General features: G+C 41.5%; 5 protein-coding genes across 12 annotated transcripts; 1 reads left to right on the top strand and 4 right to left on the bottom strand.

Annotated features, from left to right (window-relative positions):
* Positions 1–35832: 35832 nt before the first annotated feature.
* Positions 35833–82939, bottom strand: acss2 (acyl-CoA synthetase short chain family member 2). 3 transcript variants are annotated; one of them, XM_060937925.1, is made up of 19 exons: positions 82105–82939; positions 76948–77143; positions 68698–68789; positions 68515–68618; positions 66919–66991; positions 65486–65561; positions 65268–65382; positions 63081–63128; positions 61093–61230; positions 59134–59304; positions 56300–56433; positions 51282–51414; positions 45829–45885; positions 43402–43482; positions 41031–41139; positions 40569–40637; positions 40294–40470; positions 37352–37426; positions 35833–37233 (listed from the first exon to the last, which is right to left on the bottom strand). In XM_060937925.1, exons 1-19 carry the CDS (start codon positions 82229–82231, stop codon positions 37106–37108), a joined length of 2103 nt encoding a protein of 700 aa, XP_060793908.1. In that variant the 5' UTR covers positions 82232–82939; the 3' UTR covers positions 35833–37105. The 3 variants fall into 3 exon arrangements, with proteins under 3 accessions (XP_060793908.1, XP_060793909.1, XP_060793910.1); XM_060937926.1 differs by having other exon boundaries at positions 63081–63125; XM_060937927.1 differs by lacking the exon at positions 63081–63128.
* Positions 82940–95522: 12583 nt separating this feature from the next.
* rps21 (ribosomal protein S21) lies at positions 95523–184189 on the top strand. Of its 2 annotated transcripts, none has more exons than XM_060937923.1 (6): positions 95523–95585; positions 96526–96612; positions 96753–96816; positions 179313–179384; positions 181998–182053; positions 184128–184189. In XM_060937923.1, exons 2-6 carry the CDS (start codon positions 96563–96565, stop codon positions 184141–184143), a joined length of 258 nt encoding a protein of 85 aa, XP_060793906.1. In that variant the 5' UTR covers positions 95523–95585; positions 96526–96562; the 3' UTR covers positions 184144–184189. The 2 variants fall into 2 exon arrangements, with proteins under 2 accessions (XP_060793906.1, XP_060793907.1); XM_060937924.1 differs by lacking the exons at positions 179313–179384; positions 181998–182053; positions 184128–184189 and adding exons at positions 99894–99965; positions 100957–101012; positions 101417–101478.
* LOC132896821 (glutathione synthetase-like) lies at positions 104632–157069 on the bottom strand. The gene is made up of 13 exons (XM_060937913.1): positions 156981–157069; positions 136382–136527; positions 134611–134756; positions 134325–134400; positions 129844–129980; positions 129597–129713; positions 129332–129412; positions 110346–110423; positions 110183–110252; positions 108523–108717; positions 108356–108437; positions 105177–105366; positions 104632–104884 (listed from the first exon to the last, which is right to left on the bottom strand). Exons 2-13 carry the CDS (start codon positions 136514–136516, stop codon positions 104761–104763), a joined length of 1431 nt encoding a protein of 476 aa, XP_060793896.1. The 5' UTR covers positions 136517–136527; positions 156981–157069; the 3' UTR covers positions 104632–104760.
* A 1004-nt stretch (positions 184190–185193) lies between the features above and the next one.
* LOC132895927 (E3 SUMO-protein ligase ZBED1-like) lies at positions 185194–192147 on the bottom strand. Its single transcript, XM_060936668.1, has 4 exons — positions 188935–192147; positions 188101–188720; positions 187863–187917; positions 185194–185228 (listed from the first exon to the last, which is right to left on the bottom strand). The coding sequence occupies exons 1-4, from the start codon at positions 189362–189364 to the stop codon at positions 185194–185196; spliced, it is 1140 nt and encodes a 379-aa protein (XP_060792651.1). The 5' UTR covers positions 189365–192147.
* Positions 192148–192668: 521 nt separating this feature from the next.
* Positions 192669–245337, bottom strand: LOC132896820 (glutathione synthetase-like). Of its 5 annotated transcripts, none has more exons than XM_060937910.1 (13): positions 245262–245337; positions 217499–217644; positions 212155–212300; positions 211865–211940; positions 208595–208731; positions 208348–208464; positions 208083–208163; positions 197001–197078; positions 196838–196907; positions 196479–196673; positions 196312–196393; positions 193215–193404; positions 192669–192921 (listed from the first exon to the last, which is right to left on the bottom strand). In XM_060937910.1, exons 2-13 carry the CDS (start codon positions 217631–217633, stop codon positions 192798–192800), a joined length of 1431 nt encoding a protein of 476 aa, XP_060793893.1. In that variant the 5' UTR covers positions 217634–217644; positions 245262–245337; the 3' UTR covers positions 192669–192797. The 5 variants fall into 5 exon arrangements, with proteins under 5 accessions (XP_060793893.1, XP_060793891.1, XP_060793892.1 ...); XM_060937908.1 differs by lacking the exon at positions 245262–245337 and adding an exon at positions 244931–245037; XM_060937909.1 differs by lacking the exon at positions 245262–245337 and adding an exon at positions 244336–244439.
* Between the last annotated feature and the right edge of the window lie 43021 nt (positions 245338–288358).

Here is a 288358-nt window from a genome sequence, read left to right as displayed (position 1 = left end):
CAGATGTCCTGAGAATTCACTGGTATAATTCAGAATTCATTGTTCCATCAATGATGACAAGCCGTGCTGGCCCAGATGCAGCAAAACAGGCCCAAACCATGATACTACCACCACCATGTTTCACAGATGGGATAAGGTTCTTTTGCTGGAATGCAGTGTTTTCCTTTCTCCAAACATAACGCTTCTCATTTAAACTGAAAAGTTCTATTTTGGTCTCATCCATCCACAAAACATTTTTCCAATAGCCTTCTGGCTTGTCCACATGATCTTTAGCAAACTGCAGATGAGCAGCAATGTTCTTTTTGGACATCAGTGGCTTTCTCCTTCTAACCCTGCCATGCACACCATTGTTGTTCAGTGTTCTCCTGATGGTGGACTCATGAACATTAACATTAGCCAATGTGAAAAATGCCTTCAGTTGCTTAGAAGTTACCCTGGGGTCCTTTGTGACCTCACCAATTATTACACGCCTTGCTCTTGGAGTGATCTTTGTTGGTCGACCACTCCTGGGGAGGGTAACAATGGTCTTGAATTTCCTCCATTTGTACACAATCTGTCTGACTGTGGATTGGTGGAGTCCAAACTCTTTAGAGATGGTTTTGTAACCTTTTCCAGCCTGATGAGCATCAACAACGCTTTTTCTGAGGTCCTCAGAAATCTCCTCCTTTGTTTGTGCCATGATACACTTCCACAAACATGTGTTGTGAAGATCAGACTTTGATAGATCCCTGTTCTTTAAATAAAACAGGGTGCCCACTCACACCTGATTGTCATCCCATTGACTGAAAACACCTGACTCTAATTTCACCTTCAAATTAACTGCTAATCCTAGAGGTTCACATACTTTTGCCACTCACAGATATGTAATATTGGATCATTTTCCTCAATAAATAAATGACCAAGTATAATATTTTTGCCTCATTTGTTTAACTGGGTTCTCTTTATCTACTTTTAGGACTTGTGTGAAAATCTGATGATGTTTTAGGTCATATTTATGCAGAAATATATAAAATTCTAAAGGGTTCACAAACTTTCAAGCACCACTGTGTGTGTGTGTGTGTATATATATATATATATATATATATATATATATATATATATATATATATATATATATATATACACACACACACACACACACACACACACAGTGGTAAGAGTACAGACTGGAAATAAGAGGAGTTACATTTAGAAGCTTGTAGTCATTTCTCAAATCTATTTTAAAAATCATTTTGACACTAATTAAAGTACACTAATTAAAGTCTAGCCAAGAGATAAGTGCAGAATGAGAACAATCTTTTTGTAAGCTCAGTGATTGTCTCCCTCTCACAAACTTCTGTAATATTTCCTTCAACCAAGGTTCTACTGACTGTTTTTTAATTACTTACTTATTTACACACACAATTGGGTCTTTCCCAGTGTGAAGTGAAAAGCTTACTGGCCATGATTGTGGCTCTGATATTCAGGATAGGAGAATGCAGTACAGAAGAAAGTTGAACATACTTTTTATAAGAAGTAAAGTCAAACTCCTTGTCTGCACTTTTAGGTCACGAGCTTCACACATTTAGCAGGAGCTCGTCAGTGAGTGGTGTTGTTTTTACACACTGGATTCACATCAACTCATTTTATACACTCAAGCTTAATTACTAGGCGTGAAAATCCTGAGCTGATGTGCAAATAAAGAAGCTAGATATAGCAGAAGGAAAAGGAAATGCATGCATTTACTTGTAATTACATGTATTGGTGTTTTCCACAGCACAACATTTTAATCTTATGGCTAAACCTTACAGTGGCACGGTGGTGTAGTGGTTAGCACTGTCGCCTCACAGCAAGAAGGTCCTGGGTTCGAGCCCAGCAGCCAGCGAGGGCCTTTCTGTGCGGAGTTTGCATGTTCTCCCCATGTCTGCGTGGGTTTCCTCCGGGTGCTCTGGTTTCCCCCACAGTCCAAAGACATGCAGGTTAGGTTAACTGGTGACTCTAAATTGACCATTGGTGTGAATGGTTGTTTGTCTGTGTGTCAGCCCTGTGATAACCTGGCGACTTGCCCAGGGTGTACCCCGCTTCTTGCCCATAGTCAGCTGGGATAGGCTCCAGCTTGTCTGTGACCCTGTAGAACAGGATAAGGTGGCTACAGATAATGGATGGATGGGCTAAACCTTACACTAAATTAAAAAAAAAATTGAGATAATAAATTTGGGATCATACAGAACATAAACCATCTCCATAAAGGATTAAAGAAATTAAAGTCACACTTCTGATGATAAGCATATAGATTTAGCATCATATCGCTGGGAAAATAAGCAAACATTTACCCAATCATGAGTAAGCTAAAACCTTATTTTGTCATCCTCAAATATATTGTTTTCCCTCCATAATATTCAAATCAGTTCTTTTGAAAAGGCTATAGTTCACTTATTTCATAATTCAGTACTGGAGCCCATGGATGGCCCTCTCAAATAATTGAATGAAAGCACAATCCCTCTAGACAGTCTCTCTTTCTCTCTCTCTCTCTGTTTCCATGGAAACTGTTTTCAACATGGAGAGAGCAAGGTGGAAGGATATACAAACTGATATTTCCCAGCATGCATTGTTACTGATGGAGAAAGCTCCCATTGGGTGGTCCAGCATAACAATGAGTTCAGTGAGTTGAGACTCTTGGTAATTGTCATTGGTTACCCTCTGTGAAACCCCTACACATGACTTTTAAAACATTGAGATCATACATCATTCCCTGTTTTCAACAGTACATTAGTGTATGCTTGACTCTGGATCTACATGGCAACACTATGTAAATATATTATTAATTTTACATATCATTATTCAATTTTATATGAACATTATGGCTAATCTGCTATTAAACCAGTCAAATCTAGTATATGATTTTATATATGTGAAACATAGGTATTGTGTATTCAATCTACATATTCAACTCATGAAAAAATTGTACACTAAACACTCAGTGCGTTTACATGCACATAGAGAAAATCGAATTTCTGCCGTAGCCCAACTGAAATCGAAGTTCTAAATGCCATGGAAACACCTTAGCTTGGCTGAAATCGAACCGAACTGGATTTCTCGTAATCGAGCTACGTGACCTAGATTATGTGATTGTAGCCGAGCTACTTAGTGCATGTAAACCCTATCGAGCTACGTAGTCGAGCTACTTACTTCAGCACTGCCCCTTCCGGAAGTGACGAGTGACGAGACCACAAGCGGGAAACACAACAGCCTCGGTCGGCATGACAACAGTAGTAGAAACATGCACTTCTGGAGCAATGAGGAGATAGAGTTCATGCTCATTCAGCTTAAGGAGTTGAATATATATATATATATATATATATATATATATATATATATATATATACACACTGGGTGCGATTTGCTGGGGGGATCATCTCCCCCTCTGGTTTTTATCTCTGCTAAAAAAAAAATCCTCGGGGACAACCCTGTCAATAAAACAAACAAACCAAAAAAAAAAGTTGACATGACAGGCATGTTTTCTATGGTCTACATTGCACTCACTTTCAAAATGACCCGAAGTGGCAGCTTTGATGTTCACGAACGTCCCCAGCAAATAGATACATTGTAGATAATAACAATATCCAGAGTGTGAACGTGGATTTAGCGCCATGAATCACATCCTTATTGATGAGCGCAACAGAATGAATGTATCCACACTGACAGCCTTCTTTTCCTCGCTGTCAATGGGCCAGACGTGCGTTCCTTCCCTGCTGAGAAATTCGCAGAAATGTGGATTAAAGAAGGGCGAAACGCGGCGGATAACGCATCGACGGGAAAGCAGAAAAGGCCACATGAACTGCGCCATCAGAGCAAACTGTTCATTTAGTATTCATGTATTTTAGTGATTTTTGAGTCACTGTCCATTTAATCCGGGGGGAGAGAAACATCAGAGCAATGCGACAAGCAATGCGAACTTTGTTGTGTGTTAGTGTTCGTGTATTTAGTCAGAGAGATAGGAAGATGAATTTACTATCTCTGGTTTAGTGTTCGTTTTCATTTAGTGTTATTCATTTGATATCATCGGATGTTATTGAGCTGTTAGCCTATTGTTACCTTAATTTTGTGACGTTTCATGATTAAAAAAAAAAAATCCCCCCTTCTGTTTTTTTGACAAATCGCACCCTGTATATATATATATATATATATATATATATATATATATATATATATATATATCGATGTTGCTGTCCTCGTCGTCGTTCTTCTTGTGAACATGTAACTGATAACTTTGTTTATACTCTTGAAAAGCTCTTCTTCATGACGACAACCGGAAGTGTACCAACACGATGGGGCGTGTAGCGCCACCTGTGGCTCGGGTGCACAATGTACCTCACACAATAGCTCGATTTCCTTGTGTGCATGTAGGATTGGATTTCTCTGGCACCCCTGCTGGGACCCTTAGCTCGATTACCGACAGTAGCTCGATTTGGATGTGCATGTAAACGCACTGACTGATACTTTTCAAATGCAGTTTCACTGGTTGTTGCATGTTTGCATATTTTTTGCATTTTTTTGTAAGGGAAAACAATGATCTCAGGTCAACTCAACCCCCCCCCCCCCGCCGCTGAAAGATTTAGATGGAAAAAAATGTTGAACTGAAGAGGATCAAGCTTAGATTACTGTTATTATATTGACATTTTTAAAAACCGTAAGGCATTCTGTATGTGGGACAGGGGTGTGACATCTTGCCTTCACTGAAGAGGCTTGTTTGTCATTAAATATAATGTATTAAAATGATTAGTCCTTGTTTTTGCTAACTGTAAGACAGAACCTCTTCAGAGCTAAAGCCTCACTCACAACCCGCCGTAAGTGTTTTGGACACGCATGGGTCGCAGGGTTTGGTAGCTCACAGTCGTGCCGCAGGGTCACGGTGAACCCGGGGGAAAGTTTGGGGGAGGATTACGGGCAAAGTACTTGTCAAGTACAGGTTGCACACCTGACTGCCTTGAGGTGTGGGAAAAATTGCGCTGTTAGCCCGTGGAAAGCATATGTCTGATGCACGTGATCAGTGTGTGTTCAGTGAGTGTGGAGTGTGTGAGACTTGCATTTTACCAGTTTCCTGCGCTACGAGTTCGGGCCGCACTTGTGAAGCATGTGTGACGCATGTGATTAGCATGTTACAATCACTCATAACTTGTGTGTGATGCAAGCCAGGAGTGGGTATAAAACCAGCATGTCTGCAGCATTCTGCATCTGTCTTTCGGCTGAAGAACACTGGATATTTTGTGGGAAATATTTTTAAAATGTCAGTTTAAAGTTTAGAAAATGGGACCCAAGAAGAAGCGAGCAAAAGTGAAATAACCCAGGCTGAAACAGCAGAGGGGGAGGAGGAGGAAGAATTTGATGTTAGCAGCACCGGCGAGCCCTGCACGGACAGGGAGAAGTATGCCTTCAAGCTGGCAGAAGGCACAGCACCCCACCAGAGGGATTTTCACAGGTAAATACACATGCTTTAAACATTCATTTCAGTATCTATATGCTTATGCAATTAATATTATATATGCTGATTTTCATGTACGTTTCAGCTAACGACGCCCAGAAGTGAAGACATTGCAATCCCATCATCGCTGTCAGGCCATTGTGCCATGCTCAGTGATAAGGGCAAGGACATCCCGACACCCTGTCCCACCACTCAGCAGGAGTAGGAGCAGGACAGCAGCTCAGAGTCAGAGTGAGTTTCAGTGCTCAAACTATTGGGCTATTTAGTTGGGATTTTTTACAATGTAATAAAATGCGTTATTCCCTTATACTCATGTTTTATTATTTGACATTTGCATGGTAAATTAAACATATACTCAAATAAAAACAGCAAATGAGGTGGTCTTCTTCCTTTCTACAATGCTACATGATTGGTTCTTTGGTTCCTCTCCAATATATAGGGATGGACTTTCCCCCCAAATAGGCCCACTATACTATAGTATACTATACTATAGTGCTATAGTAAAGTGCTATAGTGGTATATTGTCTGCCATAACAAAACCCACACAGATGAACTATTTATGATTGTTTATTCAAGGACTCAAGAACACCTATTATTCAAGAACGACTAAACATCACTTGCATCTCTTAAACAAAAATGAACATAGACATTGTCTTTTATACTGCTATTTTACAGTCACTTCTATGCTTGCATTTTAAAGAGAGAAAAAAAATCTGTATCACTGATATTTGTAACTGACTTTGCCAACAATAATTACACTGAGCAGTCATTCTGAATGTTGGCTATTAAAGGTTGGTACAATTAGTGCTGAGGGAGAAGAAGTTTCCTCAGAAGGTCACTGTTTTCTGCCACTCTGTCAATGATACAGTCACTATCCATGGACATGAGGATGTCTTTTTCAGTAGCCATTAACATGAAGGCCTCAAGGTGTTCCTGAGAACTGCTGCTCCTTAAGTGGTTCTTGATGTATTTTAGGATAGACCCTACCCTGTGCGTGTTGCTCCTTTCATGCTCCTGTACTCTTTGACTGATGTGCTTCCAGTTCTTCATTCCACTTATGAATGGACTGGTTTCATCTGGCCTAGCAAATGCTACCATCTCTACAGCTGAACAATCTTTGTAGAGACAGGTTTTTGGGCTTTTGCTGGGGGCGGTAACTGAAAAACTGCTCCAGGCTGTAACTGTCTGAACTGGGGCGGCTGAAATATTGGGGCACTGATCCCTCATTCTGGCACTTTCCTGGACTCTCCCTGTCATCTTTTGAGCTGCCACTATCTTCAACCTGAATAAACAAACAATTGAAAAGATGAAGTTGGATGCTAATGCTATTGTTGATTATATCTAAACTATGCAATGGCATCTAGGAAAACCCTTCACACTGTGCACTGACATATGCTTGATTAACATTTGTTTAATAGTATTATTTGGAATGACAGCCTTTAAACCTGTACTTATACCTCAAAATTCTATTTTTAAAAACCAGCCAAAACTCTGGATAAACGTAGCATTTGATACCTAGGCTATAGACAGGAAGAATAAAATAGATTTGGAGGTTTTTCCTAAATCCCAATTACATTTTTAGCCTTTTAGGTCTATTCTGTGTAGGAATTAGTCTGCTTGACACATTTTATAGTTTCAATATTATGCTGATTTTTTGGTAGGTAAGCCTGACAAACAGATCTAAAATTAGGCTATTAACAAATTGCACAATGCAATGCTGCTGTGATTAGTTATGATACCATTCAACCAATCATCCTTCAAACAACATTTGTAGCCTATTCCACAGACATTCCACCACGCAACACGAAAGAGGAGACAAAGATAAATAGTGCCAAAATGGAAAACACTTCTCCCCCTCAAACTTTTGGTTAATGATAGGCTAGAGTAGGGTGCATCAGTTGCCCTCACTTTCATAAAATCTGATGCATTTTTGTTTGGGTGTTCCTTTTCACCAATAAAGACATCCTGTAAAATTTTTTGACCATATTCAAAAGTCTAATGGTGGCACCATGAGGTTCATTTTTTGCCAAAAAACGCTTATTTTATGTTTTTGCGTAAGGTTTGAATCACAATGTTGGACTCCATTTATTGATTCCTTGTGACCCAGAGATCATGTTAAGAACCTTTGCAAGGGATTGAGAAGCATTAATGTGATTCATAATACATTTGTATTGTTTAAAAGTAGTTGAACAATGATCAAGTTCAAATCAAGTTTATTTGTATCGCGCTTTTAACAATAAACACTGTCGCAAAGCAGCTTTACAGAATTTGAACGACTTAAAACATGAGCTAATTTTATCCCTAATCTATCCCCAATGAGCAAGCCTGTGGCGACGGTGGCAAGGAAAAACTCCCTCAGACGACATGAGGAAGAAACCTCGAGAGGAACCAGACTCAAAAGGGAACCCATCCTCATTTGGGCAACAACAGACAGCCTGACTATAATATTAACAGTTTTAACAGGTATAACCCTCAACTGTCCTCATGGGGCCGTCCTTCACAGGAGTGGTGCGATAAAACTCCGACCAGACACAGGGCACCAGGATGGATCAAGCAGGTCCGAGGGGCAGAAGAGGCCAGCATCTCAATCCCAGGATCAACATGTAACTCAGAGGGACAGATGGGGGGGGGGAAGAGAGAGAGAGAGAGAAAGAAAACACAATTCAATGAACAGCTAAAACTCAAACTGTGCTTGATAATATATTTAGAGTATGTACTAAAAATGTGTATCTAAGATATTTGGTATACTCTATAAGGTGCCATGATGTTTCATGAAAAGTGATCGAAATTTTGTCATAAAAGTCATAAAATAGCAGCTTTTTCCATAACTTTGAGCTCCTGGTGCCACCATTAAACTTTTGAATTTTGTCAAAATATTTCACCCAGTGTGTTTTCTTACCAAAAGGAACATAAAAACAAAAATGCATCATGATTAGAGGAACTTTTCATTTTTAGGGGCAACTGATACACCCTAGGCTAGAGCTTTGGTTCTCTTGAACATAAAAAGCCTAATCTGCATGAATTATGCAGAGGTGAACATATGAAATCGCGGCCATTTGTGCTTGCCTATCTATTTATAATTGGCTTGCTTGGTAGTTACGTGTTTGTTTTGACAGCAATAAACCACATATTTCTCATCACACCGCAAATCCAGTCAATAGAAGATTGGCCTACTATGAGAGGGGTCTATGAGTGGCCTTTAGGTAACCTGTTTTATGCTATGGTTTTATGTCATTGTCACTTACCGGTACCTCCTCCTCTGGTGAAATTCCCTCAGCTGCCTGCCCCTCATCATGACTATCATCATCAGCATGTGGTTGGTCAGGTTGGATGTCCACCTGGTTCTCAGTCTCGCTCGGTGATAACGTGACATGAACGTTACTGCTGCTGCTTGCAGTTGCACTGCTGCCAAAAAGCTCTGTGAGCTTTCTACATTTTGAAGCATCTTCTTCAAGTGACGTCACATTCTTTTGTTTTAACTTTTCCCATCCACCTTTCTCCTTACGTTTTCTGCTTGCCATCTTTCTGTTGACAGACACTAATGTTACTCTTCTTTGTTGGCTTTTAGGCCTATGGAATAATGATTGACGGATAAATTATCATCTTAGCGCCACCTGTTGTTAGTTGATAGACTGAAAATTTTGGTTATTGAACAGGGCCGACGGCCGTAGACCGGACAGCCGTTCTGGACTTTTCCAGAATGCACAGATTGCCAGTCTGCCCCTGCCAATATATATACCCAGAGTCTTGCCCCTCGTGTCATGTGCACTGCGTCCACACCACACATAGGGGTAGAAAGTGAGATGTACTTCTGTCTTGTGGGCCGCACAAATAGCAAGTGTGAAATACTTGTGTAGTACTTCTGAGGCACGTTACTCGTGCAATGACCGGGCATCACTCGTGTCTTATTGTTATCGCAAAAAGCCCCTACTAGCCGCGCTGCTGACTTGGTTCAGGCGTACAAAAGGAGTACAGGTCCCATACGTAGTGTATGCGTTCTTGATTTGTCGCAAGACCCGTAGGATTTGCAGGTGCAGGACCAAAAGTCTCCATGGGCAGTCTGCGATCTTCTACGGTGCTGAACACACGCAAGTGTCGGGCAAGTCTCAAGCACGGTTTTGCCAAATTTTTTACCGTAGACCGCCCATAGCAGCACATACGGCTGGTTGTGAGTGAGGCTTTATGCTATGCAATGCTTGTTTTATGCATGTTTACACTATTACATGTTTTATACTATGTGAAATAAATCAAAATGGAGTGCTGTTTAAGCAGAATTGATAGGAACAAGTGATTGGCTGAACCATGTGGGGGTAGGTAATGTGGGCGGAACTCTTCATTTCCCTCTTTAAAAGCAGAAGAACAGAAATCTGAGCTTGGGTTATTGTCTGTATGGAGTTTCATATGGAGTTATGTTCTCTCTGAGTTTGTATGGGTTTTCTCCAGGTTCTCTGGTTTCTTCCAATCTCACAAAAACTAGGTATGTAAAAATCAGGTCATCCAATCACTGATCACCCTGTTCACTGCTGCTGATTGGGCTTGGATCACACGCATTACCATGACTTAAATTAAGTCTAGTTTTGAAGCTGTATTTTAGGACTACCCAGAATACGTCTGTACTGAATACATAGTCCACAAAATCCTCCATCACTTCATCTTTCATTTTTTTGTAAACGGATGTAGAAGTGTGTGAACGAAGTCGCTGAAACTTTGGTTCATCAAAGTCACTGATGCATTATATGAAGATAAGTTTTAATAGTCAAATCTCATTTTCTCATCTCATTATCTCTAGCCACTTTATCCTGTTCTACAGGGTCGCAGGCAAGCTGGAGCCTATCCCAGCTGACTACGGGCGAAAGGCGGGGTACACCCTGGACAAGTCGCCAGGTCATCACAGGGCTGACACATAGACACAGACAACCATTCACACTCACATTCACACCTACGCTCAATTTAGAGTCACCAGTTAACCTAACCTGCATGTCTTTGGACTGTGGGGGAAACCGGAGCACCCGGAGGAAACCCACGCGGACACGGGGAGAACATGCAAACTCCGCACAGAAAGGCCCTCGCCGGCCATGGGGCTCGAACCCGGACCTTCTTGCTGTGAGGCAACAGCGCTAACCACTACACCACCGTGCCGCCCCCAAATCTCATTTTATTTGTTAGTTAATACAATTGTCTGTATCACTTGTTAATTTCAAGGAATCTGGAGCATCATATATTTCTGAGGTTCGTACAAGTTAGGTGGGGCGGGGTGTTAAACATGGAGGGTACTACAGTATATGTGATTGCAAACCAACTACTGTGTCACACTTAAATTCCTCTCCAGAAATGTGATTGTGAGTACAATAGCTGATCTATTCTAAATGAGTAATTAAAGAGTTCATGGTGGGTAGCACAGTGGTGTAGTGGTTAGCACTATCGCCTCACAGCAAGAAGGTTCTGGGTTTGAGCCCAGGGGCCGATGGGGGCCTTTCTGTGTGGAGTTTGCATGTTCTCCCCGTGTCTGCGTGGGTTTCCTGCGGGTGCTCCGGTTTCCCCCACAGTCCAAAGACATGCAGGTTAGGCTAATTGGTGGCTCTAAATTGACCGTAGGTGTGAATATGAGTGTGAATGGTTGTGTCTACGTGTCAGCCCTGCGATGACCTGGCGATTTGTCCAGGGTGTACCCCGCCTCTCGCCCATAGTCAGCTGGGATAGGCTCCAGCTTGCCTGTGATCCTGCACAGGATAAGTGGTTACGGATAATGGATGGATAGAAGGAAGAGTTCATGGCTGAGATTTGACAGTTTTAAGAAAATCACCATGCAGGTTTGGAGAGAAGTTCAGAAGAGTATAAGCGTGCTTGCAAAAGAGGTGAGCTAGAATGGAACGATTCGCCAAGACTTTGAGAACCCACTTCCTGTACAATGCATGAGTGGTGTGTAGGCTGTGCTGCAATTATCTGTAGTTCAAGAGTCTTGGCAATTTGAGCATCCCACACAGGTGCATTAGCAAAGGGACTGAAGTAGGTTTTAATAAATTGTAGCATGCATATACTGCTTCTGATGTTAAAATAAATGAAGATTCAGGACAGCAGAAAGAGAATATCACTTAATTCCATAAATGTTCAGACAGTAGTACAACTTGGCTTTGCAGTATTCTTAACATTCTTTGTTGTTTTGTTTATCCATCCATATAATTACATAAACACACTACTAAAGGAAGGCTGTCTATCTGTCTCTCTGTCTGTTCACCGATGCAAATCAACATGGCTGGATGCACATACTCCATACTTTGCACATGGATTGGTGACACCCCAGAGGGGCCCACGACAACATTTTCCATTTTCCAAAATATAGGATTAGTGCTAATCCAACACACTAATTTTCCATAGGCTACATGCTTGCGCTAACACACTGCGCGCAGCCTCAGCAAGGAATTCCCTCCCCCACTCGCCTGGGAGTTTTGATTGTACGGGACCTCGAAGAGCACCATTCAGAGGATATCAGGTTCATGGGCAATAACTGCTAGTATATAAATGACAAACATCCCAGTGATTATCTCCAGAGAATTTGTTAAGAACTCCAGTGTTTAACCCCAGATGTAGTTGTTGTACTTCACAGATGGCGAATGGACGCAAATATGCTTCCATCCATTCATTATCTATACATGGTCGCAGGGGAAGCTGGAGCCAATCCCAGCCAACTTCAGATGAGAGGAGGGATACACCCTGGGTGGGTTGTGAATCTATCGCAGGGCTAACACGGAGACAAGCAACCATGCAACCATTCACACTCACACCTATGGGCAATTTAGGGTAGCCAGCTGACCTAATCCACATGTCTTTGGACTGTTGGAGGAAACCAGAGCACCCAGAGGAAAACCAATGCAGGTATGAGAAGAACATGCAAACTCCACACATAAAAGCCCCAGTTGGCCACACAGTTCGAACCCAGAATATTCTGAATGTAAAAAATGTCAGAAGGAATTATTATCCACAGTTTTAGATCCTTCATCCCCAGCTTTTATATACTGTTTAAACACACACATCCCATTTTCTTTGCACACCAGCTAGAAGCTAAAAGCATGCAAATAAATGTGGGGTGTGTGTGTGTGTGTGTGTGTGTGTGTGTGTGTGTGTGTGTGTGTGTGTGTGTGTGTGTTTGTTTGAGAGAGAGAGAGAGAAAGAGAGAGAGAGAGAGAGAGCGAGAGAGAGAGATTGGAGAAAGAGATTCAGTGGTTGCAGAGGCCTGAAATATTTCATAGATGGCATTAGCATTATTCTTCTGCCAGACAGTAGATAAATGTGTTTTGCCTATTTTTGACTAAAATGATCTGTGGTTTTTGGGAGGGGATGAGGGAGAAACAAAGGCTGAGGTTCTTAGTACAACTACAAAATTAATATTTCATAGTTTCTGCAAATCATATTTACAGTGGTGCTTGAAAGTTTGTGAACCCTTGACCTAAAACAACATCAGATTTTCACACAAGTCCTAAAAGTAGATCAAGAGAACCCAGTTAAACAAATGAGACAAAAATATTATACTTGGCCATTTATTTATTGAGGAAAATGATCCAATATTACATATCTGTGAATGGCAAAAGTATGTGAACCTTTGCTTTCAGTATCTGGTGTGACCCCCTTGTGCAGCAATAACTGCAACTAAATGTTTCCAGTAACTGTTGATCAGTCCTGCACAACGGCTTGGAGGAATTTTAGCCCATTCCTCCGTACAGAACAGCTTCAACTCTGGGATGTTGGTGGGTTTCCTCACATGAACTGCTCGCTTCAGGTCCTTCCACAACATTTCGATTGGATTAAGGTCAGGACTTTGACTTGGCCATTCCAAAACATTCACTTTATTCTTCTTTAACCATTCTTTGGTAGAACGACTTGTGTGCTTAGGGTCGTTGTCTTGCTGCATGACCCACCTTCTCTTGAGATTCAGTTCATGGACAGATGTCCTGACATTTTCCTTTAGAATTCACTGGTATTATTCAGAATTCATTGTTCCATCAATGATGGCAAGCCGTCCTGGCCCAGATGCATCAAAACAGGCCCAAACCATGATACTACCACCACCATGTTTCACAGATGGGATAAGGTTCTTATGCTGGAATGCAGTGTTTTCCTTTCTCCAAACATAATGCTTCTCATTTAAACCAAAAAGTTCTATTTTGGTCTCATCCATCCACAAAACATTTTTCCAATAGCCTTCTGGCTTGTCCACATGATCTTTAGCAAACTGCAGATGAGCAGCAGTGTTCTTTTTGGAGAGCAATGGCTTTCTCCTTGCAACCCTACCATGCACACCATTGTTGTTCAGTGTTCTCCTGATGGTGGACTCATGAACATTAACATTAGCCAATATGAGAGAGGCCTTCAGTTGCTTAGAAGTTACCCTGGGGTCCTTTGTGACCTCGCCGACTATTACACGCCTTGCTCTTGGAGTGATCTTTATTGGTTGACCACTCCTGGGAAGGGTAACAATGGTCTTGAATTTCCTCCATTTGTACACAATCTGTCTGACTGTGGATTGGTGGAGTCCAAACTCTTAAGACATGGTTTTGTAACCTTTTCCAGCCTGATGAGCATCAACAACGCTTTTTCTGAGGTCCTCAGAAATCTCCTTTGTTCGTTCCATGATACACTTCCACAAACAAGTGTTGTGAAGATCAGACTTTGATAAATCCCTGTTCTTTCAATCAAACAGGGTGCCCACTCACACCTGATTGTCATCCCATTGATTTGAAAATACCTGACTCTAATTTCACCTTCAAATTTACTGCTAATCCTAGAGGCTCACATACTTTTTCCACTCACAGATATGTAATATTGGATAATTTTCCTCAATAAATAAATGACCAAGTATAATATTTTTGTCTCATTTGTTTAACTGGGTTCTTTTGATCTACTTTTAGGACTTGTGTGAAAACCTGATGATGTTTTAGGTCATATTTATGCAGAAATATAGAAAATTCTAAAGGGTTCACAAACTTTCAAGCACCACTGTATGAAATCAAAATCAGTGTTGCATCATATCATTATAATATAGATATTTAGGCAGTGCCTAAAGGCAGAACTCCTGATGAGTGTGTGAGCAAAATATTTACAAGGGCACAAAATGAACCTGAATAGAATAATAATATTCTCGCATATGAACCATTGATTTGTGTAATGTAGTGTATTTCGTGTCAATACATTGCTGCATTGTCTTGTGACCGTGATGCCAATAATGTGACACGCATCACAGTTACGAATACATGTTTATTCCTTTCTTTGACACTGCATGCCATGCACCAGAAACACCACCACGACATTTATTATGGTGTGACTCTGCTGGGTGCCTGGTGGACAGCAGTGAACCAGCACTTTCACTTTACGTTTACATCATTACTATATAGTTATGATCGAATATTCTCTCATCTCATCTCATTATCTCTAGCCGCTTTATCCTGTCCTACAGGGTCGCAGGCAAGCTGGAGCCTATCCCAGCTGACGACAGGCGAAAGGCGGGGTACACCCTGGACAAGTCACCAGGTCATCACAGGGCTGACACATAGACACAGACAACCATTCACACTCACATTCACACCTACGGTCAATTTAGAGTCACCAGTTAACCTAACCTGCATGTCTTTGGACTGTGGGGGAAACCGGAGCACCCGGAGGAAACCCACGCGGACACGGGGAGAACATGCAAACTCCGCAGAGAAAGGCCCTCGCCGGCCACGGGGCTCGAACCCAGGACCTTCTTGCTGTGAGGCGACAGCGCTAACCACTACACCACCGTGCCGCCCTGATCGAATATTAAACTCGCTATTTCAAACAATTGTCTAGTTACATCTCTCACATCGACGTGCTTTGTGTACATCTGCAAACTGCAAAGTGCACACACACCATTAGGATGAATTAGCATGCACCTGTTCCTGATTAGAGCACAATGACAGCAAAACTATCAACTGTCCAACAAGCTGCTGGACTAATGGAACTGTTTTAACCAGTTTAATATGAAACTGTCGTGTATATTTTCTGTAAAATGTGTTAGTAAATAATCCCACTTTATTTCTTCAAAAGCAAATAAAAAAATAAGTGTTGGATTAAAACCCATCTATTTTATGTAAATAAAGATACAAATTTTGTTGTCTGGTGGTCAAGTGTTTGAGATACATTGCCTTGCACTTACAGTCAGGTTCCCTGTGGTGGGACACATTCGTCGTACAGACCTCGTACAGTCAAGCCTTCAAATATCAGGTTACCATATAACATTACCATATTCTGTTAAGTATGGGTCTCTGCTCTGTGTGTGCAAAGCACTCGCGAGGAGCTCTGCTATTAATAATAAATAACTATCAAATCAATGTACAGCATAAGAGCAATTAGTAACTTAAGAAGAGACAATGTTATATGGTCCATCACTATAAAAACCTGACAAGTGTGTTTGTTTTAGGCTTTTAAATCTTGTGCAGGCAGTGTCTAGGGGAGATCCTAGAAGAGAAAGGGAGATGAAAACTTCAAATTAAAATCTCATCTCATTATCTCTAGCCGCTTTATCCTTCTACAGGGTCGCAGGCAAGCTGGAGCCTATCCCAGCTGACTACGGGCGAAAGGCGGGGTACACCCTGGACAAGTCGCCAGGTCATCACAGGGCTGACACATAGACACAGACAACCATTCACACTCACATTCACACCTACGGTCAATTTAGAGTCACCAGTTAACCTAACCTGCATGTCTTTGGACTGTGGGGGAAACCGGAGCACCCGGAGGAAACCCACGCGGACACGGGGAGAACATGCAAACTCCACACAGAAAGGCCCTCGCCGGCCCCGGGGCTCGAACCCAGGACCTTCTTGCTGTGAGGCGACAGCGCTAACCACTACACCACCGTGCCGCCTCAAATTAAAATAAACAGAAAATTTCATTTTCAGTCCTTTGCTGTGTCTTTAAATCAAAGTTCAAAATCAAAAGTACACTTTTATTCCTTTGTGGCACCTGGTGGAGCTTGAACTTGATCCTTGAACGGAGTGAAAAGTGCGAGTTAGTGACGGCCCCTGTTCAGTTTGTTTGTCCTTTCTGCTTGAGTTTTTGAAAGTGCACTGAAAAGCGTAGTGGAAAAAATGTGAGCAAAGAGCTCTTTGTGTAGTGCTGGCATTTTTTTTTTAAATAACCATGGAGCACAAAGAAAGAACTAGTTCTGTGTCATTTTCTTTCTTCTCTTCTTTTGATATATTATACTCTGGAAATAAAGGTAGTGCTATTATGAGCTTTAGTGTCGCAAATTAGCTTGATAGAAGCCCATAATAGAACATTTGATATTGTGTGAAGGATCCTTTGATAGATATTTTCCTGAGTGTGCAATAAAGACCTCCATACAAAGCTGTAGAGTGCTCCCAATATAGTGTGTTTAAGGCCCTGTCCACACGGCAACGGATTCAGGTGAATCTGATAAAATTGTTTATTGTTTCGGCCTGGCGTCCACACGGCACCGGCGTTTTGGGTGCCCCAAAACGAAATCTTTTGAGAACGGGTTCCAGAGTGGAAAAATCTGGCAACGGCCCCGTTGCGAAGTCGTCTGGATGAGTAGAACGGATTTGTTTACGATGACGTCACAACCACATGACTGTCAGTGCTTCACGCTGGGTAGAAGTGTAACGAACTCGATGCGAGTTGTCAACAAATCCTATAACTTGGTTCATGAAACGCGCTTACAAAATATTTTCACTGTGAATATTTATTGTGTAATGGTGCAAAGTGAGAGAGAGAGAGAGAGAGAGAGAGAGAGAGAATAGCCGTTAGGGCAGAGTCTTTAGTCCAAACACTGCGGAAGCAGTACCAAACCGCGCACCGCCCGTGCGCTTTCCAAAAACAAAAACAATCCCGCCAGCAAAAATAGAATAAAAAAAGGAGCGATCTCACCTCTTCAGATGTTGGTTTAAGTCCGACAATACATTCCTCAAAAAGGGCGTAGAAGAACAAAGTAATCCATCAACGTGTAGCATTCAATTTATTCCGGACCATTAAAGAATTCTGGAGGATATCAGAATGTTGGCGTACCGGCTTCCATCTACCCCCATTCATTCCTCTTTCCACATCTTTCGTTTTACGCTACTGATTAATAATCAAAACTTTATGTGGCTGATGCTACAGAAGAAGGGGTTTATGCACATGCATCTACTTCTTCTATTGTTCTGGTGTCTCTGATGGGACCGTCTTACAGCGCACCTAGAGGTGTGGCATGTGTATTGCATCATTTTCAGCAAGCGCTGCGTTGCCATATGTACCTGAAATTTTACTGATCCTTTGCCCATGTGGACGCGAAATTAAAAAAAAAAAAATCTCGTTGCCGTTGTCGTGTAGATGTAGCCTAAGTTTAGGCACTGCAAGAGAAGTGGTGGCTCCTGGCCAGAAGGTTTGAGCTGACATTGTTCCATCACCAAGCTGACACTCTTGGGTTTTTGAAGCAAGACCCTTAATGCTCAGTTGTATCACGTCTCAATTATAAGTTGCTTTGGATTAAACTAAAACTAAATGTAACTAAACTAAATGTAAAAAGTAGCTCATCAGGTTTGAATCTGTCATATTAACTTTAGCTAGCAAAATAGATGCTGGTTTGCTGTGTTTATCATAATGTAACTAAGCTAGCATCTGTTATAATAAATGTAGCTAACTTTTTGTTACTTGATCAATTTATGATGAATATTTTGCTGTAAAGGCATTTAATTTGATAAATTCTCCAGTAATGCATTTATTTTGTCTGAATTGATTTAACTTATGGATTTGTCCAACTGAAATTCTTTTTTTTTTGCATGAAATAAATAAGCTATTGTCATAAAATGCAGCCAGTAGGATGTAAAGGGAAGGTCTTTTATTGATAAACCGAATCAATCAAAAATCAGAACAAATGGTAGGAGCAGGGATCAAATCAAATCAAATTTCTCAGAGACGTATACAGGAAATGGCAAAACCTTGCCAGGAGTATTGGTAAGTGGCTGGGGTATATTCAGTGAACTGAAAGTTTTACAGGAAAACAGTGTAATTGATAATTGAATGAATTGGAGCATGATTTGTGTAAATGATAATTCCTGCATATTTACCATTAAATTGATAAATAAAGCATATGTTCAGCTTTCTGGTCACTTGGACTTTTAAACACAGATTTATGGAAGTGACTAGACCACACGATATGTCTTCTTGTGTTCACTAGCCTGTAAATTCTGACAGAATGGCAGAAAGGTTCAGAAAAATCAATTCTGACCTGTAATTCAAAACATAAACCTCTCTGTCCTTTGCAATGAAAAGCGGCTTTTTATACATCCCAGAAACATAGGGTTAGTCAAAATTATGTTAACACTTAAATGGTAGAACTCAACCGGATCTGTAGTGGAAGTTCATCAATGGCGTACTGCTGTACCATCTGTAAGTAGGCGTCTGACGTCACTGTTGGGGTGTCAAAAAAAGTAGGGCCCAATTACGCCAGCAGCGGTCACGGCGCACCACACATTCAGGAGAAGAATAATCTATTAGTGTTAATATAATTTTGACTAACCCTGTATAGGCCAGTGACACTAATTTGTAGCCAGTTATAGAGTATAACTATATGCTGTCTTATCTGTATATTCATGTATTCTTCACTGACTGACTGTCTGACTTTTTCAAAATTATCCATGAAAATCATGGCTTCTCCAAGTTATTTCATGAGCAGGACGATTAATCATTTGGTACATTGTGTCCAGAGAGAGCAGGAAAATCATCTCAGCTGTGCCTCTTATAAATAATAGCATGCATATTAATGAGCACATGAAATTGAGTTATGAAAAAAAACCTCTCGGCTTAACTTTAGGCTTCACTGTATTTTCAGTTTGGCTTTCCAACACACAGGTGCATTCAGCTAAATGAGCTGCTTATTGACTGGAAGGCTCACAAGACTGTATTTAGAGGAGTACGAGTGAAACTGAATGATGATAGTGTCAAGCAGGGACAGTGGAGTTTATATAAACAGGACAAACAGTGGAATGAAAGAAGACCTTAAAAGGCAACAAAAGGTGAAACATCTGCCTTCTATGACTGGGGAGATAGAGACGAGCATAGTGACTGTGGTAGAGTACTGACCGTCAGTATGTGCAACAGATTATATGTCTATAATGTTAACTATACGAATTCCTGTTTTGAGAAATACAGTGTCTTGCAAAAGTATTCATCCCCCTTGGTGTTTGTCCTGTTTTCACCTTAGTGGTGTGCAGACTGGTTTTATATTCTTCCCAATGATTTCGCACAAACCAGAAAATAATGCAACAATATGTACGTGAAATTATACAATACCAGTCAAAAGTTTGGACACATCTAAGTCAATAGTATTTCTTTACCTTTATTAATTAAAAAAAGACACTTCATGTCTTAAAGTAATGATGGATGTCGTTTCTCTTTACTTAGTTGAGCGGTTCTTGACATAATATGGATTACTACAGTTGTGGAAGGGCGGCACGGTGGTGTAGTGGTTAGCGCTGTCGCCTCACAGGAAGAAGGTCCCGGTTCGAGCCCCGTGGCCGGTGAGGGCCTTTCTGTGCGGAGTTTGCATATTCTCCCTGTGTACGTGTGGGTTTCCTCCGGGTGCTCCGGTTTCCCCCACAGTCCAAAGACATGCAGGTTAGGTTAACTGGTGGCTCTAAATTGACCGTAGGTGTGAATGTGAGTGTGAATGGTTGTCTGTGTCTATGTGTCAGCCCTGTGATGACCTGGCGACTTGTCCAGGGTGTACCCCGCCTTTCGCCCGTAGTCAGCTGGGATAGGCTCCAGCTTGCCTGCGACCCTGTAAAACAGGATAAAGCGGCTACAGATAATGAGATGAGACAGTTGTGGAATAGGGCTACTTACTGTATTGTTATTATTTACTGTTGGATCTCAAATGCATTAAGGAGGCAAGAAATTGCCCTAACTTTTGACAAAGCACAGCTGTTAATTGAAAAGCATTTCAGGTGACTACCTCACGAAGCTGGTTATGATAATGCCAATAGTTTTTGATTGATTGATTGATTGATTGATTGATTGATTGCTTTATTCCGAACAGTAAGAAGATATAAAAACAAAAAATAAAAATAAAAATAAAAAATGCAATCATCAAAACATCATCATAAACAAACAGAATAGCGTAGCCACAAGGCAATAACATAATAATGTTCGGAAAGGATTAGGAAGCAGTAAATAACTTATCAAATCCTAACCCTCTATACCACCGCTAATCAAACGTCACTTTCCACCATAATAAACTATATATACAAAAGAAAAACAAAATCAACAAAAAAAGAAAACATACCAACATACCAAGACATACCAACATGGTATAATATCGACCAAATCAAATCATATATACAGATACTTATGTTATGCATATATACACACATACAATACATATATACAGTACATACGTATACACATACCTATAACTATACACATCCATATGTACAGACACCCATATCATAATTATGCATATTATGCTTATATATTATATACAATTATGCATATATATATATACACACACACACACAAATACTCACATTTTATATAATATATATATATCCGTATGTACCCATACCCACATATATACACTTATCAATAGAATGTTATTGTAATTCCTCCTCCCTATACCTCATAAAGATCTGTTCCTTATACCTTTTTTTTAACTGGTTTATAGTTGTACATTTCATGAGCTCCACATTCAAACTGTTCCATAGCTTTACTCCACAAATAGAAATACTAAACATTTTTAACGATGTCCTAGCACTGCAAATTTTAAATGTCAATTTCCCCAAAAAATTGTGTGCAAATGTCATCAAGGTAAACAGTGGCTACTGTGAAGAATCGAAAATATTAATTAAAATAATTTTTGGTTTACAATTTTTGTTCTACAATGTAGAAAATAGTCAAAATACAGAAAAATCTATGAATGGGTAGATGTGCTCAAACTTTTGACTAGTACTGTATATTCACAGTATTATGAATGAATTGTGGTGTAGTTGGTAGCATTGGTAGTGTGATTTTACTTATTGCATTAGTACTGTAGAAAGTTAGAGGTGCACACTCCCCTTACCTTGGACTTCCAGTGGGGGAACCTGAAATCAACTTTCTTCCCCCCATCTCATACTTCTGAGTAGGAGACCTTCCCAGCTTACAAACTAGAATCAGGTCATTCACTCCCACAAGGTTAACTGACACACACAGTGACATGATGTCATTGACATGGAATGCAAATGAGCAATAGAAATCCGATTGTGCAAATGTCACCATTCTGATTTTTTTTTCTTTTGGTGTGCGTGTGTGCAGGCACCCTGTACTGTCCCAGCAAGGGCAGCCGCCCAGGGCATCATGTCACCCTTACTTAAATCTGCCACTGCCAATTGCTGTCCAATTTACAGACACGTTCTTTACTGTGTGTGTGTGTTGGGGGGGGGAATGAATTTCTATGTAGTATAAAAATATATGTATGCTTCAGTGTTCAAGCCCCAAGAATATACCAGACTGTATAACTCAGCAAATATTTACTATTGTGTGCATAGTGCATTAACCAAATGTCTCAAAGATAATACAATGTACATTCATCTCATTAGAAATGGCCCACTATTTCTTTCTATGAAAAACGACTTGTTCAAAAATGCAGCTTGTCTTTTCTCTCTATTCATTACTCCCTCACTCTACTACGCTGCTCGAGTCAGAGGGAAAGACATTTATATATTCACATCAGCTCTGCTTAGGTTTTTTAAAACTCTTATAGTGTTCATTGGGGGCGGCACGGTGGTGTAGTGGTTAGCGCTGTCGCCTCACAGCAAGAAGGTCCTGGGTTCGAGCCCCAGGGCCGGCGAGGGCCTTTCTGTGTGGAGTTTGCATGTTCTCCCCGTGTCCACGTGGGTTTCCTCCGGGTGCTCCGGTTTCCCCCACAGTCCAAAGACATGCAGGTTAGGTTAACTGGTGACTCTAAATTGACCGTAGGTGTGAATGTGAGTGTGAATGGTTGTCTGTGTCTATGTGTCAGCCCTGTGATGACCTGGCGACTTGTCCAGGGTGTACCCCGCCTTTCGCCCGTAGTCAGCTGGGATAGGCTCCAGCTTGCCTGCGACCCTGTAGAACAGGATAAAGCGGCTAGAGATAATGAGATGAGATGAGATAGTGTTCATTGTCTAAACACAAGATGATAGCAACATAAACCTTACATGCCCTCTGGAAGCTCTTGCAATAACATTGGAATAGTTACTAAATGCCCTTCAGGGACATCCGACAGTCAAGAACTTCCACCTCCTACACCATAACATATCTGGAACCCTGCAGAAATCAGCAGCTTCACAATACTCACAATTTATATACAAGCCCGATTCCAAAAAAGTTGGGACAAAGTACAAATTGTCAATAAAAACAGAATGCAATAATTTACAAATCTCAAAAACTGATATTGTATTCACAGTAGAACATAGACAACATATCAAATGTCGAAAGTGAGACATTTTGAAATTTCATGCCAAATATTGGCTCATTTGAAATTTCATGACAGCAACACATCTCAAAAAAGTTGGGACGGGGGCAATAAGAGGCTGGAAAAGTTAAAGGTACAAAAAAGGAACAGCTGGAGGACCAAATTGCAACTCATTAGGTCAATTGGCAATAGGTCATTAACATGACTGGGTATAAAAAGAGCATCTTGGAGTGGCAGCGGCTCTCAGAAGTAAAGATGGGAAGAGGATCACCAATCCCCCTAATTCTGCGCCGACAAATAGTGGAGCAATATTAGAAAGGAGTTCGACAGTGTAAAATTGCAAAGAGTTTGAACATATCATCATCTACAGTGCATAATATCATCAAAAGATTCAGAGAATCTGGAAGAATCTCTGTGCGTAAGGGTCAAGGCCGGAAAACCATACTGGGTGCCCGTGATCTTCGGGCCCTTAGACGGCACTGCATCACATACAGGCATGCTTCTGTATTGGAAATCACAAAATGGGCTCAGGAATATTTCCAGAGAACATTATCTGTGAACACAATTCACCGTGCCATCCACCGTTGCCAGCTAAAACTCTATAGTTCAAAGAAGAAGCCGACTCTCAGGGGTTAAATTGGGCCGGGGCTGTCCGGGGCTGAGCCCCGGCACATAAGCTCGGAGCGGATGGCATATGATCACGCACACATCAAAAGCAACAAACCCTTTTCACGATTTTCAGTTCTGAATAATTAAATATCGTTTTATTAATCAATAAACCCATGACTTTTATGAGATAGATCATAGTTTTCCTGATAACAAGACGACCTGTCAAAGCTATTTAGAACAGAACTTGTGATCAGAGATTCTGGAACACTGCGTGGGTTGCCAATTCCGCTTTTTATAAGCGACTTTGGGGTTTCTTTTTTTGTGAGCTCGCTTTAAAAAAAAAATCAGAAGTCGAGGTTTGCGGGTTTTTGGGCTTGTGTTTCAACGTTGTGACTTGTTTATAATTTTCTCCGTACACCGTCTCCCCTTTTACCTGCATACGAACATGATCATCATCATATTTTTTATTATTAAAAACAAAATATCAAATAATACTGAAGAGGGGAAAAAATAATACTGATCTAAATATGTGTTTTTATTTTTAGACAGTATGTGTTTAGCAAAACACATACTGTCTAAAAATAAAAACACAACATATTTAGATCAGTATTATTTTTCCCCTCTTCAGTATTATTTGATATTTTGTTTTTAATAATAAAAAATATGATGATTATGTTCACTGTATTGTTAATATTATTAGTGTTTTATTATTTATTGTTAATATTTAATTTAATGTTAATTTATTATTATTTATTGTTAATATTATTAGTGTATTATTAGTGTAATTATTATTGTTATTATGTATTCAATTATTTATTTGGCATGTGGTGCTTTTTGTATTGACTAGAACATACATAAGATGAGCATATTTTCTATTTTCTATTCTATTTTGCTGCTATAATATGCTCATCTTATGTATGTTCTAGACAATACAAAAAGCACCACATGCCAAATAAATAATTGAATACATAATAATAACAATAATAATAAATGCTTCCCATGTTATAGTGTTGTTTGTATTTGGTTGCATTCACTGCATGAATATATTTGATTGACAATTTGACTGACAGTGTTTTGGCATATTTAACATTTATCCTCCAAAATCAATCAACTGTTTTGGTTTAAGATTGTGCAAGCCTTCAAATTTTCTCACTGAACATTTCTCCTTCACATTTTTCACCTGTAGGCATGTGACAAGATTTAACATGATATTGCTCAACCTACCTCTGTAAAGTCAGCTAACAACTTATTAAAATGCACCAGAATTCAGCAAATAACATGTATGATAATAAAAAACTTCTGGGGGAGGACCCCCAGACCCCCCACTAATCATTTCCTTCAAACCAATGTACAACAACCTGTACAATCTGTTACATTGGCCAACCAATCTACATTCAAACTCCCATAATGTGTAGGGGGGCACTACAAGACACACATAGGCCTACAACACACAGATAAGGTGTATATCTCTGTGCAATATGATATGGTTATCAAATTAGAGGGTTATTTTCCAAAAAGTATATTGGGGCAGGGCGGCGGGGGCAGGGGCGGGTACGAGGCAGAGTCCCCCCACATAACCAATCCCAATTTAACCCCTGCCGACTCTAAACATGATCCAGAAGCGCAGACGTCTTCTCTGGGCCAAGGCTCATTTAAAATGGACTGTGGCAAAGTGGAAAACTGTTCTGTGGTCAGACAAATCAAAATTTGAAGTTCTTTATGGAAATCAGGGATGCCGTGTCATTCGGACTAAAGAGGAGAAGGACGACCCAAGTTGTTATCAGCGCTCAGTTCAGAAGCCTGCATCTCTGATGGTATGGGGTTGCATTAGTGCGTGTGGCATGGGCAGCTTACACATCTGGAAAGACACCATCAATGCTGAAAGGTATATCCAGGTTCTAGAGCAACATATGCTCCCATCCAGATGACGTCTCTTTCAGGGAAGACCTTGCATTTTCCAACATGACCAAACCACATACTGCATCAATTACAGCATCGTGGCTGCGTAGAAGAAGGGTCCGGGTACTGAACTGGCCAGCCTGCAGTCCAGATCTTTCACCCATAGAAAACATTTGGCGCATCATAAAACAAAAGATACGACAAAAAAGACCTAAGGCAGTTGAGCAACTAGAATCCTACATTAGACAAGAATGGGTTAACATTCCTATCCCTAAACTTGAGCAAGTTGTCTCCTCAGTCCCCAGACGTTTACAGACTGTTGTAAAGAGAAAAGGGGATGTCTCACAGTGGTAAACATGGCCTTGTCCCAACTTTTTTGAGATGTGTTGTTGTAATGAAATTTAAAATCACCTAATTTTTCTCTTTAAATGATACATTTTCTCAGTTTAAACATTTGATATGTCATCTATGTTCTATTCTGAATAAAATATGGAATTTTGAAACTTCCACATCATTGCATTCCGTTTTTATTTACAATTTGTACTTTGTCCCAACTTTTTTGGAATCGAGGTTGTAACATAACTTTGTGTTGAAGTCCTTAAATGATTAAGCAAAACGCATTTGTGGAAAGTTATTCATGTTTCAGCTTGCTTCTCTCTCATTGCCAGAAGGCAGTTCACACTGAAGACTTGAATGTAAATGCTCTCTTGACAAGAACTTATACACCACGCTATCAAAAAAAGTAAGCCACATAGGTATAATACATGATCAATCATTATCTTCTCTTTTTAATACAAAGCAAGACTTATGCTTGTAATCCATTTATGCAGATTCCTGATTCAGAGTTTTATGAAGTAATCATTTGTGAAATATTATTTTCCCCATCCATTGTTCGACAAACACAAGCCCAGTAGCAGATGAAGCAACATTGCTGCAGCCAGTGCAGCAAGATTAATGATACTCAGGTAAAATATTCTTATTTCACACACCAAGGAAAAAACTGACCTACAATTATCTCACCACAGGCCAAATGTTAGTCTCATGAGACTGGATTTCATCAAATTTGCCTTGCAGATACAGTATGGCTTCCTCTTTCATTCTGTTTCTGAAGGATGATATGGCTGCTGAGGAACTAAGCAATAAGTGCATGTTAAGCAGGCACTCTATTTCTTTAGGATTTATAGTATATGATCTATAAGAAATGCAAAAGTAGACACACATATTGTATATGTATACATATTAGCAAAATTTCAGAGGGGAAGCTTCAGAACAAACCTGAGCACAGAGACTGTAGAAGAGCATTTTCATAACAATTAGAGCATGTAGTATCTCCCGCTTATGCACAACCTTCTTTCCAGGTAGGCCTTCATCTGGATATACACTCATCTCATCTCATTATCTCTAGCCGCTTTATCCTTCTACAGGGTCGCAGGCAATCTGGAGCCTATACCAGCTGACTACGGGCGAAAGGCGGGGTACACCCTGGACAAGTCGCCAGGTCATCACAGGGCTGACACATAGACAGAGACAACCATTCACACTCACATTCACCTGGATATACACTATATATCCAAAACTTTCTGGACACCTGACCATCTCACCCCTATCTGTCCTTGAACATCCCATTCCAAAACCATGGGCAATAATATGTAAATATAGCAGCCTGCACTCTTTTTGGGAAAGTTTCCCATTAGATTCTGTCATGTGCCCATTCTGATAACCTGATGGCTTTGATGCCAGGTGAGGCAGCCTAGTATGTAGCTAGAGTTCTGTGCCCGGAGTTGGCGAGAACCCGAAAACAGAGTGACATATGATAAGGTTCTTGAATAATGGCGAAAAACTTTTGTTGCAAAGGCCAAAATCTTCAGAAATCATCTTTGTGAAACAGTCCATGTCAAAGGCCATGCAAAGACAGATGTTGGTTCTTTGTCTTCTTTGCCCGTCCAGTGTGTTTTGGGTTGGGTCCCTTTCCTAGGGTTTATTGGCTAAGTAAGTACAGTCAGCGATCCACTCCTCTGCTGCAATTAGCCTAACTGCATGTCTTTGGACTGTGGGAGAAACCGGAATTCACACAGACATGGGGAGAACATGCAAACTACACAGAAAGGCCCCTCGTCAGCTGTGAGGTTTGAACCCGGAACCTTCTTGCTGTGAGATGACAGCACTAACTACTGCACCACCGTGCCACCCAATGGTGGTTCAGTGCAACCCAAAAAAAGTACAAAACAGTCCAGTTTTCAAAGACAACTTGAACAGATTGATTAATAAAAAGGCAGCTGATTGGTTGGGAGAAATGGAAAAACAGAAGTTAGCTTGCTAATAATTATCTTCAGGTGGTCAAAAAAACAAAGCTGACTGTCTTTCCTGTTTATAATCAGCCCCTCCCAGAGAAATCTCAGAAGAATGCATTCTTCCAGTGACACTTTCAGGGGCCATAACCAGGGATGTTGATAGAGAAACAGAAAACAAATCAGAGGTGAGGATTCCCACAAAGTGTCCAATGGGGAAAAAGTATGTGCCTTCTCATCTCCGTGACAAGCTGATTATGTGGGCTCATACTCCCCCCGCTACGGGACACCCCAGCACTCACAGAACACACCCACCAATCCAGTGAAAATACAGATGACCCTACATGCTCCAAGACATCCACAGGTTCATCTCTTCATGTTATGCATCTGTGCCCAGGACAAAGATCCTCGCACCCTGCCCACAGGAAAACTACTTCCTCTACCTATCCCACAGAGACCATGGTCACACTTAGCTATCGATTTTGTCACATATTTCCCCTTAACACATGGCCATCATGGTGGTTATCAACTGTTTTTCTGCTGAAGATAAAATCCCTTCATTCGCTGAAGTTATTTGTTTACAGAAGTTGGTGAGAACCACACAATTGTTATTTAGGTCCTGATGAATAAAAGCATACAACTGAAGGAGAGTGTACTCTCTTTCCCCCATGACTAAGTATATAATAAAACAAAACAAAAAGCTGTTAATGTCAACCTTAATGATGTTCATTCTTTTTTCTTTAACTAATTTATAACAACAACTATCTTTAATAATCTCAATGGATCCAGAGAATAAACACTATGTCAGAATAAACACTGAGGCTACGTCCACATTAATAGGTTGTAGTTTTAGAAACAATGATGCAGGCACGCACATATGATTCCTGATTGGGTCTTATCAGTCACTACGTATACTTCCCAGATTCCTCATGCTCTTATCATGTGACCCTTTTCTGAAAGAAAACAAAACAGCACCAGCTGTATATACTGGCACTCGCATACCCAGTGTACATGAATGGTCATGTGATGTGTTTTCAGGCACCTCTCTCTCTCTCTCTCTCTCTCTCTCACCCCCCAGATCAGTTTAGCATAGCCAAGCCATGGCAGGGTGTACCGTTATAGAAAATTAAACCAATGACTTTTGACAAATGAGATTTGAGAATTCAACAGGGCTGAGGTATAAATGTAATTATTCTATCCACATTCAGTGGATATAAGCAATATCACACGCTCTGATTGGCTACTCTACTACTAGGCTATCAGCTCATATACAGTGAGTAGAGAAAAATAAAATGGCAGAGCATGTTGCTGAACCAACCGAAAATGAAATAAAAACTCTACTTGAAAACAAAACCCCCAAAATACAAAAAAGCAACAAAATATGGAATGAAAGTATTTGATGGTAAGAATGTATCTTTTTTTAATATAATTTTTAAAGATTTATCATCACATTTTTCACAAATTGCCACTGTCATTTTGCCGGTTTGTTGATATTCTAAGCAGAAATGATTTTGTGGGACGTTTTGAATGAAATTTTTATTTATTGAATTTGCAAAAAGGGTGGCACGGTGGTGTAGTGGTTAGCGCTGTCGCCTCACAGCAAGAAGGTCCTGGGTTCGAGCCCCGTGGCCGGCGAAGGCTTTTCTGTGTGGAGTTTGCATGTTCTCCCCGTGTCTGCGTGGGTTTCCTCCGGGTGCTCCGGTTTCCCCCACAGTCCAAAGACATGCAGGTTAGGTTAACTGGTGACTCTAAATTGACCGTAGGTGTGAATGTGAGTGTGAATGGTTGTCTGTGTCTATGTGTCAGCCCTGTGATGACCTGGCGACTTGTCCAGGGTGTACCCCGCCTTTCGCCCGTAGTCAGCTGGGATAGGCTCCAGCTTGCCTGCGACCCTGTAGAAGGATAAAGTGGCTACAGATAATGAGATGAGATGAAATTTGCAAAAAATAAAAATGCTCCGTTTCTCAAAATCCAGTGAATGTGGATAGAATAAAATAGTTATTCCACTCAATCTCATCGTGCATGGCTTATAGCTGAGTCGGCACTATGTGCCTCTTTGGCTATCAGCTCATGCACGACTTGATTTCGTGGAATAATTGTTAAATATCAAGAGGCAATATGACATTTAATTTTTTCAATTAGTAATGCAGAATTTAGGAAATCCTGGTGTTAAACCAGAGTCTCAGAATATAACAGAACATGCAAGTTGTGAACTGGTCCTATTAACTACCCTCTTCCTGTGCAAGATCTTTTTACATTAACTACAGAGGTGTAGAACCTCCAATACACAAATGTTACAATACATCAGGCACAAATCACGCTACTTTGGGTTCACAGTTAAAATTCAATTTAGCTGGAATGGAGTCACAGAGGATTGGGATCTTATTTTAAACAAGAATCACAGCCACCTGGTACTGAACACCCAAAAGATTGTGGAGATGGTGGTGGATTTCAGGCTCTGTGGTTTCTACTGTGGAGTCACCAGACCTTAACCTAACAGAGCATGAAATTCACCTCCTCTTATGCCATCCAAGCTGTTGAAACATTCGTGTATTATTTTTAAAACTTTCTCACCAACAACAGGTCAGATTTTTCTTCAAAGGAGTTACAAATTAATGTAAAGCGACCAGCTTGGCCTACTAGGGATGGACAAATATGCAGATCAGATCACGTTCATAAATATCTACAGCATGTAAAATAAATATGCACAACAACAGTGTGTGAAACATAAGAGAGGGTAGACGAGGAATCTTTTTGGCTTATTTCCCTATTTCTTAACTGAAATGAACTCAAGCACTGTTTGTAAAATGCTAAACCAGTGTCTGAGAGTATAAACACAATGTTGATTAAGATTCCAAACAGTGTAGAATTAAAAATAAACAAAAGATACAGAATACAAGAAGGAAATCAGCTGATTAGGGACAGTAAGGACAACATCTACATATTTCTCAGAAGATTATCATTTTTTACTGATTGTGAGCATTAAGACATAATTTGATGTGTTTACACACACACACACACACACACACACACACACGCCCTCGTAGTATAGACATTCCTCTTCATATGTTTGTTTTGAGCATTAGAGACTTAGCGATACCAGACAGACAAGTAAAGTAAATTTATATATGTACAGTTGTGTTCAAAATAATAGCAGTGTGTTTAAAAACGTGAGTAAAGCTCAAAATCCTTATAATAGTTTTTATTTCCATGCATCGGGAACACTGCACATTATATTCTACATCAAAACATGAAGAAAAATGTATGAATATTTTAATTACTTTACAGAAAATGAAGAAAAATGAACATTGGGCTGTTCAAAAAAATAGCAGTGTCTGCATTTTTCATTACAAACTCCAAATATTTACTGTATAAACTGAAAAAATCTTAAGGATTTAGTATTCCTGTGAATCACTAAACTAATATTTAGTTGTATAACCACAGTTTCTGAGAACTTCTGGCACCTGTGAACAGGTATTCCAGCCCAGGATGATTTGACAACATTCCACAATTCCTCTGCATTTCTTGGTTTTGCCTCAGAAACAGCATTTTTGATGTCACCCCACAAGTTTTCTATCGGATTAAGGTCCGGGGATTGGGCTGGCCACTCCATAACTTTCATTTTGCTGGTCTTGAACCCTGATGCTGCTCGCTTACTGGTGTGTTTGGGGTCGTTGTCTTGTTGAAACACCCATTTCAAGGGCATTTCCTCTTCAGCATAAGGCAACATGACCTCTTCAAGTATTTTGATATATGCAAACTGATCCATGATCCCTGGTATGCAATAAATGGGCCCAACACCATAGTAAGAGAAGCATCCCCATATCATGATGCTTGCACCACCATGCTTCACTGTCTTCAGAGTGTACTGTGGCTTGAATTCAGTGTTTGGGGGTCGTCTGAAAAACTGTCTGCGGCCCTAGGACCCAAAAAGAACAATTTTACTTTCATCAGTCCACAAAATGGGGGCGGCACGGTGGTGTAGTGGTTAGTGCTGTCGCCTCACAGCAAGAAGGTCCTGGGTTCGAGCCCCGGGGCCGGCGAGGGCCTTTCTGTGCGGAGTTTGCATGTTCTCCCCGTGTCCGCATGGGTTTCCTCCGGGTGCTCCGGTTTCCCCCACAGTCCAAAGACATGCAGGTTAGGTTAACTGGTGACTCTAAATTGACCGTAGGTGTGAATGTGAGTGTGAATGGTTGTCTGTGTCTATGTGTCAGCCCTGTGATGACCTGGCGACTTGTCCAGGGTGTACCCCGCCTTTCGCCCGTAGTCAGCTGGGATAGGCTCCAGCTTGCCTGCGACCCTGTAGAAGGATAAAGTGGCTAGAGATAATGAGTCCACAAAATGTTTTTCCATTTCTCTTTAGGCCAGTCGATGTGTTCTTTGGCAAATTGTATCCTCTTCAGCACGTCTTTTTTTTAACAGTGGAACTTTGCGGGAGCTTCTTGCCGATAGATTAGCTTCACACAGGCATCTTCTAATTGTCACAGTACTCACAGGTAACTTCAGACCGTCTTTGATCACCCTGGAGCTGATCATTGGCTGAGTCTTTGCCATTCTGGCTATTCTTCGATCCATTCGAATGGTAGTCTTCTGTTTTCTTCCACGTCTCTCTGGCTTTGCTGTCCATTTTAAAGCACTGGAGATCATTTTAGCTGAGCAGCCCATCATTTTCTGCACTTCTTTACAGTATACGTTTTACCTCTCCAATCAACGTTTTAATCAAAGCACGCTGTTCTTCTGAACAGTGTCTGGAACGACCCATGTTTCTCAGGTTTTCAGAGAGAAATGGATGTACAACATGTGCTGGTTTCATCCTTAAATTAGGGCCACCTGACTGACACCTGTTTTTTCACAGAATGAATGATCTCACTAATTAAACTCCACACTGCTATTATTTTGAACACGTCCCTTTCACTTAATTATTCGATTACACAGACTCAGGAGCATGCATATCATGAATGTTGGGTCTGTTGGTTTTCTATGACTCTACTACACCTACTGGTAAATTATTTGCCATGTAGTAATATAATTTCCACCAAAAACAGTGATTGATCTGGTTAGTCGTGTTGGACTGCTATTATTTTGAACACAAGTGTATGTATGTATGTATGTATGTATACTTGAATTTATGTGGCTAGATATATTATAGTAACTGGAGATTACAAATGATGACATTCACTTGGCCATAAAAAGGCAAGTGGCATTATGTAACCAGTAGATGGCGATTTTCACTGGTAGAAGCAAATCTTATACTGTATGTGAGCCTTTATGTACAAATTGGGAAAGTGTAACTGAACTTTATGTATCTGTTACAAAAACTAGCAGGACCTATGTGCAAATGTTGCTGTGGCTGCAGCGACAAAAGAAATTTCCTAAAACAAAATGCTAACATTATTTGTGATATTTATTGAAGGAGATCCGAAGGCAAATTTTTTTATCATCAGAATTCTACTTCTCATTTTATTAAATACAGGAGTGCATTTTTGATCGCTATTCTGTCACTGCTATAGCAAGTTATGAGTGTTTGAAATATGCTCTGTAATATATATCAGTCCATATGTCAAAGCAATGGCCGTAAATGAGATTTGTTGAGACCTGTGCGAGACGTCGTAGAACGGAAGTAAAACGTACAGCGGAAATCAAAGTGACCAACATCCGCCAACGTTGTCAAAAGACGCGCGCGCCCTCTTTCGAATGTTGACATAATCAAGCCAAAAGTTGTGTGTTTTGAAAGCAATCAGGAAAGTTTGAAAAAAAGTAGGCAGTAATCGTCATTTAAACTCGTTTTTGTGCAATATTTCGTTTGGAAAACAGTTTTCAAAATGGCGGCGCTGACACCTGGCTGACACTTCACATTTCGAAGTCTCGCACAAGTCTTGTGAAGATCGTGCGGATAAGTGACGCCTGCCGTGGACCAAACAAACTAAATTCAACATAGCTAAAAAGTTAATAGGTCAATAAGTATAATATTTAATTGCAATTAGTTGCCAATACAAGTCACGGTATAAGGTTACTAAAACCAAAAACATAATTGAATAACACATTAATTAAGAAATAAAGCAAGTTTAAAAATGACTTCAGTTCTCCTTTAATTGTTGTTAATATAAATGGGTGGCATGGTGGTGTAGTGGTTAGCATGGTCACCTCACAACAAGAAGGTTCCGGGTTCGAACCCAGCGGCTGGCAAGGGCCTTTCTGTGTGGAATTTGCATGTTCTCCCCATGTCTGTGTGGGTTTCCTACAGGTGCTCTGGTTTCCCCCACAGTCGAAAGACTGTTAGATTAATGTGGGGCGGCCTTGGGCTGAAGTGCCCTTGAGCAAGGTACCGAACCCCTGACTGCTCCCCGGACGCTTTGGTGTGGCTGCCCACTGCTCTGGGTGTGTGCGTGTGTTCACTGCTTCAGATGGGTTAAATGCAGAGGATGAATTTCACTGTGCTTGAAGTGTGCATGTGATGAATAAAGGTTTCTTCTTTTTCTTCTTCTAAATGCTGGTATGAAAGGTGCTTGGAAAATAAACTAGGAAATGTATTTAAACAGGTAAGCTGTGCATAATGGTGTATACTTTCTGATCGTGACTAAAGCTAGAACCTTATAGAATTTGCCTGCTCCTGTAAACGCAACACGTTTAAGAAATATTTGACCGCTTCCAAGACTATTTCACCGACAGAAACACATTTGCAAACCTAATATTAAATCATATGAACATCAAACATTCCATACAAAAGTGTGACTTAACTATATTAATATTTGCTTCTTTTTAAAATATGAACTATATTTATATGGAGAAAAAAATCCTGTTTATCTGGAAACCTTCTACAAACTGAAAACTGCAATTTTGCAAACTATATTTGTTAGACTACTGTACTCTGTGGACCTTTGGTATAAGAATCCAGGGAATATCTATGGTGAACTTGATTATATAATGATAAACATAAGACACGGTGCATCCTGTTATAGGAAAATAAATCAACAACAGAGTTCGGTGTTGTGGCCTGACTCAAAGCAGAGTTATCTTTACCATCACAAACATGGTTATTTACCCAAAACTGCACGACCCACGATGTTTTATTTCTCTTATACCACAGCAATTAGCCAAAGATTACAACTTTAAATTTATGAAAAAAAAAAAAAGCTCAATGAAGTAAAGATTTTCAGACTATATAAATATTTAAAAAGGTGTTTTTTATATTTTATATATATAAATAAAAACAACTGCCGAGACTTGCTAAGAAAAATTGGTCAGAATACAGAAAAAGTGTAAAAGTTTTGCCTGTGCTAGAGGCCTTCTCGAATTTTTGTATCTGCACCTATAAAGGTTTTATGATGACAATTATTCCATTCCAATTTTAGAGGCCTGAAAAAGCCTTATTTTATTTCTTTGAGATGAGTATATGTAATATAAAGCACAAACATTTCATACAGAATTTAACAATATTTATACATAAATATTTTGTCATATCCTACTGCACTTAACCAACCATGTCCATTTTAAGATATGTTCAAACAAAGATTTAAGATGCATTTGATGCATCTTGTTTTTGTGAGGTTAATGTCATAGTGCATTTTCACCATTTAATCATTTTTATCTGTGTTCAGCATTGAATTTGTGCGTCATGGCACACCACAGTAGCGCTTAAATGGTTCATATGAAGGTTTTTACAGCTTTAAGTATTTGCAGTTTTTCCTAAGAATCTGTTTTTCTCTAGCCTACCAAGGGCAGTATACACGTCATGTAATATACATACAGTACTGTGCAAAAAAAAAAAGTATTCGGCACCCTATTTTTTCTCTCTATACAATCGGTGTTACAGATTTCTATTTTATGACTTCTCCATTATCAAGTCAGTACAAAAACATTGTAGAGTTCCAAATGTTCGTTTTCATTAAAAATACAGCATTTCTTTACATGTACCCAAGACTTTTGCACTGTACTGTACGCGTGCACACACCTCAAATAATTTAAAAAACATCGATAATATTCCTCTCTATGAGAACGACCGAGGGAATTCAAGTTGCCATTTGCTTGTAACAAAGTTTGCAAGTGAGTGTAGAGTAATTTACATAAGTGTATACACGAATAAATGTACGTATAGACAAAGAGCAACACTGAAGGAGGGAAAGGTGCAAAACTGTTATTCAATTGGTACTTTATTTCACCCACACCAGTGTATATTTGAGCCATAATTTGATTAACAGTCAAAATACAGGGATTAAAATATATCGCCGAGTGAGAACAGAAAAAGGGGAATATAGACAAAAACAAGATAAACGAACATTAAGGAGTTTTTTCCCCCGGTAAGAGAACGAGGCTCCAAGATGAAAATAATATGAAATAATCATATGAATCATTTGAAAATGCAATAATTTCAGGTGAATCCTGAAAATACCTGAAGATCAAGGTGTCTGATAGCGTATCCAAGTCACATCATAACCCCACTGACTAGACTTGGTGTACATTTAAGATTCTGGCAAATTTACAAACGGGCATCTTACTGAGCTGCTCCATTAAAATCACAGAACATTCCTCGTGCAGGAACAGGCAATTACGGAAGGGCCAGATGGTCTTAACAATTCCTGAAACAAATCTCTACTGAACGATGCAGTAGTTCAAGATTACTGGATCTTTACCTGGATTAGTTACTGAAATCACAGCATTTTGGTATTAAATATTTTTGTCCTTCTCAGTTCAGTTTGAAGAAAACCCATGTCCTACCGCATTTAAAACACAATTACAAGCTCATGGTAGAACTATGGGAAAAGCAGTTTTCATGCAATACATTGGGGATTTTAGCACAACATGATCATACCCTAAAGTAGAGATAATCCCCAATATGTATACACATCGTTTCTTGAGACATGTTAAAATCCTAACAACTGAGCTTAGAAATCGGAAATTAACATTTGCTACATTAGCCTTGCAAAAAAAAAAAAAAAAAAAAAAAAAAGACTCTCTCTTAAATGTAAAACCACATCGTACAAAAAGAAACTGAGTCTTTTTGGGATGATTTTCAACCTTGGCACGCACAAATTCTCTCAGTCATATAAAAACTACCGGTGATTGAGTACATTAAATAAAATGTACTCTGTTCCTGTCTGTGCATGAAATATCTGAAAAACAATAAGATATGCATTTTCCCTCCCTCCTTTTTAAAAAAAAAAAAAAGAAAAAAAAATATTTCACAGGGGGAAAAAAAATGGTTACAACTAAAATATACAAACACGTCCAGTAAAAACTCCCTCCAAAATTTTTCCATTCCTAGAGATTTAAAATCGCAGTACATTTTATTTCCCCCATGACCTTCCACCAAGATTGCTCTACATTTCATTTTACCCATTTGCCCTTCTTTAAAACTGAAGCCCTACTGGACTGAAGTGAAGTGGTTTTAATAGTGTCTACTAATGTTCACACAGCAGTACAGCAACGGTTCTCAAACAGCTGCTCAATAACTGAACTGTCTGCTAGCGTGGACACGTCTCCTAAATCCTGCTGGTTAGATGCAATCTTCCGGAGCACACGCCGCATGATTTTACCTGTAGACATCATGAAAAAGTCAATTTTTAAAGTAAAGAAAAAAAAAGGTGTGAGAAATAAAACACTATAGAAACTCAAGGACAAGCGCACACACACACACACACACACTTCTGGTACCTGATCTAGTTTTTGGAAGCGCAGGCGCATTCTGCATGTAGTCAGGTGTAGCTATGGCACCAATCTTCTCCCTCACTGTTTTTTCAGAACATAAAATAGGGTCATGTCAATTCAACCAAATTCCAAAAAGCTGGTCACTTCAGAATTATCCGAGGCAAAGATTGGTACACGAAACTGAGAATTACCAAGTCAGTAATATCAATCATCAAACTAGTCATATTTTGTAAAGTATCAATATGAAGTATCAGATATTGATACTTCACAAAATATAACTAGTTTTATAACAAACAGGTTTTGGATTTCAGTTTTGTACAAAAATTAAGTTCTCTTGACTTTTTGTTGCCTTTTATTTCAATGATCCAGCAAAGCTGTACTGTAAAAGCTATAGTGAGGTCAGAGCTGAGGTGCTTCTCACAGACACCAGATAATTTCAAAGCTGCATCTCTTTTATTCCCTAGTGCTTTCAAATGGTCTGAAAATGCAATATTCGCATCAAAACATTCTAAATCACTTTAGACGCTCACAGAAAAGTCAATATCGAAAACACAATTTAAACTTGCTGGAGATTTATAGTAAAAGGCTCTGATGGCATCAACACCTTTATAGACACCAAACAGAGCACTCCGTTATACTCAGCTACAATATTTCAAATTTAAGAAAGTCATTGTGTTTACTAAAAGACTAGTATAATAGAAAATTCCCTATACTACACAAAGTCAGGCCCATAAGTGTTTGGACAATGATATAATGAAGTGACTACTTCCAGCTTTAATTCAAGGGGTTTGAAAAAAAAAATTGTAGTAACCATTTAAGAATTACACTTTTTTTTTTTTAAATATAAAAACACATAGCGCTGTCACCTCACAGCAAGAAGGTCCGGGTTCGAGCCCCGTGGCCGGCGAGGGCCTTTCTGTGTGGAGTTTGCATGTTCTCCCCGTGTCCGCGTGGGTTTCCTCCGGGTGCTCCGGTTTCCCCCACAGTCCAAAGACATGCAGGTTAGGTTAACTGGTGACTCTAAATTGACCGTAGGTGTGAATGTGAGTGTGAATGGTTGTCTGTGTCTATGTGTCAGCCCTGTGATGACCTGGCGACTTGTCCAGGGTGTACCCCGCCTTTCGCCCGTAGTCAGCTGGGATAGGCTCCAGCTTGCCTGCAACCCTGTAGAACAGGATAAAGCGGCTAGAGATAATGAGATGAGATGAGATAAAAACACAGTCCCTCCATTTTCACAGGCTCAAAGGAAATTGGACAAATAATTACATATAATTGGTTTAAATACAGAGGAGATTATAGGAAATTGCACACTGATTAGTTGAGAAATTCAGAATATTTCTCAATCACCTCGAGCGACTCAGCAAACTGGCAGTCAATCACTATCACTGCAAGGGAGGACGAATTACAGATTATGAAAGAAAATGCTGTTCTTAAGAGCACTAAAGATGCTACAAAGTTTGGTCTAAAACTATTCAAAGGGAAGGTGGAATTGTGATTTATTTTCATCTATTTCAAAACAAAAGCATTTTATGCGAGTCGGCATCAATAAGTGACAAGTCTGCGCGCATTACCATGCGGACCGCTTTTGAACTTTCAATTTTTTTTTTTTTTAAATTAAGGCGGCAAGGAATTGCATTAATTACCTTTTGACGAGGTACACCTGTTAATTGAAAAGCATTCCAGGTGACTACCTCATGAAGCTGGTTAAGATGATGCGAATAGCGTGTAACGCGTCATGGTAAACACTGGCTACTTTGGAGAATCTAAAATCTCATCTCATCATCTCTAGCCGCTTTATCCTGTTCTACAGGGTCGCAGGCAAGCTGGAGCCTATCCCAGCTGACTACGGGCGAAAGGCGGGGTACACCCTGGACAAGTCGCCAGGTCATCACAGGGCTGACACACAGACACAGACAACCATTCACACTCACATTCACACCTACGGTCAATTTAGAGTCACCAGTTAACCTAACCTGCATGTCTTTGGACTGTGGGGGAAACCGGAGCACCCGGAGGAAACCCACGCAGACACGGGGAGAACATGCAAACTCCGCACAGAAAGGCCCTCGCCGGCCACGGGGCTCGAACCCGGACCTTCTTGCTGTAAGGCGACAGCGCTAACCGCTACACCACCGTGCCACCCAGAATCTAAAATATGAAACACTTTTTTGTTCAACACACAATTTCATATGTAACTGCATAGTTTTGATGTCTTCAGTGTCCAAACCTTTGACTGGTACTGTAAGCCTTTAAAAAATAAATAAATTTAAAAAAAAAAAAATTCGCTTTTGTTTCTCTTTTGCTATGTTTAATAATAATTTTCATAATTTCCAATAATTCATGAGCTGATTGTTCACTGGTGGTGTTTTACTGTAATCACCCTATAATCTATGACAAGGGCTCTTAACTCCAGTCCTGGGGACCCTCTGCCTCGCACTGCTGATACCGGATGGAACTGATCAACTAATTATTGGACTGGACTCTGCATTGCTGCAACATTACATTAACTCCACATCCAACCATGCTCTCTGTTTTGGGTGCCCTTGTTCTTGATCGGTTTTCTGATGTACCTCTTGCTGCTACGACTATGACCGTTTACATTTCGTGCCTGCACTGGACTATTTATAATGGGTATTATGGGACTTTGCACTACTATGCACTTTTTATATTATGCACTTTTACACCTACTATGTATGGCTGGGTTGCTCCAACGGAATTTTGTTGTTATTTATGACAATTTAAAAAAAAAAAGAAAAAAAAAGGGATTGATTAATCCCTTAACGAGGTGGGCCATTTATGTTGTAGACAAAATGTCAAATGGTGCAGAGCAGCGAGTCACCAGGACTGTAATTAAGCCCCTGGTCTGTGCCTAAGACTTAAAAACTGGTTTTTTAATGTTAAAAATCTTCTGAAATCCAGACCTACACCGAGACCACACAAACACACACCTTGCTTCTTGAGCTCAGCCTCCAGGCTGGCAGTATAGTTGATGCCGTCATTGAGCGTGACAAAGCAATAGAGGCTTTCTCCTTTAACGGGATGGGGTGTTCCTACCACAGCTGCCTCAGCTACTGCCTTGTGTTCCACCAAAGCAGATTCCACCTCCGCAGTGCTCAGCAAATGACCTGAGAGAAATGTGATAAAAATGATTATGCCATTATCGTACCCTAGAAAACTAAACATTAAGAGCAGCAATGGAAACGTGTTCATTAATGTCTTGTACCAGAAACATTCAGCATGTCATCGATCCTGCCTGTGATCCAGTAGTACCCATCCTTATCCCTGCGGCAACCTCAACACATAATAAAAGCAGGACATGAAAAAGTGCACAACATATTTCCTGGATTGTCCGACAAATTCATACGATCATTTAATGACAAGTGTTTAATATAACACCCGATTAAAGTACTACGTCTGAAAGTTCAAAAGTTCTTCTGAGAAACAGGGTTAGGTCTAATGTATCAGTTAATTCCTGTACACTTATTATTGAAGATGATGGGGCATAGTAAGTTATAAGTAAAAGCCTAAAACACTCCAGGGAGTCCTCATACTCAGCATGGCATGTAATTCAGACTTGCAATAAGATAAGCTAATATTCATAGGCATTATCAGTGAACTGTTGGACGCCCACACAGATCAATAAACCACTCAGTCAGTTCCGGACAAATGCTAGTGTTCACATTACCATCTCCAGTTACATAGTAGCCAGGAAATTTCTTGAAGTAGGTTGTCTCAAATCTCTGGTGGTTCCTATACACGGTCCTCATCATCCCCGGCCAGGGCTGCTTAAATACCTAAAAATAGAACACCACACACCTGTACTGTGCTGGCACTCACAATACTAGAGCATGCCCTATGACCATATTAATAGGACCTCATATTATACTGCTAGACATGCTAATCAACTGAATCCAAGGGTTTTTTTTTTTTGGTGGAACACCACACAAAGCATAAACATCAAGATGAAGGCAGCCAGAACATAAACAAGAACATAATTTAACAACGTTAAGATTTAAAACACCCCCCACCACACACACACCGCTATTAGTATTTTGTGTCATCATTAAGAAAGAATAACAGACAATGATGGTACTGTTACTGCAGTTTATAATGAGTTAGTCCTGGCTCACCAGGACATGGACGGAGTACAAATCCCCTAATGACCAAGGCTTACAAATAGCAATTATTAACAGTTATTCCACGAAATCGAGTCATATATGAACTGATAGCCGATGAGGCATGTAGCGCTGAGCTGGCTACAAGTCATGTACGACGAGATTGAGTGGAATAACTGTTTCATTCTATCCACATTCACTGGATTTTGAGAAACAGTGTTTTTATTCTTTGCAAATTTGATTTAAAAACCAAAAAAAAAAAAAAAAAAAAAAAAAAAAACGCTTTATACAAAATGTCCGACAAAATCATTTCTGCTTAGAATGTAAACAAACCAGCAAAATTACAGTAGCAATTTGTGAAAACTGCGATAATTCTTGGGGGGGGGGGGGGGGGGGGGTTGTTGGGGGAAATACTTTTATTCCATATTTTGTATTTTGTTGCTTTTTTTTTTTTTTTTGGAGGCTGCTTCTTCTTCTTCAGGGTTTTTTGGCAGTTGGCAAACAAACTTAAAAGGTGCATTACCAGCACTGACTGGGCTGGACTGTGGAACAGGCGATATTGGGGGCATGTATGAATGAATGAATGAATTAAATACTATATTCTTTTAGCCATTTCTGTTTCTTTTAAATATTTGATCATTTTGGGGGTTTTATTTTCGAGTAGTTTTTATTCAGTCCTTGGTTGGTTCACAAACACACTCCACCATTTTGTTTTTCTTTACTCACAGTACACGAGCCGATAGCCTAGTAATAGAGTAGCCAATCAGAGCACGCGATTGCTCATATCCAATGAATGTGGATAATTAGATTTATCAGAGGTTAACAAAATTACTCTATTAATTGCTAAAATCTAGGGACAAGCATTTCATTTAAAATCACTATTCATTTTTCCCCCCAATTAAGGATTCCAATATTTAAAGTGTTGCTCATGCAGAAACGAGCACAAAACTTGCACTCAAAAAACATTCAGTTTTTATCTGTTGCAGTGCATGTGCACTTAATGCTAGAAGATACACCTAGTACAATTTAAACTGTTTTTTTATTGCCTCATAAAGGGAGTAATGTAACATACAAAATGTTTAACTAGCAACAACATCTACCATAATACCACAGTTAGTTGGCTGAATATGGATAAGGAGATAAAATTGCTTTCACCCCAGCTAAGCCACCGTTTTTATTTGTTTGTTTTTTCTGCCTATAGCACGAGTGTGGTCCGGCTTTAAGGGTGATTTCACATCATACGCAGTCTGTAATGTGAATCAAACCCGGTGCATTTCCTCTTTTGTTTCTTTAGCTAAGCAGGTGAGAAGACAGCAACTGCACTCAGGTCACATTAAAATAAGGTGGTCTCAGTCCAGTTCCAATAAACTCTAGCGTGGTTCGATTGAGAAAGCAGTTACATCCTGGATCAACCCAACTGCAGGAAGTGAACCAAACGTGTATTTTGGGTTGCGAGCAGCATTTTCTGAAGAAGCTCTTAATCTGCCACCAGGCACAAACCGAATGTCTGTGCTGCAGAAATGCCAGGCACTCAAGACATTTAAAACTGATGAACAAAAAGAAAAAATAAAATCTTGACGTGACCCACAAAATGTTTAACGATAGTTATTTACATAGTTTTCTAATCATGTTCTCCATGCTTGGGTATTTTATTTCTACATGCACTTGCCAAAGCTTTGTTCATCACCATATTTGAATGAAAAAGAGTTTTACAAGTGTGCTTTCAGCCTTCTACACCCCTCAGCCAACACTTTTTTCCACCTCCTGAAGAGAAGACTGAAGGGAGAAACCCTTCCATCCATCCATCCATCCATCCATCCATCCATCCATCATCTGTAGCTGCTTATCCTGTTCTACAGGGTCGCAGGCAAGCTGGAGCCTAGGGAGAAACCCTTTAAAACATTATTCAAAATCTTAAAAGTGGAAACAGAAATGTCTTACCAGGTAACCTTCATTTGGTCCCTCAAGTTCCTCTCCTGACTCATTCAGTATGGCAGGAACGACTCCAAAAAACGGAAACGTCTACAGGACACAATAAAACATACGCCTTGGCCAAAATCATGAAGTGTAAAGCCAATAGAAATGAAAGCAAAAACTCAACGCACTAACCTGGACATTCCTAAAACATAATCACAGGCTCAGTATCACTAGTTTTATGACCCTTTTCCACTGCATGGTACCGGTTTGACTCTACTCACTTTAGTTATCAGTAGCTCATTTTCCACTACAGCCAGTCGTCATTGCAACGCCGCATTAACCTGATGCGATATCATCTTCAACGCGACACACACAGGAACATCTTTATCATTAACACTACTCCTGAGCCGACGACAAAGACAAAAAATAAATAAATAAACAAACAAACAAAAAAAACCTTTCTGGCCTATCAGTGTTACTGAGCGAGGTGGTGCAATGGTAAAGACAAACAGCTACCAGTTCGAAGCTGCGGGTTTGTTTCCCCATTCAGCATATATTATTTGGGGAAAGATTTGTTGCAGATTACGCATTTTAAATTAGCCACCCTGTACCGATATTTCGCCTAACCCTCAGTTGGTAAAAGAAAGTTAAGGGTAATGTAATGGGTAATGTTATGAGTTGACTGAGGTTTTGTAATAAATCAATCATCATAACATGGCATTACTTGGACCAACGCAGGATTCTGTGCATTTTACTAAAACATGAGGGTCTCGAATGGTTTCTTAGGAAAGCAAGAGCCTTCAGTCTGTGGCTTGCTTTAATATGTTTACTGACTACAGAGATCAAAGGCAGACTGCATGTACACATCAGTTTTATCCACAGAGAATCGGGCAAAATATAATTAAAGGCTGGCTAATTTTAAATTACCCGTGTTACCTTCAGCAAAGGGCCGCATGGTAGTGTAGTGGTTAGCACTGTCGCCTCACAGCAAGAAGGTCCGGGTTCGAGCCCCGTGGCCGACGAGGGCCTTTCTGTGCGGAGTTTGCATGTTCTCCCCGTGTCCGCGTGGGTTTCCTCCGGGTGCTCCGGTTTCCCCCACAGTCCAAAGACATGCAGGTTAGGTTAACTGGTGACTCTAAATTGACCGTAGGTGTGAATGTGACTGGTTGTCTGTGTCTATGTGTCAGCCCTGTGATGACCTGGCGACTTGTCCAGGGTGTACCCCGCCTTTCGCCCGTAGTCAGCTGGGATAGGCTCCAGCTTGCCTGCCACCCTGTAGAACAGGATAAAGCGGCTAGAGATATGAGATGAGACCTTCAGCAAAACTTTTTGCAAATGAAATATGCCAAGTGGAGACGCGAACCTGCATCCTCCAACTGAAAGCACTGTCTTCATCATTACCCCATTTTAGCACAGACAGCATGGCTTTTTTTGCCACTTGTAAACTGATGGCACTTTATGCCATTACCATTATTTGCTGACAGTTTGGATGCTGCTGCCGCCCCCAACACATCTAAAACATGACAAATTGTGGCAACTTCAGCTTGACACAACACCGCTTCATATGCACACAAGCTATGAAAACATACATATAAAAATCAGTGAAGTATAATAAATATAATGCTATTTAAAAACGGAGGGTTTGTTCATGCTGTCCCATTTCGCACAAAGATGACGCAGTGATACAATTCTCCCTGACCAATCAGTAGATTGCACCGTTTTCACGTCACCTTTTGGTATGGCCTCAGCTCACTTGGAACCTCAAAAATTACTGGGTACCAAGTACTATCCACAACTTTGGCCTGATGGAAAGCCAAAAAGGTGAATAGAGCCGAGGAAAAGGGCCATTAGATGACCATAGCCCCTTTTTACGCAGATATTCCTTAACACTGGCATAAAGAAGACACCACAATAGTGACTTACACTGAACCAAATAACACCAAACGGAAGCAGTGCCGGTGTGAGTTTTTACACTGGGAGCAGGCGTTCTGCGACCAGAGGAGTGACGTCACAACGGAGCGTCAGTGTCTAAGGTGACTTATCTACGCATTGGAAATATGAATACCCCAAAGAAAAAGAGTGGAGAGATTCGTGCAAGCAACATGTTTGTGTAATCAGAATTGGGAAGTTGGAAGCGATTCAAGGCAGAAATGCATGCGGACCTTAGACGATGTAGATGTTTGAATTTGTGCTGGTCTTGGAAAGTAGACCAGCAATGTCAAAAATGTCCCACCCCACTGCCTGCCCCTTTCACACAGACAGACATCGATTCTGGCTCCATTATTACCAAGCATTCCAGCTCAGAGGTGGAACACCACAGACCTTCCCCGCCCTGGTCCACATTCGGACATTTTCTACACAGCACGAGGTAGAATAAAGGCGCAAGGTTTCTGCTTTGAACAGGCTGTGTAAAAGGGGCTTATGACTGAAGAGAAGAAGCGAGAAACTCACTGCAGATCCTGGTTTCAGAGGAGTGGCAGCTGGAAGGGGTGTTAATACATGTCCTCCCTGAAAAGCACAAACCGTTAGAATGTAAACAAATACAGAGTGAATTAATGCTGAATTAAATCCACCACCAAGCTGCAAGGGGCACTGTCCCAGATAGGGTTGAATTGAAACCAAAAAAGGCCATCATCCAGAAGAGTTAAATCAACCCATGTAATACAAACACAGCATCAGCTATAGAAACCTCAACATCAGTTTATAATTAATCAATCTAATGCATGAGCACACACAAAAATAAACACCCACCCACCCCATATGACCCTTAAATCATCATCATTTACTCTTTTATAACTGAACAGGACAGACTGAATAAACACTGGTTTGATGATAAAAAGGCGGCACGTGTCAAACCTTGAGGTTGGATGTACAAGTTTTCTTCTTTGGGTCACAGATGAAAGCTAGTGAAATATTTCCACTGCATTTACTTACTGGTTTCAAAAGCAATCTCAAAAAAAATCAAGGTGATCGAAATCTAGTAAATGGACACTATCCAGACAAATACTCATGGATATTAGTGGTGCACGTTGGTCTACACCAACATAATCTAAATATAAAAATGTAGGGCTGCCACTAATGTTTACATAATCAATTAGTGACCCATTTCCTTCAATTAATAATTGAGTACTTGATATCATACAGCATCTTAAATTGTCTGTACAAGTAGGTTTTTTGGTTTGCTTTTAAAAAAAGACAAATGCTACAGTTAGTTCCATAAGTATTTGAACAAGGACACAATTTTGCCTTTGTACACCACCACACTGGATTTGAAGTGAAGCCATCAAGATGTGACTGAAATGGAGAATTTCAGATTTAATTCAAGGAGTTTAACAAAAACATTACATTAACCATTTAGGAATTCCAGCCATTTTTTATATATCGTCCCTCCATTTTCACAGGCGCAAAAGTCATTGGACTGATAAGCAGTTTCATGGCCACTTATGGCCCGTTTCCTTGATTTTCATGATAAAGTAAGGGGATAAAATGTCGAGTTTATTCCAACTGTTGAATTTGCATTTGGCAGTTGTTCAGAGGAATCTGGATATGTGGTCCAAAGAGGTGACAATGCAAGTGAAGGAGGCCATCATTAAAGGTTTGATGACACGAACATGACTCTATGCAATTTCTTAAATAAACTATACAACATGGCAAACATGTTAGATTTCTGTTATAATTACGTGAAAAGAAGCTGTTGTTACGCGAATATCCAACTTTTAATTGCACAGCGCAAGAAAACTGGGTCCGTGGCTCGCGGCCATGCTGTGACGTCAGCGGAAGAACACGCTGCGGTTCACTGGCTGTTCTACTCAATGGAAATGGCGCATGAAAACGCCGGTGAACTCCCTAGCTCTTCCTCTTCTGGGAGTCTAGAATTGTGTTGTGAGTGGGATAGATCGGAAGAATCAAGTGATGACGAACACGGGTGCATCCAACCGTACAGGTTTGAACCTGTTACTGTGCAATCTGAGAGCGACTCCGACATGGACAGCGGACAGGCAGACAGCCCAGCATTGAACACCACAAGGTTGGATAACAAGGATTGGTAGGTCAACCCGTATTTGTTCAAAATGTTACGGAATCAATATTTTAAGATTGTGTATTGTTGTCTTGCATGTGTAAACACTGCTTATATCATGTAAGCCGTATGCTACACTGAATACATAGTTCCTAATGGAGCATGCAAACGGCTAACATAATAAGCTTACGACTGCCTGATCCGTGATACATTTAGGATAATATTGGCAGGCACGTCTTCTAGTTTATGGCTTCTTAGTTTTATCCTTGAATGAAGCAAAATATTTGATAACCTACATCAGCGTAAGCAAATGACAATCTGTAGCCTACTTGTCTGGCTAAGTTAGCTTTCCCTCAGTGTTTGCTTTGAGAAACAAGCTTTCACAAGCAAATACATGACTGATATCACGCCGACTTTATGATTACATTTATGATTATCATGAATGTGTACTCTATGATGTGTACTCTATGAGCGCTCTGGAGCGAGCCACTTCCAAGATGGCCGCGCAGACCGCATGGTTACCATCTTTAGCATCATGTCGGAGCACTCTATAGCTCTGCGTACCTTTATCTTATGTCGTTTCTCAACACATGTTCTGACAGGAGGACTGTCTTTGGAGGAGTCGCCTTGTCCCAGGCAGCTGCTGGATCCGGCATAGCTACTAGTAGACCCCCTCCGGAATACTGTAGGCACTGCTGATGGTAGCAGCACACGTTTGTGCTGAACTGAACACCCAAGAGATTCCTTTAAGCTGGGAAGGGTGTCAAAACAATCCAAATCGAAGTGTTCAGAGCACAGGACGGATGTTGGTGAGGGCTCCCACTTGTCACGAGTGCGCCTGACTTGCTTCACCCACTTCGCATGCAGCTCGGGATCTCTGGGAAACTTGAATAAACTTACCCCATCCTTGTGGGTTTTGGAGCAAAAGCCGGCAACACAACGCGAAGGCATAATAACTATAACTATATTATATATATAAAAAATGTATTATAATAATAATAATAATGACAAACTGAACACCTCTCGCATCAACAACAAACTGGTAAGTGAGGAGGAAGATTCTTTCGCTGACGTCATATAGCTCCTCCTCCTCTTTTGTCTCCTGGGTGCTGCAGCCCCGTCAAATTTGCCCAAATAGCCACGTTTATCATAACTTGTAAAATAGGCGCCTTCGTGAATTAATATATGGATCATCGGGAATTACTTTTTATGTTATAAAACATCGCCAAAGATGTCAAAAACGTGTCATCAGCCCTTTAAGCTGAAAAAACAAAACAGACCTATCTGAGAAATAGCAGAAACTTCACGAGTGGCAAAATCAACAATTCTGTACATTCTTAAAAAGAAGAATGCACTGGGTTAAAGCTCTATTTATTGGTGATGTGATTGCTATTTGAAGTAACAGGATGAATTCTGAAGTGTGTATTGTTATGCTTTCTGATCAGATTCATTCAAACGCTGCAGAACTGATAGGATAGTGAAATCACCCAAAACATACAGCCATCATCCACCTGTGCAGACTCCTGGAAGAACAGCTTTCCAACCATAGTAAATCATGCATTCTACCCAGGCTTGTACTACTCAAGTCTGACTCATGCCCTAATTTTAAAAGACTCATGACTCAGACTCGTGCATTAACTGCATTCAGACTCGTAAACTGGAGACGAGGACTCTGATATTTTTTCTTTATTTTTTGTAACGTCAATAATTTGGCATAAGATATTTATATCTACATTAACTTTGTACTAATTTTGTGTAAGAGTGCCACACCTGCGTGCCTTGGCGTGTGCATCAGATAGACTCTCGGGCACATGCACCAAATGGACTCTCACATGTGCCGTAAACGACTCGCACCTATACAGGATTAAGGCGCAATCAGCATGCCTGTATAAAAACTGTGGAAACACACTTACTTTGCGAAGTATTGAGTTGTCTTGCTGACATTACCGAGCCTTATTTCCTTGTTTGGTTTCCTGATTCCCTGTTTCTCGTCTTTGATTCTGCAGAGTCTATGACAGCCTGTTTGTGCCTCGCTCGACCTATTGCCCGTTTCACTGTTTCACAATTTTGCCTGCAGTTCTGGATTGTTTGCCTGTCTTCACTTGTATTATTAAACACACCTTCTGCACTTACATCCGTCTCCCAACCATCTCTGACAGAATACATTCACCTGTTCATACGTCATGTTCAGGAACAAACTAATGTTAATGGCACTGAAACAGCCACCGTCAAATAGCGCAGTTGGAGTCTTGTTCTCGGACTCGACTCGGATCAATAGTGAACTCAACTTGAATTTTTTTTAAATGACTTGGACTTGAACACTGGGGACTCGAGACTGGACTCGGACTACTCGAGGTTTCGTGACTCAACTATAACACTGGTTCTATCAGACATCGCCATCACTACCTTCACGGTCACTACTACAAAGGATTTGCAGCCAAGTATTAAAGATGATACTTACATTTATAATTATGTTAGTTTTACCAATTACTTTTGAGCCTGTGAAAAATGGAGGGACAGTGAAAAAATTGCTGCAGTTCCTAAACGGTTAGTGCAATATTTTGGTTAAACCCCTTGAATTAAAACTACAAGTCTACACCTCGGTCACATCTTGATCGCTTCATTTCAAATCCATTGAGGTGGTGTACAGAGGCAAAATTATGAAAACTGTCGCCGTCCAAATATTTATGGACCTCATTAAGTGCTCTATAAATATACTGTTTTATCCTAAATTTCAACAAATTAGTGTATTTTTTTTTTTAAATAACGCCTGGCTTTCCTGAACAAAAATACAACTGAATCTGTAGCATTATTGTGTTTGTGTAAGGGAGACAAGGAAGATTTAAGAACTTTTAAATCTTAACAAAGTTGACTCATTTGTTATCGCCAAAATAAGCTAAAATCATCCATTAATGAAAACAACAGGCTTTAATGTTGCAATGTTATAAAATATTTGCATTTTTATAATAACTTACTCTATCTCTGACAATAAAAAGTATCAAAAATAGTTACAAGTCAAAGTACTATTACTAAATACAAAATATTCGAGTAAAAATAAAAAGTAGCTGTTAAGGCCGACTTATACTTCCAAGTTAAAGCATATTTGAGTGACGACACAGAGAGGGGGATCATGGGTAAACATGGCAGGCAGAGATGTGCTATCTATCACACGATCTATCAGGTGAAAGCTGACGGCGGGGAGGTGCGTGACTGCATATAAGGAAACAGTTTGCTGAAATGTTGAGACGCTGTGTACTGTTCAATGTACATCTGAAGAGTCAACAATAAAATCTCCCCTCATTGCATCCAGTATTTTTCCGTCTTCTTTCGACAAGCTCATGCTCTAAAACTACTTCCTGAAAGTGTAGTCCGCCAAGAACCTTAAAACAAGGTCGCGACAGTGACCGATGGAAACGCTCTGTAAAAATCTCAGTTCAAACATTCTTGCTGTTAGTTTCTCAGACCATTGTCATTTGCCGAATATTTGATTAAATGAAATTCTCATCGATTTTTTTAAAATTGTCAATTATAATCAAATTAAAGTTATACTCTAATAATCTTGCCTATATATAAAAGTAGTAATTTAAAGCTTAGTGATGTAAACCACAATAGACTACAGTATTTACCGAAGATGAATGCAAGAAATGGAGCATTGCTCAACATCTAGTATGCTTACACAATCTACACAGAGTAAAAACTGCCTGCTTACACAATTATTTTGTGTGCACTGTGGGATCCCAGGCCCAGTGTAAACATCTAATGAAAGTAAAAATAACTGGGATTATGCAAAATCGATTTCTATTCCTGAATCACAAAATGATTCAGTAGGACTACGACTAGACTTAATTCCTGCCCTGGAAACCGGCACTAAGAAGCAGCCACCTACTGTCTCAGTCTGCCAGAACGTGTCCACTATGGGGCATCTCTTCTCCCCAACTACACTGTAGTACCACTGCCAGGCCTCAGGGTTAATGGGTTCCCCCACTGTACCCAAGATCTTCAGAGAGTTCCGCTTATACCTGAAAAACACACACGCGTCTTAGTACCCTTGTCTTAATGTCCTTCCACTGACAATTATTAATGCAACTAATTAATGCCATGCCTCTTTACATATCTCAGTATCCAAAAGGAAACCTTCAGCGCTTTGTTTAAAAAAAAAAAATCCTATCTGACCGTTTTGACTTTGCGGCTGTTTCCCCACCAAGGGACATTTGGTTCACACCAAGCTATAATAAAAAAAAAAAAAAAAACACACACACACCAGCCATAAACACAATTTAATTTTTAATCCTCAAATTAAATGAACCACACACACACACACCGGACCAGTCAAAAGTTTGGACACCCCTTCAAATTCAAATGGATTTTCTTCATTTTTATGAATTAAACAACACTTCACGTCTTAAAGCAATGATGGATATCATTTCTCTTAGTTGAGCGGTTCTTGACATATGAATTACTACAGTAGTGGAATACAGCGATTTACTGTATTTTTATTATTTACTGTTTGATCTCAAACACATTAAGAAGGCAAGAAATTGCACTAATTAACTTTTGACGAGGCACATCCGTTAATTGAAAAGCATTCCAGGTGACGACCTCATGAAGCTGGTTCAGATGATGCCAAATAGTGTGCAAAGTGTCATCAAGGTAAACACTGGCTACTGGAAAGAATCGAAAATGTCTTTAAAACACTTATTTTTTAAAAACTTACAATTCCATGTTATTTCATAGTTTTGATAAAACTGGAAATATAATGTAAAATTAAGGCTGTAGACTCAAATACATCATTTTATTTCCCTTATTTTTGCATAAAAGAAAAAAAGGTTCACTCTTATCAAGATAGTCAAGTCAAAATAAAAGCAATGAGCGGCTGAACTGCATAGTGTTATGCTGAAAATCCAAGCAACCCACAGCTTGCACCAGGACGGCTGTTTTCTAGGACTATTATGCCAGTCACAAATTCATTCGATTCACTCGCTTCATGAGTCACAATTTAACTCAACTCTCAGAATATTTTGAACAAAATTTGAATGAAGAAAAACTGAAAGAACAACACAAAAACACCCCAACTTTTTTTGAAATTCTTAAATTATAAGCAATGCAAAATTGGTTATGCTCAAAAACATGCCTTGTTTGGTCTGTATACTGTAAAATAAATCCAAAGCTATCATGAGAGGTTTAATATTGTTAAGAAAATGTACAAGTTCACCATATCTGAGGTGTCACTTTAACTCTTCAGAAACAGAGCAACAAAGTGAGCAAAAATGCCAGATTCCAGGACTGGTGGTTGAAAGCTACTGAAGAGCTTTTTTTTTTTTTTTTACACATCTACAGTGGGGCAAAAAAGTATTTAGTCATTCACCAATTGTGCAAGTTCTCCCACTTAAAAAAGATGAGAGAGGCCTGTAATTTTCATCATAGGTATACCTCAACTATGAGAGACAAAATGAGAAAAAAAAAAATCCAGAAAAATCACATTGTCTGATTTTTAAAGAATTTATTTGCAAATTATGGTGGAAAATAAGTATTTGGTCAATAACAAAAGTTCATCTCAATACTTTGTTATATACCCTTTGTTGGCAGTGACAGAGGTCAAACGTTTTCTGTAAGTCTTCACAAGGTTTTCACACACTGTTGCTGGTATTTTGGCCCATTCCTCCATGCAGATCTCCTCTAGAGCAGTGATGTTTTGGGGCTGTCGCTGGGCAACACAGACTTTCAACTCCCTCCAAAGATTTTCTATGGGGTTGAGATCTGGAGACTGGCTAGGCCACTCCAGGACCTTGAAATGCTTCTTACGAAGCCACTCCTTCGTTGCCCGGGCGGTGTGTTTGGGATCATTGTCATGCTGAAAGACCCAGCCATGTTTCATCTTCAATGCCCTTGCTGATGGAAGGAGGTTTTCACTCAAAATCTCACGATACATGGCCCCATTCATTCTTTCCTTTACACGGATCAGTCGTCCTGGTCCCTTTGCAGAAAAACAGCCCCAAAGTATGATGTTTCCACCCCCATGCTTCACAGTAGGTATGGTGTTCTTTGGATGCAACTCAGCATTCTTTCTCCTCCAAACATGACAAGTTGAGTTTTTACCAAAAAGTTCTATTTTGGTTTCATCTGACCATATGACATTCTCCCAATCCTCTTCTGGATCATCCAAATGCTCTCTAGCAAACTTCAGACGGGCCTGGACATGTACTGGCTTAAGCAGGGGGACACATCTGGCACTGCAGGATTTGAGTCCCTGGCGGCGTAGTGTGTTACTGATGGTAGCCTTTGTTACTTTGGCCCCAGCTCTCTGCAGGTCATTCACTAGGTCCCCCCGTGTGGTTCTGGGATTTTTGCTCACCGTTCTTGTGATAATTTTGACCCCACGGGGTGAGATCTTGTGTGGAGCCCCAGATTGAGGGAGATTATCAGTGGTCTTGTAGGTCTTCCATTTTCTAATAATTGCTCCCACAGTTGATTTCTTCACACCAAGCTGCTTACCTACTGCAGAGTCAGTCTTCCCAGCCTGGTGCAGGTCTACAGTTTTGTTTCTGGTGTCCTTTGACAGCTCTTTGGTCTTGGCCATAGTGGAGTTTGGAGTGTGACTGTTTGAGGTTGTGGACAGGTGTCTTTTATACTGATAACGAGTTCAAACAGGTGCCATTAATACAGGTAACGAGTGGAGGACAGAGGAGCCTCTTAAAGAAGTTGTTACAGGTCTGTGAGAGCCAGAAATCTTGCTTGTTTGTAGGTGACCAAATACTTATTTTACAGAGGAATTTACCAATTAATTCATTAAAAATCCTACAATGTGATTTCCTGGATTCTTTCCCCCCCATTCTGTCTCTCATAGTTGAAGTGTACCTATGATGAAAATTACAGGCCTCTCTCATCTTTTTAAGTGGGAGAACTTGCACAATTGGTGGCTGACTAAATACTTTTTTGCCCCACTGTATAACGTGGTCACGTAACTATATAATGCGTGTCAGTTGTTGTGACCCGGAGCCACCATGTCCAGAGTGTTTTCTGTACATTTCATAAATTGCACAGTTTAGGACCTCTGGTGTTCAATCAGTGCAATTACACTCGATGCATAATTAACCCCTGTACGGTGTTGGGGTCTGCGGGACCCATTTTCATTTTTTTAATCAAAGGAACAATGATACGATTATTTTATCAAACTCAGACTCACTGGCCTTGGCTCATTTTCTGTGAACATCATATATCAGAACATTTTCGATGACCACACACTGTACCCCCCCACCCCACACATTTATATTACATACAGGATGTTCGGGTCCACTGGACCCGGGGCTAATAAAAGTGTGTACCTTCACTCTGTCCTCCTCCTGTCTGGGCCTGCTGTTAGTGTGTGTGAGTTTTGTGTTTCTGCCCCTGCCGTTCAAGCACCGACACCTGTCTGCTCACATTCCTGCACATTTTACCCTCTGTCTTGCGGGAATCAAGACAGAGGTTCCTGTAAATTGGGGGCGGGACACAATAAATACAGCTTTTCCAATGTGGTTCCTTATCACAACTGATCAAGATGGCCAAAAGATTCTCTGCTCAGATGGCCTTGCAAAATGATTTTGGAAGAGAGAGAAGCTTTCGATGATGTAGAGGAAGACGTTTCAGAACGTGAAGATCACATTTCTGAAAATTCAGAGTCTGACAGTGACTTTGAAGAAGAGGATGAGATGGAGCATCAGCCAGTCCCAAAACGAAGGCGAGCATGGGGATGATGTGTTCTATAGACTGACAGTCACTGTATGTGTTCAGCTTGTGTTGTGTAAACTGAACTGAATGGGTTAAATTTCTAATTAAATTCAAAGAAAATCCAGTTATGAAAAACCTTGCTTCATTTGTAAATTTGAAGATAAACATCTTTTTTCCACTCATATCTTGACTATAGGCGGCACGGTGGTGTGGTGGCTAGCGCTGTCGCCTCACAGCAAGAAGGTCCGGGTTCGAGCCCCGTGGCCGGCGAGGGCCTTTCTGTGCGGAGTTTGCATGTTCTCCCCGTGTCCGCGTGGGTTTCCTCCGGGTGCTCCGGTTTCCCCCACAGTCCAAAGACATGCAGGTTAGGTTAACTGGTGACTCTAAATTGACCGTAGGTGTGAATGTGAGTGTGAATGGTTGTCTGTGTCTATGTGTCAGCCCTGTGATGACCTGGCGACTTGTCCAGGGTGTACCCCGCCTTTCGCCCGTAGTCAGCTGGGATAGGCTCCAGCTTGCCTGCGACCCTGTAGAACAGGATAAAGCAGCTAGAGATAATGAGATGAGATCTTGACTATAATTGATTTTGTAATATTACATTAAAAAAAAAAAGGAGTAGCGTTTATTAAAAAGATTAAAAAAAAATAACTAAATCTAACAAAGGTAAAGAAAAAATATTAACCATATATGCTGTTTATATTGCTTGTAACTTGGGTGAAGTAAACATCTATTAAGTATTTAATGTAAAACTGCTTGATTGTGTCGAATTTAAAAATACCAAAATGCAGCGGATCTACCAGACCCATGAACGCTGAGTAACAAAAACATGAACACCACACAAGTGTTAACAGAATGCTGATTTCCACAATATGAATTGCACATCCCTATGCTATACATCTTGAAATTTTTGCAACCCAATGCATCCATCCTTACACTCCTACCATTTTCATTAAAAACCCAACAGGCCTACCACAGTGTACAGCAAACACAGACACTAAAATTATAACATGCCAGCCTTCGGAGTCTGTGTTTCCTGTCTTGACAGAACACCATGTCCAATTTGCCTTACACGCTCATTTATGTGTTGGGTAATCGAGTGGATAAACATTGCACCTTGCCTGAGCAAACATACTGTATATAGTATTCTTAGTATTATGAGGCATGGAAACAACAAAGCCACTGTAACAAAGCACTTACTTGTGGACTGGCTCACTGCCATACTTCATGAGGAGTCTGATGGCCGTGGGTGCTGTGTAAAACTTGGAGACTTTGTATTTATCCACTATTTCCCACATTCTGCTAACATCAGGATAGGTGGGCAAGCCTTCAAACTGTCAGCAGAGATTGAGAAAGCAGAAGAAATATTCTAAAAATTATTCATGCAATGGAAAGAAGAATATAGGGTCACTTAAGTTTAACCAGAGATGTTAGAAGGCAGGAGACAAGCCACTTAAAGAATTTGGACTAAAAATCTATGGGAAAAGGGGCGGCACAGTGGTTAGCGCTGTTGCCTCACAGCAAGAAGGTTCGGGTTCGAGCCCTTTCTATGCGGAGTTTGCATGTTCTCCCCGTGTCCACGTGGGTTCCCTCCGGGTGCTCCGGTTTCCCCCACAGTCCAAAGACATGCAGGTTAGGTTAACTGGTGACTCTAAATTGACCGTAGGTGTGAATGTGAGTGTGAGTGGTTGTCTGTGTCTATGTGTCAGCCCTGTGATGACCTGGTGACTTGTCCAGGGTGTACCCTGCCTTTCGCCCGTAGTCAGCTGGGATAGGCTCCAGCTTGCCTGCGACCCTGTAGAAGGATAAAGCGGCTACAGATAATGAGATGAGATATATGGGAAAAGTCTGTAATACCAGAGATGATGGTTGTATGCACACATCCCACCCCTCCCCACAAAAAGCCAATCATCTATCGAACTGGGAACCATATTAAGCCAATCAGGTTGTTACACTAATGCAAGCTCACAGCTGCACGTGCATAGTAGACGTGTAGAAACCTTGCTGCAACCACGCTCATGTATAGTAGAAGTATAACCTGTGGGGAAAAAACTTTTTAGACCTTATTTTGGGGCAAAGTCACCAAACTGTTTTTTTTTTGTTAAAATCAGATTTGACTGGCAATTTCATAGAAGCAGTTTGTGTGGCCATTGAAAGTGCAATTGCAGGTCTCTCTTCATTCATTTAGGTATAGGCCTGATCTTGTTAGCCCAACACAACTGCCCAGGGGCAGGAGCCAAGATGTCTGCCAAGTGTTGAGGCTTGCCTATAAGGATGTTATTACCTTTCTGTACAGCAGTTATATTTTGACTTGCGCTACGTTCACACCAAACGAGGCGAGAGCATCAAAATGACCGGAGGTCATTAGGTTTTCTACGTGAGCCAGTGTCTCTTGGCGACAAGATGGGTGGCAGTGCGTGTTGGGCAATAGAGGCGTCAGAATAAAGTTGAATTTCAGACAACTTTATGGTAATGAACTATGATGTGGTTTGGCAGCAACCAAGAGGAATTTAGAAGTGCTCTACTCTAAAGAATCCTAGAGAACACAGTCATGTAAATCATGTTCTGTTCAAACCGTTCCCAAGTAGCCCGACATGGAGGAGAAATTGATAATTGCAGTGGTGGGGTTCCCCTTTATTTATGATGTGTCCCTGTTTCCATACAGGAACATTTAAATAAAATATTTAAAAAAACAAAACAAAACCATGGACCAAGGTGTTAAATTGTAGGCGTTTCGAGTGAGTTGGTGAAGGTGTATAATGTACAGTACTGTAATTTGTGAAAACTGGGAGGAATTGCATGCTAACTAGCACCAAAGCATGCAAGAAAGAGTGTTGACTATTTACTTACATGTGACTTGAATGATGCTGTCAAACGGGAGGTATTACGAGACAAGAGGTGTATGGTGGATATGTTAAAATGAAGTCAATTTTGCAGATTTTTTTTTTTGCAACATAGCCCAAACAAACAAACAAACAAACAAACAAACAAACACCTCTACTCAATCTCACTAGTGGTATTTTATTATTTCAGTAAACCATTTTTTATTAAAGGAGAACTGAAGGCAAATTTATCCAAATTCTATTTCTCATTTTATTAAATATAGGAATGCATTTTTGATCGCTATTTTGTTACTGCTATAACAAAATTATGAGTGTTTGAAATACACAACATAATATATCAGTCCATATGTCAATGCAATGGCCGTAAACGAGATTCATTGAGACCTGTGCGAGACATCGTAGGACGGAAGTAAAACGTACAGCGGAAATCAAAGTGACCAACATCTGCCAACGTCGTCAAAAGATGTGCACGCCCTCCTTCGAATGCTGACGTGATCAAGCTGGAAGTTGTGTTTGTTTTGATAGCAATCAGGAAAGTTTGAAAAAAGTAGGCGGTAATCGTCATTTAAACTCGTTTTTGTGCAATATTTCGTTTGGAAAACAGTTTTCAAAATGGCAGCACTGACACCTGGCTGACACTTCACGTTTCGATGTCTCGCACAAGTCTCGTGAAGATCGCACAGATAAGCGACGCCTGCCGTGGACCAAACGAACTAAATTCAACATGGCTAAAAACCAAATAGGCTGATAAGTATAATATTTAATTGCAATCAGTTGCCAATACGAGTCACGATATAAGGTTACTAAAACCGAAAACGTAATTGAATAAACACGTTAATTAAGAAATAAAGCAAGTTTAAAAAATGACTTTGGTTCTCTTTTAAGATGTAATATACCAGGTGGAATGTGTGTTTGCTTTGCGACCCTTTTAAATAAAAGTTTGCAAGACAAAGCATTCCAAACAACTGTGTAGCTGCCTGCTTAATCTACGTCACAGAGCGGCCACGAACTTACCAGCATCGTGGGCCCGGCAGAGAGAGTGAGTTTTGACGCTCTCGCTGCGTTTGGTGTGAACATAGGGTAAAGCTGTTTTCAGACTTTGCCAAATAAAACAACCAAGTACCTGGAACCTACTGCACCATATATTCTGAAATTGCTATGAAATGTATAGTGTTTAGGTTGTTCCCTCACCAGGACACTGGTGGCCCCATTAGCCAGTGGACCGTAGGTGATATAGGAGTGACCTGTAATCCAGCCTATGTCTGCTGTGCACCAGTAAATGTCATCGGAGTGATAATCAAACACCATCTTAAATGTTGCAGCAGTGTAAAGCATGTAACCACTGACAGTGTGCAACACACCCTGGGAAAGAAAGAAAATAATAGAACATTGATCAGGACTTGAGGAAATGGGTAGAGCTGCAAACAAACAAACAAACAAACCCACCACACACACACGCACACACACCCCTGTTCAACCTTATGGAGCAATTTCCCCATATTTCAAATTGGGTAAATGACAAAAAGGCATGCATGTCCACTCTTTACACTTTTTTTTGTGTGTTTTGTTTAGCACAAGAAATTCTTGTGGTGTCATTACATGAAAAAGGCTTGTGGGAGACTTATTTTTATACATCATTATAACTTTCAGTTACTCTCAACATTTCATAGACATTCATAACCGGCTTGTTGCTGCAAACTGTTTTACATATTAAAATCATATATACAGTTCTGTGCAAAATTCTTAGGGGCACAATTTTTTAGCACAAATTGTTATAGTTGTTTATTTTATAGCTTCTGCATTATTGAGTCAGAACAAAAACAAGTCTCCACAAGAACTGTGGCAGATTCTCCGAAATGCTCAATAAAACTTGCCAGCTAATTTCCTTTCCTTAAATTTATAAATCCTACCCGAGACTACTGGCGTTTTTTTTTTAATAAATATATTTTTAAAATATCAACTTCATTTAGTTTATTACAGTTTTCTGCTCTTTATAGTAGGTTTATGTAGAAACAGGCTTTTGCACAGTATTGCATACAGTCCCAGTCAAAAGTTTGGACACACCTTCTAATTCAATGCTTTTTCTTTATTTTTGTGAATTAAAAGTCACTTCATGTCTTAAAGTAATGACGGATGTCGTTTCTCTTTATTTAGCTGAGCGGTTCTTGACATAATATGGATTACTACAGTTGTGGAATAGGGCTATCTACTGTATTTTTATTATTTACTGGTTTGATCTCAAACACAAAGGCGGCAAGGAATTGCACTATAACTTTTGACAAGGCATAGCTGTTAATTGAAAAGCATTCCAGGTGACTCCCTCATGAAGCTGGTTAAGATAATGTCAATAGTGTGCAAAGCATCAAGGTAAATGCTGGCTACTTTGTTGAATCGAAAATATAAAACTTTTTTTTTTGTTTACCACATAACTCCATAGTTTTGATTTCTTCACCGGGTGCTCAGTTTGACTGATAAAAGCTTTACTTCAATTCAATTTCATTTGTACAGCAATTTTAACAATAGATAATGTCAGTTCAGGCGGCACGGTGGCGTAGTGGTTAGCACGGTCGCCTCACACTAAGAAGGTCCGGGTTCGAGGCCCGTGGCCGGCGAGGGCCTTTCTGTGCGGAGTTTGCATGTTCTCCCCGTGTCCGCGTGGGTTTCCTCCGGGTGCTCCGGTTTCCCCCACAGTCCAAAGACATGCAGGTTAGGTTAACTGGTGACTCTAAATTGACCGTAGGTGTGAATGTGAGTGTGAATGGTTGTCTGTGTCTATGTGTCAGCCCTGTGATGACCTGGCGACTTGTCCAGGGTGTACCCCGCCTTTCGCCCGTAGTCAGCTGGGATAGGCTCCAGCTTGCCTGCGACCCTGTAGAACAGGATAAAGCGGCTAGAGATAATGAGACGAGATAATGTCAGTTCAGTTTTACAGAAATCTTTATGTAGATTTATAGACTGATCACTAATGAGCAAGCCAGAGGCCAGTGTCAAGAAAAAAAACCAACTTGATTCAACATGAGAAAGAAACCTTGAGAGGTACCCGACTCAAAAGGGAACTCATCCTCTTCGGAGTGACACCAGATTGTAAGACCATGTTCAAAGTCGCAAGTGCAGAGCTTGCGACAGCAATAAAATTTAGTGACACAATACCTTTGGTTTGCCAGTGGAACCGCTTGTGTAAAGGATGAAGAGAGGATCTTCAGATTCACACCACACTGGCTCACATTCATCCGACGCTCCATCCATCAGTGTGTGCCAGCATACATCCACTTCTGGGTTCCAGGGCACCTGGACCACCCAAAGTCCATGAAAAAGAGACAAGCAGATGGGGTTTTTTTTCCCCTGAATTTCTCTGATGGAATATGGTTTGAAAAGATTCTTCAACCCAAACTGCTTTAGATGCTCTGAGGATGAACCACATCAACATTTAAATTCAACTGATTCATTCCCATACAAGGGCCCACACACCTCGACTCAACTACATGCAATCTGGAATGTACGAGTGCAGCTTTCAAACAGCAAGAAGAGAGAAAATTCTAAATAAACTTAGTGAAGCACATTACTTTGGAGCTACTAAACGTAATAGGACTACAGAAACGAGCAGAAGCATCAAATTGGTTGGATCAAATTCCAGCATGCATGTCAGGGGCTGAGAGCAGGAAACACAGAACCAGAGAAATTCATATCATTCAAGACACAAGAGTACTGAAATGGAACTACAGTGGTGCTTGAAAGTTTGTGAACCCTTTAGAATTTTCTACATTTCTACTTAAATATGACCCAAAACACCACATTTTCATACAAGCCCTAAAAATAGATAAATACAACCCAATTAAACAAAATGAGAAAGATATTATACTTGGTCATTTATTTATGAAGGAAAATGATCCAATAGTGCTTATTAATGAGTGGCAAAAGTATGTGAAGCTTTTAAAAAGACAGAAGGGTCAATTCCATGAGACGTTAATGATTCGACGGTGACTACTGTGTTTCCAGACCCAAGTCCCCTTACACTTAAAGAGCTTTGATCCAAGTCGTGTTTTTTAACTGTGATTTTTTTTTGGGGGGGGGGGGGGGGGGGGGTGTCTGAAACACGAGAGACATCCTCATTAGTGTTAGCCTGGGCCCCTTAGTTAATTACGCTGCTCCAATTATCCAGCCTTTAGAACTCATCTGAACAAATAACAGATGCTGATTAAAATACATGTGTATACACAGAGTGCAAAAATTTGCATTCCCTAATAAGAAAATGAAGACAAAAATTTAAATACATTTATCGCAATAGGACATTTACTTTTTTAGGTTGCATAGATGCAATTTTAGTATCACTGGTAAGAAAAATGGTCAAGAGAAATATGTTAAGACCTACTCAGGTCAAGAGATGAACAAGTATAAATTGAAACATTTTGCATGCTACAGACATTCCATAATAAAGTGTATACCCAACTATTGCTTTAATAACTGCCTCCATCCTCTTTCATATCCCTGACTGTGTTCAAAAACCATGGGGGATGCAAACCTTTGCACTTCACTGCACTACTACATCACAAAGTCACTAAAAAGAGAAGTTAGAATAGTCTTCTAGCTAATCAGATGCTCGTGAGAGAACACCATATAAATCAATCAATACTTAGCCAAGCTTTGAAGAGCACAGACACACATAGCACTTACACATGTTGCAGATAATAAAGCTTTTTATAGAAGAAATATTATAAGGTCTCATGTTTTGGGACACAAAGTATTGACATTCAAGTAAAAACACTAAACATCTCAAGTCTAACGTCTGGGACGTAGGCTGTCGTTCTTTTTCCAGACTAAGTGATCTCAGGTTTCAGAATTGGTACTCAAAAAAAAAAAAAATTCAGTTTAAATTCATTCTAACAGAGTTTCTCAACAGAAGCAAATTTTTACAGTTATCCATTTAAAGCAGCAAAGGTGTACCAAGTCTGAAAAAAGTGTGCAAATGTGTATGAGCAGATGCATTTTCACAGACACACTGTTAGTGTGAACAATGATGCAGGCCTTGAACCTTCCCAAGGGACGCAAGGGTCTCCAGGGAATGGGGACAAACAAGTGTTAAAGAAAGAGTGGGGAGAAAAAAGAAAGTTAAGTTAAAGCAGAGGCAGGCCTTGAAATACCTTGGGGATGGGACGGACCTTCCTTACTTTTTCTTTCACCTTCTTCTGCTAAAAGGGTGGGGGAGGAAGTGAAAGTGAGGATTTGGATAAGTATGGCAACACTTCACTGTAAATGAAGACATAGCTCCATACTGCCAGAAAACACAATGACATCTGAAATCACCAAAGTATTCGAGACAATAAATGACTGTCGGGGTTTCTTTTCTGTTCAAACTTTGTTCAGTGGAAAAAAGGTACAGGTAAACCTGTCGTGGTTTTTCTTTTTTGGCTTGTTTTTTTGTTTTAAATATAAAAAGCATTTTACAGGCTCAAACATTTGTTGTTTCCAAAAGTGTACCCAAATACTCAAAAACACTTTAAAAAACAAAATCATATGTATGCTCCCGGCGGCACGGCGGTGTAGTGGTTAGCGCTGTCGCCTCACAGCAAGAAGGTCCTGGGTTCGAGCCCCGTGGCCGGCGAGGGCCTTTCTGTGTGGAGTTTGAATGTTGTTCGCGTGGGTTTCCTCCGGGTGCTCCGGTTTCCCCCACAGTCCAAAGACATGCAGGTTAGGGTGACTCTAAATTGACCGTAGGTGTGAATGTGAGTGTGAATGGTTGTCTGTGTCTATGTGTCAGCCCTGTGATGACCTGGCGACTTGTCCAGGGTGTACCCCGCCTTTCGCCCGTAGTCAGCTGGGATAGGCTCCAGCTTGCCTGCGACCCTGTAGAACAGGGTAAAGCAGCTAGAGATAATGAGATGAGATGAGATTTTGCTTGTTTCTATAGACCATTTCAGGCTGGAACTGAAACAAATAAAATAGCTAAAAGCTGTGATTTTTCTTTGTGATTAATCCCAAATGGCTCGAAATTTGAACATATGAGGCACATAATGATTTATTGTGTAATAATGCAACCGCAATACAAATGTATGATTAGAATCAATTAAATAAATAAAAAGTGCTGTCAAGCGATTAAAATATTTAATCGCGATTAATGTCGTGACTGTCAGAGTTAACTCGCGATTAATCGCACATTTTTGTCACATAAAAAAAAAACCATTGTAATTCTCTTATCAGCATAAAAAAGTGAATGGGCTTGCTTTGTACCAATGTTTTTTTTTTATTGCAAAACATAACACGTCTTGACACAGCCACTGCAAAGTGAAACCTAAGCCGAGCACCGTAGCTCTTTGTCCCGAAGCTAGCAAGAGAACCATGAGTGAAGTGATCTACTGCTTGAGTGTCTACAACTCTAATCAGAGAGATAGATTACACAGTGACGGTAGCCTTGACATGCTTGATTATAATATAAAGTACACTATTATATTAACTTTAAGTTGTTCGTTGATAAATATTGCATTGAATCTGATCTTTACTGTTTCAGCTCACTTAACACATTTTGTACTTTTACACTTTCTGCCTGTTGATGCGTCGCGCTGTCCAATCAGAGGTGGCCAAATTTGCATATTACAGGAAGGATTTCTGGGATAGCATTGAGTTTACAGTTCAGAGGGATCTGGCTTCTTTAGACGCTGTCTTCTTAAAACTGAATAAATATTTAAAAAGAGCCAAATTAGCCAGTCTTTTGAACGGCTCTTTTCAAAGAACGGATCACAAAGATGCGGATCCCATCGAAGAGCCATAAATCCCATCTCTACTAGCGCGCCCTGCCCGCGCTGGTTCTTTGGGGGGAGGGCAGAGGACTCTGGCTGTGCGGGGCATTACAGTCTAGCTGCTATCGGTTTTCTAAGCAAAGTCTCTGTTCCAAGTTCCTGGCAGTTTCAAAAGCTTATGAAAAACCTACATCATGTCACACGATAAAAAAAATTAATCGCCGTTAAAATTGAGTCAAGTTAACGCGTTAATAATGCAACATTTTTGACAGCACTAATAAAAAATAATCAAAAATAATTTATCAGGCTGTTTCAGAAGCTTCATCTTCATCATTTTATATAGTATATATTATATAGATGCACCATTTCTGCAGTAAAGTAATTGTACAATTGAAAAGACTTTGGATGTTGCCAGATCTCTATTACAGATTCATTTAAAAAAAAAAAAAAAAAAAAAAAAAACAATACACACACCCACTAGAGACACATGACCGTATTTGGGTAAGAAACACATACTGGGTCAATATGATAGTAATAAAATTGCAGCTTACACAGATTAGTTAATGGGGGAAAAAAAAAAAAGTTAAAGTTCACCTGCAGGTCGGGGCAAGAGCGTTTCGCTGGGGGGGACATGGAGCCTGGTGAAGAGGCCTCCGGTTCTTCCTTCGATAAGTGTTTCAGCACAATGCACCGTTCTACAGAAAAAGACCTGACACACAGATGCACTGGTGTGTATTCAACAAGCACGGCTTTCCGACAGTGAGCGAAACATCCGACCCTTACAAATTTGGTGTGCTTTATGTATAGCTTACTTGTCTCTGCATTTTTGTAGAGCTTCTTCAGCAATAACCTTAAGACTTATGAGCTTATCCCCTCTGTAAAAGCCATCTGAGAGAGCAACACAGAAAGGGAATAAAATAAGAACTCTTACCAGGTTCTTAGCAGGAATAAAATGGGCACTTACCACAAAACAAGCACTTACCAGGAATAAAATAATTCAACCTAATTTTTAGTCCTTGGATAGTAGTGATGTGTTCTATTAATTATATATGTACAGTACCAGTCAAAAGACTGTAATAAGTGTGTTCAAAAAGTGTGTCCAAACATTTCGCTCACACACACCCTAAAGGTAAATAAGGAGAACCAGATTAAACAAGCGATACAAAATTATACTTTGTCATTTATTTATTGCGGAACATGATCCAAGATTACTCATCAATGAGTGGAAAAAGTATATGTGAAACTTTGTTTAACTGGGTGTGAAAATCTGAAGTTTTTGGTCTGATGATGTTTTAGTTCACGTTTATGCAGAAATATCAGAAATTCTAAAGGTTTCCCAAACTTTCAAGCATCACTCTGTGCGTGTGTGATTCACACTGGTGAACAACGTGGGTCCAAAAAAACCATCAATTTAAAGATTTTTTTTCCCTTCTGTAGCCCGGTCAGACGATAATACCCAATGCAACTTTAGACACAGAATTTGGTGGTACACAGTGAGCGCATCAAAATTCGCTCTCGCCGCACTGCCAGATGATCCCGATAAGTTCGTGGATGCTCGGTGACTTAGATTAACTAGGCGACTACACGGCTGATCAGAATGCTTCATGTTGCAAACTTTATTTCAAAGGGCTGCAAAGCAAACACACATCACCCGGTATCATCATCATCATCTTTTGGCTGGTCTCGTTAGGGGTGGCCACAGTGGATCGTCATGATCTGCATACTTGATTTGGCATAGGTTTTTACACTAGATGCCCTTCCTGATGCAACTTTTTTTCTTCTTTTTTTTTAAAAATGTCCCTGACATCATAAATAAAGGGGAAAGTCGCCACTGCAATTATCAATTTCTCCTCCATGGTAGGCTATCTGGGAACAGCTTGAACAGAACCAAAATCTACACGTCTGTATGCGCCAAGATTCTTCAGAGCAGAGCATTTCTAAATTCCGATTGGTTGCCATCGAACCAATCATCGCTCATTACTATAAAGTTGCATAAACTTCAACTTCGATGCCCCTGCTGCCAAGACGCACCACCGACCGCCTCGCTGCCAAGAGACGCTGGCTCACGTAGAAAACGAATGACTTCCAGTCATCTTGATGCTCTCGCCATGTGTGGTGTGAACAGAGTTAGAAAATTAACTCCATTTCTAATGCATAACTTCCTATCAGTGGGTAAAAGACAATGCTGCATTTGAGTTGCTAAATTTAACTTGTTAAAGATAACCAGAGTTTAAACAATTCTTACCAGCTGTAATGAGGAGACAACACTGAGAATCCATAATTCTTTCACAGAGTGATTCAGCTGAAAAGCCTGCAAACTGAAGCATGTCACAGATTTAAAAAAAACAAACAAACAAAAAAAAACTATTTAAAACATTACTAGATATATGTGCATGTCCAGAGGTCTCTCAGAACAAGGAAATGAATGCAAAGTGCAACATGTTTACATATTAGGGGTGTAACGCAATACCATTGCCTTTATCTGTGCCTGGTTCATGCTCAAAATATGCATCTGTTTCTGAATTTAAAAAAAAAAAAAAATATGGGTGTGGTTGATATTGAAAGTGTTTTTTTTTTTTTTAACCCATCACTATGCCCTAGAAACACTGAAAAAACAGCGCTGCTGGAAAAAGAAATCAGTTTCATTCACTAATTAGAACAGTAAATAGTACAGCGCTTTATTTAACTCCTGAACCACAGGCCCTGTGGAACTTTCCATCTGTTATCTACTGTGACCAAGATAACAGTTTCAAAACAAGATTATCTTTCAAAATCAAGAAACTCCAGCCACCTAATAATATTTTATTAGACCTCCTTCAGTTTTTACATTCCAGATAGCCCACTGTACATGCTACCTCTATTATAAAGCTGGGCTGCAGTGCTTCAGCAAGTCAAAATGGGGTCCTTAATGCAGCATTTCATTTTATTGCCTGTATGATTTTCCGAGATGGTTTTCTTTTAATAACAATGGTGAACAACCACAAGTACAAGAGATCCCAGCTGCACACGATTCACAGATGGGTGAGCTATATGGAGCAATGCCTCAAACTATGCCAGCATATTTATTTTTCTTGTACAGAAATGCGGTTTTATTTCCGAGCTCGGTTTTTAGGTTTGGAGCAAACAACTGGCAAGCAAAATAAATAAATAAATAAATCCTGTTGGTATTGTGTCAATGAACTTATTTAACAACAGTTTATTATTTACATAAATTTTGTTTATTTTGCTGTGAGCAAGGTTGCCAGATTCCAAATATAATGTGTTTTGCAGATAGATATTTGCAAATCAGGGATCTAAATTCAAATCCATAGCCAAATTTCTGTAAAGGTGTTTCACAATATTCATTGCTAAAAGTGCTATAAAAATTAAACAATTTAACTAAAATCAAAAGATTATTTGCACCACTGGCAACTTGTTTCCCACAAAAATGCTGAGAAAATGAAGAAATGTGTGTCCACCTTGTCCTATGCTAATCACAAGTCTATGTGTTTGGTTTTTGAGGGATGGGAATGTTTATGAAAACTGGCAACCCACCCCACAATCTTCCATGATCTGTTTAATGAACAACATTAAAAGTAAAAACATCACATTAAAACAATAACTGAACTCTCCACCTTCGGTCCATAGCATATTAGTTTCGGACATGTTATTGGTTCAATTCAAGCGACGCATCTGTATTTGGTTACGCCCCATTATGTCTGTATGTTTTAATAAATGTAATCTGGAATCACTGGGACAGAAACCTCTGGCAATAGTAAATGCTCACCAGCAGAATACTAGCAATAATCTGATCAGGGAGGAAGAAAATAAAAATAAAGATAAAATTATAGCATGAACATACCACAATCGAGTGCACAGCTCCAATTCGGGCACAAGCCAACATGGCCACCACCAGTTCCACTACCATAGGCATGTAGATAGAGACACGATCCCCCTTCTTCACTCCTTTACGACAGAGCACATCATATGATTTTTCTAATCGCTACCATATTCTAAGAAGTCTGATGCTTCTTATTTAATGTACCTTGTGACTTAAGAACGTTGGCAAATTTGCACACTTGCTGTAGAAGCTCTCTGTAGGTCACAGTCTTCTCATCTCCTGGCTCATTCCCCTCCCTAAGTAAAATCCATTTACATGGGGGGGGGGGGGGGGGGGGGGGGGGGGGGGGGGGGGCACACGAATTATTTTTTTGTTTACACAGATATTTTATATGCAATTGTACTACATTGTACTATTGTATCTACAGTATTATAGATGTTAGGGTGGCTTAAAAAATGATTTTGCAGTAGCGCCATTACTAAAATCTACTTCATACAGTATACTAGAGCCAACTGTAATATTTTACATCATTTAAAAGAGCATAACATTAAATACCTAGTGCGCTATAAATAGGAAACGAGCATGTGAATGTAAAAAACAACTAACTTTTTGCTTGCATATTCTTCTAGGAACTTGCCAAGTTTGGAAAGAACAGACAAGTTCATACAGTGAAGAGATTTTTTTTTTTTTCAGGAAGATTCAGTTACCACCCACATATCCACAGATCCCCTAATGCAAATCACCCTGCTTGAAAAGAGACAAGCGTCTGCTCTTGCATGCATCGATCGGGCATTTCTAATGTGCATTTATTTATTATATAAGCATTAACACTGGGCCTCATTTATTAAGCTGGATATAAAATATATTTTGAAAAATATGTGCTCATTTTGAACTTGGTGCCAGCAACATGTTTCAAAAAAGGTGAGACAGGGAAACAAAAGACATGTTAAAAAAAAATTATTAGGTTAATTGGCAACAGGTCAATAACATGATTGGGTATAAAAAGATCATGTCAGAGAGGCAGAGTCTCTCGGAAGTAAAGATGGGGAGGGGTTCACCGCTCTGTGAAAGACTGCATGGGCAAACAGTGCAACAATTTAAGAATAACGTTCCTCATTTTAAAATTGCAAAGAATTTAGGGATCACATAATCTATGGTACATAATATCATGAAAAGAATTTAGACAATGTGGAGAAATCTCTGTATGCAAGAGACAAGGCTGAAAACTGACATTGGATGCCTGTGATCTTCAGGCCCTCAGGAGACACTGCATTAAAAGCAGACACGTGTCTGTAGTGGAAAAAAAAAAAAAAAAAAAAATCACTGTATGGGCTCAGGAACACTTCAGAAAACCATCGTCTGTGAAAACAGTTCATTACCGCATCCACAAATGAAAGTTAAAACCAGATATAAACAATATCCAGAAACACCGCCACTTTCTCTGGACCCGACCTCTTTTACGATGGACTGAGGTGAAATGGAAAACGGTCCTGAGGACTGATCAATCGAAATTTTAAATTATTTTTAGAAATCATGGACACCACATCCTCCAGGCTAAAGAGGAGAGGGACCATCAGGGTTATCATCAGTGCACAGTTCAAAAGCCAGCATCTGTGATGGTATGAGGGTGCATTAGCGCACATGACATGAGTAGCTTGTACATCTGGGAAGGCATCATTAATGCTGAATGATATATACACACACAAGTTTTGGAGCAACATGCTACCATCCAGATGACATTTTTCAGAAAAAGCCTTCCTTCTTTCAGCAAGACAATGCCACATACTGCATGTTTCACAACTGCATGGCTCTATAGTGAGAGCCCGGGTACTAAATTGGCCTGCCTGCAGTCCAGACCTGTCTCCCCCGGAGAACGCTTGGTGCATTATGAAACACAAAATACAACCCCAAAAACTGTTGAGCAACTGAAATTGTGTATCAGGCAAGAATGGGACAACAGTTCACTTTCAAAACTACAGCAATTGATCTGCTCAGTTCCCAAACATTCAACACAGTGGTAAACATGCTCCTGTCCCAACAGTTTTTGAAATGTGTTGCTGGCATCAAATTCAAAAATGAGCATATATTTAAAAAAACAAACAAACAAACAAACAAACAAACAAAAAACCCATAATAAATGTCTCAGTTTCAACATCTGTCATCTTTGTACCATTTTCAATGAAATATAGAGTTTTCCATGATTTGCAAATAATTTCATTCTGTTTTTATTTACGTTTTACATAGTGTCCCAACTTTTTGGGATTGGGGTTGTAAACTGTTCAGACAAATGTTGATAAGAAATTTGGTATTTGTGAAAATCTTGTAAATTTGGGGGGGCCTCCTGAAATTGCTTGGTATAAATTTAAAAAAAATAAAATAAAAAAATATATATAATATTTAGAACATTTAGGAGATGCCCTTTTCCAGACCGATATTTTTGGCATTGATTAAAAAAAATAAAGTGAGCCATCAGAAAACCAAAAATTAAGACAAACAAAACTAGTCAGTCATTCAGTTATGACAAAAATGCATAAATGTAGGACAAGCTTATTACTAATTAAATATTATGTAATTATTTTTTTTTATTTGCATCTTGTACTCCCAGCTGTCTGTGCATTGAGCTTTCATGGAGTTTTGTGAACGTACTTTGTACGTACTTTGTAGTTTACAGGTGGTGATTAATATAAGCATGCAAGTTTGAAGAAAACCACTGCTTCCGAAATTTGTTGCTGGATTTACAGAAGTTTGATTTGGAGTTAATTGCCAATAATAATGCTTCTAGTACAGTCATAAGTGGTATAATTAATCAAAATTTTTTAAAAAAAGTTGTTTTTCTTTTCATGTATGTGATAGACTTAACTATAATTTGAGGGCCAACTTAAACTTCAAGGGAAAAGCTGGTATTTTTAAACCTGGGCTGTAGTTTCCCATCTTTTTGGGTCCAAATTTTCACTCGGGTCAAAAATAAATGAACTCAGTCCAGTATCGAGTTAGAGCCCTTTAACCAGCAACCACACAACCCTAGTTTCATGTGAACCTTTTTTTCTGCGAAATAAAAAACACCACAAGAAATTTGGTTGATTTGCAAACCACATGCACTCAAACAAGAAAAAAAAAAATTCACATTGATGCAAATGAGTTGTCATTTTTTTTCCTATTCAGAGTAAACTTATCCTTACATAAGTGACAATACTGTAGCACTGTACATGCGTATAAACATGTTTTATAACTGAAAAATTCAGTAATGTAATTCAACAAAACTTCAACTAATTTTAAATCATATACAAGACCATCTCAATAAACGCAGGCACCTGCATTGAAAAGGGCAGAAAAATCAAAACCCTGATCAGTGACTGACGAATGAAACGGTGAGGAAAAGGGCTCAATGCATTGAAAGCTACAGTACTGGGTCAATCTTTCAGTATGTCAAAAGAAATACCACAAAGATGCCTTTTATTATTGGTAATAAGGAAAATCAAATCTCATCTCATTATCTCTAGCCGCTTTATCCTTCTACAGGGTCGCAGGCAAGCTGGAGCCTATCCCAGCTGACTATGGGCGAAAGGCGGGGTACACCCTGGACAAGTCGCCAGGTCATCACAGGGCTGACACATAGACACAGACAACCATTCACACTCACATTCACACCTACGGTCAATTTAGAGTCACCAGTTAACCTAACCTGCATGTCTTTGGACTGTGGGGGAAACCGGAGCACCCGGAGGAAACCCACGCGGACACGGGGAGAACATGCAAACTCCGCACAGAAAGGCCCTCGCCGGCCATGGGGCTCGAACCCGGACCTTCTTGCTGTGAGGCGACAGCGCTAACCACTACACCACCGTGCCGCCCGGAAAATCAAATATTTTTTGAAAATAATTACCAAATACTTACAACCCCGATTCCAAAAAAGTTGGGACAAAGTACAAATTGTAAATAAAAACGGAATGCAATAATTTACAAATCTCAAAAACTGATATTGTATTCACAATAGAACATAGATAACATATCAAATGTTGAAAGTGAGACATTTCGAAATTTCATGCCAAATATTGGCTCATTTGAAATTTCATGACAGCAACACATCTCAAAAAAGTTGGGACGGGGGCAATAAGAGGCTGGAAAAGTTAAAGGTACAAAAAAGGAACAGCTGGACGACCAAATTGCAACTCATTAGGTCAACTGGCAATAGGTCATTAACATGACTGGGTATAAAAAGAGCATCTTGGAGTGGCAGCGGCTCTCAGAAGTAAAGATGGGAAGAGAATCACCAATCCCCCTAATTCTGCACCGACAAATAGTGGAGCAATATCAGAAAGGAGTTCGACAGTGTAAAATTGCAAAGAGTTTGAACATATCATCATCTACAGTGCATAATATCATCAAAAGATTCAGAGAATCTGGAAGAATCTCTGTGCGTAAGGGTCAAGGCCGGAAAACCATACTGGGTGCCCTTGATCTTTGGGCCCTTAGACGGCACTGCATCACATACAGGCATGCTTCTGTATTGGAAATCACAAAATGGGCTCAGGAATATTTCCAGAGAACATTATCTGTGAACACAATTCACCGTGCCATCCGTTGTTGCCAGCTAAAACTCTATAGTTCAAAGAAGAAGCCGTATCTAAACATGATTCAAAAGCGCAGACGTCTTCTCTGGGCCAAGGCTCATTTAAAATGGACTGTGGCAAAGTGGAAAACTGTTCTGTGGTCAGACGAATCAAAATTTGAAGTTCTTTATGGAAATCAGGGACGCCGTGTCATTCGGACTAAAGAGGAGAGGGACGACCCAAGTTGTTATCAGCGCTCAGTTCAGAAGCCTGCATCTCTGATGGTATGGGGTTGCAGTAGTGCGTGTGGCATAGACAGCTTACACATCTGGAAAGACATCATCAATGCTGAAAGGTATATCCAGGTTCTAAAGCAACATATGCTCCCATCCAGACGACGTCTCTTTCAGGGAAGACCTTGCATTTTCCAACATGACAATGCCAAACCACATACTGCATCAATTACAGCATCATGGCTGTGTAGAAGAAGGGTCCGGGTACTGAACTGGCCAGCCTGCAGTCCAGATCCTTCACCCATAGAAAACATTTGGCGCATCATAAAACGAAAGATACGACAAAAAAGACCCAAGACAGTTGAGCAACTAGAATCCTACATTAGACAAGAATGGGTTAACATTCCTATCCCTAAACTTGAGCAACTTGTCTCCTCAGTCCCCAGACGTTTACAGACTGTTGTAAAGAGAAAAGGGGATGTCTCACAGTGGGAAACATGGCCTTGTCCCAACTTTTTTGAGATGTGTTGTCATGAAATTTAAAATCACCTAATTTTTCTCTTTAAATGATGCATTTTCTCAGTTTAAACATTTGATATGTCATCCATGTTCTATTCTGAATAAAATATGGAATTTTGAAACTTCCACATCATTGCATTCCGTTTTTATTTACAATTTGTACTTTGTCCCAACTTTTTTGGAATCGGGGTTGTACTATAATGAGCAGTACCAGTAAAACAATCAAAAATTATCCAAATCATAACCAGCCCTTTTGGGGGGAGAAGCCATGGCCCAGTGGTTAGAGAAACAGCTTTGGGACCAAAAGGTTGCCAGTTCAATTCCCTGGACCAGCAGGAATGCCTGAAGTGCCCTTGAGCAAGGCACCTAACCCCTAACTGCTCTGGATATGTTGTATGTCACTTTGGATAAGATACCTGAAATGTAATGAATTGCATAATTTTCTGAGGTACACTGGAGCAATTTTCTAAAGAAACTGGCTGGTAGGTTGCTGCAAACCTCTTGAACTCACTACAGTTCTACAAATTGCAGACATCATTCTTGATTTCTTTAATCAGAACTGGGATATATTATTTAATAAGGTCCATTACTTAAAATACAAAAAAAGTCCCAGTAGCCAAAAAAATAAAATAAAATATGCTCTTTGGGCGGCACGGTGGTGTAGTGGTTAGCACGGTCGCCTCACAGTAAGAAAGTTCTGGGTTCGAACCCAGCGGCCAGCAAGGGCCTTTCTGTGTGGAGTCTGCATGTTCTCCCCGTGTCTGCGTAGGTTTTCTCCAGTTTCCCCCACAGTTCAAAGACATGCGGTTAGGTTAATATGGGATGCCCTTGAGCAAGGCACCTAACTCCCGAGTGCTCCCCGGGTGCTGTTAGCACAGCTGCCCACTGCTCTGGGTGTGTGTGTGTGTGTGCGCGCGCATGTGTGTGTTCACTGCTTCAGATGGGTTAAATGCAGAGAGGAAATTTCACAAGTGTGTGATGAACAAAGTTGTGCTTTCTTTTCTTTTTCTTTATGTCCGAGCCAATAGCAGGGATACGAGATGTTGGAGCAAGTGAAAAGGAATTAGAATTTTTTTTTTAAAAAGGGAATATATTACTGCAAATATGAAAATCAATAGCCTTGGGTATTTAACAACTAGAAAGAAGGCAGTAATAAAAATACAAGTCCAGCAGTAAGGCAATAGATACTGTCTGAAATTTTGACAGAACCGCATTCAGCAACAGGATTTCCTGTTAGGTAATGTCAATCTGTAATGCAGTACCATAGAGGAATTTGCCAAAGAATTTAAGCGATTTCAAACGATATTATTATCGTGTCTATTTCAGTGACTATGGTTGGAGCAGATTTAACTTGAGATTTAATTCTGAATGTATGAGCATGTATTTCCATGAAATAAGCTTACAGAATTGTCTTGGCTATAGTTTAAAGCATATACACAGAACCATGGCCTCACTTTTTGTTTATAAATGCCTTGAGACCTCAAGAATGGCACAGGAATAGTTAAGCGTTAACAATAAATCTAATACAGCAATTTTTACGATTACAGTGATTCATATAGGTAGCGGTCTGAGTGAATGACCTTGACATCTGTGATGCCACAACAGGAAGTCTATCGGTCTCATCGCCATTTCCTCTATACTAAAACACAGAGCTGACTGCAACTTGATCCTCCATTTTCAGCTAATTTATCGCCATGCCACGTAGATGTGTTGTTGGCCGGTGCAGCAACATGACAGAAGGTGGATTTACGCTGCATTCATGGCCCAAGAATGTTCAAACTGCAAAGACTGGGACTCGTTTTGCGAGAAGTTCATGGGCACATTTGGTGCCTATGAAGTGGCCTCTCCTCTGCACATTTTACTGAAGACTTGTACGAGACCTCTGATTTGTTGAGGAGCGTTGGCTATAAGCCCGTCTTGAAAGAGGGTGCAGTATCAACAATTAAAGGAAAAGAAAAACTACAAGAAAAGGAAAGCAAGTTCAATTGCACGAATTCTCCCGGAGCACGAGCCGAGGGTTGTTGCTAAAACCCGGGACGGAACGGGACATGATATATTATCACTCGGGCAGTGACCTCCCCGCGGTAGTTGTTAAAACCGGTGACGTCCCATCCCACCACGGGTTTTAGTAATTGCCTGAGCCGAGCAGTAATGGCGGAGCGCTCAGTAATGGAGAAAATGGAGAACGAGTGGACCAGCATCTGATTTCTCCACTGGATGTGCTTGCCTCAGCAGCAATATCACGCCCTTACGTGGAAGAAGCGAATGAACGGAGAACTGAACGAACAACTGAAAGTCAGATTGTTTCAAAACAATCAGCCACAAGATCAGCCTTCAAGAAGCGAGAACACAGACGCGCAAGCTCCGACTCTCATTTGGATACAAAACACCACCACTCGTTGTTTACCTGCATTTAGATTAATACATGTAACTTGTGTGTTTAAGTTACCGGTATAAGATTATTTAATTTGCTTCAGAATGGGATTGTCCCAGTTCATCTGATTATTTAACTAGCCTTTCACATTTTCATCAGTGAAAATGCATGCATGTTGCATAAGTTATAACACCTATCCTGTTTTAATGAGAGTCAACCCACAATCAATGAAGTCAAATCAGTCTTAGTTGAGCAAGTCGGTAACGGTATTTCTTTCTTTCACCATAAATGTTTTATTTATATGACTTTGGTCTATAGCCGTCAAAAGCCTCAGCCTTAAAACCGATTACCGTAGTGACGTCACGCACTCAGGGCTGGCTGGCTCAGCGGGACAGCTCGAATGCCAACTTTGCGGTCGATTTCAACTCTCAAAATATATATATTTTTAATTCCCATTTATGCAGCATGCAAGAGTCAAGGATGGAGATACTATCCACTCAGAAATGTATTTCAAAATAATGGTATCTGCTTTAATAACAGCATCAGAGGAGAATAGAAAAATTTCAGAATTGCACCAAATTGTCAATAATCCAATCCAGTAGTCCACAAGTTTAAAGACAAAAAAAAAAAAAGGGCCTCTACACTTCTAATTAATGGGCAAGCACTCTGAATAAGCAAATCAGATAAGAGATCTAACCAAACTGTCAGTAGACACCAGTCTTGTGGCGGTATTGAGAAGTTGTACAGATTGTGGTTGAAACAGATCACACAGACTGACCAGTAAAAAGCCACTCTGTCTCCCAGTTTCCTCTCATGGATATTGCGGTCCAGGACGTTGTAGCAGATGTTCGTGGTGGCTCCTTCCATGCACTTGATGTAAATTTCGCCCTGGGTCACGTCAAAGTTGTAGTCCAGGAACTTGCCTGAGTGTTTGGTCTTCCAGAAAAACTCTTTGGCAACATCTCCCCAAAACGCTAAACACAAAGAGGAGCCAGTTTTACAAAGCAAGCATAAACTTCTGATTACAAGACTCAAAAACTAAGCTCTCATGTGTGATGTGCGTCACAGCCAGGACAACACAACACAATACAATCTTTATTTGGCTCCCAAAACAGGGTCTTCATACCTAATTTACAAGTGATTATAAAACATAAATAATTCTAATTAGAAATATAGAAACAAATTAAATTGTGATGCATACAGGACATTTTTTTCCCGATGGAATAAAAACATGTATTCTATTCTTTTCTAGCAGGTTTCATTCACTTGGCTTGATAGCATATCGCTTATCCTACATGTATTACGTCAATCTACCTCATGGAGAATGAGCGTTGAACATGGTTTACGATATTGCATGGTGGGGCGACATAGTGGTTAGCACTGTTGCCTCACAGCAAGAAGGTTCTGAGTTCGAGCCCAGTGGCTGATGTGGGCCTTTCTGTGTGGAGTTTGCATGTTCTACCCGTGTCTGCGTGGGTTTCCTCCAGGTACTCTGGTTTCCCCCACAGTCCAAAGACATGCAGGTTAGGCTAATTGGTTGCTCTAAATTGACCGTCGGTATGAATGGTTGTTTGTCTCCAAATGCTAGCCCTGCGATGATCCAGGGTGTACCCCACTTCTCGCCCATAGTCAGCTGGGATGGGCTCCAGCTTGCCCAGGATGAGTAGTTAAGGATAATGGATGGATGGATATTGCATGGCTGTCAAGACATCATGATCCCACACATCGGAGCTGATGCAAATATCCAATGAGAAAAAGTTTTCTGCTGTGCATGCGCAGAAGCATTTCTTTGTTCGCCAGCAGCACCTGCAGTAAACTGGTGCAGTGAATTGAAAATGCCATAAAACTTGTTTCATCAAATGTGTATGTACAATTAATAACAAATTTTTCATGGTATATCATGTATTCCATTCAGCTAGCATCAAAGGTGGACAAAGTACCCAACTTCATTACTTAAGTCAAAGTACAGATCCCACTAGTTAAATGTTACTCCGATAAAAGTTGTACAGTCAAATTTTTACTTAAGTTAAAAGTACTGAAGTACTTGCTATTAAAACTACTTAAGCATTAAAAGTACATTTTCTATCAATGCATTGTTGTATTATTGCCACAATGCTTCCAATACCTAATGCCTCTGAAGCAACCTACTGGATTTACTGACTAACTTGTAGAACCTGTCAAATAAACACCTTTAAACACAGATTTCTACATTGTTTATTTGGCAAGATTATACGAAAACACATTTCTGAAAAGACTTCAGATAAGTTAACGTTATTCATGTTAGAGTAACTCTGTTTTTACATGCTAACTAACAGTGTCCAAGTTAACTAGCTGTGTGTTAACGTTAGCCGTAGACAAGGCTAGGGCAACTTGGCGGGCAAATCCATAGAAAGTCATTTGACTAACCAGACTGCATCGCTATTGCAACATTATGGCTAGCTCTAAAAGCACAGACAACTTCGTTGCAAGCTTTCTCTTGGAATAAAACGTTGACATACCTAAATATGCTTCTGCAGGTTGGATGTTGAGTTTTTGAAGGCTGTGATGTGGTTCGTTTTCGGTAAACAAAGCAAACAATTAAAACAAAATGAATCTTTAATCCTTTCAGAAAACTGAAACATGGGTTCCAGGTATGGCCATGGGTGCGTGCGTTCCCCAGAAGAACCTCCTCCTTCTATTCTGCCATCAACTGATTGTGTTAAATAATGCTGCTGAGAAATCACTGAACTTGATTTTAGTCTATGGACGTGACGTGACCCTAGTGATTACTGATAGACTGTCTCAGTGTCACCTGCGAACAAAAACAATCACGTTTTAGAAAAGAAAAGAAAAAAAATCCACTTTCAAAGCTGCTTCATAGTAAGAAGTAACGAGGACCTTGACAGAAACGTAGTGGAGTAAGAAGTACAATATTTGTCTTTCAAATGTAGAAGTTAAAGTCAGAAGTTTCCAACAAAAATAACACTCAAGTAAAGTACAGATACTCAAAAAATAAAAAAAGTGTACTTAAGTACAGTACTCAAGTAAATGTACTTCATTACTGTCCACCTCTGGCTCAAATGATATTGAACTCATCTTCGACTTGTTCAATATCATGCTAGTGGAATGGAATATATCTGATATACCATGAAAAAAAGCCAGCCAAGATTATTTAAATATTATATGGAAGTAGATCGAAAGGAATTATCATCAAAACCTAATAAGAGTACTATTTACATCAAACTTATCAGAACTAAGTGTGCAGGTATCTCTTAAAAAACAAAAACAAAACACAAGTTAAATGTTACTCCGATACAAGTTGTACGACTACATTTCTGGAACTACAATTCTGGACTACATTACCTCAAACTTGACTACATTTCTGGATCACTGTGAACATTCTGGGAACTGTATGCCCACTATCTGTCTGTATGTTGTGTTAATTTGCTTATCTGTTGATGTCTGTGTGCACTTATGTTTAGTTGTGTGTCAATTTTTTAAATACTGCACATTTGGAGTTTGGGGAAACGCAATTTCAATCCTCTGTGTAATTCTGTTACATGGTCTGATTGACAATAAAGTTCACTTTGACTTTGAGCACACAAGTGTGTGTGTGTGTTGGGGGGGGTTAGACCAAAATTTTTTTCTACCCCCTCCAAAATATTGGAGATCTATCTAAGTATGGAAATACCAATATTTGGCCAACTGAAAAATGCTGACCCCCCTGTACATACCCTCTGAAGTTAATAACCCCTCCAAATGTCGGAAGCATCCCAGAAGGGAACTCAGCCTGCTCTACGTACTCTACTACACCTAGTATCTTCTTAGCTTTTGACCGTGTTGCAACAGAAGCCATTATTTACCTGCAAGAATACAAATAATGACTAATACATTGGGAGATATAATTCAGATATGAATCATTTGTGCATACTGGTTCTCAAAACTAAATTAGTAACCTGAAGTAATGATCCTCTGTGCTTAAAAATAGTTCATATTTGAGGTATTACTGAAGAGTGTGACATTCATCAATAACTTTAAAACTTGCTGAAAAAGAGCAGAATTACCATATGTTTAATTTACTTGAATGTAAGGTTACTTGCCACTAAGCTTATTACCTTAAAATAATAAATCATCTGCACTGAAAATGTTGTAGTCGTACCTAGTGGCATACCTGAAGAGGTTCGCATTCATTCATCGATAACTTTAAAACACATTAAAAAAAAAGCAGCATTCTAATATCAAACAGCACTGTAATGTATTTTGTCATATTGTAAGAATGGAAAGGGTATGGGTATTCAGAGGGTATGTACAGGGGGGTTAGCAAGGCTCAACTGAATAAAATTTCACATTTTCCCACATAGATGGACCATCTCCATATTTCTAGGGGGGTAAAACATGGAAAAGTCAAAATTCTTAAAATAACAACCCCCCCCCCCAACACAAGGTGGCAAATCTGTGTTAGCAGGGGTTAAATTGGGCCGGGGCTGTCCGGGGCTGAGCCCCGGCACATAAGCTCGGAGCAGATGGCATATGATCACGCACACATCAAAAGCAACAAACCCTTTTCACGATTTTCAGTTCTGAATAATTAAATATCGTTTTATTAATCAATAAACCCATGACTTTTATGAGATAGATCATAGTTTTCCTGATAACAAGACGACCTGTCAAAGCTATTTAGAACAGAACTTGTGATCAGAGATTTTGGTTTCTGGAACACTGCGTGGGTTGCCAATTCCGCTTTTTATAAGCGACTTTGGGGTTTCTTTTTTTGTGAGCTCGCTTTAAAAAAAATCAGAAGTCGTGGTTTGCGGGTTTTTGGGCTTGTGTTTCAGCGTTGTGACTTGTTTATAATTTTCTCCGTACACCGTCTCCCCTTTTACCTGCATACGATCCTAATCCATCAGAGGTGCTTGAACGAACTGTCTGTGAATTTGGCGAGTTCAATTTCCATAGTCCCCAGTTATCGACAGAAATTAGCCAGAAAAGTTTGCTGCATTCAAATGATTGTGCTTCTATTTTGCTGCTATAATATGCTCATCTTATGTATGTTCTAGACAATACAAAAAGCACCACATGCCAAATAAATAATTGAATACATAATAATAACAATAATAATAAATGCTTCCAATGTTATAGTGTTGTTTGTATTTGGTTGCATTCACTGCATGAATATATTTGATTGACAATTTGACTGACAGTGTTTTGGCATATTTAACATTTATCCTCCAAAATAAATCAACTGTTTTGGTTTAAGATTGTGCAAGCCTTCAAATTTTCTCACTGAACATTTCTCCTTCACATTTTTCACCTGTAGGCATGTGACAAGATTTAACATGATATTGCTCAACCTACCTCTGTAAAGTCAGCTAACAACTTATTAAAATGCACCAGAATTCAGCAAATAACATGTATGATAATAAAAAACTTCTGGGGGAGGACCCCCAGACCCCCCACTAATCATTTCCTTCAAACCAATGTACAACAACCTGTACAATCTGTTACACTGGCCAACCAATCTACATTCAAACTGCCATAATGTGTAGGGGGGCACTACAAGACACACATAGGCCTACAACACACAGATAAGGTGTATATCTCTGTGCAATATGATATGGTTATCAAATTAGAGGGTTATTTTCCAAAAAGTATATTGGGGCAGGGCGGCGGGGGCAGGGGCGGGTACGAGGCAGAGCCCCCCCCCCCCATAACCAATCCCAATTTAACCCCTGTGTGTTAGCCTTTTTTTTTAATTATTATTTTTAAATTGTGTACGTGAAAGGAAGAAAAATGAGGCAGGAGGCACCCGGAATGAAATAGGAGTGCACTGGTGTCCGCGCATGCGCACCGAGAAGCTGTTTAGCATAGCTACACCTTCAGGCATTACGTGTATCGCTTCTTAAACCAAAACAAGAAACGATACGTTGATAATAATAAATAATAATAATAATAATACCGTCCGGAGACTGGACAGAGGTGTTGTAGAGCTCGATATATTTCTCGAAGCTGCAGATGTGAGCCCGTTCCTTCAGCTCCTCGGGGGCGCGCAGCGCCTCTTCAGCGGGGACTTTATCAGGGAGCATCGCGGCTGACAGGGAGCCAAAGTCTCAGTGCTGCAAAAACAACACCTTTCCACTGACTCTTCTACACTGAGCCTGAGCAAATCCTCAGGAGGACCGAAGTGTAAAACAGAACTCGGCAGCAGCTGGTGAACTTCCTGTAGTCCCCTGGTTAAACGTGCCCTATCTGAGTAACTTCCGCATACAATCCGTACTCACACAGGAGCCAGTCTCGGGCTCTTACTTCAGCTTTCTGGACTCGGTAAGCGAGTAGAGTCTGCTAGCAAGTCAAACTAACATGCAGCTGCTATCAGGACAGATCCTGGAGCTAATCCGAGCCCCCTGATTCAAAACATGCTGACTATGGTTGACATTTTTACTGCTTGTAAAATATCCTCAGCTCACAGAGCATCTGACCTCTCATGTGTAAAATCTCGACTGCAGCTGTGTATTCAGTGACTGAGTCGCTCAGCTCTTGCGCTCCCTGTACTTTGTACTTGAAGGCGGAGGTGAGGCCGTTTGGGTTCCTATCTCTCCTTCATTAACTTATCAACTGCATTCACTACTCACAGTCAGCCTTCCTGTCCGAATAACGAGCTTAATTCCATTTACAATGTAAAACAACGTTTATTAAAACCTGCGTTCATAGAGGTTACATGTCCACAAAATCCTTCATCACGGGCTACAACACAAGACGCGCTCCATAGACGGACATCATCATGCGCTCTACAAGAAAATCAGCCAATCAGCATTTAAACGCCGAAAGTGAGGCGGGGATTGAGCGTGAGCTCTCAAATCAGAGCGCATGTAATCTTATGAATATTAATTAAGTAATACAACGACCCGAGATCTAATTGGCTGAGGCGAAGCCGCGACGTCGGTGCAATGATGACGGAATAGAGTTTTTCAACAACAACACAAAACAGACTAGCTTAGGATTAATTTTACAGTTGCAACTTGGGAAACAATTAGTGTTAAACTTGGAGGACATTCTGCAAAGAAGTACAGGTGAAATCTGCTTCAAATATGTATTTAGTTTCTTAAGGAGCACAGGTCTCATTAAAAGAATTTAGGTTTGTTTGTTTTTAAACTCAAGTATCACACCCCAGGCCAGCTGGTGGCGGTAATGCACCATTGAAGCTAGTTGCCAACCGCCATAAAACCGAAAGAAGAAGAATTATTATGCTACAAGTAAAATAAAAAAAATTAAATACAGTTTTCTGGGAGTAGACATAATACTGAGGACTATCGTAGATAAACTAGAGCTCCACACCTAATTCAGTTTATTATTTCCCCAGTGTTTTTATGAAGGTTTTTTTTAATTTACAATAAAGATACAAAAATAGAAGTCATTAATGCAGTCGAAACAAAAACATGAACATTTCATTAACAAATACAAAGGGATTTTCAACTGAACGCATTAAAATAACCACAAATCAATAGTTTTAACAGCTTTATTTCCCAGTGTAACAATCAGGAAGTGCAGGTTTTAGACGCTGTAGTTTAGCAGTAGAAGCACCGCTATCAAGGGGAAAATATCACATTAATTTGGGTCCTAGCACACTCAGGCATCCGGGGAACGAGAGAGGACAAGCCAGCGAAAGAAGCAGTCAAAAAAGAGACGGTTGAAGGGGACCTTTTCAATGATTTTATGCATAGTGTGGAGAAAGGTAAAGAAACAGTTATGGGATAATGAAACAAAAGGGAGACAGTTGCACTCAATCCAAAAAGAAGCAGGGGATCAAGAGCAAGAAGAAGCACCAGGGGGCGATGAAAATATAACTGGGGAATCTCAACACTTTTTTTTTTTTTAAATGACACTTTATTAAAAAAAAAAAAGTACACGTGTACAAAACCAATATGGCAACATCATAATGTTATCATCCAATTCAATATAGGGAAGAACAAAGAAATTATCAAAGGGAACAATCTTATAAAAATCTAGTATAAACAATTTATACTCCAGAATCGAAAATAAATTATGTCGGAAGTGCTGTAGTTAATGTCCATGGATAGAAAAAGGAAAACAAGCAAGCAAGAAAACTAATAAAAAAAACCCATACATAACTGAGATAACACTGTTTCTCCTTGTATCTAATTCAGTGGGGAAATGTTTTAAAATATCATACAACCTTTCTGGTTTTGCTCCTTTTACAAATTTTAATGCTCTTAAGTAGAATTTAAATTCGTTCAAAAAAAAAAAGGGGGGGTGATTTTAGGATTCTGTTCTTGTTATATATATATATATATATATATATATATATATATATATATATATATATATATACACACACACACACACACACACACACAGTGGGGCAAAAAAGTATTTAGTCAGTCACCAATTGTGCAAGTTCTCCCACTTAAAAAAGATGAGAGAGGCCTGTAATTTCGTCATAGGTATACTTCAACTATGAGAGACAGGATGAGAAAAAAAAAATCCAGAAAATGACATTGTCTGATTTTTAAAGAATTTATTTGCAAATTATGGTGGAAAATAAGTATTTGGTCAATAACAAAAGTTCATCTCAATACTTTGTTGTATACCCTTTGTTGGCAGTGACAGAGGTCAAACGTTTTCTGTAAGTCTTCACAAGGTTTTCACACACTGTTGCTGGTATTTTAGCCCATTCCTCCATGCAGATCTCCTCTAGAGCAGTGATGTTTTGGGGCTGTCGCTGGGCAACACGGACTTTCAACTCCCTCCAAAGCTTTTCTATGGGGTTGAGATCTGGAGACTGGCTAGGCCACTCCAGGACCTTGAAATGCTTCTTACGAAGCCACTCCTTCGTTGCCCGGGTGGGGTGTTTGGGATCATTGTCATGCTGAAAGACCCAGCCACGTTTCATCTTCAATGCCCTTGCTGATGGAAGGAGGTTTTCACTCAAAATCTCATGATACATGGCCCCATTCATTCTTTCCTTTACACGGATCAGTCGTCCTGGTCCCTTTGCAGAAAAACAGCCCCAAAGCATGATGTTTCCAACCCCATGCTTCACAGTAGGTATGGTGTTCTTTGGATGCAACTCAGCATTCTTTCTCCTCCAAATACAACAAGTTGAGTTTTTACCAAAAAGTTCTATTTTGGTTTCATCAGACCATATGACATTCTCCCAGTCCTCTTCTGGATCATCCAAATGCTCTCTAGCAAACTTCAGACGGGCCTGGACATGTACTGGCTTAAGCAGGGGGACACGTCTGGCACTGCAGGATTTGAGTCCCTGGCGGCGTAGTGTGTTACTGATGGTAGCCTTTGTTACTTTGGTCCCAACTCTCTGCAGGTCATTCACTAGGTCCCCCCGTGTGGTTCTGGGATTTTTGCTCACCGTTCTTGTGATCATTTTGACCGCACGGGGTGAGATCTTACGTGGAGCCCCAGATTGAGGGAGATTATCAGTGGTCTTGTATGTCTTCCATTTTCTAATAATTGCTCCCACAGTTGATTTCTTCACACCAAGCTGCTTACCTATTGCAGATTCAGTCTTCCCAGCCTGGTGCAGGTCTACAATTTTGTTTCTGGTGTCCTTTGACAGCTCTTTGGTCTTGGCCATAGTAGAGTTTGGAGTGTGACTGTTTGAGGTTGTGGACAGGTGTCTTTTGATAATGAGTTCAAACAGGTGCCATTAATACAGGTAACAAGTGGAGGACAGAGGAGCCTCTTAAAGAAGAAGTTACAGGTCTGTGAGAGCCAGAAATCTTGCTTGTTTGTAGGTGACCAAATACTTATTTTACCGAGGAATTTAACAATTAATTCATTAAAAATCCTACAATGTGATTTCCTGGATTCTTTCCCCCCATTCTGTCTCTCATAGTTGAGGTATACCTATGATGAAAATTACAGGCCTCTCTCATCTTTTTAAGTGGGAGAACTTGCACAATTGGTGGCTGACTAAATACTTTTTTTGCCCCACTGTATATATAGTACCAGTCACAAGTTTGGAAATGCCCTCTAATTCAGTGGTTTTTCATTATTTAAAAATTTTCTGAACTGTAGATTAATACTAAAGTCATCGACATTATGAAGAAATATATATGGAATTATTTGGTAAACAAAAAAGTGTTAATCAAACCAGAATATGTTTTGTATTTTAGATTCTTCAAAGTAGGCACCGTTTGCTTAGATGACAGCTTTGCACATCTTGGGATTTTCTCAGTCAGCTGTACGAGGTAGTCACCTGGAATGGCTTTCAGTTTACAGCTGTGCCTTGTCAAGAGCTAATTTCTTGACCTCTTAATGTGTTTGAGACCATCAGTTGTGTTTTGAAGAGGTAGAGTTGGTATACAGTGAATGGCCCTATTTGAGTACTGTTCTAATCCATATTATGCCAAGAACTACTCGACTAAGTAAAGAAAAATGACAGTCCATCATTACTTTAAGAAATGAAGGTCAGTCAGTCTGAAAAATTTCAAGAACTTTGAAAGTATCCCCAGGTGCAGTCACAAAGACCATCAAACGTTATGATGAAACTGGCTCTCATCAGGACCGCCCCAGGTTTGCTCCAGAGGCCTGCTCAACCACCGACCCCCACTCCTGCGTCCAGCCCACAGTGGAAGCGCCACAGGCGGAACATGCGGAAGCAGAAGAGGGGCAAACGCGGAGGTATCCGGGCTAGGCTAGCAGCTAGCCCTCACCGGCCGTCTATCCCTACCATCACTCTGGCCACCGTACGCTCGCTGGACAACAAGCTGGATTATGTCCGCCTGCTCCGCTCATCTTCCAAGTCTGTGAGTGAGTGTTGTGTCCTTGTGTTTGTGGAAACATGGCTTAACGACAGCGTCCTGGACTGTGCCATTCAGCTAGCCCGGCTAACATGCTACCAGTCAGACACAGCGCTAGCCGGGGGGGGGGGAAGACTCGTTGTGGAGGACTCTGTGTTTACATCAGTGATGCCTGGTGCCGCAATGCTGTCATGGTCTGCAAACACTGCTCACCACTGGTGGAGTTTATGATTATTAAGTGCTGGCCATTCTACCTGCTGAGGGAATTTACAGCCATATTGCTGGTAGCAATATACAGTGGTGCTTGAAAGTTTGTGAACCCTTTAGAATTTTCTATATTTCTGCATAAATATGACCTAAAACATCATCAGATTTTCACACAAGTCCTAAAAGTAGATAAAGAGAACCCAGTTAAACAAATGAGACAAAAATATTATACTTGGTCATTTATTTATTGAGGAAAATGATCCAATATTACATATCTGTGAGTGGCAAAAGTATGTGAACCTCTAGGATTAGCAGTTAATTTGAAGGTGAAATTAGAGTCAGGTGTTTCCAATCAATGGGATGACAATCAGGTGTGACTGGGCACCCTATTTTATTTAAAGAACAGGGATCTATCAAAGTCTGATCTTCACAACACATTTTTGTGGAAGTGTATCATGGCACGAACAAAGGAGATTTCTGAGGACCTCAGAAAAGGCATTGCTGTTGCTCATCAGGCTGGGAAAGGTTACAGAACCATCTCTAAAGAGTTTGGACTCCACCAATCCACAGTCAGACAGATTGTATACAAATGGAGGAAATTCAACACCATTGTTACCCTCCCCAGGAGTGGTCGACCAACAAAGATCACTCCAAGAGCAAGGCGTGTAATAGTCGGCAAGGTCACAAAGGACCCCAGGGTAACCTCTAAGCAACTGAAGGCCTCTCTCACATTGGCTAATGTTAATGTTCATGAGTCTACCATCAGGAGAACACTGAACAACAATGGTGTGCATGGCAGGGTTGCAAGGAGAAAGCCACTGCTCTCCAAAAAGAACACTGCTGCTCGTCTGCAGTTTGCTAAAGATCATGTGGACAAGCCAGAAGGCTATTGGAAAAATGTTTTGTGGACGGATGAGACCAAAATAGAACTTTTTGGTTTAAATGAGAAGTGTTATGTTTGGAGAAGGAAAAGACTGCATTTCAGCATAAGAACCTTATCTCAACTGTGAAACATGGTGGTGGTAGTATCATGGTTTGGGCCTGTTTTGCTGCATCTGGACCAGGACGGCTTGCCATCATTGATGGAACAATGAATTCTGAATTATACCAGCCAATTCTAAAGGAAAATGTCAGGACATCTGTCCATGAACTGAATCTCAAGAGAAGGTGGGTCATGCAGCAAAACAACGACCCTAAGCACACAAGTCATTCTACCAAAGAATGGTTAAAGAAGAATAAAGTTCATGTTTTGGAATGGCCAAGTTAAAGTCCTGGCCTTAATCCAATTGAAATGTTGTGGAAGGACCTGAAGCGAGCAGTTCATGTGAGGAAACCCACCAACATCCCAGAGTTGAAGCTGTTCTGTACGGAGGAATGGGCTAAAATTCCTCCAAGCCAGTGTGCAGGACTGATCAACAGTTACCGGAAATGTTTACTTGCAGTCATTGCTGCACAAGGGGGTCACATCAGATACTGAAAGCAAAGGTTCACATACTTTTGCCACTCACAGATATGGAATATTGGATCATTTTCCTCAATAAATAAATGACCAAGTATAATATTTTTATCTCATTTGTTTAACTGGGTTCTCTTTATCTACTTTTAGGACTTGTGTGAAAATCTGATGATATTTTAGGTCATATTTATGCAGAAATATAGAAAATTCTAAAGGGTTCACAAACTTTCAAGCACCACTGTACATCCCTCCTGGCTCCAATAACAACAGGAGTGAAGCACTGAATGAACTCTATCAGCACATCAGTGAGCAGCAGACAGCCCACCCAGATGCTTTCCTCATCCTGGCTGGGGATTTCAATCATGCAAACCCCAAGAGCGTGTTTCCAAAACTCTATGGACATATCAACTTTCCCACACATGGAAACAATACTCTGGACAATGTTTACACCATGCACAAAGACGCCTACAAAGCCCTACCCCTCCCCCACCTTGGAGCCTCAGATCACTCCACTGTTATGCTAATGCAAGCATACAGGCCGCTGGTTAAAGTCACCAAACCAGCTAAAAAGCAGATACGTGTGTGGCCAGAGGGGTCATCAGAGGCACTCCAGGACTGTTTTTCGACCACTGACTGGAGCATGTTCAGACAGACCGCCACCTACAACAACTTCACAGATCTACAAGAGTACACGGAGACCGTCACTGCCTACATGAGGAAGTACATGGACGATGTTACGGTCACCAGAACCATCTCCATTCGGGCCAATCAGAAACCATGGCTGACAGGGGAAGTCCACAGGCTCCTGAGGGCTCGGAACACTGCCTTCAGAGCTGGGGACGAGGTGGGCCTGAGGACAGCTAGAGCCAACCTGTCTCGAGGCATCAGGGTGGCCAAGAGACAGTATTCAGAGTACATTGCTGACTATTTCAATGACAGCAGAGACACCAGGAACCTGTGGCGGGGGATTCAGACCACCACAGATTACAAGCCCTCGCCGCTGACCTGTGACTACTCCATGTCTCTGCTGAATTAGTTGAATGACTTCTTCGCTCGCTTTGAGGCAGACAATAGCACCACAGCACAGAAGACCCCACCACCTTCCGGCGACCAGGTGTTGACGCTGTCCTCAGACAGCGTGAGGAGAGCTCTCAGGACGACAAATGCACGAAAAGCCCCGGGTCCTGATAACATTCCTGGTCGTGTCCTGAGAGACTGTGCCGAAGAGCTCACAGATGTCTTTACAGACATCTTCAACATCTCGTTGAGCCAGGCTGTTGTCCCCACGTGCCTCAAAGCCACCACCATCATCCCGGTCCCGAAGAAGCCGTCTCCCTCCTGCTTCAATGACTACCGCCCTGTCACACTCACTCCCACCCTCATGAAGTGCTTCAAGCAGCTAGTCATGCGGCATATCAAGTCTGCCCTCCCCCCCGCCCTGGACCCTTTCCAGTTTGCATATCAGTCCAACCATTCGACCGATGACGCCATCTCCACTGCCCTCCACTCAGCCCTCACCCACCTGGAGAAAAAAGACTTGTATGTCAGAATGCTGTTCATAGACTTCAGCTCAGCATTCAACACAATCATTCCGCAGTAGCTCATTCATAAACTGGACCAGCTGGGACTCAACACCTCCCTGTGCAACTGGCTGCTGGACTTCCTGACGGGGAGACCACAGGCTGTACGGGTCGGCAGCAACTCCTCCAGCATCATCACGTTGAACACGGGGGCCCCCCAAGGATGTGTGCTGAGCCCCCTCCTCTTCACTCTGCTGACCCACGACTGCACACCAACATCCAGCTCTAATCTCTTCATTAAGTTTGCAGATGACACGACTGTGGTGGGTGTCATCAACAATGGCGATGAGACAATCTACAGGAGTGAGGTGAGCCGCTTGGCCATGTGGTGCAAGGACAACAATCTCCGCCTGAACGTGGAGAAGATGAAGGAGATTGTTGTGGACTTCAGGAGAGCGCACACCCAGCATGCTCCACTAACTATCGACGGTGCTGCAGTGGAGAGGGTGAGCAGCACCAAGTTTCTGGGTGTGCACATCTCTGAAGACCTGTCCTGGAACAACACCGCATCACTGGCCAAAAAAGCCCAACAGCGTCTGCACTTCCTCCGCAAACTGAGGAGAGCAAGAGCCCCGGCCCCCATCATGCACACTTTCTACAGAGGCACCATCGAGAACATCCTGACCACCATGTGGTACGGCGCCTACACCGTGTCCTGCTGCAAGTCTCTGCAGCGCATCATGAGAGCAGCTGAGAGGATCATTGGTGTCTCTCTCCCTTCTCTAACGGATATTTATAACTCCCGCCTCACCTGCAAAGCCATCAGGATTGCAGGTGACCCCACCCACCCATCTCACAGCCTCTTCAGCCTGCTGCCGTCGGTGAGGAGACTGCGGAGTGTCCGGGCCAAAACCAGCAGGCTCAAGAACAGTTTCTTTCACCAGGCGGTCAGGAGGCTCAACTCCCTCCCTGTTCTGCCCCTCCTCCCCCCTCTTCCCCCTGCCACAGATTCTGCTTGCACACCCCCCTGCCCCCCCTTCAGCATCTGACATGTCACCCTCACAGTTCCCACCCCCCCCAACACACACACACACACATATACTCTCAATGTTCATTAACACACTGAACCCAGGGACTGCACATATCACTTTACCTCGCTCATTTGCACTATTCTGCACTACCTCATCTTAATAGCTATTAGTTTGTTTATTCTGCTTATCTCATGTTTACCTGCTATACCTCAAGTGCCCTTGAATGTTTATTTGCTTCAATGTGTGTGTGTGTGTGTGTATAATATATATATATATATATATATATATATATATATATATATATATATATATGAGTGTTTAGTCTGTCTAGTTCTTATCTAGAGTGTTTATATTGTTTGTGTTGTTTATTTCAATTATTCTATTTTTATTTGAGTGTTTAGTCTGTCGAGTTCTTATCTAGTGTTTATACTGTTTGTGTTGTTTATTTCAATTCTATTTTTATGAGTGTTTAGTCTGTCGAGTTCTTATCTAGAGTGTTTATACCGTTTGTGTTGTTTATTTCAATTATTCTATTTTTATTTGAGTGGTTAGTCTATGTCCAGTTCTTATCTAGAGTGTTTATACTGTTTGTATTGTTTATTTCATTTATTCTATTTTTTATTTATTGCATTGCCTGTTTGCACCGTGGGTCAGAGAGGATTGTAATTTCATCTGTGCTGTATATCAAGCATGTATAGCATATTTGACAATAAAGTTGACTTGACTTGACTTGAAAGGAAGACCTAGGGTTACCTCTGTTGCACAGGATAAGTTCATCAGAGTTACCAGCCTCAGAAACCGCAAGTTAACAGCAGCCCAGATAAGAGCCCACCTAAATGCTTCACAGAGTTCAAGTAGCACACACATCTCAACATCAACTGTTCAGAGAAGACTGTGTGAATCTGGACTTTATGGTCGAATTGCTGCAAAGAAGCCACTTCTAAGGAAGAACAACAAGAGGAAGAGAATAGCTTGGGCCAAGGAACACAAGGAATGGACATTAGACCAGTGGAAATCTGTCCTTTGGTCTGATGAGTTCAAATTTGAGATTTTTGGTTCCAATCGCCATGTCTTTGTAAGACGCAGAAAAGGTGAGCGGATGGTTCCTACAGTACGTGTGGTTCCCACAGTGAAGTATGGAGGAGGAAGTGTGATGGTATGGGGGTGCTTTGCTGGTGATACTGTTGGCGATTTATTCAAAATCGAAGGCACACTTAACCAGCATGGCTACCACAGCATTCTGCAGCGACATGCCATCCTATCTGGTTTGCGCTTAGTGGGCCCATCATTTGTCTTTCAACAGGACAATGACCCAAAACACACCTCTAGGCTATGTAAGGGCTATTTGACCAAGAAAGAGGGTGACGGAGTGCTTCGTCAGATGACGTGGCCTCCACAATCACCTGATCTAAACCTAATTGAGATGGTTTGGGATGAGTTGGACCGCAGAGTGAAGGCAAAGCAGCCAACGAGTGCTCAGCACCTCTGGGAACTCCTTCAAGACTGTTGGAAAATCATTTCAAGTAATTACCTCATGAAGCTGATTGAGAGAATGTCAAGAGTGTGCAAAGCTGTAATCAAAGCAAAAGGTGCCTACTTTGAAGAATCTAAAATCTAAAACATATTTTGGTTTGATTAACATTTTAAAGTTTACTAAATGATTCCTTACGTGTTGCTGCATAGTCTGGATGACTTCAGTATTAATTTACAATGTAGGAAAAAAATAAAAACATCGAATTTGAAACTGGTACACATATATATACTTAGCCAGACATAGAATTACGTTACTAGAGAATTCATCATTTTTGTTTTGCAAGATCATACTAAATGTTGTATTGTCTCAAAATACAATCTGGAAATGATGAGACTTTTTGTTTTATCCACTTGTGAATATCTGTGAATGTGAAGCCAAAATGTATATGTTACACCACATGACGAAAATATATATTCTGTAGTTTCACTTTCAATATCATTTTTACAAAATGAGCATAAATTATCATCAATGTTAAAACGTAGTTATAAAAAAACACAATCTGTCTTTTCATTTTTATGCTGATGATTTGCAGATATATTTGCCCATGAAGCCCAATGAAAATACGGCGCTTACTAAGTTACTGGATTGTATTACTGATGTAAAGCAGTGGCTGGCACGGAACTTTTTGCATTTGAACGACAGCAAAACAGAATGTATTTTATTTGGCATGTCACCCACGTCAAATGTTTTTACAACAAATTTTGGTACTCTGGCCCCCTTTTTTAAACCATTTGTACAAAATCTTGGGGTAACATTTGACAGTGGGCTTAAATTTGATAAACAGATTAGTTCTGTTGTTAGAACGAGCCTTTTTCAACTTCGTCTCTTGGCCAAAGCGAAGCCGTTTCTCAGTCGGCAGGATCTCGAGAAGGCAATTCATGCATTTATCAGTTCGAGACTGGACTATTGTAACGCCCTGTATGTTGGCCTCAGCCAGTCTTCAATTTTACGTCTTCAACTTGTACAGAACGCTGCGGCCCAATTTTTAACAAGCACGTCTAGACGTGAACACATTACTCCTGTGTTGTCGTCACTCCATTGGCTTCCAGTCCATTTTAGAATTGATTTTAAACTTCTGTTGTTTGTTTTTAATGCCATCAATGGCCTGGCTCCCTCTTACTTGTCTGATATTTTAACTATCCGTGATCATGGTAGGGCCCTGCGTTTTTCGGGTCAGCTTCTGTTAGAAGTTCCAAGGTCGAGATATAAACAGTGGGGTGATCGTTCTTTTGCTGTCGCTGCTCCCAGACTGTGGAACAATCTGCCCCCCGACAGTCACACCACTATTGATCCCGGCCTTTTTAAATCAAAGTTGAAGACCTACTTTTTTAGATTGGCATACAATCCTGACTAGGGGAGTCTTGTTTTTGAGGGGTGCTTCGTTTCGTCTGTTTTATTTCATGTACTTCTGAAAGGCTTTTGGTAATCTGCAGCACGGTGGCACCTTCCGCAGTCAAAACCTGTGTTTTTATGTGTTTTGGTGTTCTGTTTTATGGCTTTGATGTAAAGCACTTTGGGTACCTTTTGGTTATTGTAAAGGGCTATATAAATAAAATTTGATTGATTGTAGTCTAAGTAATTCCTAAAAATAAATGTCATTCATAATTTTAAAGTGTGTTTCCTTGGTTTTGGGGAATATCGGGAATGTTGTTTTTAGTTTATCGAGTGAATTTTTATCAAAATTATGTAGAATATAATTTTTGTTTGGTCTTCCAGTGAATAGTTTCTCAGTTAAGGGCCCCATACACGTTCAAAAAAGTCGTCAAAATTTTGTATCAAAATTTTGATATCAAAATTTTGATGCAAAATTTTGATGTAAAATGTCCACACACGATTCAATGTTTTTTCTATGAAAAATTCAGTATTGTCAAAAACTTTGACATGGACGCAGCAGTGGCCGTAGCACTTGTGTTCGCTTTGGACAATGAACCTCCTCGGCATCGACGGAAATGGTCGAAAGACTGGTTTTTGAAACGGCGAACGTACGGTCACGTCAACCTCCTCAGAGAACTTCGTCTCAAAGAACCAGAGGACTTTCGTGATTTCCTTAGGATGGATGCCCCATCCTTCGATGAATTATTGGACCTTGTCAAGCCATTGATATTGAAAGAAGACACTGTGATGCGTTCATCTATACCACCAAGTGAACGCTTGTCCATCACACTGAGGTACCTGGCATCTGGAAATTCTTTTGAAGACTTGAAATTCCGGCGGCACGGTGGTGTAGTGGTTAGTGCTGTCGCCTCACAGCAAGAAGGTCCTGGGTTCGAGCCCCGGGGCCGGCGAGGGCCTTTCTGTGTGGAGTTTGCATGTTCTCCCCGTGTCCGTGTGGGTTTCCTCCGGGTGCTCCGGTTTCCCCCACAGTCCAAAGACATGCAGGTTAGGTTAACTGGTGACTCTAAATTGAGCGTAGGTGTGAATGTGAGTGTGAATGGTTGTCTGTGTCTATGTGTCAGCCCTGTGATGACCTGGTGACTTGTCCAGGGTGTACCCCGCCTTTCGCCCGTAGTCAGCTGGGATAGGCTCCAGCTTGCCTGCGACCCTGTAGAAGGATAAAGCGGCTAGAGATAATGAGATGAGATGAGACGAGACTTGAAATTCCTGACTGCAATGTCTCCGCAAGCAATTGAGCCGGCCACACACGCATCAATAATTTGACGACTCTTCAAAAAATATCAAAGTGATTTGATATGTCAAAATTTGGGTTCAAAATTTTGACATCAAAACACCCTACACACGATCAAACTTTGTATCAAAATTTTGATACAAAATTTTGACGACTTTTTTGAACGTGTATGGGGCCCTTAATTCTCGCGTTTATCGTCGCCTGCTTCACTCACCCGCTCCACCTTTACGTCATTTCCTGATTTGTCCCCTTTCTTCCTTTTCCGGCAGCCGTTCGTGCTTTGCGGTAAGAAGGAAACGTGCTCCTCAAACAAAATTATGTTTTGTTCATTCTTACTCGGGATTGTTTTATAGATTTTCTGTTATATTCTGTATACAAAGCCAATATAACGAGTAATTTGTGTGTATAGGTGGAGTAGTCTTTTTAAAATAATGTATTAATTTTTCTAAATGTAAGGCGCCTCTGTGCCGTGTAGCAGCCATTAGCATTAGCTCTCCTGTTAGCTCTGTACTTCAGGCTCGGTCTCATCATCAGCCGGCCGGTAGATTAACAGTTTCTCTATTTAGTTGACGGGTTTGATGGTGTGTGAGTGAGAGAAAGAGAGATATTATTTAGCTTCTGCTTATTCGGTATTAAATATTTACTTACTGCACTTTTATTTTGTCGACTGTATAATTTTTAACCCCACTTGTTATTGTATACTTTGACTTTTGTATCCATGTTGATCATGTAACTCCTTTTGGACCACAATGGAAATAAGTGCTTGCACTTTACTGTGTTATCCATTTATTATTGTTATTGTATAGCCACTTTAACAATATTTTCAAAATTATAATATGACAAATCTGTTTTAATGACAAGCTGGAGCAGGAGATAACAAACAAAATGATAATCATTTTTCAAAATCGGTCCATCCTTGGCAGAAATATTCAGTTTTATTGATCGTAGTTATGGACACATTCAGGGCTTCAAAATATACCTTAGAATATTCAGACTGCAATGAAACTTCACAGACTTTAGGCAAGAATATATTTTAATGTCCTACATACCTTTTAATTGCATCCTATAATGCACCGCTATCCTCGCGCACAGGGGAAAATGGCTGAAAATAATTGTAGCATATTTTTTTAAATACAATGTCATTTTAATAATGAATAAAACAATTAAACCTGTATCTTGGCTTGTAGTGACTCGCTAACATTAGTGCCTCATGTGATGTGTTCAGGTGTAGAAAGCCCTCACAGCCATTAAAACTCGACACCATGCAAAACGACGCAGGAGAATTCGTGGACCTTTACGTGCCTCGTAAATGGTAAATAAAAGTTTTGTTCCCATTTTGTTGAGTAATGTCTAAATGATGTGTCATTGCATATGGAGCATTTAAACTTTCCTGGAGTCACTGAAACTAAAATGATACTGGAGGGACTTAATTTTAAAAAATTTCCTTTGCAGCTCTGCAAGTAACAGAATTATTGGTGCAAAGGACCATGCTTCCATCCAGATCAACATTGCTGAGGTAAACAAGTTTATCATTGCGTTAATCCTTTTCTTTATTAAACCAGTGACATTACGGCCACCAGTAATGTGTTGACTCGGCCTCGTTTAAACCTCCACAAATGTTGCATGAGTTCATGTTTGTCTTGAAAGTACTGTTACACAGGCTGTGATTAGGGATGGGGATTTTATTGATTCTGCTTATCGGTCCGATTCTCTTATCGATTCCAGATCAATTTTCTGTGTGTGTGAGGGAGTAGGCCTACAAAAGATGTAATGTCTCCTTTTTATCTAATAAAGAGTATATATAGATTTGAGAACAAAGGGACGGGGTGAGGGGTTGGCCGAACCCTCATCACTTGTCTGTTTCTGCAATAAACCTTCTTTCTCTTGCAAAAGGATTTATCGATTCCAGATCAATTTTCTGTGTACGAGGGAGTAAGCCTACACACGTTTTTAGCATCAACACAGCTGTTTTATTGACACAATGTAGGATGTCTGTGTAATAACATTTGAACATGTGAAAATAAGCAGGAAAGGGTTTTGCTGCCTGTGAGCTGATGGGCGAGTCGAGTCAAGCAGCTGGCAGTAGTCTCAGCTGTCTGTAGCAGCGAGAGTATAGGTTTACTTAGAAAAGTATCAGGGGTCTGGATGGACTGGGAGAGAAAGTGACAGGAGCTTTCTGACCAAGTTATAAATAACTCTCAAGTGTTATAGGCTCTCTGAAGTGCATGCAGTAGGTTAGGCTGTGATTACTAAACCCTCTCTCACTCAGTCAAAAACCCACCCACACGTGCACAGTAATGCGTGTGTTGATGATAATAGGCTTTACCTATGAGTTTTTCTTTCCTTAAGCAGTATCCATAGCTTTTGATTTTTTGGCTCAGCCTTTGGCTGAAGCCTAAATCCTGGGCCTGTGGACTCGGTTCTTTTTCTACACAGTGCAGCCAAACACTAGGCTCAAAGACAATAAGCTACTGTTTTGTTAAAATTCACTAAGATATGAAGGCTGCATTGTGTGTGAGACTGAGTTCATATCATTCATGAAGGGTTCCTAGTTTTGAAACTATTCAGCAGTAAAGAACACCGGTTGGGATAAATTGTCTATTTAGTAGTCTAGATCCAGACACCATTAGGCGAAGATACAAGAGGCTATGCCTTGCAGTCAGCATGTTATGCTTGTTGAGAAAGCATTATCTCCTTACTCTATGTATGCCACTGGTCTACAGAGTTGGTGGGTCCAGTACAGGTGGATTAACACTTTTGTGGATTGGGTCGAAAAAATTTAAAAACCTTGACCTACACATCCCTAGAAGCCACACTGTACCGCATCTTCCTTTCCCCCATGACTGATTCTTGTTGCAACTTTGCGGTAGTGTAGATGTAGAGTTTGATGTCATAACTCATGAGTTTTTCCAACACACAACTGTCAGGAAAGCCATACCAGCATCCATAACCTCTGAGGAATACGATTCCAGTGGATTGGGCAGTTTGGAACCGGTTCTCGATTCCTATCAGGCCTTTCAATTACATAATTTGGGCTTTTTCTGTCGTGATACAGGGTAATTTGGGCTTTTCTGCATGCACAAAGTGCTGTTTTCCCAGTGCTCTGTGTTTAAACCTGCCGCTGCTTTTTTAGCTACAAAGTTATGAATAAATAAAGAAATCTATGAATGTTATTTTTTTTAGATATTTTTTTGGGCTTTTTTCACCTTTTTATTATTGGATAGGACAGTGTAGAGACAGGAAATGAGCGGGAGAGAGAGACGGGGAGGGATCGGGAAATGACCTCGGGCCGGAATCGAACCTGGGTCCCCCGGATTTATGGTATGGCGCCTTATCCACCTGAGCCACGACGCCCCCGTGAATGTTATTTTTACCTTTATTGCAAAATGTCTACAGCATCAATCCCTTTTGATGTACATGACAAAAATAATTAGAATACAGTTAGGATTTAAAAGATGTGTTGGGGCCTGTGGAGAGCCTGGAGGAAAGGAGCCTGGGAATGAAAAAGCAAGTTCTGCACTGTTGCCATCAAAGAGACAAACCTGTAGCAGACCTGCGACACAAAAGGTTTTTCAGTCACATCACAAGAATCGGCAGTGCGATTCACAGTATGTAGTCGGGTAAAAGATCTTAGTTTAAATGAAAGGCCAGTGTCTAAGACCATCATCAACAAGAGGACCAAGCTCCAAGTCACTGATTCCACCCACACTTGCACAACTGTGTGTATTTAAGATGCAAGTTGTATCTTAAATACACACAGTTGCGTCCTGAATAGCTCTCTTTTATTCAGTCTTTTACCTGATTTGAGTCATATGACACTAGGTATCAGAGATATTGTATAAACATTTGGTAGTATATTTTGGGCGCTTGACCTTAATTTGGGCGCCTGTTAAATTTGGGCGCCTACGATGTTATCCGTCGCAGGTTTCATATAATTGAAAGGCCTGCCCATCCCTAGCTGTGATTTATAACAAATCGATGCATTTGGTGGATTTTTTTCATGAAATGTAAATTCCACCAAATGCATTGATTTGTTATACACACATGCATACCCCCTGACCATCACCTGCTTTTTGTCTGCTTATTTTCCTGTAAGTGAATTCTCCTATTCCAGAGCTGGTTTTGTTGTCCTCACATAGTTATTGTTACAAATCAAAAGGTTCAGGATAAATCAGTCTTTCCCAGTAATACAACCCCCTCATCCAACCCCAACTGAGCTGTTTTTGAAGTCCCTGGAAAAACGTCAGAGGAACTGAACTAGCTCTCGTTCAAGTAGATTGCAGCATTATCCTTTTTTTTTTACTTTTTTGCCTTGTGTTCTTGTGTATTGTCACCTGAGAGATGCTACATACAGTTATGGAGCTTAAAAAAATGTAATTTAATTAGACATTAATAGACCACAGCAAATAAGCTTTTTGAGCAAATGGATAAACCAGAAGCGTGTATATTATAAATATCAATGCGGCACTTGAACACCAATCCAAGTTTGTGTTCCAGCAGCTGATGGAATGTAGCAGTGCTGTCTGTTAACGTTAATTTGTCCAACAATAACTGGCCGATTATTTCTTTTCCAATCTCTTCCAACTTCCTCAGGTTGACAAGGTCACAGGCAGGTTCAATGGCCAGTTCAAGACTTACGCCATCTGTGGTGCTATTCGGAGAATGGTAAGATGTACATTGAATCAGTCATTAAAGGAAAACGCTGGAATTTTTTAAATTGGGCCCTATTTTCCCATCTGTTTGGGTCTAAGTTTTTACTAGGGACAAGAACTATTGAAATCAGTCCAGTATTGAATTAGAATACTATAATTGGCAACTGCAAAACAGTTATACAGTGTAATTCTATGGCAATCCCACTCAGACCTTGCTGCTTGGACCCCCAAGTATATAGATATGTCTTATCAAATATAACGAGAAATATAAAAGATACCTGTGTAATTTTTCTGGAATGAGCCTATCTGTTTTATATTTCATTGGAATTACCAGTCATTTGCTATACTACTCTGTGTCTTGCAAAGATTTTTGTTCAGAAAACCAAAACAGCTGATTCTCACTACCATACATCGGTCATCTCACACAACCCTCTTCCTCAAAAACTTATCAATCCTCAGTGATGTAATAATATTTGGAGTGCGGTGCTTTTAGCACCTTCTTAAATATTGCTTCCCCCCCAGTCACAGATAACTGTTGGCAACATGCTGTCTACAGGGAAAACTGGCAAAATAAACTGATCAGGCTAAAACAATAGAAAAAGATTTGTAAATATCTTTAGGCTTAAGACAATCGTCTGAATGGTAGAAAGCAGTCTGATTCTTGTTTGAGTTTCAAAATTTAACTAAGTTCAACTAGAAAAATAATTATTAAACTTAAAAAAAAAAAAATAAAAAATCTGGGTGTGCAGTGCTATATTTAGCGTGAAGTCATGTACATGGAGCACAATAAGAATAGTGAGGTTTTTTCTCATCTCAAAGTTCCCCAAGTTGAAATGTAGATGGACTTAAGTTTATTCTATGCCTCAGATCTTTCCTGTTAGGTCTGAACATATGACGGGCAACTGATTATTTGCTTTGAACTGCCAGGTGGTTTAAAATCCAAGAGGTGTCATGAAAATGTAAGAAAAAAAATGATTTTAATGCGATTTGTTTTATTTTGACAGGGCGAAGCCGATGACTCTCTCCTGAGGCTGGCAAAGAACGACACTATTGTGTCAAAGTAAGTAACCACTTTTTATCCACATGTATTACTTAAACGTTTCTTTTGGGCCAAAAAGTCTTGGGAAGCAGTTTGGAAATAAACTGTTAAAGGAGTAAAAAGTCTCTCTTTGTTCCCTATTCAATTCAAATAAACTTGGTCTTGTATCAGGCTTTTTTTTCTGTAAAATTAACATATTTCTGTTTTTAGTAAAGAACTGTTTTCGATTTTGATCTTGAGCTGCTTATTCCATTTAACCATTTATACACTTGAATGAGTACAGTGTCTCTACAGTCACAGATGGCTGTTAAACTTGTTTAGCAAAATAATAATTGAAAGAATAAACACTGAACAGCTTGTCAGATGGAAAGTGGAGATGAAAGTCATCCGAGTTTGTTTCTAATTACATTCTTTTCTTGTTACAGGAACATATAAGTTTAAGAAAGGACACCTGTTTCTTTGTAAAATAAAATGGAGAAGAAAACAATAGTTGTGTGTGTGTGGGTGTTTTTTAAGTCCTCTCAAATTGCATGTAATAAACCCCTCCATCAATGCGAATCGTCCAGGCACAAACAAGTAGCGTACACGGAGTACCGCAGCGGCCACTCCAGACTCACCCATGGCTTCTTACTGGAAGACAAAGAACCACCAACCTACCACCACTGTAAAGCACCCCTGACCATATAACATTTACACCTCTGTCCTGCTTTTAACACCACAAGGCAACAATTTTACTCCATAAGCACATCGAGGAATGTATTCGACACAGTGCTACCAAAGGTTCTAGAGTTATCACATGTGCACTTGAAACATTTTGTAGTCGTATACCCATTTGTGTAATTTTATTTACTTAAGTCACCCATATGTAATCTATTCTCAGATATGTAACTTAAACCCCCTACCATCTCTTTGCATTTATAATCCCTCATCTTTGTTCTGTTACATGTGCATTGGAAAAACTTTGAGCCATTTATCGAGGGAAGTCTCTGTTGCAGCCCTCTAAATAATATGGTATAGCTTGTACTGAATACACAATCTACTTAACCACAATTTTATTTATTCTCTTGTCATTCATTGGTATTGTTTCCAAGCTGCATTCTTGTCATGACCGCCTCAGATGCGAAAATAGCAATAAACCTAACTAGCTATCAGCAAACCTACCTTTAAAGGCCCCTCCCTTGAATGACGTTGATGCATCAAGTTGGATACATTTGAGCAATCTTGACTACTTCATAGCCTGGCTCCCACTTACAGTGGTGCTTAAAGTTTGTGAACCCTTTAGAATTTGTTTCTGCATAAATATGACCTAAAAAAACAGATTTTTTTTTTTACCGTGTCACACATCAGATGGATGGAAGATGAGCAGGTAAATATATTTTTACGTCAAGAGGCAAACAAGCCACTACTTTAATTTGATTCCTTTTCTAAAACTGCATTGCCATAATTTTTGTGGAGAAATGCAAACCAATTGACCAAGAAGTCACACTAGACCATATTATAATACTATAGTCTAGTATAGCATGCACTTGGACACCTCTGTGCTCGTGGAAAATGACATCACGCACAATGGAGTTATGGTGACCTCCCTGACAAAAAATAGTCTCATCTATTTTCATCACTTTAGTGGTTATATCGTTAAGAACAAATGCAACATGCAGCTTTTTTTTTTTATAAAGGACAAAGACCAACTTTGAGCTCAATGTGTTTGTGAGGTATTTCCTTTAAACCCATGACATACATATACACACGTTTTAATCACATTATTTCATTGTTTTACCCCATTACTTGCCCTCAATTGATCCTGCCCAATTTTCTTTGGAATGTATTGCTGACCAGACACAACATGAATTATTCTATCCACAGTCACTGGATATGAGCAATTGTGCACTCTGACTACTCTACTACTAGGCTATTGCTGCATTTCACATGACGTCACAGCCGCCTCATTAGTTATTCAAAACTTTAGCTGGTGGTCTACCAAAGCTCAGTTGACAAAGCGTTTGTATGGAGAGAGTGCATTGCTCGCATGAAAAATGCCTTACGCTTGCGTCGTTTTAGGTTGTTTGAATCGATCAAACCGAAGTTTCTTCACGGTTCCCCGTGAACTAATAAAAAAAAAAAGGGTGAACGAACACAGGATTTCACAAAAAGACATCGAGAAAGGTGGCTTTTGAACCTCTCACTGAAATCGAAGGAAGCAGAGTCGAAGCATGCTCCAGTTTGCAGTGATCACTTGGTGACAGCTTTGTATATCCCTCTCAGCTATGTCCTTAGTGTTTTCCCAAGTACTTTTCTTGCTGTGTTATTTTACGGTACTTTTTCGTCACAAAGCGTTAAATTCCCCAGCTGTTTCTTTGTTTACTCCTCACAAAGTCCATATGCATGAAGGTCGCGACAAAATTCTTCCCCAGCCGTACAGTTACAATGCGCCGTGATCACTTCTCCATCTTGTTTAACTAAGATCCAGGTCTTTAAAGGGGTTTCTGATGATGTGTGTGAATGATTTACCTGAGAGATAAGAGCCAACACAAGTGAGAATCAAGCCAACTGTTTGTTTACACTTCAACTTGCAGCGCTTCAATGTAAAGACATGAACAAAAAGCTTAAAAAAAAAATACAGGATTCATTCAGCAGTGACTTGATAGCGAGGTCCTTTACTCAGCCACATACAAAAAAAAGTTGTAAGCCTCCATACTCTTCCACGCTTTCATCTGTTTTGCGGTGTAGAAGGATGTCTGCAACACCAGATAGTTCGAGATGTCGGGGAACTCGACTGAAGGGTAGTTTTCAAGATCGTATGACAAATCCTTCTTTCCCAGACTGTAGGGCTCTATTCCATTGCACATAGCAATCTTCTGAATATATCTAAAGCTAGCAGTGGCTTCTAGATTACGAGCGTACTCTGCCAAGTTATCGCTAGTTGTTTGCACTACGGCATCCTTTAGACCACCAGCTATTTCACTTCTGGTAAAACTGCTAAGAAAAAAAATCTTCGTGACTGAAACCCAGCAATCGGCTCATATACCGTGAGTAGAGAAAAGCAAAACGGCGGAGCGTGTTGCCGAACCAACCAAGGGCGAAATAAAATCTCTCCTCAAAAACACCCCCCCACATTATCAAGTATTAAAAAGAAACAGAAATAGCGAAAAGAATATAGTCCCCCCCCAATATCGCCTGTTCCACACTCCAGCCCAGTCAGTGGTGGTAACGCACCTTTAAGTTGGCCTGCCAACCACCAAAAACCCCGAAAGAAAATCCCAAAACATAACAACCCCCCCCCCCCCCCCCCAAAAAAAAAAACCCCAGCACAATAAAATATGGAATAAATAGAATTATTATAGCATTTTTCACAAATTTGCTACTGTCATTTTCCTGGTTTGTTTACATTCTAAGCAGAAATGATTTTGTCAGACAATTTGTATAAAAGTTTATTTATTTGCAAAAATAAAAATGCCCCGTTTCTCAAAATCCAATGAATGTGGATAGAATAAAACAGTTATTCCACTCATTGTACATGACTTATAGCCAACTCGGAGCTCTACGCCTCGTTGGCTATCAGCTCATGTATGACTCGATTTCGTGGAATAACTTAAATATCTTGGGTTCATACTGTCTGCAATGAAATACAATTCAAAGTAAATTTAGAAATCACTGCTTTTTATTTGCATTTTCTATACCGTTGCAATTTTGTTCTGATTTGGGTTTGTATACAGGGATGATTCTTGGGTATGTTTGTCAGTGTAAAGTTCTGTTCCTGACATACTCAGACTTAAATCAGTAGAGGATTGTCAAATACTGCAACTCCTGCAACAACCCCTCCATCATCATGTTCCACGCTCTTCGTCCTGAACAGGTGGCCCACATACTCATTCATCACCACCTCCGTTCCTCTCCTGTATGAAAGTGAAATAGGTTAGTGGGCTTTCCTCTCTGGCAGTAATGAAAAGCAACTGTATTTGTTTCGAAATATCAAGGTTTTAACACCCATGCTCATCAAAATTTATATCAAGCTCTAACATCAGTTTGATTGTTCCTCTTTCTTTTTTTTGTCCTCTCCCAAACAATGAGATATTACTTATTAAGAGTGTAGCACCACAATCACTAGACAGACAATCTCTTTTTCGAGAAAATTGCTTTGCATGATGGTGGAATGAAAGCAGCAGGTTAATCCTCTCCTCAGTGTACCTAACATAGGCTCCAAAACCCCCCAGTTCACTGAAGCACATCTTCAGTGTCAGTGGATCCCCCTTTCGGCAAATGTAGTTATAGGTGGGCCGGGGCTGGATTTTGTCCATCAGGATGTAGGCAGTTCTCTCTGTGCTGTCCTTCAAGTTCTCCAGCATACGGTAAAGATCATCCCCATAAATGTTGTTACCTGCAAAAAGAGATGTGCAAGGTAAATAGTGTTTGGGTGTACATAAAAACAGTATAGAAACCAGGCTTATTTTCCATCTTAATGTTTTGGATCTCTAAAATCACAGAGATTAACAACACTTCAGGTGTGACAGAACTATTTTAAAACAAATTTTGTCCTTAAAAGCAGTGAGCTTTCCAAACTGATCATAAAATTTTTTTATGAGACAGAGCATTCATAGTAACTTATTAATATTCCAACTATTTTAAAACAACCTCCACAGACCAGAGATCAGTCACCCCGAACAACATCAGCGTCTTATTGTACAGTGGCAATAGACTTTGCATGTGGATAAAGGTACCTTAAAATGTAAAACAGGAGCCCTTGGCTGTCAGTTTGCCTCATTTTAGCACCCTTCATGTACAAAATTCATTATTTATGAGGTAAAAACAACATGGAAAAGATATAATTTTTCATTCCCACTCAGTCTTCCATAATGGAAATGTAAAGGATCTCTCGTCTTCCAACCCGACTGTATTTTACAAAATGCTCCAGAGCATGAACCTTCACAAGACGTGTGACACCAGATATAAATGTGTAATTCATGAGGCGGCAAGTCCGTTGTTGTGAAAAGCCCAAGCTGAGACATCAACATGGTACAAGTCAAGCTGCATCACATCTCTGCTGAGAGAGTTATTTTCCTCCATCCATTAGCTGCTTATCCTGTGCAGGGCTGCAGGCAAGCTGGAGCCTATCCCAGCTGACTACGGGCAAGAGGCGGGGTACACCCTGGACAAGTCGCCAGATCATTACAGTGGTGCTTGAAAGTTTGTGAACCCTTGAGAATTTTCTATACATTTCTGCATAAATGTGACCTAAAATATCAGATTTTCACACAAGTCCTAAAAATAAACAGAACCCAGTTAAACAAATGAGACGGGCATTTATTTATTGAGGAAAAGGACCTAATATTACATATCTTTGAGTGGCAAAAGCCCCCTTGTGCAGCAATAACTGCAACTAAACATTTCCGGTAACTGTTGATCAGTCCTGCACACTGGCTTGGAGGAATTTTAGCCCATTCCTCCGTACAGAACAGCTTCAACTCTGGGATGTTGGTGGGTTTCCTCACATGAACTGCTCGCTTCAGGTCCTTCCACAACATTTCGATTGGATTAAGGTCAGGACTTTGACTTGGCCATTCCAAAACATGAACTTTATTCTTCTTTAACCATTCTTTGGTAGAACAACTTGTGTGCTTAGGGTCGTTGTCTTGCTGCATGACCCATCTTCTCTTGAGATTCAGTTCACGGACAGATGTCCTGACATTTTCCTTTAGAATTCACTGGTATAATTCAGAATTAATTGTTCCATCAACGACGGCAAGCCGTCCTGGCCCAGATGCAGCAAAACAGGCCCAAACCATGATACTACCACCACCATGTTTCACAGATGGGATAAGGTTCTTTTGCTGGAATGCAGTGTTTTCCTTTCTCCAAACATAACGCTTCTCATTTAAACCAAAAAGTTCTATTTTGCTCTCATCCATCCACAAAACATTTTTCCAATAGCCTTCTAGCTTGTCCATGTGATCTTTAGCAAACTGCAGATGAGCAGCAATGTTCTTTTTGGAGAGCAGTGGCTTTCTCCTTGCAACCCTGCCATGCACACCATTGTTGTTCAGTGTTCTCCTGATGGTGGACTCATGAACATTAGCCAATGTGAGAGAGGCCTTCAGTTGCTTAGAAGTTACCCTGGGGTCCTTTGTGACCTCACCGATTATTACACGCCTTGCTCTTGGAGTGATCTTTGTTGGTTGACCACTCCTGAGGAGGGTAACAATGGTCTTGAATTTCCTCCATTTGTACACAATCTGTCTGTGGATTGGTGGAGTCCAAACTCTTTAGAGATGGTTTTGTAACCTTTTCCAGCCTGATGAGCATCAACAACGCTTTTTCTGAGGTCCTCAGAAATCTCCTTTGTTTGTGCCATGATACACTTCCACAAACGTGTTGTGAAGATCAGACTTTGATAGATCCCTGTTCTTTAAATAAAACAGGGTGCCCACTTAGACCTGATTGTCATCCCATTGATTGAAAACACCTGACTAATTTCACCTTCAAATTAACTGCTAATCCTAGAGGTTCGCATACTTTTGCTACTCACAGATATATAATATTGGATCATTTTCCTCAATAAATAAATGACCAAGTACAATATTTTTGTCTTATTTGTTTAACTGGGTTCTCTTTATCTACTATTAGGACTTGTGTGAAAATCTGATGTTTTAGTTCATATTTATGCAGAAATATAGAAAATTCTAAAAGGGTTCACAAATTTTCAAGCACCACTGTAAATACCAGAAAAAAAGTGTTTCCAATAGTTAATTCTAAATTTTTTGTCGTCTCAGAGTTAACATGGTCGGGCAGAGAAGTTAACATGGCAGCTGAAAAAGCAAAAGTCCTGTGTCCTGATTTTGAGTTTACTTTCATGATATACAAGTATAGTACTTTTGTTTCATTTGTTTAATTTGGTTCGAGAAATGGCGGCCAATCGCTTTGTCACCATAAGTGAGGAAAAATTACAAATTATGAAAGAAAATGTTGTTCCTAAAAGCACTAAAAGATGCTACGATGTTTAATCTAAAACTATTCAAAGCTAAACTGGAATTGTGATTTATTTTAATTTTGAAATACATTTTTTTAAAAATACAATTAATTTTTTTAATAAATCACCTGCATATTTATACTAAAACAATTATCCGCCTCAGGCTCCGTGAATATCAGTGAATAATAACCTCGACTTCATCTCAGTTATTATTCACCGAGCCTGAGGCAAATAATCGTTAAATAGATGTAATACACAGTATATTTGTCACCAGCTTTAATTATAATTAACTAAATGTCAAACTTTTATGATGCATGGTTGAGTCATTTTAGCATATTGCGATAGCTCATTATAAAGGTGGTCATGAAGTGCATCTGGTGGAATATGTACAGCTAAGCCTCACCTCCTCCTTCTCTCTGTGGTTTCAACACGTACTGGTCTGGTTTGGCCAAAGCCATAGCCACATTCTGGTTCCCATCCTCTCCCTCATAATAAAGGAAAAGTTGTGTAAATTGGCATATTTCAGAAAGCACCAAAATGTACTACAAAATATGCCAGTTGATACCCTACCATGTCTAATGTGTACAAGCCAGTGAAAGTGGCACGAATCTGAGTCACCGTTTCAGGCTCATCAGGAAAGAAGCTCTCAAGGACACCTGGCCGAGCCAACTCCTGCTGGACCTTTTTAGTGCCAGTAAGGTGGGTGCTGATGTTTGGACATTTCACAGCACATGAGCGCTCCATCATCAACCGAGCCTCCCAGCTCTGTCGTACATCACAAATATATATATATATATATATATATATATATATATATATATATATACACACACCGGCCACTTTATTAGGTACACCATGCTAGTAATGGGTTGGACCCCCTTTTGCCTTCAGAACTGCCTCAATTCTTCGTGGCATAGATTCAACAAGGTGCTGGAAGCATTCCTCAGAGAGTTTGGTCCATATTGACATGATGGCATCACACAGTTGGCGCAGATTTGTCGGCTGCACATCCATGATGCGAATCTCCCGTTCCACCACATCCCAAAGATGCTCTATTGGATTGAGATCTGGTGACTGTGGAGGCCATTTGAGTACAGTGAACTCATTGTCATGTTCAAGAAACCAGTCTGAGATGATTCCAGCTTTATGACATGGCGCATTATCCTGCTGAAAGTAGCCATCAGAAGTTGGGTACATTGTGGTCATAAAGGGATGGACATGGTCAGCAACAATACTCAGGTAGGCTGTGGCGTTGCAACGATGCTCAATTGGTACCAAGGGGCCCAAAGAGTGCCAAGAAAATATTCCCCACACCATTACACCACCACCACCAGCCTGAACCGTTTATACAAGGCAGGATGGATCCATGCTTTCATGTTGTTGACGCCAAATTCTGACCCTACCATTCGAATGTCGCAGCAGAAATCGAGACTCATCAGACCAGGCAACGTTTTTCCAATCTTCTATTGTCCAATTTCGATGAGCTTGTGCAAATTGTAGCCTCAGTTTCCTGTTCTTAGCTGAAAGGAGTGGCACCCGGCGTGGTCTTCTGCTGCTGTAGCCCATCTGCCTCAAAGTTCGACGTACTGTGCGTTCAGAGATGCTCTTCTGCCTACCTTGGTTGTAACGGGTGGTTATTTGAGTCACTGTTGCCTTTCTATCAGCTCGAACCAGTCTGGCCATTCTCCTCTGACCTCTGGCATCAACAAGGCATTTCCGCCCACAGAACTGCCGCTCACTGGATATTTTTTCTTTTTCGGACCATTCTCTGTAAACCCTAGAGATGGTTGTGCGTGAAAATCCCAGTAGATCAGCAGTTTCTGAAATACTCAGACCAGCCCTTCTGGCACCAACAACCATGCCACGTTCAAAGTCACTCAAATCACCTTTCTTCCCCATACTGATGCTCGGTTTGAACTGCAGGAGATTGTCTTGACCATGTCTACATGCCTAAATGCACTGAGTGCCGCCATGTGATTGGCTGATTAGAAATTAAGTGTTAACGAGCAGTTGGACAGGTGTACCTAATAAAGTGGCCGGTGAGTGTGTATATATATATATATATATATATATATATATATATATATATATATATATATATATATGTTACACTGCATATACTTACAATGCATAAGCTTCAAAACTCTTCTGATTAGTAAAACCAAAACCACATGGAAACATAAAAGCAAAAGTAAAGTCCAAGCTGTTAAAAATAAGTGGTGTACTGTACTTGTTCCGATTTATAATGGTGAGGCATGTATCCACTGCGGAAATAAACAACAGCAATCTCTTGTCCATCTCTGAAAGCAGAGATGTATTTTCAGTCAGATTTGTTCAATCAGATGATAAGGGTTCAGAAGTGTTCTCACTGAGGGAATTAATCCAACACTCACACAAACAGTCTCTTGTTCTGGTCCAGAAATCCACTTCTACTCACATCTTCAAACAGTCTTCTTATGACACGAATGTTTCTGTGAATACATAACATGCACCATGTTGTACACCATGAGTTTGTACATTATCTACAGCTCATTTGTTCATTTGTTTAGGAGGAGGCCAAGTTATACTTTAAAGGAGATACGCAGAACCATGGCCTTACTTTTGTTCATAAACATCTTGAGACCTCAAGAATGGCACAGGAATAGTTTTAAAGGTCAACTAAGTTAAAAAAAACAAAATTCCACGGTGATCCAAATGTGTTTTCATGTATCCAGAGAGATACCTTACATTTCTGAGCGTGATTTTGTGAATGTGCACTAATTGCTGGAAAGCGGTATTTCATCTGTTTTTCAGGACCCAAAGCTCCACCCTTCAAAAAATAAACTTACGAGCACGAGATAGGTCACGCGACCTCGTGACGTATGTTTCAGAATAACACGGTGGCATAGTCGTTGCACCTGGACTGAAGTGTGGAAAGTAATTTGAGTTGATTTAGTTACTTACAAAGACTGAGTCCAGAGTTTTCGCCTACAGTCCCCAGCCATGCCTACTCGGTGTATAATCGCAGGTTGTGGCAATACATATAAAGACGGGGTAAGCTTTTATCGCTTCCCCAAAGATGAGACCATCAAAAAATTTGCACCAAAAATGAAGTCGTACAGATATCATGGCATCCTCAGCAGGTAAGTTCATACCTCTCGCTAATCTTGATAACTCAGAATGTTGCTGTTTTCATGCTGATAATAGATAACATCACATTCAGTATCAATATTAACAGCATCAACAAAATCATTGTTTCTTTCCTATCATTTCTATCTCAGGATTCATTTGGCAGCACTACACTACAACGCAAACAGTGACAGAGAGCAGGCAAGGACAAGTAAAGGGGACCTACGCTATAGTATTCGAAAACCAAAGTACAAGCCAGGAAGTGCTTCAGCTAAGCCAGTCAAAGAACCATGCAACTACTGTAAGTCAAAGGTGGAAAATGTCACGTTATGTAGGTTGTGATTTCCCCCATACATCTGTCACATATTGGCTTTGCACTGATTTGTAAAACGCTTTACCTAGTGTTACAAAACAGACAGCCCACCAAAACTAAAAGCAGTAATCTTCTTTTGAATGTTTGACATGTTTTTTTAATGTGTGTAGCCTATGTTGAGGAACTCATGGCTGATGTATCGGAGCAAGACTTTGACACTTCACCACCAGAGAGGCAGCCATCACCACCACCTTTGAGCAGCGGCCATGTGTACCCCCCCAAAGAGGAGATAATCCGATGCCATCACAGCCGATTTTCCAAAAAATGATTGTATTGTGCTGTATGTACACATCAGAGAAACTTTTGATGGGCAAATGTGTGTCATGTATGATCTTGTGCCTTTTTGGGTCTTTGAAAACTTTTTCAGTTCTGTTTCAACACCATACATATTTATTATTATTATTCTTTTTTTTTGTTATCATTGCTGAGGTTATTTCAGGCAAGTGTTGGTGTTGATTATGGACATATAATGTATCCACACTGGATTGGGAAGGATTGCTGTGTGAATCCTTTTCCCAGGTCTTTGGACCTCTGGTTTGTCTTTGTTATAGGGTTAACAAATGCATTAGAACAAATAAATCTGATTCAAGTATACATTCAAACGTCTTTATTTGCCACATTACACCACATCCTGGAAACCTGTATATTCAGTGGATGGGAATATCTCCCGGATCTTTGTGACTGCACAGGATGGCAGTGGAACGCGAACATGACAGCCTAGGTACTCCCAGCACCATCTAGCCAGCTGCCGATATGCAGTATGTCTGAATTTCCTGTAAATGCAATGTACTTTGTGAATTTACTTTGTGTGTGGTTTTATTATTATTATTTTACTACAGTAGTGATGACTTTAGCTGCAGCAATACATGAAATCTCGGCACTTTTGTTACCAATCAGAATTCTAGGGGGACAACTCACTCATTTTCAGATGGATCCTGCCTTGCATGCCCACCATCACCGTTCGAACTACGGGGGTACTCGGGGGATCCGAGATCCCCTGAAACAGACATGAGATCCCTTGAAAACATGATTTGGGAAATGTTGGGGGGGTCTCTAAAATATTGGCAAAATGATGTTTATTGACATAGCAATCGTGTGTAACGGGAAGCATTTGCATATCCGAAGTGTTGTGGAAGATTGGTTGTTGACATGATTTCCAGTGATGCTTTGGTGCTGCTGTGGATCAGATGTGTTGAGTAGCCTGACTTTTTTTTTTTTTTTCTTGCGTGTGGTATCATTGACGCGAGGTTGTTTTTTGAACATGCCAATGCGGACACGATTTCCCCTGATGAGTTATGACTTCAGACGCGATGCGTGTGTGGAGGTGTGGATTCTGCGTGATATGTGCGTAAGATAGGCTTCTCATGCGTTTGGAGATCCGCGCTCTGAGACAAGCACAAGCGCACCCCCCCCCAGGGAAAAAAAGAGACCCCCCCGAAAATATCGGCATAGTTCGAACACTGCACCATACTGCTGCACATACTGGTAGTGTGCTGTCTCCAGTACCCATCTATCCAGGCAGACTGTTTGAAAGCCTGGGTGAGACATGATGCACTCTAGTTGCGCATTCTGTTGCTCATTGTAGGCTTGTATTTTTGCAGCCACTTCGGGGATCTCTCTGCAGCACAGTGATTCGACGGCAGTCGGCATTGACGCACAGGCAGAGCATGTGCCCCTGTGTCACGCAATGAAAATAGTCAACCTACAAATCAGGGCGTTGAAATAACATCTTATTTGCTACACAGGCTTACACCTTTCGTGACACAATGGAAAACAATGCACAACACAATGTGTCCCTTATTTCGATCCTTATCAATCATTTCCACAAAAACTGCAGGGACTTCTTCAGGTACTTTCTGCATTGTATTCTGAAACATACGTCATCACCTGTTGTCCAATCAGAAAGGGATATTTTGTAACTTCACTAAAAATATACGATTTTGAGAAGAACAACTTTCTTGCTTTACTTCCAAGTCGGGTTTTGTGTTTTTAGGTAAGAATAAACATATTATGAAAGTTAGTTTTTTTTTAACTTAGTTGGCCTTTAAGCGTTAACAATAAATCTAATGTAATAATTTTTACAATTAAAATGATTCATGTAGGTAGCGGTCTGAGTGAATGATCTTGAAGTCCATAACGTCACAGCAGGAAGTCTCTGTCTCCTCACCATTTCTGTTACACTAAAACAGAGCTGACTGCAACTCTATCCTCCATCAGAAGGTGGATTTATGTTGCATTCATGGTCCAAGAACGTTCAAACTGCAAAGATTTAGATGCGTTTTGCGAGAAGTTCATGGGCACATTGAGCGCCTACAAAATGGTCTCTCCTCTGCTCATTTTACTGAAGACTCATGCGAGGCCTCTGATCTGTTGAGGAGCGTTGGCTTTAAGCCCGTATTGAAAGAGGGTGCAGTACCAACAATTAAAGGAATAGAAAATAACAAGAAAAGGAAATTTTTTTTTTTTAAATGGAAAGCAAGTTCAGTTGCACCAGTTCTCCCGGAGTGTGAACCGAGGGTTGTTTGTAAAACCCAGGACAAAACGGGACGTGACATATAATCGCTCGGGCAGTGACCTCCCCACGGTTGTTGCCAAAACCGGTGATGTTCCGTCCTGGGTTTTAGCAATTGCCTGAGCCGAGCAGTAATGGTGGAGTACTCAGTATGGAGAAAATGGAGAATGAGTGTAGCAGCTGTCCAATTTCTCCACTGGATATTGCTGCCATCTCATCCTTACGTGGAAGAAGCAAATAAACAGAGAACTGAACGAACAACTGAAAGTCAGATTGTTTCAAAACAAAATCAGCCATAAGATTGGCCTTCAAGAAGCGAGAACAGAGACGGGTAAGCTCCTTCTCTCATTTGGATATAAAACAACACGTTGTTTACCTGCATTTAGATTAATACATATAACTTGAAGTTACCAGTATACGATTATTTAATTTGCTTCAGAATGTGATCATCTCAGTTCATTTGATTATTTAATTAGCCTTTTACGTTTTATCAGTGAAAATGCATGCATTTACATGTATGTTGCATAAGTTAACACACCTATCCTGTTTTAATGAGTCTCAACCCACAATCAATGAAGTCAAATCAGTCTTAGTTGAGCAAGTCGGTTACGGTATTTCTCACTTTCACCATAAATTTTTTTTTATTTACATAACTTTGGTCTATAGCTGTCAAAGGCCTTGGCCTTAAAACCAGTTATTGCTGTGACATCACGCACTCAGGGCTGGCTCAGCTCGAATGACAACTTTGCGGTCAATTTTAACTCTCAAAAATACATTTCTTTTATTCCCATGTATGCAGAATACAAGAGTCAAGGACGGAGATACTATCCACTCAGAAATGTATTTAAAAATAAAAGGTCCTGTGTGTATCCTTTAACATTAATACATATTAAGACTTTGGAAAGTCTTAGAAAATACAAAAAAGTACGATTTCTAAATTAATTTTGACTTGTATTTCATTACAGACAGTATGATCCCAAGATGTTTTTCATGAACTGTCTGATCATTACATTTGTTAAATACAATTTGCACCTTTTAAAGTGGTAGGCATGTTGTGGAAATCAAAATTGTGCTCCCCTCCCCCAGAACCCATTTTAATTCCAGCTTGTAATGCGACAAAAGAGGACAAACACCAAGGGGGATGAATAATTTTGCAAGACACTGTACATCGATTCCTGTGTTTCAGGCCTGCAACACACCACCGTTTTAGTGTAGATGGGCAAAAACCAAGACACTTCAAAGCAATGACGCAGACACACATTCACTTCCTAATTGGGTTTGATCAGGCTTTCCTGATTCATCATGCTCCTGTCACATGACCCTTTCCTGGAAGAAAACAAATGGCATCAGCTGTTTATACCAGCACGTACATTCCCAGTGTATGGAAATGGTCATGTGATAAGGGTATTCAGGCATGTTACTACGGATGGAAATTATTTCTCAAATGAAGCTAAAATGCTCATCTGGACAGAGATCATTTTCGTTTTAAAACACTGTTTTAAAACTAAAACATATTAGTGTGGAAATAGCCTGAGCCTACTTCGCAGTCGAAACCTTAATGAATTCATGAATGAAAAAATAATGAGGCTATAGAAATAACCTTCGTCAGATACTTGTGAAATTAGCCTATTTATAAATCTTTCTTTCTACACCAGTCACCCACAGACAGTAGTTAAATAATACAACTTAATGTTTTAAATTGCAACAGTTTGTATGAATATTTATTGACTGCTTGAGTGATTTCATTTGTACTGTAGGTACAGCACATCTCCACAACTACATTTCCCCATCATTCCCTCAGTTCCTGCCCCAGACGATATCCGCTTCCTCTCATTTTTCACTGCACCACGATTGGGTAGTGTACTACTGTAAATCGTGATGCAAGCTCATCTATAAATTGGGTAATCTGAGCAAGTTTCACTCTCTCTCAGACCGGCGCGTGCTAAGAAGAGTCTCGCTATCTGACTCTCTCTGCCAACCTCCAGAGACAACTCTTCCGCGTCCCGCCATGGGGACGCGCACGGTTGCCGGTGCCCTGCAACTCCATCCTCCCAAAACCACACGTGCCTCGCTCTCTCTGTCAGTATTAAAAAGACACTACGGCCTGCAGGCGGAAGCGAAGAAACAAAGGAACTAACACATGGTGTTGTATGGACCATTGGCTATGGTTAAAAAGTACCTCAGGCACGTTGTTTCGCTTTTGTGGTGTTTGAAATCGGCTACCGTTATTACTACACCATAATAACGCAAATTAGGAAGGTTAGAGGCGAGCGGTTCCCACCACGTCTTCAGCCAACGAGCATTCAACCAAGTACCTTCTGGATTACGAGATCCCGCCTGGGAAGGACTTTTGCAACATAGCAGAGCTTCATCAAAACTTAACTGAAGCTGTGCTCCGCTCTTTTCAGAAAAACACGCTGAAACGGAGGATCACTGATTAACTCCTTCATGCTGCCACGCAAAAGCGGTCCCAAGTAAGGCTGGCATTTGGGCAACGTTCGTCTTAGTTTGGTGTCAAAGGTGGTACCTTTCCTGAGTTCTCTCAGACTGGTCCTCATGCACCCCAGGGCTATGTGATGCGTAATACATGGCCACTAAAGAGCTGGCCACTCAGCCTTTCTACAAATCAATGCCTGTTGTGTGTGGTGAAGAACCACATCCTACTTGAGGTGACACCGGTAACGTAGGTTGGACCTATGGCCAAACACAACGGAGCTAAGGGAGTAAACCCCAACAGAAAATCCTGCTAATGCTCCATGGTTAGCAGTTGTTCCTGTGGCGATCATTGGAATTTGATGGGGACGGCACAGTAAATGATGTGGCTATGCAGAGGATCCCAGCTAGGGGTTAAATAGTCACACTGCCTTGTGCAATCTTCGGGAGAAGCAAAGGCTAGGGGAGTAAACCCTGACAGAAAATCAGGAGTGGAGCCCCTAAGGCGGCTGGTACTACGAACTCCACACACCTTCCAGCAGCTCCCGCAGCCGAGCTGGTGCCAAATGTATTACACCACATTCCTTTGGACCACATCAGTGACGCCGAGAAGGGGGTTCTGATGACTGGGCATCCCAGGATCTCCATATTTCTTGCCCAGGCTTGCGCCCTGGAGAGGTCACTCAGTGCCGCTGACCCAGCGGCAGAAACAACACAAGAGGCAGCAATTACGAATTATAGGTCCACAGCGAATTGGCACAAGCTTGGACGCTACGGGTTGTCTGACCGTGGGAGGGATCTTCAGGTCCCACTGATCAGCTATCGCCTGCCTCAAGCTGCACAGCCCCCAGCCAGTTAGGTGCTGACCTACCACAGTCTGCCTGCTTCAATGGGTGCTTTGAGCTTCAGAACTACACCGACAAGCAGACTACAAACCCTGCACCAGGCAAAGACAGTAAGAAGAAACGCAAAAGACCAGCCCTGCGGCTGGCAAGCTGGAATGTCAGGACTATGTGCCCTGGCCTCTCTTACGACTTGCAGCAAGTAGATGACAGTAGAAAAACAGCCATCATCGACCAGGAGCTAGAGACTTAATGTCGATATAGCCACCCTACAAAAGACCAGACTCGCCTCGAACGGCAGCCTTAGGGAACGGGACTACACTTTCTTTTGGCAGGGGAAGGAACCAGAGGAGCCCCGACTGCACAATGTTGGATTCGCAGTGAGAAACACTCTCCTGTCCTCAATAGAACCACCAACAAATGGTATGCCCCGTATTTTCTCCCTTCATTGCTCAACATCTTCAGGCACAGTAAACATCCCGAGCATTTACGCTCCAACACACTGCTCTTCCGCTGAAGTGAAGGATAAGTTCTGTGACGAATTCGAGTCCACAGTCAAAGCCATGCCAGCCACTGAACACCTGTTCCTCCTCGGGGACTTCAATGCTTGCACTGGAGCTGACCACAACTCCTGGCCTTGCTGCATCGGTCACTTTGGCGCCGGCAGACTGAACGAGAACAGGCAGTGGCTGCTAGAGCTCTGCTCCTACCATCACCTCTGCATCACAAACTCGTTCTTCCCCACAAAACCCTACTGTCGATTATCCTGGCAACACCCCAGATCATGCCACTGGCACCAGTTAGGTCTAGTCATCACCCGAAGAGCCTCACTGAACCATGTGCTCGTCACCCGCAGCTACCATAGTGCTAACTGCAACACCGACCACTGGCTGGTGGGCAGCAAGGTGCGCCTTCAACCCAAACAAATCCACCGCTCAAAGCAGAAAGGACACCCTCGCATCAATACAGTCATGACCTCGGTCCCTGACTTGCGTGAACGCTTCGCCAACACCATTAATAAAGCTCTGAAGAACTGCCCAACAACCACTGTAGAAGCGAGGTGGAACTATATCCGTGAAGCCACTTACCAAGCTGCCATGGAATCCTTAGGCAGGAAAGAGAGGCAGAACCCAAACTGGTTTGAAGCAAAAATCATCGAAATGGAACCAGCCATCTCATCCAAGTGCACTGCTTAACTATAAGAACAATCGCTCGGAGAAGACCCTCACTGCTTATAGGAAAGCTAGAAGCAACGCCTAGCGGATCGTCCGGAAATACGCCAATGACCATTGGCTGGAAATCTGTTGGGGCATCCAGCTTTCTGACGACTGCAGCAACATTTGCTCCATGTACGAAGGCATGAAGAAAGCATTCGGCCTCAGCGCCACCAAGACCGCTCCCCTCAAGTCTGCCTTGGGCGATGTTATCACTGAGCGCAGCAAGCAGATGGAGAGATGGGCCGAGCACTACCAGGACCTGTATGCTAGAAGCAGTGTTTCCCAACCTTTCTTGAGCCACGGCACATTTTACATTCGAAAAATCCCACGGCACACCACCAAACAAAAACGTCACAAAAAGTATATATAAATAATCTAGTCTCAATTTACTTACTCAGTGTGAAACCTGGGCCTGTTTAGTTGAACACAAAGCTGATATACTCACAGGAATTGAAGAAAGACACACACGAAGATCTTCAACAGCTCTGAGTCACTCTCCTTTTTTAGTTTTTATAGCAGTCATGCTTAAAAAGCCCAGCTCGCATAGATAGGTGATTTTCCACAACCTTTTTTGCTTTCTTCTGACCTCTACTCGTACTAGGGCCTTCATCTGGGTCAGAATTTTATCCAGGGCCCAGTTAGGATTGTGTACTTTTCCTTTTCAAATATTTATCTAACCGCTATCACACCCGAAGCATTACCAATTCTATTGTTTGAATGGCAACAGGTAGACACACAGGTTAATTAGCTACCTGCTGCCATCTAGTGGAAGAGTATTTAATTGTTCTGCCTGTCACTATACGTCGCTGGCATAGATGAACAAAGAAATTATTTGCAGTAAATAATTAATTTTCGAAACAATTAAGTGAAATTGGATAATGTCCCACGGTACACCTGATGATCTCTCATGGCACACTAATGTGCCGCAGCACAGTGGTTGGGAATCATTGCGCTAGAGAGACCTCGGTCACTGATACTGCAGTAGAGAACACCACCACCCCCCTGCCTGTCATGGAGGAGCTTGACGCCCTGCCCTCTGTTGAGGAACTCCACAAGGCCATCAACCTCCAGGAAACTATGGCATTCCTCTAGAGTTCATCAAGGCCGGCAATGAGACGTCTCCACTCAACCATCTCCACAAACTCCTGCTACAGTGCTGGGAAGAAGGGACAATGCCTCAAGACATGCGAGATGCAAAAATCACCACGCTGTATAAAAAGAAAAAGGTGATCGCAGCGATTGCAACAACTATGGCAGAATCGCTCTCCTCAGCACTGTCGGCAAGGCCTTTGTCCGCGTGGTACTGAACAGGCTGCAGAAACTAGCAGAGCAGGTCTATCCAGAGGCACAGTGTGGCTTCAGAGCCCAGCGATCAGCCATTGACTTGGTCTTCTCCCTTCGACAGCTCCAGGAGAAGTGCTGCAAACAGCGTCGACCCCTGTACAATCGCTTTCATCGACCTGACCAAGGCGTTTGACCTAGTCAGCAGAAAAGATCTCTTCACCATGCTCCAGAGGATTGGCTGTCCCCCAAAGCTCCATCATTTCATGATGAGATGAAGAAGACTGTCCAGTATGACAGCTTATCCTTGGACTCCTTCCCAATCAAGAATGGGGTAAAGCAAGGATGTGTGCTCACATCGACGCTCTTCGGCATCATCTTCTGGCTGCTGCTCCGCCACGCCTTCAAGCATTCTGACGGAGTCTTCCTCCACACCAGAAGTGATGGCAATCTCTTCAATCTGGCCAGCCTCCGAGCAAAGACCAAGACGCGATAAGTTCTCATCCGTGAGCTGCTGTTTGCAGACGATGCTGCTCTGACTGCCCACACGGAGGAAGCCCTACAATGCCTCATCTCCAGCTTTGCCAGTGCCTGCACAGAGTTTGGTCTAACCATCAGCCTAAAGAAGACTAACACCTTGGACTAAGACATCACCAGCACTCCCTGCATCTCCATCGGCGACCATACCCTCAAAGTGGTGGAGAATTTTACTTACCTTGGCTCCACCATCTCCAGCAACCTCTCCCTGGACATTGAGCTGAACACCAGGATCAGCAAGACATCCTCAGTAATGGCTCGCCTGTTGAAGAGTGTGGGAGAACTCCATGTTGACCACCAACACCAAGATGAAAGTGCATCAGGCCTGTGTACCGAGCACTCCTCTATGGAAGCAAAACTTGGACCCTATACTCTTGCTAGGAACGCAGACTGAACACTTTCCACCTGCGCTGCCTCAGATGACTACTGGGCATCACATGGCAGGACCATGTTCCAAACTCTCAAGTTCTAGCCCAAGCCAAAACACCAAGCTTGTTCGCCCTCCTCACCCAACAATGACTGCGCTGGCTCAGGCACGTAAGCCGAATGAACTATGGCCGTATTCCAAAAGACGTGCTGTACGGTGAGCTGGCCGCTGGCTCCAGACCTGCAGGAAGGCCCGTCCTTCGATTCAAAGACGTTTGTAAACGCAACATCAACCCAGAGGACCTGGAGACTGTGACAGCCAACCGTGACAGCTGGTGCCTCGCCATCAAGACTGGAGTCCAGACAGCAGAGAGGAGTAGAGTTGAGCAGTGGGAGGAGAGAAAACCGTGCAGATGACTCAAGGCTGACTTGCCACCCACGGGGATAAACAACGATGACTACGCCTGCAGCAACTGCAACAGAGTCTGCCGCTCCAGGATTGGACTGTACAGTCACAGTAGACACTGCAACTCAACAAAAGACTGACCGGGCGCTTCTCCACTCTCTTCCAAGACAGAAGGATGCCAGAGACAGAGTGTCTCTTAATTTGATTAGTTCATGTGAAAAGTGCTATTTAAACCTAAGGTTGTTTCAAGTGTGCACACAATAACCACACAGTTTTGGTTTGATCATGTTATTGTAGTTCTTAGTTTTACTCTGGTAGATAGATTTTGCATGCCTCATCACTTTCTATATCTCTCTAACACTTCCTTACCACGCACTAGTATACACACCTAAACATTCAGACTTCAATAAACTAAGGGCTGGTTAGCTCAGTTGGTTAGGGTGTGGTGCTTATAATGCCAAGATTGTGGGTTCGCTCCCTGTATAGGCCAACAATTATTTATGCGCCTTTGTCTAATCGGTCACACAGAGCACCTACGGTCCCCTCCTGCACCTCTTTCGCGCACAAACAGCCCTTTGTTAAGCCTGCGCACGCACGCACACAATTTAATAATTAATACACTGTGTGCACAATTATTAGGCAAGTGAGTACTCTGACCCTACCATTATTTCTAGGCATGTTTTCCAACCGCAAGCTAGATACACTTGAATGCTAATTGGATTTAAGCATTCTCAGGTGGTATTTGTGTAATGAGGGAGGGTGTGACCTAAAGTCATTAATACCCTATATTAAGGTGTGCATAATTATTAGGCAGCTTCTTTATCTCAGGCAAAATGGGCCAAAAAAGAGATTTAACAGACACTGAAAAGACAAAAATTATAAAATGCCTATCAGAGGGATGCAGCACACTTGAAATAGCTAAGCTATAGAAATGTGAGCACAGAACAAGCAAACGTTTTGTTGCAAATAGTCAACAGGGTCGCAAAAAATGTGTGGAGAAGAAAAGACACAAATTAACCGCAAAAGACTTGAGAAGGATTAAACATGAAGCTACCAGGAACCCATTATCCTCCAGTGCCACAATATTCTAGAACTGCAACCGACCTGGAGTGTCCAGAAGGACAAGGTGTTCGGTGCTCAGAGACATGGCCAAGGTAAGGAAGGCTGAAACACGACCACCACTAAACAAGACTCACAAGTTGAAATGTCAAGATTGGGCCAAGAAATATCTGAAGACAGATTTTCCAAAGGTTTTATGGACGGATGAAATGAGAGTGACTCTGGATAGACCAGATGGATGGGCCCATAGCTGGATAACTAATGGACACAGGGCACTTTGACTCAGACACCAGCAAGGTGGTGGAGGGGTAATGGCATGGGCTGCTATTATTAAGGATGAGCTAGTTTGACCATTTCAGGTTGAAGATGGACTTAACATCAACTCCCAAACCTACTGCCAGTTTCTAAAAGATACATTCTTCAAGCAGTGGTATGGGAAGAAGTCTGCATCATTCAAGAAGGCCATGATTGTTATGCAGAACAATGCACCATCACATGCACCCTAGTACTCCACTGCTTGGCGAGCCCGCAAAGGCCTTAAAGATGACAAAGTAATGACATGGCCCCCTTCCTCACCTGACTTAAACCCTATTGATTACTTGTGGCCCCTTCTTAAGCATGAGATTTACAGCGAGGGAAGACAATACACCACTCTGAATAGCATTTGGGAGGCCGTGGTTGCTCCTGCACAAAAAGTTGATAGTCAACAAATAAAAAAACTAACAGACTGGATGGAAGGCTCATGGCAGTTATTGAAAAGAAGGGTGGCTATATTGGTCACTGAATATTTTTGAAATGCTAGAAGTGTTTATTTGTTAATTCTGAGTTGTTTATTTGTTACACTGAAAATTAAAATAAACAAGTGAGATGGGAAACTTTAAGCTTTTCATTTAGTTGCATAATAATTCTGCACACTAAATGTTGCCTAATAATTGTGCACACTTATATATTCCCCTGAGAAGGCCTAAACTCCCCTTTCCTTTGTTAATCATTCTGGTTTTAGGTTTATTAACAATTTGGATTGACTGAGAGCACTGTATTTGTTCAACGATAAAATTAATCATCAGGAATACAACTTACCTAATAGTTGTGCACACAGTGTATAATATTGATTAGTAAAATTAATGAACTGATATTGTATGAGACTGATTGTATAACTTAATTGCATCCACATAATTTTGGTGCCCCGTGTGAGGAGTGCAATTGCACCTACAGTACCAAACTAGTGCCTTTACTGTGCTACCATGCCAGGTATTGTACTGTACCCAAAATGTTGGTATCAAACTGTGGCAGCGGGGGCGTGATCAAGCATCAGTCTGTGAATGGAGGGTGGAGTCAGGGAAGGTAAGTGGCGGAATCATTGCACCTAACGGGAATTAACCTGTGTTTGTGTGTCTTCCCCAGTGACCGTGCCCTAAAAGAGGAGAGGGAGTGCAGAGGAGAGGGAGCTCTCCCGACCAGAACACGCGTGTGTGTGTGTGGCGTGTGTATGAGTAAACATGTAGAAGCTGAAAAGCTGACAATAAAAGAGTTATTGAGAACTCAGTTCTGGCCTACCGTGCTTCTGCACTCCACCTACCTAGAACACTTGCTACAGTGGTGCCGAAACCCAGAACGGAGCGCAGGAGAGAACAGCCCCATGGAGTCCTCCCCCTTCAAGGACCTGATCCATGCCCTCACCACGTCCCAACAGAGCCAGCACCAGGCGCTGGCTGGTCACCCTCCGGGAAGAACAGGAGCGAAGGTTTGAGGCCCTGGTGCTGGCGCAGCAGGAAGATCGCCGGGCGTTCCGGCACCTACTCGCGTCGGCGGGGTCCACCACCTCCACGGGCCCTTCTCAACTCACCCTGACAAAGATGGGCCCGCACGACGACCCCGAGGCCTTCCTTGCTCTCTTTGAGCAGGCAGCAGAGGCGTGGGGTTGGCCGGTGGAACAGCACGTGGCGCGCCTCCTCCCCCTACTCACGGGCAAGGCGCAGCTGGCCGTGCTACAGCTCCCCACTGACAGCCGGCTGGTCTACGCGGCATTCCGCAGGGCCGTCCTCCAGAGCATGGGTCGCACTCCGGAGCGGCAGCGCTTCCGCACGCCGCGCCTGGAGGAGGTCGGCCGGCCGTTCGCATTTGGCCAGCAACTCCGGGATGCCTGCTGCCGGTGGCTGAGGGCTGACAATCGCGACGCCGAGGAGATCATCGATCTGGTGGCGCTGGAGCAGTTCGTCGCTCGACTTCCAGAAGGAACCGCAGAGTGGGTCCAGTGCCGTCGCCCGGCATCACTGGATCAGGCCATTGAGCTGGCGGAGGACCATATGGCGGCCGTTCCAATGGCAGGACAGCGTGTCTCCCCTTCTCCCCTTCTGTTCCTCTCCCTTGCCCCATTCCCCCACCGCGGAGGCGGGGGCCGGCTCCACCCCAGCCGGCCCACCGCACCCACGGTGTCCTACCGTTTCCTACTTCCGTGTCTTCCCCCCCTCAGGTGAATGATATCCGGAACACCGGTGCAGAGAGAGAGCGTGCTGGCGCTGCGGGGAGCCGGGGCACCTCCAGCATCAGTGCTCGGCGATGGACGCGGTGGTCCGGATCCCCGACGCGCCAGGAACCGCCCTCAATCGGGCCAGAGCGTATCGCATACCGGTGAGTATCCAAGGGGATACGTATAGACCCCTTCACAGTAAACGTCATTCATACGTAAGCGGAAATTGTGTGCGCAGCCTGGACTCAAAAAAGACTCAGCGAATGCCTAGTTGTGCTGTCGGGTGTCAGAATCATAGCAGTGATGGGGTTAAAATGTACAGAATTCCAGCAGGATCTCACCCATTCCAAAAAAATCGCCGACGTCTATGGCTACAAGCCATCAAATGTGTAGACTGGGATGAAAGCACCATCAAAAATGCGCGGGTTTGCAGCGCCCACTTCATCACAGGTAAGATCAGGCTATTTATTAAATCTTTCTTTTTTATTCTTTCTAGTCTTCGTTTATTGATGTAGCAAAATACTTTGGTAACGTTTGTCTGATTAGCTGGGTCATAGTTACACAATGTAATGAATATTGTTAGCATGTTAACTTAGCTTTGAATGCAATTTTGTTTGTAGGAGAGGTCTCGCTTGACTCAAGCAGTCCAGATTTTGTGCCATCATTATTTGTGTATGCCGAAAATCACAATTTTAAAGCAAGGATGGAAAGGTAAAATTGTGTGCCCTCACTCTAAATGCCAACTTACGTTGACTGCTCTAACCTAGCTCCCGCCCCATTCAGTTTCATTTCTGGTCTCTGCCTCTCGCTTTTCACGCAGCTCTGATTTCTCTTAGCTGCACTCTTTACACTATCATTCCTTTCATGCCATTACCTCCTGCAAATTGCTGTTTAGTGTTGGTATTTGCTGTTGTAGCTAAAGCTAAAGGTACGAGTATATATCTGGCCATTGTATACCAGGGAACTTACTAACATCGTCCGTCCACTCTTTAATTAAATGCGGATCCGGTAGGCGATGTCCACTTGTTAGAGTTAACTTATTTATGTAGCATTCTTGATCTTGTAATGACAATTGTTTTGCATAATCTGACAGCTCATAATGCCGGTCTATGGGCAGCGCCATTGTTTCTGAGTCCAGGCTGCGCGCGCATCCTGGCAACGGTCGGTTTGTTTACAAACATGTGAAGGGGTCTATCAGGCTTTGGTGGATTCTGGCTGTAATCAGACCTCAATCCACCAAAGCCTGGTACAAAACGAGGCATTGGGGAGAGCACAATTGGTGAAGGTGTTGTGTGTGCACGGGGATGTTCACAACTATCCTTTAGTGTCGGTCCACATTCTGTTTCAAGGGGAGAAATTTAGAGTTTAGGCGGCGGTTAATCCTCGCCTCATCCACTCTATAATTTTGGGGACTGATTGGCCGGGATTTCTGGATTTAATGACACACTTTGTGAAGAGTGGGTCCTGTCATAGTTTTTTTTTTTTTTTTTTTGGGGGGGGGGGGGGGGGGGGGGGGGAGGTCCTGGAGTGGCGTTGGCAGGAGCAGCTGTCACAGAGCCGTCTACGTCATCACCATGCCAGAGTGAGGAGCAGCAGGCTCCTCCTCCCTCTCTCGGGGAATCCCTCACGGATTTTCCGTTAGAGCAATCGCGAGACGAGTCTCTGCGGCATGCATTTGACCAAATGAGAGTAATCGATGGTCAAACGCTCCAGCCAAACGCCACCCCGTCCTTCCCCCATTTTTCCATTATTAAGGCTAGATTATACCGAGTGACGCAGGACACTCAAACTAAGGAACAAATAACCCAACTTTTGATCCCAAAGAGACGCCGGGAATTGGTATTCCAGGTGGCTCACTTTAATCCCATGGCTGGACACTTAGGGCAGGATAAGACACTAGCCCGAATAATGTCCCGGTTCTATTGGCCAGGGATTCGCGGCGATGTCTGTAGGTGGTGTACGGCATGCCGCGAATGCCAGTTAGTAAATCCAGCGGCCATTCCAAAAGCGTCTTTGTGCCCTCTCCCATTAATCGAGACCCCGTTCGAAATAATTGGGATGGATCTCGTCGGGCCATTAGATTGGTCAACACGAGGGTAAATTGCTTTATTTTAGTTCTGGTGGACTATGCAACGCGATATCCGGAAGTGGTGCTGCTCCACAATATCTCCGCACGTAGTATTGCGGAAGCGCTCTTCCACGTTATCTCCCGAGTCGGAATCCCCAAAGAGATTCTGACTGAACAAGGCATTACGTTCATGTCACGCACACTGTGCAAACTGAATGGGTTATTGGGAATCAAGCCGATCCGCACCAGCGTTTATCACCCACAAATGGACGGCTTAGTCGAACGGTTTAATCGCACCCTCAAAAACAATTTAAAAAATTTGTAAGCGAGGACGCACATAACTGGGATAAATGGCTCGAACCCCTGCTTTTCGCAGTGCGAGAGGTCCCACAAGCCTCCACAGGGTTCTCCCCGTTTGAATTATTATATGGGCATAAGCCGCGCGGCATCCTAGATGTGCTGCGGGAAAATTGGGAGGAGGGACCTTCCCCGTGCAAAAATGAAATTCAATACATTATTGACCTGCGCGCAAATCTCCACACACACACATCTAACCCAGGAGAATCTGCGGCAGGCTCAAGAACGTCAAGTCCGCCTGTACAACAGGGGCACGCGCCTTAGGGAATTCACACTGGGAGACAATGTACTCGTGTTATTGCCCACGTCGAGCTCCAAATTAATCGCCAGGTGGCAAGGACCCTTTGAGGTCACCCGGCGAGTCGGGGACGTCGACTATGAGGTGAGGCGAACGGACAGGGATGGGGCGTTACAGGTATACCACCTCAATCTGTTAAAACGTTGGAGCGAGGAGGTCCCCGTGGCACTGGTGTCGGTGGGTCCAGAGAAGGCGGATCTGGGGCCGGAGGTTCAAAAGGGAAAATTGGCATCACCCACCGCTCCGGTCCCCTGTGGAGCCCACCTCTCCCCGACCCAGCTCACAGAGGTCGCCCAGTTGCAAACAGAATTTTCTGACGTGTTCTCACCCCTGCCCGGTCGCACCCACCTCATAGAACACCACATTGAGACACCCCCGGGGGTGGTAGTGCGCAGCCGCCCTTACAGACTGCCTGAACACAAGGAAAAGGTGGTTCGGGAAGAACTCGAGACCATGCTCGAAATGGGCATTGTCGAGGAGTCCCACAGTGACTGGAGCAGTCCGGTGGTCTTGGTTCCCAAGGCCGACGGGTCGGTCTGGTTCTGTGTGGACTACAGAAAGGTCAACGCGGTGTCTAAATTTGACGCATACCCAATGCCTCGTATTGACGAGTTGCTCGATCGACTAGGCACGGCTCGTTTTTATTCGACACTGGATTTGACAAAGGGATATTGGCAGATCCCCTTGACTCCACTATCCCGAGAGGAAATGGCCTTTTCCACACCGTTTGGCTTACACCAGTTCGTCACACTTCTGTTTGGGGCGCCCGCTACATTCCAGCAGCTTATGGATAGGGTCCTCCGCCCCCATGCCACCTATGCGGCCGCATACTTGGATAACATTATTATTTATAGTAATGACTGGCCGTGGCACCTAAAACACCTGAGGGCCGTCCTGGGGTCGCTGAGGCGAGCGGGTCTCACAGCCAACCCGAAGAAGTGTCTGATTGGGCGGGTGGAAGTACGGTATCTGGGCTTCCACTTGGGCAATGGGCAGGTGCATCCCCAAATCAATAAGACAGCAGCGACTGTGGCCTGCCCGAGACCCAAGACCAAAAAGGGTGAGAGGCAGTTCCTGGGGCTGGCTGGCTATTATCATAGGTTTATACCCAATTATTCGGACGTCACCAGCCCGCTGACTGATCTCACTAAAAAGGGGGCACCAGATCCAGTCCAGTGGACGAAATAATGCCAGCGGGCTTTCTCTAAGGTAAAGGTTGCACTGTGTGGGGGGCCACTGTTACACTCCCCTGACTTTTCTCTCCCCTTTGTGTTACAGACGGACTCATCGGACAGAGGGCTGGGGGCTGTTCTGTCCCAGGAGGTGGAGGGGGAGGACCGTCCAGTACTGTACATCAGCCGCAAGCTGTCAGTGTGCGAGGGCAGGTACAGCACCATAGAGAAGGAATGCCTCGCCATCAAGTGGGCGGTTCTCGCCCTCTGCTACTATCTGCTGGGGCGCCCTTTCACCCTCTGGTCGGACCACACGCCCCTGCAGTGGCTCCACCGCATGAAGGATGCCAACGCACGGATCACCCACTGGTATCTGGCACTCCAGCCGTTTAAGTTCGAGGTGGTCCACAGGCCGGGGGCGCAGATGGCTGTGGCAGACTTCCTCTCCCGTCAGGGGGGGGTGTCGGCTGCAGGCCGGACAGCTGCCCGGCCTGAGTCGGGCGGTGGGGGTATGTGGCAGCGGGGGCGTTCAAGCGTCGGTCTGTGAATGGAGGCCGGAGTCAGGGAAGGTAAGTGGCGGAATCATTGCACCTGACGGGAATTAACCTGTGTGTCTTCCCCAGTGACCGTGCCCTATAAGAGGAGAGGGAGCGCAGAGGAAGGGAGCTCTCCCGACCAGAACACGTGTGTGTGGCATGTGTATGAGTAAACGTGTAGAAGCTGAAAAGCTGACAAAAGAGTTATTGAGAACTCAGTTCCGGCCTGCCGTGCTTCTGTGCTCCACCCACCTAGAACACTTGCTACACAAACCAAACCTACAGTCAACACATTAAATAATAAGCCTTATATATTGTGTATGTGATGAGTCAGAGCATCTTACCTTGCCCAAAGCTCATTCTCCACACATCGCTGGTCATAAATGTTCCTCTCGACATCCTCGACTAGGAACATCACAACGGCCCTGTGATAAACATGCATTAATTTACTATTAAAGCAGACACAAGAAACATGGATCATTTATAATTCTTAACAAAGGTTCACTGAATAAAATGTTTGTACTTTATAATATATTTGCCATTCATAGGGTAACAGTCAATATACATGAAGCTCTTTACTAATTTAAAGGCCTTAAATGTTAAACTAACCTCTCAGAGCCATAAAGCTCCCAGGCCTTTGCCAAGCCCTTTGCCAGACCTGCTGCTGGATTATTATCCAAGATCAGTTTGCTTTCCTCCAACCGGCCTGCAACCTTCAGAATGTGCCTGAAATAAGGATATGTGAACTGCTAAATTGTAAACTCAGCTTCCATTCTCAGTGAGTCACTTTAACATTCTGGCTAGAGCACTGGGATAAATCGAGCAACTAAACATTCAAGCAAGTGCATACACTCACCGATGAACATTTGGTGTGCGTGAGGAAAGGCCCCCAAAACTGGCTGAAATAGTGTTTATTTCAATCTGTTTTAAGGCCTCTTTTCCATCCACATGATCAATCATGTAATCAGAGCGATTCAAGCACAGTATTATTGCCTCAAATGAGAAACAGCACAAGAACAAAAGTTAAATACAAAAGCTTGCATAACTTTAGGAAACAAATAAAGGAGAAATTAGATTTATAGCAGGAAGACAGTGTGTTAGGTTTCACAGATCTTCCATCTTTATCACAAGCAACAAAAATAGTCAAATAAATGTGGATTAATAAGAACAAACAAGATTTTAATAGTAACAAAAATATGATCAAAATGTCGTCTGTTTAAAAGTTAACAGGACAGCAAAGGAGTTTTTCCTCCCCATTTTCTCCCAATTTGGTCTTTAGCCAGTTCCCACCCACTAGCCAGCACTTGTGAGAGAATTTCGTCTCTGGCTTACGGTGTAGAGCAGTGTTTCCCAACCTTTCTTGAGCCACGGCACATTTTACATTTGAAAAATCCCACGGCACACCACCAAACAAACAAATATTACAGATATAAAAAATGAAATATAATGATAATCTAGTCTCAATTTACTCACAATTTCCTTAGTGGGAAACCTGGGCCTGTTTAGTTGAACACAAAGCTGATATACTCATAGGAATTGAAGAAAAGACACACACAAAGATCTTCAACAGCTCTGAGTCACTCTCCTTTTTTAGTTTTTATAGCAGTCATGCTTGAAAAGCCCAGCTCGCACAGATAGGTTGTGGAAAATCACCTTTTTTGCTTTCTTCTGACCTCTACTCATACTAGGGCCTTCATCTGGGTCAGAATTTTCTCCAGGGCCCAGTTTGGATTGTGTACTTTTTCATTTCAAATATTTATCTATCGCTATCACCGCTGTCACACCTGAAGCATTATTAATTCTGCTGTTTGAATGGCAACAGGTAGATACACAGGTTAATTAGCTACCTGCTGCCATCTATTGGAAGAGTATTTAATTGTTCTGCCGGTCACTATACGTCGCTGGCATAGACGAACGAAGACAAAATTATTTGCAGTAAATAAATAAGTTTCAGAGCAATTACAGTGGGGCAAAAAAGTATTTAGTCAGTCACCAATTGTGCAAGTTCTCCCACTTAAAAAGATGAGAGAGGCCTGTAATTTTCATCATAGGTACACTACCGTTCAAAAGTTTGGGGTCACCCAGACAATTTTGTGTTTTCCATGAAAAGTCACACTTTTATTTACCACAAGTTGTAAAATGAATAGAAAATATAGTCAAGACATTTTTCTGGCCATTCTGAGCATTTAATCGACCCCATAAATGTGATGCTCCAGAAACTCAATCTGCTCAAAAGAAGGTCAGTTTTATAGCTTCTCTAAAGAGCTAGACTGTTTTCAGCTGTACTAACATGATTGTACAAGGGTTTTCTAATCATCCATTAGCCTTCTGAGGCAATGAGCAAACACATTGTACCATTAGAACACTGGAGTGATAGTTGCTTGAAATGGGCCTCTATACATCTATGTAGATGTTGCACCAAAAACCAGACATTTGCAGCTAGAATAGTCATTTACCACATTAGCAATATATAGAGTGTATTTCTGATTAGTTTCAAGTGATCTTCATTGAAAAGAACAGTGCTTTTCTTTCAAAAATAAGGAAATTTCAAAGTGACCCCAAACTTTTGAACGGTAGTGTATATCTCAACTATGAGAGACAAAATGAGGAAAAAAAAATCCAGAAAATCACATTGTCTGATTTTTAAAGAATTTATTTGCAAATTATGGTGGAAAATAAGTATTTGGTCAATAACAAAAGTTCATCTCAATACTTTGTTATATACCCTTTGTTGGCAATGACAGAGATCAAACGTTTTCTGTAAGTCTTCACAAGGTTTTCACACACTGTTGCTGGTATTTTGGCCCATTCCTCCATGCAGATCTCCTCTAGAGCAGTGATGTTTTGGGGCTGTCGCTGGGCAACACAGACTTTCAACTCCCTCCAAAGATTTTCTATGGGGTTGAGATCTGGAGACTGGCTACGCCACTCCAGGACCTTGAAATGCTTCTTACGAAGCCACTCCTTCGTTGCCCAGGCGGTGTGTTTGGGATCATTGTCATGCTGAAAGACCCAGCCACATTTCATCTTCAATGCCCTTGCTGATGGAAAGAGGTTTTCACTCAAAATCTCACGATATATGGCCCCATTCATTCTTTCCTTTACACGGATCAGTCGTCCTGGTCCCTTTGCAGAAAAACAGCCCCAAAGCATGAGGTTTCCACCCCCATGCTTCACAGTAGGTATGGTGTTCTTTGGATGCAACTCTGCATTCTTTCTCCTCCAAACACGACAAGTTGAGTTTTTACCAAAAAGTTCTATTTTGGTTTCATCTGACACTCTCCCAATCCTCTTCTGGATCATCCAAATGCTCTCTAGCAAACTTCAGACGGGCCTGGACATGTACTGGCTTAAGCAGGGGGATACGTCTGGCACTGCACGATTTGAGTCCCTGGCGGCATAGTGTGTTACTGATGGTAGCCTTTGTTACTTTGGTCCCAGCTCTCTGCAGGTCATTTGCAAGGTCCCCCCGTGTGGTTCTGGGATTTTTGCTCACCGTTCTTGTGATCATTTTTACCCCACGGAGTGAGATCTTGCGTGGAGCCCCAGATCAAGGGAGATTATCGGTGGTCTTGTATGTCTTCCATTTTCTATTAATTGCTCCCACAGTTGATTTCTTCACACCAAGCTGCTTACCTATTGCAGATTCAGGCCCTGTCCACACGGCAACGGATTCAGGTGACTCCGATACAATTGCTTATCGTTTAGGCCTGGCGTCCACACGGCACCGGCGTTTTGGGTGTCCAAAACGCAATCTTTTTGAGAACGGGTTCCAGAGTGGAAAGATCTGGCAACGTTGCCGTTGTGAAGTCGTCTGGATGAATAGAACGGATTTGTTTACGATGACATCACAACCACATGACTGTCAGTGCTTCACGCCGGGTAGAAGTGTAACGAACTCAATGCGAGTTGTCAACAAATCCTATAACTCGGTTCATGAAACGCGCTTACAAAATATTTTCACTGTGAATATTTATTGTGTAACGGTGCAAAGTGAGAGAGAGAGAGAGAGAGAGAGAGAGAGAGAGAGAGAGAGACTCTGCCCTTAGGGCAGAGTCAATCCCGCCAGCAAAAATAGGGAAAAAAAGGAGCGATCTTACCTCTTCAGATGTTGGTTTACAGTAAGTCCTACAATACATTCCTCAAAAAGGGCGTAGAAGAGCAAATTAATCCATCAACGTGTAGCATTCAATTTATTCCGGACCATTAAAGACGCCGCCTTCCGCGTAGAATCATGTGTCATCCTCGCCGCCATATTGGATAGGTCAAAGCGGAAAATAAAGATTAGCTGCATTTAACTGTACCGTCCAAACGAGATCACATGGGATTACCTTTCACAGGTGAGAAACAACAAATTAATCCATCAACGTGTAGCATTCAATTTATTCCGGACCATTAAAGATGCCGCCTTCCGCGTAGAATCATACGTCATCCTCGCCACCATATTGGATAGGTCAAAGCGGAGAATAAAGATTAGCTGCGTTTAACTGTACCGTCCAAACGGGATCACATGGTATTACCTTTCACAGGTGAGACTGGAAAAATACTTTTCATTGTATTTGGTCATTATAATGTAATTTTACGAACAGATTTTCCTGACTTTGTGGCTAATATGAAGTCCCGCGCATAATAGTTTATGCGCATGCGTCCTTACTTCTTCTATTCTTCTGGTGTCTCCGAAGGGACCGTCTTACAGCGCCCCTAGAGGTGTGGCATGTGTATTGCATCGTTTTCAGCAAGCGTTGCATTGCCATATTTTCCTGATATTTTACAGATTGTTGCCCATTTGGACGCGATATATTTTTAAATAACGTCTCTTTGCCGTTGTCGTGTGGATGTAGCCTCAGTCTTCCCAGCCTGGTGCAGGTCTACAATTTTGTTTCTGGTGTCCTTTGACAGCTCTTTGGTCTTGGCCATAGTGGAGTTTGGAGTGTGACTGTTTGAGGTTGTGGACAGGTGTCTTTTATACTGATAACGAGTTCAAACAGGTTCCATTAATACAGGTAACGAGTGGAGGACAGAGGAGCCTCTTAAAGTTGTTGTTACAGGTCTGTGAGAGCCAGAAATCTTGCTTGTTTGTAGGTGACCAAATACTTATTTTACCGAGGAATTTACAAATTAATTCATTAAAAATCCTACAATGTGATTTCCTGGATTCTTTCCCCCCCATTCTGTCTCTCATAGTTGAAGTGTACCTATGATGAAAATTACAGGCCTCTCATCTTTTTAAGTGGGAGAACTTGCACAATTGGTGGCTGACTAAATACTTTTTTGCCCCACTGTAGTAGAGTTTTGCACATGCATTAAATCATCCTAGTTATCACCACATTATATTACCATGTCCTGAGGTTCCTGTTGAACTTGTCTGTAAATGCTGAAGAGTTTTGATGTGAAACTGTCAACCTTGATGGTGCTGTTAAGATACATATCACAGTTAATGAGCTTGAACATGAGGACAGACAAAAAAAAAGTTCTGAAAAGCAAACTGCACATTCACATTCTCCTAAAGTTAACAAGAGAAGATTTAAAAAAATGACCTTTATAAAACCCTACACTTTGTAAAAAAAAAATAATAATAATAATTATATATTTCTAAAACAGCTTGTTGCCACATGAGCAGTACCTTGCAAGAGCCTCCTCAAGGAAACGTGGACTCTGACTGACTCTGTCTACCAGCCGATTAAAATGGGTTGCGAGTTCAAGGGCCTGGTGAAAGAATACTGGAGGCACCGGGGAAGGGAAGAGTGTGAATGGTGCATAGTTTACCACCTACAACCAAAAACAAACGCGCACACAAAAGAAATATTATTTGAGATATATACAGTTGTGGTCAGAAGTTTACATACAGTGACATGTCATCTTGGATATGAATGTCATGGCAATATTTGGGCTTTCAGTAATTTCTTTGAACTATTCTTTTTCTGTGGCAGAATGTACAGCATACATCCTTCATTAAAAAAAAACACTAGAATTTGGTGCACAAGTTTTAATTTCTTTGGGTTTACTGAAATCAGCACATGGTAAAAAATTATACACAGAGAGAATTTCCAAATGCTCACTTAGATTATTAATTCAGAGGTGCTGAAACTTCCAGAATGTCTCTTATCTTGCCAAGGCCTCTTAATTTCCTGTTAGGGAGTATGATTGACTACAGATGGTAGCTTCTCTGTGCCTTCATAAAAAGGGTTTGTTTACCGAACTCATTGGACTGACCAACACGCAGTAAAATGGGAAAGTCCATGGAGCTCAGTGCAGATCTGAGAATGAGGATTGCATATTTTTTATATACACACAAATTTAATTGAACTCTACCAATTCTACCATGAAGAGTCGTGAAATAGCCAACCAGAATTCTGCCAGAAGCTTGTTCATAGTCAACAAACAAAAATGTCTGGTCAAAGTGAATCTTGCGAAGAGACATTTTACCCAAATATTAGGTGTACTGCATGTATATTTTTGACCCTGTATGTATAATTTTGACACTGACTAGATTTCAGAAAACCCAAAGAAAATTAAAACTTGTGCACCAAATTCTAGTGTTTTTTTTCCAAGATGTATGCTGTACTTTCTGCCACAGAAAAAGAACAGTTCAAAAAAAAAATTACTGAAACCCCAAATATTGCCATGACATTCATATCACTGTATGTAAACTTCTGACCACAACTGCGCGCGCATATATATATATATATATATATATATATATATATATATATATAAAATTCTATCCACATTCACTGGATATGAGCAAGCGTGTGTTCTGATCAGCTACTCTACTACTAGGATATCAACTCATATACCATGAGTAGAGAAAAACAAAATGATGGAGCGTGTTGCTGAACCAGCTGAGGATGAAATAAAAACTCTATTCGAAAACAAAACCCTAAAAATTACAAAAAAAAGCAACAAAATGTTGCTAATGGTAAGAGCATCTTTTTTTTTTTTTTTTTCAGGAATTATAATCGCATTTTTCACAAACTACTACTGTCATTTCACTTGTTTGTTTACATTCTAAGCAGAAATGATTTTGTCAGACGTTTTGTACAAAGTTTTTATTTATTGAATTTGCAAAAAATAAAAATGCTCCGTTTCTCAAAATCCAGTGAATGTGGATAGAATAAAACAGTTATTCCACTCAATTTCATTGTACATGGCTTATAGCCAACTCTGCACTATTTTCACACATAATTTAGTGAATGATCAGTGTCTGGTCAATGACCAAATGTGCTGAGCATCATTAACTTTTTAAATGCTGCCATGAGATGGCCAAGACTCCAGATAGAACTATTTTAATTCTGCTACTGAGAGTCAGTGTTGTGGTTTGAGATCAGAGTTGTTCAGTTTTATGTTGTTTTACAAGTGGGACTATGAGAGTAACAAAAGTAAAAATAGTTTACTTCTGAAGAGTTTGGTGATTCTTTGGTGCGAAATAATATGCCATGCAACAGTGCAGAATCTTTAGCGATTGCCTCTAGTTCTTTGATTAACTCCTCATTTCTTAAGAGCTCATCTGGAATCCTGTAAGTAGCCATTTTCAATCAACCTGAAATGAAGCGAAAGAATATTATGCAAGGAACAAAACAGGGCATTAGTTGCAAAGTTGATTATTTTCCAGTAACATCACATCCATAAGTATTTTATTTCTTACAGAACAAAGTCATAATTGTATTTATTTACAGTTATATTTAATTGTAAATAAACTTAAATCTAACATTTATGGAATGTCCAGAAAATACCCTAGCTCCTGTTGTCACTTATGCTACAGTTGGCAATTCTGCATGAGCAGGAGTGTTGTTGTACTGAATAAGAGCATGGCTGTGATTCGGCCTTCTACTGAAGACATCTGGGTTTGAGCTCGAAAGATCAATATGAAATGAAGATGAATATAGACTCGTAGATGAATATAGAATACATAAGACTCGTAGCAATGTCTGTGAAATTAATTATCCATGATACATCATCTATATGAAATCCATAACCAATCCATAATAGACTGAAATGTCCGTGACTGATCTGTAAATTACTAGCATCCGTTCTGCATCCGTATTAAAATCCGTAACCACTCCGTATTTTGCATCCTTTTTTATTATAGTTCCATAATCCACAGTCTGTGACCCATCCATATTTTGTCAACCACCCATGGTGCTTTTGAAGATTGAAAATTTTTATCCGATTTTTTTTTTAATAAATCACGCGTATTTATACTAAACCAATTATCCGCCTCAGACTCAGTGAATAACAAGTGTTGCCAGGCAAAACAAACCTCGCCCAGTATCACTTATTTTATACCTATATGTTGATAAATGGTAATATTTCTCAATCATCAGCTGTCAGGTTATAATCCTATGAAAATCCATGACCTTGAGTTTGACATTTCAAAGTCATTCAAGGCGAAAGGTCATGGTGCCAAAATGAAAGGCCATATGGGAGTTCCTATATGCTCATAACAGTAAACATCTGTCTATCTGCAACCGTTTGAGTTATAATGGAAAATATGTTATTTTGACTGAAAGGTTGACCTTTCCAGTGACCTTGACCTTCACCTTGACCCGATTACCCCCAAAATTTAATCAGGTAATCTACAGACCATTGCCCACCTACGCTGAAAATTTGAAGTCAATCAGTGCAACCATCTAGATGCTAGATTGTTAACAGAGACACACAAACAAAAAAAAACAAATGAAAGTTTGAAAGAAAACTAATGAAAGAAAACTAGATACCCAATCATGTAGCATATCAGTGGAAGCAGAATTGAAAGCTGAATATGTTGGGATTGGTTTGAAGTAAAAATATGATATGAAGAAAGATATGAAAAAAAAGATTTTGACCTTTTTGGTGACCTTGACTGGATAACCCTCAAAATTTTGGAGGTTCTATTTGAGACCAATGTCCATCTAGCCTGAAAGTTTCATGAAGACTGGTCCAGCCATTTTCCCGTAATGTTGCTAACAAAAAAAACAAAGAAACCCCACCGAAAACAATACCTCATCTCGGTTATTATTCCCCGATATTCACCTCACCTTCGGCGAATTACTGTTAGCCATATTAAGTGAAGCCAAGAGCCAAAACAATGCGATAATGATGTTGAATATAAATTGTTTCACCAATCCATTAGTGTTCGTTATGGTTCTCGCCAATTGGAAACGAGATCACATACTACAACAAATCACATCAGTATGTGTAAAAAACAAACACACACTGGTGATTGTGAACAATGAAAACCCTGGGAAGAAAAAAAAAAATGAAGCTTCATTATGACAAGTTCAAGGCCAATTGGTCATCAGATCATCCAGCATCAAGCGAGGTGAGAAACATGCATTTTGTGTCATATGTTGGTCCTCGTTTTTGATCAGTTTTCTTCAAATATGACACACTGAATGCAGGAGAATGCACTGTTTTATCTTTTTTTTTTTCCCCCCCAAAAAATTCTGGTGGATATAACAAACAAACAAACAAACAAACAAACAAACAAACAAACAAAAACACACTTGGAGCGCTTATTCATTTCTGTGCTAAGTGCTTTACAATATGAAGAAAAAAAAACTAATTACGTTGTCTCAAAACAAGGTGTGTGGCTGTGCTGCACTGCACAACCTGATCTACCACTTTTAAGTCTCTGGGGCAAGAATAAAAACACACCATAAATGTGTGCTTACTGTAGCGTTTAAGATGGCAATACATTATTACAGATACAAACACCCAGGTGAAGACAGTTTAGGTTGGATATTCAACAAATATTCAGCCGCGACCCAGCGGTGTTTTCTCCTCAGGTTCACTGGTTGTCAGCACTGAGAGGACGGTTAGATCACGTCAGAGCCCTCGCTCTGAAACACACCTTTCACTTCGGGACCATCAATAAATGAATGTACGAGTGCCAAGTAAAACAAAATCTTACAAATCTGAAACGTGTGCTAGATATGGCCCTGGAGGCATGCATTCCTCAGAAGAACCGCATCCTTCCATTCAGCCATCAACTGACTGTGTTCAAATAATACTGCTGAGAAAAATCACTGAACTTGATTTTATACAATTTATGGACATGGCGTGACCCTAGTGATTACGGAGAGACTGTCTCAGTGTCACCTAAAAAAAATAAAAATAAAAAGGTTACGTAGAAAAGAAAAAAAACATCCACTTTCAAAACTGCTTCATAGTAGTGAGTAATGAAGACCTTGATGGAAATGTAGTGGAGTGAAAAGTACGATATTTAACTTCACTACATTTGAAAGACAAAGTCATAAGTTTCCAAAAAAAAAAAAAAAAGATACTTAAGTACAGATACTCAAGAAGTGTACTTCGTTACTGTCCACCTCTGTGCAAAACCAACACCTTTCCACTGACTCTTCTACACTGAGCCTGAGCAAATCCTCAGGAGGACCGAAGTGTAAAACAGAACTCGGCAGCAGCTGGTGAACTTCCTGTAGTCCCCTGGTTAAACGTGCCCTATCTGAGTAACTTCCGCATACAATCCGTACTCACACAGGACTCGGTAAGCGAATAGTAGCGATGGGAAGTTCGGCTCCCAAACGGCTCTTCGTTTATCATCATCTGTGGCCTCATATTTTAGCCTAACTTGGCAAATATGAATGCTTTGTGTGTTGATAAACCCTTTTGCATTTCGCGTTTTGATGAGAAGCCTTATAATTGCCTAATTTTGTGTATTTGTCCTGTTACAAAAGCAGGCATTCGTTTACGGGTGTCAGTCATATTTACATGTTTTTGCGACACACTCGCACTCTGCTCCTCACCGCTGTCTACCGACTCGCTCACTGAGGCAGAGATGCCTACTAGTACGGATTGGCCGTATTTTGTATGGAAAAGTTATGTAAATACGATGTTACAGCAAACAGTGTTATTCTGTACGGAATTATTATAAAGTCTTAAAAATTCCAGTGAGTTGGGGGCGTTGTGGCTCAGGTGGCTAAGGCGCCATACCATAAATCCGGGGACCTGGGTTCGATTCCGACCTGAGGTCATTTCCCGATCCCTCCCCGTCTCTCTCTCCCACTCATTTCCTGTCCTGTCTCTACACTGTCCTATCCAATAAAGGTGAAAAAAAGCCTCCCCCCAAAAAAATCTTTAAAATTCCAGTGAGTTGTTTTTAAATGTCCAAGCGACTTTTTCAATCCATGCGCGATTTACGGCTATTTATTTTTACGACAACCACACATGCTGTGTGTGACATGCGCAGATACCGCACATGCTGTGTGTGACATGCGCAGACATAGACATATAAACATAGACGCCGCCTTCCGCGTAGAATCATACGTCATTCTCGCCGCCATATTGGATGGGGCAAAGTGGAGAATAAAGATGCCTCATTCATGTGCTGCGTTTAACTGTACCAACAGGTTTACCGTCCAAACGAGATCACATGGGATTACCTTTCACAGGTGAGACTGGAAAAATACTTTTCATTGTATTTGGTCATTATAACGTAATTTTACGAACAGATTTTTCTGACTTTGTGGCTAATATGAAGTCTCGCGCATAACAGCCGCTCGGTGAAACCTGTCTCCAAACAACGAATATAATATAATTTATTTCATAGCCCACCCAACCAATTTCACCACCAGCTGTCAGATGGTGATGGCACACTCAAAAATAGAAGAGATTGGAAGCATGTCAGACTGTGAAGCGATCACATGGAGCAATCCCATTGTATGGTTTAATTGATTTTTTTTCCAAAGAGCACTGTATATTGCAAAAATTGTTTTTAGAGACATTTTATAGCCTATCTGCACGGCATTTAATGAAAGTGATGCAGAGACGGCACGGCACAGCTTCAGCAGCGTAAGCACAGCACATTCAGGGATGTGATTGGCCAAGGACAAAAAAGCAGGAAAATATATAGACCCATAATGCGACACGGCAGCAGTGTGGTGTGGTATGGTGCGGCAACAGTGCAGCCACTACACACAATAACCTCATTTTGACACTTTTCATTAAAAGTGCAATACGCAAACATTTAGTGCCAATTTTCATCATTGGAAAACAATTATTTTGAGGGCAACAGAGATGCCTACCCCAAATTTTGAATTTCAGTATTCTTGAAAACATTTTTCAGTATTTTGGAATGACTTTCAGTAACATTAATTTATGCGCATTTCCATTATATATACCAATATGTTTAACATTTAAATTATTAAAAAGTACTGTTTTGTGTGAATTGAATAAACAAAACACGAGCAGCCATCTCAATTGAATTTCCACTCAACAAATTTCTAGAGCAGTGGTTCTCAAACTGTGGTACGCGTACCACCGGTGGTACGCGGGGGAAAGTCATATTTTCGCATTAACATTTTCAGCTAAAAAAAAAAAAACCTGAAACATAATAAAGACAACGTTTCAAAAGAAATGTGTAGCTACGTGTGAGAATGTGAAAAATTATGTCTGGCTTTTACATTTTTGTGGCAATGCAAGTCTTCAGGATTCTTTTTTTCTTCTTTTTTTGTGCTGAGATGTTTGATGTTTCACATATCTTCTGCTGAGAAAAAAAGACTTGATGTTTGTGTTATTTGTGGGCCAGATTAGGAGCATAATTTTGTAGAGGTCGAATATGTACTGTATGGCTCTGTGTCATTTTCATTCAGTTGCAATTTGAGTGTGTATTGCGCTGTGTATGTAGGAGTATGTGAGAATTGTTGGACAAGGCAAGGCAAGTTTATTTATATAGCACATTTCATACACAATGGCAGTTCAATGTGCTGTACAGAAGCAAAAACAAAAACAGTAAACAATAGAGAAATAAAATTACATAAAATAATTTTATTTTTAATCTAAAAATTAATTAAAAGAATTAAAAGAAAATAATAAGAATTAAACAGTAGAACTAAAATAATAAAATGATAAAATGCCAAAAAGAAAAAAGGAGAAAAAGAAAAAGAAACCAGCGGAATAAAATAGAATAAAATTAAAGTAAATTTAAAACATGCAGAGAAAGTAAAGATTATAAAAAATGTAAAAATATTAATTATTTAACAGAAAGCATCTGAAAACAGCTTGGTCTTTAACCTAGATTTGAAGCTGCCAACAGCAGGAGCATTTTTAATGTCCTCTGGCAGTTGGTTCCATAGATGTACTGCATAGTAGCTAAAAGCTGCTTCACCACACTTTGTTTTAACAACTGGTTTTAATAGTAAATTTTTCTGTTGCGATCTGGTAGATGTGATTGGGTTAGGCCGCTGCAACATATCAGAGAGGTAAATTGGGCCCTGTACCATTTAGAGATTTATACACCAGCAGCAATGCTTTAAAGTCAATTCTGTAGCTTACTGGAAGCCAGTGAAGGGACCTTAGAATTGGGGTAATGTGCTCTCTTCTTTTTGTTCGTGTGAGAACCCTCGCCGCTGCATTTTGAACCAGCTGAAGTCGTTTGATGGTCTTTTTTGGCAGGCCTGTGAAAAGGCCATTGCAGTAATCAACCCTACTAGAGATGAAGGCATGTATTAGTTTTTCCAGATCATTTTTTGACATAAGTCCTCTTAGTTTGGAAATGTTTTTTAGGTGATAAAATGCCGTTTTAGTGATTGCTTTCATGTGACTGTCAAAGTTTAGCTCGCTGTCAATGAAAACACCAAGATTTTTAACCATTTCTTTAGTTTTAATCCCTTTTGTGTCAAGAATAGTGGTAATCCTGAGTCTTTCATCTTTTTTTCCAAATAGAATTACTTCTGTTTTATCTGTGTTCAACTGAAGAACATTTTGTGACATCCAGCTATTGATTTGATCGATGCACTGGTAGAGACATTCAAGGGGGGCATAGTCATTTGGTGATATAGCAAAATAAATTTGGGTATCATCTGCATAGCAGTGATACAAAATTGAATTTTTATTGATAATTTGCCCAAGTGGGAGCATATAAAGGTTGAAAAGTAATGGTCCAAGAATCGACCCCTGGGGGACACCACAGGTCAAGGGCATTGATGTTGAGGAACAATTTCCCAGGGTAACAAAGAAGCTTCTAAGTATGATTTTAACCAATTGATAACTTTACCAGTCAATCCAACCCAGTGTTCAAGTCGATATAGCAGTATGTTGTGATCAACAGTATCAAAAGCTGCACTGAGGTCCAGTAATACCAGGACCGATGTTTTGCCTGCATCAGTATTAAGACGTATGTCATTTATAACTTTAATCAACGCTGTTTCAGTGCTATGATTGGCACGAAATCCTGACTGAAAATTATCAAAACGGCTGTTTGATATCAAGAAGGCAGTTAATTGATTGAAGACAATTTTTTCCAGGATTTTCCCGATGAATGGTAGATTTGATATTGGCCTGTAGTTATTTAACACTGAAGGATCCAGATTATTTTTTTTAAGAAGGGGCTTTACAACAGCTTTTTTTAGGGACACAGGAACAACGCCAGTCTCCAAGGATGTACAGTAAATCCTCTAATACTGGCCTGTATTCCATTACTGGCCGGGACTCTAATATTGGCCGGTCTCGCTGTCGGAGGAGGTAAATAATGGCCGGACTCTAATACAGGCCGGGGCTATAACCAACGATGTTTCTGAGATCATAGTGGCCTTACACAATCGTTCCGATCTGAAAGACAATTGTGATCAGTGGCGCCGCCAGGCGTATGGCCGTACGCACTAGGCGTACCTTGGGGAGAGAGATTTTTTTTATTATTATTATTATAATTGTTACCTGAATGCTTTGGCAATGCAACATAATTTGAGAGAGAGAGAGAGAGAGAGAGAGAGAGAGACGTGTGTGTGCCGGCGCATTTGTGTGCTTCAGGAGTGGGCGGGGTGTGCGTGACCAAGAAAGCTCATTGGTCAATGCAGATATACTTTTCTTGCACCACTGAGATTCTCTCCAGTTTTGAGAAACGGAGACAGACAATCGTCAGTAGTCAGAGCTTGTGCGAGAATTTATTGAGAAGCGAGTCAAAAATGAGTAAACGAACCCTGAAACAAACGAGCTTGTTTCAGACTTTTACGAAAAAGTCCAAAAGCAGTGATCCAGGGGTGTCATCTGCTTGCCAGTCCTCTCCAGTATCAGCTAGTAACACGGCGCCGGCAGCTTCCACTCCTCCGCAACCTAGCAGCAGTACGCTGCAGCTGGATGCTAGCTCAGTTCCTTTGAGGGAATTGCCTTCATCTACCTCTGAGTTTGAAACTAGCCATACATCCAGTGAATTTCATATAAGAACACCTACATCTCCCCATGTCCCTTACGATCAGAAGTAGATGGTTGCTCCACCTTGCTGACAAATGAGCCATCAGATAGCTTTACTAATGAGCCACGAGTCAGCCCGCGATCACTGACATCAGATTTATCACACATAGGTAAACTTCAACCAGATGCCTTAAAATGTGCACCGGACTCTGTAAAGCTCAATGTCCTACAGAACCGCTTCAAACCAGACAGAGGGTGGGTGGCTCCTTCTACTCTGATTTTCGGTAAACTCAGAAAAATACCCGAGGAGTTTTTCAACGAGTCTATGTACCCCACGTTGCGCTACAGTGTGTGTCAGAGTCGTGCGTGCGGTAGTGCTGAGCAAGTTCACTAGATTCTAATCGAGGCTATAAAGAGTTTATTGTTTATTGTCGTGTGTAGTTCACATATGTTGTTCAAATATCAGCCTGTGTTCATGGAAGGCTATTGTTCAATTTCAAGTTAAAGTTCTATCGTTGTTTTGTGTATAAGCCTATAGATCGACTCTTCATAGAAACTGCAGCACGCAAGCGGTTTTTTTGGGGGGGATTACACCGCTAGTGCGTACCTTACAGTTCAACCCTGCTGGAAAGGATGTCTGAATTACCGGTATTTGTTGATAATGTTCTGTATACCGTTATGGTAACTGTACTTTTTCAATAAATGAACCTATTTTATAGGTTCAAATAGACACAAAATCTCGTTTTTATTCATTCCACTGGTAGTCTGTTTTGCTCAAATAGAAATAGAGGCCTGCCTCTAATTCTGGCCTCCTTCCAATAATGGCCTGGACCAAGATGCACTTGAGTGAAATAAAGGCCCCGGCCTATATTAGAGGATTTACGGTATTTATAATTTGAAGCACATCTGTAATTATAAGATGAAGAACAGACTTAAAGTTGGTGGGCAGATGTCCAATTCAGATGTTGAAGAACTGAGATTTTGTACAGTTTTTTCAAGAGTCTCCTCATACAGTTGTATGAGGAGAGACAGAGTTGTAAATGTCTGATTTGGTGTTAACAGCTATCAATAAATAACCATAATAAGGAATAAACATCTCTCCTGTGTGGCTGAAGCTAATAGGGAAGGCCTATGCTGCTATATTATAATGTTGGTCATCATGGTGGTACTCAGAGAGCTCAATATTTTCTCAGGTGGTACAGAGTATAAAAGGTTTGAGAACCACTGTTCTATGGGGTTCAGATCAGGTGAACAAGGAGACCACGTCATTAATCTTTCTTCCTTTAGACCCTTTCTGGCCAGCCATGCTGTGGAGTACTTGGATGCGTGTGATGGAGCATTGTCCTGCATGAAAATCATGTTTTTCTTGAAGGATGCTGACTTCTTCCTGTACCACTGCTTGAAGAAGGTGTCTTCCAAAAACTGACAATAGGACTGGGAGTTGAGCTTGACGCCATCCTCAACCCGAAAAGGTCCCACAAGCTCATCTTTGATGATACCAGCCCATACCAGTACCCCACCTCCACCTTGCTGGCGTCTGAGTCGGACTGGAGCTCTCTGCCCTTTGCTGATCCAGCCACGAGCCCATCCATCTGGCCCATCAAGACTCACTCTCATTTCATCTGTCCATAAGACCTTAGAAAAATCAGTCTTGTGATACTTCTTGGCCCAGTCTTGACGTTTCATCTTGTGTGTCTTGTTCAGTGGTGGTCGTTTTTCAGCCTTTGTTACCTTGGCCGTGTCCATGAGTATTGCATACCTTGTGCTTTTTGACACTCCAGTGATGTTGCAGCTCTGAAATATGGCAAAACTGGTGGCGAGTGGCATCTTGGCAGCTTCACGCTTGACTTTCCTCAGTTCACGGGCAGTTAGTTTGCGCCTTTTTTTTTTCAACGCGCTTCTTGCGACCCGGTTGACTATTTTGAATGAAGCGCTTGATTGTTCGATGGTCACGCTTCAAAAGCTGGGCAATTTTAAGAGTGCTCCATCCCTTTGCAATATATGTCACTATTTTTGACTTTTCTGAGTCCGTCAAATCCCTCTTCTGACCCATTTTGCCAAAGGAAAAGAAGTTGCCTAATAATTTTGCACACCTGATATAGGGTGTTGATGTCATTAGACCACACCCCTTTTCATTACAGAGATGCACATCACCTGGTATGCTTAATTGGTAGGAGGCTTTCAAGCCTATGCAGCTTGGAGTAGGCCAACATGCATAGAGAGGGTAATGTGGTCAACATACTCATTTGCCTAATAATTCTGCACTCCCTGTATGAACATTTTGGCACAAAATTGATTCCATAAGTGTGTGCGTTTCCACAATATGCCAGCACATAACTGCGCAGAATAAAATGCCAAAACAGCCAACACTAATAACCCCAGCATCAGTTATGACTTTAGTCCACAATATGCCAGCACAGAATAAACTGCCAAAACAGCCAACAGTACACAACAAAAGCACCTCGGTAGTAGGCTAACTCAACTTAAACAACTTGCTTGTATCAGTACCAATGCAGTATAGAAACATTGAAAACAGAGGAAGCAGTGCACTCGGTGGTGCTAATAGAAGTAACCAATGACTTAGCCTAAAAACTTCCCAAAGGCCTGCCTGCGTCTGTCATTGGCCTGCACGAACTCCTTTGCGATGGCTGTCATGTCAGTTTGTTCCAGAATGTCACGGTGAATATGGCAGTTCATCAAGTCATTCAGTCTCTTTTGTGTCATTGTGGATCGGAGGTATGATTTCAGTCGACAAAGTGTGGAAAACGAACGCTCTGCTGATGCCGAAGGCATGAAGGCCAAAAGTCAGGGCACCGAGGCCATAAAATAAAACAATGATTTTAAGTTCATGTCTATAATGAATTTAATTTAAGGACTAATGACTCTTCTGAAGAAGATTGGAGTCCCGGTCAAAACTATCAAGCAGGTAAAGAAACATCTACAATATTATGTCAGAAGATAAGAAAATATTGAACACATCTAAACTTATCAATCCATCACTCACTTCAAAAATTGTAAAACTTATTAAACCTATATCCTCCCATAATTTTTGTTCAATTGACACCAAATGTGCAAGAGCATCTTCAGACTGTACTACTACGCAGATTTTTGATTAGTCAAAATTGAGCCTGGAGTCCATCAAAATGTTTGACTGTAAATGGAACATGTACTAGCATGCAGGCTACTGATTAACCCATAAGAGCCCAGACCGATTTCTCAATCAAGGAAAATTATTGAGGAAATAAAATGAACTAAATAGACGACAAAGAAAACATTTCTGACCTTTTATTTTTTAAAATGGCACTTTCATGTCTCAAGATCTGAAATATTAAATTGCAAATTTGCGGAACACTTCAACACTATTACACTGTTAACCCGAAAGTTCATTCTATGCAAACAGTTTGAGTAAATTCCACTTTTAAAGATTAGTTTTATTGCATTACTTAAACAGTATGAGTATATGAGACAGTCATTGGGTGTACTCATTTTTGTAATTTAAACAAACTAAAACTATCCTGTTTTACCTCAGGCCACAGTGCTGCCCTGTTGTGATTGGCTCAAAACTCAAGACAAGTTGAGTTGACTGCTACAGAGGAAGTTGCGCCATTTTCTAATTTACGCAGAGCAATTTAAGGTCTTTGCACTTTTGATAGCAAGCTAATTAGCACGTTAGCGGCTACAGTCACTCGGCACGTTAAAAGTGGGTCAACGTTGTAACGACATAACGCTACTGTACAAGCAATGCTTATTTAACGGTAACAAACTTAAGCCCTATATGTTGAAATTCCTCTCTTATTCGTTCGTTAATTTATCACAGTCTTACCTCAGTCAACTTCTTCCCATCCTGTCAAAATTCAACGTCTCAGACAAGTGGGTGGGAGATGCGTTTGATTAAGTCTTCTGATTGGCTGGTGATAGATTGATGGGCGGGGGATGCGTTTGATTAAGTCTCCTGATTGGCTGGTGATAGATTGATGTCATTATAGCGCATCGGAGCGGTTCATGCCAGGCTCGAGTCCGCTCAACGTCAAAAAATATTGGTTTAGCCTATTTTTTAAATAATTTTCAAAAAGTTACCCGGTTATGGCAATAGTTTACTTCCTTGTTACACATTTTATAGTAGCTGTATAATTTTCATAATGATGTCATTTTAATCTGACGAAATTGTGAAATTGTGTTTCAACAAAAGTGGGGGGATGAAACGTACGCATCCCCCGCGGGTGATACGCCCCTGGTTGTCAACCCCTCAATGCCCATCTCCGTCCAGTCAAGTGGTTGCAGAGCTCCGCGGCAAAAAAAACAAAATCAAATATGAAGCGAAATTACCCCTCAGGGAGCCAGAAGAGAAAGAAGAAAAGGGAAGAGGAAGACAGAAAAAAAAACAAGACACTGGTAAGTGAGAATGTACACACTCATTAATACCAAGCGGGTCGACAAGCAAATTTGGTAGCTAGCTTACGTTAATGGTAGTTATATACATGCGTGTGTATGTGTGTGTACATTTTGTCTATTCTTGTTTAATTGGGTTTGATAATTATTTATAATGTAAAGAGTTCATTTATTAAGTAAAAATCGTAAGAATGATTACAATATGTGTGATGTTTATTTATTAAGTCTTCAGTGGGTAGGCGGCCATAAGGCCCTTCGTTGAGGGGGGGATAATTATGGGCCCCAGATCCTCCTTTGCCTAGGGCCCCCAAATAGCTTGAAACGGGCCTGGGTCTAAGGATCGATCCCTGGGGGACACCACAGGTCAAGGACATTGATGTTGAGGTACAATTTCCCATGGTAACAAAGAAGTTTCTATCTTTTAAAGTATGATTTTTAACCAACTGATAACTTTACCAGTCAACCCAACCCAGTGTTCAAGTCAATATAGCAGTATGTTGTGATCAACAGTATCAAAAGCTGCACTGAGGTCCAGTAACACCAGGACCGATGTTTTGCCTGCATCAGTATTAAGACGCATGTCATTTATAACTTTAATCAGCGCTGTTTCAGTGCTATGATTGGCACGAAATCCTGACTGAAAGTTATCAAAACAGCTGTTTGATATCAAGAAGGCAGTTAATTGATTGAAGACAATTTTTTCAAGGATTTTCCCGATGAATGGTAGATTTGATATTGGCCTGTAGTTGTTTAATACTGAAGCATCCAGATTATTCTTTTTAAGTAGGGGCTTTACAACGGCTTTTTTCAGGGACACAGGAACAATGCCAGTCTCTAGGGATTTATTTATGATCTGAAGCACATCTGTAATTATGAGGTGAAGAACAGACTTAAAAAAAGTTGGTGGGAAGAATGTCTAATTCTGATGTTGAGGAACTGAGATTTTGTACAGTTTTTTCAAGAGTCTCGTAATCAATCAAACAAAATTCTGACATTGTGTTGAAATTGTCTGTCTGTGTCATTGGTGATTGCAGCTTTTCAGTTATTTGCAACTGAGATATATTATGAGCAATATTCTGCCGTATTTTATCAATTTTACCTTTGAAGAAGGATGCAAACTCATTGCATTTATTAACTGAGAAGTTCAGGTGCTAATTGTGGTGGGGGATTAGTTAGCTTCTCTACTGTTGAAAATAGCACACGGGCATTGTTCATATTCCTGTTGATGATGCTGGAGAAGAAAGACTGTCTTGCTTTACCAATTTCATAATTAAATTTAAAAAGCATATCTTTATGGATTTGATAATGGATGTGAAGTTTAGATTTGTGCCATTTTCTTTCAGTCTTCCTACATTCTCTCTTTAGCAATTTAACAGCTGGGTATTGCTTCCATGGTGCTTTCTGCTTGTCATTGACGCTTTTGATTTTGAATGGAGCAAGATCATCCATAATTTGGGTCATATTTAAGTTAAAAATTTCCAGTAAGTCGTCGACAGAGTCTGACATTTTGGCTGAGATCCGAGAGAGAGCTTGCACAAAGAGAACACGTGTTGTCGTTTATGACTCTCCTACCCATAGTCGTTGAGCTGTTCTGAATGTGAGGGGACATAGAAACATCAGAGAAAACACAGAAATGATCAGATAAGGCCAGGTCAACAACAGCAGTAGAAACAATAAGACCCTTTGTGATAACGAGGTCAAGGGTATGACCACGAGAGTGGGTCGGCCCCTGTACATGTTGTACTAGGTTGAAGTTGTCAATAAGTGCAAGTAGTTCTCTGGCATTACAACAGTTCACCAAACTCTTCCAGAAAAACTTTGGCTGAATGTCTCGGAGGCATAGTTAATAACAATATGTTAGGAGAGCACGTAACAAGTGCACATAAGTGTTCAAAGGATGTAAAATCACCAAGTGAGGACTGTTTACATTGAAAAGAGCCTTTGAATATATTTGCAAGCCCTCCACCTTTCCCATGTCGGGTAGCACTCATGAAATTAAACTTTGGGGGAGCTGCTTCAATAAGGGTGGTAGCACTCTTTGCTTGATCCAGCCATGTTTCAGTTAGAAGCAAAAAAATCAAGATTGTGTTTGCAAATAAGATCATTAATTAAAAATGACTTGTTTGAAAGTGATCTAACGTTCAGAAGAGCTAGCTTTACAGAAAGTCTAGAAGTAATATCCGCTTGGGCACTCTGATGTTTTGAAACAGGAAGGAGACTAGACTGGTTTACCCCCTGGGTTAAATATGCTCTGTTTTCTATTTCTTATCAACACAGGAATAGAGAATGGCATAGGCATACTGGGTCCCAGCTTGTTTTCAAAACTACACCCAATGCAGGGACCCACAGCACATCATACAAGACTCTCTGTATGTTCCATGAGGTTGGGAGGGGGAAGGATTGGAGATGTCATGTATTTTTTAGATGGTGAAAAAGACTGGTAGCCAGCTGAAAGTCCTGGGCGAACGCAATTCAGTCTGTTGGTTGATTTTCGATGAACTGGGTACACTGCTTGTTGCGAATGATTTGGGCTGGAAAAAGAGAGTGCAGCCATTGGCAGCAGTCTCTGCATACTTTTACGGAAATCCATGCAGGGGGGAGATGGTACAACAAAGTCAGAAGAGCGAGACTGAGATTGGGACTTTGGTGAGGTCTTTCTGAGTGTCTCCATGACTGTCTCTGTGGTGAGTGTCTCCATGACTGTCTCTGTGGTGACTGTCTCCCTGACAGTCTCTGTGATACTTGCATGGGGTCGAGATGTGGATGATGCAGCCTTGGCATGATTGTCTTTGGTCAGGTCCTCAATCTGGATGGGCGATGCAGATATCTGTGGCTGCCCACTGTTAACAACATGCTCACATTCTCCATGTGATTGTTGATGTCCTTGGCAGTCTGCCCCAGATGGTTCTTGGCAGTCTGCCCAGATGGCTGTGTGTCCTTGTTGAACCATCTCTGCTGTGCTTGCATGGGTAGTTGTTTTGACTTTGCAGAGGTATTGTTGATCTCTGTAACTGGGTCAGTCTGTGAGCACTTATCAGCAGTTCTGCTCAATGTTGGCTGAGAAAAGAATGCATGCTGGAGAGAGAGGCAGTAGTGATCAGCTAAAACTTTGGTCCCAATCCAGCGGAGTTCAGTGGTATTTGGCTTGAAGAATTCTCAATTGAAGTAACATGCAGGGTAAAAGACAGGGGGTCCAGAAGAGAGTCCTTGAGCTTAACGACAAAGCACTGTGTGTTCCATGTGGCAGTCACACATTTAAACCTGGTAGTTGGTGATGCTGCCAAATCTTCTGTGATGTCTAAGCTTTTTTGGACTGTTACGACTGTACGCTCTGTTTAGTGCTTCAGTTCACCGCTGGACAATTCTCCAGAAACACATGAAGGATTTCTCCATTAAACCCTTGTCGGCAACAAGATGGGAGTCTAGGGTGGATACTGTGAAAGCTGTGCGGTACCAGCTGCCTGAAATTTTGGATGCCCTGCCTGCATTGAAGGAGTATGCTGAGGAGAAGCAGGATTCTGAATGTGCCTCCAATACTGGCAGCATATACAAGGAAATGAAGAAATGGCCCTTTGTGGGGAGTACTGTTGTGTGGTATAATTTGTTCCACATTAAAGTCAGCAAGCTCTTGCAGAGCCCCAAGGTGTCAGTTGAGGTCATGAGAAATGAAATCACTGCAGTGATAGAATTTCTTAAAGAATATCGCAAGCCTGGATTCGGTTCTGCCAAAAAACAGATGCCAGGGAGATAGCAGAGAAGATTGAGTTGGAGATGATATGGCCAGAGATGCGTCACAGAAAGAAAAAAAAGGCAGTTTGAGTATGAGGGGAAAGAGGAAACTCTGTCTACTGCAGAAGAGCTTTTCAAAAGAGAGAGTTTTTCCTGCACATGGTGGACACAGCCCTTGCCATAGTCAGGGAGAGATTTTTACATATGGAAACTTTGAGTTGTATGGATTTCTCTACTCCACTGACCTAATGAAAAATGCAATGCAGGGAGAGAAACTGGATGAATGTTGCCACAGACTGGAGAAAAAAAATGATGTTGATGCAGGGGACCTAAAGCAGGAGATAATTGGTGCAGTAAAAGCCTTCCCTCCACATATCTCATCACCATTCGAGATGCTTGATTATGTGTATAAGGAGAATACCCTTGACATTTACCCAAATTTGAGCAGAGCTCTAAGACTTCTACTCACTCTCCCTGTAACTGTAGCATCAGGTGAAAGAAGTTTTTCATCACCGAAACGGCTTAAGACGTATTTGAGATCTACCATGTCACAAGACAGGCTGTCCGCCCTTGCTGTTATCTGTATTGAGTATGAAGTCACAAAATCTCTGCACATGGACTCTCAGTGCGTTTACATGCACATCCAAATCGAGCTACTGTTGGTAATCAAGCTAAGGGTCCCAGCAGGGGTGCCAGAGAAATCCAATCCTACATGCACACAAGGAAATCGAGCTATTGTGTGAGGTACATTGTGCACCCGAGCCACAGGTGGCGCTACACGCCCCATCGTGTTGGTACACTTCCGGTTGTCGTCATGAAGAGCTATTCAAGAGTATAAACAAAGTTATCAGCAGTGTTGCCAGATACTGCTGATGTTTTCCAGCCCAAAACATGTTCAAATCCGCCAAAATGCACTTAAAACCGCCCAATCTGGCAACACTGGCAGTTCCATGTTCACAAGTTCCGTGCTCAAGCTGTTAGGCTTGCTCTAACAGACTGTATGGCTGCAAACTGTCCTGCGCAGACCACTGTTTTGTAAGACAACTTATTTTGCACAATTGTATATTTTTATTTAACTTATGTCTTAATAAACACACAAAGTTCAATTGTTTTGTTTTTACTGACATTCTTCAGATGTTGGACATATATACACACACACACATACAGTGACTTGTTTATGTACACAATTAACAGCTATGCAACAGCTGTACAGATGTATTTGGTGATACAGTAAGTGAGCTAAATTTTAACAGTGCAAACAATGCCACAAAAAGAAAAGATTCATGCCGTTGTCATGCCAACCGAGGCTGTTGTGTTTCCCGCTTGTGGTCTCGTCACTTCCGGAAGGGGCAGTGCTGAAGCAAGTAGCTCGACTACGTAGCTCGGTAGGGTATACATGCACCAAGTAGCTCGGCTAAAATCGCATAATCTGGGTCGTGTAGCTCGATTACGAGAAATCAAGTTCGGTTCGATTTCAGCCTCGCTAAGGTGTTTCCATGGCATTTAGAACTTCGATTTCAGTCGAGCAACGGCAGAAATTCGATTTTCTCTATGTGCATGTAAACGCACTGACTGATAACCAGATTTGCAGGCCAAAGCTCGCAAAGTCAGACTGTAATGACATGAGAAAGGATGAGCGACTAAAGAAATTCAAGGGAAAGGCAAAGAAGAAAGAAATACAGTGGTGATGAAGAGCAGGAGAAGTACAGGGAAAGAAGAGTAAGAAAGGGACAAAGGAGAGAAAGAGAAACATACAGCAAAACAGGCAAAAAGATGAAGAGAAACAGGGATACAGAGAGGAAAGGAAAACAGGAACAAAGATAGAAGGTAATAATTGTAATTGTACATTTTGAATATTTGTTTCTACAACTCCATGATTGACCTGCTGTTGTCTTGTGTTACAGAAGTGAAAAGATAACAAGGGAGAAGACAGATGCCAAACACCAACTTCTACCAGAAAGGCCTGACTCTTTAAATTCAAATGTGCTTTATTGGCATGACTGTAGAAATTCACAATATTGCCAAAGCATAAAAACGGGAATGACAAAGTAAAAAAAAATGTAATGAGTGATAACAAATAAGAAAGAAAACTATAAGAAGGCAAAAATGTATGATAAATGTATAAAGTATACAAATTATCTATATCTATCTATACTCAGCAAAAATAAAAACTTGACACTCATTTTTCAAATAGTGTTTAGAAACTTTTCTTGAAAGAGTTCTTGTTGTGATTATGGTTAAATGCATTGTCAAGGGCATTACGTCACACATTCATTCTACTGGTCGGGCCTACGTAGCACGTGCGAGAGCACTGCACGCTAAAATCACGTTTCCATGTGACACAAGTGACGTGACCTATTGATACACGTGCAATTGATCTCACGGTAGCAGAGTAGAGTGTCATCTCAGAAAAACAAGGTTTTATGGTTAATTATTCGTTAATTTGCAATGCCACGACTGTCAAACATTCAGCGTGAACGTGCCATTGGCATGCTGAATACAGGAACATCCGTCACTGACGTTGCGAGGGTTATGGGATGCAGTCGACAGACCATCCATAATCTCCAGACACGTCTCCATCAAACTGGCACCACAGCCGACCGTAAGGAACCCTCCACAGAACTTGCAGGAGCTTGATGCCATGTTGGTACAAATATGGCGGCGCATTCCCCAAGCTGTGTTCAGACGCATCATCCAATCCATGAGGAGACGTTGTATCGCAGTTGTGAACGCCCATGGAGGACACACCCGATATTGACATGATTTCATTAAGTTGTGACTCACAGTTTTTGATCATGGACATTGTCGTTGCATTTCCGGTGGAACCGATTCCATGACAAACATGATCTGTATGCTATAGCATCTTTAATGACAAGATAATTGAATACAATCGTTATTTCAAACCTATTTTCCAAAATGTTCAAATTATTGACTTTGAAACGAGTGTAAAGTTTTTATTTTTGTTGTGTGTGTGTATATATATATATATATATATATATATATATATATATATATATATTAGTTTTTCTTTTTCTCAAAATGGTATAGCGGGGTGACTTCACTGGATTGAGGTCATGTATGTCGTCTTTTATGGCATACAAGTACATATTTTGCAGCAGGTAGTGCTGCCTCTTTAACCTCCCCTAAAATATATTTTAGTTTCCCCTCATTTGTCTGTGTTGTCATGTCTGGGCAAATATGGTTGACTTTTGTGTTAAATTCATGTCTGAGGCCTGAATACAGACTACACTCAGTTAATCTCTATCTCTCTGTTTAATGATTGATTGTAAAACAACCCTACCAGTTAGTATAATCAGGGAACAAAGTTTGTGTCACAGGGATCCAAAATTCAAACTGGTTCTTGTACCAGTTTTTAAGTGAAGGACAAGTTAAAGAACAGATTTCAGGTAATTTGACATATGCGTATGGCAGTTTTGTGTAATCTGCTATAAGATAAAGATTAAGTGTAGCTTTAAGCAGGGCTGGGAGAAACAAATGAAGTGATTCTCGGAGAGGACTTTTTTTTGACAATTCAGAATCCACTACTTCCATAGTGCTTTTAAATATAAGGCTGTAAGCTTTGTGTTAGTTCTCTCTAATATTTATTTCCCAATATCTTGACCACATTTTAGGATGAAAATAACCATTTTAGATATGTTATTTTATATTGAAAAGTTAGCTGTCTCAGAGAGGACTTTTTTTGACACAATTACATACTAATTTGATCAAAATAGTCTGAAAACTTACTGGCATTCAACATTTAAAACTTAACTATGTTTCCAATGATATGGAACCAAATATTTGTTTTATGGTATAAAGAATGATTTAAGTGCATCCCTTTTGGAGCTACTTGTGGTCAAAAAAGCACTTTTTCTAAATGACGAGAGTAATTTTGCTAAATATGACATACACTGCCGTACATTCACCAAAAATACCGTTATCACTAAATTTTTTTTGCATGATAAATAGAGCTATCACAGGGCTACAATAAACAACCACGTTTATTTAGTCAAGCCTTTTGATATTGAAGATAATAAGTGTTAAATGTGATTTTTAGCTTGCGTACCCTGATTGTAAAACAACCCTCAACATAATGTTGGTACAATCTGGAACTTAATTTCCTTTCCATTGTGACCAAAGTTTACGTAAACTTACTACAGTTTGGGGCACATTATTAGTAGCAGTGTGCTATAGAATCAAGGTATGATGACAGGTGCCATGTAGGGATGACTATTCTGTCCTCAACGTGTGTGTGCGCATCTATACACGAATTGACAGATAGCGAACAAGCTTCCAAGAGAAAGTCAGAGGCTGGAGTAAGATTGAAGTGTCTTTACTGTTGTCATCATTCTCTTGAACAGATTTCTTTGTAAAACTGAAATTATACAAAAATAATTACTAAATGTAATTTAAGTAACATAATATATGTCCAACATGAAATAATTCAGGTAACAGCTACAATATTACAAATGTCACATTCCAGTGATGTGTTAATAGCTGTATATGACTTGCAAATAATGTACACCAAATTCACCAGTTTACACAAACACAGGAGAAGTGCTTACATATATGCAACCGAAAGCGATCAAATGACTATTAAACTGAGCTGTATTTGCTCATAGCTTGTTAACATTAGTAGTCTCAGCATATACTGCATATAAACTGGGTATTCAAATGTAACACACTAAAAATACACCATATAGCACTTGTGTGTTGTTATAGTTAGTTGTAGATTGCAAATGTACTCACAAGCGATGCTTTCCTGGACACAAATGAGGGATGGAAAGTAAGATAGCTGTAGCTGCACTCTGATCACATGTAATTTGTCAACTACAGGGTTTCCCTCTTTGTTTTTCCTGGGCTATGACCCGACTGCATCACATGACTAAAACAACCAATGAAAAGAAACAACTAGTAGAAATTAAGGAAGAGTGTGTTACCCATAAACAACCACCAGGTGGAGAAATACCAAACTAAATACAGTTATACAAAGCATGACCCTTGATTTCTGTGTGTGTTTTAAGAATGAATGTGGAGGGCCCCATGTTTGTATTTTGCCTAGGGCCCCCAAATGTCTAAATCTGCCCCTGGTTTCACATAATGGTATGATCCTATATCCTCACATGTGATTGACCACAAGGCCGCCATTCTGCCAATCAAAAAGTTCTGCCGTGAGCAGAGCTGAGCAACGAAAGGAAAAGAAAACGTGGAGAGCCGGCTCTCACTCGACGGGAGTTGGCTCGTCTGATTCACTACAAAGCATCGGCTCTTATTGCGCAAGACACATCACTAGTGAATAGAGCCTGCTAGCAAGTCAAGCTAACATCAGGACAGATTCTGGAGCTTGAATGTCTCTACCAGTGTATCGACCAAATCAACAACTGGATGTCAACATTTTCTTCAGCTGAACACAGATAAAACAGAAGTAATTCTAGTTGGAAAAAAAGATGAAAGACTCAGGATTACCACTATTCTTGACACAAAGGGGATTAAAACAAAAGATATGGTTAAAAATCTTGGTGTTTCCATTGACAGCGAGCTAAACTTTGACAGGCACATGAAAGCAATCACTAAATCGGCATTTTATCACCTAAAAAACATTTCCAAATTAAGAGGACTTGCGTCAAAAAATGATCTGGAAAAACTTATACATGTCTTCATCTCTAGTAGGGTTGATTACTGCAATGGCCTGCCAAAAAAGACCATCAAACGACTTCAGCTGGTTCAAAATGCAGCGGCGAGGGTTCTCACACGAACAAAAAGAAGAGTGCACATTACTCCAATTCTAAGGTCCCTTCACTGGCTTCCAGTAAGCTACAGAATTGACTTTAAAGCATTGCTGCTGGTGTACAAATCTCTAAATGGTACAGGGCCCAATTACCTCTCTGATATGTTGCAGCGGCCTAACCCAATCAGATCTACCAGATCGCAGCAGCAAAATTTACTGGTAAAACCTGTTGTTAAAACAAAGTGTGGTGAAGCAGCTTTTAGCTACTATGCAGTACAGCTATGGAGCCAACTCCCAGAGGACATCAAAAATGCTCCTGCTGTTGGCAGCTTTAAATCTAGATTAAAGACCAGGCTGTTCTCAGATGCTTTCTGCTAACTGATAAATATCATCTTTACATGTTTTAAAATTTACTTAACTTTTACAGTCTCTGCATGTTTTAAACTTTACTTAACTTTATTCTATTTTATTCTGCTGTTTTTGCTGAACTTTTACTTCATTTTATTATTTTATTTCTACTATTGTTTAATTAACTTAAACAACGGGCCAATCAGAAACCATGGCTGACAGGGGAAGTCTATAGGCTCCCGTGGGCTCGGAACGCCGCCTTCAGAGCTGGGGACGAGGTGGGCCTGAGGACAGCTAGGGCCAATCTGTCACGAGGCATCAGGGTGGCCAAGAGACAGTATTCCAAGCACATTGCTGACCATTTCAACGACAGCAGAGACACCAGGAACCTGTGGCGGGGGATTCAGACCATCACAGACTACAAGCCCTCGCCACAGACCTGTGACAACTCCACGTCTCTGCTGAATCAGTTGAACGACTTCTTCGCTCGCTTTGAGGCAGACAACAGCACCATGGCACAGAAGACCCCACCACCTCCCGGCGACCAGGTACTGACGCTGTCCCCAGCCAGCGTGAGGAGAGCTCTCAGGACGACAAATGCACGAAAAGCCCCGGGTCCTGATAACATTCCTGGTCGTGTCCTGAGAGACTGTGCCGAGGAGCTCACAGATGTCTTTACAGACATCTTCAACATCTCGTTGAGCCAGGCTGTTGTCCCCACGTACCTCAAAACCACCACCATCATCCCGGTCCCGAAGAAGCCGTCTCCCTCCTGCTTCAATGACTACCGCCCTGTCACACTCACTCCCATCCTCATGAAGTGCTTCGAGCGGCTAGTCATGAGGCATATCAAGTCTGCCCTCCCCCCGCCCTGGATCCTTTCCAGTTTGCATATCAGTCCAACCGTTCGACCGATGACGCCATCTCCACTGCCCTCCACTCAGCCCTCACCCACCTGGAGACAAAAGACTTGTATGTCAGAATGCTGTTCACAGACTTTAGCTCAGCATTCAACACAATCATTCCTCAGCAGCTCATTCATAAACTGGACCAGCTGGGACTCAACACCTCCCTGTGCAACTGGCTGCTGGACTTCCTGACGGGGAGACCACAGGCTGTACGGGTCGGCAGCAACTCCTCCAGCACCATCACACTGAACACGGGCCCACCAAGGATGTGTGCTGAGCCCCCTCCTCTTCACTCTGCTGACCCACGACTGCACACCAACATCCAGCTCAAATCTCTTCATTAAGTTTGCGGATGACACGACTGTGGTGGGTCTCATCAACAATGGTGATGAGGCAATCTACAGGAGTGAGGTGAGCCGCTTGGCCATGTGGTGCAAGGACAACAATCTCCGTCTGAACGTGGAGAAGACGAAGGAGATTGTTGTGGACTTCAGGAGAGAGCACACCCAGCATGCTCCACTATCTATCGACGGTGCTGCAGTGGAGAGGGTGAGCAGCACCAAGTTTCTGGGTGTGTACATCTCTGAAGACCTGTCCTGGAGCAACAACACCGCATCACTGGCCAAAAAAGCCCAACAGCGTCTGTACTTCCTCCGCAAACCGAGGAGAGCAAGAGCCCCGGCCCCCCATCATGCACACTTTCTACAGAGGCACCATCAAGAACATCCTGACCAGCTGCATCACCGTGTGGTACGGCACCTGCACCGTGTCCTGCTGCAAGTCTCTGCAGCGCATTGTGAGAGCAGCTGAGAGGATCATTGGTGTCTCTCTCCCTTCTCTAACGGATATTTATAACTCCCGCCTCACCCGCAAAGCCATCAGGATTGCAGGTGACCCCACCCACCCACCTCACAACCTTTTCAGCCTGCTGCCATCGGGGAGGAGACTGCGGAGTCTCCGGGCCAAAACCAGCAGGCTCAAGAACAGTTTCTTTCACCAGGCAGTCAGGAGGCTCAACTCCCTCCCTGTTCTGCCCCTCCTCCCCCCTCTGCCCCCTGCCACAGATTCTGCTCGCACCCCCCCCTTCAGCATCTGACATGCCATCCTCACAGTCCCCCCCCCCAACACACACACATGTACATCTCATCGTTCATTAACACACTGAACTCAGGGACCGCACATCTCACTTTACCTCGCTCATTTGCACTATTCCACACTACCTCACCTTAACAGCTGCTAGTTTGTTTATACTGCTTATTTCATGTTTACCTGCTATACCTCAAGTGCCCTTGACTGTTTGGTTATTTGAACCAATGTGTGCGTGTTTAGTCTACGTCTAGTTCATATCTAGGCCCTGTACTACGAAGCGGGTTTTCTGGCTTACCAGGGTAACTCCGAGAGTAACTTGATCACGTGCAGCGTAACTTCCCGATTAACCCATACTACGAAAGTTGGCTATGTTCAAACCGAGGTATGCTGCCATGGCAATTTACGCTGCATCTCAAACCTGCTCGTCTCAGGTTATGTTCTTGGTTAACCCGAGGTTTCCGATTAACCACACCCTTTTTAAACACCACCTCTCCACCGACATTTCCTCTAGAGACAATGCCAGCGTACCTGGATGACCCGTGCGATATCGGAGCACAGATGAGAGATGAGATTTATGGCTCTTTGATGGGATCCGCATCTTTGTGATCCGTTCTTTGAAAAGAGCCGTTCAAAAGACTGGCTCATTTGGCTCTTTTTAAATATTTATTCAGTTTTAAGAAGACAGCGTCTAAAGAAGCCAGATCCCTCTGCTTAGACAGTGACATCAATATTTCTGGACATACCTTTTATATAAAGCAACCTAGACTTACATTATTGTAACTCCTAAACGCTCATAAATAACCATTAAAAAACAATGAGAGCTTCAACGAATGTCCATGCAGAACGGCTTTTCTGTAAAAAAAAAAAAAACCCACTCAAGAATAGTTATCAAGAACGCAAGAATATTTTATAGAAAAAACACTTGTTTTACAAAAATATTTAAGTCTGAGATACAAAAGATACAACTACAATAAATATAACAAGAACTAGTTATCACACAAGAACATTTTAATAGAAAAAAACAAACTTTCTATATTAAAAATATTGAAATTGTAACAAATAGATACAACTAAACAGTCAGATAAATAGATAAAGTTATAACAAGTACACAAGATTATTTTAATAGAAAAAAACTATTAATGCAAAAAATATATTAGAAAAATAGATATAACTAGACAAACAGATAAATAAATAAAATACACAAATAGAACAAACAAAATGACGATAGAATAAATTAAATGAACGTCCGTGCAAAGTAGTTTTCCCACAATATTATCATTAAAATCACACATTATAAACTATAAAACAATTTGAACTATTAGGCAAACAGAAACTTGAATAAATAAAAGGCAAATGAATGCTTGCTTGCGCGCGCGCGCACACCCCATTATGAATGATGTTTTTATATTTCATTTTCACCTGTTGCCAGGTGCGTTTGGCACTGCTGTTGCCTCTGAAATGTTCACAGGACATACACCAACTTAGTCAAAGGGACTGAACAGTCAGTCATCCTAATTCATGTGACTCTGTGCACATATCAGCTTAAGCAGGCTACTCCATGAATTTACCATACCAAATTTTATTCAGGATTTTTCGGACATTAAACAAGCTATATATGACTGGGGCCACGTCGAAGGACCATTTTCTGTGACTTGTGATTGATCATGAAGCTTTCTCTCATCCTATTGAGGTTTTTCACCTGACGTCACAGGGTCACGTGACGCCCCGGTGTCCGCCATTTTGAAGGTCAAGCTACATACTAACGCTGCAGACAGAGAGGGAGAACCAGCTTGAAAAAAAAACGTGTTACAGACACCGGATCCAGTGTAAATAGCTGCCGGAGCGCGCTCCGGCTTGCTCCCCCTCAAATTAAGCAGCATGCTCCGGCTTGCTCCCCCTCAAATTAAGCAGCGCGCTCCGGCTTGCTCCCAGAGTGCTCCAGCCGAGGTTCCGGAGCGCGCTCCGGCTTGCTCCCCCTCAAATTAAGCAGCACGCTCCGGCTTGCTCCCGGAGCACTGGATCCGGTGTAAATAGCTGCCGGATCATAATTACAGTAAACTAGTAAATACAGTAAAGGAAAAACTTGAGACTGAAAGGTTTTAACAGTCATCCAAATGACTGAACGTAAACATTGCTACAGTAACATACTAGCTATGTTGTTGACATTAGCTAGTGCTAACAGCTAGCTGCTAGTACACTGCTACAACACAGACACCGACCCTAATAATACAGTTCTTGGTCATTGCCTGGTAACAGCAAATTTATAACGGGCCATGTCTCAACAGACTAAGAAGTTATTTCAATGACATTTAATAACATTTTGTTTATCCTGAGGACCGAAAGTAAATGAAAATGTGAACAAACCTTAGCTGTAATAAGATGGCGACCACCGGCTCCAGGGACGACCCGCTGATGTAGGCATGTTACCCAGCCTGACACAAAATTTGTAGGCATCCAAACTCTTATACGCTTTCAGATCAATACCCGTGTATGGCGATGGGTTTTTAACGACATAGGTATACAGATCATGTGGGCCGAAGTCAAGTAAAGACGAGGGCTTTACTTGAACTTCCGTACGTCAGTGAACAATCCTGGTGGAAGCAGGTAAACGTCGTTCTCTAAGCCTGCTAACCTCAATTTTTGCAAATACCTCTCCCTCTGCTCGCCCTGTAAATGCCCTACGTTGCTGGATAGTGAAGGTGTTTTCTGCATCTCGCTCCTTTTTCTTTTATGTTTTTCGTTTGTCGCCTTCCTCGCATTCAAACTGATTCGAGCCGTGACCTCCAAAATGGCAGCCTCACATGACTTGGTCACGTGGGTGAAAAACCTCAATACTTCTGTTCTGGAACATGTAGAAGGGAGAATGTACTTACGCATTTACCCGATCGGCAATTCGTTGCCAACATGCTTGCCGCTCCTTATTGGCAGCCGCTGTGTTAGATTTTGCTCTTAATGTTGTTTTGAACTCCTCGTAGCTTTGCATTATGACAGCGCATTCTTCCTCCGTGAAGTACGGCAACCATGCCATTGTGAACAGTGGCGATTTGCGCTGATAACCTCTCCTTTAACATGAACGCGCATTAACCCTGATTAGGTTAACACAGGTTCAACAAATCAACTTCATAACTGGCGTCGTAGTACTGTTTAACCCCAAACAAGATAACCAGGTTTTGTCAACCCCGGTTTAGCGGGGGAACCCTGGGTTACTTCTGGGTAGGTAGACCTCCGTTCGTAGTACAGGGCCCTAGAGTGTTTATACTGTTTATATTGTCTGAGTGTTTAGTCTAGGTCTTGTTTTATCTAGTGTTTATACTGTATTTATATTGTTTGAGTGTTCAGTCTATGTCTAGGTTCCTATCTAGAGTGTTTATACTGTTTGTTTTTTTCAGTTATTCTGTTTTATTTATTGCATTGCCTGTTTGCACCGTGGGTCAGAGAGGACTGAAATTTCATCTGTGCTGTATGTCAAGCATGTATAGCATATTTGACAATAAAGTTGACTTGACTTCTTCAAGGTTTTACGGCAGCTGGCATCCAAAAAGTTGCATTGCTCCCATCTACAGGACTACCACCTTGGTGCACTATATCCTGCTATATACAGGTGCTGGTCATATAATTTAGAATATCATGAAAAAGTTGAATTATTTCAGTAATTCCATTCAAAAAGTAAAACTTGTATATTATATTCATTCATTACACACAGACTGATATATTTCAAATGTTTATTTCTTTTAATGTTGATGATTATAACTAACAACTAAATGAAAACCCCAAATTCAGTATCTCAGAAAATTAGAATATTACTTAAGACCAATACAAAAAAAGGATTTTTAGAAATGTTAGCCAACTGAAAAGTATGAACATGAAAAGTATGAGCACGTACAGCACTCAACACTTAGTTAGGGCTCCTTTTGCCTGAATTACTGCAGCAATGCGGCGTGGCATGGAGTCGATCAGTCTGTGGCACTGCTCAGGTGTTAGAGAGCCCAGGTTGCTCTGATAGTAGCCTTCAGCTCTTCTGCATTGTTGGGTCTGGCGTATCGCATCTTCCTCTTTACAATACCCCTTAGATCTTCTATGGGGTTAAAGTGCCATTCCACCATTGGATGTATTCTTTGGCATAAAATACAATATATTTTTGACAACATATATAAATGGTATCACTAGATAGAGAAATCTTTTAGCTTCAAAATGATATATCAAACAATTTTTTGACGACGACAAGTATATTAATTTTGCGACCAAAGTCACCTACCCTTTTAATTTCCGCGCGTGATGTCATCGGCAGGTTCCCCTTCTTGTGTACCACGTGACGTGGCACATATTATCAGCAATGGCGGATAGAACACGATAAAAATAATACCAATAAATCTATCTAATACCAACAAATCCAGCTAACTGAAAGATCAACTCAATTTTTCGCAATTTTTTTGGCCCCCATATACAAGGAGAAATGACTCTCTCACTTTGGGGGTTTCCTGGTCTAAAAATAGACCAACACATGGTACACAAGAAGGGGAACCTGCCGATGACATCACGTTTCACTACCGCGCGGAAATTAAAAGGGTAGGTGACTTTGGTCGCAAAATTAATATACTTGTCGTTGTCAAAAAATTATGTTTGATATATCATTTTGAAGCTAAAAGATTTCTCTGTCTAGTCATGTTGTCATAAAATATATTGTATTTTATGCCAAAGAATGCATCCAATGGTGGAATGGCACTTTAAGGTCAGGCGAGTTTGCTGGCCAATTAAGAACAGGGATACCATGGTCCTTAAACCAGGTACTGGTAGCTTTGGCACTGTGTGCAGGTGCCAAGTCCTGTTGGAAAATGAAATCTGCATCTCCATAAAGTTGGTCAGCAGCAGGAAGCATGAAATGCTCTAAAACTTCCTGGTAGATGGCTGCGTTGACCTTGGACCTCAGAAAACACAGTGGACCAACACCAGCAGATGACATGGCACCCCAAACCATCACTGACTGTGGAAACTTTACACTGGACCTCAAGCAACATGGATTCTGTGCCTCTCCCCTCTTCCTCCAGACTCTGGGACCTTGATTTCCAAAGGAAATGCAAAACTTACTTTCATCAGAGAACATAACTGTAAGGGTCAGTTAAGCAATAATAATTTAAGTTAAAAACAGTTAAAAATGAATGATAATTTAAGAACATAGAAAAAGAACATAGAAAAGAGTTCCATGTTCTAAATCTTATGATGTGACATTACTATAGTGGTAACTATGGTAACTGACTGTGTATACCTTAGTTTCGAGTCAGAACATGGTAGAAGCAACACAGGTCTTTTGACCGTGCGCCAGACTTTGTGATTTACCTTGTTTTTAAGTAAACATTTTAGAAAGACAAGGGAAGTTGTCATGTCTCGTCGCTCACGTGGAAAAAGGGTGTTTTTTTGACTGACTCCAGAAGTGGTACAGTAAAACAAGGAAGAGCTAACGGAGTGCCATTACATTTAGTCAAAAGACTAGCTTAACGAGCGGAGCTGGAGTTGCACTGTGTATGTGTGAGAGAGCTGGGCCTGTTGCATGAAAGAAAAGAAGGAGAGTTCATCCAAGGATGCTGAAGCAGAAACGGACTATTGTTTGAAATATTCTCCAAGACAAGGTACTGATAGATCCTCGTAATATCCAAGTGCAGTAAGACGAGCAGACGTGAAGTGGATAATTACGGAGCTCGAGCCGAAATTAAAGGACGATTGCAAACAAAAAATGCAAGTTACGGATTTCCCCTGTGAATTGTAATGCAAGTCTTGAGTCAAACAACGTGGAGTCTGGCATTATTTTGAAAGGTTGTATTGCACTCGTTTTATGAAGAAAAGTGACTTTGAAGAAAAGTGCTTTTAAACTTTTGCATACTACTTGAGCCTTTACTCTGCAATATAAGATGGCTAATGAAAAGCAGCCAAGCTGTCTTGAGGATACAATGGAACAGGGAAGGTCACGCAAGCTGACAGAGAAAGCACTACAGGAGAAATTACAAAGGCACATAGCACTGAGGAAGCACAACTTAGCTCTCACAAGTAAAATAAGGGACGTGGAGACATTGAAGAGTGATGCTCAAAATTTACAAAGAGTCAAAGAAGTGATGGAAAATGATTTTGCACTTCATTTACAGGGGCTTAGTCACCACAACAATGAAGTCGTAAATCTTTTGGCTGAAGATGAAAAAATATATGACCAGGAAAAATGGTTTGAACCCAAAATGGCATCCATCACAAAATTTATGAAAGAAACTAAAAAACAGATTGCAGACGTACATGAATCCGTACTGCAAAGAGAGAAGGATGAGGACATTGACCTCCAAGATACTGTTACACCAAGTGACAGCGTTTCTCAGGTTGATGTCAATGATGATGGGCACACCCGCCCATGTGGATCTCAAGTTAGTCGCACGTCATCCACAACCCGAGTCTCAGCAACACGCATTAAACAAGAAGCGGAACATGCAGCCCTGCTTGATCGTGCGGCTGCACAAAAAAAAGGCAGCAGCTTGAGCTTGACCCCTCCTAGAACTGCCACCTTATTGTGGTGGAGGGGTTTGTGTGCTTGAATGATCCTAGGAGCTATGTTGTCGGGGGCATTACGCCCCTGTCAGGGTCTCCCAAGGCAGACAGGTCCTAGGTGACAAGCCAGACCAAGAGCAGTTCACCAAAACCCTTATGGAGAATCAATCAAGGACCGTGATGTCGCCCGGTATGGCGCAGCCGGGGCCCCACCCTGGAGCCAGGCCCGGGGTTGGGGCTCATATGCGAGCGCTTGGTGGCCGGGCCTTTGCCCATGGGGCCCGGCCGGGCTCAGCCCGAAGCGGTGACATGGGCCCAACCTCCTGTGGGTTCACCACCCAAAGAGGTAGCCGTAGGGGGCCGGTGCAGTGTGGATTGGGCGGCAGTCGAAGGCAGGGGCCTCGACGACCTGATCCCCGGACACAGCGGCTAGCTATTGGGACATGGAATGTCACTTCGCTGGGGGGGAAAGAGCCTGAGCTTGTGCAGGAGGTTGAGAGGTACCGGCTAGAGATAGTCAGGCTCACCTCCACACACAGCTTGGGCCCTGGAACCCAGCTCTTCGAGAGGGGCTGGACTCTACACTTCTCTGGAGTCACCCATGGTGAGCGGCGGCAGGCTGGTGTGGGCTTGCTTATAGCTCCCCAGCTCAGCCGCCATGTGTTGGAGTTTACCCCAGTGAACGAGAGGGTCGCATCTCTGTGCCTTCGGATTGGGGAGCGAGCTCTTGCTGTTTGTGCCTATGGGCCGAATAACAGTATAGAGTATCTGGCCTTCTTGGAGTCCCTGGGAGAGGTACCGAGAGGTGCTCAGACTGGGGACTCCATTGTTCAACTGGGGGACTTCAATGCTCACGTGGGCGACGACCATGACACCTGGAGGGGCGTGGTTGGGAGGAACGGCCTCCCCGATCTGAACCCGAGTGGTGTTTTGTTATTGGACTTCTGTGCTAGTCACGGTTAGTCCATAACGAACACCATGTTCGAGCATAGGGGTGTCCATAAGTGCATGTGGCACCAGGACACCTTAGGTCGGAGGTCGATGATAGACTTTGTCGTCGTTTCATCTGATCTCCGGCCCTATGTCTTGGACACTCCGGTGAAGAGAGGGGCTGAGCTGTCAACTGATCACCACCTGGTGGCGAGTTGGATCCGCTGGCGGAGGAGGAAGCCGGACAGACCTGGCAGGCCCAAACGTATGGTGAGGGTCTGCTGGGAACGTCTGGCCGAGCACTCTGTCAGGGGGGCCTTTAACTCCCACCTCCGGGAGAGCTTTTCCCAGCTTCCGAGGGAGGCGGGGGACATTGAGTCTGAGTGGACCATGTTCTCTACCTCCATTGTAGACGCAGCTGTTTGGAGCTGTGGCCGCAAGGTCTCCGGTGCCTGTCATGGCGGCAATCCCCAAACCCAGTGGTGGACACCAGAAGTAAGGGATGCCGTCAAGCTGAAGGAGTCCTATCGGGCCATGTTGACCTCTGGGACTCCTGAGGCAGCTGACGGGTATCGGCAGGCCAGGCGTGCTGCAGCTCGGGCAGTTGCGGAGGCAAAAACTCGGAACTGGGAGGAGTTCGGGGAGGCCATGGAGAAGGACTATCGGTCGGCCTCGAAGAAATTCTGGCAAACCCTCCGGCACCTCAGGAGGGGGAAGCAGTTGACCTCGACTGGGGACATTGTCGGGCGGTGGAAGGAATACTTTGAGGATCTCCTCAATCCCACAGTCATGTCTTCCATTGAGGAGACTGAGGCTGATGACTCAGAGGTGGACTCGTCCATTACCCAAGCCGAAGTCACTGAGGTGGTTTGCAAGCTCCTCGGTGGCAAGGCACCGGGGGTGGATGAGATCCGCCCTGAGTATCTCAAGTCTCTGGATGTTGTGGGGCTGTCTTGGTTAACACGCCTCTGCAACATCACGTGGCAGTCGGGGACAGTGCCTCTGGAGTGGCAGATTGGGGTGGTGGTCCCTCTTTTTAAGAAAGGGGACCAGAGAGTGTGCTCCAATTATAGGGGAATCACACTTCTCAGCCTCCCAGGGAAGGTTTACTCCAGGGTACTGGAGAGGAGAATTCGACCAATAGCCGAACCTCGGATCCAGGAGGAACAATGCGGTTTTCGTCCTGGTCGCGGAACACTGGACCAACTCTATACCCTTCATAGGGTGCTCGAGGGTTCATGGGAGTTTGCCCAACCAGTCCACATGTGCTTTGTGGATCTGGAGAAGGCATTCGACGGTGTCCCTCGTGGTATTCTGTGGGGGGTGCTTCGGGAGTATGGGGTTCGGGGCTCTTTGCTAAGGGCTGTCCGGTCCCTGTACGAACGGAACAGGAGTCTGGTTCGCATTGGTTCTGATAAACTGTCCTACACGTCAATGCATCCTACAAAGCCCCACTGCACATGCGCAGAGCACAAAACATCATTTCTTGGCATTTGAACAGATTTTTGTCCTACATCAGCTGTGCTATAAACGGTGCAGAATAGCAGCATGCATTCAATCTTTACTACTTAATCCGTAAACCTGTTCAAAACAAATAGTTGACCATCTTGAAGTGTTCCAATAAAATGAAATCATTCAAAATTAGTTGTGGAAGTTTGTTTTCTGTGTGCTGTTGCGTCGCCAGACAAGGAGAACAGCTGGATGAATAGGAGAAAGGTAAAACTCAGTTATTTAACTCGAGTGGAGGTGGAGAAAATGAGTTTAATTCCAGAAATGGTGGACTGACACTTTAAGTGGAATGTTATGCTTCTCTGGGTTGGATGTGTTAAATGAAAGTAAGCTTTAAAAAAAGTTATTGACTGAATGAAAACTGTATTGATGCTCCAATATGTTATGCTGTTTTATGTCTTGCAATAAAAATAACATTTAATTACATTGTGTAAGTGAGACATTAATTGTTCAAGTTGCTGATACTTACAGACTATAAGTAAGGTGTAGATTCTGCAAGTAAACCTTACAATCAGGAATTAGGTACCCATTACACAGCTGAAAGTAAGAGAAACCCATTTAACACCAGTAAACACAACTTTCCTCCAAGTAACCTTTACTAGCTGGTATGAAGTAAATGTTACTAGTTGGTTTTAAGCAACCTTTTTCAAGTTCAACCTAATTCAAGTTCCAAGTAAGGAGAACAAATATTTTCAGTGGAGATTACTTTTAAACGTAAAGATAACTTGAAAGAGAACAAGTTATATTACTTAATTTATTTGAGGCAACGAGTTTCCACTTTTTTTCAAGCAAGCTTAACTTATTCTTTTTTACAGTGAGTGTAGTATATTCTGATGGGGTCATTTGAATTGTCAAAACTTCCTACATTCATATGTTAACATAAAGGCATATTCTGATGGTCATTGAGTTGTCAGAAAGTCCTGCATTCATATATTAAAGAAAAAGAATATTCTGACGAGGTCGTTTGAACTGTCAGAACGTCCTACACTCCTATTTTAATGTAGAAGCATATGTCAGAACACCCTACATTCATATATTGTAAAAACATATTCTGATGGTCATTTGAATAGTCAGAACGTCCTACTTACTGTAGAAGCATATTCTGACGTGGTCATACGAGTTGTCAGAACGTCCTGCGGCGTCATTTGAATTGTAAGAACATCCTACACTCATATTTTAATTGAAGCATTTTCTGAAGGGGTCTTTTGAATTGTCAGAACATCCTACATTCATTTATTAATGCAGAAGCATATTCTGATGGGGTCATATGAGTTGTGAGAACGTCCTGCGGCGTCATTTGAATTGTAATAACGTCCTACACTCATTTTAATAGAGCAAATGGTACTTGTGAATAGTGACAAAAAAAACCTATTAATTCTGCATATTCTGACAGGGTCAATTGAAGAGTCAGAGCGTCCTAGATTCATATGAATGTAAAAGCATATTCTGACGGAGTCGTTTGAATTGTCAGGACGTCCTACATTAATATATGAATGTAAAAGCATATTCTGACGGAGTCGTTTGAATTGTCAGAACGTCCTACATTCATATGAATTCTGACAGGTTTGGTGGACGTTGTATCAATGTAGAAGCATGTTCTTTGCAGAGGGAAAAACCGCGAACTATGACTAAAAGTTAAAGTTGAATCACACTGTAGGATTTCCTGCAATGTAGGACTGCTCGACAGACATGTCTGACATCCCCTCCTACCGTAGGACGCTTCGTGGATGTAGGACCGTTTATTAGAACACCGGCAGTAAGTCAGACCTGTTCCCAGTGCATGTTGGACTCCGGCAGGGCTGCCCTTTGTCACCGGTTCTGTTCATAATTTTTATGGACAGAATTTCTAGGCGCAGCCAAGGGCCGGAAGGAATCCTGTTTGGGAACCACAGGATTTCATCTCTGCTTTTTGCGGATGATGTTGTCCTGTTGGCTTCTTCAAACCAGGACCTTCAGCATGCACTGGGGCGGTTTGCAGTCGAGTGTGAAGCGGCTGGGATGAGAATCAGCACCTCCAAGTCCGAGGCCACAGTTCTTGACCGGAAAAGGGTGGCTTGCCCTCTCCAGGTTGGTGGAGAAGTCCTGCCTCAAGTGGAGGAGTGTAAGTATCTTGGGATCTTGTTCACGAGTGAGGGAAGGATGGAGCATGAGATCGACAGGCGGATCGGTGCAGCCTCCACAGTGATGCGGTCACTTTACTAGTTCGTCGTGGTGAAGGAGCTGAGCCAAAAGGCGAAGCTCTCAATTTACCGGTCGATCTACGTTCCGACTCTCACCTATGGTCATAAGCTTTGGGTAATGATCGAAAGAACAAGATCGCGGATACAAGTGGCCGAAATGAGTTTCCTTCGCAGGGTGGCTGGGCGCTCTCTTAGGGTGAGAAGCACAGTCACTCGGGAGGAGCTCGGAGTAGAGCCACTGCTCCTCCACATCGAGAGGAATCAGCTGAGGTGGCTCGGGCATCTTTTTCGGATGCCTCCTGGACGCCTCCCTGGGGAGGTGTTCCAGGCATGTCCCCCCGGGAGGAGGCCCCGGGGAAGGCCCAGGACACGCTGGAGGGACTATGTCTTTCGGCTGGCCTGGAAACGCCTCAGTGTTCTTCCCGAGGAGCTGGCCGAGGTGTCTGGGGAAAGGGAAGTTTGGGCTTCCATGCTCAGACTGCTGCCTCCGCGACCCGGCCCCAGATAAAGCGGAAGACGACGAGACGAGCTTGAAATGGCTGCATTTCAAGCTCAAAAGGAGATTGAAATGACCAGACTTAAAGTCGCAAAAGAAGAACTTGAGCTGGAGACTGCATTAGCTGAAAGTAGTGCAAAAATAAAGGTGCTCAAAGAATATGAGAACTCAGAAGATGGTTTGAGTGGCCACAGACAAGCACAAAAGCTACGAGGTGGGAACGTGAAGCAAGTAAGAACCAGCTTTCCTCTTCAACCAGGCAGCACGAACTTTCACGCACCACCACAAACGCGGCACAATGTGGTTCCACAAGATTTGAACTATAATGCGCCAACCAACAGAGATGAGGACGTAATAAAGGTCATGCAAAATCAGAATGTAATTACTGAACTGCTAGTTAAACAACAGAAGCAATCTCAGCTACCCGTGAAGGATATTCCTGTCTTCAGAGGTGATGCACTGCAATACAAATCATTCAAAAGAGCATTTGAGCACTCAATAGAACAAAGGACAGACAATGATCAAGACAAATTGTACTTTTTAGAACAGTTTACAGCCGGTGAACCCCAAGAGTTAGTCCGCAGCTGTGCACACATGCCACCCAGCAAAGGCTACTACGAAGCAAAGCGTCTGCTTCATAAACACTATGGGGATGAGCTACAGATCGCCAGTGCATACATCGATAAGGCATTAAAATGGCCGCAGATCAAGTCAGATGATGGAAAGGCATTGAGTGCTTATGCAATGTTTTTGGTTGGATGTCGCAACTCTATGGAGGACATAGACTTCATTTTTTTTTAAAAGATTTTTTTTGGGCTTTTTTCACCTTTATTGGATAGGACAGTGTAGAGACAGGACAGGAAATGAGTGGGAGAGAGAGACGGGGAGGGATCGGGAAATGACCTCGGGTCGGAATCGAACCCGGGTCCCCCGATTTATGGTATGGCGCCTTAGCCACCTGAGCCCCGACATAGACTTCTTAGACAAGATGGACAATCCTACTAACCTACGAACAGTGGTATCCAAACTACCTTACAAAATGAAAGAACGCTGGCGTGCTGAAGCTTTTGATATCAAAGAGCGAAGAGGCATAAGAGCAAGGTTTGCTGATTTAGTGAGTTACATAGACCGCCAAGCTAAAATAATGCTTGATCCCCTCTTCGGTAATATACCAGACAGCCGCTCAGTCACAACTGGAAAAACTGAGCACAAAGAAAGGTATCCTGCAAAGAGAGAGATCCGTGGAAGCAGTTTTGCCACAAACGTTTCAGCTGAAAACCAACGGTCTCCAGGATCATATGTGAAGCCAGCAAACTCAAGCAAGACAGGGATTGCCTTTGAGAAGCCATGTTTGTACTGTCAGCAATCTCACACCCTAGCTACATGTAGCCAAATCAAAATGCAGCCACACAAAGAACGCGTGGAGTTCTTGAAGCTAAAGGGCCTGTGTTTTGGATGCTTAACCCCTGGCCATCTCAGCAAATTCTGCAAAAGAAGAATCGAGTGTAAAGAATGTGCATTAAAGCACCCAGACATTCTACACACACCAAAAAGGGAAGTTTCTGTCTCACCTGACAAGAGTGATGGTGGCCACGGAAATAAAGTAAGTTCTGTTTCATCTGAGAAGGCTTGTGGTGCTCACAAAGTAGTAGTATCATGTGCTCAAGTTTCTATCGCTCAAGAATCTTGCAGCCTCACAGGGGCCGGAGAACCTGAATGTGTACTGTCAATAGTACCAGTGAAGATTAAGTCAAAAAAGGGTGACAAGTATGTGGAAACGTTTGCTTTCATGGATCCAGGAAGTACAGCAACATTCTGCACTAGAGACCTGCAAAGAAAACTGAACGTTAAAGGGAAACCAACGCAAATACTTCTCAGCACCATGGGTCAAAACAAACCTGGGGAACAGAAACTCATGAACAGTTATGTGATATCGGACCTGGAAGTGTGCGGACTGGAAGACAACAAGCATATTCAGTTACTCAAGGTGTACACTCAACAACATACCTGTTCACACTGACAACATACCAAAGCAATCAGATATAGAGAAGTGGCCTTACCTCAAAGAAGTACGCTTGCCAGAAATAGAAGCGGACGTAGGCCTATTTATTGGAGTAAACTGTCCAAAGGCAATGGAGCCATGGTGCATCATCAACAGTAAAGATGGAGGACCTTATGCGGTGAAGACTGCTGTTGGCTGGGTCGTGAATGGGCCCATAAGAAAAGAGCTGGATGACACAGAGAATAAACCACCTCAAATGTTCAGTGAACATGATCTCTGTGATGGAAATTGAGAAGTTGCTGGTCCAACAATACAATGCTGACTTCCCAGAGCGTAACTACGACGACAAAGAAGAGTTGTCACAAGAAGACAAACAATTCATGCAGTCTGTGCAGGAAACAGCAACTTTAGAGAATGGACATTACAGCATTGGATTGCCACTCAGGAACAGAAGGCTTCAAATGCCTAATAATCGTTGTGTGGCAGAACAGCACATAGCCACTGTACTCAGAAAGTTCAAGAAGAATCCTGGGTTCTATGAAGAGTACAAGGCCTTCATGGACACCGTTATTGACAAAGGCTACGCTGCTCAAGTTCCAGCACATCAGCTGAACCGTGATGACAACAGGGCGTTTTATATACCACATCACAGGGTGTACCACCCTAAAAAAGGAAAGTTAAGAGTGGTCTTCGACTGCACAGCCTCGTTTCAGGGCCGGTCCTTGAATGATGAGCTACTTCAGGGACCCGACATGACCAACACACTGGTTGGTGTCCTCTTAAGATTTCGTGAGGAGCCAATAGCCATGATGGCAGACATCGAGTCTATGTTCTACCAAGTCAAGGTCCCAGAAGAGGACGCAGATCTCCTCCGCTTTTTATGGTGGCCCAAAGGCAATTTGGATGGGCCTATGGAGGAATTTAGGATGTCGGTGCACCTCTTCGGGGCCACCTCATCGCCAAGTGTCACTTCATATGCACTGAGAAGAACTGCTGAGGACCACAAAGCCACTGCATCCCCCGAAGCTGTGCAAACAGTCCTGCATAACTTTTACGTAGATGACTGTCTGAAAAGTGTAGCTACAGAAGATGATGCAGTGACCTTGGCTCGCGATCTTCGCACTTTGTGTGCCAGTGGAGGCTTCAGTCTAACAAAATGGACGAGCCATAGCAGAAAGGTGTTAATGTCCATCCCAGAAGCGCACCGAGCCAGTGAAGTAAAGGATCTGGATCTAAGCCATGACACTCTACCAATCGAGAGGGCTCTCGGCATACAGTGGAATACAGAAACAGATGATATTTTCACCTACAGTATGAAGCTACAAGACAAACCGATAACAAGAAGGGGCATTTTATCAATCATCAATTCAATCTACGACCCCCTCGGGTTCCTGGCTCCGGCCATCTTGCCTGCTAAACTCCTGTTGAAAAGGCTTTGTAAAGAGCAACGTGACTGGGATGAGAACATCGCTGAAAAACATGCTGAGGAGTGGAAAAAATGGAAAGATGATGTTACTCACCTCTCCAAGTTCCATGTGGACAGATGTTTGAAACCATCAGACTTCGGATGCATCGCTGCAGCACGTTTGCATCATTTCTCAGATGCCTCAGAGTACGCATATGGCACTGTGTCTTATCTACTGCTAGAGAACAAGCAAGGCAAGAAGCATTGTTCCTTCCTGATGGGGAAAGCAAGAGTGGCTTCACTCAAACAGGTCACAATTCCCCGACTCGAGCTGACGGCAGCAGTCGTCGCAGTGAAGATAGACAAGATGTTACATCAAGAACTTCAAGTTCCACTGCAACCATCTATCTTCTGGACAGACAGCACAACCGTGCTCAGATATATTGACAGTGAAACTGCTCGATTCAAAACTTTCGTTGCAAACAGAGTCACACTGATTCGAGAAGCCACCAAGCCTTCTCAATGGAACTACGTTGGAACAGCAGAAAATCCTGCAGATCAAGCTAGCAGGGGCTTGAAGGCCAAGAGCTTGATGCAAGGAGGAACATGGATTAATGGACCAAACTTCTTGCTGAACAATAAATGCGATTGGCCAACACAACCTATGGAAAGGGAAGAAAGCCTTCAAGATGATCCAGAAGTCAAAAGCACAGTTACCGTACAGTCAACACAATCGAAGTCAAAGATAACATGGAACCAATTAACAATTTGATCTACTACTACTCTGACTGGCATAAGCTAAAAAGGTCGGTTGCCTGGATTTTAAAGGTAAAGAAAACTTGGCAGCAACTGAAGGATGAAAGAAAAGAGTTCACAAGAACAAAATCAGTCAAACTGAAAAGGACCCTGAAAGGCAAAGATCAAAATTAGGACAGCATATGGAAAAATGCAAAACAACGATAGAACAGAGATCACTTACCTTGGATGATCTGGCTGCCGCAGAAAAGGAGATAATTATGTTTAGCCAAAGACAGAAATTTGGAGAAGAAATCAAAGCTCTGCAAAAAGGCAAACAAGTCAGTTGCAACAGTCGGCTGTTCAAACTAGACCCAATCCTTCAAGATGGCATTTTGAGAGTCGGAGGAAGACTTAACAAGTTGGCTATGCCAGAAAATGTCAAACATCCAGCGATACTCTCTAAGCACAGTAGAGTCGCCATACTGATTTTGAGAGACATACACCAAAGAACAGGACACTGTGGACGGAGTTATGTTTTGTCACAACTAAAATGCAAGTATTGGATCCCACAAGCCAATTCTGCCATCTGAAAGATAATCAATAAGTGCACAGTGTGCCGCAGGACTAATGGAAAGGTCGAAGAGCAAAAGATGGCGAACCTACCTGAGGACTGCCTTATGCCCGACAAACCACCTTTTACAAACACAGGTGTTGATTACTTTGGGCCATTTGATGTCAAGCAGTGCCAGAGTACAGTCAAGAGATATGGCATGATGTTTACCTGCCTCACCCTCAGAGCTGTGCATATTGAAGTTGCAGACAGCCTCGACACAGACTCCTGTATTAATGCCATTCGACGTTTTGTAAGCAGAAGGGGTCAAGTCACCATCATGCACTCTGACAACGGCACAAACTTTGTGGGCGCTGAAAGGGAGATGAGAGAAGCCATACAGCACCTGGATAATGATAAGATTGAAAGAGCTTTGCAACCAAAGGGAATAAAGTGGATATTTAACAGTCCAGCAGCTTCCCACCAGGGCGGGATCTGGGAAAGACAGATTCGCACAGTGCGAAGAATCCTCCATTCCCTGTTGAAAGAACAAGCTGTGAATGATGATTGTCTTCAGACAATAACGTGCGAGGTCGAGAGTATCATCAACGGCAGGCCGCTCACAAGCATCTCAGATGATGTGAATGACCTTGAGCCTCTAACACCTAATCACTTATTGCTGCTGAAGTCTCAACCCAGCGTGCCACCAGGCATCTTCAACAAAGATGACACATATACAAGAAAGCGATGGAAGCAAGTCCAATATCTTGCAGATTTATTTTGGACTAGATGGACGCGCGAGTATCTTCCTCTCCTCCAAGAACGCCAGAAATGGTCAAGACCAAGGAAAACTTTATTACTGGAGATGTCGTGTTACTAGTGGACGGCTCTTCTCCTCGCAATTCCTGGCTCATGGGAAGAGTAGTCGAAACATTACCGGATTCCAGCGGAATGGTGCGAAGAGTGAAGATAAAAACCAAGACCAACATCTTGGAAAGACCTGTCAACAAACTGTGCTTGTTGGAAGAAGCAGCGTCAGAAGAGACGATTGAGTGAGATGTGAAAAAAGTAAAAATCATAAGAAGCCAGTTGGACTGTTCAGAGATATTGAAAGGAATTTGAATGTTTAAATTTGTAATTGCTTAGTCTTCCTGCCTAACCAATTAGGGGCCAGGTAACGTAAGGGCCAGTTAAGCAATAATAATTTAAGTCAAGGGCGGGTGGCGCATAAGGGCGATTGGGCGACGCACTGCCAAAACGAAAAAAAAAAAAGTTTCTTTTTTTTTTAAACAAACTTTCACCAGTGCTGCTCTAGGCCGTTTTAATCTGTCTCTGGGTATCATTGTCCAATCAGGGTGGTCTTGCTTCTAGAGTACTGCCCCTTTTGGGGCGATTTCAGTCACGTTGAAAATCGCCCAAGAGTTCACTGACAGAGTCCCATGTTAATATATATTTTTTCTCCTAACTGACACTTCAATGCAATCTCTATGGGTTCCGGCGGGGCTTGCCCTAACGTGCTTTCGTCACTGCGAAGCGCGGCAAAGTTGCGTTTGATCCTCTCAGTTTCTGAGGTGAGATGGATGTGGAAAGCAATTCAGTGCGGTCCTTAAAAGAAGTTCCATCAAAGAGACAAACCTTTAGCAGACCTGCGACACAAAAGGTTTTTCAGTCACATCCCAAGAATCGGCAGTGCGATTCACAGTATGTAGTCGGGTAAAAGATCTTAGTTTAAATGAAAGGCCAGTGTCTAAGACTATCATCAACAAGAGGACCAAGCTCCAAGTCACTGATTCCACCCACACTTACACAACTGTGTGTATTTAAGATGCAAGTTGTATCTTAAATACACACAGTTGCGTCCTGAATAGCTCTCTTTTATTCAGTCTATTACCTGATTTAAGTCATATGACACTAGGTATCAGAGATATTGTATAAACTTTTGGTAGCATATTTTGGGCGCTTGACCTTAATTTGGGCGCCTACGATGTTATCCGTCGCAGGTTTCATATAATTGAAAGGCCTGCCCATCCCTAGCTGTGATTTATAACAAATTGATGCATTTGGTGGATTTTTTTTTCATGAAATGTAAATTCCACCAAATGCATTGATTTGTTATACACACACATGCATACCCCCTGACCATCACCTGCTTTTTGTCTGCTTATTTTCCTGCAAGTGAATTCTCCTATTCCAGAGCTGGTTTTGTTGTCCTCACAGTTATTGTTACAAATCAAAAGGTTCAGGATAAATCAGTCTTTCCCAGTAATACAACCCCCTCATCCAACCCCAACTGAGCTGTTTTTGAAGTCCCTGGAAAAACGTCAGAGGAACTGAACTAGCTCTCGTTCAAGTAGATTGCAGCATTATCCTTTTTTTTTTTTACTTTTTTGCCTTGTGTTCTTGTGTATTGTCACCTGAGAGATGCTACATACAGTTATGGAGCTTAAAAAATGTAATTTAATTAGACATTAATAGACCACAGTAAATAAGCTTTTTGAGCAAATGGATAAACAAATCAGAAGCGTATATATTATAAATATCAATGCGGCACTTGAACACCAATCCAAGTTTGTGTTCCAGCAGCTGATGGAATGTAGCAGTGCTGTCTGTTAACGTTAATTTGTCCAACAATAACTGGCCGATTATTTCTTTTCCAATCTCTTCCAACTTCCTCAGGTTGACAAGGTCACAGGCAGGTTCAATGGCCAGTTCAAGACTTACGCCATCTGTGGTGCTATTCGGAGAATGGTAAGATGTACATTGAATCAGTCATTAAAGGAAAACGCTGGAATTTTTTAAATTGGGCCCTATTTTCCCATCTGTTTGGGTCTAAATTTTTACTAGGGACAAGAACTATTGAAATCAGTCCAGTATTGAATTAGAATACTATAATTGGCAACTGCAAAACAGTTATACAGTGTAATTCTATAGCTATGGCAATCCCACTCAGACCTTGCTGCTTGGACCCCCAAGTATATAGATATGCCTTATCAAATATAACGAGAAATATAAAAGATACCTGTGTAATTTTTTTGGAATGAGCCTCTCTGTTTTATATTTAATTGGAATTACCAGTCATTTGCTATACTACTCTGTGTCTTGCAAAGATTTTTGTTCAGAAAACCAAAACCGCTGATTCTCACTACCATACATCGGTCATCTCACACAACCCTCTTCCTCAAAAACTTATCAATCCTCAGTGATGTAATAATATTTGGAGTGCGGTGATTTTAGCACCTTCTTAAATATTGCTTCCCCCCCCCAGGCACATAACTGTTGGCAACATGCTGTCTACAGGGAAAACTGGCAAAATAAACTGATCAGGCTAAAACAATAGAAAAAGATTTGTAAATATCTTTAGGCTTAAGACAATCGTCTGAATGGTAGAAAGCAGTCTGATTTCTTGAGTTTCAAAATTTAACTAAGTTCAACTAGAAAAATTTTCATATGCAGTAACCAGAAAAATAACTATTAAACTTAAAAAAAAAAAAAATCTGGGTGTGCAGTGCTATACTAAGCGTGAAGTCATGTACAGTGGTGCTTGAAAGTTTGTGAACCCTTTAGAATTTTCTATATTTCTGCATAAATATGGTCTAAAACATCAGAATTTCACACAAGTCCTAAAAGTAGATAAAGAGAACCCAGTTAAACAAATGAGACAAAAATATTATGCTTGGTCATTTATTTATTGAGGAAAATGATCTAATATTACATATCTGAGTGGCAAAAGTATGTGAACCTTCACTTTCAGTATCTGGTGTGACCCCCTTGTACAGCAATAACTGCAACTAAATGTTTGCGGTAACTGTTGATCAGTCCTGCACACCGGCTTGGAGGAATTTTAGCCCATTCCTCCGTACAGAACAGCTTCAACTCTGGGATGTTGGTGGGTTTCCTCACATGAACTGCTCGCTTCAGGTCCTTCCACAACATTTTGATTGGATTAAGGTCAGGACTTTGACTTGGCCATACCAAAACATTAACTTTATTCTTCTTTAACCATTCTTTGGTAGAACGACTTGTGTGCTTAGGGTCGTTGTCTTGCTGCATGACCCACCTTCTCTTGAGATTCAGTTCATGGACAGATGTCCTGACATTTTCCTTTAGAATTTACTGGTATAATTCAGAATTCATTGTTCCATCAATGATGGCAAGCCATCCTGACTCAGATGCAGCAAAACAGGCCCAAACCATGATACTACTACCACCATGTTTCACAGATGGGATAAGGTTCTTTTGCTGGAATGCAGTGTTTTCCTTTCTCCAAACATAACGCTTCTCATTTAAACCAAAAAGTTCTATTTTGGTCTCATCTGTCCACAAAACAGCATTTTTCCAATAGCCTTCTGGCTTGTCCATGTGATCTTTAGCAAACTGCAGATGAGCAGCAATGTTCTTTTTGGAGAGCAGTGGCCTTCTCCTTGCAACCCTGCCATGCACACCATTGTTGTTCAGTGTTCTCCTGATGGTGGACTCATGAACATTAACATTAGCCAATGTGAGAGAGGCCTTCAGTTGCTTAGAAGTTACCCTGGGGTCCTTTATGACCTCAGCGACTATTACACGCCTTGCTCTTGGAGTGATTTTTGTTGGTCGACCACTCCTGGGGAGGGTAACAATGGTCTTGAAATTCCTCCATTTGTACACAATCTGTCTGACTGTGGATTGGTGGAGTCCCAACTCTTTAGAGATGGTTTTGTAACCTTTTCCAGCCTGATGAGCATCAACAATGCTTTTTCTGAGGTCCTCAGAAATCTCCTTTGTTCGTGCCATGATACACTTCCACAAACGTGTTGTGAAGATCAGACTTTGATAGATCCCTGTTCTTTAAATAAAACAGGGTGTCCACTCACACCTGGTTGTCATCCCATTGATTGAAAACACCTGACTCTAATTTCACCTTCAAACTAACTGCTAATCCTAGAGGTTCACATACTTTTGCCACTCACAGACTGGATAATTTTCCTCAATAAATAAATGACCAAGTATAATATTTTTGTCTCATTTGTTTAACTGGGTTCTCTTTATCTACTTTTAGGACTTGTGTGAAAATCTGATGATGTTTTAGGTCATATTTATGCAGAAATATCGAAAATTCTAAACGGTTCACAAACTTTCAAGCACCACTGTACATGGAGCTCAATAAGAATAGTGAGGTTTTTTTCTCATCTCAAAGTTCCCCCAAGTTGAAATGTAGATGGACTTAAGTTTTTTATTCTATGCCTCAGATCTTTCCTGTTAGGTCTGAACATATGACGGGCAACTGATTACTTGCTTTGAACCGCCAGGTGGTTTAAAATCCAACAGGTGTCATGAAAAAGAAAAAAAAAAGATTTTAATGTGATTGTTTTATTTTGACAGGGCGAAGCCGATTACTCTCTCCTGAGGCTGGCAAAGAACGACACTATTGTGTCAAAGTAAGTAACCACTTTTTATCCACATGTATTACTTAAAGATCTGATGACACAAACATGACTCTATGCAATTTCTTAAATAAACTATACAACATGGCAAACATGTTAGATTTCTGTTATAATTACATGAAAAGAAGCTGTTGTTACGCAAATATCCAACTTTTAATTGCACAGCGCAAGAAAACTGGGTCCGTGGCTCGCGGCCATGCTGTGACGTCAGCGGAAGAACACGCTGCGGTTCACTGGCTGTTCTACTCAATGGAAATGGCAGCTAGCATCACAGTTCTGAACAAAAGAACAACCAAATACTGGTACTTTAAGCAGTGATCATGATGGCATGATTTTATCTGATTTTAAATAAATGAGATTGATAATGTGAACGTTCACAACTAGTACATACAAACTCTGCAGCTTCTGGTTCAGCAGCTGCATCATACTCCACAAAAACATCAGCAAGAACCAATATAAATGGAAATGCAATACACTAAGCTCAAATGACTTTTGGAAAGTATAATTTCTAAATTTTTTCTACATATTCTTGAAGTTGGTCATCGGGGTACTTGCTACCGTTCCCTAACAACGCATGGCAAAGGGTAGTGTTGCTACGAGTACTTGCTAAAGCCTCCGGTGAAAGATCCTCAATGTGCTGATAAGACATACAGTTCTATATAACACACAAGTGTCACGATAATCACAAAACAGATGCAACTTGTTAAAATACCTAATTAAGCAATCATGTGTTGATCTCTTCCGAATGGAATCTATGATAGCCTTTTGCCTCTCGTTGCTAAGCGGCAGTTACACAAAAGCCGCAAGCTTTCACAAGCAAATACATGAGTGATATCACGCCGACTTTATGATTACATTTATGATTATCATGAATGTGTACTCTATGATGTGTACTCTGAGTGCTCTGGAGCGAGTGACTTCCAAGATGGCCACGCAGACCACAGTGTTACTATTTTTAGCATCATCTCGGAGCACTCTATAGCTCTACGTACCTTTATCTTATGTCGTTTCACAACACATGTTCTGACAGGAGGACTGTCTTTGGAGGAGTCGCCTTGTCCCAGGCGACTGCTGGATCCGGCATAGCTACTAGTAGACCCCCTCCGGAATACTGTAGGCACTGCTGATGGTAGTAACACACGTTTGTGCTGAACTGCACACCCAAGAGATTCTTTTAAGCTGGGAAGGGTGTCAAAACAACCCAAATCGAAGTGTTCAGAGCACAGGACGGATGTTGGTGAGGGCTCCCACTTGTCAAGAGTGCGCCTGACTTGCTTCACCCACTTCGCATGCACCTCGGGATCTCTGGGAAACTTGAATAAACTTACCCCATCCTTGTGGGTTTTGGAGCAAAAGCCGGCAACACAACACAAAGGCATAATAACTATATAATTAATATATATATATAAAATAATAATAATAATGTATAATAATAATACTAATAATGACAAACTGAACACCTGTTGCATCAACAACAAACTGGTAAGTGAGGAGGAAGATTCTTTCGATGACGTCATATAGCCCCTCCTCCTCATTCGTCTCCTAGGTACTGCAGCCCCGTCAAATTTGCCCAAATAGCCGCGTTTATCATAACTTGTAAAACAGGCGCCTTCGTGAATTAATATATGGATCATCGGGAATTACTTATGTTATAAAACATCGCCAAAGATGTCAAAAACGTGTCATCAGATCTTTAAACGTTTCTTTTGGGCCAAAAAGTCTTGGGAAGCAGTTTGGAAATAAACTGTTAAAGGAGTAAAAAGTCTCTTTGTTCCCTATTCAATTCAAATAAACTTGGTCTTGTATCAGGCTTTTTTTTTTCCTGTAAAATTAACATTTAACCTGCTTTATAGTAAAGAACTGTTTTCGATTTTGATCTTGAGCTGCTTATTCCATTTAACCATTTATACACTTGAATGAGTACAGTGTCTCTACAGTCACAGATGGCTGTTCAACTTGTTTAGCAAAATAATAATTGAAAGAATAAACACTGAACAGCTTGTCAGATGGAAAGTGGAGATGAAAGTCATCCGAGTTTGTTTCTAATTACATTCTTTTCTTGTTACAGGAACATACAAGTTTAAGAAAGGACACCTGTTTCTTTGTAAAATAAAATGGAGAAGAAAACAATAGTTGTGTGTGGGGGGGGTGTTTTTTAAGTCCTCTCAAATTGCATGTAATAAACCCCTCCATCAATGCGAATCGTCCAGGCACAAACAAGTAGCGTACACGGAGTACCGCAGCGGCCACTCCAGACTCACCCATGGCTTCTTACTGGAAGACAAAGAACCACCAACCTACCACCACTGTAAAGCACCCCTGACCATATAACATTTACACCTCTGTCCTGCTTTCAACACCACAAGGCAACAATTTTACTCCATAAGCACATTGAGAAATGTATTCGACACAGTGCTACCAAAGGTTCTAGAGTTATCACATGTGCACTTGAAACATTTTGTAGTCGTATACCCATGTGTAGTTTTATTTACTTAAGGTCACCCATATGTAATCTATTCTCAGATATGTAACTTAAACCCCCTACCATCTCTTTGCATTTATAATCCCTCATCTTTGTTCTGTTACATGTGCATTGGAAAAACTTTGAGCCATTTATCGAGGGAAGTCTCTGTTGCAGCCCTCTAAATAATATGGTATAGCTTGTACTGAATACACAATCTACTTAACCACAATTTTATTTATTCTCTTGTCATTCATTGGTATTGTTTCCAAGCTGCATTCTTGTCATGACCGCCTCAGATGCGAAAATGGCAATAAACCTAACTACCTATTAGGGCTGCACGATTCTGGAAAAAATGTGTATCACAATTTTCTTGATAAGAATTGATATCACGATTCTCTGCACGATTTTTTTTTAAAAACAAATTTAAATCTTTATTCAACTCAAATCTCAAATTCAAAATCAATTTACTATTCAATTTGCATACCAAAAATATTTAAAGTAAAATACAGCACGACTAATACGGTCAAGGCAGTTGTGGTAATGTGCAATGTGCACAATGTCCATGGCTATAACCTCCATGAAGTTCACCTAGAACAGATATTCATACATTCTGTTAGCCAGAACACCAATAAAATAAAAAATAAAATATGCAGAGAAGACCCAATTACTTCTAAAATGAACTGCAATTAACTCTATGAAGTTCACCTACAACAGGCATTTACACACATTGTGTTAGCCAGAACACTGTAATAAAAACAGAGAAGACCCATTGACTGAACCATAACCAACAATTCTGACAAAAGGGGGAAAAAACTATTCAAAACTATTAAGTTGGCCATTCGTTAAGTGCAAAAAACGTATGTGATTTTTAACAAAGCACAAAGGGCTGAATATGGACCTGGACATGGCCCTGCATAATTGGCTCAAAGATTCTTTGCCAAGAACACAAGTCTGTCAACATTTTGAGGCTTCAGTGATGACCAGAGACAAGTCACGATGTTCCCCCCCCTGTACTGAACAGCCGCTCAGAGGGTGAGCTTATGGCGGGAATGCCTAAATATTTCCTCGCCAGCACAGACAGCCGTGGATATTGACCCTTATTTTCCCTCCACCAGATTAAGGGGCCATCTTCACTGTCGATGTTGCGTGTCAGGAGATATGACTCTAGCTCTGAGAGAACTGCTTGCCCTCGATTAAATGCTGGGTCTGACTCCTCATTGCCTTTTGCCGCTTTGAAGAAACTTCCAAGCGTCTTTCGGGCCTTCTTCATGGGGAGTTCCAGGGGAGCAGTTGAGTAGTGGGGCTGTTAAGCTCTTATTATCAGAAGAATTGTGCACAAAATGAAAAAAGCATGAAACTTTCAGAGTTTATTCTTGAAGGCATAAGCTTTAATTTGAGACGTGGAGGCATTCTCAGTTTGACCTCTGGGGTCAGCTAGAGGTCATTGACCTCCATAATGGCACATTTCTATGCATGAAATTAGAAAAGGCTGTATTTTAACACCTAAATGTGATGTAAATATAAAATAAATGTGTTTTTCCATGTTACTGGGCATGAAAAAATCATATATAATACTGATATTCCTCTTAGGGGTAACTTCAGGGGTCAGGTAGAGGTCATTGACCTTTGAAATTTGAAGTTTCTATGCATGACATTCTAGACGGGTGTATCTTAGGATCTAAATGTGATAGAAATGTGAAATTAATGTGTATTTCCTTGTCTCTGACCATGAGAAACCCATTTTTAATACTGGTATTACTCTTACAGGTCATCTCTGGGGTCAGCTAGAGGTCACTGACCTCCAGCATAATGCATATCTATGCACGAAATTAGAAACGGGTGCATCTTAGGTTCTAAATGTGATAGAAATGTTAACTAAATGTGTATTTCCATGTTTCTGGCCATGATAAACTAATTTCTAATACTGATATCATTTTTATAAGTCACCTCTGAGGTCAGCTAGAGGTCACTGACCTCCACGATAATGCATTTCTAAGCATGAAATTAGAAAATCTATCTTTGGATTAAAATGTGAAATACTGTAAATGTAAAGTAAATATATGATTCCATGTTTCTGGACATGACACAACTCATTTCTGATAAGTAAAACATCTCCAGTGGTCACAAACTATGTCAGAAGCTGAACACAGTTGCCCCATTTCCGTTGATAATTTCAAAGTGAGTAATGTTTTGGAGCATTTGCTCTCATTTGCACTAGAGTTGAAGAATACAGTATATTGTAGTTTAATTTTCAGTCATTTTAATGTTGGACATTGATAGGGCAATTCTAAATTCACAGGAATAACTATGTCAGTCTAGCAGAGGTAGAGATTCAACGGAATTTTCATGTTCATGTTTTGTGTGTAGCCCATTATTTTCCCGCGGTTCAGAGTGGGGCAAGGGGTGTGGTTTTCCAGTGTTCTGTTTTCAGTGTTCTGTTTTCACAATTTGTAGGCCAACATTGTAATCCCCAAAGGTCAAGGCCCTTAGAATAAATGTAGATACTATAGTGATTTTAAAATGTTCTTTATGGAACCTGTTCAACTGTTTACACTGCATTTAGAGTTTTGATTGTAGTTCAAGTTTTTGATTAGTTAAAGTTAATAATTTCTGACAAGTTGAAGTATATTTGTCATGTTCATATTCATATGGAATTGTTTCTTACAATCCAAAACACATGAGATTTTTATATAGATTTACCAAAATGTGGGATGTTTCCCAACCTTGCCTGTTCTCCATGATGTTGACCTCTCAGAATGATATCAGTATCAAAAATGGGTTTCTCATGTACAGAATCATAGAAATACAAATTTAGTTTACATTTCTATCACATTTAGAACCTGAGGTACACCCGTTTCTAATTTTATGCATAGATATGCATTATGCTGGAGGTCAGTGACCTCTAGCTGACCCCAGAGATGACCTGTAAGAGTAATATCAGTATCAAAAATGGGTTTCTCATGGTCAGAAACAAGGAAATACACATTAACTTCACATTTCTATCACATTTAGATCCTAAGATACACCCGTCTAGAATTTCATGCATAGAAACTTCAAATTTCAAAGGTCAATGACCTCTACCTGACCCCTGAAGTTACACCCAAGAGGAATATCAGTATTATGTGATTTTTTCATGTCCAGGCACATGGAAAAACACATTTATTTTACATTTACATCACATTTAGATGTTAAGATACAGCCTTTTCTAATTTCATGCATAGAAATGTGATATCATGGAGGTCAATGACCTCTAGCTGACCCCAGAGGTCAAACTGAGAATGCCTCCACGTCTCAAATTAAAGCTTATACCTTCAAGAACAAACCCTGAAAGTTTCATGCTTTTTTCATTTTGTGCACAATTATGCTTAACAGGCCCACTAGAGGGGGCGCTTTGCTGTAAAAGAATGAAGAACATTAATATAAATGTTAGAGTGAAATTACTTTTGCTTTGAATAACAGTACTTTTGTTCATTTGTTCTTTATTATTATTTTGATCATCACATTAATCATTGGTATTTTATTAATAATGTTTTAGTAATATAATTTTGGTAGATATTCAAATTCAACATGATCTTGCCTCAGCTGGAGTTAGGCCAGTCATCTCATCCATCAGTCTTGCTCTTACAGTGGGTTTGACCTCCTCTCCGATGGAATTCATTTTGAATCTGGGGTCGAGTGTTGTTGCTATATCGAGTAGATCCTGAGTTTTTGGGTCACTGTACTTCTCCTGCAGGTATCCCAAGATGTTTGATTTAAGGGATCTGGTGAACTCCGTGTCGTCATCTTTCACAGCCAATACAGAGGTTTCAAACAGATGAAGAACCGGCTTCACAGAAGAGATGCTGACGTATTGTTCTCCAGAGGGGGCATCTGTGAAGTTGGCTAGTGGGGTGAGGGTATTGTTGATGGCCTCAAGGACTTCAATGTCTTGCCACATAGGAATCAGATGTCTGGCCTTCCGATCAGGGGAGAGTACATGCGAGATAGCTGGAAGCTGTTCAAGTATCCGCTGCACCATCGCTTGTCTTGATCCCCATCTTGTTGGACACTCCGTTTTCAGTTTGTGCACAGGCAGTTTGAGCTCCTTTTGGGCCTCAGCAAGGTCTCTCCTCCGCTTCCAGCTGTGACTGAAGGATCCCACAATCTTCTTGCAAAGACCCACTGCTCGGTCAACTTTTGTGTCCTTCATGGCATTCTCTAGAATGGAAAGAAATATACATTCAAATAAATATATTTAGTTAATACCCCAAGCCCATATGATCTGTTATTATTATTGTTATTAATAATATCATTATTATTATGCCTACTGCTACAACTAGGACTGTAGTTGTAGGCCTACAGTTGGCTAGGTGTAGTAAAGTAAGCTTAGTTGATAAAAGTTGCTGTTATAGAATAACTTCAAAATGCTCACCAATTGCGAGATGCAGCCTGTGGCCAAAACATTGCAGCCTGGTCCAGTTGTTGATGGAAACTGCTTTCACGATGTTTTGTCCATCGTCTGTTGTAATGCACGCCAATTTTTCCTCTTCCAAACCCCAAGATGCAAGAGCCTCCTTTAATCCATGAGCTAAAGCCTGACCACTATGATCCTCCGGGAAGAAGCCTGTCTGCAGGCATCTGCTTTTCATGGTGAAGTCAGTCACTATCAAATGGACTGTCAGACTCGTACAAGGTTCCATGGTCCGACTGGACCACAAATCCGATGTCGCTGAAAAGTAGTCCATTTCTCCCAATTCGACCTCGACAGCTGCCCGCTTCTCGTCGTACATGGCAGGTATTGCAACGTTTGAAAAATAGTTGCGTGAAGGCATCGAGTATCGTTTATCCAACGTTATCATCATTTTTTAAAATCCGTCATGCTCTACCGTGTTTATGGGGGCCATATCTTTAGCTAGGTGGTAAGCGATTGCTGCAGTTATTTCCTTTTACCTGCTGGAGCTGGGCGGATATGGTGTCGCGTTGCGTATAGTCTCCGTTATAGACGTCTGGTTTTTTTGGACATTCATTTTCAGGGGTCTTATTTTGTAGTGTTTCATACTGCACTTTGTGGTGGCGTTTGAGGTGGCTAAACAGGTTGGTCGTATTGCCCTGCTTAGCTGCTACTCGGGCAGAACATATGGTGCAGTGTACATCGCACTGGTTGTCGTCGTCTGGTTTAAACCCGAAATATTGCCACACCAAAGAATGCGAACCTCTCTTAGGAACAAACTGTGTTGGACGACTTGCCTGGCTCTCTTCGCTAACACCTGGGTTTTCATCATCCTCCATTTTCCTCATGCAGACTTCGCATATCTCTTCTCTCACTCATGCTGCTGTGTTTCGAAAAAACAAGCATCTCTTTCTGCCTTGCTTGCCGCTGAATCACGTGACGTGCAGGTCCATTCATGATCGGTTTAGGGAGAAAGCCTGCTGCTACGCGCAACCACATGACGTGCAGGTGGCATTTAGGATTGGTTGAGGGAGAAAGCAACTACAGTGGACTTTACGGGAACACAGAGGGAAACTAAAGTGTGACGCGGCTCATGATGAAAAAAAAAACAAGAATCGTCTCTAATCAAAAAGTGAATCGCATGTAGGTGTGAACCGAGATCGCGGTTTTTTAACGATATATCGTGCAGCCCTACTACCTATCAGCAAACCTACCTTTAAAGGCCCCTCCCTTGAATGACGTTGCAGTAGTAGATGCATCAAGTTGGATACATTTGAGCAATCTTGACTTCTTCATAGCCTGGCTCCCACTTACAGTGGTGCTTAAAGTTTGTGAACCCTTTAGAATTTGTTTCTGCATAAATATGACCTAAAAAATCAGATTTTTTTTTTACCGTGTCACACATCAGATGGATGGAAGATGAGCAGGTAAATATATTTTTACGTCAAGAGGCAAACAAGCCACTACTTTAATTTGATTCCTTTTCTAAAACTGCATTGCCATAATTTTTGTGGAGAAATGCAAACCAATTGACCAAGAAGTCACACTAGACCATATTATAATACTATAGTCTAGTATAGCATGCACTTGGACACCTCTGTGCTCGTGGAAAATGACATCACGCACAATGGAGTTATGGTGACCTCCCTGACAAAAAAATAGTCTCATCTATTTTCATCACTTTAGTGGTTATATCGTTAAGAACAAATTCAACATGCAGCTTTTTTATAAAGGACAAAGACCGACTTTGAGCTCAATGTGTTTGTGAGGTATTTCCTTTAAACCCATGACATACATATACACACGTTTTAATCACATTATTTCATTGTTTTACCCCATTACTTGCCCTCAATTGATCCTGTCCCAATTTTCTTTGGAATGTATTGCTGACCAGACACAACATGAATTATTCTATCCACAGTCACTGGATATGAGTAATTGTGCACTCTGACTACTCTACTACTAGGCTATTGCTGGGTTTCACATGACGTCACAGCCGCCTCATTAGTTATTCAAAACTTTAGCTGGTGGTCTACCAAAGCTCAGTTGACAAAGCGTTTGTACGGAGAGTGCGCATTACTCGCATGAAAAATGCCTTACGCTTGCGTCGTTTTAGGTTGTTTGAATCAATCAAACCGTGAAACTGAAGTTTCTTCAGGGTTCCCCGTGAACTAATAAAAAAAAAGGGTGAATGAACACAGGATTTCACAAAAAGACATCGAGAAAGGTGGCTTTTGAACCTCTCACTGAAATCGAAGGGAGCTGAGTCGAAGCATGCTCCAGTTTGCAGTGATCACTTGGTGAAAGGTTTGTATCTCCCTCTCAGCTATGTCCTTAGTGTTTTCCCAAGTACTTTTCTTGCTGTGTGTTATTTTACGGTACTTTTTTCGTCACAAAGCGTTAAATTCCCCAGCTGTTTCTTTGTTTACTCCTCACAAAGTCCATATGCGTGAAGGTTGCGACAAAATTCTTCCCCAGCCGTACAGTTACAATGCGCCGTGATCACTTCTCCGTCTTGTTTAACTAAGATCCAGGTCTTTAAAGGGGTTTCTGATGATGTGTGTGAATGATTTACCTGAGAGATAAGAACCAACACAAGTGAGAATCAAGTGAACTGTTTGTTTACACTACATTGAAGCGCTGCAAGTTGAAAAGACGTGAACAAAAAGCTTAAAAAAAAAAAAACTTGGGCAAAAACAATACAGGATTCATTCAGCAGTGACTTGATACTGAGGTCCTTTACTCAGCCACATACAAAAAAAAAAAAAAAGTTGTAAGCCTCCATACTCTTCCACGCTTTCATCTGTTTTGCGGTGTAGAAGGACGTCTGCAACACCAGATAGTTCGAGATGTCACGGAACTCGACTGAAGGGTAGTTTTTGAGATCGTGTGACAAATCCTCCTTTCCCAGACTGTAGGGCTCTATTCCATTGCACATAGCAATCTTCTGAATATATCTAAAGCTAGCAGTGGCTTCTAGATTACGAGCGTACTCTGCCAAGTTATCGCTAGTTGTTTGCACTACGGCATCCTTTAGACCACCAGCTATTTCACTTCTGGTAAAACTGCTAAGAAAAAAAATCTTCGTGACTGAAACCCAGCAATCGGCTCATATACCGTGAGTAGAGAAAAGCAAAACGGCGGAGCGTGTTGCCGAACCAACCAAGGACGAAATAAAAACTCTCCTCAAAAACACCCCCCCACATTATCAAGTATTAAAAAGAAACAGAAATAGCGAAAATATAGTCCCCCCCCCCCCATATCGCCTGTTCCACACTCCAGCCCAGTCAGTGGTGGTAACGCACCTTTAAGTTGGCCTGCCAACCACCAAAAACCCCAAAAGAAAATCCCAAAACATAACCCCCCCCCCCAAAAAAAAACCCAGCACAATAAAATATGGTATAAATAGAATTATAGCATTTTTCACAAATTTGCTACTGTCGTTTTCCCGGTTTGCTTACATTCTAAGCTGAAATGATTTTGTTGGACAATTTGTATAAAAGTTTATTTATTTGCAAAAATAAAAGTGCCCCGTTTCTCAAAATCCAATGAATGTGGATAGAATAAAACAGTTATTCCACTCATTGTACATGACTTATAGCCAACTCGGAGCTCTACGCCTCGTTGGCTATCAGCTCATGTATGACTCGATTTCGTGGAATAACTTAAATATCTTGGGTTCATACTGTCTGCAATGAAATACAATTCAAAGTAAATTTAGAAATCACTGCTTTTTATTTGCATTTTCTATACCGTTGCAATTTTGTTCTGATTTGGGTTTGTATACAGGGATGATTCTTGGGTATGTTTGTCAGTGTAAAGTTCTGTTCCTGACATACTCAGACTTAAATCAGTAGAGGATTGTCAAGTACTGCAACTCCTGCAACAACCCCTCCATCATCATGTTCCACGCTCTTCGTCCTGAGCAGGTGGCCCACATACTCATTCATCACCACCTCCGTTCCTCTCCTGTATGAAAGTGAAATAGGTTAGTGGGCTTTCCTCTCTGGCAGTAATGAAAAAGCAACTGTATTTGTTTCGAAATACCAAGGTTTTAACACCCATGCTCATCAAAATTTATATCAAGCTCTAACATCAGTTTGATTGTTCCTCTTTCTTTTTTTTGTCCTCTCCCAAACAATGAGATATTACTTATTAAGAGTGTAGCACCACAATCACTAGACGGACAATCTCTTTTTCGAGAAAATTGCTTTGCATGATGGTGGAATGAAAGCAGCAGGTTAATCCTCTCCTCAGTGTACCTAACATAGGCTCCAAAACCCCCCAGTTCACTGAGGCACATCTTCAGTGTCAGTGGATCCCCCTTTCGGCAAATGTAGTTATAGGTGGGCCGGGGCTGGATTTTGTCCATCAGGATGTAGGCAGTTCTCTCTGTGCTGTCCTTCAAGTTCTCCAGCATACGGTAAAGATCATCCCCATAAATGTTGTTACCTGCAAAAAGAGATGTGCAAGGTAAATAGTGTTTGGGTGTACATAAAAACAGTATAGAAACCAGGCTTATTTTCCATCTTAATGTTTTGGATCTCTAAAATCACAGAGATTAACAACACTTCAGGTGTGACAGAACTATTTTAAAACAAATTGTTTTGTCCTTAAAAGCAGTGAGCTTTCCAAACTGATCATAAAATTTTTTTATGAGACAGAGCATTCATAGTAACTTATTAATATTCCAACTATTTTAAAACAACCTCCACAGACCAGAGATCAGTCACCCCGAACAACATCAGCGTCTTATTGTACAGTGGCAATAGATTGTGCACGTGGATAAATATACCTTAAAATGTAAAACAGGAGCCCTTGGCTGTCAGTTTGCCTCACTTTAGCACCCTTCATGTACAAAATTCATTATTTATGAGGTAAAAACACCACGGAAAAGATATAATTTTTCATTCCCACTCAGTCTTCCATAATGGAAATGTAAAGGATCTCTCGTCTTCCAACCCGACTGTATTTTACGAAATGCTCCAGAGCATGAACCTTCACAAGACGTGTGACACCAGATATCTCATCTCATTATCTCTAGCCGCTTTATCCTGTCCTACAGGGTCGCAGGCAAGGTGGAGCCTATCCCAGCTGACTACAGGCGAAAGGCGGGGTACACCCTGGACAAGTCGCCAGATCATTACAGTGGTGCTTGAAAGTTTGTGAACCCTTTAGAATTTTCTATACATTTCTGCATAAATGTGACCTAAAATATCAGATTTTCACCCAAGTCCTAAAAATAAACAGAACCCAGTTAAACAAATGAGACAAAATTATTATACTTGGGCATTTATTTATTGAGGAAAAGGATCCAATATTACACATCTATGAGTGGCAAAAGCCCCCTTGTGCAGCAATAACTGCAACTAAACGCTTCCGGTAACTGTTGATCAGTCCTGCACACCGGCTTGGAGGAATTTTAGCCCATTCCTCTGTACAGAACAGCTTCAACTCTGGGATGTTGGTCATTTCCTCACATGAACTGCTCGCTTCAGGTCCTTCCACAACATTTTGATTGGATTAAGGTCAGGACTTTGACTTGCCCATTCCAAAACATTAACTTTATTCTTCTTTAACCATTCTTTGGTAGAACAACTTGTGTGCTTAAGGTCATTGTCTTGCTGCATGGCCCACCTTCTCTTGAGATTCAGTTCACGGACAGATGTCTTGACATTTTCCTTTAGAATTCACTGATATAATTCAGAATTCATTGTTCCATCAACGACAGCAAACCGTCCTGGCCCAGATGCAGCAAAACAGGCCCAAACCATGATACTACCACCACCATGTTTCACAGATGGGATAAGGTTCTTTTGCTGGAATGCAGTGTTTTCCTTTCTCCAAACATTATGCTTCTCATTTAAACCAAAAAGTTCTATTTTGGTCTCATCCATCCACAAAACATTTTTCCAATAGCCTTCTGGCTTGTCCATGTGATCTTTAGCAAACTGCAAATGAGCAGCAATGTTCTTTTTGGAGAGCAGTGGCTTTCTACTTGCAACCCTGCCATGCACACCATTGTTGTTCAGTGTTCTCCTGATGGTGGACTCATTAACATTAGCCAACGTGAAAAAGGCCTTCAGTTGCTTAGAAGTTACCCTGGGGTCCTTTGTGACCTCACCGATTATTACACGCCTTGCTCTTGGAGTGATCTTTGTTGGTTGACCACTCCTGGGGAGTGTAACAATGGTCTTGAATTTCCTCCATTTGCACACAATCTGTGACTGTGGATTGGAGGAGTCCAAACTCTTTAGAGATGGTTTTGTAACCTTTTGGAGTCTGATGAGCAACAACACTTTTTCTGAGGTCCTCAGAAATCTCCTCTGTTTGTGCCATGATACACTTCCACAAACATGTGTTGTGAAGATCAGACTTTGATAGATCCCTGTTCTTTAAATAAAACAGGGTGCCCACTCACACCTGATTGTCATCCCATTGATTGAAAACACCTGACTCTAATTTCACCTTCAAATTAACTGCTAATCCTAGAGGTTCACATACTTTTGCTATTCACAGATATATAATATTGGATCATTTTCCTCAATAAATAAATGACCAAGTATAATATTTTTGTCTCATTTGTTTAACTGGGTTCTCTTTATCTACTTTTAGGACTTGTGTGAAAATCTGATGTTTTAGTTCATATTTATGCAGAAATATAGAAAATTCTAAAAGGGTTCACAAATTTTCAAGCACCACTGTAAATACCAGAAAAGTGTGTGTTTCCAATAGTTAATTCTAAATTTTTTGTCGTCTCAGAGTTAACATGGTCGGGCAGAGAAGTTAACATGGCAGCTGAAAAAGCAAGAGTCCTGTGTCCTGATTTTGAGTTTACTTTCATGATATATTAGTATTTTTGTTTCATTTGTTTAAATTGGTTCGAGAAATGGCGGCCAATCGCTTCGTCACTGTAAGTGAGGAAAAATTACAAATTATGAAAGAAAATGCTGTTCCTAAAAGCACTAAAAGATGCTACGATGTTTAATCTAAAACTATTCAAAGCTAAACTGGAATTGTGATTTAATTTTGAACTTTGAAATAATTGTTTTTAAAATACAATTAATTTTTTTAATAAAATCACCTGCATATTTATACTAAAACAATTATCCGCCTCAGGCTCCGTGAATATCAGTGAATAATAACCTCGACTTCATCTCAGTTATTATTCACCGAGCCTGAGGCAAATAATCGTTAAATAGATGTAATACACAGTATATTTGTCACCAGCTTTAATTATAATTAACTAAATGTCAAACTTTTATGATGCATGGTTGAGTCATTTTAGCATATTGCGATAGCTCATTATAAAGGTGGTCATGAAGTGCATCTGGTGGAATATGTACAGCTAAGCCTCACCTCCTCCTTCTCTCTGTGGTTTCAACACGTACTGGTCTGGTTTGGCCAAAGCCATAGCCACATTCTGGTTCCCATCCTCTCCCTCATAATAAAGGAAAAGTTGTGTAAATTGGCATATTTCAGAAAGCACCAAAATGTACTACAAAATATGCCAGTTGATACCCTACCATGTCTAATGTGTACAAGCCAGTGAAAGTGGCACGAATCTGAGTCACCGTTTCAGGCTCATCAGGAAAGAAGCTCTCAAGGACACCTGGCCGAGCCAACTCCTGCTGGACCTTTTTAGTGCCAGTAAGGTGGGTGCTGATGTTTGGACATTTCACAGCACATGAGCGCTCCATCATCAACCGAGCCTCCCAGCTCTGTCATACATCACAAACATCTCTTATATATATATATATATATGTTATGTTACACTGCATATACTTACAATGCATAAGCTTCAAAACACTCTTCTGATTAGTAAAACCAAGACCACATGGAAACATAAAAGCAAAGTCTAAGCTGTTAAAAATAAGTGGTGTACTTGTTCCGCTTTATAATGGTGAGGCATGTATCCACTGCGGAAATAAACAACAGCAATCTCTTGTCCATCTCTGAAAGCAGAGATGTATTTTCAGTCAGATTTGTTCAATCAGATGATAAGGGTTCAGAAGTGTTCTCACTGAGGGAATTAATCCAACACTCACACAAACAGTCTCTTGTTCTGGTCCAGAGATCCACTTCTACTCACATCTTCAAGCCGTCTTCTTATGACACGAATGTTTCTGTGAAAACATGCACCATGTTATACACCATGAGTTTGTACATTATCTACAGCTCATTTGTTTAGGAGGAGGCCAAGTTATACTTTAAAAGAGATACGCAGAACCATGGCCTCAATTTCGTTCATAAACATCTTGAGACCTCAAGAATGGCACAGGAATAGTTTTAAGCGTTAACAATAAATCTAATGTAATAATTTTTACGATTAAAATGATTCATGTAGGTAGCGGTCTGAGCGAATGATCTTGAAGTCCATAACGTCACAGCAGGAAGTCTCTGTCTCCTCACCATTTCTGCTACACTAAAACAGAGCTCACTGCAACTCTATCCTCCATTTTGAGCTAATTTATCGCCATGCCAAGTAGATGTGTTGCTGGACGATGCAGCAACACGACAGGTGGATTTATGTTGCATTCATGGCCCAAGAATGTTCAAACTGCAAAGATTTGGATGCGTTTTGTGAGAAGTTCACGGGCACATTGGGCGCCTACAAAATGGTCTCTCCTCTGCTCATTTTACTGAAGACTCATGCGAGGCCTCTGATCTGTTGAGGAGCGTTGGCTTTAAGCCCGTATTGAAAAAGGGTGCAGTACCAACAATTAAAGGAGTAGAAAATGACAAGAAAAGGAAAGTTTATTTTTTTAAAGATATTTTTTGGGCTTTTTTCACCTTTACTGGATAGGACAGTGTAGAGACAGGAAATGAGTGGGAGAGAGAGACGGGGAGGGATCGGGAAATGACCTCGGGTCAGAATCGAACGGCGCCTTATCCACCTGAGCCATGACGCCCCCTATTTTATTTTTTTTAAATGGAAAGTTCAGTTGCACCAGTTCTCCCGGAGTGTGAACCGAGGGTTGTTGGTAAAATCCAGGACGAAACGGGACGCGACATATTATCGCTCGGGCAGTGACCTCCCCACGGTTGTTGCTAAAACCGGTGATGTTCCGTCCCGGGTTTTAGCAATTGCCTGAGCCGAGCAGTAATGGTGGAGTACTCAGTATGGAGAAAATGGAGAATGAGTGTAGCAGCTGTCTAATTTCTCCACTGGATATTGCTGCCATCTCGTCCTTACGTGGAAGAAGCAAATAAACAGAGAACTGAACGAATAACTGAAAGTCAGATTGTTTCAAAACAAAATCAGCCATAAGATTGGCCTTCAAGAAGCGAGAACAGAGCTCCTTCTCTCATTTGGATATAAAACAACACGTTGTTTACCTGCATTTAGATTAATACATATAACTTGTATTGAAGTTACCAGTATAAGATTATTTAATTTGCTTCAGAATGTGATCTCAGTTCATTTGATTATTTAATTAGCCTTTTACGTTTTATCAGTGAAAATGCATGCATTTACATGCATGTTGCATAAGTTAACATACCTATCCTGTTTTAATGAGAGTCAACCCACAATCAATGAAGTCAAATCAATCTTAGTTGAGCAAGTCGGTTACGGTATTTCTCACTTTCACCATAAATTTTTTTTATTTACATAACTTTGGTCTATAGCTGTCAAAGGCCTCGGCCTTAAAACCAGTTAGTTATCGCTGTGACGTCACGCACTCAGGGCTGGCTGGCTCAGCTCGAATGACAACTTTACGGTCAATTTTAACTCTCAAAAATACATTTCTTTTATTCCCATGTATGCAGCATACAAGAGTCAAGGACGGAGATACTATCCCAGAGGTGGGCAAACTCCGGCCCGTTGGCGTTTTTAATCCGGCCCGCGGAAGACAATCATATAAACACGATTGAGCAGATCTATAAACTATAAGCGTCAGTGTTATCACGTAGACAGGTGTTCTAGAGATCCGTCTTTCCAGTCAGTCGTATTCACGTGAGATTTCATTTGCAGAGTGGTGCAGTGCATGCCATGGAAGTCATTCTGGCCCCCGTGCCACTGATGATCTTGAGAACACAGGATAAAACTTTTCAATGAGTGGTCCTAAAAAAAGAAAAGTGGACAGTGAGTGCAGGGTGTTCAATAAAGAATGGACAACTAAATATTTTTTTTGCTGAAGTCCGATCAAAGGCTGTATGCCTTATTTGCAAAGAAACCGTTGCAGTTTTAAAGGAATATAACATCAAACGGCACTTTTCCTCCAAGCATGCTAATTATGCTAACAACCAGTCCGTGCAAGAACGGACGAATACAGCTCAGTGGTTGCTGAGTGAATACGAGTATTAACACGTTCTCTTTTTAAAACTATGTTGGAGCTGTAATAAGATGGTAGTCACATGTTTACAGACAATAATAATATAAAAAAAAAAAAAAGTATAACTCTTAGTAATTTTGGTTGTCGTGGGTGGCTGCTGTAGTGCTGGTATTTGTTTTTAAGTACCGTGTGCTTTTGGGTGTCTGCTCCGCCCCTCATTTATGTCCCTGTCTGCTATTATAGGTGTATTATGAGCAGCTGATCTTGCTTCTGCTTATATCTGTTCCTGGACTTTTGCCTGTGGAGGTTATTCTGATCTATGAGTGGCCTTTTGGAATATGAAAACCTGTTTGGAACCTGTGTTTTGATTTTTTGAGGACTGGAAATATTTCAGTGAGTGACTTTGAACCTGAAAACCAGTTTGGAGTTTTTTGCTTTCTTGAGCCGTTTTGTTTGATTTTGTGGGCTGGATGGATCCAGTGCCAAACCACTGAACTGCAAACATGTTGGCATGGTGTGGTACCCAAACTGTTGATCTGCAAACATTTTGGAATGGTGTGGTACCTCTCCTACTAATGGTGGTTGGTTGTACTGGCAGGCTGGAAGTGGATGGTTTAAAAAAAAAAAACCCACTCAGGTGTATATCTACGAGTTCGGTGAAATGTACAAAAATGATATGTACTGATATGTAATTTAGTTCAATTTAATGATATGCAATTTAGTCGTATGTATAAAATGATACAAATATACAAATACACTGGCATCCTACTCATCCTGGCAGCTCAAAGATGTAATTTAAGAATTAAGTGTGCTACTTTTCTTACTATCACGTGTGTATGTATTACTTTTCTGGATGGATCCAGTGCCAATCTATTGAACTGCAAACATTTTTCTGCTCTGCCTTTGTTGACTGAGAACTAAAATAAATGTCAATCTGATCTGCATTTGGGTCTCTGTCAGTGAAGGCCTTACAATAACACTAAAGCTTTTCTGGTTTATGTTCAATATGTATGAATTTGGTGTTGGCCCGGCCCGCCTGGCAAATTTCAAAAGTCAATGTGGCCCCTGAGCCAAAAAGTTTGCCCACCCCTGTACTATCCACTCAGAAATGTATTTAAAAATAAAGGTCCTGTGTGTATCCTTTAACATTAATACATATTAAGACTTTGGAAAGTCTTAGGAAATACAAAAAAAATGCATGATTTCAAAATTAATTTTGACTTGTATTTCATTACAGACAGTATGATCCCAAGATATTTTTCATGAATTGTCTGATCATTACATTTGTTAAATACAATTTGCACCTTTTAAAGTGGTAGGCATGTTGTGGAAATCAAAATGGTGCTAACCCCCCCCCAAAATCCATTTTAATTCCAGCTTGTAATGCGACAAAAGAGGACAAACACCAAGGGGGATGAATAATTTTGCAAGACACTGTACATCGATTCCTGTGTTTCAGGCCTGCAACACACCACCGTGTTTTTGTAGATGGGCAAAAACCAAGACACTTCAAAACAATGACGCAGACACACATTCACTTCCTAATTGGGTTTGATCAGGCTTTCCTGATTCATCATGCTCCTGTCACATGACCCTTTCCTGGAAGAAAACAAATGGCATCAGCTGTTTATACCGGCGCGCACATTCCCAGTGTATGGAAATGGTCACGTGATAAGGGTATTCAGGCATGTTACTACGGATGGAAATTATTTCTGAAATGGAGCTAAAATGCTCATCTGGATAGAGATAATTTTCGTTTTAAAACACTGTTTTAAAACTAAAACGTATTAGTGTGGAAATAGCCTGAGCCTACTTCGCAGTCTAAACCTTAATGAATTCATGAATGAAAAAATAATGAAGCTATAGAAATAACCTTCGTCAGATGTTTGTGAAATTAGCCTATTTATAAATCTTTCTTTCTACACCAGTCACCCACAGACAGTGGTTAAATAATACAACTTTTAAATGTTTTAAATTGCAACAGTTTGTATGAACATTTTATTGACTGCTTGAGTGACTGCATTTGTACTGTAGGTACAGCACATCTCCACAACTACATTTCCCCATCATTCCCTCAGTTCCTGCCCCAGACGATATCCGCTTCCTCTCATTTTTCACTGCACCACGATTGGGTAGTGTACTACTGTAAATTGTGATGCAAGCCCATCTATAAATTGGGTAATCTGAGCAAGTTTCACACACTCTCGGACTGGCGCGCGCTAAGAGTCTCGCTATCTGACTCTCTCTGCCAACCTCCAGACACAACTCTTCCGCGTCCCGCCATGTGGACACGTGTGGTTGCCGGTGCCCTGCAACTCCGTCCTCCCAAAACCACACGTGCCTCACTCTCTGCCTCACTCTCTCTCAGTCAGTATTAAAAAGACACTACGGCCTGCAGGCGGAAGCGAAGAAACAAAGGAACTAACGCGTGGTGTTGTATGGACCATTGGCTATGGTTAAAAGTACCTCAGGCACGTTGTTTCGCTTTTGTGGTGCTTGAAATCGGCTACCGTTATTACTACACCGTAATAACGCAAATTAGGAAGGTTAGAGGCGAGCGGTTCCCGCCACGTCTTCAGCCAACGAGCATTCGACCAAGTACCTTCTGGATTACGAGATCCCGCCTGGGAAGGACTTTTGCAACATAGCAGAGCTTCATGAAAACTTAACTGAAGCTGTGCTCCGCTCTTTTCAGAAAAACACGCTGAAACGGAGGATCACTGATTAACTCCTTCATGCTGCCACGCAAAAGCGGTCCCAGGTAAGGCTGGCATTTGGGCAACGTTCGTCTTAGTTTGGTGTCAAAGGTGGTACCTTTCCTGAGTTCTCTCAGACTGGTCCTCATGCACCCCAGGGCTATGTGATGCGTAATACATGGCCACTAAAGAGCTGGCCACTCAGCCTCTCTACAATCAATGCCTGTTGTGTGTGGTGAAGAGCCACATCTTCCTCGAGGTGACACCGGTAACGTAGGTTGGACCTGCGGCCAAACACAACAGAGCTAAGGGAGTAAACCCTGACAGAAAATCCTGCTAATGCTCCATGGTTAGCAGTTGTTCCTGTGGCGATCACTGGAGTTTGATGGGGACGGCACAGGAAATGTGGCTACGCAGAGGATTCCAGCGAGGGGTTAAATAGTCACACTGCCTTGTGCAATCTTCGGGAGAAGCAAAGGCTAGGGGAGTAAACCCTGACAGAAAATCAGGAGTGGAGCCCCTAAGGCAGCTGGTACTACGAACTCCACACACCTTCCAGCAGCTCCTGCAGCCGAGCTGGTGCCAAATGCATTACACTGCATTCCTTTGGACCACATCAGTGAGGCCGAGAAGGGGGTTCTGATGACTGAGCATCCCAGGATCTCCATATTTCTTGCCCAGGCTTGCGCCCTGGAGAGGTCACTCAGTGCCGCTGACCCAGCGGCAGAAACAACACAAGAGGCAGCAATTACGAATTATAGGTCCACAGCGAATTGGCACAAGCTTGGACGCTACGGGTTGTCTGACCGTGGGAGGGATCTTCAGGTCCCACTGGTCAGCTATCGCCCGCCTCAAGCTGGGCAGCCCCCAGCCAGTTAGATGCTGACCTGCCACAGTCTGCCTGCTTCAATGGGTGCTTTGAGCTTCGGAACTACACCGACAAGCAGACTGCAAACCCTGCACCAGGCAAAGACAGTAAGAAGAAACGCAAAAAAGACCAGCCCTGCGGCTGGCAAGCTGGAATGTCAGGACTATGTGCCCTGGCCTCTCTTACGACTTGCAACAAGTAGATGACAGTAGAAAAACAGCCATCATCGACCAGGAGCTAGAGACTTAATGTCGATATAGCCACCCTACAAAAGACCAGACTCGCCTCGAACGGCAGCCTTAGGGAACGGGACTACACTTTCTTTTGGCAGGGGAAGGAACCAGAGAAGCCCCGACTGCACAATGTTGGATTCGCAGTGAGAAACTCTCTCCTGTCCTCAACAGAACCACCAACAAATGGTATGCCCCATATTTTCTCCCTTCACCTCTCAACATCTTCAGGCACAGTAAACATCCTGAGCATTTATGCTCCAACACACTGCTCTTCCGCTGAAGTGAAGGATGAGTTCTGTGACAAACTCGAGTCCACAGTCAAAGCCATGCCAGCCACTGAACACCTGTTCCTCCTCGGGGACTTTAATGCTCGCACTGGAGCTGACCACAACTCCTGGCCTTGCTGCATCGGTCACTTTGGTGCCGGCAGACTGAACGAGAACAGGCAGTGGCTGCTAGAGCTCTGCTCCTACCACGACCTCTGCATCACAAACTCGTTCTTCCCCACAAAACCCCACTGTCGATTATCCTGGCGACACCCCAGATCATGCCACTGGCACCAGTTAGGTCTAGTCATCACCTGAAGAGCCTCACTGAACCATGTGCTCGTCACCCACAGCTACCACAGTGCTAACTGCAACACTGACCACTGGCTGGTGGGCAGCAAGTTGCGCCTTCAACCCAAACAAATCCACCACTCAAAGCAGAAAGGACACCCTCGCATCAATACAGTCATGTCCTTGGTCCCTGACTTGCGTGAACGCTTCACCAACACCATTAATGAAGCTCTGAAGAACTTGGGCCGAGCACTACCAGGACCTGTATGCTAGAAGCAGTGTTTCCCAACCTTTCTTGAGCCACGGCACATATTTTACATTCGAAAAATCCCACGGCACACCACCGAATAAAAACGTCACAAAAAGTATATATAAATCATCTAGTCTCAATTTACTCAATGTGAAACCAGGGCCTGTTTAGTTGAACAAAAAGCTGATATATTCACAGGAATTGAAGAAAGACACACATGAAGATCTTCCTCAACAGCTCTGAGTCACTCTCCTTTTTTAGTTTTTATAGCAGTCATGCTTGAAAAGCCCAGCTCGCATAGACGGGTGATTTTCCACAACCTTTTTTGCTTTCTTCTGACCTCTACTCGTACTAGGGCCTTCATCTGGGTCAGAATTTTCTCCAGGGCCCAGTTTGGATTGTGTACTTTTCAAATATTTATCTAACCGCCATCACACCCAAAGCATTACCAATTCTATTGTTTGAATGGCAACAGGTAGATACACAGGTTAATTAGCTACCTGCTGCCATCTAGTGGAAGAGTATTTAATTGTTCTGCCCGTCACTATACGTCGCTGGCATAGATGAACAAAGAAATTATTTGCAGTAAATAATTAATTTTCAGAACAATTAAGTGAAATTGAATAATGTCCCACAGTACACCTGATGATCTCTCACGGCACACTAATGTGCCGCAGCACAGTGGTTGGGAATCACTGTGCTAGAGAGACCTCGGTCACTGATACAGCAGTAGAGAACACCCCCCCGCCTGTCATAGAAGAGCTCGATGCCCTGCCCTCTGTTGAGGAACTCCACAAGGCCATCAACCTCCAGGAAACGATGGCATTCCTCTAGAGTTCATCAAGGCCGGCAATGAGATGTCTCCCCTCAACCATCTCCACGAACTCCTGCTACAGTGCTGGGAAGAAGGGACAATGCCTCAAGACATGCGAGATGCAAAAATCACCACGCTGTATAAAAACAAAAAGGTGATCGCAGCGATTGCAACAACTATGGCGGAATCGCTCTCCTCAGCACTGTCGGCAAGGCCTTTGTCTGCATGGTACTGAACAGGCTGCAGAAACTCACAGAGCAGGTCTATCCAGAGGCACAGTGTAGCTTCAGAGCCCAGCGATCAACCATTGACATGGTCTTCTCCCTTCGACAGCTCCAAGAGAAGTGCTGCAAACAGCATCGACCCCTGTACAATCGCTTTCATCGACCTGACCAAGGCGTTTGACCTAGTCAGCAGAAAAGATCTCTTCACCATGCTCCAGAGGATTGGCTGTCCCCCAAAGCTCCTAAGGTTGATCATTTCATTTCACGATGAGATGAAGGAGACTGTCCAGTATGACAGCTTATCCTTGGACTCCTCCCCAATCAAGAATGGGGTAAAGCAAGGATGTGTGCTCGCGTTGACACTCTTAGGCATCATCTTCTGGCTGCTGCTCCACCACGCCTTCAAGCATTCTGATGGAGTCTTCCTCCACACCAGAAGTGATGGCACTCTCTTCAATCTGGCCAACCTCCGAGCAAAGACCAAGACGCGATAAGTTCTCATCCGTGAGCTGCTGTTTGCAGACGATACTGCCCTGACTGCCCACACGGAGGAAGCCCTACAACGCCTCATCTCCAGCTTTGCCGGTGCCTGCACAGAGTATGGTTTAACCATCAGCCTAAAGAAGACTAACACCTTGGGCCCAGGGGCGCAGATACATTTTTTGAACTGGGGGGGGGGGGGGGGGGGGGGGACGACAAAGCTGCCAGCAAAGCAACCCCAACCCCACCATGTGTTGAAATTATGGCAGGGAACGCCAGATTAAACATTAAAACTGCCTTCTGAGCACTGTATCTACAGGCTACCACCGAAAGAAGGAGGCTACCAGAAAGGCATCTCTACTCCGTATGATTTTACTTTCACTACGACATTACTTTGAACAGACTATTAAAAAATTGCAAGGTGATATGATAAAGGAAGGCACAGTTTACTTACAGTCGTTGTTTTTTGAAAAAACGATGCAATCGGTTTCTGCCTTTTCGTTTTGGCACCCTTCATCATGCCGTGTTGGGGTCCTGAACTAAGAGCTGTCCCCGATATGCCTGTCAAACTTGTTGTGGGTAACCATAGCAACCAAGCTCGAGCTCGCAACCTGTGCAGTCTGCACAGCTCAACCAACCGAATATCAGTCTTTGTTTTGTTTTATGCGAGTTGTTGCAACTATGTATGTACTGCTGTGCACCTCAATAAACCGAATGGTAATTAGTCTTTTGATTTTTCCGTGAGGTTTGCCTTATGCAAAGAAAGACGGCACAGACGTTTTTTCCTCCCTATAAGTGGGGGGGGACCGAACGAGGTGAATTTAAATCTGGGTGGGACGAATCCCACCCGTCCCACCCTCTATCTGCGCCCGTGCTTGGACCAAGACATCACCAGCACTCCCTGCATCTCCATCAGCGACCATACCCTCGAAGTGGTGGAGAATTTTACTTACCTTGGCTCCACCATCTCCAGCAACCTCTCCCTGGACATCGAGCTGAACACCAGGATCAGCAAGGCATCCTCAGTAATGGCTCGCCTGTCGAAGAGTGTAGGACAACTCCATGTTGACCACCAACACCAAGATGAAAGTGCATCAGGCCTGTGTACCAAGCACTCCTCTATGGAAGCAAAACTTGGACCCTATACTCTCGCCAGGAACGCAGACTCAACACTTTCCACCTGCGCTGCCTCAGATGACTACTGGGCATCACGTGGCAGGGCCATGTTCCAAACTCTGAAGTTCTAGCCCAAGCCAAAACACCAAGCTTGTTTGCCCTCCTCACCCAACAATGACTGCGCTGGCTCAGGCACGTAAGCCGCATGAACTATGGCCGTATTCCAAAAGACGTGCTGTACGGTGAGCTGGCCGCTGGCTCCAGACCTGCAGGAAGGCCCGTCCTTCGATTCAAAGACGTTTGCAAACGTGGCATCAACTCAGCGGACCTGGAGACCGTGACAGCCAACTGTGACAGCTGGTGCCTCGCCATCAAGACTGGAGTCCAGACAGCAGAGAGGAGTAGAGTTGAGCAGTGGGAGGAGAGAAGACAGTGCAGATGACTCAAGGCCGACTTGGCACCCACGGGGATAAACAACTATGACTACACCTGCAGCAGGTGCAACAGAGTCTGCCACTCCAGGATTGGACTGTACAGTCACAGTAGACACTGCAACTCAACAAAAGACTGACCGGGCGCTTCTCCACTCTCTTCCAAGACAGAAGGATGCCAGAGACAGAGTGTCTCTTAATTTGATTAGTTCATGTGAAAAGTGCTATTTAAACCTAAGGTTGTTTCAAGTGTGCACACAATAACCACAGTTTTGGTTTGATCATGTTATTGTATTTCTTAGTTTTACTCTGGTAGATAGATTTTGCATGCCTCATCACTTTCTATATCTCTCTAACACTTCCTTACCACGCACTAGTATACACACCTAAACATTCAGACTTCAATAAACTAAGGGCTGGTTAGCTCAGTTGGTTAGGGTGTGGTGCTTATAATGCCAAGATTGTGGGTTCACTCCCTGTATATGCCAACAATTATTTATGCGCCTTTGTCTAATCGGTCACACAGAGCACCTACGGTCCCCTCCTGCACCTTTTTCGCGCACAAACAGCCCTGTGTTAAGCCTGTGCACGCACGCACACACGCAATTTAATAATTAATAGAAATATTGATTAGTAAAATTAATTAACTGATATTGTATGAGACTGATTGTATAACTTAACTGCATCCACATAATTTTGGTGCCCCATGTGAGGAGTGCAATTGCACCTACAGTACCAAACTAGTGCCTTTACCGTTCTACCATGCCAGGTATTGTACTGTACCCAAAATGTTGGTATCAAACTGTGGCAGCGGGGGCGTGGTCAAGCATCGGTCTGTGAATGGAGAACGGAGTCAGGGAAGGTAAGTGGCGGAATCATTGCACCTGACAGGAATTAACCCGTGTTTGTGTGTCTTCCCCAGTGACCATGCCCTACAAGAGGAGAGGGAGCGCGGAGGAAGGGAGCTCTCCCGACCAGAACACGTGTGTGTGTGGCGTGTGTATGAGTAAACGTGTAGAAGCTGAAAAGCTGACAATAAAAGAGTTATTGAGAACTCAGTTCTGGCCTGCCGTGCTTCTGTGCTCCACCCACCTAGAACACTTGCTACACAAACCAAACCTACAGTCAACACATTAAATAATAAGCCTTATATATTGTGTATGTGATGAGTAAGAGCATCTTACCTTGCCCAAAGCTCATTCTCCACACATCGCTGGTCATAAATGTTCCTCTCGACATCCTCGACTAGGAACATCACAACTGCCCTGTGATAAACATACATTAATTTACTATTAAAGCAGACACAAGAAACATGGATCATTTATAATTCTTAACAAAGGTTCACTGAATAAAATGTTTGTACTTTATTATATATTTGCCATTCATAGGGTGACAGTCAATATACATGAAGCTCTTTACTAATTTAAAGGCCTTAAATGTTAAACTAACCTCTCAGAGCCATAAAGCTCCCAGGCCTTTGCCAAGCCCTTTGCCAGACCTGCTGCTGGATTATTATCCAAGATCAGTTTGCTTTCCTCCAACAGGCCTGCAACCTTCAGAATGTGCCTGAAATAAGGATATGTGAACTGCTAAATTGTAAACTCAGCTTCCATTCACAGTGAGTCACATTAACATTCTGGCTAGAGCACTGGGATAAATTGAGCTACTAAACATTCAAGCAAGCGCATACACTCACCGATGAACATTTGGTGTACGTGAGGAAAGGCCCCCAAAACTGGCTGAAATAGTGTTTATTTCAATCTGTTTTAAGGCCTCTTTTCCATCCACATGATCAATCATGTAATCAGAGCGATTCAAGCACAGTATTATTGCCTCAAATGAGAAACAGCATGAGAACAAAGTTAAATACAAAAGCTTGCATAACTTTAGGAAACAAATAAAGGAGAAATTAGATTTATAGCAGGAAGACAGTGTGTTAGGTTTCACAGATCTTCCATCTTTATCACAAGCAACAAAAATAGTCAAATAAAATGTGGATTAATAAGAAACACGATTTTAATAGTAAAAATATGATCAAAATGTCGTCTGTTTAAAAGTTAACAAGACAGCAAAGGAGTTTTTCCCTCCCCATTTTCTCCCAATTTGGTCTTTAGCCAGTTCCCACCCACTAGCCAGCACTTGTGAGAGAATTTTGTCTCTGGCTTGCGGTGTAGAGCAGTGTTTCCCAACCTTTCTTGAACCACGGCACATTTTACATTTGAAAAATCCCACGGCACACCACCAAACAAACAAAAAAATTATAGATATAAAAAATGAAATATAATGATAATCTAGTCTCAATTTACTCACAATTTCCTTAGTGGGAAACCTAGGCCTGTTTAGTTGAACACAAAGCTGATATACTCATAGGAATTGAAGACGCACACAGATCTTCAACAGCTCTGAGTCACTCTCCTTTTTTAGTTTTTATAGCAGTCATGCTTGAAAAGCCCAGCTCGCACGGATAGGTTGTGGAAAATCACCTTTTTTGCTTTCTTCTGACCTCTACTCATACTAGGGCCTTCATCTGGGTCAGAATTTTCTCCAGGGCCCAGTCTGGATTGTGTACTTTTTCTTTTCAAATATTTATCTATCGCCATCACTGCTGTCACACCTGAAGCATTATTAATTCTGCTGTTTGAATGGCAACAGGTAGATACACAGGTTAATTAGCTACCTGCTGCCATCTATTGGAAGAGTATTTAATTGTTCTGACGGTCAGTATACGTCGCTGGCATAGATGAACGAAGACAAAATTATTTGCAGTAAATAATTAATTTTCGGAGCAATTACAGTGGGGCAAAAAGTATTTAGTCAGTCACCAATTATGCAAGTTCTCCCACTTAAAAAAATGAGAGAGGCCTGCAATTTTCATCATAGGTACACTACCGTTCAAAAGTTTGGGGTCACCCAGACAATTTTGTGTTTTCCATGAAAAGTCACACTTTTATTCACCACAAGTTGTAAAATGAATAGAAAATATAGTCAAGACATTTTTCTGGCCATTTTGAGCATTTAATCGACCCCACAAATGTAATGCTCCAGAAACTCAATCTGCTCAAAGGAAGGTCAGTTTTATAGCTTCTCTAAAGAGCTAGACTGTTTTCAGCTGTGCTAACATGATTGTACAAGGGTTTTCTAATCATCCATTAGCCTTCTGATGCAATGAGCAAACACATTGTACCATTAGAACACTGGAGTGATAGGTGTATAGAGACCCATTTCCAGCAACTATGTAGATATTGCACCAAAAACCAGACATTTGCAGCTAGAATAGTCATTTACCACATTAGCAATGTATAGAGTGTATTTCTGATTAGTTTAAAGTGATCTTCATTGAAAACAGTGCTTTTCTTTCAAAAATAAGGAAATTTCAGTGACCCCAAACTTTTGAACGGTAGTGTATACCTTAACTATGAGAGACAAAATGAGGAAAAAAAATCCAGAAAATCACACTGATTTTTAAAGAATTTATTTGCAAATTATGGTGGAAAATAAGTATTTGGTCAATAACAAAAGTTCATCTCAATACTTTGTTATATACCCTTTGTTGGCAATGACAGATCAAACGTTTTCTGTAAGTATTCACAAGGTTTTCACACACTGTTGCTGGTATTTTGGCCCATTCCTCCATGCAGATCTCCTCTAGAGCAGTGATGTTTTGGGGCTGTCGCTGGGCAACACGGACTTTCAACTCCCTCCAAAGATTTTCTATGGGGTTGAGATCTGGGGACTGGCTAGGCCACTCCAGGACCTTGAAATGCTTCTTACAAAGCCACTCCTTTGTTGCCCGGGCAGCGTGTTTGGGATCATGCTGATGTCATGCTGAAAGACCCAGCCACGTTTTATCTTCAATACCCTTGCTGATGGAAGGAGGTTTTCACTCAAAATCTCACGATACATGGCCCCATTCATTCTTTCCTTTACACGGATCAGTCGTCCTGGTCCCATTGCAGAAAAACAGCCCCAAAGCATGAGGTTTCCACCCCCATGCTTCACAGTAGGTATGGTTTTCTTTGGATGCAATTCGGCATTCTTTCTCCTCCAAACACGACAAGTTGAGTTTTTACCAAAAAGTTCTATTTTGGTTTCATCAGACCATATGACATTCTCCCAATCCTCTTCTGGATCATCCAAATACTCTCTAGTAAACTTCAGAAGGGCCTGGACATGTACTGGCTTAAGCAGGGGGACACGTTTGGCACTGCAGGATTTGAGTCCCTGGCGGCGTAGTGTGTTACTGATGGTAGCCTTTGTTACTTTGGTCCCAGCTCTCTGCAGGTCATTCACTAGGTCCCCCTGCGTGGTTCTGGGATTTTTGCTCACCGTTCTTGTGATCATTTTGACCCCACGGGATGAGATCTTGCGTGGAGCCCCAGATCGAGGGAGATTATCAGTGGTCTTGTATGTCTTCTATTTTCTAATAATTGCTCCCACAGTTGATTTCTTCACACCAAGCTGCTTACCTATTGCAGATTCAGTCTTCCCAGCCTGGTGCAGGTCTATAATTTCGTTTCTGGTGTCCTTTGACAGCTCTTTGGTCTTGGCCATAGTGGAGTTTGGAGTGTGACTGTTTGAGGTTGTGGACAGGTGTCTTTTATACTGATAACGAGTTCAAACAGGTGCCATTAATACAGGTAATGAGTGGAGGACAGAGGAGCCTCTTAAAGAAGTTGTTACAGGTCTGTGAGAGCCAGAAATCTTGCTTGTTTGTAGGTGACCAAATACATATTTTACCGAGGAATTTACCCATTAATTCATTAAAAATCCTACAATGTGATTTCCTGGATTCTTTCTCCCCGTTCTGTCTCTCATAGTTGAAGTGTATGATGAAAATTACAGGCCTCTCATCTTTTTAAGTGGGAGAACTTGCACAATTGGTGGCTGACTAAATACTTTTTTGCCCCACTGTAGTAGAGTTTTGCACATGCATTAAATCATCCTAGTTATCATCACATTATATTACCATGTCCTGAGGTTCCTGTTGAACTTGTCTGTAAATGCTGAAGAGTTTTGATGTGAAACTGTCAACCTTGATGGTGCTGTTAAGATACATATCACAGTTAATGAGCTTGAACAGGAGCACAGACAAAAAAAAAAAAGTTCTGAAAAGCAAACTGCACATTCACATTCTCCTAAAGTTAACAAGGGAAGATTAAAAGAAATTAGCTTTAGAAAGCCCTACACTTTGTAAAAATAATATATATATATATATATATATATTTCTTAAACAGCTTGTTGCCACTTCAGCAGTACCTTGCAAGAGCCTCCTCAAGGAAACGTGGACTCTGACTGACTCTGTCTATCAGCCGATTAAAATGGGTTGCGAGTTCAAGGGCCTGGTGAAAGAGTACTGTAGGCATCGGGGAAGGGAAGAGTGTGAATGGTGCATAGTTTACCACCTACAAACAAACGCGCACACAAAATAATATACATTATTTGATTGATATATTATATATATATATATATATATACACACACACACACACAGTTGTGGTCAGAAGTTTACATACAGGGACATGTCATCTTGGATATGAATGTTATGGCAATATTTGGGCTTTCAGTAATTTCTTTGAACTGTTCTTTTTCTGTGGCAGAATGTACAGCATACATCCTTCGTTTAAAAAAAAAAACGACTAGAATTTGGTGCACAAGTTTAAATTTTCTTTGGGTTTACTGAAATCAGCACATGGTAAAAAATTATACACAAAGAGACAATTTCCAAATGCTCACTTAGATTATTAATTCAGAGGTGCTGAAACTTCCAGAATGTCTCTTATCTTGCCAAGGCCTCTTAATTTCCTGTTAGGGAGCATGATTGACTACAGATGGTAGCTCAGGGTATCTGCACATTTTTCAAGTACAAATTTCAAGACTTAAGACCTTTTCAAGACCTCTAAATGGAAAAATTAAGACTGTACCATGGCAAAGAAAATGATAAATACGACAACTTAAAACTGTTTTCTGCAATAGTTTTTTTTTTACTAACTTTAAGAAGAATGCACACAAATGGTGAACAACAGGGTGCATCAATGGCAACTGTTAGACATGCAAACAGCTGAAGCAAAGTCGTATGTTTTGGGCCTGCAGAACTACTGTAGCAGCAAGGAGAAGACTGGTGTTTTCTGGAAAAAACACCATGAATCATTTCAAAAACGAAAACAATAAACGGCAAGTAGAACCAGCTGAACAACCTTAGCCGGCATTATTTCAATCCCCAAAGATTATCTTTGATGTGTGATTTTGTGTCCGACAGCAAAATCAGTCTGAGTGTCGTACAGTATACAGCTGGCTGAGGAAGTTCGAGTATCTTCTGCATTATAGCAGGTAACAGCATAAATCTGTTTATGCAGTCATACAATCAGAGCGTTACATTAAAACACAGAAAAACAACTGTCACCTTTCATAACCATTATCAATATTAATCAATGTGTTGTAATAACTAATTATCATCAATGCAATTGATGCAATATTGCAATTAATGCAATATCAATGTTCATTATTCAAAAATAATTAATTACCTATAATCCATGAATAATTGTACTACTACTAATAACTACTTTTTTAATAATAATTTTAAAAAATTAACTCAATAACATTTTAATAATCACTACTTATTAGCTATATTAATTAGAGTAGCAATTATAATTCAGTATTATTAATTACTACTTAATAAGCAGTGATTATCAAAATGTAATTTAATAATTAGTAATTATCATCAACTACTAAATTATACTAATAAATAAGTAGTGATTATTAAAATGCTATAAAATTGAGTTATAAAAGATTAGTTAAAATTATTATTAAAAAAGTAGTAATTATGGGCGGCACGGTGGTGTAGTGGTTAGCGCTGTCGCCTCGCAGCAAGAAGGTCCGGGTTCGAGCCCCGTGGCCGGCGAGGCCCTTTCTGTGTGGAGTTTGCATGTTCTCCCCGTGTCCGCGTGGGTTTCCTCCGGGTGCTCCGGTTTCCCCCACAGTCCAAAGACATGCAGGTTAGGTTAACTGGTACTCTAAATTGACCGTAGGTGAGAGTGTGAATGGATGTCTGTGTCTATGGCTACGTTCACACTGCAGGCTGAAGTGACTCAAATCCGATCTTTTCGCCCATATGTGACCTGTATCCGATCTTTTATTGACAATATGAACGACACAGATCCGATTTTTTTCAAATCCGACCCAGGCCGTTTGGATATGTGGTCCTAATTCCGATTCCTATCCGCTCTTTTCATATGCGACTTCAGTCTGAACCGCCAGGTCGCATTCATCCGACTTACACGTCATCAACAAGCCACAAACGTCACTATTCTGCGCTGAAGTAGGCGGCGGGTCTCTCAAAAAAAGTTACAACAACATGGCGCATAATCACGGGTGCAGATAGAGGGTGGGACTCGTCCCACCCAGATTTAAATTCACCTCGTTCGGTCCCCCCCACTTATAGGGAGGAAAAAACGTCTATGCTGTCTTTCTTTGCATAAGGCAAACCTCACGGAAAAATCAAAAGACTAATTACCATTCGGTTTATTGAGGTGCACAGCAGTGTATACATAGTTGCAACAACTCACATAAAACAAAACAAAGACTGATATTCGGTTGGTTGAGCTGCGCAGACTGCACAGGTTGCGAGCTCGAGCTTGGTTGCTATGGTAACCCACAACGAGTTTGACAGGCATATCGGGGTTGGGGTTGGTCTGCTGGCAGCTTTGTCCCCCCCAGTTTGTCCCCCCCAGTTCAAAAAACGTATCTGCGCCCCTGCGCATGACATCAATGCGAGGGACGCTTCGGGCTGTGAAGGTTCTGAATCTTCTCAATGGAAGGACGCAGAGGTTAGGGAGCTGATTTCCATTTGGGGGGATACAGCTATTCAAGCTAGATTGGATGGGTTATACCGCAACCGGGCGGTTTTACTTCCGTAAACACTGGCCATGCTCACTGCGTGTGACGTCGTCGTATCCTGCAATGCGCATGCGGAACACTTTTAGGTCGCTTTTCGTTCATACTGAGGATCACATACAAGTCGCATATATTTGTTAATGTGAACGACCTCACAAAAAAATCGGATTTCACAAAAAAATCGGAATTGAGCATTAAGCCTTGCAGTGTGAATGTAGTCTGTGTGTCAGCCCTGTGATGACCTGGCGACTTGTCCAGGGTGTACCCCGCCTTTCGCCCGTAGTCAGCTGGGATAGGCTCCAGCTTGCCTGCGACCCTGTAGAACAGGATAAAGCGGCTAGAGATGATGAGATGAGTAGTAATTATTATTATTAGTAGTAGTGATACAATTCTTCATGGATTATAGATAATTTGTTTTTAATAGTGAACATTGATACAACAATTGAACTGATAACATTAACAAGTATTACTAGTAGTATTATTGTTTATTAGTAGTACAGTTATGTTATATCAATGTCACTATTTTAAACAATTATCTATAATCCATGAGTATTTGTTTGTATTCTATCAATTACTACTTTTTAATAATTTTGTAATAATTTTTAATAACTTAATTTTATCACATTTAATAATCCCTAGTACTTATTAATCACTAATTCATAAGTAGTAATGATTAATCAATAATAATTACTATTACTACTAATTATTAGTGGTTGTAGACGATAAGTAATAAAACAAACTTTTTGTACAAATTATATTGTACTACATTTAGAATTATTGAATTTTCTGGAGTTCTTTTTGAGTTTTGAAATAAAGGTTTATATATTTATATTAAATTTTGTTTATTGTACAATGTTAATTATGTAAAAAATGCTAATCATTATTATTAGCATTATGTCCTAGAAGTCCCATTTTCCAGCTGACTCTCGTGCGCATGCGCGAACCCCCCTGCGTTTCACTCCGGAGCGCTTGACCTCTTTAACGCGCGCGCCTCGTGTCCGTGAAAAACCAGTTCCCCAGTCCGCCATGTCCCCAGCGCTGTGTTACCATCTTTAAACACATTTGTGCGATCCAGTGCTTTTTATCGCAAATGATTCTTCTCCTTATTTTGGGGGTATTTGTCATCCCCCAACCACTTGTCGTTAAACAGACATCTTCCCATAATTATCAACGCTTTCTAGAGCCCGCGTAAGCTATCCACGTATCTCTCACTCTTCACAACCACCGCACCACACCACACTTCCTCCAGTAGCCTCCTAACGTTAGTTCTTGATCTACGGAACGCACAGAACCAATGCTGCCCCCAAAAGGTACGCTGGTCACTTTTAAAATTACGGTTAAAAAAAAAATACCCCAAACCGGATGAAGACATTTCACTCGTTCGGTCCAATATTAAATTTAATACCTCCCTTTCGAAAATTCCAGTCATTCCAAACAATTTAAGACGTTTTTAGGCCTTGAAAACCAAAAGTTGTACTTAAGACTTTTTAAGGACCCGCAGGAACCCTGTAGCTTCTCTGTGCCTTCATAAAAAGGGTTTGTTTACCGAACTCATTGGACTAACATGCAGTAAAACGGGAAAGTCCAAGGAGCTCAGTGCAGATCTGAGAATGAGGATTGCATATTTTTTATATACACACACAAATTTAATTGAACTCTACCAATTCTACCATGAAGAGTCGTGAAACAGCCAACCAGAATTCTGCCAGAAGCTTGTTCATAGTCAACAAAAATGTCTGGTCAAAGTGAATCTTGCGAAGAGACATTTTACCCAAATATTAGGTGTGCTGCATGTACATTTTTGACCCTGTATGTATAATTTTGGCCCTGACTAGATTTCAGAAAACCCAAAGAAAATTAAAACTTGTGCACCAAATTCTAGTGTTTTTTTTTCCAAGATGTATGCTGTACATTCTGCCACAGAAAAAGTTAAAAAAAAAAATTTAAAATTACTGAAACCCCAAATATTGCCATGACATTCATATCACTGTATGTAAACTTCTGACCACAACTGCGCGCATATATACATATACATAAATTCTATCCACATTCACTGGATATGAGCAAGTGTGCGTTCTGATCAGCTACTCTACTACTAGGAGATCAACTCATATACCATGAGTAGAGAAAAACAAAATGACGGAGCGTGTTGCTGAACCAGCTGAGGATGAAATAAAAACTATTCGAAAACAAAACCCTAAAAATTACAAAAAAAAGGAACAAAATGTTGCTAATGGTAAGAACATCTTTTTTTAATTTTTCAGGAATTATCATAGCATTTTTGGCAAACTACTACTGTCATTTCACTGGTTTGTTTACATTCTAAGCAGAAATGATTTTGTCAGACATTTTGTACAAAGTTTTTATTATTTATTGAATTTGCAAAAAATAAAATGCTCCGTTTCTCAAAATCCAGTGAATGTGGATAGAATAAAACAGTTATTCCACTCAATCTCATTGTACATGGCTTATAGCCAACTCTGCACTATTTTCACACATAATTTAGTGAATGATCAGTGTCTGGTCAATGACCAAATGTGCTGAGCATCATTAACTTTTTAAATGCTGCCATGAGATGGCCAAGACTCCAGATAGAACTATTTTAATTCTGCTACTGAGAGTCAGTGTTGTGGTTTGAGATCAGAGTTGTTCAGTTTTATGTTGTTTAACAAGTGGGACTATGAGAGTAACAAAAGTAAAAATAGTTTACTTCTGAAGAGTTTGGTGATTCTTTGGTGCGAAATAATATGCCATGCAACAGTGCAGAATCTTTAGCGATTGCCTCTAGTTCTTTGATTAACTCCTCATTTCTTAAGAGCTCATCTGGAATCCTGTAAGTAGCCATTTTCAATCAACCTGAAATGAAGCGAAAGAACAAGGAACAAAACAGGGCATTAGTTGCAAAGTTGATTATTTTCCAGTAACATCACATCCATAAGTATTTTATTTCTTACAGAACAAAGTCATAATTGTATTTATTTACAGTTATATTTAATTGTAAATAAACTTAAATCTAACATTTATGGAATGTCCAGAAAATACCCTAGCTCCTGTTGTCACTTATGCTACAGTTGGCAATTCTGCATGAGCAGGAGTGTTGTTGTACTGAATAAGAGCATGGCTGTGATTCGGCCTTCTACTGAAGACATCTGGGTTTGAGCTCGAAAGATCAATATGAGATGAAGATGAATATAGACTCGTAGATGAATATAGAATACAGAAGACTCGTAGCAATGTCCATGAAATTAATTATCCATGATACATCATCCATATGAAATCCATAACCAATCCATAATAGACTGAAATGTCCGTGACTGATCTGTAAATTACTAGCATCCGTTATGCATCCGTATTAAAATCCGTAACCACTCCGTATTTTGCATCCTTTTTTATTATAGTTCCATAATCCACAGTCTGTGACCCATCCATATTTTGTCAACCACCCATGGTGCTTTTGAAGACTGAAAATTTTTATCCGATTTTTAAAAAAATAAATCACGCGTATTTATACTAAACCAATTATCCGCCTCAGACTCCGTGAATAACAAGTGTTGCCAGGCAAAACAAACCTCGCCCAGCAGCACTTATTTTATACCTATATGTTGATAAATGGTAATATTTCTCAATCATCAGCTGTCAGGTTATAATCCTATGAAAATCCATGACCTTGAGTTTGACATTTCAAAGTCATTCAAGGCCAAAGGTCATGGTGCCAAAATGAAAGGCCATATGGGAGTTCCTATATGCTCATAACAGTAAACATCTGTCCATCTGCTACCGTTTGAGTTATAATGGAAAAATGTTATTTTGACTGAAAGGTTGACCTTTCCAGTGACCTTGACCTTCACCTTGACCCGATTACCCCCAAAATTTAATCCGATAATCTACAGACCATTGCCCACCTACGCTGAAAATTTGAAGTCAATCAGTGCAACCATCTAGATGCTAGATTGTTAACAGAGACACACAACAAAAAAACAAAAAACAAATGAAAGTTTGAAAGAAAACTAATGAAAGAAAACTAGATACCCAATCATGTAGCATATCAGTGGAAGCAGAATTGAAAGCTGAATATTTTGGGATTGGTTTGAAGTAAAAATATGATGAATATGAAGAAAGATATGAAAAAAAAAGATTTTGACCTTTTTGGTGACCTTGACTGGATAACCCTCAAAATTTTGGAGGTTCTATTTGAGACCAATGTTCATCTAGCCTGAAAGTTTCATGAAGACTGGTCCAGCCATTTTCCCGTAATGTTGCGAACAAAAAAAAAAACAAAGAAACCCCACCGAAAACAATACCTCATCTCGGTTATTATTCACCGATATTCACCTCACCTTCAGCGAATTATTGTTAGCCATATTAAAGGTGGGGTATGAGATTTTTTTCGGGAGTATTTTTTACCATATTGCTTGAAAAGCTCCTCACACCCATGTTGCAAGCAGCACAATCGAAGGTTTGACCCAAAAACGAAATATTTTAATCCAGTCTACAGTGTAAAATAAAGGAAAAACGCCATCCAATCATATCGAGGTACCACCTCAAAATGATTGGATACTGACACGTCAATCAGACTGAAGCCCGCGAGCAGCCCGTCCCTTCTGTGTGTGTATCTATCTATCTATCTATATATATATACACACACATACATATATATACACACATACATACACACATATATATATATATATATATATATATATATATATATATATATATAGAGAGAGAGAGAGAGAGAGAGAGAGAGAGAGAGAGAAGCCCCTCCCCCAACCCGCGCGCTGAAGGCCAATTTATGCTGACAACCCAGTCCTCGCAGATAGCGTCGCAGACAGCATCTGCGTAGCCCCCCCACCTTCGCAGACGCTCTGCGCGCACCTCCCAAAAATTGTGACCACCGCAGAAGCCTCGCAGACAGCACCGCAGACAAGAGGGCTCTGATTGGTCCACTCTACATCCACTGTACACGCACTTCAGCTTCCCTACTTTCCCGGTTTGGTTTGTTTTCACGACCGGCATTTTTAAAAACACGAGCGAAGATGGAGCAGCACGAAGAGCGGTTGATTGAGGAAGTACGTACATCTATACGACTCCAGTTCTAGTCATTATAAGTAACCAGAGGATAAACACTCCACTAACCACACCCACCAACTACTCCTAGCGACTTCGCGCCCCCTTGCGTTGTGCCGGTGAATAACATCGCGCACGCCTATTACTCCCCACTCAACGATAAATTACAACTGTCTGTGAAAAGCTATCTGCGAAAGCCTTGTCGCAAGAGCATGCAGAGGCCTTGAGCAGGGAGAGACAGAAATGCGTAGAAAAAGGTCCCTCCAAACAATGGGGATTTACACGAAAACGGAAGGAGATATTCACAAAATTCTTTCACAGTGAGCGCCACAAGGCTCTCCTGAACACATTGATGTAATTTTTTGTCTGTAGTGTAAAAAATGAGGTCACTAGAGCGAGTTAAAAATGAGTGACTTTTCTGCCAAGTTTATAATGGCAGTCTATGGGGCTGCACGCCTGTCCTCTCCTCACTTTCAGGCTTCTCATTCAAAAACTGTAAATCCTATCGGTTAGGTAGACACATTGTGTGAATCAGGACAAGTGTGGCTACTACTTTTGAGAAAATTGTGTGTGTGGAGTGAAAATTGGGGCTGAAAACACAGTTTAAATGAGAAAGTTTGAGCTATTTTTCCAAGCTCTCTACACTCTAACTTAACGAGACGCGGGGGGTGGGAGCATGGCGAGGGCGGGCATGTTTCTTTTCAAAATATGGCTTGCGGGAACCGTTATTCCAAAATCTCATACCCCACCTTTAAGTGAAGCCAAGAGCCAAAACAATGCGATAATAATGTTGAATATAAATTGTTTCACCAATCCATTAGTGTTCGTTATGGTTCTCGCCAATTGGAAACGAGATCACATACTACAACAAATCGCATCAGTACGTGTAAAAACCAAACACACACTGGTGATTGTGAACAATGAAAACCCTGGGGGGGGGGAATGAAGCTTCATTATGACAAGTTCAAGGCCAATTGGTCATCAGATCATCCAGCATCAAGCGAGGTGAGAAACATGCATTTTGTGTCATATGTTGGTCCTCGTTTTTGATCAGTTTTCTTCAAATATGACACTCTGAATGCAGGAGAATGCACTGTTTTATCTCCCCCCCCAAAAAAAATTCTGGTGGATATACCAAACAAACAAACAAAAACACTTGGAGCGCTTATTCATTTCTGTGCTAAGCGCTTTACAATATGAAGAAAAAAAAAAACTAATTACGTTGTCTCAAAACAAGGTGTGTGGCTGTGCTGCACTGCACAACCTGATCTACCACTTTTAAGTCTCTGGGGCAAGAATAAAAACACACCATAAATGTGTGCTTGCCGTAGCGTTTAAGATGGCAGTACATTATTACAGATACAAACACCCAGGTGAAGACAGTTTAGGTTGGATATTCAACAAATATTCAGCCGCGACCCAGCGGTGTTTTCTCCTCAGGTTCAAATCAAATCAAGTTTATTTGTATAGCGCTTTTAACAATAAACATTGTCGCAAAGCAGCTTTACAGAATTTGAACGACTTAAAACATGAGCTAATTTTATCCCTAATCTATCCCCAATGAGCAAGCCTGTGGCGACGGTGGCAAGGAAAAACTCCCTCAGACGACATGAGGAAGAAACCTCGAGAGGAACCAGACTCAAAAGGGAACCCATCCTCATTTGGGCAACAACAGACAGCCTGACTACAATATTAACAGTTTTAACAGGTATAACCCTCAACTGTCCTCATGGGGCCGTCCTTCACAGGAGTGGTGCGATAAAACTCCGACCAGACACAGGGCACCAGGATGGATCAAGCAGGTCTGAGGGGCAGAAGAGGCCAGCATCTCAATCCTAGGATCAACATGTAACTCAGAGGGACAGATTGGGGGGGGGGGAGAAAGAGAGAGAAAGAAAACACAGGTTGTTAGGTATGCCCTAAAAATGACAAGTATTAAATCTGTGTGGTAGGCTCGCAGAGACGAGAGTCTTTACATCAGGCATAACACACAACAATGGCATGTTAATATGGTAAAAAATATCATGACCTGCTCTGGCTGGATGCTTGATTGGGTGATGGGAGCACACTCCTCAGCAATGATGAGATGCAGATGGGACCCTTAGGGCTGGCCAAGACAATTCAGTTACATTTCACTGGGTCTGGGACATGCGACAGAATGTCTGACGGCCGATTCCCTGCAGGCTACGATAGCCAGTCGAGGTCTCCACCCTCTCCACCAAAAGATTTCCTGTTGACTCCATGTAACTCAGAGGGACAGATTTTTTTTTTTTTTTGGGGGGGGGGGGGGGGGGGGGGAAGAAAGCACAGGTTGTTAGGTATGCCCAATGTCACCTGAATAAGTAGGAGCAGTATACATATTGCACAGAGTACAAGCAGGGACTCCGGCAACTAACTATGACAGCATAACTAAAAGGAGAGAGCCAGAAGGTAACACTGGCATGAGGGAGCCCCAGGACATAAAGCAGCCAGCCACTACACCGTCAACAAACTCGAGTGAGCAAGCGAGTGGGGACTGACAGCATCCATACATCCCAGTTTACCAAAACACTATGTCTGAGGACCCTCCAGATCTACTCCTTTACCTCATAAACACCATTAACAAAAGGCTTGACTAAACAGATATGTTTTCAGCCTAGACTTAAATGCTGAGACTGTGTCTGATTCCCGAACATTACTTGGAAGGCTGTTCCATAACTGTGGGGCTTTGTAAGAAAAGGCTCTGCCCCCTGATGTAGCCTTCACTATACGAGGTACCAGCAGATAGCCTGCACCTTTTGATCTAAGTAGGCGTGGCGGGTCATAGAGGAGCAGAAGTTCACTCAGGTACTGTGGTGCGAGACCATTTAGTGCTTTAAAGGTCAATAGTAGTATTTTATAATCAATACGAAATTTGATTGGGAGCCAATGCAGTGTGGATAAGACAGGTGTGATGTGGTCATATTTTCTAGTTCTAGTAAGGACTCTTGCTGCTGCATTTTGAACTAACTGGAGCTTGTTTATGCACTTATTGGAACATCCAGACAGTAAGGCATTACAATAATCCAACCTGGAGGTAACGAAAGCATGGACTAGTTTTTCTGCATCATGCAATGACATTAAATTTCTTATCTTTGCAATATTTCTGAGATGAAAGAAAGCTATCCGGGTGATGTTATCAATGTGAGTTTCGAATGAAAGACTGGGGTCAATAATCACTCCGAGGTCTTTTACTGCTGCACGTGAAGAAACAGAAAGGCCATCCAGAGTCACTGTGTAATCAGAAAACTTACTTCTAGCTGTATGTGGTCCTAGCACAAGTACTTCAGTCTTGTCAGAGTTAAGCAGAAGGAAATTAATAAGCATCCAGTGTCTAATGTCCTTAACACATTCCTCAATTCTATTAAGCTGGTGTCTCTCATCAGGTTTTGCAGAGACATACAACTGTGTGTCATCAGCATAACAGTGGAAACTAATACAATGTTTACGAATAATATCGCCCAGAGGTAACATATATAGAGAAAAAAGCAGTGGACCCAAGACAGAACCTTGTGGAACACCAAACTTTACCTCGGTACGTCTAGAAATATCACCATTTATATCAACATACTGATAACGATCAGTTAGATAAGACCTGAGCCAGGAGAGGGCCATTCCCTTAACTCCCACAACATTTTCTAGTCTATCCAGAAGAATGGAATGATCAATGGTATCAAATGCTGCACTAAGGTCAAGCAACACAAGTAGCGAGACACAGCCCTGATCAGACGCCAACAGTAGGTCGTTTACTACTTTAACCAGAGCTGTCTCTGTGCTATGATGAGGTCTAAATACTGACTGATACATTTCATGGATGTTATTCCTATGTAAATATGAGCATAACTGCTGTGCCACAGCTTTTTCAAGGATCTTGGAGATAAAGGGGAGGTTTGATATTGGCCGATAATTGGACAGCTGACAGGGATCAAGGTCAGGTTTTTTAATCAGGGGTTTGATAACTGCTAGTTTAAAGGATTTGGGTACATAGCCAATCATAAGAGAAGAATGTATTATTTTTAAGAAGCGGTTCAATTACTCCAGGCATTATCTGTTTGAATAGATGTGTCGGTAAGGGATCTAGTACGCAAGTTGAGGCTTTTGATGTAGAGATTAATGAAAGTAATTCAGTTTCTTTTAGGGGAGTAAAACATTCTAACTGATGATCTGATAGTTATATTGTTAACTACAAGGTCACTTTCATTGTCTAACCTTAAATTAGTAGTTTGAATTTTTTGTCGGATATTCTCAATTTTGTCATTAAAAAAAATTCATGAAGTCGTTGCTACTACATACTGCAGGTGTGCATGTGTTGACAGTGGACTTATTCCTGGTTAATTTTGCTACAGTATTAAATAGGAATCTAGGATTATTTTTGTTATCTTCTATTAGGGAGGAGAAATATGTTGATCTCGCAGCACTAAGAGCTTTTCTATGCTTCAGGAAGCTCTCCTTCCAAGCTAATTTGAACACTATCAATTTTGTTTGACGCCATTTACATTCCAATTTTCGAGTGGTCTGATTTAATGTGCGAGTGTCATCATTATACCAGGGTGCTAATTTTTTGTCTCTGACCATTTTCCTTTTTAGAGGAGCTACATTATCTAAAGTATGGCGGAATGTTGACTCTAAGCATTCAGTTGCCTGATCAAGTTCTGCAGGGGCTGACAGTGACCCAATCAAAGTTGACAGCTCTGGGAGATCATTTATAAAGCTCTGTGCAGTAGTTGACGTGAAAGTACATTTAATACAGTAGCGTGGTGAGGTGCATATATTATTACTCAGACATATCTTGAATGAGATGAGACAATGATCTGAGATAACTTCAGACTGTGGAAGTATGACTATATTATCTACGTTTAATCTGAATGTTAGTATTAGATCAAGGGTGTGACCACCATTATGGGTCGGTCCTATGACATTCTGCTTAATCCCGACTGAGTCTAAGATGGACACAAACGCTGTTTTTAAAGGGTCTTCTGGGTTATCGAAGTGAATATTAAAATCTCCGACAACTAAAGCTTTGTCTAAGGAAATAACCAGATCTGAGATAAAATCTGCAAATTCAGAAAGAAACTCAGAATATGGCCCCGGGGTCCTGTAAATAATAAGCAATGGAATTAACTGGGTAGACTTATTTTTCGAGGCTACATACATTATACGAGTATGAAGAACTTCAAATGTATTAAATTTATAACCAGGTTTTTGTGTTACACCTAGATAATCGTTATAAATAACCGCGATGCCTCCTCCTCTGCCAGTTTGACGAGGCTGGTGTATAACACTGTATCCAGGAGGACTTGCTTCATTTAATGCTATATATTCATTTGGCTTAATCCATGTTTCTGTTAAACACAGTACATTAAACTCCTGATCAGTAATGAGTTCATTAACCATTAGCGCTTTAGATGTAAGAGATCTAATATTTAATAGCCCCACCTTTAGATCAAAGGTCCTGGCAGCAGCTGTACAGTCAGTATGATCTAATTTTATATTGATTAGGTTACTGGAACAAACTCTCTGAAAATTTCTACCTTTTTGTTGAGCTCGGGGAACAGACACACAGTCTCGATGTAGTGGGCCCTGAGTGACGACTCTGTGCAGCTGGCAGACAGTCGGTTTAGCCTGTTCGTCTGCTCCCTGGCCTTGGCTCTGGATTGTCAGAAATTAACTAGGCCTGTTCTGAGACTATGGCCGAATCCCATTTCACCCCTTGGACCAACCCCTTGGCCCTTCCCCTCCATTTTGCGCATTCACGTGAAGGGGTAGGGGTATCCCAATCCCAGTTAACGCGGAGGGGTAGGGGAAGGGGTAGGGCTTCTGTACCCCTCCAAACGGAGATTTTCCTGGAGCAGACTCCGAATGAAGGGGTTTGAGTGATTTCCCACAATGCCATGCGGATTTCAGCGAGATTTCATGCGGATTTCAGAAAGATAGCGGTTCCCGCGGCGAAAGATTGTCATAAATGTATTTTCTCCATTATTTACGTGTTTTAAGTTGTTATCCAGAGGAAACACGCCGCTTGATTCGCTTTCGAGCTGAGAATGAGCAGCGATTTCTGAAATCCAAGCTGCTGCTAAAAAGCTTTGGGAGTGAGTGTTGTTTTCGGTTGCTTTACTGCGTACGTTTTGTTCTGTTATTCTCGCTTTTATTGTTTACATGAGTGTTCTGACACCTCATTCTGTCGGATGTGGTGCACGAAGCGCCAAAGATATCCCATTCAGTGGTGTTAATTAACAAATCACACCCTGCCAGCAGAGATTTCTGCCTCTGGCTCTGACTGTAGCGGCTGGTCGCAGCCAATGATGCATTTGGTCGCGTTTTGCCAACGTAAACGCTGACGGAGGTACGCGATGACGTATGCGATCGTTGAAGGGCTATCCCAATACGTAAGGGTTGAATTTCAAGCCCTATCCCTTGTAGCTCAGTTTCAAGGGGAAGGGCCAAGGGGAAGGCGGAGGGGAAGGGGGAGGGGTAGAAATTAGAATTGGGATTGGGCCAAAGACCTATGCTGCAGGAAATGAGAGCAGCACCTTCCCGAGTGGGATGGATACCGTCCCGCCCTAACAGGCCAGCAGTGCCCTCAAAATTAGCCCAATTATCTATAATGCCCACACTGTTTTCAGAGCACCACCTGGACAGCCAGCAGTTCAGCGACCATAACCTGCTGTAAGCTACATCGCCATGCCGCATTGGGATGGGGCCAGAGCATACTACAGCATCGGACATCACCTTTGCTAATTTAAACACCTCTACAAAGTTACTCTTAGTAACCTCAGACTGACGAAGGTGTATATCATTAGCTCCTGCATGGATAACTATCTTTGAGAACCTGTGCTTGCCTAGGACCCTAATGCCGCTTTTCCACTACAAACGCGGCTGAATCGGGCTGAGCCGTGCCGTGCTGAGTCGGGCTGAGCGGGGCTGTTGGAGTTGCATTTCGACTACAACCGCGCTGAACCGTGCTGGCTGGAAGTGGGTGGACACATTGGGTGGACGTCACGTGATGTCGTTAAGCAGCGCAAACAGTGACATCAGTGATCTTTTAAGCGGTAGTCTCACAACCCGAATATTAAACAATAAACATGGAGGACATGGAGTCGTTAGTGTTGCTGGTCTTGGTGCTGTGGCTTGTTGTCACCGACAACGCGGACAGATACTGGCAAGAGCGTATAGATGAGGCGAGGCGCATAAGGCTTCAGAAATTCTCGCAATTCGTAATTCTTCTTCCGGGTTTGCGGTGTTTACAGATCGCAGCGCGCTCGCGGGGCGTGTGTGGGCATGTGAGGACACTCCTCCTCACCAATCAGTGCACAGGGGAGTGTCTGCTCACGCCCCCAGCCTCACTCGGCTCGCTTTGGCTCGCTTCAGCCCCACTCCAAAACGGTGCGAGTTTTAGGGGCTAAGCAGGGCTGAAGCGAGCTGAGTCGTGCTGTTTTTTGGTAGTCGAAACGCGAGCCGTGTCGGGCTGAAGTGAGCTGAAGCGAGCTGAAAAAGGGTAGTGGAAAAGGGCCATAAGATTACCTGCTATGTCCGGCGCCCTGGCTCCCGGTATACACCTGACTAAAGCTGCTGGTGCCCCTAAAGGCTGAGCTAATTTCACGTGCCGTATGATAGTCCCCCCCTATAACCAGAGCTCTTTCAGGTTTCTCAGTGGGTGCATCACTAAGGAGAGCAAACCTGTTCGACACGTGACGCGGAGAGGAGTGGTGCTCCCGTGGACGAGCCTCAGCGGTAGCTTTGGCTCTACGCTTATGCCGCCGAGCTGTCACCCATTCGCCCCGCTGTAAGGGCTCTAATGCCGGAGTTGGGGGATTGTTAACTCCACCTAGGGCGTCCAGACTTTCCCTAACAGAAACTACACTGTTCTCACGCTCACTAACCTGCTCTAAAGCCTGGACACGCGCTTCTAGCACTGTAATTTTCTCCGTCAGAGAGCTAACTAATCTGCACTTATCACAAATAAAGCTAATAAAGCTATCGCTAGTGACGGAGGAAGAATGACTAAACATCCTGCACTCAGCACACTGAACAGGCTGAAGGTGTGCCATGATGAAAAGATTCACGTACCTTAAATGAAGATCTGTTGATATTAAAGCAGATCAGATGTGGATGGCCTCCGCTTGTGGTCTTTACACAGGAGGAGAGAAAAAGAAAGCTTCCGGTCTCAGCGTTCTTCCAAAAAAAGAAAGAAAAAACTGGGGAAAAAAAAACGGAAAAAGGAAAGCGAAAAAGTACAAAACTGAAAGCGACAGTACAATAAAAAAGAGGATACTGGAAATTTATTTGTAGAAAAAAAATGCCCCTCCATGGTGAACATCTCAAAAACAAGTACTACCTTATTTTGTTACCTTTTTAAGTAACCGTACATTTATATTTAAAAAAAAAAACAAAAAAACCAAAATCGCCTCAGAATGCCTGATTCAAGTATATTTAGTATTTGTCCCAGGACATGCCGAAGAAACTCCAGAAGGACAGCCCGGCGCTGCTGCCGCCGCCGCTGCTGCCGCCGCCGACAATGCAGAGGTGGAGGCGCCTATAGAAGGTAGAGAAGAGGTGGACGGGACTGTGGATAGTGACGCCAATTATGAAGATTTAGACGAGGACGAATTGGTGGTGGTGAGTAGGCTGCCCATTAACATTAGTAGCTGTAGCACCCAACGTGTGGACCTAAAATTACTGGCCGATGACCCGGCGCTCTGGCTGAAAAAATTGACAGACGCAGAGAAATGCTCAATTGCGTGTAAAGGACCTGTGCAAATAACGTCACGAACAGATTTCCCAAAAAACAAAGATGGCAGACGATTCACAACCAGGCACTACTACATTCAGATGAAGAATGGGGAAACAATAAAAAGGTCGTGGCTTGTTTACTGTCAGGCCAATGATCACGTTGTTTGTTTTTGTTGCCGGCTGTTTGGAGAGTCTAACAAGCGTCTGAATACTGACGGAATAAATGATTGGAAAAACTTGGCAGCCTGCCTAAAGCTAGCCGCACACTATGCCGATCCACGCGGTACCGAACCGACCCCCGACAGGGCACGCACATATCCCCGACTAACTCACGACTGTTGACGAGTGCAGTCGCGATTGAAGCGACACCTAACGAGATTATGCGAACTAAGCATCATAAACATTCCGTTAAATATCACGTGACAACTTGATAGCTTTGTGATTGGCTATTGGATATAGTTACTGTTAAATCCAACACTTGAAGATGCTACAGGCTGAATTACAAATGACACAACATGGAATATGTAGCGCACTATCTAGGCTGCATGAGCTATTCTTTCCAACCTTAAATAGTGCACTTATATAGGGGAGTTAAAGCGATTTGGAATTCAGCCACACAACTTGAGCAGAGTGGCTTTCCAGCCCACTGTGTCTATGGATAAAGCTTCAGTCTATGGAATTACAGTATATACCTGCATTAGGTGCTACCAACACGTATTTCTCGCGCTAGAAATTGTGTTTAATGATGTCACGTGTTATATGCGAAAAATATGATTGGCTATTGCTAGCGACTCTCGCCGATCAGTCTGGCTCCCGATTAGTTTTTCGAATCGGCTGTGAGATGAGTCGGTACCATCGAAAACTAGTCTTTACGCCTGACTAGCGACTTCAGTTGGCTCGGTACGCTGAAAATCGGCATAGTGTGCGGCTAGCTTAAAAGACCACGAGAAGTCTGCTGACCACATCTTTAATATGGAAACTTGGAGAGAACTCCATCAACGGCTTGCACCAGGTACAGCGATAGGTCAAACGGAACAAGATCTCTTCATAAATGAAGTCACCAGGTGGTGAGAAATTTTGAAAAGATTGACTGCAATTGTCACACATCTTGCTGAGTGAAATCTGGCCTTTTGTGGACATAGAGAAACTGTACGAGCATGGAAATGGAAATTTCTTGGGCCCGGTTGAATTGATGGCTCAATTTGAGCCTGTAATGAGGGAGCATCTCAGAAGAATAGTGGCCAAAGAACTCTGACACTTATTTGAGCAAGGTCATTCAAAATGAATTGATATGCTTGGTCAGAGAGTCTACAACTAATGCAATAGTGGAGCATGTGAAGAAGTCCAAATACTAGTGTTATCATGGACTGCACCCCAAATGTTAGCCATCATGAGCAACTCTCCGTGGTGCTGCGCATTGTGAGCTGTGAAATTGGAAAAGGAGTGTGTCCATTCATGAACACTTTGTTGGCTTTCTTGTGGCAGAGGACACAACGGGCAAAGGCCTACTTGAGTTGTTTTTAGGACGCCTGCAAACACTGAACTTGGATCTTTCTGACTGTCGTGGGCAATCATACGACAATGGAAGTAACATGCAGGGTAAAAGACAGGGGGTCCAGAAGAGTCCTTGAGCTTAACGACAAAGCACTGTGTGTTCCATGTGGCAGTCGCACATTAAACCTGGTAGTTGGTGATGCTGTCAAGTCTTCTGTGATGTCTAAGCTTTTTTGGACTTTTACAACGACTGTACGCTCTGTTTAGTGCTTCAGTTCACCGCTGGACAATTCTCCAGAAACATGTGAAGGATTTCTCCATTAAACCCTTGTCGGCAACAAGATGGGAGTCTAGGGTGGATACTGTGAAAGCTGTGCGCCATCAGCTGCCTGAAATTTTGGATGCCCTGCCTGCATTGAAGGAGTATGCTGAGGAGAAGCAGGATTCTGAATGTGCCTCCAATACTGGCAGCATATACAAGGAAATGAAGAAATGGCCCTTTGTGGGGAGTACTGTTGTGTGGTATAATGTGTTGTTCCACATTAACAAAGTCAGCAAGCTCTTGCAGAGCCCCAAGGTGTCAGTTGAAGTCATGAGAAATGAAATCACTGCAATGATAGAATTTCTTAAAGAATATCACAAGCATGGATACAGTTCTGCCAAAACAGATGCCAGGGAGATAGCAGAGAAGACTGAGTTGGAGATATGGCCAGAGATGAGTCACAGAAAGAAAAAAAGGCAGTTTGAGTATGAGGGGAGAGAGGAAACTGTCTACTGCAGAAGAGATTTTCAAAAGAGAGTTTTTCCTGCACATGGTGGACACAGCCCTTGCCACCGTCAGAGAGATTTTTACATATGGAAACGGAGTTGTATGGATTTCTCTACTCCACTGACCTAATGAAAAATGCAATGCAGGGAGAGAAACTGGATGAATGTTGCCACAGATTGGAGAAAAAAAAAAATATGTTGATGCAGGGGACCTAAAGCAGGAGATAATTGGTGCAGTAAAAGCCTTCCCTCCACATATCTCATCACCATTCGAGATGCTTGATTATGTGTATAAGGAGAATATCCTTGACATTTACCCAAATTTGAGCAGAGCTCCAAGACTTCTACTCACTCTCCCTGTAACTGTAGCACCAGGTGAAAGAAGTTTTTCATCACCGAAACGGCTTAAGACGTATTTGAGATCTACCATGTCACAAGACAGGCTGTCCGCCCTTGCTGTTATCTGTATTGAGTATGAAGTCACAAAATCTCTGGACATGGACTCAATGATAACCAGATTTGCAGAGGCCAAAGCTCGCAAAGTCAGACTGTAATGACATGAGAGAGGATGAGCGACTAAAGAAATTCAAGGGAAAGGCAAAGAAGAATAGAAATACAGTGGTGATGAAGAGCAGGAGAAGTACAGGGAAAGAAGAGAAGAGTAAGAAAGGGACAAAGGAGAGAAAGAGAAACATACAGCAAAACAGGCAAAAAGATGAAGAGAAACAGGGATACAGACAGAGAGGAAAGGAAGAAAGGAACAAAGATAGAAGGTAATAATTGTAATTGTACATTTTGAATATTTGTTTCTACAGCTCCATGATTGACCTGCTGTTGTCTTGTGTTACAGAAGTGAAAAGAGAACAAGGGAGAAGACAGATGCCTAACACCAACTTCTACCAGAAAGGCCTGACTCTCTTTAAATTCAAATTCAAATGTGCTTTATTGGCATGACTGTAGAAATTCACAATATTGCCAAAGCATAAACACAGTAATGACAAAGTAAAAAAAAAAAGAAAGAAATGTAATGAGTAATAACATAAGAAAGAAAATTATAAAAAAAAACTATAAGAAGGCAAAATGTATCATAAATGTATAAAGTACACAAATATATATACCGTATTTTCCGGACTATACGTCGCTCCAGAGTTTAAGTCGCATCAGCCAAAAAATGCATTATGAAGACGAAAAAAACATATATACGTCGCACCGGACTATAAGTCGCACTTTTTTGAAGGATTATTCTATCCATAGAATCTGTGATTCTATCTGATGAGCGGCGCGTGGTTACTGCGCGACTGCATTGTTTATTTAATAAACGAACAGCTGAGCAGTGATACCTTTGCCCTGTAAGTAGCCTAGTCTGATTATTTTAAATATCTACTACTATCTTTAATACCATCACTATCGTTATTACTAATAGCCTATATTATTATAACTAATATTAGTAGCCTATTACTGATGCATTAATCAGTTTGCTTTTAGAATATTTTTACCAGTAGGGCTTATTATCGCCCCATGGCTCTTTCATCTGTGTTATTAAAGCTGTAGTCATCATCGAGGAGTGTCATTCTTCATTTTTGTCGAATTTTATTTCATCAAATCAGAGGTCAAGTAGGCTATAGGTATATCATCTCTAAAGACAGGTACGGTAGTAAAAACAACCGTCTAGTGCAGGGGTCACCAAACTACGGCCCGCGGGCCAGATCCGGCCCGCCACCCCCCTTTGACCGGCCCCCCCAGCCCCTCTGCCCCCCCATCACTTGAACTGGCCCTATGAGGCAATCCCCAAAAGTGGTCATGGCCTATTTTTTTAAATTGCTTTTTGGCAAATAATAACATGTCTGCATCTTGTATTTTGTTGATTTTATCAATTAAAATTGATATTTGGTTATAAAATGAACTATTCATATTTTCCGAATTTTCGTCATATGCTCGCGATCAAGCAGTGACAGGCAGTGCATGCGCAAAGAACTGTCAGTGTTCAGGACAGCAAAATGGCGAGCAGTAAGCGAAAAGGTGACAGAGAGTGCAGAGTTTTTAAAGAACAGTGGACCACCGATTATTTTTTCGTTCAGTGTAAGGACTGTGCAGTTTGTCTTGTATGTAAAGAAAGTGTGCCAGTTTTCAAAGAATATAATCTGCGTCGTCACTATGAAACCCGCCACAAAGCAGGGTTCGAATTATAAAATTTGACCCTATGGGGGTCTCTATTTAAAAAAAAAAAAAAAAAAAAAAAGCAATGCATACTCACTCTCCTGGACCAGCGCACTTTTGTGCACTGCAGTGCACAGCTTTCACACACAGGCGCGCGCATGCACACACACACGGTGTTGCATGCATATATATATATATATATATATATATATATATATATATATATATATATATATATATATATATATATATATATATATAGTTAAACAAAGGAAGATCGTTGTGAGATAGAGGACAAGTCTTCTTCGGACTTAACTTCACATTCGATATCGCAGGCTGCAAATTTCAGTTTGTGCGCATAGTGGTGTGGTGGTGAAGTACAGCCGTACATGTTGCGGTTTAATAACACGTTCAATACAAAGTTATGGCTGCATGGCGATCGGAAATGAAATGAGTTTTATTTATATTTATATGGTGATATAGGCTATTCAAGCTTATTATGGTGATATATGACGTATTTGAGAGAGTTGCACAGAAAATTAAGTTTGCTTCTTTCATGGGAGCCTGAGGGAATGGGAGCTCAGCTCCCATTGGCTCCCATGTAATTCGAACTATGCCACAAAGAGTATGCTAGTTTGCGAGGGCAAACAAGAGAAGACAGGATTCGGAGGATGAAATGCGGACTGGCTGCACAACAGAATGTATTCCTTCGCCAAACCCAGATCAACCAGGCTGCTGTCCGAGCTAGCTATAAGGTAGCTCACCTACTAGCTACCCATGGAAAGCCGTTTACTGATGGGGACTTTGTTAAAGTACGCATGCTTGCTATGGCCGAGGAGGTGTGTCCCGACAAGAAGGATGCGCTCAACGCGGTGAGTCTCTCCGCACCTGCTATGACCAGGCGAACCGAAGATTTGGGGGACAACGTGTATGACCAGCTGAATGAGAGAGCGTCAGAATTCGAGTTTTTTGCTTTGGCTATGGATGAGAGCAATGACGTGCAGGACACAGCACAACTGCTGTGATCTATTGCTCATATTATAATTTCACTGTTTTTTAAAATGTATTTATTTTATAGGCCTATTTATTTGACCTTTATTAAGTGCTGCATACAATTATTAATAATATCAACAGGCTTACCTACAATTTATAATTTTCCACTCACCTTTGCCAGTGTCAATCACCTCAACTAGGCAGATGTTTCTTACCTTGACAGCTTTGATATTTTTATTAGAAAATAAATAAATGGAATATCTGTGGTATTTCAAATTAAAACAAAGTGTGAAGACTTGATTACTACTTTTGCAAACCACTAGTAAAGATAAACAAATATGTGCCAGGAATCAAGTGTTGATATAGTAGTGTGGATATAGTAGTATGGCTATAGTAGTGTGGATATAGTAGTATGGCTATAGTAGTGGGGATATAGTAGTATGGATATAGTAGTGGGGATATAGTAGTATGGATATAGTAGTGTGGATATAGTAGTGTGGATATAGTAGTGTGGATGGCCGTGCCAGGCTAGTAATCTCTACTACACAATGAGGCCTGCTGGTGGTCAGAATTGTATAACCCAGACAAATATATGTGATATAGCTGACCCGACCCCGGCCCCCATCACAGTCAGGAACGACAATGTGGCCCCCAGAGAAAAAAGTTTGGTGACCCCTGGTCTAGTGAAAAAAAAAAACAACAACCGCTTTTAAATCCCCTACTTAAATCCTTAAAATGAGTCATTTAACTCATCTCTTGTATGATCTGATCTCCAATGGTGAAATAAAGCGGTTGTGATGAGTACAGTCTGTTATTTTAGAAGATAAATGTAATATATAATTTAATATATAGACTAATAAAAATTAATATTTTATAATATAATATCACGACATATTACTGTCTGTAACTGTTTGTCACTAAAGCGTTTTCTAAGATCATAATGTCTGATATTATTATTATTTTACACACACAATAAGCGCATGTGCGCAAAGTTATAGTAAACCACCCCCCGCCTTTTTTTTTTTTTGAGTCCCCGGACCCACCCACCTCCTGCGTTCTGGGACCTCCCACTTCACAAATTAAGCACTGCCTAAAATCACTACATAACTTATTTAAATAACTATAGGCCTATCATTAATAATAAAACACAGGTCAATCAAGTTTATCAAGCTGATGATTTCACTCCAAATCAGCAAATCCATTGAATTCCTCATCCTCGGTGTCGCTTCTGAACAACTCTGCCTCCAGCGGCAGATGAAGCGCCGTTTCCTCTTCTTCTGCGTGGCTGTCGTCAGACTCAGCATCAGCTCCAGTTATTCCGCGGTGGGGGTGAAAAAAAAAAAAAAAAAAAAAAAAAAACCACATATATACGTCGCACCAGAGTATAAGTCGCATGGCCAGCCGAACCATGAAAAAAAGTGCGACTTATAGTCCGAAAAATACGGTAGTTCTTTTTCTCAAAATGGTATAGCGGGGTGACTTCACTGGATTGAGGTCATGTATGTCGTCTTTTATGGCATGCAAGTACATATTTTGCAGCAGGTAGTGCTGCCTCTTTAACCTCCCCTAAAATATATTTTAGTTTCCCCTCATTTGTCCGTGTTGTCATGTCTGGGCAAATATGGTTGACTTTTGTGTTAAATTCATGTCTGAGGCCTGAATACAGACTACACTCAGTTAATCTCTATCTCTCTGTTTAATGATTATACTAACTGGCAGGGTTGTTTTACAATCAGGGTACAAAGTTTGTGTCACAGGGGTCCAAAATTCAAATTGATTCAAACTGGTTCTTGTACCAGTTTTTAAGTGAAGGACAAGTTAAAAAACAGATTTCAGGTAATTTGACATATGCGTATGGTAGTTTTGTGAAATCTGCTATAGAGGATGTGCAGTCACGTGACCTGCACGTGTGTACTCCGCCTACTCCGCCATATTGGACGGCATCAGGATAGTTTACCTTGCGCGAGCGTAATGGATCCAGGCAGTAATCCCCAAGAAAATTCGGAAAATACCCCATCTACATCGCGCAATTACTTGTCCAAGTTTGTTCAGCATCTTGAAGGTGACATGAGGCAGTGTTACGTGGAAAAGTGTTCCAGGTTGGGGGTTGCAGATCCGTACAACTTGCCGCAATCCTTGTTCAGGGAAATTCGGAGCTGCGGTGCCTGCGATTTGCCCGATCTGGCCTACCACGGCATTTACAATTTTCTCGTTAATCGTGTTACACTGGCAAAGCCCTCAAAGCTTACAAGAGCCTGGAAGCTTATAAATATTTTGTTGTGGGATGGGTCTCTCAACTATACCTCTGGAAGGTCCCGAAGAAGAATGTCTACTTGATAACCTCACGGGTAAGTGGCATTAAGACGTTTATCATAAAGAGACTATGCAGGACGTTTTATCTTAAGAATGTTCGTAATTTAAACTCAGTTCCAGATAATGACAGGGTTGTAAATATGCATGTTTTTGTCTGAAAAACAGTAACTCAAAGCTGTGCACGTTTGCGCGGAAGCTGCACAAATGTGCGCAGCTTTCTGATTAACTGTTTTCTTCTCATACTAATACTTCCTATTTTTCATGGACTGTAACGGCATTTGCTTATTTAGTAATTTTAATACAGAATTTACTCTGATGAAATTATTCAGACACTCCAACGCCCCCCCCCCCAAAAAAAAATCGGATCTGCGTGATTCAGCCGTGAAAAAGGCGCATCCGCCGTTTGCATCCCTGTTTAAACTCCTAGGTTAACCGACTTTAACCGGCTAATGAGGCTCGGTGGTCGGTCAAGATTTTTTTTTAGTTTTCACCATCCCTACTACGGATTGGCCTGTCAAAGGCATATATGAGCCAAAAAGATAAAACATTGTCATAGACTAGGCCAGGCATAGCCATTTTAAACGTTAGAGACTGTCTAGTTTCTAAGTATGCCGTTATCATTCAATCCGAAAATCAACTTAACAGATGTAATAGGAGTACTGAATTAGAAGATTACACCTACCTGATATGAAGTGTTCACTACAAATTCGGCTGGTAGAACTGGGGTTCCAGTTTTCTCTTCGCACAGCGGACACTCATTCTGCACGTCTCTCCTCGTCTGCGAGAAATCTATAAAATGACAGGCCCTCCTTTTGGCCCTGTCTATTGGTACAACCAAATGCTGAACAAGATATAACCATTCTCGAAAGATCTACTCCCACACACTTGATAATTAGAACGGGTTCGTCTAAGTTCTATGCGTGACCTTGCCGTCCAAAATGGCGGATAAACAAATATCACGTGACCTCGTGACGTCACGTGCGGGCTCTCTATAAGACAAAGATGATTAAGTGTAGCTTTAAGCAGGGCTGGGAGAAACAAATGAAGTGATTCTCGGAGAGGACATTTTTTTTGACAATTCAGAATCCACTACTTCCATAGTGCTTTTAAATATAAGGCTGTAAGCTTCGTGTTAGTTGTCTCTAATATTTATGTCCCAATATCTCGACCACATTTTAGGATGAAAATAATCATTTTAGATATATTTTATATTGAAAAATTAGCTTTCTCGGAGAGGACATTTTTTTTGACACAATTACATACTAATTTGATCAAAATAGTCTGAAAACTTACTGGCATTCAACATTAAAACTTAACTATGTTTCCAATGATATGGAACAAATATTTGTTTTATGGTATAAAGAATGATTTAAGTGCATCCCTTTTGGAGCTACCTGTGGTCAAAAAAAGCATTTTTTCTAAATGACACAAGTAATTTTGCTAAATATGACACATTGCCGTACATTCACCAAAAATAACGTTATCACCAAATTTTTTTTTTGCATGGTAAATAGAGCTATCACAGGGCTACAATAAACAACCAAGTTTATTTAGTCAAGCCTTTTGATATTGAAGATAATAAGTGTTAAATGTGATTTTTAGCTTGCGTACCCTGATTGTAAAACAACCCTTAGGTACAATCTGGAACTTAATTTCCTTTGGGTGGACATTGCGACCAAAGTTTATGTAAACTTACTACAGTTTGGGGCACATTATTAGTAGCAGTGTGCTATAGACCCCTTCGCAGTAAACGTCATTCATACGTAAGCGGAAATTGCGCGCGCAGCCTGGACCCAAAACAGACTCAGAAATGCCTAGTTGTTGTGTTGTCGGGTGTCAGAATCGTAGCAGTGATGGGGTTAAAATGTTCAGAATTCCAGCAGGATCTCACCCATTCCAAAAAAAAAAAAAAAACAACACGCTGACATCTATGACTACAAGCCATCAAACGTGTAGACTGGGATGAAAGCACTATCAAAAATGCGCGGGTTTGCAGCACCCACTTCATCACAGGTAAGATCAGGCTATTTATTAAATCTTTCTTTTTTATTCTTTCTAGTCTTCATTTATTGATGTAGCAAAATACTTTGGTAACGTTTGTCTGATTAGCTGGGTCATAGTTACACAATGTAATGAATATTGTTAGCATGTTAACTTAGCTTTGCATGCAATTTTGTTTGTAGGAGAGGTCTCGCTTGACTCAAGCAGTCCAGATTTTGTGCCATCATTATTTGTGTATGCCGAAAATCACAATTTTAAAGCAAGGATGGAAAGGTAAAATTGTGTCCCCTCACTCTAAATGCCAACTTACGTTGACTGCTCTAACCTAGCTCCCGCCCCGTTCAGTTTCATTTCTGGTCTCTCTGCCTCTCGCTTTTTACACAGCTCTGATTTCTCTTAGCTGCGCTCTTTACACTATCATTCCTTTCATGCCATTACCTCCTGCAAATTGCTGTTTAGTGTTGGTATTTGCTGTTGTAGCTAAAGCCACATTGCCATCACATCACTGGCATAATTTGATTAAAACAAAATGAATATGAAATGTCCCATTGTTAATCAAGTTGTACATGCCCGCACATAATCATATGCGTCTAAAGCAGGGGTCACCAAACTTTTTTCTCTGGGGGCCACATTGTCGTTCCTGATTGTGATGGGGGCCGGGTCGGGTCAGCTATATCACATAGAATTGTATAACCCAGACAAATATGACCACCAGCAGGCCTCATTGTGTAGTAGAGATTACTAGCCTGGCACAGCCATCCCACACTACTATATCCCACACTACTATATCCCACACTACTATATCCCACACTACTATATCCCACACTACTATATCCCACACTACTATATCCCACACTACTATATCCCACACTACTATATCCCACACTACTATATCCCACACTACTATATCCCACACTACTATATCCCACACTACTATATCCCACACTACTATATCCCACACTACTATATCCCACACTACTATATCCCACACTTGATTCCTGGCACATATTTGTTTATCTTTACTAGTGGTTTGCAAAAGTAGTAATCAAGTCTTCACACTTTGTTTTAATTTGAAATACCACAGATATTCCATTTATTTATTTTCTAATAAAAATAATATCAAAGCTGTCAAGGTAAGAAACATCTGCCTAGTTGAGGTGATTGACACTGGCAAAGGTGAGTGGAAAATTATAAATTGTAGGTAAGCCTGTTGATATTATTAATAATAATAATTGTATGCAGCACTTAATAAAGGTCAAATAAATAGGCCTATAAAATAAATACATTTTAAAAAACAGTGAAATTATAATATGAGCAATAGATCAAAGCAGTTGTGCTGTGTCCTGCACATCATTGCTCTCATCCATAGCCAAAGCAAAAAACTCGAATTCTGACGCTCTCTCATTCAGCTGGTCATACACGTTGTCCCCCAAATCTTCGGTTCGCCTGGTCATAGTAGGTGCGGAGAGACTCACCGCGTTGAGCGCATCCTTCTTGTCGGGACACACCTCCTCGGCCACAGCAAGCATGCGTACTTTAACAAAGTCCGCATCAGTAAACGGCTTTCCATGGGTAGCTAGTAGGTGAGCTACCTTATAGCTAGCTCGGACAGCAGCCTGGTTGATCTGGGTTTGGTGAAGGAATACATTCTGTTGTGCAGCCAGTCCGCATTTCATCCTCCGAATCCTGTCTTCTCTTGTTTGCCCTCGCAAACTAGCATACTCTTTGTGGCATAGTTCGAATTACATGGGAGCCAATGGGAGCTGAGCTCCCATTCCCTCAGGCTCCCATGAAAGAAGCAAACTTAATTTTCTGTGCAACTCTCAAATACGTCATATATCACCATAATAAGCTTGAATAGCCTATATCACCATATAAATATAAATAAAAAACTCATTTCATTTCCGATCGCCATGCAGCCATAACTTTGTATTGAACGTGTTATTAAACCACAACATGTACGGCTGTACTTCACCACCACACCACTATGCGCGCAAACTGAAATTTGCAGCCTGCGAAGTCGAATGTGAAGTTAAGTCCTTAGGTGTTATAAAGGAAGCAATCTCCTGAGCACAGTCTGACAAAGGTACTTGCCAGTAACCTTTTAACAAATCAAGTTTACTGACAAACTTCGCAGAGCCCACCTGATCTACACAATCTTCCATTCTCGGAAGAGGAAACAGATCAGGTTTGGTGACGGCATTGACAACTTGAAAAACAGGGTCCCCAACAAACAAATCTGTGTGCCAAGTCCATTTTCTCACCAATAGTGAATCTTGAAGAAAATATCCACAAACACTGTCCCGCATTTCACTTTCAGGTTGGACCAACTCATACAACCCAGCCAGCGAAGAGTCAGCTTGCTGCTCAGCAACCAACTCAATACGAGACACAGACACAGGGAAATAAGACAGAGGCAGTGAAAATTTCTCCAACAACTTGCTCTCACCAGACTGAAGTGTCGGCTCAGACTCTGCCCGCATCATAGCACGCGTTACCGCACAAGCAGGAAAAGTCTCAGGAAAATTTTGTGCACACTCATCGAGTCCAGCTCTCAGCTGTGGCACAGGATCTACCACCAAAGCAGGAGAAACATCAGACCACAGTTGAGCACCTACCAAGCCATTGCCAAGAATCACAGAGATCTCTTCAATTGGCAATGCAGGACAAACAGCAAGTGCAGCCTCACCCTGAAACAAGTCACAATCAAGCATTACTTTGTGTAGTGGCACACACAACATTTAAACTCATTCCCTGAACTGGCACTAAACTGCCCAGTTCAGAATTTTCAGACAGAGGCAACACGTCAGCTTTAATAAAAGAGTCAAATGCCCCTGTGTCTCTCAAGATTTTAACAGGCACTTTTACATCACTGCCAACCGTAGACACAAACCCCGTTCTAATGAATGGCAGATAAGAATCAAGTGCATTAACAGAGTGTATTAGCTGTGGCTCGCCATCAACCATATGGCTATCAACAGCAACAGGTTTATTAGAACGTCCAGGTGCAGCCAGGCCTGCACCCTCAGGGCGCGAACCTGGAGGTGGCTTAGTATTACCAGACTTGAGCATGTAACAATCAGCTTTCCAGTGGCCACGTTTATGACAAAAATTACAAATCTTATATGCATTACCAGAACCACTAGGCCCACTAGTAGGCAGAGGAAATCTGTTTGAACGATTAAATAATTCAGCAGGTGTACTACCACTATTGGCCTGAAAACGACGATCAGATGGAATGTTTTGATGGATTAACACAATCATCAGCTAAAGCAGCTGCTTCAGCTGCAGTACGAGCCTTGTGTTCACATACATAAGTGGCAACATGATGAGGAACAGAATTTTTAAAACTGTTCTAACACAATTAGGTCACATAGACCATCAAAATCGGACACTTCGACAGAACACCACCAGCGGTTAAAATAAGTTGTTAAATCCCGTGCAAACTCTAAATGGCTCTGTCTTGGCCCCCTTTTCCACAATCTAAATTTTTGCCTATAATGCTCTGGAACACGCTCATACGCTTTTAGTACAGCTAATTTTACCTTATCATATAGGGTGTTCACACGGCACATATTTGCATCGATGCTGCACCGATGTATTTTGTTGCGATATATCTTACACCGGTGTAAATTTTGCGCAGCGTTCACACGTCACAACCCTGCTTACTAGAGAGAAGCGTGTTAGCACCGGTGCAGCCCCACTTGCGGTCACACGGCAGTTTCTGCGACCGTGTTATAGTAGCAAAAACTTTATTACTATCATTTCCTTTGATAGTAAAGTTGAGATATTTCCTTTTATTACTATCATTATTACTATCATTTCCGATAGTAATAATGCAGAAATGAAATATGCGCATGCGTGAAAATGTACTTCTTTTTCCCGGTTGTCATGGCATCACCAAGCGCCGGGAAAACAACGTGGATGAAGACACCAGTGTTGCCAGATATTGCTGACGTTTTCCATCCCAAAATATGTTCAAATCCGTCAAAATGCACTTAAAACTGCCAAATCTGGCAACACTGGAAGACACGCAGTTCTGTTGTTGTTGATATTCGCCATTTTGGAAGCGCAAAATACCAGGATGCAAGTTATGCAATGCCCGTATGTAATCAACTCTCCTCACGCGTAGCGAGTCTAACCCTGTAGCGTTCAGACGACCCATTTTATATCGTTGCTGCCCCGCAAACTAGCATTTACTCCAGAGTAAATTTCTTAAACCACCTCCCGAGCAGGGTTAGATTTGCACCGGTTTAAGCAGCTTTCAGGGGCTACACCGGGATAACTTTGTACCGTGTGAACGCTCTACCGGGGCAGCCCCGGTGCTACACCGGAGTAAAAGTTGCCGTGTGAACACCCCTATAGTCTTGACTATCACCAGGCGACAAGGCTGAAAACGCCTCTTGCGCCTTACCAGTAATCACACACTGAAGCAATAATGCGCGAGCGGAATTGGGCCAGCTTTGCGCATCAGCTAAACGTTCAAACAAAATAAAAACCGTATCAGGATCGCTCTCGGAGAATTTAGGCACTAAACGCAAATTACCCCGCATGTCAAAACCCAGTGTATCAGATTGATCGACGCTAGAGTTTAACCGAGGCGCAGGTGTAATTTTGCCCTCCCTGATAACTTGGAGCTTAGGCTGCTGGGCCATAGAAGGTTCACGCTGCACGCTGCATGCTACACGCGTGTAAAGAAAAGTGGACAAACGTAGCATGACTTGCTCTGGGCCATAGAACGGCGTTCACGTTGCACGCTGCACACTTCACGCGTGAAGCATGAAATGAACATGCACACTTTTTTCTAGGCGTGAAGATGGAAATTCCAGTCAATGCATGCGGTCACCGCCGCGCCAGCCAATCAGAACGGGTCTAGGGAGATAACTATGCTTTCAGGGGAAAACTTCAGAAAAAATATAATTGAATGGTATAATTAAAAAATAGTTCTTCATCGGGATTGTCAAGCAGATTATAGAATGTTCGGTGAAATTCACCACGGGTTTCTCTCAGAAGGAAGTGTTCTCGGCTCCAAATTCTGTTCCTTTTTCTCTTCCTCTGTCTCAGTAAAAGCAGAATGAGGCAATCGTCGTCATCCAAAGAGTCCATATTGTTGGTTACTCGGTCAAAGTAGAACAGACGCAACACGTGAACATCCAAGCATGAAGTTTAATGGCCCAGGGTCCGGTTCTTCACGTGAACGTGTAGCGTGCAGCGTGCAACGTGAACCTTCTATGGCCCAGCAGCCTTATGTTCTAGATCTAAACGCGTCTGTTCAGTCTCCTGACGCAACTTTTCAACTGCTAGATCTTTCTGGAACTCCGCCTCAATCTTATACTTCTCATGCTGAATTTGTAACAGTAACAACTCTTTCCGCTGATCAAAACTCAAGCCTTCCATTGATATAGCCAACGGAGACGTAACTGAAACTGGTTCCCGCTCAATTAACACACCTGTAGCGACTAAGTTACTCTTCACAATTGCCTTAACCTTATCCTTCGCAAATTGACCATTTACCTCCAGCTGATAATGCTCTGCTAACTTAAGCAGCTGATCCTTTGTACACTGGTCTAATATCTCCTCCGACGGAGAAGCAATAAAATCTTTAACTTCCACCGTCGGCATTATACCGCAGTGCGCAACGTTGAACAAAAACAAAATTAAGCGTCTGACTCCATGCACAAGCCCACCAAACTGAAAGCCAAACAAAAACAATGCCTGTCCCGCTACCTACAAAGCCCCACAACCTACTTAAGCTGCGGCCTAGCTCTTCATGTAACTACTGGCGGTGGGTAATTAAGTGCCAAAACCCAGTAGGGAGAAAAAGCAACCAGAAACTGGCGACTCCTCCCACACTATGGAAACACTCCCGAGACAATTGCTCTAACCGCTTTCACTACAACACTACAGAAACCCCCGACGAAGTCCAAAGGGACAACGCCGCTCCACCTAACAAGGGACATTCATCGCTCATTTAACTCGAACCAGTGCAACAAGTCAAACACTTACCTTATTAAGCGTTGCGCACCGAGGCAGAGCTTCCAAAGTTTACCTCAAACAAAACTGCGCCTCCTCAAATAATAGAGACTTCCCGTTTCATTAGCTCTACACCTGTAACCTGAGCTAAACGTGAGGGAACACTACGAAATGACGTACCTAATGACGACATGCCATTCGCAAAATTGACCCCGCAACGCTTGCAGATCAAAAAAACTGCATCAAACAATTTAAAAAAAAAAAAAAAAAAAACGGGTTCTAAATTCGACGAGCCCCCATTTGTCACGGCTTGGCTCAAACCATGACAAAGAGGAGGACACAGGGGTAAAGTTCAAATAATTTATTATAATAACAAAATACAAGAAAAATCAACAAAGTGGAATGCGTGAACAATGAGCTCGTGCGTGTTACATGCAAAAAAAACAAAAAGAAAAAAAAAAAAGAAGCTCCCACGGGAAACGGGGGAAAAGTGGTTTTAAGGACGTGGCGACACCGGGCCCAGGTGTCGCCAATTCCCGGGATGGTCTGCAGCCACGCCTACAAGGAACACACATACACACACAAAGGAAAACAAACACAGACAAGGCCAGCAGACCATCACACTTACCCATGTGCGATGAACGGTCACCGAGTTACACGCAATCCAAATTTGCAAGGAAAGATGAACAAGAATAAAATCAAAATGGCGGGAAAAGTAGGCGGGCGGAAAATGACGTCATAGAGTGCACTGGACTCGGCTGGGAGTCCGACCGAGCCGCACGTTTTCGTATGCAGCCTGCCTGCGTGCGATGCACGCTTATTGAGTTATTAGCAATCAAAATCGGTACGGAAGATGAATAATAATAAGAAGAAGAAACGCATAGAAGAACAATAGTGATGCCGTGCTCTGCACTGCATCACTAACTAGCAAAATATCCTCAGCTCACAGAGTATCTCACCTTTCATGTGGAAAAGCCCGTCTTCTTCGGAGTTTTACGGCAGCCGGCATCCAAATAGTTGCATTGCTGCCATCTACAGGATTGATGCCTACTTAAGGCCCAATTACACTATATCCTACTATATAGCCCAGTGCCCAGTAAAAACTTTAAGAAAAATCGTCTTCCCTTTCCACTTGATCCTATTTCTAAAATGCTTTTCAGCGTCACCTCTTCCAAACCAAGTCCACGCATCTGTGCGAGCAGTTCCTGTCTTTGACTGTCATAATTTCTGCAAAAGAGTATGACATGATGAACAGTCTCAGGTTCCTGACAAGAACACAGACCATTCTGATGCTTTCCCAATAAAAACAAAGTGCTATTTAAAAATGTATGCCCAATTCTCAACCTTGCAAAAATAACTTCCTCCTTTCGATTACTCCCTCTTTTACAACCACCTGAGTCAGTTACTCTACTAGAAATTGAGAATAGATGCCTACCCTTTGTTTCTTGTTGCCAACTCTGTTGCCATTTTAAAATTGTTTCTTGCCACACAATACTCTTGCCCTCTGATTTTGATAACTTTATATTTACATCTATGGACTCTCTTTGACAAGCTTTCTTGGCTAATTTATCCACTTTTTCATTAGATGTGACACCTACATGAGCTGGGACCCATATAAACGACACCTCTATCCCTCTTCTTTTCACCTCACTAATTATCAGTAAAATCTCATAAATGAGATCCTGTCTGCTTTTTGATGAACCTTTTTCAATGCAACTAATAGCTGACACAGAGTCACTACATATCAGTACTTTCTGATTCTGTATCTGTTCAACCCACTGTATTGCCATTAGGATTGCATAGAGCTCCACAGTAAATACACTTAAAAAATCTGAGGTTCTTTTAAAAGCTTGAAAATTAAAACTCTGAACAAAAAAGGCTGACCCTGTAGCTCCTGTTTCTTGGTCTTTTGACCCATCAGTAAAAATTAATATATGGTTCTTATATCTTTCTCTTACATGACACTGAAATTCAAATGCCAAGTCTACCTCAGGATTCTCCATCTTAATTTCAGGCAACTTCAAGTCAATCTCTGGACCCTCCAATTGCCATACAGGAATTAAAGGCCACATTACTACTGAACAAAAGCTCTTATTAAGAATGTTCAATTCTTGTGCTACGATTTCTCCAGACCACCCAAAACTTGAGAGTCTTGCCACCTCCCTCTCCTATGATGGTTCAATTACACATTTTACAGGGTGATCACATCTCTGACCCATCAAATTGACCCAATAGTTAGCTTGAAGCTGCCTTCTTCTTAAACCAAGTGGCATTTCACCTGTTTCCACTTGTAGCGAGCACACTGGAGAAGATCGTACAGCTCCCGTGCATATTCTCAACGCCTTAGCTTGAACTACATCTAATCCAGCTAAAACAGATTTGGCTGCAGAACCATACACTAAACACCCATAGTCAATTCTTGACCTAATTAAATAAACATAAATCTGCTTCAAAGATGCTACATCTGCTCCCCATTCTGTTCCAGCAAGACATCTCATTAAGTTCATGACTCTTTTACTTTTGTCTATTATTTTTGAAATATGATCTCTCCAGGTAAGTCTTACATCAAAAATAACACCAAGAAATTTGAAACTCTTAACCCTTTCCAATGGTCTACCATACAGCTGTAGTTGCATATTTTCAGGTACCTTCTTTCTAGTAAAAAACATTACTTTAGTCTTTTCAATAGAGAATCTAAAACCCCATCTCTTACCCCAGTCTTCTACTAAGGTTAAAGCTTCCTGAACCTTCTTCAGGGTGTACTTCACATTTTTCCCCCTTTTCCACAAGCTACTATCATCAGCAAATAGAGATCTCCCCATCCCTGGCTGAACATTAGAAAAAACATCATTAATCATTATATTAAATAACAATGGACTAATAACACTTCCTTGTGGAGTTCCATTTTCAACCAAACATCTTCTTGACATATCTTTCCCTATTTTCACCTGGATGCTTCTATTTGTTAAAAAGTCCATTACCCAATTAAACATGTTTCCCCCAATCCCTAATAAATGCATTTTAATTAAAAGTCCCTCCACCCAAAGCATATCATAGGCCTTTTCTACATCTAAAAACACTGCCACAACAGTTTCTCTCTTTACTTGTGCTTTCCTTATTTCATCCTCAAGACATACGATTGAGTCAACAGTACTTCTCCCCTTCCTAAAACCACTCTGACAGCTCACCATCAAACCCCTTTCTTCAATAAAGTGCATTAACCTACAATTAACCATTCTTTCTATCAATTTACCCAAGTGAGAAGTTAAAGCTATAGGCCTATAATTTGCTGGATTACTAGCATCTTTTCCTGGTTTTCTAATTGGAACAATAACAGCCTCCTTCCATCCTGCAGGAATCTTTCCTTGCTCCCAAACTTTATTAAACATCTTTAAAACAACCTCAATTCCCTTATCACTTAAATGTCTTAACATATTATAGCACACTTCATCTTTACCAGGAGCTGAGTTCTTACATCCATCCAGGGCATTTCTTAACTCTCTTATTGTAAAAGGAACATTATATTTATCCTCTAATTTTCCTTTCTTTTGTATAACCCCAGCATAAATACTCCTTGTTTGTTCCCTTCCCCTTCTTTCTTCTTCAGATAAATTAATAGAACTATGTATCTTACTCAGAGTATTAACTATCATTTCTGCTTTTTCCAGGTTTGATATAGCCAACTGAACTCCATCTGTAAGAACGGGATAATTCCACTCCCTCCTATTACCCACCTTTTTTTTAATCATTCCCCATACATCGTTAATACTAACATTACTTCCAATTGAACTACAGTACTCTCTCCAATATATTCTTTTCCTCTGTCTTATCGTCCTTTTAACTACTGCCTGGGACTTCTTATACTGAATAAGATGCTGAAAGTTGTGTGTTCTTTTTAACCTCCTGAAGGCTCTGTTCCTATCCTTCACAACCTCTTCACATTCAGCATTCCACCATGGAACTGCTCTTTTTATACATTTTCCTGAGCTTTTTGGTATTGCAGTCACTGAAGCCATGGGCGCCGCCAGGGGGGGAAAGGTTAGAACAATTCTAGGGGCCCAGCACTGCCATGGGGCCCTTTAAGGGGCTGATAATATGCTTTTAATGATTTTAATAAGACTTTTGAAATAACAACAATGCAATATTCCATCTGGTAAAATGAGCTAATTGAACAAGGTTGTCCATTTCTTGAGTTCTTCAACATAGTCATTTAACCCTCCCCCTTTTGCGAAATGGTACGGTCCAGTTCTGGTAGAAGCGCGATGCGTTAAATCTGCGTGCTGATCAGTGCGACGCTACTTGCTGCTGTGTCGCGGTGCAGCAGCCAGCCAGCCAGCAGTGGAGTGCGTACAGTCTATGGTCGCTAAATATGAAGAGTGGCTGTCAAAAACATAAAGAAAGGCAGCTGAAAGCTGAGAGGGACCGGAGAGGCAGGCAACTGGTCACTCAGTTTTTCCCAAAGAAAGGTAGCTATCGCTCACATGTGTGTTCAAAATATTAGCGAATGGTAAATGAACAGTATGAACGTGGTTGGATTAGCCTATCAAGATAACACTTTTACAGTTTGTACAGTGACTTTTTTCCATTTTAATAACTGAACTGACTTGTGTGATAAACAAGATAAAATATTACGTTATGCTGGTGCTAATAACTAGTGCTAATAACCAGTTTCATAACTAATGGGGTGCCCTAAATATGCACAGATTCAGCCTCAGGGGGGCCTCCGCCCTACCAAACCACTGAACCCCCCCTTTGGAGAAGGAGGTAAGCAGCAATACAACCCATAAATGCTTTAGAATTGAAGTTTTTAATGAGCGAGCGCCATATACAGTTTGCTAGATTAAAGTGTTGCTAATAACGGACACCAGTCAAGTGTTTGACATGGTTACGTGTGTGGAATGTTCACACGTTCTAAACCATTGGTTTCAAATTGAGGAGCTGGAGAAAGCGCAGCACACATAAAAGAGGGATAGAGGTTACAACATATGAATAAATACGTACATAATTGATCAAAATGAAATGCAAAATCTTGAATTTTCATTTGTGATTGTAAATACACCAGAATTAGTCACTGACCAGTTTTCATCTAGTCCCTGGTAGGTTAATACATAATGTAATAAAGTCACAAACTCAAGGTCCATGGGCTATCAAAAGTCAAATAATGACAATAGTGCAATTGTGACGAGGGTGGGCAAAGTTGGGGGGCCCAAAATTCTAATCTTTCATGGGGCCCAAAATTTCTGGCGGCGCCCCTGACTGAAGCCATATAAAGACTCTGACGCACCTCCGTTTCATTCCTTTCTATATCATCTGTTAACTGGACTGAACTAATGTGCAAATCACTAGTTTCCATAAACTTCTCCCAGTTTGCCTTTTTAAAAATCCACCTCCCATGACTGTCATCTGTACTCATCCTTACATCAATGTCTAGCTTACATATAATTGGGTAGTGATCACTTCCCATAGTACTTCCTCCATGTACTTCCCACTCACATTTTGATGCCAGTCTGCTAGATATAATTGTCAGATCTAGTACTGACTCTTTCCCAGTTCTAATATCAAACCTAGTACCTTTACCATCATTCAGACAAACTAAATTTTTCTCATCCATTAACTCCTCAATCACCTGCCCATTATTATCTATCCTATCTCCCCCCCACAATGTATTATGAGCATTAAAATCGCCACACCAAATAACATTATCTCTATCCTGCCCTTCTATTTCTTCTAGCTCTTTTAACTGTATTTTCCTACATGGGTTATAGTAATTAATTACTATTATTTTCTTATTATCTGCCCATATTTCAACTACCACATATTCTTGTTCCTTCCCTATTGAGATATTTCACTCACGTGACCAAGTCATGTGATGCTGCCATTTTGGAGGTCACGGCTCGAATCAGTTTGAATGCGAGGAAGGCGACAAACGAAAAACATAAAAGAAAAAGGAGCGAGATGCAGAAAACACCTTCACTATCCAGTGATGTAGGGCATTTACAGGGCGAGCAGAGGGAGAGGTATTTGCAAAAATTGAGGTTAGCAGGCTTAGAGAACGACGTTTACCTGCTTCCACCAGGATTGTTCACTGACGTACGGAAGTACACGAAGCCCTCGTCTTTACCTGACTTCGGCCCACATGAGCTGTATACCTATGTCGTTAAAAACCCATCACCATACACAGGTATTGATCTGAAAGCGTATACGAGTTTGGATGCCTACAAATATTTTGTGTCAGGCTGGGTAACATGCCTACATCAGTGGGTCATCCCTGGAGCCGGTGGTCGCCATCTGATTACAGCTAAGGTTTGTTCACATTTTCATTTACTTTCGGTCCTCAGGATAAACAAAATGTTATTAAATGTCATTGAAATAACTTCTTAGTCTGTTGAGACATGGCCCGTTATAAATTTGCTGTTACCAGGCAATGACTAAGAACTGTATTATTAGGGTCGGTGTAGTTGTAGCAGTGTATTAGCAACTAGCTGTTAGCACTAGCTAATGTCAACAACATCGTAGCCGGTATGTTACTGTAGCAATATTTACGTTCAGTCATTTGGATGACTGTTAAAACCTTTCAGTCTCAAGTTTTTCCTTTACTGGATTTACTAGTTTACTGAGCTAGCGCGCTCGGCCAAGCCGGGAGCCATCGCGCGCTCGCCGGCCAAGCCGGGAGCCATCGCGCGCTCGCCGGCCAAGCCGGGAGCCATCGCGCGCTCGCCGGCCAAGCCGGGAGCCATCGCGCGCTCTCCGGCCAAGCCGGGAGCCATCGCGCGCTCTCCGGCCAAGCCGGGAGCCATCGCGCGCTCTCCGGCCAAGCCGGGAGCCATCGCGCGCTCGCCGGCCAAGCCGGGAGCCATCGCGCGCTCGCCGGCCAAGCCGGGAGCCATCGCGCGCTCGCCGGCCAAGCCGGGAGCCATCGCGCGCTCTCCGGCCAAGCCGGGAGCCATCGCGCGCTAGCTCAGTAAACTAGTAAATCCAGTAAAGGAAAAACTTGAGACTGAAAGGTTTTAACAGTCATCCAAATGACTGAACGTAAATATTGCTACAGTAACATACTAGCTACTGTTGTTGACATTAGCTAGCTTGCCGTCCAAAATGGTGGACACCGGGGCGTCACGTGACCCTGTGACGTCAGGTGAAATACCTCAATACCCAACACCCTATATGGCATACCCTGTTTTACAAAGGTAATACAGCCCCCACCACTCCCTTCCTCTCTATCCCTCCTAATAGCTATATAGTTAGAAATACCAAAATCAAACCTAGGTTTTAACCATGTTTCCTGGATACACATTATGTTTGGAACCACACTCCTGTTGTCTATAAACTGTTTAAACTCTTGGCCATTTGCTAACAAACTCCTTGCATTCCATTGTAAAAGTAACATAACCGGTATGATCATCCCACACTACTTCCCTCCTGGCCTGCTGATGCCACACTAAGGCCATCGCTGATCTCCTCCCATTTTAAACAAAGCCCGTCTTCTTCGTCTTCTGTCGATTTATTGGCGGTGTATTACCGCCATCTACCGGGCTGAGGTGTGATCTCAAGGGATATTAAATTGCAGACTGATTATAAAAAAAAAAAAACACCTAAATTCTGTTTGCTAGTTGAGTGTCCTTTAAATACTGTGTTAGAGCTGTTACTGCTGATTGTGTGAATGGCTGACTTAATAAGTTGTCTATCGTTACAGGTTCTCAATGCCCTCCCCATCTTCTCTCTTTCACTGGAACACTGTGTACAGTGTATAAGAACATGCTCAACCTTTTCTATTTCTCCACAGTATGCACAAGCCCCAGAATGATGTTTCCCTATTGTATACAACCCACTATGTAGACTTGTGTGCCCCATCCTCAGCCTCGTCAACCAAACCTCCTCCTGTCGTTTCAGTTCACCACCCCTTCTAAACACCACCTCCTTTTGTAAATTATATAGATGCCTTCCTTTCTCCTCTGTATTCCATCTCTCCTGCCACATTTTGTTGATGTTGTCTTTAATTATTACTTTAATTTCTGCCTTGCTTAATGGGACTTCTAACTCAACCTCATTTGCCTTGATGGCCTCTTTGGCCATTTTATCCACTCTCTCATTACCCTCAACCCCCTTATGAGCTGGAACCCATGTGAACTGAATAAAAGTTTTATGTTGACTTATCTTAAATATGAGGTGGTTAATTTCATCTTAGAGGTCTTGTCGGCATGTAGATTTTCCACTCTGGATACTATTTAAGGAAGACAGAATCTGAGCAAATAACTGCTTTACTAGGCTTCACCTCCTCCACCCACTGCAGGGCCAGTATAATAGCCATCATTTCTGCTGAAAAAATTGACAAGTGATCTGACGTCCTTTTCCCAATACTTATATTGTAGCTGGGGATGAATACTGCTGCTCCTGTCTTACCAGTTTCGTCTTTAGAAGCATCTGTATATATCTGTGTCGTGTCATCATACATTGCTCCTAAATACTGCTGTACATTCTGATAAAAAACCTCTGGATTTTGCAATCTCCTTAGTTGCCAGATTTACAATAGGGAAATAACCAAGGGGGAATGATTGGCCTTGTAATTGTTTTGCAAAGAGGAATGTCACTGATCCCCAATTGATCTTCCTGCTGATTACCATCCCACCCAAAACTGCCTATGGGTCCACCATACTCCCAGCATTCCCTTAGTACCTGTTTGGTTGGGTGATTATCTTCATGACCCTGTAGGTTTAGCCAGTATGACACTGATAATTTCAGTCGCCTGAGGTCCAGTGGCATCTCCCCTGCTTCCACCTGAAGTGCTGGGACTGGAGAGGTCCTGAAGGCACCACAACATATACGGAGGGCTTTGGCTTGTATCTTGTTTAGCTCTAACAAGGAAGACTTGGCTGCTGAATTATATGCTATACATCCATAATCCAATACTGGTCGAATTAGGGCACTATAAATTCTTTTCAAGGATGTGCTTGATACCCCCCAGTCATTCCCTGCTAAGCATTTCAGAATATTAATTCCCTTTTTACATTTGTCTATAACCTTTTGAATATGAATTTTAAAAGAAAGTTTGATATCGAACCTGTGAGGGAAATTTAGTGGATGAACATTCCTATTCTCTGTGTTTCTGTGTGTTGAGCTCAAGTGGCCTAATGTACTGAGAAAGATGTTTTTTTCCAATGTTGTAATCGCTTTTCTGTGGCCTTGGTGGTAATGAGCAGGGTGCTTGAGTTCGTCCTAGCTTGCATCTTCTCATGATGTAACCACCTTTCCTGACCTCGGTGGTGATAAGCAGGGTGCCTGAGTTCTCATAACTACGCATCTGCCTGCACATACCAGAGCACGCCAAGTGCACACTTTAACAAAGCTTCATAGACAATCTTGAGCCAATCACGTGAAGATGCAAGCAGTAAGCGAATGCCTTTAGAGTATAATAGATAGCAGCCACTAAAACACAACTCAGAGAGCACACGCGTACTCTCACATCACTAGAGGTGATGTTCTGCTTTAATTTCTCTCTTTCCTTTCTTATATACCTTTGTATGATTTACTGTAATAAATAACTGCAAAGATGACTGCTAAGCGTTCTGAAGTGTTAATTAGAAATTTCTATTACAAACCATACACCAAGGTATCTTAAATTATCCGTTTGCTTGAGTGGCTGCCCATACAACCTGAGGTCCACTGTAGGGTTAACCCTTTTCTTTGAGAAACATATAACTTGTGTCTTTTCAACAGATAAATGAAACCCCCACTCATGTGACCATCTTTCAACCTCGTTTATAGCTATTTGCATTCTGTTCCTCAGACTATCAGAATTTTGGCCTCTCACCCACAGTGCCCCATCATCTGCATAAAGTGCTCTACTGATTCTGGAGTCAATATTGTTAAAAACATCATTAATCATTATATTAAATAGAATTGGGCTGCAGACACTACTCTGTGGGGTACCATTTTCTATAGAGTAGATATTTGAATGACTTGCTCCAACTCTTACCTCTATAGTTCTATTCCTTAAAAAATCTCTAATCCAATTGAACATTTTACCTTATATTCCCATTATATTCAACTTAAGTAAAAAACCCTCTTTCCAGAGCATATCATATGCTTTTTCAATATCAAAGAATGTTGCCAAGACTGACTCCTTGTTTGCTTGAGCTTTCCTAATTTCATTTTCTAGGCAGATTATTGGATCCATAGTAGTACGGCCATTTCTAAAACCACTTTGATGTGGAGAGAAAAGACTTCTTTTTTCAATCTCGTATAGAGGGCTACCGCGTGACGTCACCGTACCGCGAGATTTTGTTAGGGCACCATATTGGAAGACCTCAAATACATACATACATACTCAGTGCAGATTAAATGAAATTTATTTTTAATTTACTACTTATCTGTTTTTATTTATACATCTTTGAATTTGGACATGGGGAAAAACTATATTTAAAATCCAAAGAGGGATGGAGGGAGGAAAATTAAAACAAAAGAAAGAAATGAAATATATAACATAAATGTGATAAAATTAAGGATGTTTTTATTCAGTAAACATTTAAAAAAATGTTCTACAACACTCTAGCCTAGTGACTTACCAGTAACAAAATGGTCTGAACATATTCTGTACTGTCGTAGATTTGAAGTATTCAGATCCGCTCTGCATAAAGCAGCTAAATACTCTGTCTCCTGGCAGAAAGCTCCTTGGTTTGCTCCCCTTGTGTCTCAATCACAGCTGGTATTCTGAAGAAAGACTTCTTTTCACCTTTCCCATCAGCTTTGTTAGAACACCCTAACACAGCACAAAAGTTTACCATTGTAGGTTGTTTGATGAACCAAGTGCATGAAATTCTAACGAAAACACCCTAGTCATTAGACACACTAAATGTGTCAGTGGCTGGCTGTAATAAATGCAGCCAAGGGACAAAACCATCAATCAGAGTCAGTTTCTCAACATATCGCTTCCTTTCAGCAGGCTTCAGGGTTTTGAAATAATCTGTTTCTTTCAAGTCTACTGTTGGGCCAATAAATCATAAATAAAACAGCTCAGATTTGTTTGTTTAAGTCGTTTGCCACTCCACTTTATTCTCGTGGGTTCACATACTGCTGCCGTTATTTCCCCCTAATCACAAGTTTGTTGGTCTTCCAATATGGCGCAGGGTTTGTTTACTTCCGGTTTCGGGTGACGTCAGTGCAAGGGGTCTATACTAACCTCTTAGTTATCATCCTTTCCATCAACTTACAAAGATTAGATGTTAGGGCCTATAGCTTTTGACCTCTGCTTTATCTTTACCTGGTTTAGCTATAGGGACCACTACTGAATGTTTCCAGCTAGAGGGCAGCTTACCTTGCTCCCAAATTTTATTATATAACTTTAAAATCACACTTTTAGCCACATCAGATAATTGTTCAATCATTTTATAACAAATTCTATCTTGACCTGGAGACGTATTTTTAACACCCACTAATGCTCTTTTCAGTTCAAATGATGTAATGTAGGAAAAGTCCGTGCTCAGTAAAGCAGCTTTTGGTTGTTGTTGTTGTTGTTCTTCTTCTTCTTTTTAATGGCAGATTATCACAATCTGTGTATGGACCCTTTTCACGTGACGTCACGACAAACGCGGCCGCCATTTTGGACATGTACTACCAGTAGTTTACCACAGCCAACATTGAGGAACGGCAGCAAAGAAAGTTTTTACTTTCAGCAAGACTTCCATCATGCCACTATATTGTTGTGTACCTGGATGTAGTAACCATCAACAAACAAGGCAAGGGTTATCGTTTTATCAGATCCCGGTAGATGCTGACTGACAGAGAAGATGGATAGCGGCATACCAACGCTTGTGTAGTGACCACTTTGTTGGAGGTAAGATGAATAAAATTAGCCAGAAAAGGCATTACATTGCTGTTAACATTCCATTCTAGTTTACTGTAATTATGATCTGGCAGCTATTTACACCGGATCCAGTGTAAATAGCTGCCGGAGCCAACGTCCGAGCTAGTGAGCTAGCGCTGGCTCCGGCCGGCCCCGAGCTAGCGCTGGCTCCAGAACCTCGGATGTTGGCTCCGGCAGCTATTTACACTGGATCCGGTGTAAATAGCTGCCAGACCATAATTACAGTAAACTAGAACGTCCGAGCCAGCGCTGGCTCGCGGCGGCTCCGAGCCAGCGCTGGCTCGCTAGCTCGGACGTTGGCTCCGGCAGCTATTTACACTGGATCCGGTGTAAATAGCTGCCAGATCATAATTACAGTAAACTAGTAAATACAGTTTTCTGCATCTCGCTCCTTTTTCTTTTATGTTTGTCGCCTTCCTCGCATTCAAACCGATTCGAGCCGAAATCCACTACATGTCCAAAATGGCGGTCGCTGTTACGAAGGTCACGTGACTGAAAAGGGTCTATACCGCCACCTACTGTACAGGAGTGTGTGAAGGGACTGGACAGATTCTATGTCAGATTACTAGGCTACAAAAAAAAAAATATATATATATATATATATATATATATATATATATATATATATATATTCTTTTCATTAGACCTGTATCATTAAGATAAATGATTAGTGCTTTAATTCTATTTCGCTGTATTCCTTCTTCCTTTAGTATGTTGTGAATGTCTGAACCTGCTTCAAGCTCCAACCATTTCTGTCTTTGAGAACTGTATTTACTACAATGGAATAAAACATCCTCAACATCTTCCTTAACTCTACATCCTTGACAAAGACCATCACTTTTACCTAATATCTGTAATGTTGCGTTAAGACCTGTGTGTCCCAGTCTTAATCTTGTATATACTACCTCCTCATTTCTGTTAAATCCCATTGATGTTATTCTTTTCCCCCCATACCTGACTCTGCATATTAAAGTATTGTCTACCTTTGGGTTCTGTTTCCCATTCTTTTTGCCATCTTTTCATAATCTCTGTTTTAATTAAGGCTTTAGCTTCTCCTTTTCCCAGTGGAATATGAATGTCTATCTGTTCTTTATCAGTGGATTCTTTGGCTATGTGGTCTGCTATTTCATTGCCTTTAATTCCTATATGGGCTGGTACCCAACAAAACTCAATAGTAAGTCCCATATTCCTTATGTGAGCTAAGAGATGTTTAACTTCAATTACTAAGTCTTCCCTTGTTGAGTTAGCTGATAAAAAACTTTGTAAAACTGACATTGAATCTGTACATATAACTGACTTGAGTGGTTTGATTTCTTCAATCCATCTTAATGCAGAAAGAATTCCAGCCATTTCAATTGAGTAAACTGATAGGAAATTATTCAGTCTATAGACCCCTTCGCAGTAAACGTCATTCATACGTAAGCGGAAATTGCGCGCGCAGCCTGGACCCAAAAAAGACTCAGAAATGCCTAGTTGTTGTGTTGTCGGGTGTCAGAATCGTAGCAGTGATGGGGTTAAAATGTTCAGAATTCCAGCAGGATCTCACCCATTCCAAAAAAATCGCCGACGTCTATGATTACAAGCCATCAAACGTGTAGACTGGGATGAAAGCACCATCAAAAATGCGCGGGTTTGCAGCACCCACTTCATCACAGGTAAGATCAGGCTATTTATTAAATCTTTCTTTTTTATTCTTTCTAGTCTTCGTTTATTGATGTAGCAAAATACTTTGGTAACGTTTGTCTGATTAGCTGGGTCATAGTTACACAATGTAATGAATATTGTTAGCATATTAACTTAGCTTTGCATGCAATTTTGTTTGTAGGAGAGGTATCGCTTGACTCAAGCAGTCCAGATTTTGTGCCATCATTATTTGTGTATGCCGAAAATCACAATTTTAAAGCAAGGATGGAAAGGTAAAATTGTGTGCCCTCACTCTAAATGCCAACTTACGTTGACTGCTCTAACCTAGCTCCCGCCCCGTTCAGTTTCATTTCTGCTCTCTGCCTCTCGCTTCACTGGCATAATTTGATTAAAACAAAATGAATATGAATGTCCCATTGTTAATCAAGTTGTACATGCCCGCACATAACATAATCATATGCGTCTAAAGACTTGTAGGCACGAAGTTTTTCGTGGGTGTACACTGAAGTCTTGTCAATAAGGTACGAGTATATATCTGGCCATTGTATACCAGGGAACTTACTAACATCGTCCGTCCACTCTTTAATTAAATACGGATCCGGTAGGCGATGTCCACTTGTTAGAGTTAACTTATTTATGTAGCATTCTCGATCTTGTAACGACAATTGTTTGGCATAATCTGACAGCTCATAATGCCGGTCTATGGGCAGCGCCATTGTTTCTGGGTCCAGGCTGCGCGCGCATCCTGGCAACGGTCGGTTTGTTTACAAACATGCGAAGGGGTCTATAGCCATATGTTTTTTTGAATTCTGGAATATAAATTCCAATGCTACATTTACCACTTAATACATCTTTTGATACTCCATCAGTATAAATTTGGAGATATCCATAGACTGAAGAAGTCAAGTATTGTTTGCAAAATAATGCAAAACTCTTTTGATTTGGATAATCTTTCTTTACCTCTAGCAGTTCTATATTAACCTCAGGGGTAGGCAGAATCCATGGAGAGACACCACTTAAAGCTAATGCAGGGCTGTATGTTAATTCCTTCAAACCATACTGGTTTGCAGTATTGTCAATGTTCCACCCAAACCCATTACGCTTCTTGTAATATTCCCAGCAATCTTTAAGTACTGATATGGCTGGATTGTTAATACTGCCCTGCAGTCTGACTCAATACATTAAAGAAAGCTTGTTAAACCTTAAATTAAGTGGGGTTTCCTCTGACTCCACCAGAAGAGCACATGCAGGAGTTGTTTTAATAGCACCCAAAGCTATTTTAATGGCCTTTAATTGTATTCTTTCCAGCTTCAGAAGGGATGTTTTACAAGCTGAGCTACATGTAATACAACCATAATCAATAGCTGATCTTATCAATGCTTTATAAATATTCAGCAAAGATTGCTTGTCTGCTCCCCAGGAAAGACCAGATATCATCCTCATCAAGTTCAGTACCTTTTTGCATTTAGTTTCAACATGTTCAATATGTAGTTTCCAGGTCAGTTTACTATCCAACCAAATACCTAGATATTTAAATGTATTCCCCCTTTCAATAGTATGATTATAGAGCATTACTTTAAAATTTTCTGGAACTTTCTTTCTTGTAAAGTATGTGACTTGAGATTTTTGAACAGAGAACTTAAAACCCCAATCTATCCCCCATTGTTCTAGGATGTGTATGTCCTTCTGGATTGATTCAGTAATGTGTGATATGTTACGTCCCCTTTTCCATATAACAGCATCATCTGCATATAGTAAACCTTCATACATTTCACCCAATTTCTCAAAAATATCATTAATCATAATGTTAAAAAGTATTGGACTAATGACACTCCCTTGGGGTATTCCATTTTCAACAGTAAATTCTTCTGAAACAGCTTCACCCACTCTGACCCTTAAGGTACGTTGGGAAAGAAAGTCTAATATGTAGTTGTACATCTTCCCATTAATTCCCAATTTTCCTAATTTTATTAATAATCCTTCCTTCCACATGGTATCATAAGCTTTCTCTATCTAGAAAGACTGTTACCATAGCCTCCTTCATAACCAATGTTTTTTCAATTTCATTAGTAAGTTTGATTAATGCATCAGTTGTTGATTTCTGTTTCCTGAATCCAGTTTGATAGCTGTGAAGTAAACAATTATATTCTAAATAGTAATTTAATCTTGACACAATCATTTTCTCCATCAGTTTCCCTAAATGTGAGGTAAGAGCTATTGGTCTATAATTCCCTGGGTTGCTTGGGTCCTTTCCAGGCATATTAAATGGGAGGATTGTAGATCTTTTCCATACATTTGGTAGTTTACCCTCTTTTGGTTGTTGTTGTTCTTCTTCGAGGTTTTACGGCAGCCGGCATCCAAAAAGTTGCATTGCTGCCATCTACAGGACTACCACCTTAGTGCACTATATCCTGCTATATACAGGTGCTGGCCATATAATTAGAATATCATGAAAAAGTTGATTTATTTCAGTAATTCCATTCAAAAAGTGAAACATATATTATATTCATTCATTACACACAGACTGATATATTTCAAATGTTTCTCTTTTAATGTTGATGATTATAACTGACAACTAAATGAAAACCCCAAATTCAGTATCTCAGAAAATTAGATTACTTAAGACCAATACAAAAAAAGGATTTTTAGAAATGTTGGCCAACTGAAAAGTATGAACATGAAAAGTATGAGCACGTACAGCACTCAATACTTAGTTGGGGCTCCTTTTGCCTGAATTACTGCAGCAATACGGCGTGGCAGGCGGCACGGTGGTGTAGTGGTTAGCGCTGTCACCTCACAACAAGAAGGTCCGGGTACGAGCTCCGTGGCCGGCGAGGGCCTTTCTGTGTGGAGTTTGCATGTTCTCCCCGTGTCCGCGTGGGTTTCCTCAGGGTGCTCCGGTTTCCCCCACAGTCCAAAGACATGCAGGTTAGGTTAACTGGTGACTCTAAATTGACCGTAGGTGTGAATGTGAGTGTGAATGGTTGTCTGTGTCTATGTGTCAGCCCTGTGATGATCTGGCGACTTGTCCAGGGTGTACCCCGCCTTTCACCCGTAGTCAGCTGGGATAGGCTCCAGCTTGCCTGCGACCCTGTAGAAGGATAAAGCGGCTAGAGATGATGAGATGAGATGAGATGAGATGCGGCGTGGCATGCAGTCGATCAGTCTGTGGCACTGCTCAGGTGTTATGAGAGCCCAGGTTGCTCTGACAGTGGCCTTCAGCTCTTCTGCATTGTTGGGTCTGGCGTATCGCATCTTCCTCTTTACAATACCCCATAGATTTTCTATGGGTTTAAGGTCAGGCGAGTTTGCTGGCCAATTAAGAACAGGGACACCTTAGCAGCTAAAGAACCACATAACCACAAACAGCACAGCACCAAGGAACCGGCTTTAGGTCTTTAAAATGATATACTATCAAACTCTAAAGTCAAAATCTATAAAGTAAAATTTATAAATAGAATTAAGAATAGTAGTAGTGACATAGCTAGTTACGGTATATTCTCTTCTCACCAGTGACCCTGCATAATCATCCCTGTTGGCCTCTGGTCCACTGTCTCCTCTCTCACCCTGCTCTTTCTATTGTGGCAATAAAGATTAAATAATATGTGGAAAGCAACATTTTGAAAAAGAATTTGGAATACAGTAATAATAATCAGCAAATTCATATACTTTAAATTTTAACTACCATAAAAATAAATTAAATCTTTACGAAAACAGTCAAAGGAACACAAATACATTTATATTCTTATTTTCTACCCAGAAGTGAGTAATCTTAGAGTAGCCAAAATAGTAACGTTACTCAAGTAAGAGTATTGTTACTTTAGAATAATATTACTCAAGTAAAAGTAAAACGTGTAAAACAGTAAAACAGGCGTACTAACACCTTCTGCGCGCTTCGGCAGCGCATTGATACGGAGCTCAGATATCAATGCGCTGTCGAAGCGCGCAGAAGGTGTTAGTACGCCTGTCATTATAGTGCGGACTTTCCATAGCATAGAAAATCGCTACGTTTCAATTTGTGTAACTGAACTTGTTTCATATCACTGGTCATATAAACCTATGTAAACAGGAAAAACGCGGAAGAGTTTGGTCGCATCTAACTACAGCCCCAAAAAATACCGTTGGCCATGCTGAGCCTAGCTACATTGCTAACAGGAGTGACAGCGCGTCTGACTGCGTCTGACTGACTGGGAGGTCGTGCAAAGCTCGGAGAGGTACGGAGCAGCTCGTCTCAATTCAGAGAAGACCATATTTCATTATGGAAGCACGGTGGACTGTTCCTTTAAGGTCGGGCCGTATGGTGAAATACCGTGACCTCTGCCTTGAATACTGACCTCGGCCCAAAGGGTCTCGCTCAGTACTTTCAAGACCTCAGTCCCGGTATTTTACGATACGGACCTCCCAGCTGGGAAATAACACATATGTATCTACATTGGTTGTAAATTTAATTAAATTCAAATAAAAACAATAAAATATGTTTATTTATTTCTTTTGATTATTCTTAATGAACTAGAGTATGTTATCCAAACGACACCGTGACAGGACAGCAAAGGTAAGCTCGTGACAAGAGTTCAATATCCGTGAGCGATAATATGTCCGTGACGGGATGGTCACTGACCGTGACTGATATGTCACGTCTCGTCCTGTCCTGGGTTTAATAACCGTTGGTTTTGGCAACACAGAACTCCCAAGTGCATTAAACAGGTCAGAATAAACCACGGAGGTACGGGAACACAGAAAAGACAAAATCCTTCATTCTCCAGGATAGTGGCGGTTCTAGACCAAAATTACTAGGGGGGCCGAGGTGGGGCCAGTGTTTTTTCAGGGGGGCACATATAAGGAAAAAACATGGCAATATTTAAGCGTTCAAAATGTTTTGTTTAGTTTATTTAAAACCAAAACAAAATACATTGAGCATAAATACAATGAGATAAACATTCTGTCTCAATAGCCTAAACATAAAATAAATTGTGCTCAATAAATCTTAAAACCATGTTTCTCTTTTTTGTAAAATAAGATTTCTATTTTTGCATACAATGAACCTTTTATCTGTCCAATGACACTTTTTAAATTCACAGCATGAATGAATTTTCTTTTTCACAACATGAGACTTGAATGTACAATCACTATCTAAATCACACTGTCATCATCTCACTCTCTTTATGTACAGCAGGGGGGAAAAATAGAAAGAAAAAATAAATTCACATACAGTGGTCTCAGAATCACCCTATAGCATTCACAGCAGGCTGAAACACTACAACAACAAGATTCTGCGATTGTGACTCCTTGAGAAACGGTCTACAAATGCATCAAGGTTCAAAGCCTTGGACCTTCTGGATTCAATGCTGAGCACACCAAGATTGCTTAGACGCTCCTCACTAATGGTGGATCGGAGGTAGGTCTTCACCAGTTTCAAAGTGGAGAAACTCCGCTCACAAGAGGCAGATCTCACTGGGAGTGCCACAGCTATTTTGCATAGTCTAAAGAGCTCAAAAAATACTTCTTTATATGGCTCAGTGAAATGTGTCAACGCTACTGTATCTGATGGCTTTTTAATCAAAAAACTTCGGACGTGACAGCTGTTATCACTCATTTCCGAAGTTTACAATTCGCGCTGCTGCTGGTCTTTCTGCTGCAGGTAACAGTGTGCGTGTAGCGCTTTAAGGAGTCCGTGTGGAACACTCCATCATGTCAGTTCCGATCTTCGAGCCAGCGCACGTCGAAATTAATAAATCTTATTATCTGTTCAGCACAGGGGCCACAACAGGGGCCAGGAGCAATTTTACAGGGGCACTGGCCCCCTCTGGCCCCCGTTTAAAACCGCCTATACTCCAGGACGTCTTCAAAATAAGAGCTCCGTTTTATTCTTTGCTGCTGTTGCTACTGCTGAAAGGAGTTGTATATGCTGATGAAGATATTTGTTTGACTTGTACTTGAAACTGGTACAGGCTGTCCTGATTACTACTTGTTTTGGTTCATTAAATCCTTGAGCTTTATCGTCGCTTGCAGATTCTGTTCCTTATGTAATGAGGGTCACTTTGACCAGTAATGTTTTTCTTCTTTTCATAAGACTTTGATCCTGATGGGTGATGTAATGGTACACAATGTGTCTCTTCTTTCATAAAATAGTGTGGTCTACAGTGTTGCCAACTTGGTGACTTTCTCGCTAAATCTGGCGACTTTACAAATCCTCTCGGTGACTTTTTTTTTGTCAAAAGCGACTAGCGACAAATCTAGAGACTTTTAGTGGTGTTATTGGAGACTTTTCTGGTGTTTTGGAGACTCTGACGTGAAAGCACGTATATTTCTGCAGGTACTGTCCTCAACGAGCAGCAGGTGCTGCCGTGAGCCCCTCCACCGTCCCACAGCACTCACAGGCAGTCAGTGTCACAGCGGCCTCACGCAGCAGTCCCAGCTGCAGTCAGAGCGGAGAGGAGTGGTGGAGGCACTCCTCTCCTCTCCTCTCCGCTCCAGACTTCTAATGAATGGCGCATCATGTGCAAAGCCGCCACTATTCCCGCCCTGGCTTAGAGAGCGGGATGTAAATGTTTCTTCAGTGTAACACTAAAATCACTGCATTTTACTCACACAGCCTCAGTCACTTACTCACCTCGTCCACTGTGGTGTGTGCCTCTGACATAAGCTAAACATCTAGCTAGCTAGCTCATCATGTCTCAGTCTAAACTGTACACTCAGAAATACAGAAAGGAGTGGGAATCAAACTCTGAATTCAAAGGCTGGTTGAAACAGTTGATTGGGGATGATACACGGGCATACTGCCTGTATTGTAAGGCTGATTTCTACGCCAAACTTTGTGACATAAAAAAATAAAAAATAAAACACATGGCAACTCAAAAACATACTCAAAAGGCAAAGCCTTATAACAGTTCCACCCAAAGCAAGCTGCCATTAATATGTAAAAAAAACTGACTCTGCAAAAAAGGCTGAAGCCACTATAGCATTAGCTATTGCTGAACACTGTTCCCTGCTGGGGTGGCACGGTGGTGTAGTGGTTAGCGCTGTCGCCTCACAGCAAGAAGGTCCGGGTTCGAGCCCCGTGGCCGGCGAGGGCCCTTCACGGGCACAGATAGAGGGGGGGATTCGTCCCACCCAGATTTAAATTCACCTCGTTCGGTCCCCCCCACTTATAGGGAGGAAAAAACGTCTATGCTGTCTTTCTTTGCATAAGGCAAACCTCACGGAAAAATCAAAAGACAAATTACCATTCGGTTTATTGAGGTGCACAGCAGTATATACATAGTTGCAACTGCACAGACTGCACGGGTTGCGAGCTCGAGCTTGGTTGCTATGGTTACCCACAACAAGTTTGACAGGCATATCGGGGACAGCTCCTCCTAGTTCAGGACCCCAACACAGCATGATGAAGGGTGCCAAAAGGCAGAAAACGATTGCATCGTTTAAAAAAAAAAAACGACTGTAAGTAAACTGTGCCTTACTTTATCATATCACCTTGCAATTTTTTGATAGTCTGTTCAAAGTAATGTCGTAGTGAAAGTAAAATCGTACGGAGTAGAGATGCCTTTCTGGTAGCCTCCTTCTTTCGGTGGTAGCCTGTAGATACAGTGCTCAGAAGGCAGTTTTAATGTTTAATCTGGCGTTCCCTGCCATAATTTCAGCAAGCATATTGTTTCATAAGGAAACTTTGCGAAGAGTTGTTGACTGACTGCCACTCACGCAACACACAGGCATAGTTAGAAAGTCAGGATGCACTGGTTTACACTTTACACACACACACGTAGCCCAGCTTCTCGCTATGTTTAACAGTTGGAACTTAGCGGTTTTAAAACTAGTTTTGCAGTTTTGCAATTTCTCTGCGTGATGATAATGTGTAAACTTTGGATTTCCATAGGCTATGTTAAAATGTTATCATTGTCCTGGCCTGCAGGTAGTTCCTGGTGATGGCAGTGAGGGAGGTGAAATAACATGTATACACACTACCGTTCAAAAGTTTGGGGTCACCCAGACAATTTTGTGTTTTCCATGAAAAGTCACACTTTTATTTACCACCGTAAGTTGTAAAATGAATAGAAAATATAGTCAAGACATTTTTCTGGCCATTTTGAGCATTTAATCGACCCCACAAATGTGATGCTCCAGAAACTCAATCTGCTCAAAGGAAGGTCAGTTTTATAGCTTCTCTAAAGAGCTCAACTGTTTTCAGCTGTGCTAACATGATTGTACAAGGGTTTTCTAATCATCCATTAGCCTTCTGAGGCAATGAGCAAACACATTGTACCATTAGAACACTGGAGTGAGAGTTGCTGGAAATGGGCCTCTATACACCTATGGAGATATTGCACCAAAAACCAGACATTTGCAGCTAGAATAGTCATTTACCACATTAGCAATGTATAGAGTGGATTTCTGATTAGTTTAAAGTGATCTTCATTGAAAAGAACAGTGCTTTTCTTTCAAAAATAAGGACATTTCAAAGTGACCCCAACCTTTTGAACGGTAGTACATATATATATATATATATATATATATATATATATATATATATATATATATATATATATATATATATATATACAAAATGGAATCATTTGCTGACAGCTCAGTCCCCCCCAGTTCAAAAATCCTATCTACGCCCCTGGGGCCTTTCTGTGCGGAGTTTGTATGTTCTCCTCGTGTCCGCGTGGGTTTCCTGCGGGTGCTCCGATTTCCCTCACAGTCCAAAGACATGCAGGTTAGGTTAACTGGCGACTCTAAATTGACCGTAGGTGTGAGTGTGAATGGTTGTCTGTGTCTATGTGTCAGCCCTGTGATGACCTGGCGACTTGTACCCCGCCTTTCGCCCGTAGTCAGCTGGGATAGGCTCCAGCTTGCCTGCAACCCTGTAGAACAGGATAAAGCGGCTAGAGATAATGAGATGAGATGAGAATGTTCCCTGCTGGTACCGTATGTGATCACATTGGGGAAGCATGTAAAGCTGCTTTCTCGGACTCCACTGCTGCTACTCACTTCAAAATGCACAGGACAAAGTGCACGGAAATGATTAATCTGGGCTCATGCTAGCCGCTCGCACGTCCGCAAATTGCGAAGTTTTATTCCAATTTGCGAAAAGAAAATCATCTGTATTCGCATTTTATGCGAAAGTCATTTAAAGTTTAAGCAAAATCCATCAAACAATTGCGATTTCTCAAGATGAACAATACTTTTCGTGTCCATCTTCGATGTTTTGATTTATAACCAACGCCCCCGAGTTTCGAAGCTTCTTATTGGTTGACTGCAAATTACGTCTTCCAATAGCAGCACATAGACATATAAACATGGACGCCGCCTTCTGCGTAGAATCATACGTCATCCTTGCCGCCATATTGGATGGGGCAAAGTGAAGATTCTTCAGCCGTCTCTGGTATAGCGTCTAGACAGTAGCCGAGAATAAAGATGCCTCATTCATGTGCTGCGTTTAACTGTACCAACAGGTTTACCGTCCAAATGAGATCACATGGGATTACCTTTCACAGGTGAGACTGGAAAAATACTTTTCAATACTGTTCCTTCAGACTTCAGTTTCCCAGCTCATCTCCACCGGGTAGGTGTATAGTTATAAGCAGTGAGAATTAGATAATACAGTGCCACACTATGATGAACGTTTTTGAACGTATGATGAATGTTTTTAACCGTTTTGGTATGACGTTAGAACCTGGCCGAACTCAGTTTGGCGGTCATTCAGAATATTGACGGGTATTTCACACACTATTTATAACCATCACATTAAAAGTTATACATGTTGTTTTGATGCCTGTTTGTTTCCCAAATATATACGTGTGTCTCTTAATGGGTGAATAAAAGGCATCAAGTTAAATATTACTGTATTGTAGAAAGGGGCTTTATGAAGTTCAGTCCATTTACTTGCATTGGTACGGGAAAGATTTGCCACATCCAATATGGCGGACACTCTGACGTATCCCAGCAACGGGGCCACCAGCTCAATGCGGCGTCTATGTATATAGCAGCGGACCTTACATATAAAATGATCAGTTTCCGAGTTGCGCTGATAATGTCGGCAATTCTCGCTCATTAGTGAACAAAATTATAGTGAGGTTTGTTTAAAATAAATTATCCGACTTTACGTATGACAAACTTATCTAAAAAGTGAGATAACATATTAGAATGTTCTGTTAGCTTTCTCAGTTAGGGATAAAAACACGATATAACCATTCTAAAGACGCATTTTCTACATAATATCAACCCTGACAGAACTTTGGAAGAACTCACAGATGAACCAGGATATATCGACCAAGTGTACCTTGTTTTCAGAGCGTTTTGACGCACATGGTTCAGAGTTTTGACTGCAAGTGTTTCATTTAAGAAATTAATGGTGAATATCGTTATATTTGGGTTATGAGATTAATTTATAAGAAACAACCATTGATTAACTCCCTGAGCTCCCTTCATCCTACCCATAAAGACACCCCCTCCCCCTAAACACACACACATGGATCCCAATTATACACACACACACACACATCTCAATAATGAAAACACACACACGCGCGAGGCAATACCAGTGGTTGAGATGTTAAAATAGAATTTTGAAAAAAATAAAATTAAAAATAAAATTAATTTAGCAAGGACAGCCACTGATATTGGTCAAGTCAGACACTGAGGTTGGCCAGGCCAACTTGGCCAGTTCAAATTTATACATGAACCATAGGTGTGATAAATCCCTGATAGAGTTGGAAGCCACTCACCATGCAGTTATGTTACACAGCCAAGGTGCATAGATAGCAAACAATGCAAAGCACATCACACCAGATGTTAGATATAATGAAAAATATGGACTCCGTAAACCAGATTAAGCGGGTTAAATTAAACACACAATTTCATTACATATATACAGTTGATGAAATGATCAAAATAAGAGGATTCAAGAATAAATAAGCATGCTATGAACATAAATCAAGAACATGGAAAGACAAAGGCAGGAAACAAGCTTGCAAACACTATTGAAACACCAACAAACTACAATAACAATTCTTTTTTCAATATTATGTCAGTGCAAGAAATATTTAGAAGTATAACATATCTTGCTAAAAAAATTACTTTGCTAAAAAGAAAATTGTTCTTTTAGCATTTCTTGCTAAGCGAAATTGCTAAAGAAAAATTTGAGTCTTTAGCACTTTTCGCTAAAACAATTTGGGTCCTAGAGTGAGCACAGTTAATGGTGTTCTAGCACCATGCTTTCTAAAAAAGTTGGTTGCAGATGTGGGTGACCAGCGTTTCAGCCGCCTCCTTGATGAGTCCACGGATGTAAGTGTTTCTAAGTACTTGGGGATTGTGATAAGGTACTTCGGTGACACCAAACACACAATTGTCTCAACATTTCTGGGGCTAGTTGAGTTGGAGGGAGGAGATGCCAGATCTATAGTCCGAGCTGTTGTGGCTTTCCTGGAGAAGTGTTTTAAAAAAGAGAAACTCCTGGGGATAGGGACTGACAATGCCTCCGTTATGACGGGGATTAACAATGGGGTTCATAAAGTGCTGAAGGAGTATGGTGTTACAGGTCCCAGCCGGGAGCCTCAATACAGATAATATGCCTGTATAAACAGGAGAAAACATGACACAGTTGGCGTTTGCGTTTGTCCAGTTCAGCCTCGCTCAGCAGAATGCTTTATTTACTCACATGCAAAGTGAATCTCATCATGTCCTTCTGTATATTTCCAGTTCTCAAACTTATTTTACACAAAGATCTCATCTCATCTCATCTCATCTCATCTCATCTCATCTCATCTCATTATCTCTAGCCGCTTTATCCTTCTACAGGGTCGCAGGCAAGCTGGAGCCTATCCCAACTGACTACGGGCGAAAGGCGGGGTACACCCTGGACAAGTCGCCAGGTCATCACAGGGCTGACACATAGACACAGACAACCATTCACACTCACATTCACACCTACGGTCAATTTAGAGTCACCAGTTAACCTAACCTGCATGTCTTTGGACTGTGGGGGAAACCGGAGCACCCGGAGGAAACCCACGCGGACACGGGGAGAACATGCAAACTCCACACAGAAAGGCCCTCGCCGGCCCCGGGGCTCGAACCCAGGACCTTCTTGCTGTGAGGCGACAGCGCTAACCACTACACCACCGTGCCGCCCACAAAGATCTCAAATACATAAAAAAATAATCTAAGACAAATAAAATTAATATGTACTGTATATCCTCTTTTCCAGACACATTTTCATTCACTTACACCTAAGAGTACAATAACCCTCTGTTCAATCAGTATATCAGTATAGCTTATTATCCAGTCCTTTCACTGCCTTATATTTGAAATCGTTTTTCATAAAAGATAGTCAAATCACCAATAGCAAAATGTGGCTAATATATCAGTTACCAAAAATGTATGAGCTGCTGGCTGGCAAAGATAACATCTCCCAACATTACTTGTCATGAACATAAAAATAATAGCAACACACATTAAATAATTAAACAGCTTATTTGCATAACAATATTGTGGTGTACTGGAGCCAAACCAGACTAAGACTTGCTAATGTCAACGTAGAAAGTTATCGGCTGGCGCCACCCTGAGATACTAAACTTATTCAAAAAAACCCCCACACAAATACACATTTCACTCGTTCAAAACCGTGTTAATTTACACATTAATCATTCATTAACATGCACGTTTTATGATAAGTTTTAATACTTCACGAACCTGTATAAACAGGAGAAAAGATGACACAGTTTGCGTTTGTCCAGTTAAGCCTTGCTCAGCAGAATGAACTAAGGAAAACGTAAAGGCCTCTGCATGCTCTTGCGACAAGGCTTTCGCAGATAGCTTTTCGCAGACAGTTGTAATTTATCGTTGAGCGGGGAGTAATAGGCGTGCGCGATGTTATTCACCGCCACAACGCAAGGGGGCGCGAAGTCGCGAAATCGCTAGGAGTAGTTGGTGGGTGTGGTTAGTGGAGTGTTTATCCTCCGGTTACTTATAATGACTAGAACTGGAGTCGTATAGATGTCCGTACTTCCTCACTTCCTCGATCAACCGCTCTTCGTGCTGCTCCATCTTCGCTCGTGTTTTTAAAAATGGCGGTAGTGAAAACAAACCAAACCAGGAAAGTAGGGAACCGGAAGTGCGTGTACAGCGGATGTAGAGTGGACCAATCAGAGCCCTCTTGTCTGCGACGCTGTCTGCGAGGCTTCTGCGGTGGTCACAATTTTTGGGAGGTGCGCGCAGAGTGTCTGCGAAGGTGGGGGGGGCTACACAGATGCTGTCTGCGACGCCATCTGCGAGGACTGGGTTGTCAGCATAAATTGGCCTTAAGCCCGCTCAAGAGGGTCCAACAGCAGAACACGCCACACTGCCTCCTACTGGCAACACTGATAATTACAGCATATATACTTAAATCACCTAAATGAACAAACATACCCAAAAATAACACAAATTGTGACCATACATTTTGTGTGTGTCACAATGACCTTATTCGTGTAACAGTGTGCATTTTGTATAGACTACATTTACTCTAGTATTTATAATTACGGGTGGCACGGTGGTGTAGTGGTTAGCGCTGTTGCCTCACAGCAAGAAGATCTGGGTTCGAGCCCCGTGGCTGGCGAGGGCCTTTCTGTGCGGAGTTTGCATGTTTCCTCCGGGTGCTCTGGTTTCCCCCACAGTCCAAAGACATGCAGGTTAGGTTAACTGGTGACTCTAAATTGACCGTGAGTGTGAATGGTTGTCTATGTGTCAGCCCTGTGATGACCTGGCGACTTGTCCAGGGTGTACCCTGCCTTTCGCCCGTAGTCAGCTGGGATAGACTCCAGCTTGCCTGCGGCCCTGTAGAACAGGATAAAGCGGCTAGAGATAATGAGATGAGATTTAAAATAAAAACATCTTTGTGTAATTATAACACACCATGCATGTACATACAGTATTTTCTTCTTCTTCTTTTGGGTGCCGATGGAGCTTCCTGCCCCCCTCCTTCTACCCCCCTCTAATATTTCCTTATTCATATTACCCTGCCCCCTTCACCTCTTCCCTGTCACCCTGGGGAAAAGATTTGTTTCTGTCTGAGTCACTTTTCTTCATCTTATAACTATCTCCTTTCTGTACTGCCATCGACTACTTTTATAACTAGGATTCTGTATATTATTTCTTTTTGTACACCCCCCTTAATGTATTGTAGCGATATCTTGTCTGTTTTCATGTATTTTGTTGTTCCTTCGTTACATGGTGTAACATAAGCCTGTGACTCATTAACTAGCCTACCTAGTTACTGTGTAATTACACTGGTTAGCGATTAGCAATCGCGATTATTTAGTGTTTTCTTTTTTACTCTTTATAGGAGTTGGGGAAGGAGCTCACCCATGCTGTGTGTGTACATGTTGGTTTTGCAGGTGTGTCATTATTTTTGATTTTGTTAATTTTATCGTCTATAAATTACTGTTGTGACCCTTAGCATGTTAGCTAATTTTTCTTATGCTAGGTCCAGCTAGCATTAATGCTAACGGAGTTAGCTAGCTAACTCCCACTGTATTTGAATGGGAGGCTAGGCTATCCCTGGACATTTATTTAGCTTCGGTTGCTCCCTAGAGTGTTGCAAATTATCTGGGAAGCCTACAATGTATTTATTTGGTTTTATTTTACTTTACACTGTGTAAATATAGTGCTTGGGTTACATTCCCTGTCTGTCACCGTGGGGAAGAGAAGTTGGAGCTCACCCATGCTGTGAGTGTACATGTTGGTTTTGCAGTAAAGTGCGCGAAAGGAATCAGCTGTGTCGGCGTCACTTTTTATACCCACCCCGGACCAATCACAACGCAGAGCAATAAACGACCGGTTACACTCGCTGTGTATGTCACTCTCTGCAGCTTGCTGTGAGCCATGCTTCCAATGACACCATCCCCCGTAGTGTGGAGTACTTGGTACGGGAGACTTATAACTGGTTTTCAGTGTCTCCAAAGCACAGGGAGGCCTACAAAGCACTATAAGAGACCATCAACTGTGGGGAGAAACCCTTACAAATAACTAGAGTTGAGCCGGATACTCGACTGAAACGAGTATCCGGTACGGATAAAGCACTTTTGCCGAGTACGAGTATTATACAAGTAATACAAGTCAATATCTGTGCTCGGACTGAATGAAAATCCTCACACAGCGTCACAGCGCCCCTCCCCTACACACACTGCTCTGCTCACTCACACAGAGGACAGTGCTCTGTCTCTCTGGTTCGCGACTCTTTTCCGTTAACGTTTCGGGTTTCTTCAGCTTCAAGTTTGTTTTTATTTCAGTTTGTACTTACTTATAACCAGTAGAGTTCTGGTAAACATGGGTTCGTTCAGATGTAGTGCTTGGTAGAAAGCGACTTGCGTTGCGTCTCTGCCTGTCGGAGATTTTTTCTTTTTTTAACCGTCGGTTAAAAACAGTTTTTTTTTTTTACTTCACGCATTGAGTGTCTGACACTGTCTTGCTGTAATTCATGTAAAAATAAAGGTAGTAGTGGTATAAGTATTACAAATTAAGCTACACACACACTCTCTCTCTCTCTCTCTCTCTCTGCCGGTCGTCAGAGTTTTTTTTTTTTTTTAAACCGTCAGTTGGCTCTAACCAGTTTTATTTTACTTCACGCACTGAGTATCTGACACTTTCTAGGTAGTAGTGGTATAAATAATATTACAAATTAAGCTACACACACACACACACACACACACACACACACACACACACACACCTGGTGTGGAAATAAAAAAAAATAAAAAAGAACCAAAAAAAAAATCACACTGATCATAAAAAAATTAAAAGTTAAAAAAAAGAAAGTTATGTATGAAAACTCTTGTTCATTACATTTCATTTCATAATTGCAACCGCATGTGTTGTATTCATTGTTGCAAAACTTGTTCTGTAAATAGTTCGTTTGCTATCGTGATCAAAACCATTGATCTGAAGCTCAATGCTGATGCTGTCCTGTAAATAGTTTTCTAATCAGCAATAAATATAACAATTTCTGATCAACCCATATCAATTGCATGCTTAAAATAACATACTGGTTAAAGCCCCTCCCGTTTCAAGACAACCAGACCCACTTCCGGGTTAAATCCCGCCCACTTCCGGGTTAAATCCCGCCCACTCCGGGTACGGCTACGGATACAGATAATTCATATGGTTAACAGATACGGATACAGATAATGCTGTACTCGCTCATCCCTACAAATAACCAAGGTGTGTGCTACACGTTGGCTCTCCATTGAACCAGTGGTTTCACACATTTTGGACCAATGGGAGGCGCATAAATTGCATTTCGCAGTCACCAAGTCCAGTGAACACTGCTACATGGCTGAGGTTTTATACTCCATGTACAATGATCCTCAAAACACATTATATCTGACTTTTTGAAGTCAGTGCTGGGTGAGGTACAGTTGGCCATCAAGGCTTTTGAGGGAGAGCAGGTAGATCCTCTTAAACTTCTTGACAGCTCAGTTAGCCTGATAAAGTCTGTGAGTAACAGGGTGCTGAATCCACTGGCAAATATTGATGTACTCAAAGAGCCAATTGATGGATACATCAGTCCCAAACCGTACCTTGGTTACCTTTTTGACTCAAAGGCAGCTGAGCTCCATCTTGCGCCTGAGGAGAAGGACAAATGTCCGAAAGCAGTGTGTAGCCTTCACCATCTCCCTCACTAATGAGTTGAGGGTGAGACTGCCGGACAACATCGAAGCATCGCAGTACATGTCAGTTTTCAATGTAGAGGAAACATTGAAGCACAATAAGAGCCTGGGAGAAATAGAAAAAATAGCCAAGCTCCTTGGCTACTCTCCTGCACAGATAGACAATATTGTCCAGCAATGGCGTATCATCCATCTTAGTAAGTGGAATGAAACACAAAACACAGTGGGCTTCTGGAGTGAGATTTGGAAGTTCAGGGGTGCAGCTGATATCAACCCATTTCAGGAACTTGCCATGGCTCCTGTGTCTGTGTTGTCTTTGCCACACTCGAATGCTGAAGTCGAGAGATTATTCAGCCAGATGAGTGTGGTAAAAAGTGTAACCCACCTAAAGATTTGGTTACTAAACCTAAATATATTGAATAAATATGATAAATATACAGATACATATTTAAATACATAAATATATACATATGGATAAATAGATTAATAGAACTACTTAGAAGTTTATAAATATTGTTTGCTGTTAACAAGAAGCAGGGCTTTTATTTTGGCAAGGTCGTTCTTGTTGCCTAGATACGGGCATTGTATTACTTTCCCTCACTTGACGCTTGATTCCTTCGATAGCTTTAATACTGGATAACTTGATCTCTCTTGAACCTTAAAGGAACAGTCCACCGTACTTCCATAATGAAATATGCTCTTATCTGAATTGAGACGAGCTGCTCCGTACCTCTCCGAGCTTTGCGCGACCTCCCAGTCAGTCAGACGCAGTCAGACGCACTGTCACTCCTGTTAGCAGTGTAGCTAGGCTCAGTATGGCCAACGGTATTTTTTGGGGCTGTATTTAGATGTGACCAAACTCTTCCGCGTTTTTCCTGTTTACATAGGTTTATATGACCAGTGATATGAAACAAGTTCAGTTACACAAATTGAAACGTAGCGATTTTCTATGCTATGGAAAGTCTGCACTATAATGACAGGCGTACTAACACCTTCTGCGCGCTTCGGCAGCGCATTGATATCTGAGCTCCGTATCAATGCGCTGTCGAAGCGCGCAGAAGGTGTTAGTACGCCTGTCATTATAGTGCGGACTTTCCATAGCATAGAAAATCGCTACGTTTCAATTTGTGTAACTGAACTTGTTTCATATCACTGGTCATATAAACCTATGTAAACAGGAAAAATGCGGAAGAGTTTGGTCGCATCTAACTACAGCCCCAAAAAATACCGTTGGCCATGCTGAGCCTAGCTACATTGCTAACAGGAGTGACAGCGCGTCTGACTGACTGGGAGGTCGCGCAAAGCTCGGAGAGGTACGGAGCAGCTCGTCTCAATTCAGATAAGAGCATATTTCATTATGGACGTACGGTGGACTGTTCCTTTAAATTATCTTTCAACATTTACTTCCCAAATCACACTCTCAAATTACTTCACTCTTTATACTGCCCGAACATTCATCTTTCCCTTGTTTAATTTCCTTCTGGATATCTCCAGTGAGTTATTCTGATTTTGTTTTTGTTAGCATCACTTGGCGATGCATTGAATTGTATGGGGCTAGCATATTAGCATGCTAGGGTAATATTTATGGACAGATATTTTATCGATGTTTAAAAACCAATCAGAGATGTTTACTCTTTTGCTGTTCTACTAGTGTATGTTTGTTTATGTTCTGGGATGAGTTTATTATTGTCAGTGTGATATATTGTATTGTATTTATGATCTACAACCCCGATTCCAAAAAAGTTGGGACAAAGTACAAATTGTAAATAAAAACGGAATGCAATAATTTATAAATCTCAAAAACTGATATTGTATTCACAATAGAACATAGACAACATATCAAATGTCGAAAGTGAGACATTTTGAAATTTCATGCCAAATATTGGCTCATTTGAAATTTCATGACAGCAACACATCTCACAAAAGTTGGGACAGGGGCAATAAGAGACTGGAAAAGTTAAAGGTACAAAAAAGGAACAGCTGGAGGACCAAATTGCAACTCATTAGGTCAATTGGCAATAGGTCATTAACATGACTGGGTATAAAAAGAGCATCTTGGAGTGGCAGCGGCTCTCAGAAGTAAAGATGGGAAGAGGATCACCAATCCTCCTAATTCTGCGCCGACAAATAGTGGAGCAATATCAGAAAGGAGTTCGACAGTGTAAAATTGCAAAGAGTTTGAACATATCATCTACAGTGCATAATAGGGCTGTGCGATATATCGAATATACTCGATATATCTCCGAAAATTCTGTGTGAGATACATAAAATTATTATATCGTAACTATCGAGTATTTTATGGTCATCTTCTGACTTGCGTTTGTTTCGTGTTTGTTGCGTTTGTTTAAAACCTTTCCCGGTGGTTTTCTCCCTGTCCCTCAGGCAGTAACGTGAGAGGCTGCCTAAGGGTAAAGAAAACAATAACGTCACGCACTCGCCAACTAATCCCGGGCGACATCTCGGTGCTGAAAGGAACTTCCGGGAAGGTTTTCTGTTGTGTTGCCAGATTGGGCGGTTTTAAGTGCATTTTGGCGGGTTTTGAACACATTTTGGGCTGGAAAACATCAGCAGTATCTGGCAATCTTCAAGATTTCCTAGTTTCGGTTTACAGCGCTGATTCAGTTCGTGCAATCGCTGGTGTTGCATAGGCTACCGTGTAAGCTCTGTCAATTTCAGCGACAAATTAAAAATGGAAGCGGACGAATTGGTTCCTAAAAGAACTAGTAAGGGGTCAGTCATTCGGCATTTTTTGGATATCGCGAGGAGGATGTGGAACAGCAAATGCCAGTTTGTAAAGTGTGCAAAAAAACCGTCGTCACGAAAGGCAGCAGCACGACAAATATATTCCATCACCTGAAAACTCACCCGGTACAGTATGAAGAGTCTCTTAAACTCCGAACTACTTGCCCACAAGCTAACCCCCACAAGCTAAACAAATGACCATAGCGGCCTCGTTCTCCAAAGCCACCCCATATGAGAAAACGAGTCAGAGATGGAGAGCTATAACGGATGCAATCACTAACTTCATTGCCGAAGACATGATCCCAATTAGTATTGTGGAAAAACCAGGCTTCCAAAAATTACTAAACACAGTCGATCCCAAATATGAGTTGCCTGGTCGCAGACATTTTACAGAGAAGGCAGTACCGGAATTCTACACATCTGAGAGGCAGAGCCAGAAAACATTCAGTTCAAAAGTGTGCAAAGAGAAAAATGATGTTTTGCAGATCTCTCTCTTCTCTCCCTCAAGCTCTCTCTCTATTGTGAATGTTCCAGTGGTTCTCAGTAGTCAGGTTAATAGCTTGGAGATCTATTTTTTTTTTTTAAAGATTTTTTTGGGCTTTTTCACCTTTATTGGATAGGACAGTGTAGAGACAGGAAATGAGCGGGAGAGAGAGACGGGGAGGGATCGGGAAATGACCTCGGGTCGGAATCGAACCCGGGTCCCCGGATTTATGGCATGGCGCCTTATCCACGACGCCCCCGGAGATCTATTTTTTAAACTAATTTAATGAAAGAGCACTTTTCTTATTTAGGCTAAATGTCTTTCTCAGTGTTGAGCTTGCACTTTATTGATTTGAGCAGCTCTGTATTGTATTGCCCCTTTGTTGCAATTTTCAAGATTGTTTTTGCAGTTTGTGCCACATCTTTGTTGAATAAAAATAGTCTTATTTCAATTCAATTGTGATTAATCACCAACATGAAAATTTAAAATGTGTTGTTGAAAACCACCTGTAAAGTTAACCAAGAATGTTATTTAATCTGCAGGGATTGTAGTGAAAACAGTAAAGAGTAAAAGTTAGATTTCATGGGGTCCTTTAGAGGAGATTTAAATATATCGAGATATATATCGTATATCGTGAAATGGAGAAAATGTATCGGGATATTCATTTTTTCCCATATCGCACAGCCCTAGTGCATAATATCATCAAAAGATTCAGAGAATCTGGAAGAATCTCTGTGCGTAAGGGTCAAGGCCGGAAAACCATACTGGGTGCCCGTGATCTTCGGGCCCTTAGACGGCACTGCATCACACACAGGCATGCTTCTGTATTGGAAATCACAAAATGGGCTCAGGAATATTTCTAGAGAACATTATCTGTGAACACAATTCACCGTGCCATCTGCTGTTGCCAGCTAAAACTCTATAGTTCAAAGAAGAAGCCGACTCTAAACATGATCCAGAAGCACAGACGTCTTCTCTGGACCAAGACTCGTTTAAAATGGACTGTGGCAAAGTGGAAAACTGTTCTGTGGTCAGACAAATCAAAATTTGAAGTTCTTTAAATGTCATTCGGACTGAAGAGGAGAAGGACGACCCAAGTTGTTATCAGCGCTCAGTTCAGAAGCCTGCATCTCTGATGGAATGGGGTCGCATTAGTGCGTGTGGCATGGGCAGCTCACACATCTGGAAAGACACCATCAATGCTGAAAGGTATATCCAGGTTCTAGAGCAACATATGCTCCCATCCAGACGACGTCTCTTTCAGGGAAGACCTTGCATTTTCCAACATGACAATGCCAAACCACATACTGCATCAATTACAGCATCATGGCTGCGTAGAAGAAGGGTCCGGGTACTGAACTGGCCAGCCTGCAGTCCAGATCTTTCACCCATAGAAAACATTTGGCACATCATAAAACAGAAGATACGACAAAAAAGACCTAAGACAGTTGAGCAACTAGAATCCTACATTAGACAAGAATGGGTTAACATTCCTATCCCTAAACTTGAGCAACTTGTCTCCTCAGTCCCCAGACGTTTACAGACTGTTGTAAAGAGAAAACGGGATGTCTCACAGTGGTAAACATGGCCTTGTCCCAACTTTTTTGAGATGTGTTGTTGTCATGAAATTTAAAATCACCTAATTTTTCTCTTTAAATGATACATTTTCTCAGTTTAAACATTTGATATGTCATCTATGTTCTATTCTGAGTAAAATATGGAATTTTGAAACTTTCACTGCATTCCGTTTTTATTTACAATTTGTACTTTGTCCCAACTTTTTTGGAATCGGGGTTGTATGTAAATGCTAATAGTACCGGACTCCTCAGAAATGGGAGACGTTAAAGAGCTGTGCGGAATGTTAGGGGGCATGCGCACAGTAGCCTGCACAGCAAATTCCTCAGTGTTGAATTAACACCCAGAGTGTTTATATAGGTCCAATTGGACCTATATAAACACTCTGGGTGTTAATTCAACACTCTGGGTTTTAATTCAACACTGAGGAATTTGCTCTGTGTGTGTGTGTGTGTGTGTGTGTGTGTGTGTGTGTGTGTGTGTGTGTGTGTGTGTGTGTGTGTGTGTGTGTGTGAGAGAGAGAGAGAGAGAGAGAGAGAGAGAGAGAGAACGGCACCTCTTCTCTCTCATTACGTGAGTGAATGATGGAATGTTGTAGCTGTGCCTCATTGAGTGAAATGTTGATTTCTGATTAAACTGCTATACCGCAGATTGATTTTTGATGTGAACTGAAATTGGATGGCGAGTCAGTCCCTGGATCCTGGAACCTCCTCTGAACACTGGAACCTCCTCTGGACCATCTGGAAGATCAGCGCTATCAACTGGATTACGCTAAACCAGACCTGGGCATTTTACGGCCCGCAGGCCACATTCGGCCCTTTGGTTCATTCTGACCGGCTCGCGTAGGTTAATTAGAAATTACAAAATAAACGTATTTTCTAATTTTACCTCATGCATGGACTGAATGCGCATTGCTTTTATTTTGAAGTTGTGTTCAACAAAAACGCAATGCGCATGACATGAACATGACATGAAATCCCATGAAACCTAATCCCGCGATAACTACTTCCGTAATTTGTCCAGACCAACCACAAACTTGTACGTCATCCTTCAAATGGTCCAGTTTATTATTTGAATCTTTTTGTTACTATTTTCTTTATTCTCTAAAGGGTCAAATTTAACTTGTATAATTTAATAAATATTATACTGTTTTTTCTACCTTTTAAATGGTTGCCTTTTTGTCAATTCACTCCCCCTGTAATGCCGTACCTAGAACTGGCCTAAACTAAACGAACTACCTAATATTAGTTAGATAGCACCTCTCTTAAATGTACTTATATTTGTCCTAGTAGAGTAGAGGGGTGCTACAAAAGCAAACTTAGAAATCGGATGTCCTTGCAGACCCTTAACTCCATCCTGTATGTCCGATTTGGTCTGAAGCTGTCTGGTGAGGCTTGCTATGAGCACAAGCTGCCTGATGATGTTTTGCAGCTCTTTGGCACATCAGCTGCTTACTCATTTAAAGTCAGCTTCCTCAGTTGCTGAACCTGCCATAGGAAGCCTTGACCATAATGAGGATGACCTACTCTTTCTGTGAGCCAGCACAGCTTGTGTGTGTGGAGGGAGGGTCTGAAAAAAAACAACAACAACAATGAATGTGAATTAGGGCCAGACTAGTTAGCATCATTGACTTACATTGCCATTGACAGTTTTTTTTTCTATTGTCTCTTTTTGGTCCATTAAGATTGTTAATGTTGTCATGTTAAAATAGAAAAAAATGTTAAAATGTTATGTTATGACTTGTTGTAGGCTCCTAAGTGGAGCATAAACTTAAGACCCCCCCCAAAAAACAAACAAACAAACAAACAAACAAACAAACCTAAAAAAAAAACCTAAGTAACTCTGCCAGAGTGTCTCTTTTGGGTCACTTTGCCGGTCCCAAGCCTGGATAAAGGAGGAGTGTTGAATGTAGAGCGAACAATTCCACCCCACATAACAGTTTTTTGATTCTAACATTTAACAATACAGGACAAAATTGATTTATGTAACGTGGAAAGTGCCTTGAGATAATTGTATTCTGATTTGGCGCTATATAAATAAAAACAAAATGACTAAAGTCATTAAGTTATTTTGAGAAGTGATGGCCTATTTCAATGGCAAAATAAAAAAAAGAAAGTTCATTTGCAGTTCTAAACATATTTAGGGTGTTTGTTACTCACTTTTTGTCTCTCCCACGATGTTATTCCTCTCTCCTACAGCGTCCATTACAATTACTTGCAAATTGTCGATTATGCAACTTGGGCGATGACGTCATTTAGCAACTTCTAGCGACTTTAAGGGCAGCCAATAGCGACTTTCCTTACTGAGGAGTTGGCAACACTAAACCAGTGATATAATGCTTCATCACCCATTTACGTTACCCTGTCATACATTGCAACTTAGCTTTATCAATTAAATCCTCATCATCCAATCATATAGCTACAAGACACTCTTGAATGTGAATATACTCATGTTTGTCCTACAATAAACTGAGAAACATCTCTAAACAGCTGTGTCTGTGTCAGTGACTGTTTGCTCCTGGATCAAGCCGTGAGGCAGAATCTCTTAGGCAGCTGAAGTCTACATTCCTAGACCATACTTTGTCAATTCAACCTCTTTCAGTACAGACAGATCAAAACCTATCACATGCTGAAACTGCTGAATGCAACTGTGGATAATAATCCAATCACTGCATTGCAAAGTAGTATATTCTTATATCCTGATTGATTGATTATTGCCCTATCATCCCATCCATCCATCCATCCATCCATCCATCCATCCATCCATCCCACTTATCCATAATTTCTTCTTCCTACACAATTCTAGATAATAATACAATCACTCAGTTACAAAATAGACTCTTAAATTATTATTATTATTATTATTATTATTATTATTATTATTATTATTATTATTATTATACGGTAATAATACTAAGACTACTATTATTACTTAGTGTAGTCAGTAGTATTATTACTGTATAATAATAATAACTAATAATAATAATATTTACTTTGTAACTGAGTGATTGTGTTATTATCTACAATTGTGTTCACCAGTTTCAACATGTCTAACAGTCTCAAAATATTTCAGTCTGCTTCACCATGACCAAGGGTCTTAATTTTGTGTACAATCATCCATCCATCCATTATCTATACCGCTTATCCATCGGTCATGGGGGAAGTTGGATCTGATCCCAGCTGATTTTGGGTGAAATGGCTAAGAGTAAAATTTTATATTTAAAAACAACAGGTTGATGCTGTCAAAATTCTATTGCAAATTTACAGCAAAGTTTTACAGTGTTGTCACCTGGACAGAATAGGATTAATGCAGACCTCAAGAACTAAAAAAAAAAATAGCCTATAAATAATGTCAACTAGAATCTAGTGACAAGTTTACTGATTTATGTACCTAACATTTAAAAGTTCAAAAAAATTATGTTCATAAAATAAATATGTGCTGACAAGACCTGTTGATGTTTTTTGTTTGTTCCCTGATTTATAGTACGGCAGTTAATGGAGGATGACAATTGAGTGAAAGAATATGTGGTGTGTGTGTGTGTGTGTGTGTGTGTGTGTGTGTGTGTGTGTGTGTGTGTGTGTGTGTGTCTGCCTGCATGCCATAAATTAAGAAGTGACTTCATAATTTTAACCAATTCTATACAATATTTCAATTTAAACTTTTAGCATGTTATCAGATATCTTCCACTGATATACCATTACTTTCAAGAGGAATAAGAGTGTCCTTATAGTCTCTAGATACCAAGATATACTGTAGGTATCTGGGTGACCAGCTTGCTTATAAGTTGAGGTGATGGTGTCCACCAGCCAGAGGGCCAGTCTCAGACAGATATACCTATCTGCCATCAGGTGATCTGATGATCAAACAGCTACCATCTGGTCCAGATAGTGTGTTATACCATGCACTGGGCATAGCAAATATTGTTCATCATGTTCTTTTTCATGGACTGCTGCAAGGGCAACCAACTGATTTACAAAAGTGGGCACTGGCAGGAACCATGGGGTTGGCCATAGGATTACTCCTGTGCTCTTCTTGCTGAAGTAATTGTCAGCATAAATGCTTCAGAGGAGTACATTTCAGTTCAGCACCTTCTTTGGACCCACCCTTCGATAACATCTGCTGGGATGCCCTTTCACACTCTGTTCTGATCATTCCCCTCTCCAATGGCTTCACTGTATGAAAGACGCCAACCCACAGATCACCCATTGGTATCTGGCATGGCACTTCAGCCATTCAAGTTTGAGGTGGTCCCCAAGCTGGGGGTGCAGATGGTGGTGGCAGATTATCTCTACTCCTTGGGGAGGGGGGCAGATGCAGGCTAGACAGCTCCCCAGCTGTCAGGTGGTGGGGGTATGTGGCAGTGGAGGCATGGTCGAGTGTCAGCTGTGACAGAGAGGAGGCAGGTTGAACCAGCAGGTAACGCATGATGAGGCTCACCTGTGAATGATTACTGGCAATTTACTTATGTATCTTTTGTGTTATTTTAGTGAGAAGTCCGTGACCAGAGAGAGAGAGAGAGAGAAGAATGGCACAGAACCGAACCATGTGTGCACGCCTGTGTGTGATTGATGGGCAAGACCTGAAAATAAAGAGACAGACTATGCTGAAAAGTGAAAATGAGAAATAAACTCACCTGTGAATTATTTCAAGTCTGCGCCCCAACTCCTCATTTCCCCCATGAACCAACTAGTGTTACAGAGGAAAGCTCATTTGAACACCTGAGTGGTGGAAGTCACAAGCCCATGCTTCATCTAAACAGTAGGCAAGGTTAGAAAAAGAGCTCAACTTGATCATGAGGTTTACCCTAATTTTAGACCTGTGTCGAATATTCGGTTTCTAGCAAAATTGGTTGAGAAAGTGGTTGCTGTTCAGGTCCTGGATCATCTGCGTGAGAACGACCTTGAGGAATGTTTCCAGTCGGCATACAAACGGCTCCATAGCTGTGAGACTGCACTTGTGCGCGTCCAGAATGATATTCTGTGATCTACCGACAACAACCGCTGTGTTCTCTTGTTATTACTGGACTTATCTGCTGCATTTGATACTGTCAGCCATGACTTACTCCTCAAATGACTGTCTGCTCGATTTGGTTTTACTGGATCTGTTCTTTCTTGGTTTCAATCCTACCTGGGGGATCGTACTCAGTTTGTCCACATCGAGGGGACTTCATCTGGAGTGTGCAAACTGGAGTGTGGTGTTCCACAGGGCTCTGTGCTTGGTCCTATTTTATACCTTCTGTATACTTTGCCTCCTGGAGACATTATACGTGTCTATGGTCTGGACTTCCACCTGTATGCAGATGATACCCAACTCTACACTACCTTTAGTTGCAGTGCTGAAGATGGTGAGCTCTCTTCAACCAAGCACCGGATTGAGTCATGTATTGCTGACATTGAGAAGTGGATGATGATCAACAGACTTAAACTTAACAAGGATAAGACTGAACTTTTGTATCTTCATTCCAAATTCTGTTCCTACCCATCACTGGATTGTCTGACACTTGGTGACGATATTGTTTATACTTCTGCTCATGCCCAGAACATTGGAGTCATTTTTGACTCAACTCTGTCTATGACTAATCACATCAACTCTATTGTTAAATCTGCCTTCTACCAGCTAAGGAACATTGCTAAAATGAGAAAGCACTTATCTCGAGAGACTACTAAGATTTTAGCTCATGGTTTTGTGTGCTCTAAGATAGATAGCTGTAATGCTCTGCTTTTTGGCCTTCCTAAATATTTAGTAAACAAACTTCAGACTGTCCACAACACTGCTGTCAGGTATACGAGGGACATGGATGTATGTGCAGAAGTGTTCAGTTTAATACAGTGCGTATACAACCCTGATTCAAAAAAAGTTGGGACAAAGTACAAATTGTAAATAAAAACAGAATGCAATAATTTACAAATCGCAAAAACTGATATTCCATTCACAATAGAACATAGACAACATTTCAAATGTCGAAAGTGAGACATTTTGAAATTTCATGCCAAATATTGGCTCATTTGAAATTTCATGACAGCAACACATCTCAAAAAAGTTGGAACAGGGGCAATAAGAGGCTGGAAAAGTGAAAGGTACAAAAAAGGAACAGGTGGAGGACCAAATTGCAACTCATTAGGTCAATTGGCAATAGGTCATTAACATGACTGGGTATAAAAAGAGCATCTTGGAGTGGCAGTGGCTCTCAGAAGTAAAGATGGGAAGAGGATCACCAATCCCCCTAATTCTGCACTGACAAATAGTGGAGCAATATCAGAAAGGAGTTCGACGGTGTAAAACTGCAAAGAGTTTGAACATATCATCTACAGTGCATAATATCATCAAAAGATTCAAGAATCTGGAAGAATCTCTGTGCGTAAGGGTCAAGGCCAGAAAACCATACTGGGTGCCCGTGATCTTCGGGCCCTTAAGGCCAATTTATGCTGACAACCCAGCCCTCACAGATGGCGTCGCAGACAGCATCTGCGTAGCCCCCCCACCTTCGCAGACACTCTGCACGCACCTCCCAAAAATTGTGACCACCGCAGAAGCCTCGCAGACAGCGTCGCAGACAAGAGGGCTCTGATTGGTCCACTCTACATCCGCTGTACACGCACTTCCGGTTCCCTACTTTCCCGGTTTGGTTTGTTTTCACGACCGCCATTTTTAAAAACACAAGCGAAGATGGAGCAGCACGAAGAGCGGTTGATCGAGGAAGTGAGGAAGTACGGACATCTATACGACTCCAGTTCTAGTCATTATAAGTAACCGGAGGATAAACATTTCACTAACCACACCCACCAACTACTCCTAGCGATTTCGCGACTTCGCACCCCCTTGCGTTGTGGCGGTGAATAACATCGCGCACACCTATCCCCGCTCAACGATAAATTACAACTGTCTGCGAAAAGCTATCTGCGAAAGCCTTGTCGCAAGAGCATGCAGAGGCCTTTAGACAGCACTGCATCACATACAGGCATGCTTCTGTATTGGAAATCACAAAATGGGCTCAGGAATATTTCCAGAGAACATTATCTGTGAACACAATTCACCGGGCCATCCGCCGTTGCCAGCTAAAACTCTATAGTTCAAAGAAGAAGCTGTATCTAAACATGATCCAGAAGTGCAGACGTCTTCTCTGGGCCAAGGCTCATTTAAAATGGACTGTGGCAAACTGGAAAACTGTTCTGTGGTCAGACGAATCAAAATTTGAAGTTCTTTATGGAAATCAGGGACGCCGTGTCATTTGGACTAAGGAGGAGAAGGACGACTCAAGTTGTTGTCAGCGCTCAGTTCAGAAGCCTGCATCTCTGATGGTATGGGGTTGCATTAGTGCGTGTGGCATGGGCAGCTTACACATCTGGAAAGACACCATCAATACTGAAAGGTATATCCAGGTTCTAGAGCAACATATGCTCCCATCCAGACGACGTCTCTTTCAGGGAAGACCTTGCATTTTCCAACATGACAATGCCAAACCACATACTGCATCAATTACAGCATCATGGCTGCGTAGAAGAAGGGTCCGGGTACTGAACTGGCCAGCCTGCAGTCCAGATCTTTCACCCAGAGAAAACATTTGGCGCATCATAAAACGGAAGATATGACAAAAAAGACCTAAGACAGTTGAGCAACTAGAATCCTACATTAGACAAGAATGGGTTAACATTCCTATCCTTAAACTTGAGCAACTTGTCTCCTCAGTCCCCAGACGTTTACAGACTGTTGTAAAGAGAAAAGGGCATGTCTCACAGTGGTAAACATGGCCTTGTCCCAACTTTTTTGAGATGTGTTGTTGTCATGAAATTTAAAATCACCTAATTTTTCTCTTTAAATGATACATTTTCTCAGTTTAAACATTTGATATGTCATCTATGTTCTATTCTGAATAAAATATGGAATTTTGAAACTTCCACATCATTGCATTCCGTTTTTATTTACAATTTGTACTTTGGTGTGGGTTGTATACACACACACACACACACACACACACACACACACACACACACACACACACACACACAGGCAAAACAGTCCAAATCTGACCTGGTGACGGGACGACGCAGACGTCCTCCTTGCCTGGTGAGGCAGAGGTCGTTCTGACGTCCTCTGACACAGGTTCAGGAACAGGCTCAGGTTCTGGCCTTAACTCTGGCACCAGCACTGAATCTGGTGCAAGTGCCGACTCTGGAGTAGACACTGACACAGGTTCTGATGCTGGCTCTGGCTCTGGAGTAGACTCTGACGCAGGCCCTGGCACAGGAGCAGGCCCTGACGCAGGCTCTGGCTCCGCCTCTGGCAGAAGAGCAGACACTGGCACTGACTCTGGAGCAACGGCCTCCTCGGCTGGGTTGGCCACTGGAGGGAGCTCTGGAGCGACGGCCTCCTTGGCTGGGTCGGCCACTGGAGGGAGCTCTGGAGCGACGGCCACCTCGGCTGGGTCGGCCACTGGCGGGAGCTTTGGAGCAATAGCCTCCCCGGCTGGGTCGGCCACTGGAGGGAGCTCTGGAGCGACGGCCTCCTCAGCTGGGTCAGCCACTGGAGGGAGCTCTGGAGCTATGGCCACCTCGGCTGGGTCGGCCTCTAGCATGATTGCCCCTCCCCAAAAATTTTCATGGAGTTCCTCCTTTTCTAATGATTCAAAAATGAACTTGAGCATGGCAAAGAAAGTCTGCGAACTTCAAAGACACGGGTGCTCAACAAGAATCAGGTAATCCACCCAGCTGCATGCTCGTCCAGAAATAAACGTTAGCAAGAAGCTTACCCAGATGGGTTCAGGCTCTTGGAGGTCCTCATAGAAGAAGTCACACTGTAGCTTGAATCCCATATGGTGATATTCCATAATAAATTGCCGGGGGGCTCCAGTCAGTCTTCAGCCAAAAATACGAAGCAAGGGACCGAGACAGGGAAACCCAGAAGCAGCGTGGGATCACATACTGAAACGTGTGTGTGTGTGTGTGTGTGTGTGTGTATATATATATATATATATATATATATATATATATATATATATATATATATATATATATATATATATATATATATATGGCGGCACGGTGGTATAGTGGTTAGCGCTGTCGCCTCACAGCAAGAAGGTCCTGGGTTCGAGCCCCATGGCTGGCGAGGGCC

This window comes from Neoarius graeffei, chromosome 13, assembly GCF_027579695.1.
Source record: "Neoarius graeffei isolate fNeoGra1 chromosome 13, fNeoGra1.pri, whole genome shotgun sequence".
In the NCBI taxonomy this organism is placed as follows: Eukaryota; Metazoa; Chordata; class Actinopteri; order Siluriformes; family Ariidae; genus Neoarius; species Neoarius graeffei.
The sequence above is the reverse complement of the archived record's forward strand: the minus strand, read 5'-3'. Positions and strand labels throughout refer to the sequence as shown.

What these genes read in the sequence shown, in the direction of transcription:
- acss2 (XM_060937925.1), bottom strand. Translation starts at nt 82,231, where the DNA reads ATGCTCCCTGATAAAGTCCCCGCTGAAGAGGCGCTGCGCGCCCCCGAG. An exon ending in CTACAAAAATGCAGAGACAA is followed by an intron (nt 65,383 to 65,485) that starts GTAAGCTATACA and finishes TCTGTGTGTCAG; the next exon opens with GTCTTTTTCTGTAGAACGGT. An exon ending in CTACTATGTAACTGGAGATG is followed by an intron (nt 40,638 to 41,030) that starts GTAATGTGAACA and finishes TTATGTGTTGAG; the next exon opens with GTTGCCGCAGGGATAAGGAT.
- rps21 (XM_060937923.1), top strand. Translation starts at nt 96,563, where the DNA reads ATGCAAAACGACGCAGGAGAATTCGTGGACCTTTACGTGCCTCGTAAA. An exon ending in CTTTACGTGCCTCGTAAATG is followed by an intron (nt 96,613 to 96,752) that starts GTAAATAAAAGT and finishes TTTCCTTTGCAG; the next exon opens with CTCTGCAAGTAACAGAATTA. An exon ending in TCCAGATCAACATTGCTGAG is followed by an intron (nt 96,817 to 179,312) that starts GTAAACAAGTTT and finishes CAACTTCCTCAG; the next exon opens with GTTGACAAGGTCACAGGCAG.
- LOC132896821 (XM_060937913.1), bottom strand. Translation starts at nt 136,516, where the DNA reads ATGGCTACTTACAGGATTCCAGATGAGCTCTTAAGAAATGAGGAGTTA. An exon ending in CAGAACAAGAGACTGTTTGT is followed by an intron (nt 110,253 to 110,345) that starts GTGAGTGTTGGA and finishes CTCTGCTTTCAG; the next exon opens with AGATGGACAAGAGATTGCTG. An exon ending in ACCACAGAGAGAAGGAGGAG is followed by an intron (nt 105,367 to 108,355) that starts GTGAGGCTTAGC and finishes CTCTTTTTGCAG; the next exon opens with GTAACAACATTTATGGGGAT.
- LOC132895927 (XM_060936668.1), bottom strand. Translation starts at nt 189,364, where the DNA reads ATGATGATAACGTTGGATAAACGATACTCGATGCCTTCACGCAACTAT. An exon ending in CTGGCCTAACTCCAGCTGAG is followed by an intron (nt 187,918 to 188,100) that starts GCAAGATCATGT and finishes ATTCTTTTACAG; the next exon opens with CAAAGCGCCCCCTCTAGTGG. An exon ending in TTGTGCACAAAATGAAAAAA is followed by an intron (nt 185,229 to 187,862) that starts GCATGAAACTTT and finishes TGCCTGTTGTAG; the next exon opens with GTGAACTTCATAGAGTTAAT.
- LOC132896820 (XM_060937910.1), bottom strand. Translation starts at nt 217,633, where the DNA reads ATGGCTACTTACAGGATTCCAGATGAGCTCTTAAGAAATGAGGAGTTA. An exon ending in CTTGAGGAGGCTCTTGCAAG is followed by an intron (nt 211,941 to 212,154) that starts GTACTGCTGAAG and finishes GTATCTTAACAG; the next exon opens with CACCATCAAGGTTGACAGTT. An exon ending in ACCATTATAAAGCGGAACAA is followed by an intron (nt 196,674 to 196,837) that starts GTACACCACTTA and finishes GATGTATGACAG; the next exon opens with AGCTGGGAGGCTCGGTTGAT.